The sequence below is a fragment of the Rattus norvegicus genome, chromosome 18 (assembly GCF_021556685.1).
Source record: "Rattus norvegicus strain SHRSP/BbbUtx chromosome 18, alternate assembly SHRSP_T2T, whole genome shotgun sequence".
In the NCBI taxonomy this organism is placed as follows: domain Eukaryota; kingdom Metazoa; phylum Chordata; class Mammalia; order Rodentia; family Muridae; genus Rattus; species Rattus norvegicus.
Genome location: NC_141551.1, coordinates 12,534,491 through 12,822,848, shown reverse-complemented (window position 1 = coordinate 12,822,848; position 288,358 = coordinate 12,534,491). Strand labels below are relative to the sequence as shown.

The following is a 288,358-nucleotide window of genomic DNA, read 5'->3' as shown; positions in this document are numbered from 1 at the left end:
ATGGTGAGGTGATACTTAGAGGAACCTAAAACAGCGTTCTTGGCCCATGACCACTCCTATTTGGTTTCAAAATAGAATACTTCTTAGTCTTTTTAGGGTTCAATCTACATTCTTGCATCTACAGTTTGATAGACTGGAATAAAGGCAAGGGCTGGGGTGTAGCTTAGCAGTAGAGCGAGGGTTTAATGTATCTGAGGCCCGTGGTTTCAATGCCCACACTAAAAAGCACGGAGAGAGGACAATGAAGACTGTTCTTCTTCCTCAGCTGGAGGTGTGGACTTTGGGTTGGTGGCTTGAGGGTTTTGTGTCCTGGAGACAGGGTCTTACATAACCCAGGTCAGCTCTGAACTCAGTAAATCATCAAATTCCTTTAATTCCTGACACTTACATCTCTGGCTGCCAAGTGATGGTATGGTAGGTGTAATCTACCACACCCAGCTTGGAGGTGACTCTCAGGCTACCCTACACACCCCTCATCTTTGCTTTTCCTCAATTATAAAAGGAGACTGAAACATTATGTTAGTTATAAACATTAAGTTCTTCTGCAATTTTACATTTTTCTTGGGAGCGGAGAGTAAAAACTAATGATGACTAAGATTTGAAGAACTTCTCCACTCAGCTGCCCACATGGACAGATAATTTTCATGAAAATGCGAAGATCCACAGGTTGGGTTTTGACTCATTCCCCAATATTTAATAAGTGTTATCCTGGAGTATATAGTCAATAAATATGAACTGAACAAATGGGTGAAAATGTATCTAATATTTTAAAGACTAGGCATGTTTAGAAAGACTGTACAATAATTCCATTTAATTGAAAATTAGAGGTCAGTGTGATGGTTAATGTTGACTGTTGACTTAACAGTATTTGGAATCACCTAGAAGATTTGCCTCCAGGCATATTCTGAGGGATTGTTTATGGTTTTGATTTCTTTGTTTTCTGGTTTGGTTTAGTTTGGTTTTTCGAGTCAGGATTTCTCTATGTAGCCCTGGCTGTGATGGAACTCACTCTGTAGACCAGGCTAGCCTGAAACTCAAAAGAGATGTGCCTATAGCTTGTCACCACCCCCTGAGATGTGGGATCAAAGGTGTTCCCTGCCACCACCTGGCAGAGAATTGCCTTGATAGGTCAGTTGATATGAAAGAAGTCCCCACCTTGGGTCCTGGACTTCATAAAAGGAGAAAGCTATTGAAGAACAGCATTTCTTATTTATTATCTTCCTCTTGCCTGTGGCTGCAATATGACCATCAGGTAGAAGCTCCTGATGTTTGACTTCCCTTCCATGAGGAACTTTTCCTCACAAACTCCATCCAAAACAAATCGTGTCCTTAACTCTGTCTGGTCAGGTACCTTGTCAGCTACAGGAAAATCACTAACACTGACTTGTTTGTCATAATTGGGACATTCAAAATGTGGTCAAACTAAGAAAACATGTCTGACTTCTCTCTGTTTGCTTTCTTTAGACTAGAGGCTGGATTGATAATCCCATGGTTAAGACCCTTTGTTTCTCTTACTGAGGACATGAGCTTAGTTCCTATCACTTATGGCAGCTAACAGCTACCTGTAACTCCAGCTTCAGGGGATCTAATGTAATCTCTGGCCTCTGAGGATTCTGAACACACATTCACACACACACACACACACACACACACAGTACACACACACACACATGCTCACATATACAGTAAATTCACACACACTCAAACACACACACTCAAACACACACACTCAAACACAGACACATGCATACACATTCACACACAGAGACACATATGCACACACATTCATATGCAGATACATATATATACACACACATACACTCACACACAGACACATACATATATTCACACACTCACACACAGAGACACACATACGCACACACATATATATACACACACACAAACACACATACACACATATACACATACACTCACACACAGACACATACACACACACATACAGACAAATAAATAGAATAATAGAATAAAATATGCACTGGAAATGACCTCTTGTTAGAACTTCTGTGACAACTCTTTTCAAAGAGGATGTGTACTTAAAGGGACACAAACCATGTATACTTCCCAGAACACCATGTAGGTGTAATAATTTTCAATTAAATGCTAACAAAATGGATTAATATACAAAGTGAACCCCACAACACCCAAAAGAAATCTCTCAACTATCAAATCATTATGTAGATGTTGGCACCAGTCTAAGCTGTGTGATTTCAACTGTAAGTCTATGGTTGAAATCCATTCTAACTCCTCATCCAACCCTCATGGCAAAGGAATTATTTCCTATCATGGAAAACTAATTACATAGCAAAGCTCAAATGCATAAAGTGCAGTTTCTCCCACTAAAATCAAAGTTCACATTTAATTGCACATAGTAAGTATTTTATGGTGCGTGGATGCTGTCAACACCCAAGACTTTTCTCTGAGCAAGGGTCAAGACAGGAAGGATACAACATAGAAAACAGCAAGAAGCAAGTTCTTGGGCTAAACCCTGTGAGTTTTTAAGAAGTCAATCTCACTATTCAGACATAATTGATATTCTTAAAAAAGAAAAAAAAAGAATGGGCCTTTTGAATAAAACTTGAAGCATAGATTTTTATCTCTTATGATTTGGGCTGAATATGGACAGGTTCAACATTCTTGTCAAATGAGGATGGAGAATTAGTTGGGGATTTAAATAAGACAAAATTATGTAGGATTACTGGTAAATGAGATAATAAATGTATGAATAATTAAAGAAAGAAGGGGGGCAGTAAAATGGATCAGTGCTGGTGCCTCCCATTGCAGGGGAAAGTTTGGGGAAAACATAGTAACATAGACCTCCTACGTTAGCCCATGGGGCACAGAGCAGCAGGCAAAGAGTGGAGGAACAGAGCTAGAGCCCCAAGTTAGGTCATTGCGGGTGGGTCAGTCACATTTGACAGAGTCTAGAGCGTGACTCGGTCAAATTCCAGGAGACATCTGACATAACAAAGGTGAAAAGGCAGATGGGGTAGAGGGGTGGGGCGAAGCATCTTAGTGGAATTTTGTGGAATACGGACTCGGAGATGAAGTAACATTAAGATCATGCGGGCAGGGGCTGCTGGATCTTCTCGAATTTGTCAACTCCACCGTTGCCCAAGAACAACTTAAGAAAAGATCTCTTTCGGTTCCCAGTTTCAGTGAGTCCAGACCATGGCTTTGGGGAACAGCTAGCTACATCCTGACTGATAGGAAGCAGAGAGAAGACGTGCAGAAGGAGCTGCTGTGCTAGGGCATTCGTGTACCCCAAAAAGACCACCACAGAGCCGATTACCATGCAGTCACCTTAGGGTCTCTTTATTCAAGCTCAAGCTTTGGTCACACCACTGTCCTTAATGCAGGAGAACAGGAGGGGACCCCTAGCCCAGTTTCAGACAAATGGAGGTATCTAGCCTGGTACACATCTGATTAGGAGACCATTATGGCCTTTAACATAATTGGCTGGTGCTGGGCGTCAAACTATAAATTAACTTCTGTTTTCCTCCTGATTGGTGGTTGTTACGGAGTAAAGTGTCAGGGGTAGGCTTGTGACCTGGAGGTGCAGAATTGTCGGGGAATAACCTGGAAACTGGTGCTAGGTATCGACCTGTTAGTTAACTTGAGTTGAACCTTAGGTCAGGTTCTCTAAGCTGGTGTCCGAACCCAAAAAATTTGATCTCTAAGAGTCGAAACAAGACACAGCATTCAACAACATGCCCCTGACCTACTTCTGCCCTCTAAGACCTCCCTCTCACCTTCACCACTTCCTCATAATGCAGCCATATTATAAGCCCATCAAGAGAAGAATCTACTCATTAGTCTGAACCCTTATGACCTAACTCCGGGAAAAACCTTCAGAGTCAAACCTAGAACTGAACTTCACTAATCGATTACGTGTCTCTTAATCCAATCAATGTGACGAAATCAAGCATTTGTCCTAGCCTTACTAAAATTACTGGTACTAGCATAAGTGACTCAGTGATGAGAAGAACCTATTGCCAGTCAAGCCTACGTATGCAGGTCGGAGGAAGATCGTATTGGAAAAATGGCTTCTGAATCTGTTTACTGCTTATGACTCTGCTGAACCAGGCCTGCTAACACAAACCACATGTGTTCCAAAGGACACTCTACCGTTCCTAATTATTTTAGGGTAATGTATTTAGTTGCACACTAAATTAATGCTAATTGAAGTTGGAAGAGGTTCAGAAGGCAATTAAATATTACTTGGAATAGAGCACTAGAGTAGGATATGTCGTTTTTCTCAGTACAGAAATTGTGTTGAATGATTGCACCAAGTTAAATTGACATCATCCCCACCCACTCCTGAATTCTAGCAAATAATTCAATCTTCTTAGCTCATCTTTAAATCAAATGAAAATGAGAGAAAAGATGATGCCAGCATTTCTCCTTACTTAGATTTTCCTTTTCGGCTACTTAGACTATAACTTTGAAGATCTTAAGGTAGAGTCCATAACCTCTGGTCACATATTGTGTTTCTGTTTTATATCTTTGTCCAGAAATAAGAGAGAATATTCAGAAGCTTGTTCTAACAAAGAATCGCAATGTAACTTCTGAAAGGAGCTTTTGTCGGCTGAAGAGACGAGTCATGGTTAAAACAAGATGGGTACTCTACCAAAAGATGTGGGCTCCTTTCCCAGCATCCACTTGGTGTGGCTCACAGCATCTATAACTCCAAATCTAGAGATCCAACTCCTCTTCTGGCCTCCACATGGTGTACAGATATACACAGGCAATATGCATATATATGTACATACATATATATGTGTGTGTATGTATGTATAACACACACACACACATGAATGATAAAAAGAACTCTGTATATTATGTCTAGCTTTTGGTCCCTTGGTCCCATTTCCCCAACAAAGAACAGTGTATACTGCTTGGCCACTTCTACAGTCCCATGTATGTTATATATGTTATATTTTATTCCTTATTTTTTGTAAGTTAAACTGGATGCCTATTTTATATATACCTACATTATTTGGCCCCAAGTAAATTATTATGTCCTGAAAAATGCCTTTACCCAGAAAACTAGCTTATCACAAAGCAAATATAAAATGACATACAAGATTATGTTTAACATACTATGCTATAGATGTGAATAAAATTAATTTTAATTAATTTACTGTAAATTAAAATAAGTTTGAGGCTTACAACACCACCCTGGTAATTACTTACATGATATTTCCCCTGGGTTTGGCTAGAATCAGAGGAATAATTAAGTGACTTCAGGTCTCTGGTGTGTAATGACAATTTGGAGACTCAGAGGAAGATTTGTTCCTTCTCATGAGGGAGATTTCCTACAGGGAAAAAAGTAAGAATTAAAACTCAGAGGAAAAAAATGCATCCAAAGGGAGGAGATTGTAATTCAACAGGAGGAGAACTGCAAAAGAATGCAGGTCCTCTGAGGCCCAAGGAAGCAGAGCACCATGGATATGTAAGAGTTCCGGCTCATTTTATAAAATGAAAGTAGCTCCTCCCACAGGTACATGACACTTACTATGCTTTAGACAAAATAGATATTTCTACTCTGAGTCTGTATTGGGAGGAGTTGAATAAGCAGTCTTAAAATGATGGTCTCAGTTTTTAAATAAAATTTGAAAATAATCCCATGGGAAGAAACCAAGTGTCCTGGAAGAGCAGAGCTGGGGTGACACGCCAGCAAGTATTCAAAGACGAGAAATATCCAAGCAGAGAGAGACAAGAGGGACCACTGCAGTTGGGATGGCTGATTTCAACTGACAACCTGGTTGGATTCATAAACACCTAGGTCACTAATGAGACAGGTCTTTGGATGTGCCCACAAGGGCCTCACTAGAAAGGACTAACTCAAACAGAAAGACACACTCTGAGTTTGAACAACACCATACCAAGGCCTGGAGGTCTGAACTGAACAAAAAAATAAAAAAAGAGAGGTGTCTGAGCACCAGCATTCATCTTTCTCCACTGCGGATCCACTAAGAAGCAAGCTTATCTTCTGAGAGCCCTGGGGCCACCCGGCTCCATGCCTTCCCTGACAGGACTGACTGTTCCCTCTCAAACTGTGAGCCAAAGTAAAACCATTCTCCCTCAAGTTGCCTTGCCAGGGAGTCAGTGCAAAAACAAAAGTTGATACACACTAACAAAGAAAAGAAATCTCTTTTACCAGCACCAGGAGATGGTTTCTAATCTAACTACATATGGTTCATAGTGGCTGAGAGTTAAAGAGGAAGTGCTTGCACATAAACAGAAGACGAATCCTTCTTTGGACACCATGCCATAGAATTAACATCGTTCTCGGGGGGAGGTAGGGTATTCATGTGTGTGTCCAGATGTGTGTGTCCAGGTTGTTGTTATTTTTTAATGATTTATTTATTTTTATTTATGTGCACTGGTGTTTTGCTCACATGTATCTGTATGTGAGGGTGTCAAATGACTTGGACCCTGATTACAGACAGTTGTGAGCTACCATGTGGGTGCTGGGAATTGAACTTAGGTCCTCCCAAAGACCACCCTGTGCTCTTAAACTCTTAGCCACCTCTCTTTTTTTTTTTTTTCTTTTTTCTTTTTTTCGGAGCTGGGGACCGAACCCAGGGCCTTGCTCTCGCTAGGCAAGCGCTCTACCGCTGAGCTAAATCCCCAACCCACTTAGCCACCTCTCTTGATCTTTGTCTTATTTTTAGACAGAGTTTGGAACTGGACAATCTGACTAGCCTGGTTGTTGAGCAAACTCCAAGCCATCGGTCTCTGGCTCTCTGGCACAGAAATCACAAACACATAAACAAACCCAGCTATTTTTGCCTTGGTTCTGGGGGATTTAATTTGAGTTAAGGTGGGCATTTTTTCAGTGGTTCTCTACTCATCCTTACCGTTATGGATTTTAAGAAAATGAGGGTTTCACTACGATTGCTTCAAAGATTTATAGCTTGATGTGGAGAATTTGTATAGCTGGGGAGACTGAGACAGGAAGCAGCTTTGAAGATGATGCATGACCTTTATAAATGTGTTAACTTGGACTGCTCACCACTGACTGACTGCCATTTTTTAAGGAATGGCTTAAGTTTTCAGTCCTGGGGACACTAGGCTCAGGATACAAAGGAAGGCAGTGGAGAGTTTGCAAACTAGGCTTGCAATAGCAACCAAGACACATATTCTGGATAATTAAAGGCAGGTTTAACAAAACAAATAAAAAAGCCCTGGGAAGAAGAACACAGGAACGTGAAAGGACACACAGTACCCAGGATCTAGAAACAGTGTGGCTGTCATCACCACAGGCCTGGAGGAGAGGAAGAGCCGTTGCTGGAAACTCAAGAACATTATGATGTGGGAGAAAAGACTTTCTGAAGAGTAGCCATGACCTTAGGCAATGGCCACACAAATCTAATACAACCTGCAAGGAGAAATGACCTTCCTTTGCCCCACTCTCCTCCCACCACTGAACGTGTCATGGGTTCCTCATTGGGCAGATCCAATAAGAGGGAGCTTTTGTATGGTTCCAGCAGAACTAACTCCTAAGCAAAGGAGTGTAGCAAAGGTGGAAAGTGGACACAGGCTCAAATAGAAGATATCTATGTTTGTATGTGTTCACTAACATGCATTTGGAGCATATATGTCCCTATGCTGCAGTTCCCTTGAGGTCTACTCAGCTACAAAATCCTAATGAGGTTCATGTAAGCCTAAAAGTGCCCCCAATGATGGCATTTTTCAAAGAAGGTAGCAAAGAGAAATGGAAGAAACAATTGATTGCACAGGAGAAGCCTAACTGCTCCCAGGTGTTTGGCCAGGGCTGAAAATTCTCAGCTTCCTCCCACCAACCACACCGTGCTCTCCTACTCTCTACCAGCACCTCAGTTGTAGGGGCTTTTGAAAGGGTCATTCCCAAGCAGCATCTCTCTAGCATCAGTCTTAGCGCTTAGGTCTTATTATTAAGTTGTCTCCTCTTTATATTGGTAAAGGTCAGTGGAAAATGACTGCTACGCAAACAGGAGCTTCTCCTAAAGTCTTCCGCATCCCACTCATGGTCCTCCTTGCTCCGTGGTATAGCAACAATCCAGTCTGCCCCCATATCAATAGGTCAATTGTGCAAGCAGTACAATAGCTGAGGAGTTTCTCTCCAATTCCAAAGCCCAGGCTGAGCAGCAATTAGAAGGAAAGGCTTTATCTTCCATGCCCCAGGAATCGAGTAGGTAGCAATGAAACATACCTCTCCCACACAGATTCAGTGGACAGATAGTAAGTACACTATAGTCTCTGGAAGAGTCTGTAAAGAAAGGCAGGCCCACTGCCCCCATTAGAATCCTCTATTGGAATAGCTCTTCAGATGTTCAGGTGTTTCTGTAAAGACCTCTTACTGGGGCCTCTGAACCCTTGTGTGCAGCTGGACTCTGTACTTTTGCATTCATAGCCCCTCTTGTCTTCTCTCTATTGGCCTAGGAACTAGAATAGCAGGAGCTCTTTACCCAGATGCACAGCCCGAGACTGACCCTGCCTTAATGGATATATCTGAAATAGCCTACCTCTGCATGGATGTCTCTCTGACTTTTACTATGTGCTTTTCCATAGAAAGAAGGTGTGACCCTGGCAGCAGCTCGTTTTTCCTGTTTATCCTCTTGTTTATACTGTCAAACTAAGGGAATATTCAAATGTTATGCTTACTTTGACTTGCTGTCTTAGGTAGGCATTGTAATGTGTGGCGGTATGCTCTCTTTCTCTCTGTCTCTTTGTCTCCCTCCCTCTCATTTCATCATAAATTCTTCCCTTGTCTGTCCAGTGACAGAAGCAAACAACGAAAATCATGAAATAACCTCGGCTTCCAGTTTATCCTTTGGACTCTGCCAAAAATAACAATTTTAAAACAATGCTACTTCTGAGGAAGACTGGGCAAAATTAGCTCTGCTGTCACACTCTCAGTTATTTAACCAGTCAGGTCTTTCCTAAAACTGACTAGATCCAATGAGAGCAAGCTACCAGGACCTGTGAAAGGACAAACTCTGGCCTTTGGTGTTAAATGTACTGTTAGGTGCATCAGTATCCATGAGAAAAGGCAAGCAGAAATGGTTCAGACTTAACTGGGATGGGCAAGATTCTGTGCAGTCTTGTCCTAGAGTTCTCCTGTCCTTCAATGTGACATAGTCCAAATAAACCTGGACTCTCTGAGCATCCCAGAGCACATGACACTGGTCCTTTGTTGCTGACTTCATCAATGCTAGATGGAAGGATCTCCAGGTGAGGGGCATACGTCCCATTAAAATCTAGAGGGTAGGGCCAGTGAGATGGCTCGGCAGACAAGGGTGTTTGCTGCCAAGTCTGATGACCCAAACTCAATCCCTGGGACTCACATAGAGGAAGAAGAGAATTGACTCCCCAAATTGTTTTCTTTTGGATTAGGAAGCAACGTGCTTCACTTGGAAAGACTGTTCCAAAGCCTTCATCATGTGACACAGAAGGCAGTGTGAAAAGAGACTATACAAGTACAAGCTGCTTCAAAATGAAAGGCTTACCTTCTTTGCCAAGCACAAGACAGACCCTATAGAACTGCAGGGTCTATTTTATGAACATTTAATAGATAAGCCATGAGGTACATTTGATAAGCTTCAATATGGAGTTGAAGTGGAGAATTCTACAGTTCTGGACTAAAGACTTTTTGCATCAACTTCAAATCTACAGGGTGGAAATAAGCTATACAAAGTAGGGTGCCTACAACCGCATTTAACCCCAAATATTGCATGCAAAAAGTCACCTTCTTTCATGGGTAACCTCATGGAAGTTCTCTATGCCCATCTGATGAAGAAAGGAAAATCCAGGTTCGGTTAATAGATGAGATTACTGAATAGTTTGGTATGAAGCAAAATGGATTGTTATAGACCCATGGGGGAAGAAGATAAGATACAGCAGTATAAAAACATTACCATGGCAGACACAATTCTGATGAGAAAGTGTTGTGCCAGGAAACGTCCATGAATTCCAAAAGGCCACCAAGGAGCCAATTCCGATGCAATCAAATTAGGGGCTCTTTATTCAAGCTTAAACTTGGGCTCCCCAGCAACTCCGACACAGCAAGAAGGTGGAGCCTAATTTCAGGCCAACATTTATAGAGGCAAAAGGGAGTATCTAGTCTGGTACACATCTGATTGGGAGGGGGGAGGCATTATGGCATTTAACATAATTGGCTCATGCTGGGAGCCAAACCATAAACTTAACTTCTGTTTTCCTCCTGATTGGTGGAAAGGGGCAGAGTTGTAACCAGGAGGTGCAGACTTATTGGTAAGTAACCTGGAAACTGGTGCTAGGTATCAGCCTGTTACTTAACTTGAGTTTAACCTTAGGTCAGGTTCTCTAAGATGGATTCTAGACCCAAGAGATTTGGTCTTTCCAAAGAAACATTCAAAATAAGAACATATATGGACTCAGTGGTAGTGCCAAATAGTTTGGGTTAGTTGTCCAGAATGCAGAGAGAGCGGGATTGAAGAACTAGAGACAGAAAGTCTGAGCAAGTGTGGCAGGAGCTCAGAAGACTAGATGGTTGATGGAGACACGGACAATAAAGACTGTTTACAAGCTTTTAGATGAGAGTCAGGACTTGAAAGAGGAATAAACTTGAGACCATTTGTGTTATTCTCCAGTGCCTGTCTATATTTTGTCCTGGTTCTGAGTTTAAATATGAAACTCGAATTAATTTGGCAAAAGAAACTTCAAGACAGCATAGCATTTAGACTATGACACGACTATTGAAGGCTGCTTTTAGCTGGGTTTACAAGTCAGAAATAGGAACAAACGCAGAGGAGGTAGGCCTGAAAATGTGTAGTTTGTTCAGAAGATGCAATAACTGAAAGTTTTGGATAGTGACGGTGTGATTATTAAAAAGATGATAACCATTAAGACGAAGCCAAGTACTTTACACTGTAACAACAGGAAGGCTGTGTTGACAGCACTTCAGGAATTGGCCAGTCCTGGGGCATCACAGGTTCCAGAGTATAAAGCTGCAAAGTCATTAGAAAGACTCCATTGACAGTAGAGTACAGCTCTGGTGCCCTGCCTACATGGAGCTGCCTAGGAAAGTCAAGGCACTCAGCAGTGACTGCTTAACAGTCAAGCTGGTGGAGAACGTTGGCATTGTTCATGTGGTTCTGATTTTGTAGGCATGGAGGATCCAAAAGTTAGGGGGTTGTGGAAGCTTTCTTCTGTATCTTGAACAACCATCACCACCACCAAGCCCCAAGGAGGAGGAGAGAGGAGGAGGAGGAAAGAGGAGGTAGAGGGAGAAAGAAAGGAAGGAAGGAAGGAAGGAAGGAAGGAAGGAAGGAAGGAAGGAGGTGGGAGAAAGGAGAAAGAGAAGGAGGAAGGAGGACAATATATAGATTATTTTTTGTGTCATTGTGTTTAAAATACCTGGCAGAAGTAACTTAAGGGAGAAAAGATATATTTTGATCATGGTTCAGAGGATCCAGTCCATCATACTAGGAAGGATGTGGCAGGGCAGAATAGGCATGGTATGACAGGCCAGGAAACAAAGGAAAATGCTGGATCTCATTTTTAAATAACAGGGAAAAAATTCCACACACAAAGTAAGGATAATAGAAGTCCAGGGAGATAACTCAATTGGTAAATTGCTTGTTACACAAGTCCGTTTAGCCAGCACCCATGTTAAAAACTGAGAGAGGTAATGTGTATTTATAATACCAGTGGAAAGGCTCAGTGGCCAGCAAGCATAGCCTAATTAGTGAGCGTCAGGTTTCAGTGAGAGACCCTGTCTCATAAAACAAGGCAGAAGTCTCCTGAGGATGGAATCTCAAACTGACTTCTGACCTCCACAGGAACATGCACATATACGCTAACATGTACACACACACTCACACTCACACATGCTCACAGAGAGAGACAGAGAAAGGCAGAGGGGGGGAGGGAGGGACGGAGAGAGAGAGAGAGAGAGAGAGAGAGAGAGAGAGAGAGAGAGAGAGCACATACACTCCCAGGCTCGCAAGAACAAAGAGCAATGTTTCACACTATATTATCTGAATTCAAATAAAGTTTTATTGAAAAGAAAACACCACCCTATACTTTGTACATAGTTTTTGGACTCTTCTTTTTTATAACCACAGACGCAAATGGTTGCAACAGAAACCATATGGCCCATAATGCCTAAACTATTTACTAGCTGGTCCTTGAGGGATAAAATTTTCTGACCCCTTATCCATACTACTCCATTTTATAATGGAATGCACTATGCACATCTAATTTTATGGTTCAGTGGATCAGAAAACACAAGTTTGGCAATTTGGATACCCCATGGTCAAGAATTCAATCTACCCCAAGACCAGTCAGGGTCTCCCTTTCTAATGACTAGTGCTTGGCAGAGTATGACACAGCCTTATTCCAACCCCCCAGGCTCTGTATTCTGCTGTTCCTGCTGCAGTTTGCTAAGTGTTCTGTATAATATTTCTATCTGCCATTGACAGTTTAGGGGGGTGTTTAGCGACAAGGTCTAAGCTAGCAACTATTTTCTGCTTCAGATCTCACTAAATACTGTCACTTCATGAAGTTACCTTTTCAATAAGCTGTTATGGCTTACTTAAGGCATATGTTCCCTCAACAGCTCAAAGAAGGCACTGTGAGCAAGACAAGGGGCAGCAGCTTCTCTCCCCCTTCAGGAGAGATGTCCTAGTCTATAGACTCATAGTTCTGCTTCTTCCTCATTCACTGGAATATAGGTTGCACATGTCCACACTCTCCTCCAAGTTGGCTTCTTTGAGAACTCACTTTGTGATTCTCTGGAGATTGAATATAGATAGTTGCCCCTGATAGGTAAATGCATACTATTTTTTTTTATATTTCACTTTGAAAACTTTAAAAATATTTGAAGCTTAATACTAAGTATTTGCCTCAGTACAGATGCCACATCTGAAGCTGAACGTAGCCTTGGCGTCACTCTGTGTATTAGACAGGAATCGACAAAGAATATAAATGTGTATGACATTATCTGAAATGTAATCCATCCATTTTCCCATCCATCCATCTCCACATCTATCTGTCCATCCATCCATCCATCCAATAATAAATGTGACTTCCAAATACATAGGATAAATTAAATCCCAAACCTTGGGAAATGAATTCATGTCTCTTGGTCTAACCCTTCTATATGTTGAGCGTCCTCCAGGCTACTTCTTGTTAGCAAGCTTGTGATCCATTCAGCATTTCCTCCTTGAAGATGCATTTCCCCTCTGTACATACATGTTCTCTTGGGATCTGGCTTAGAAGGAATGAGGGACTGAGAAAGTATGGAGAAGAACTGACATTTATTTGTGGATTTTGGAAGGCAGTTAGAGGTCAATTTCTTGGGCTCTTTATGGTTATGGTTTGAACACATATTTTTCCTTTTGGGGGGGAGTTCTATTTCTTACTCACTAATGCTCTTATAGACAATGACTCCAAGCTTGGTTCTGAACCATATCTCATAGGTTATGATAAGCTAAGAGGTTATTTTAGCCATATCCTGGTGGATCTCTCTCTGTATATATACTTCATTGAGTTTCCAGAACCTCCAAGCTCTGTATTTCCTTGTGGAGGCTTTACAGGGCCAGGAGAAACCAAGTGACTCACTACTGTTGCCATAGTAACTGCATACCTTAGCCAGTTCTTTCCTACAACCCTGTAACTTTCACTGCTTTCTATCCTAGGGTACCACCTGTGAAAATTTAAATGTCAAAATGGGACCACGTGAGATGGCTTACTCATATCCTGTATTTCTCTGAAAATGCATTTATCCCTACATCCTTTAAGTACAGAAGCAGAGATCTAAGAATCTTATTTCAGTGCTAGCTTTTCTTGTGACAATTAGGGAGCCAATCACAGAATCCAAGTCCAAGCCAGAAAACATTGGCACAAAAAATTTCAGAATCTAAGAGAATCCTATAGAAAAGCTATTTCTATGTGCCTATGTGATAGGTAAAAACTGTAAGGATAATCACCACAGAACCTAAGCCTGAGGAGAAAGGAGGGTGTATGGCCTAACACCTACAAAGAGTCATGTAGAGATGTGGTGTCCAGGAGTAACATCGGCACCCCCAGAAGATGACGTAATGAGGAATAAAAAGAAATAAATCCTCTCTTCCTGAGGGTATTTATTGGTCAACTCCAGTACAGCCCATATGAAAAGAGCTCATTGGAATAAAAACGCCATCCTCCAGTGACCATATTTAGCCTCCCAGGGTAAACAGCAGGACAAAGAAAGATGAAGAGCACATTCGGAGGGACAAATAGAAACCGTGTACATCACACAGACCAAACACAAGTCTGTAGATGGAATGACAGGATCTCTAAGCCTGTCCTCATGGGCCCTAAAGATCGCCTATCAGAGAAGTGTGTTGCTCAGTTGCTCTAAGGCAAACATATGTAGAAAAGCTTTGTTGACAAAGATGAATCAGTTTCTTACTGTCTTGATTGTTAACATGAAAGGACAGTAATGAAAGCCTGTGGGGTCAGCGCTGGGTCAAACAATCATTCAATACATTTAAAATAAACAAAAAGAAGAGGTAAAAGAAAAATAGCCATGATGAAAATAATAATTCAAAATAAAGGAGACAGTGGGGTGGGGCCCGGGTCAGTGTATTGGGAAGACTTCATCTCAGAAGTTCCTTCTTGCCATAGATGGGAACTAACACAGAGACTCACAACAGAGAGTGAGAGACTTGGCTGTGCTTGGTTCTAAATGGCTTGTCTCTCATACCCCAGAGGACCAGAGGACTACACAGAAAAGGCAGAGGGAAGATTGTAAGCTCCACAAGTAATGGATGACACCCAAGACGCCGTGTACTCCAGGCACAAGGCTGACACACATACAAACTCACAGACACTGTGGCAGCTTGCACAGGACCTGTACAAACTCAAGCCAGACACAATGCCCAGCACTGAGAAGAGGAAGTGAGTACCTGGTCCTACTCCTAATGCAATTGATAACTGCTGAAAAACAAAAAAACTAGTTTTCTACATTTGAGGGTCACTGGATACAGCAGCCACACTCCAGAGCAGACCCATGGCCAGGAGTAGTTGGCCAAAACAAGAAAGAATCCATGTATTTCTGAGACTTTAGTTGTTCTTGTGATACTTTGGAGGGTTTTATCTTTTTGTTTTGTTTTCCTGGGGGTTGTTATTGTTGTTGTTTTGTTTATTTTTTTTCTTTATTTTGTTTTTTGAGAAAAAGAAAGAGTGTGAAGTTAGGTGGGTAGGGAGGAGGGAATGATCCGAGAGAATTTGGGGAGGGGAAAGAATATCATTAAGATATATTTCATACAAGTTTTTTGAAATAATAAAAAAGCATGACTTTAGGGGTGGCAAGACAGTTCAGTGGGCAAATATGCTTGCTTCGCAGCCCTGGTGGCCTTGAATTTTACCTCCTAACCTACATAAAGGAGGACAGAGAAGACAAACTCCATGAAGTTGTTCTCTGACCTCCCCACATGCTCTGTTGTGTACACATGTGTCAGACATGTACATATACAATGAGTTTTTAAACATTTTCTTAAATGTAGAGGATTTAGAGACAAACAAGGAGCTTTGAGAAAACATCTATAAACTATCAATATTCTCAAGAGGAATGAAAGTCATAACTAATTAATGATGAATAGCTATTAAAACACAAAACCAATGCCATTCAAAATAGCCTAGGTGTAATTCTGTAAGATAATAGCAAAGGAATGCTCAGAGAACAGGACAGAGAAAAATATAGGGCAAAAAGAAACGATGAGGGAAAAGGTTAAAGACTCTAGAGTACAATATGTTGCCTTCCTTAGGAAAAAAATATTAGAGAAAACTTAAAGAAAGGGAAGATTTTATTTGAACTGCAAATCTCAACTCCCTAGAGTTTTGGAACCTCATTTTCAGGATAATGATTACAGAGGTTGGGGGAATCAGAACCAAAGAACATTTTCACAAAAATCCCAAAATGTTAAGTATGTTGAACAGCACAGTATCAAAGCTTATGAGACCGTGATGGAATTGAACTGCTCAGCTGCAACGCTGAAAGCTGGAGGACACTGGAACCCTGTCCTCCAAAGCAGATATTTTCAGACATAAAAGAATCCAATTCACTTCATGTCCATCCTTTCTGGAAAGTGAGTAAGCAGAAGATACATATTTAAACTGGAGGAGAGACTAAAGCAAACAATAAACCCAGTTCAGGGGACAAGATGCATCACTGGGAAATAGAGCTTGGACCCTTTGGAACCTCATTTTCAGGATAAAGATTATGGGGCAGTCCCAGTGCAACAGCTGTCCTTCAGACACACCGTGAGTGGCCAGTGGGATCAAGCCTGGAGCCCGAGGCTCTCAGTGAGAAAGAGATGCCGGAGACAGAAATGGGACCAACGGATAATCTGCTCATCTTGAATTTAAAAACAGTATGCAGAGAGCTGTCTTATAAATATGGTGGACAAGGGCTTTGCAGCTGCCTCTGTCCTCCGGTGCCTCTTCCTGCAACCATGATCTGCAACACCACATCCTTTGCCATTGCAGTGGTGGTGAACCCTTGGGCTGCATCTCCTTGGAACTCTTTGCAGACAAAGATCCAAGGACAGCAGGAAAGTTTTACGCTCTGAGCATTGGAGAGAAAAGATGTGGATATAGATGGATTCCTCCTTCCGCAGAATTATCCCAGGATTCATGTGACAGAGTGGTGGCATCACTCTCCACGATGGCACTGGTGGCAGGTCTATCCACAGGGAGAAGTTCGAGGAAGCATACAGGCCCTGCCATCTTGACAGTGGCAAATGCAGGAACAAACACAAATGGTTCCGAGTCTTTCATTGGCTTTGCTGAGACCGAGTTTCTGGGTGGCAAACATGTGGACTGTGGGAAGGTAAAAGAGGGCATGAGCACCGTGGAAGACCTGGCGTGTTTTCAGCCCAGGATTGGCAAAACCAACAGGAAGGTCACCATTGCCAGCTTCAGTCAGCTCTAATTCTTCTGGTGTGCCAGCATCCGACCCACCAGACCATTCCTTCTATAGCTCAGGAGAGCACTCCAACCCCATCTGCTCACAATCTGTAATCTCTGCTCTCACTGAAGTTCTTTGGGTTCCATATGTTCCTCATTCCTCTTCAAGTCTACCTGGATTGTAGAGTTGAGCTTATGATTATGAATATGAAATATATATATATATACATATATCAAAAGCTATAATAATACAAATGAATTGTCAGCACTTGTGGAAAAAGAAACAAAAGGTTGTTCATGGAAGGAAATATCATTATGATACCACATGTGGCTCCACTATGAACTGTATTTGCATGGTGAAATAGTGACAATTAGTAGATTTAAGAATATATAGAGTATAGGGTTATAGTGGGTTGGCCTGATGCTGCTTGTATTCTAATGCCAATATTGGGCCCCCAGTACCTGGTAGTCCCATAGCTGAGAGAATCTGCATGTAGAACCAAGTAACTTGATGTGACCCTGTCCCCAGGTTATTTCTGACTGGTAAATAAAGATGCCAACAGCTAATAACTGGGCAGAAGAGACATAGGTGGAGTTTAGGATTCCTGGGATTGGGGGTTGGAAAAGAACCATGAGGAGAAGAAGGTGGAGGAGAAAGAAGAAGCCGCCATGGGTTAGGTGAGCCATAAAAAACATGGCCCTGAGGGCTGGCCAGTTGGAGTTAAGAGCAAGCCAGATGAAACCCAGTAAATAGTAATAAGTCAGGGTTATCAATAGGAAAGATTTGTAGAGGGCCGCAATAACATTCGCCACCACAAGATGGCGCTGGCTTCCACTGCGCCCCACGTGGAAAGCTGGGATAGCTTTTGCCATTACAAGATGGCGCTGGCCTCCGCCGCGCCAGCCGACTTCCTTTCAGGAAGTCAACTGTGTGCGCATGTGCAAGAGTGCCTTCGTGCCAGGTCTTTGCCCACCCCGGGGCATGCCAGTGAGATCATGGGTAAGCGATCAATCAGGCGTGGACGCGCCGCGCTAGGGTGTATATAAGCAGCGCCATTCTGGGGCTCAGCTCTCTCCTCTTCAAGATGTAATAAACGCTTTGCTGCAGAAGGATCCTGGTGTCCGCGAGTGTTCTTGCTGGCGAGACCATAGTGCGGGATATTTGGTGCCGAAACCCGGAACAAATGCCTCACCATCGCCAGCGCCGAGGAGAGCCTCCGTTCACGGAGAGGGTCCAGAACTGCAGGTCGAAAAGTAAGCTCTGAGAGGCATGTTTGTTCTTGATCTCTCTCATCTCTCTCCCCCATTAAAAGATGTGGTGGAAGCTTTTGTTATTGTTTTGGCAGCGCTCATTCTTTCTCTTTTGGTTTTTGATTTTGCGGCTGCCGCTAGGCACAGTCAGAAATTGTGCCTAGAAGATGAGAAATGCCGCCCAACAGTAATAGCAGGACAGGGAGCGCTAGGGGAGTTACAGGACAGCATGTCAGAAACAGAGCGGAATGAAAGATTAAAGAGCTCAAAGAGAAAAGGTGCACCTAAGAAAAAAGGCCCTTCCAAGGACCTTGGATCCGAGGAAGCGAGAGATAAGGGAAAGGATGCCCTGGGAGAGAAACAGGAAGGAGATAAAAGGAACACAGTATTTCAGGAGAAAAATTTTGTCTTTGTGCTTGTAAAAGGTGTGATTAGGCTCTGGAAACTTCACAGAGTCATACTGATCAGATTTGATAGAGGTAGACCGCCTGAAAAATTTACTCAGGAGAATCAAACAAAAGATATCTCAATTCTAAACTTTTGTCTTCTGAGTTGTAGTGTTTCACTTCCATACCATTTGTGAATGTCAGTCATGCTGCTCAGATATCCCGTAATATGTCTTAGTATCTTACAGGAATTTGGTTTCAACACGTTGATGGACTAGTCCAGGAATTGAGACAATCCATCATCCATATCAACTCCACTCGAGTGGATGGTCACCGTGGAAGTAGTGGGAAAGGGGAAAGTCAGCTCTCTGCTGACTCCTATTGGAATCTGGGTCCCTTTGGTGGGACACCATCTAGTTTTTCCTCTATGTCTATTGTCTGTCCTTGGTGCACCAAGCTGTCCATGTCTGTCAGTTTATGTCTGTGGGTTTTGTTTCTTGTTGCTTAAATGTTTTATGTTTCATGTTCAAAGGAAAAAATGGTAAAAACTTTATCTGTCAATCGTTCACATCTTGATTTGGTTTTAACTCGTTTCAAAAAGGAACAAATGAATAAAAAACAGTTTCAATCAGGCCTTTAGAGCCCTGTACCTACAGCCAGGAGTCTAGGTTAGCTGGAGAAGCTGCCCAGAGGCTAAGCGTCTGCACGAGCTGATCTTAAAGGCGCCAGCAGCTTTTCAGCTTCTTTGGTACAAGAGCTGATAGCTGTTTCTCTTAGAGAAATCCCTGACTTATTATTAGACTCAACAGGTGACAAGGTGCTTCTCTTAAAATCATAGCTAAAAAGGTAAAAATGGTGCTTGGCCTAAATATTAAAGATATGTGTAGCCACTTCAATTTTGTTTCTCATTGGTTTTAAATGTATAAATATGGTCTACTTGCCTTGGTCATGGACTATTGGCTTTTAAGTTATTGGATATGGTTAAAAAGGTATAATATTGGTAACAGAAAGTTGACATAAAGCTGGTAATTTGGATAAAGTCATTCTAGACAACATGTGATATGAGCCAACCTAGGGAAACAGGTCTAAATTGAGATAATATTTTTATGGAACTCTTATCCTAGAAACCAGGCTTCTAAAAGAATTTAGGACAATGTCTCTTTGTTGAGGTATTGGAGACCATTGTGCGTTGATATGTAGGAATTGGCAGTCAAACTTTGTAGCATGAAGGATAGACTCGGTGTCTTGGAGACTAGATTTTGGAGACTAGATTGTTTGTTGGAGGTTGAGTTTTGCTTTCCAAAGTTGTGGTTTGCCCTGAAGTTATCTGTATTTTAATGCTAATTCCACTGCCCCAAGGACAGCTGCCTAGTCACTACTCAGAACTCAGGTGACCTTGTGGTTGTGCTCTGGTGTTACAAGGAGAACTTAAGGATTTGATTAAGGATTGCCAGTGTTACACTGACTAACTCAAACTTATTTATAATTGAGGAAAAATCAAACAGGTAGAGATTGTTACAGGATTTACAAAGGATTGATGAGGTTTTAGAACTTGTGAGAGCATTACAGCCAGTTTCCTTACTCCAACTGCCATTTCAAGACAGATTTAGAGGATTGATTTTATGCAATTTGTTTATGTCATAGCAATTGTGAGTTTTCATTTCATGAGCTTGCTTATAATTTTAGAGAGCCCATGAAGTGATATCATTAAAAATTTTACAAAAGAATGGCTAATAGCCTTATATTATATAATTTTGTTGCTTCTTCAATGTAAGAAGTTAGAACTTTGAATCTTTCAGTGTATATGGAAATTTTTACTACAAATCTTTGCTCTCAAAATGAGCTTTAATATTTGGGGAGTAGCTGTTACACTACTCCAGAAAAGAATATTTGAAACTAATTTTAAGCTTCTAAGGATATGTTAATTGCCAAAATACCTCACCTTACCAGAGGACTTAAGCCTTTGTTATCCTCATTGGAGATAAAGCTTCAGTTGTGTTAATACAGAATTGTAGGCTAGCGTCATGGAAGTATTTTAAAAAGAAACCTGGTGAAACATACCTTATTCCAAACAGCAATCAAATTGGTTATTACAAAATACTGATATTTGGCCTATTACATATACAAATTTTTCAGGCAAAATTGATAATTTTACTCTTTGCATGCTTTTGTACTTCCTGTATATTTGTGCATGCAACCCATAGGAAATGCGCTTACTGTATCTATAGGTGGTTCATCTAATGAAAAGGCTACATGTATGATTGGGTCACTTGTTTATTCTCTTGAGTTTCCCCTGCTTCAACACAGACTATTAAATTACGTGCTGTAGCCACTGTTTTTAAAATGTTAAAAAATCAAGCTTTCAATTCATATACTGATAGCCAATGTGTGGCTTGTGGTTTCACAATTGATTAAAAAGTTTTCCTTTTTTTTTAGATACTACTAACCCTTAAATTTTACAATTAGTTAATGCCTTATTGGAGACAAGTTTTCTACATGAAATCAGTGAGTGATGATTTCAGTGTGAATGTCTGACAACTCACTGTCCTTTCAGTGCTCTGGCTCAGACAACTAAACAAAACCATAGACCCAGCTCTTTGAAAATGGTAATGGAGTTGATAACACACCCTCACGAAAAGAGGAAGCCTCCATTTGCTTACTTTCAATGCCCAGCCTCACCCTGCCAACTCAGGGATTTCTAAATAAGGCTAAATCTGGACCTTGTTTACAGGATTCGGCATTTCTAATTAATGCTTAAAACTTGTGAGGTGCTGGAGAGATGGCTTAGTGGTTAAGAACACTAAGTACTGTTCTTTTATAGGACATTTAAGAACTCAAACTGGATTGCCTGGACCCCTTAACAAGGGAGGAAATGATACTAGACAGTTTATATCTTAATAAATAAAAAGGGGGAGTTATATCCCTGTATGCTATGTATGCTATACAATTATTTAATAATACTCCTTTTATTTCCAATTTTAAAATTTGGATGCCAAGGTTTATGGCACCCTACAACTAGGCATACTTCTGCCTAGGTGAAATAGAAAGATCCATATATTGACATGATCCTGTCCAGATATTTTTATGGGGAAGAGGGAATGTTTGTGTTTTTCCTACAGGATGCTACAGGAGTGTGCCAGCTGCCTGAGTGTCTGGTGAGACATGCTGATCCTGGGAGCATGAAGATTCAGCTCTCGTGGTTCGGGTCCCTGGAGTCATTCCTCTTCCCTGAGAGGAAGATGGAAGATCCGCCCTCATCTTTTGTCATCACAGAAATTCTGGCATTGCTACAGTCAGCGTTACCACTGCCTGTTCCCGTCCCACTGTGGCCTATGCTCAGACCCTCTGTGCACTGCTGCTTGCTGGAGAAGACTGGACTCCAGCTGTTACCCCTGCCCCCCTCATTCCCCTGGCGACTCTTGCTGCCTTAACTGGTGTTGTCATCTTGCAGTCTGTAGCTTCACAGGAATGCCATCTGCGTGAAGCTGCTGTGGACTGGGGAACTCTGCCCTGGTTGTGCAGATCTCAGACATGGTTCCATTGCAAAGACCTTGTTACTTTCGCTGCTATTGTAGCAGCCATTACTGCTGCAGCCATTGTGTCTGCAGTGTCTAGAGTTACCCTCCCCCAATCTATTGTTAGGCAAGCACAGTGGGTGAACTTTCTGGAGTAGTTGCTAACAATTGGGAATTCTAAATTTTATTATGGGAGCGGCTTGACTACGGCCCTTGGTGGTAGCAGCCTAGGAGAACAAGATGAGGTGCCCACTACTTATCGGGAGTGGCTCTGTTTGGTGCAGCCCTATGCTGTGGATTAGTGTTCATGCTATGGTTGGTTTGCAAACTCAGATCTCAACAGAAATGTGACAAGGTCATTGTCACTCAAGCACTTGTGGCCATTGAACAAGGGGCCTCCCCTAAATTTGGTTATCTATCCTCAAAAATTAGTCGGTATCTGAGTTCTCTGCTCTTGCACCCCATGGATCTGTGGATCCATTTCACTGGGATGAAAGAGACTCAATGATTTTTTGATCAGCCCTTCCACATCGCTGAGGTTTCCTCATTGCACACAATAGGGTGATCATGATTTCCCCACTAACTCATTTTCTGGCTGGCCTCTTTTTAGAGTTCACCCTAGGTCATTAACAGTTACTGTCACACAGCACTGTGGTATCCAGAGACGGGCAACTTTCCTCATGCACAGTACACGGGGCCTGGTGGCGATAGGGTTACCCTTCGACAGATAAGGCTGTGACATAGAGGAACGACCTAAGACAGGGGCCACAGCAGATGGACGTAACTGCAGAGACCTAGACCAGCCTAGACAATAATTTATTGTTACTAATTAATAAAATAATAAGGGGGAGATGTAGAGGGCCACAATAACATTTGCCACCACAAGATGGCGCTGGCTTCCACTGCGCCCCACGTGGAAAGCTGGGATAGCTTTCGCCATTACAAGATGGCGCTGGCCTCCGCCGCGCCAGCCGACTTCCTTTCAGGAAGCCAACTGTGTGCGCATGTGCAAGAGTGCCTTTGTGCCAGGTCTTTGCCCACCCCGGGGCATGCCAGTGAGATCATGGGTAAGCGACCAATCAGGCGTGGACGCGCCGCGCTAGGGTGTATATAAGCAGCGCCATTCTGGGGCTCAGCTCTCTCCTCTTCAAGATGCAATAAACGCTTTGCTGCAGAAGGATCCTGGTGTCCGCGCGTGTTCTTGCTGGCGGGACGATAGTGCGGGACAAAGATTCTAATAGCACAGAGGGCAGATACCTGCCCAGTTCTAGTGCTGATTAAGGCTGATTGCAAATATAAAGGGTGTGTGTATCTGGGAACTAAATGGTTCAAAAGTGGGATAGAAACCCTGGAACGGAATTAAAATTTTTCTATAACATAGGGTGGGAGTAAGATAAACATACCCCCCACTAACGTCCTAGAGAGTTACTGGTAATATTGAAAATGACACGAGAAACAACCATACAGCCAGCCACCATGTGACCTGCCCACTGTGAGAGCCACAATATTGTGCAAGAATGTGATGGAGAGTTAGGAGAGAAAGAGAAACAGATGTTCTGAGCACAGTGAAGGGAGGCGGAACTGAAGACACGAGGGTGGAGGGGAACAGCCTGTTATGAGTAACCTGCTCTGCCAGCCAAGGCCATGGTGAAGCCATGGCCATGCGGCAGCAGGGGTCTGTATCAATGTCCAGGCCCGTGTTATCCCCAAGGCCATGTGGGGATCCCTAGTCTGGGCTGTGACCATGTTGCTGTCCATGGACTGTGCAGAGCTGGCCCTGCCCCTCACTGTCTGTGCACTTGGAACAGCAGACCCTACACTGCCACACCTGGGTAGCACAGTGGAGCTGGTCTTGGTGGCAGAGGCATGAATTGGTGAGCCATCCCCAAGGGTGTGAAGCTGGCTCTGCCACCTGTCTGCCATGAGGTGATGTGGACCAGGGAGATCTCTCTCTCTCTCTCTCTCTCTCTCTCTGTTTCTCTCTCTCTGTTTCTCTATGTGTCTCTATCTCTCTGTCTCTCTGTGTCTCTGTCTCTGTCTCTCTCTCTCTCTCTCTCTCTCTCTCACACACACACACACACACACACACACACACACACACACACACCTTGTCCCTTGCTGCCTGTGGCATTGGGCGAGCTATCAACGACTTTGCTGGAGAGGGAGAGGGTGTAGGACAGCTGGCAGGCTGACCAACTCAGCTACCACGTAGGCTCAGAGCCAGGCCTTTGAGTTGGTCCACCCAATATCTACCCCATCTATGAATCGCTGGGGCTCAGGAAGGGGCTGGGCTTGCAGATCCAAAGTTTCGGGATCTCCATGACACAGGACAATAACAGGATATCTGAGCAGAGTCCCAGTGAGCATCCAGTATTGATACTGCAGCAGAAGCCGAAGACCTCAAAACATACCAATGACTCGTTGCGATGAATGTTTGCAAGGAAAGGTATGTGGACAAAAGGGCACACTGTGAAGACACACTGTGACAAGGAAAGGTATGTGGACAAAAGGGTACACTGTGGGACACACTATGACAAGGAAAGGTATGTGGACAAAAGAGTACACTGTGAGACACACTATGACAAGGAAAGATATATGGACAAAAGGGTACACTGTGGGACACACTGTGACAAGGAAAGGTATGTGGACAAAAGGGTACACTGTGAGACACACTGTGACAAGGAAAGGTATGTGGACAAAAGGGTACACTGTGGGACACACTGTGACAAGGAAAGGTATGTGGACAAAAGGATATACTGTGGGACACACTGTGACAAGGAAAGGTGTGTGGACAAAAGGGTACACTGTGGGACACACTGTGACAAGGAAAGGTATGTGGACAAAAGGGTACACTGAGACACACTGTGACAAGGAAAGGTATGTGGACAAAAGGGTACACTGTGAGACACACTGTGACAAGGAAAGGTATGTGGACAAAAGGGTACACTGTGAGACACACTGTAGCAAGGAAAGGTATGTGGACAAAAGGGTACACTGTGAGACACACTGTGACAAGGAAAGGTATGTGGACAAAAGGATATACTGTGGGACACACTGTGACAAGGAAAGGTGTGTGGACAAAAGGGTACACTGTGGGACACACTGTGACAAGGAAAGGTATGTGGACAAAAGGGTACACTGAGACACACTGTGACAAGGAAAGGTATGTGGACAAAAGGGTACACTGTGAGACACACTGTGACAAGGAAAGGTATGTGGACAAAAGGGTACACTGTGAGACACACTGTAGCAAGGAAAGGTATGTGGACAAAAGGGTACACTGTGAGACACACTGTGACAAGGAAAGGTATGTGGACAAAAGGATATACTGTGGGACACACTGTGACAAGGAAAGGTGTGTGGACAAAAGGGTACACTGTGGGACACACTGTGACAAGGAAAGGTATGTGGACAAAAGGGTACACTGAGACACACTGTGACAAGGAAAGGTATGTGGACAAAAGGGTACACTGTGAGACACACTGTGACAAGGAAAGGTATGTGGACAAAAGGGTACACTGTGAGACACACTGTAGCAAGGAAAGGTATGTGGACAAAAGGGTACACTGTGGGACACACTGTGACAAGGAAAGGTATGTGGACAAAAGGGTACACTGAGACACACTGTGACAAGGAAAGGTATGTGGACAAAAGGGTACACTGTGAGACACACTGTGACAAGGAAAGGTATGTGGACAAAAGGGTACACTGTGAGACACACTGTAGCAAGGAAAGGTATGTGGACAAAAGGGTACACTGTGAGACACACTGTGACAAGGAAAGGTATGTGGACAAAAGGATATACTGTGGGACACACTGTGACAAGGAAAGGTGTGTGGACAAAAGGGTACACTGTGGGACACACTGTGACAAGGAAAGGTATGTGGACAAAAGGGTACACTGAGACACACTGTGACAAAGAAAGGTATGTGGACAAAAGGGTACACTGTGAGACACACTGTGACAAGGAAAGGTATGTGGACAAAAGGGTACACTGTGAGACACACTGTAGCAAGGAAAGGTATGTGGACAAAAGGGTACACTGTGGGACACACTGTGACAAGGAAAGGTATGTGGACAAAAGGGTACACTGTGAGACACACTGTGACAAGGAAAGGTATGTGGACAAAAGGGTACACTGAGACACACTGTGACAAGGAAAGGTATGTGGACAAAAGGGTACACTGTGAGACACACTGTGACAAGGAAAGGTATATGGACAAAAGGGTACACTGAGACACACTGTTACACTACAGCTTCTATGGGCAGATGTTTGTTTGATGGATGTTGTTTGTTTGGTTTTGTTTTGTTTAATTTTTATTTTCTTTGGGGGATTGCAAGGGCAGAGGACAGATACAAAGGAGCAGGGAGGTGAGTGGGATTGGGGTGTATGATATGAAATCTACAAAGAATCAAAAAGTTTTAAAAAGAAGAAAGAAAGAACTGTCCAAGTCTATTGTTTATCTTTCCCTGAGATTGCCTTCGGTCAGTTCAAACCAGCTCTAAACGTGATCGATTACTTTCTGTTTGGGGAGTAGTGGGTGGAACTTTAGACAGATTCACGTAGACCATGCTAGCCTCAAATGGGTAACCCCTCTGCCTCTGCTTCCTGAGCATTGGGATAATAGGTCACGTGTTACCATGGCGGACACCAGGCTAACTTCTTACACTGTTTTAGTGCTGAACCAGCATGGGGCAGTACAATGGGATATCAAAAGAAAGACCATAGTGTCATGTGAACAGTTAACTGGTTCTCTCAGAGGGATGTAAGAGCCTTGGTTTGTAGCATTTGCCCATTTCCACTGTGTAAATTAATGACTATTTCAAACCACTAACCCTGTGCCACTGAACACAAAGAGGCAGAGCTGGACTCGGAGGACCCTCCTGAGATGCCATGACTCAGTTCCAGGGCTCTGCCTGCGTGGAGTGCTGTTCATGCTTTCTCACCAGACTCTCCTCTGTTGTCTAGATCCAGGAGTAGCTGCTAAAGGGTCTCCTTCTACTCTCTCCATCTTTCTTTCCAAATCCTCCCTGACAATAAAAATCTATGAGGAAACAATTATCCTGCTTTAGCAGTTGATACTTTGTCGCCAAATCTTTAATTGCCTTAAAATATGTTGAAATAGATGCTCATCGGAGGAGCTCCTATGCAAGGGGTAGCTTTCTCTCATAGTCCAAGGGAAATTGGAGCAAGGCATGAAACAAGCTGAGAGAGAAAGCTGAACAGCATCAGAAATATTGAGTGATAATGAGATAGTCATTACTCTGTGTGTGTGTGTGTGTGTTTATGTGTATATGTATATGTGTGAGAATGTTTGTGTGTGATTGTGTGTATGTGTATCTGTGAGTGTGCCTAAAATTAATAGTAACCACTTAATATCAAAAGGGTACACTGTGAGACACACTGTGACACTATAGCTTCCATGAGCAAAGTTTGGTGGAGAGGGTCAACTCATGAGCCAGTATTTTAATTTTACCAATTTTCTTGCAATTTCAGTTCACAATTTTGATTGAATCAGAATCAAAGCAGTGTCTAAAAATAGCTATTAGAGGCTTTTTTAATCTTTAGATTTCTCTTTTCTACTCATTTTTTCCTTGAAATTTTTGTTAAAAAAAAAATTGGTCCCACTGTCTAGATTGACTTCGTCAACATGGCATCCTTAAACATCCACTTTCTTCTGCATTCCTATAATTTGGTTGATGGGTGAAGAGCCTTGGTCAGACTTGGATTCGATGGTTTTCTGTCACCCCCTGTACAGATGATGCAAGGTGTCAGTAGCACATACTGACTCATGTATCTGTGTCTGTGTGATTATAACCTTCATCCATGCATTCAGTAGGCCTCAGAGAACAGCGACAATAAGTCCATCTTCCCTGACTTGTTAAAATATAGAGCTATAACTAAAGGATATCTCTGTATCAGCAATTAGTTATCCTAAAGCACATTTTTGTTGTTTTTAAATAGGCAGGATTCTCGAATTTCTCTCTTTACTTACCAATTTAAATATCAAATCTGCTCTTCAGAACCTTCCACTGGTGAATAAAAAGGTCGTTCGTGGAGCCTATTCAATTAATTTCAATCTGAGATCGATCGGCTCCTAAGTCCTTTGATGCATCCTTATTCGTCTTTGGTAGCTTCTTTGCTTTCTGATGAGAATGTTCTGGGCTAATTTTGCAGGAATTCTTTCCCTGGATCAGCCATTTCTCCGGGAGGTGTGACTCCTTCTCAGGGTCGATACTATTGAGAGGTAACACCTGAGTCCCAAGATCTCATCAGTGCTGTACTCAGTTTCTCTGTGGTTGCCTAGGATGGGATTAGGAAAAAATGCATTGGAAAAGTGTTATTGATAATTTCTCATCAGAAGCAAAACCATGGGGTTTTCATTCAACCCCTTTCATCTTAATTCTGTATATTCCCTTCCCCTACACCTTAAATTCAAACAGTTCAACTATCATATTTATTGGATTTATCCTATGATACACACGCATAAACAAGATAGAATGAGGACACCAGCATTTCACAGGGCTACATGAGGAATTCCTTGAGGACTGCCAGAAATAATTTTTGAGAAGCTAGATATTCCATGAAAGAGAGGGAAAAAGAGAAAAATTGGAAATGACAGACTGGGCGTGGCACAATTTGTATCGAAAATGTGGTAAGCTTTAGGTTACAGATCATTATAGATGCTGTGATTCAAGAGGCTATGTACTGTGTCTATGGAAAACAGGATTTTTAGTACTCGGGAGTATTAATTTATTAATAATCAGTAGTTTAATTTTAAATGAATACTTATTTTAATTTTTCTTCTGGTAGATATCATCAAGAATTCAGACACCACACATTTAACTTCAAAAATATTAAGGATGGTTTGGCATTTTTTTTCCATTGATAGCATTTTCACTGATTCTCTGGGAGTTTCACATCATGCACCCTGATCGCAATCACTTCCCAGTCCTGCCATGTCCACCCCACCTGTGGCCTCCCCCACAAAAAGAAGTTAAAAAATAAAAATAAGAAGAAAAGAAAGAAGCTGGGCAGTGGTGGCACATGGCTTTAATCTCAGCACTAGGGAGGTAGAGGCAGATGGATCTCTATGAGTTCAGGCCAACCTGGTCTGCACAGCAAGTTTCAGAACAGCCAGAGATAAATAGAGAAACCCTGTCTCAAAGAAACAAATTTAAAATAAATACATAGACAGACAGAAAAGAAGAAAGGAAGGAAAAGGGGAAGGAAGGAAGGAAGGAAGGAAGGAAGGAGGGAGGGAAGGAAGGGAGAAAACAAGTCCACTTTGTGTTATCTACTCATTGGGATATGCTCAAACTCTCAGTGACCTGCCTCTTAAATAGAACTGAGTCCTTCTCCTCCCACATCTTTCTTAAGCCTTTTAAGTTTATAATTCTCTGCTCTAAATTTAAGCTGGAGGCACTTGCTCTAGTGTTCGGGTAAGAGATGGAGGTCAGCTGACCCTAGTCGAACAGAGGCATCAAGGGCACCTATGTCACAGCATGGACTATCCTCAGGACAAAAGTCCAGAATACTGCTCAAGAATACAGCCCCACAATTAATGAACTTACCAGAGAAACAAAACAGAAGAACAACAACAACAAAAAAAATAGAAAAAAAAAAAAAACAAGGCTTAGATTTCAAAAGGGTATTCTCTTCTACACTTAACAGCAAGGAAGATAATTTAGATAATTAACTCTTATTCTTACCCCAGAATTCAGAGGCTCTTTTTCTTCTCTCACAGACTTACATCTCATAATGAATAGCTTGTCTTTTTCCTTCCTATCATTTAAACAACGAGTTTGTTTCTTTTCTTTTTTTTTTGTCACCCCTTTCCTTACAGATCCTAAGGTCCAGATGCAATCTGTGAAGTAAAAAGTTCATGGCCAAGTGACTTGAAGGTTACCCTGGAAACACTTTGTCTTCTTGAAAGGCTGGTACCCTTGCCCATCTCTCCACTCACTAACTTTGGTCTGCGTCTGTATTAAGGGTTGCTACATTACTGTCTGCCGACTTCCAGGGATACTGCTAAGTACCAAGAAAGCAAGCACTTAGCTGCTTTTAGTCATGACCAATGGTTTGCTAATAAGAGCCTAAAAGGATCTGAAGGAGCAGGGGAAGGATGCAGAAAACCTCTAATAGGTCACCATGGGACTTCTGCACCTGTTTATAGAAAGAGAGCAGCAGCAGATTTTTATTACAGTTTAGTTTAGACTCATGAGTGGCAGGTTATGCTCATGATAGATGGTGTGGTGATTATGGATGGGGTAGGCAGTGTGTATTTAAGGTAGTGTGTGAAGAATTCATATCGCAACCTACTCTAATGCATCTATAAACAGCTACACACGAGGAGAAGAGACGACACTGGGGTTGTCTGTAGTTTCTGTCTGGAGCATTAACATCCAGGGAGGAAATTCTTCCACCTATTTGTCTCTGCGTTGATATGAGAGTGGCCTGGAGACCAATGGGTGGTATTAGATAGAGTTATTTAACACAGAGACAAAAACATCATTTGGTTCTTGTGTGTGGAAACATTGCTTTCCCTGGGTTAAAATAGTGTCTCAGTTAGGATTTTAGTGCTGTGAAGAGATACCATGACCATGGCAGCTCTTACAAAGGGAAGCATTTAATTGGGGTTGGCTTACTGTTTCAGAGGTCTAGTCCATTACTGTCATGGTGGGAACTGTGGCAATGTGCAGGCAGACATGGTGCTGGAGATGGAACTGAGAGTTCTATATCTTGATCCACGGACAGAAAGTAGAGGCTGTGAGCCCCACTGGGCATAACTTGAATGTAAGAGAACTCAAAACTCTCCCCACAGTGACACGGTTCCTCTAACAGGGTCACACCTACTCCAACAAGGCCACACCGACTAACAGTGCCGCTCCCTATGTTCAAACTCATGGGTCTACGAGGGCCACTTCTATCCAAACCACCGCAAATAACAATCATGGCTTTCACTCCCAGGATGAGCACTTTTCTATTTAACCTGCACAGAAGATACTTCATCTGTGTGTTATATCAGAAGGAACCACAAGAAGGCAAGCAGCCAACCCAAGGTGCTGGGTGGGCTTGTGAACAGCTAGAGAACATGTTTAAGAACAGGTATGTGGGGCTGTAAAGCCCCTCAGGTGGAAGAACATTCTCTAGCTGCAGTATCATCATCTACATTAATGTTCGCTATAGACCTTGAATTTGCACTGTGAATTGATAAGCACCTAAAAGGTGGATCTATACCTAACTATCAAATCGTGTTGTAAAGTTAGACACACCTGGAATCCTAGCACTTGGATATAGAGGCAGAAGGGCCATAGATCTGAGGCCAACCTTGTCTACAGAGTGAAATCATGTCCCCCTACTGTTTGCCTCCTACCCCAGAAATAAAGAAGAGAGAAAGAAAAAAAAAAGAAGGAAGGGAGGGTGGGCCATGCATGGTCCATTGATCACTTAATATAAACAGACATAATATTTCTTTTTTCTAGGTATGTGGATCCTGGGAATAATACTGCTTACCTCTACTGACCATGTGTAAGCATCTCAAACATTTTGAAGGAAACACATTCTACTGATGGCAATCGGGTAAATCCTATTTCCGGTATGTTATGTTTCCAGAAGTTGGCAAAATATTCAGAACATGTGTAGCCTCTCTTGCCAGCTTGTTTTGGTCCCAGCAACCAGCTGGAGTAGTGTGGTCAGGTGAGAAGAACACACTGGTTGGTTTGACCTTCCTGACTTCCTCAAAGTTTGGCCCAGGAAGATTGGTTTAACTTCACTGCCACTGGTGTTATCGTATAGTAGACAGGACAAATAATCCATCCTTCAAAGGGTTACTATGAGAACACCAAGAAAAAGTTACTTAAATTTCCTCACAAAACTCCTAAAACATGATAGATGTTCCAAGAGAATTAACTAACTTTCCAAACATCCGGGTTGAGAAAGGTGTGTTGATAAGCAACCTTTTTGAACTGACTTCAGAATAGCTCCCAGATGTATTTAGTGAACAAAATGAGTTTGAGAAAGATGAATGATATTTATGGTTTGGGGGAGGGGGAAAGATGCAACTTCAGCCATTGATTGGATCATGGACACTTCTGTATTGTTTGAGTTTTACAACATATGTATGTACGTGGATATTATTTTTATAAGACAATAGAAATGAACAACAAAAAAATAAAAACTTGCTGAACCTTTGTGAGTTCCGAATAGATTTTGAAACTGTTAGGGAATGCTTTCTCACAGCCCTCTCTTCTCACAGATCAAAGCTGCTCTCAGACTGCATCAGAGTGCTTTCTGTGCGGTGAACACTGATACAGAAAACTACAAGTGGCCACAGCGCTGAGAGGAAGTGACATCAGCACGATCAGTGTACATGGTTCGTCTATTATCTCTGCTCTCTTCCCACAAGGCTCAGGGAACATCGTGGAAGAGGTGGAAGGAAGACTGCAAGAGCACAGGAGGGAACAGTGTCTTCTGGGCATGCCAAGAGCACTGCACTGCTGAGCTAACAGCCAAGGGGTTGCCTTCAATAGACAACAGGTCAAGCCAGTCAACATTCCAGCATAAAGTGGGGAGGGACTTATGAGCCCCAACACCTAATTGAGGAACTATGCACAGGTGAATATTTCTGGAGAAGGGAAAGTCGGTTTTCTTTAGGGGTGTGACCTCTGGTAGGTTGATCACACTCCAGAGGAAGGCCCTATGCCCGGGAGTATAGAGAAAATATGACAGGGACTTAACAGCTTACTAAAAAGAATAAAGAGGACACAGAGTTGGAGAGGGCTGGAAAGACTGAGATGGGCCTGAGAGGAGTTAGGGGGAGAAGAAGTTGGAGCGAGTATGAATAATAAGATACTGCACGGAATTCTCAAGGATTAATAAAAATATGAATGAAAAAGTCTACCATTAGCAAGAAGACAGACAAGCAAACAGGCACATGCAACATGATGTAAAAAGACATATGTATATGTGTGTATGGATGTACACAGCCAACGTTGGTACACACACATGTATGTATATATGAAATAATTATGAATAAAAGAGGCTATAAAATTAAGAATAAGGAGTATTGGAAGAATTAAAGGAAGATTATCTGTGAGGAGCTGAAGGGAGCTGAACAATTTGATAGGTGTAACCAGTCTATGTACTCTGTGGGTTCTTTAAGCTTCCACTCTTCTCCACCCCTTTCCTTCCACTCTTTCAACCCCATAACACTAGATAAGAGAGAAAAAAGGAGAGAGGGGAAAGGAGTGATGCTATCGTTAGATTACTTCCCGCTGATGAGGAGCACTGGGTTCCATGGAACAAGTTTGCTCTTCGCTATCAGGATAACTAATTTCTTCTCTTTCTTGTTTCTTCTTTGTGCACAACCACTTAACAAACCACGACCAGCAGCCACCCACAGCCACCAACCAACAAATCACTCCTTTTCTCGGAGCCCTCGCATTTATATACCCTCTGATGAGTTCCCAGAATTCAAACCTCACACAATTGCAGAATCTATCTTCAGCTGGCAGAGTCACTTCCTTGCTAGATCCTGAGGCAAGTCATGGTCAGCTGCTATGGACAGTCTGAAGCAGCCCCATATCCCACACCTGAGATTCAAACGAAGACATATTCCCATAATATTTCTGTTTTTCTAAGAAACCAAAACCCCGAAATTGTCACTACAGATAGGATTAAGAGTCACCATGGAAATAAACTCTCGGAAATGTCTGTGAGGGACATCTAGATTGTGCTAGCTGAGGTAGGAAGAATCGCCCTAATTATAGACAGCACCATTCCAGGGGCTGGGTCCTGTACTGAATGGAAAGGGGAGAGAGAGCTAAGCACACAGGCTCGTCACTCCTGCTTCCTCACTGTGTATGACCTGTGACCAGCTGCCTCCTTGAGCTCCTGCCCTGCTGACAGGCCTTCCCCTCCCTACTCTGTATCCCTTTGAACTGTAGCCGAAGCGAACCCTTCTTCCCTTAATCGGCTTCTTGCCAGGTTTTTCACCACAGCAATGAGAAAGATAATTAATGTGGCATCCATCCATTATTTATTCAAACATTTCAGAGCCTACTGTGCCAGGTACTTTTGTTCCAACCCCTCTAGGGAGACATGTTACATGCCTCAGTGTGGTGATTGGCCAGGGTAGATAATTCTTTTTCTCTGTAAACTCATTTTCACTTGTCATTGTCAAGTTGTTAATATTGTAATTGGGATTATTTATAAAAATACTCATTAAGACCCCCATCAAATCTGAGGTGAAGCGAGAGAAACCCCTGTCTCTTCGTGTCACCCTTCAGAGATGTCCGCATTATAAAGAAAAGCATCACTTTGTAAATGCACCTTTACGTCCATGAAATTTAAGACTTTGGGTCAGGCCACTGTGAACCTGCAGTGTATAAGCATAAGCAAGACACACCCACTGTCAAAGGCTTTACAACACAGCGGTCGTATCTGTCTACATAGATCATGGGAAAATGCCTTCCCAAGAGTTTTCATCCATGAAAACCTAGGGGGAATAATAATGGAAAGCAAAGTGGAATTTATTAAATTGTTCTTTTATTGTACCTGCACAATCATTTCGGCTCCGATTTCCACAGGCACACAAGAAAACCAAATTAAGTCTTGGATTTATTGTCTGCTTTGGGCATCTTGACATCTACTGCGTAAACTTAAGTCTGTTTCCTTGCAACCATTGTCAGAGGCAACTTGTGCTTCTCACTGACAAATTATATAACGAGGAGACAAAGGAGATTACGGCACTAGACAAATCAGGCGGCATCGGTAGGCCTAGCACTCGCCAACCATAAGATCGCTCTCCTGTTTCTCAGATCAGATTGCATTTTTTTTCAACTCTAGCAATCTATTATTTTAAGAGACAGTGTTACAGCATAATGGCATAGAACCATAAAAAGAAAGATAATGGAACAGATGCATTAGGCAAACATTAGCAAAGGGATATATATATATATATATATATACATATACATATATATACATATATATATATATATATATATATATATGGCAAATAAGAGACAGGTGACATGAGAGGAAAAGGAGCAAGCCGCCAAGGAGATGTGACAATCACAAGCTTCCGTGAGCCTAAGGACAAGACATATCAACAGAAATAACAAGGCAGTTGCAAGATCAAATGGAGAGGGCCAAGTCACAGCAAGCAATTTCAACATATCCACACGAGAACAGACATTTAAAGAAACCATGGAAACTTGAGTAGGAAGAGAATGTTTCTGTTGTAAATGCAATGGTAGTGGATATGCATTACTCCCTAAGCCGAATAAATAAAAACCACCTACCTGGCACTACATTTTCAAGTACCCGTGACCCATTCACATAACTTGATTACAAACAGGTGGCGAATGAGCTCAATGACACTCATTTCCCAACCACAACACATATACACACAAAAATAAAAATTAATAATTTAAATAAACTAATAATCCAAATTAAAATGCAGATATTTAGAAGGCTTTAGTACACAGCTGATAAGTCATCAGTTAAAGACGTTCTCAGGACAGAATAGAGATAGCACTTTAGAACAAACAATATCTGGTCTACATCAAAGTAGTCTTGTGTTATCAGAACAGACACAAAGGCGCCACGCTGATATCAGAACCTGGAGGTCCATTCAGTAAGAGGAAGAATCAGATATGGTAGAACACATTTGTAATCCTGGTCCTCCTACCCCACAAGGAAGGAAGAGTGAGGTAAATTTGGGACCACTCTGTCCTACAGTAAGACAGATAAGAAAGGAAGAAGAGGGGGGAGGGAAGAGTAGGAATATGGAATATTTGGGGGCTGGAGAGATGGCGCAGTGTTAAGGCTGCTCTCCCACGGGACCCAGCTTTGATTCCAAGAACCACATGTCAGCTCGCAGCCTCCTGTGCGCCAATCACAAGGGACCGAAGGCCTTTTGCATCTGCTTATGGCTTCCATAGGCAGCAGGAATGAACGTGGCACACACAGATGCATGCAGGCAAAATACTGCACATCTAAAATACTTTTTTTTTTCTTCTTTTTCTTTTTTCTTTTTTCTTTTTTTCGGAGCTGGGGACCGAACCCAGGGCCTTGTGCTTGCTAGGCAAGCGCTCTACCACTGAGCTAAATCCCCAACCCCCAAAATACTTTTTAAAAAGGACATGGAAACGTTGCTAAATTAAAGTCACATGCATATTCGTGTAAAGCAATATTTACCATGGATACTGATAATTGAAAGAAAATTGGCTGAAAGTCTTAAAAACCAATAGTGTACTGGTCAGTGATGGCACACACCCTCAACCCCAGCACTCTGAAGGCAGAGGCAGGAAGATCTCTATGAGTTAGAAGCCAGCGTGAGAGCTAGTTCCAGGGTGGCCAGAGTTACACAGGGAAACCCTGCCAAAGAGTAGAACAAAATGGACACCAACAAACCAGATAATCCAATTTTTAAATGGGGTTAGAGATCTCAACAGAGACTTCTCAACGGAGGAATGTCAAATGGACAAGAAGCACTTGAGGAAATGCTCAACATCCTTAGCCACCAGGGAAATGCAAACCAAAACGACTCTGAGATTCCATCTCATACCTGTCAGAATGGCTAAGATCAAAGACGCAAGTGTCAGCTCGTGCTGAGGTGGATGAGGAGTGAGGGGAACACTCCTCCACTGCTGGTGAGAGTGCAAACTTGTACAGCCACTTTGAAAATCAATTTTCTCAGAAAGCCAGGAACCAGTCTACCTAAGACCATCTCATACCATTCCAAAAGACGTTTCGTCCTACCACGAAGACACGTGCTAACTATGTTCTGATCAGCTTTATTCATAATAGCCGGAAACTGGAAACAACCTAGATTTCCTTCAACTGAGAAATGAATAAAGATGTGGTACATTTTACACAATGGAGTAATACTCATGTGTTTAAAACAATGACATCATGAAATTTGCAGGCAAATGGAACTAGAAAAAAAAATCATTCTGAGTAAGGAAACCCAGCCCAGAAAGACAAACATGGACTCTCTCACATATAAGTGGATATTAGCTGTAAAGAAAGGATAACCAGGCTACAATATACAAACTCAGAAAGGCAAAGTAACAAGGAGGGCTCAAGGACAATGGGAGGGATGCATGAATCTCGCTGGGAAGGGAAAATAAAATAGATATTTCAGGTGGAGTGGGGCAGGGGTAGAGACAGGTACAGGGGGGTCAGGTTGTGGGGATGATGGACGGAGAGAGTACTGCGTGGGACAACTGGAACTAGGGTCAATTCAGGGCAAGGTGGAAAGCTAGTGCAATGGAAGCTCCTGGGAATATATTAGGGTGACCCTAGCCAAGACTCTTATTAATACGGGATGTGGAGCTGAACCGGCAATTCCTATAACCAGGCAAGACTTCCAATGGAGGGACTGGGACACCAAACCCAGCCACAAAACCTTTCACCTACAATTTGTCTTACCAACATGATGTACTGATGGTGTAAAGGCAACATAGAAATTATGGCAGTGGCCGACCCATTACTTGTCCAGTGTGACACCCATGCCATGAGGGGAGTCCATCCCTGAGGACTGGTGGCTCAGAGACACAGGATACAACCAAACAATCCCAGAAAAAAAAAAAGTAAAGAAATGATTCCTAATGATACTTTGCTAAACCCATAGCCATAAACACCCCTGTCAGAGTGACTCCATCCAATAGCTGATGGAAAGAGATGCAGAAATAGACAGACAGATTATACAGAACCCGGTGAATCCTGTGGAAGAAGGGGAGAAAGGACTGTGATAGCCAATAGGGTCAAGGACGCCATAAGAAAACCTAAAGAATCAATTAACTTGGGCTCATAAGAGTTTACTGAGACTTAATGGACAACCAGGAAGCCTGAGTGGGTATAACCTAGGCCCTCTAAATATATGTCATGGCTGTGTTTTTGTGAGACCCCTTAATGGCACAGGGACTGTTTCTGACACTTTTGCATGATTTGGGGACCCTTGTCCTCCTACCAGTCTGCCTCATCCAGCCTTAATATGAGGAGAAGTGCCCAGTCTTACTGCAATTTGATATCTCTGGGAGGTTTACCCTCTTCTGAAGGGAAACAGAGGAAGAGTGCATGGGAAGGGAGGAGTGGGGAGGGCCTGGGAGGAGAAGAGGAAAGGAAAACTGTGATTAGGATAGATAAAGAATAAATTAATTCATAAAAAGTATACCAGGGGATGGGGAGATGATTGGAATTGGGGTGCATGATGTGACGGACATTCACAGTAAGAAAGCCCTGGTTCTTCAACGTCCCTCTTGTCTATGGCAGGCACAGCTCAATCTGGTCCAATAAGCTTTCCCCACAGCTCCTTCTTTGTCCCCTCTGTTCCTTCCTGGCCTTCCTCTTCCCCTCTTGAAGTTTTCCCTCTCAGCTTCTACTCTGTCTTTAAGTTGCTGGTTCACTTTAGTGGGAAAGGTCAGAGAACACTAGAGTACCCGTCCTTGTTACTCCCCGGCGGTCTCAGATGACTTCACCTGCACAGATCACTACAGTTTCCTTTCGCAGTGCTTCACTTATACCCTGATCGTATACGTTTAGAAGACACTGCCCCAAACGCTGGGCTAGTTGTACTTTTCTCTGTATTTCTTTAATCCAGAAAAGGGCAGGGCAACTTCTGACTGGAAGTCTTCCCTAAAAATCGAAGGCATTAAATCTCGCCTGCACATCAGTGACATCCAAGAGTGCTGATTTCAGGTAAGAGTAGATTCGGTGCATCAATGTGTACGCCGGCATCCGAAAGATTTACCAACAAAGAGGGTGTTATTAACTATTTTCCCGGATATTATTTTTACTAATATACAAAAGTTCCATGCTCTATTAAATCCCCACCATCTTTCCTCCAGATGTGGTATTTGGTTTTTGACATTACACAAACCCAGAGGCAACACTTAATTTAACAAAATTCTGAAGGTTCCGAAAGGATTCCACATTTGTATTTTCAGTAAAGCATAATGAAGTGTTCTTGTCATCTACCTCCCATTCCTCAGTTAACCTCACTGACATGTTCAAGAGCAGAGGGACAGGGCACACTTGGTACAGTGCTGTCCAACCTCCTTAATAATAGGTTTTATGTAATCGTGCTAAGTGCAAATAACGCCAGATAATTTTATATTAAAATTAAACTTAAAAAGCAGCCTATCAACCCGAAAGAAATTTGAAGTTAGTAATTCTTCTCACTTTAGAAATATAAAATATTGTAGTGCTGAATAAATTTGATAGTGATTTATTATATCAAGAGTTGAACACATCCATGAGTACATTTCAGAGTCTGACTTCTTTCTTTTTATTCTTAGAATAATTTGGGTGCGGATTCTTTAACATTAACTGACTTGGTAGGGATGCCTAGAGTTTACCTCTTTCTCCTTAGCTGAGTTTTACTGTGCTAAGAAATCACTCTTAAAAATGAAAACAAGAAGTAACTGAACATTCTGTCCTGTGTAGATAGCCAAGTAAGGACCATATTGCCGTGGAAGAGACCCCGGGAAGATGCATGCCACCAGTATTTCAGTTGCCTAGGGGTAGCGTAACTTATTCTTCAGAGGAGAATTGGTAATGATGTCTTTCCGTGGTCTATGCAGTGATTTATCACGTCATGGTAAAACTTCTCAACTTCAAGAAGCAATCTTAAAACTGCATGCTATTGTAAATACATTTCTGGGCTTACCTTATTTGTGTGTAAGACTTCTTTTCTTCTACAGTTAGAGTGGTTTGCTTAGGATATTTTCATCAGTATTAAATCGCTAGATAAGCATTTGAAGTGTCACTGAAAACAGGTACAGACAAAAAAGTTAGACCTGTTTACATTTTGGGCAACGTGGTTTGAGAACTCCCATTTCATCATACCCTTAACATCCAGCCTACTCTTAGAGTTAAAAGAGGAAGAAGGGGGGGGGAAGGAGGAGGAGGAGGAGGAGGAGAAGGAGGAGGAGGATGAGGAGGAGGAGGAAGAAGAGGAGGAAGAGGAGGAGGAGAAAAGGAGAAGAAGCTTTCCTTAGCTGTGATCTACCAAGTCACTAGTAGTATCTTCCTCCACATGCTTTCAAGGGTAGCTTCACCCTTCACAATTCAGATCTGTGGGAACATCCACAAGATCAAATTACTTAAATTTTGTGGACAAATTATGGTGCTCTAGGCTCTGTTTTAAACTATAAAAAAATCAGAACAGATTAATACATATTTTTGTTCTTAGGACTATTAATGATCGAAGTATTTTTCCATGCAGCACAAAACAAAATTCAAAACAGATGTCTCTTTCAAATAATTCTCTATAAAGGTGGTCTAAACAATATCTGGTGTTGGTATCCCTTCATATAATTACTTCAGTGGCTGTTAACAATTTCCCTATGACAACCACTCACCTGAGAGACTCAAGGGGCACATAAAAACAGAGAAGGCAGGATGGCAAAATGGCTTAGAGCATAAAGGTGCCAAGTCTGACAATCCAAGCTCAGTCCCTGAGGTCTGCATGGTGGAAGGAAAGAATCAACTCCCATAAGTTGTTCTCTGACTTCCACTTGCAAGCTATGCTATGTCTGTGCCCATATACATACATGCATGCATACATACATATGTATATATATATACACATACATACATACATACATACATACAGAGAGGGGAGAAGAAAGCGTATAGAGACACACAGAGACAATAAATGTTTCAAAAAGCAGAGAAGACATTGAGTGTGCCTAGTGGTAGACAGCCTCCCTGGATCCCAGCAGTTCTACTCATACTGTAAGCAGAAGCATTGGCAGCCCTGAACCATCCTTGCTAGGGTGGGGACAGAGGCAGAAGCATGAAATTGGTGGCAGGAGAAACTGATGGCATTACAAAGCTTTGCCACTCACACTGCCAAGAGAAGCTCACTGTTGTCTCTGATCCAGGTGTGTTTTGCCTTTTGACAACCTACATAAAAGTGGGGCAGGCCGAGTTGCGAGATAACCTGTGGATAAAATTTCAGGTCTTTATAGTGTGTGACAGTGTCACTGAGAAATGTATTACCCAAACTAGTAGTAACAAGGGCCTAATTATTTCTGACCAAGAAATAGCTTCATATACATAAGCAGTGTGAGGTGAACTCTGCAGAATTTTCAAGGTATAGGAATGTGTATGGTGTCGCCAGTTGATTCTTATTTCTCTGAGGATTCTTTTGTGTCTGGGAGAGAGTTTGGAGTGTGAGCTAATTGAGGAGGGGAATATTCTCCCTAGCTCTGGGCTACACTGTCCTGTGAACTGGAATCCTGGGTGCAGTTAAGGAGGGAAGTAAACCAAATGCCAGCATTCATTCTCCCCTTCCTCTCTGTAGATGCAGTCTGACTGGCTGCCCCATGCTCCTGCCTCTGTGCCCTATGGAGCCAAAATAAACTTTTCCTCCCTTAATCTGGTTGTGTCATAGCAGAGAGAAAAAAGTAACTAATGCCGACAGATAAGAGACAGCCATCTCTTCCCAAAGCACTAGGCAGGTGTTAAAGACCGTTAACAAATTATTAAAGTCATTATCAGCCAATGATAAGTTCTTATCGGAAGCACTCCTTCTGATATTTCCTATACATAAGCAAAGATATTGGGTGATGGGTGATTTGACTTCGTGATTGGCAGCTACTGGACTCTCCCCTACTGTTCTTGCTACCTTGAGCAAAAGGGCTATCAGTCAAACAGACAGATGACCCACCCTTATACCGACACTGACCATTTTCAACACTTCTTAGACAGCTCGGCGAAGCTCCATGGTTATTAGAACCACTTACTCCAGGGAGCTTATACTCACCTAGTCAGGACTAGTTCAAGCAGTTTAGGGCTAACGTTCTTGGCAACCATTTCCATCCAACCAAGAGGGGGCGCCTTTCCCCTGACGGCACTGCAGAGGTACTACTGTGACTGGTGCAAAGGGGACAGTGGCATGATTGGTTCGAACAGGAACCTTCATTCGCATGAAAGCTTGTTTGAGGCAAAAACCCTTTCTTTGTTGTTTCCCTTGCTGAGCCTAATAGGCTCCTGTGTTGTCTCTCCTGGTGCGCAATGTCGGGTTCAGAGAAAGCTCTCCAGTGGTCTTTTCTGACCTGCTTTTAGCAGAGCAGGCTGAGCTGGTGGCACCAAGAAAGTGGCACCAGAAGCAAAGACAGCTGAACAAGCAGCTGGCAGGCCGAGCTGCAGAAGCAGCAAAATCACTAGCTTGGCAGCTGAATAAACAGGGGAGCCGCGCGGAGAGCACCAGACCTGCGGAAGTAGGCGGCACACAGGAACAGTGCCACCGTGAGAGTGGCAGCGGTGGGAGGCTAGGAGCCACAGTTGCAAGCCTTGATAACTGAGGGGTTGGAGCTAGGGCACTGTCTAAGACAGTGACACAGAGCAGCAGTGGTAGTAACAGTTGAAGTGAAGGCCACAGCATTAACAAGGATAGCACCAGAAGCAGCTGCAATGGCCATCAAGATCAGGGGTCCTAGATACCCCAGCTAGAACTGTATTGTCAGCCACTACCAAGAACCGAGCAATCCCAGAGCCTATGTCTGCAAGTGGGAATGACACCGACCGCCAACGACTGAGGAACCCTGACTCTCCGAGTCATCTGTGGAGCTAAGAACTCCCAGGATCCCAGTTCTGTGAGAGCTGTAGGAGAGACCGTTTACTGCTGCTCCCACCTGTTTGTAGTGGAGGCAGCTGTCGCTGCTGACTTGTCCGCCATTTTTTCAGACTCAACCTCGTCAAATCTACCTTAGACGCTTTCTCCAAGACCCAGCCCTGACCTTGGTAATCCCGCCATGGTACCGGTAACTCCAGTAGCCCTCACTTTCACTGTAGATCATCTAATATAGGTCTTCTGTGATAAAGGTGGTGTCCCTTCATAGGATAGGCAAACCCCTTTGTGATCTGAATCCTAGTTCTCTTACTCATCTCCATACTCCCTTTCTTCAAACTCAAGATACATCAAGACCAAACACACTGCTGTAATCCTCTCATTCAATGGGCCGCTCTATCCTTAACCATATCACTGGCTGCTTCCTAGCCTTCTTCCCCCGCCTTATCACGGTCTGGAGCCTCGTACAGTAGTAGAATTCTCTAGCAGGCTATGTTCTCCAAAGAGGTTGGATTACTTTCCTACTTCTCAGCAAGCAGGAACCTTTGTGGTTCCCAAATACCATCCTTACCCCTACCTACCCTTGCCCCACTGGGTTGTAATTATAGTGTTTCTGGCTCTCCTGGCTTGGAGGGTGTCTCACATATATGAATATTATAAATACCTAGTGATAAGTGGGTAGATTGGTGGATGGATAAAGAGTAGGTAATGAGCTCTGGATATTAATGTGCCAATTTAAACAAAGTATACTTAAAGTCAATCAAAGGATAAAGGGGCACATTATCATCTGTTTCCTTCCTGGAAGGGTATTAGTTGCTGTAATAAATACATTAACAATAGAACAAATCTGACTGCTGTTTCAACAGTTCTGAGTACTTTCATCGTCTCTTATTAAACTCTGACAAATTATAAACGTAACCGATAAAATGAAACACAGTAAACATTTTCTACCTAGTGTATTTACTCTTAACTGAAAGGTATAAGTCATTTGTGACATTAGAAAACAAGGTAAGTCAGGTTTTCTGTTAATATTTCATAAATTTGTATTGTTTTTTTTTCTTTTTTTCTTTTTTTCTTTTTTTTTTTTTTTTTTTTTTTTTTTTTTTTTTTGGAGCTGGGGACCGAACCCAGGGCCTTGGCTTGCTAGGCAAGCGCTCTACCACTGAGCTAAATCCCCAACCCCTTGTATTGTTTTTTAAAGTTCATTCTCTTTAAAAAATGACTTGAGTTCTTGGTAAAGGGCCAATAGTCCCCAGAGTAAGTGTTACTCTAAATTATTCAGTGATACAGAAAGAAAATATTTGGAAAGGGTAGGTGGAATTTTACATTTTTACTACCACTGAAGTAGTGAAAAGAGATAAACTTTAAGCATCTGAGGTAGTGTTTGCGAAATGTATTAAAACAGAGTTTGTGAAAGGCATGCAGAGATGGTGCTTACGTATATGTTAGAGCCTTCAACAGGACCCAGGGAGAGTTTGCATAATCACATGAATGGAACAGCTTCCAGTGCATTAGCAGAGCAGTTAGAGCAAAGTGAAACTCAATGGTCTCTGCCCCATGACTCCCCGGTGCCCATTTAAATGCCAGGGGACTGTGAGCACCGATCAACTTAAGCTAGATACCTCCTCACAGGTACTTTATCTTCCCTTAAGATTTAATGGTAAGGGTGTAAGGAAATTAAAGGACACGCTTCTTACCAATGAAGTCAAGAAAGGGAAAATTTCAAGTTCAGGGCCATGTTTGTGGAGAAAATACAAACACAGGCCTGGACAGAGGTGTGAAAAATATAACAGAATCCTCATAGCTCTGTGTAAACATTCCCTAGTCGTTCTTGACACGTGATGGTTCTTACTATTCCCCAATGTGTTACATTTTCATCTTATTTTTCTACGTATAGTGTTCTTTTAAAGTGTAGGGCTGGAGATAAGGGTTAGCTGTTAAAGGCGAGGCTCACACAGAACAATGTAAACTGTAGGAGAACTTGGCCAGACTTGTGGTTCCTGTTAATTACTCTATTTTTTAAAGGCATGGTGTCTGTTTTATTATACGGGTTATTTATTCTCCCCCCACTCTCCCCCCCTTAGTTCTCATTTTTGGGTTCTGTTTGGGTGGATCTAAGAGGTGTGGTCTTACTGTAGTGTGTAACTAGAGGCAGGATTTGAGATTTTAAAGATTTCTAATAAGCTCTCTGCTTTGAACCTTTGGATCAAGACATGAGCTCTCAGCTGCTACTCCAGTATGTCTCCCCCTACTGCTGTCAGCACTGAATAGACTCTGACCCTCCCTTCTGCAAGTTGCCTTGATTATGGCACATTTATCAGCAGCTGAAAAGTAACTAATGCAGCATCCCAGGGATTGAGGTCAAGGGCCTTTCTCCTCTGAGCCACATCTGCAGTCCTCAGTAAGTATTCATGCCCTTTAAATAGCCACTGAGTTTTAAGTACTGGTGCCTAGATGTTCACGGTGGTAAGAAAGTTCTGGGACTCAAACGTGGGGCATGAGCATGCCAAGTATGCACTCATTGTGTCCCTGAGCACTGAGTATGCACTCACTGTGTCCCTGAACACTGAGTATGCACTCACTGTGTCCCTGAACACTGAGTATGCACTCACTGTGTCCCTGAACACTGAGTATGCACTCACTGTGTCCCTGAGCACTGAGTATGCACTCACTGTGTCCCTGAGCACTGAGTGTGCACTCACTGTTTCCCTGAGCACTACGAGTATGCACTCACTGGGTCTCTGAGCACTGAGTGTGCACTCACTGTTTCCCTGAGCACTGAGTATGCACTCACTGGGTTCCTGAGCACTGAGTATGCACTCACTGGGTCCCTTGAGCACTGAGTATGTACTCACTGGGTCCCTTGAGCACTGTGTGTGCACTCATTGTTTCCCTGAGCACTGAGTATGCACTCACTGGGTCCCTGAGCACTGAGTATGTACTCACTGGGTCCCTGAGCACTGTGTGTGCACTCATTGTTTCCCTGAGCACTGAGTATGCACTCACTGGGTCCCTGAGCACTGTGTGTGCACTCATTGTTTCCCTGAGCACTGAGTATGCACTCGCTGTGTCCCTGAGCAACTGAGTATGCACTCGCTGTGTCCCTGAGCACTGAGTATGCACTCACTGTGTCCCTGAGCACTGAGTGTGCACTCACTGTTTCCCTGAGCACTGAGTATGCACTCACTGGGTCCCTGAGCACTGAGTATGCACTCACTGTGTCCCTGAGCACTGAGTATGCACTCACTGGGTCCCTGAGCACTGAGTATGCACTCACTGGGTCCCTGAGCACTGAGTATGCACTTATTGTATGACTGAGCACTGAGTATGCACTCACTGTATGACTGAGCACTGAGTATGCACTCACTGTATGACTGAGCACTGAGTCTGCCCTTACTGTTATGCACTAAAATGAGCTCACTGTATCACTGAGCTATATTACAGTCCCTATTTGTGCAAATATTTTGATAAATGCCTTTTCTCATTTAGTAAAAATGAAAAAATAATGTAAACTAAGTCTCAAAGCACTATAAGTAAAGCTTTATAAATTAATAGTATAAAAAACCTTTAAAAACATTTTTACATTCTAATAATTCACCACTTAGGAATGTGTAGTAAGGAGGTGAAAGTCTTGACTATACCCAAAGATTTGCCTACAGGAAAGTTATGAAGTGATTATTAATAATTAAAAGATAATAAATCATTAAAATGTCAGTCAGAGAGAGTTTAATAAATTATATATGATAAAATACTACATAGACATTTTAATGGCACATTTTGAGATATAAAATAACAGAAAATGTTCGCTATAATTAAGCAGAGATACACATACATACACACATACATACACACGCCACAAAAGTAACATATATGCCATGTCAAATAAATAGTAAGATAAATAAATATGTAAATAGTTAAGTTAGGGTGATAGAATTATAGCACATATTTTTCTTTATTGAATTCTCTTTTGTTTAAATATTTTATGATATTGATATATAAAAAACCACATTGGCTCACTGCACACAAAAATTAAATGAAATTAAAAATACTCTGACGGGAAAAGTTTTCATTTGCCTCCTAGGTAGGAATAGGCATACAATTTTAAGACATAGTTTTGGGAATGAGTAATACACTAGAAAAGTTAAGTGTGATCTTCTGTCATCTGAAGTAAAGTAATGTGACACCCTGTGGTGTCACCCCCAGCAGTGAGAGGGGAGGAGGAGGACATGTCCGGTCTCACCAGTGTGTGCCTAGATCTGGCAGAGGAGTTGAGCACCACTTGGTCTCCTCTCACTGCTCGCTGCCAGTAGAAATGTGCAACTTAAGGATGCTGGTGGGACTGCCTTTCTGGGATGCTGTTTTAACCGAGAGCTAAAAACCTCTTACCTTTCTAGGGAGAGACTTGACTAGAAGCATCTGTAACTGCTGTGACACAGAAACTCTCCCGCGGCCTCAGGTCAGCAGAGCCACAGACTCACACTGCACCTAAGACACTAGTAGTTTAATAAGAGAATCTTTTCATTTTGGTACTAATAAAGCACAATGAAATGTCTTGTATCTTTAGGTTGTGACATTAAATGGATAAATTCATTGAGGGAAAATCTAAATTATGACATCAGTTACATACTCTTCTAAGTGTAAAGCAAACTTAGATAATGTATGTCATTAGAGATACAGAAGTTAAATTTTGGCCATTTCTTTTTAAAAATCAGTTTATTTGGATTGGAGAGTTTGCCTTGACAGGCACAAGACCCCCAGTTTGTTTCCCAGCTCTGCAAAAGTAAAAATAGCAACAAATCCTTAAAAAAAAAAAACAATTCATTAACATGCAAAATGTTGCTAATTACTCAATAATTTAGCAATTATTGAAGTTTTAGGACTATACGGACAACTTCTGCCCACTTCACTATGCCACTGGGAAGTCTTTTGGAATTCCCAAAACCACAGAGTCTCCAACTGAGGTCCTATGCTTGCTTGCAGTGGAAACACCACCACGTCATCTGCAACGACCAGCTTCTTTACAAACTAGAGCTTACAACATAAGGCATTATACATATGCATGATCATAGTACACACACATGACTATGATTTTGATAAACTCAACAATTTAATTCTTGTCGTTCTCCATTTTATTTCTGATTTCTTGAAGCTTCTATAACTTTCAACATAATGGTATCTGCTTTGATGAACTGTAAATAGTAAAAAAGCACTCAAGGAAATTTTTACCTAAAATCATGCTTTAGAAGGTAGAGAAATAGGTCAGTGGGTTAAGGCCCTTGCCGTTAAGCCTAAAAATTGAATCCTATCCTTAGGACTTACATGGTGGAAGGAGAGAACGACATGGGCAACTTTTCCTTTGGTGTCCACATGTATACAAAGCTGTTTGTGATGTTTCTCTTCATGGTCCTCCAATGGCACTGTAACGTTTGTGTTTGTCAACGATCTACTTAGGAAAGTCATACGCTGTGCCAAAAGTGAAGAAAAGGAGATTTGTACTTTTGTAAAGTACATTTCTAGTGTCCATTCAGCAGATATATATTCCTGTGTACACCTACAGATATCATCTATCTGGTATATGCTAGGTGTTAGGAAGGCTAACAAAAGACACCCTTTGGAACAGACAGTCTTAGGTGTTTTCTGGGAAAGGATCATTTGACCCCTTAAAGGGGTCATGACCCACAGAGTGAGAACTGCTGCTTTAAAGAGACAAAGTCATAGAAAAGAAAACCTCAAAAATTTAACAATAAACAGTGCCAATAATTATCACAGTTCAAGTCCAGAAACACAATCTCTACTTTGTGATAAGTGTAGATCTCAGGGGCAGTGGGCTCCAGTTTTCAGATAAATGGCAAGGAACGTTGGCCATATGTGTTATATCTTAAAGATCTTGATATGATGTAGACCCGATGTATTGTTTATGAGGGAGATATGGTGAGCTCTGGAATAATGTGCTGATCCAGACTATTGATTGGTCAATTCAGCTATCATTTATCCCTCTCCCTGCACTATGCATGGTAACAGAGTTGGAGAAACAGAGAGGAATCTAATACATCAGTGCCCACAGCTATTTGGTTTCTTGTAGGGAAGGACAACATGAGAATGAAATGAGTACCAATTAGCACAATAGATGTGGGTTTTCCTGGCTATTATGACATCATAGAAAGCCGTTCTCTTTTGAGAAGGAGATTTTTTTTTTCAGAATACAAAAAGCTAGAACTGGAAGAGGTGTTCCCCAGGAAGAGAAAAGGAGAAAGGCTGTCTAGGCTGAGAGGATAACTCCAAAGGCATGCAACAGCCAGACGATGGCGGCATCATACGCCCTCAGAAGGCAACTAATAGAAATCAGTCTCGGGAGGCAGACCACACCAGGGAATGTGTGCTTGCACGAAGGGCCCCACACTTCATTCCGTGGACAAGGGGGGCAGAGACACTGTATAAGAATTTAGCCAGGGAGTGACTTCTAGGTTACCTCTGTCAATAGCATAGAATGTAACTGGAAGGAAAAAGAGCCCAAGGTTCCAGAGCAGCACGGAGGTCGTGAACTTTGCAATTACACTTGACCGCTAGCTTATTGTGTGCTCCAGGACACTGTGAGGAACAACATGTAAGGTTGTCGTCTCTCAAAGCTGATAGTGCAGAAACTGAAGAAGCAAACAGTGGGTGCACAGTGAGGAGACTGGGGCGAGTCCATCATGGAAACTCAGATTTCTCAGGAGGGGAAGCCACCGCTTTCCGAGATTCTGTACAGGATCAACACCTCCGACTGAACTCAGGGGCTCTGTACATACAATGTTCGAGTATTTAAACTTGTGTGTTACGTGTGTGGAGGTCAGTTCTCCCCTCCTACCGTGCGGACCCCAGAGACTGAACTCAGGTTATCAAGCTTAGCAGCAAATGCCTTTATCCGTAGGGTCCTCTCACTGGCAAGTTGATATTTATAATTATCCAAGAATATGCTATGAGCCTGGGGAGATGGCTCGGCTCGGCAGTTAAGAGTACTCGCTGTGCTTCCAGAGGACCTGGGTTTGGTTCCCAGCACCCATACGCTGTCGCTGTCGCTGTCGCTGTCGCTGTCGCTGTCCTCTCTCCTCAGCTCTAGCTCTCTCTCCCCCGCTCTCGCTCTCTCCCCCGCTCTCGCTCTCTCCCCCGCTCTCGTTCTCTCCCCCCTCCTGATTAAATAAACAAATATAACATGTTTATAAAGACTCTGCTGTATACTTCCCGGGTGTGCTAATCAGACTTCCTTTATTATAACGAGTGCTTCAAAGGCATCTGCTCTCAGTTGGCTCACGGTTTTAGTTTCTGTTGGGGTCCACGATGAGTCTGACTCTGCTTTGGGGCCTCTGAGGTGGAGCTGATTGTTCCCTTCATCACATCTAGGAACCAAAAGAGAAGAAGGGGAAGAAGCCAGGGTTCCACAGTTTATCCTCCTCAGGAGGACCCCATCCCAAATAGCCTAAAGACCTCTCATCACTCTAAACCTTTTACAGGCTGCACCATCCCTGAATAGCTCCCCCAAATCCCTTCATACTGTAAGGTCCGTGATTCACTGAAGAATGATACCCTGGACTCAGATAATATGAAAACGCAAAGTGTTGTATTCTGCAGAAGTCCAGCCTGCTGTGGTCCCCCATGACCAAGATAGAGAGACCCTGACGTGAGCTCACAGGCCCAATTTAAAGCACGTTAGGGGAGTTCCAGGGTATATGGGCTTTGTCTTACTCTATCTCTAGTCAAGTGCAGTAGTGTAGGAAGCGCAAGGCCCTGGGTTCGGTCCCCAGCTCCGAAAAAAAGAACCAAAAAAAAAAAAAAAGTGCAGTAGTGTGTGTGTGTGTGTGTGTGTGTGTGTGTGTGTGTGTGGTCATAGACAGGACTTCAATCTGCACTGAGTGTGGACTATCAATCGAGAAAACCCACTACCTTTGGACCAGCCTGTCTCATCCCTCTCATCACATGGGTTTCAGGGTTTCTTCATTTAAGATCCAAACAGTAGCACCCCCTGTTCCTGTGACTTTACACACCCTGTGTCGGTTTAATAATCCTCAAAATATATTTGGGACATTGGCAGTTCAGTTGATATTTTCTTACTCTTACTTAAGGTTTCTTAAGGACTTCTTCTGGGTGAAAAACTTACCAGGAACTGGCTTGTTAAAACTTCTTCCCTTAAATACTTAGGATGGAAACGAAATCTTTTCTGCCAGGTCAGCAATCAGAGCAAAGTTAATGTAAGACCCTTATTGATTTAAAAACAAATCCGATTATATTAATCTTTTTTACTTTTTGTCTTGTCTTAAGGTCAGGAGTCCTTTTGGGGAGAGAGCTTTTAAGGAAAATAATAGAAACAGAAAGCAATGTTTTGTATTTGTTTTTTTTAAGTAAGCTCATCACATAAGGATTTAGGATCTAATTAATGGACAAATGGAGGACACCTGACCTTACCCAACCTGAGTTATTTTCTGTCCTCTTTCTTTTTTTGAGTCTAGGTTTTATTTTCAGATATGATTAAGATATTTAGAAAAAAATGGCTGGTAATTAGTATGTGGTATGGTTCTGAAACCTGTGAGTGAATCTCAGAAATTTACATATCTCTGATGTAATTTTTTTTTCTTCACGACTGAAAAAATTAACATGATGTCACTGAATGAAAGAGTTGAGCAGAAGAATTTAGTAGATAATATAAACAATATTCTGAAGTGAGAGTCCCGGGAAGGAAGTGAGGAAGTCTCTTGTTTTTCCTCAAAAGCTCACGCACTAGCTTGCTTATGGGAAGATATATCTTAAGCTAACCTTTTACGAGGCAATGGGATCTTTTCAGGGCCCGTGGGCACCGAGCACCGAATACTGAAAATGTATTGATGGAACATGTTCCCTTCATCAACTGCTCATGTCAATAGTTTAACTTCATGTGAAAAAAAATCAACACACAAGACGGATGCGTGTCTGAAAAATAGGAACCTCGCACACTCCCTTCTGTTATCTGAGATCTGCTAGCAACAACCAAACCCTATTTCAAAACTGTGGACATCAGTATTATAGAAAATAACCTGTCGGTTGAATGCTAGCACTGCCTCCCAAAAAAATGGGCCATTTTGTGACATCCTCAAAAGTTCTGGTAGCATGTTTAGGAAAGGGGAATTATCCCTGGTTCTTAGAACAAAACCTCCCTGCCCTTTCCCACTGTGCGTAGGAGAAGGGTGGTCTCCTGGACGGTGACACTCCACATCTTTCTGTGTCTCGGGCCCTTTTGCACCCTGCCTCGCAGTCACACTTGGGCTGGTCACAGAAACTTCCAGTTGGTCTGTGGGGTCGTGGGGTTGGGTGGGAAGCACCTCAGAAGGCTGGCTCCACAGCGGCCTCCAGCATGCTCTCCCTGTCCAGGTCACTAAAAGGTGGACAACCGGCAGCTGCCAGAGGCAACATCAGAGTTCATCACTGCCAACCTCGAAGAGGGCTGCACCTCCGGCTCTAGCAAGGACGCGCCGAGAAAGGCTGCAGGGCGCCAGAGCGGTCGGACGGGGGAGCGAGAGCCAAAGCTTGCGGAGCGCAGCAGAGCGGGTACCGCAGTCCCGGGAGCCGCCTCGAAGGGAGACAGAGCGCCTAGCCAGTAAATGTGCGAAGGCGGAGCCTGCAGGGGGCGGGGCTTCGAGAGGCGGGGCCTGAAGAATATTAACGAAGGGGCGTGGCTATGGTGGGAAGGAGGAGCTATGAGAAGGTGTGGTCATGTAGGGGCGGGATATGTGGAAAGCCGAGCCTACTGGGAGGGAGGCGGAGCTAGTGAAGGTGGAGCCCGAGTTCCAGGGAAGCAGAGCCCGAGCTTCAGAGGGGTGGAGCTAGTGTCGTGGGGCGGGGACCGAGTTAAAGAGGCCAGGCCTCCTTGAGGAGGTGGAGCCTATGCTCCAGGAAGGCGGAGCCTCCTAAGGGGAGGCGGGCGCGGGGGCGGTGCCGGGGCGGGCTGCGCAGGCGTCCCTTGCACCTTGTTGATTAGTCAGTGCCGGGAGCGCTGCTATGGCGTTCTTCGGACCCGCGGCTCCTCCTCACACTGTGCTCGAGGCGGAGGCTAGGAGAGGGCCGAGGAGGAGGAGGCGAGCGGCTGGCCGCCGCAATTGCAGAGCCGGGGCCAAGGGAGACGGAGGCGGAGCGGGAGCCGCCGCAGCTAGCCGGGCCGCCTGTAGTGCTCTCCTGGCTTGAGGGCGCGGGGCGCCAGCCATGCCTCGGTGTGGCTGCTGAAGCCGGGCGCCAGCGTCCCCGCCGCTGTGCCTCGCTGTCCGGCTGCCCGCGGCGGGAGTACGGAGTCCCCAGCCAGCCAGCGGTGGCGCGGGCGCCGGAGCGCGGGGCCGGAGGAGGCGGGGAAGATGGACCCGTCGCCCTCGTTGGGCTGCAGCCTCAAGGATGTGAAGTGGAGCCCAGTGGCTATGCCGCTCGACCTGCTGGTCAGCACCTACCGGCTGCCCCAGATCGCGCGGCTGGACAGCGGTGAGTGCCTGCGGGGCGCACGGTTGCCAGGAAGGGTGGGACCGGTGGTGGGGGTGGGGGGTGTTGGAGGGTCTGTCCTCGCCCCTAGCCGTCTAGTTGGCCCAAGAGGCTGCCGCAGCTCTGGCGCGTTGCTCTCCACTCTCCCCAGCAGCAGCCGTCGCCGCCGGGAGAGGTGCAAATCAGAACCCTTGCAGTGCAGTTAATAAGGACACCTTCCTTACATCGTGGAAACCTACAGATAGTAATCTTGGACGCAAGAATTACTCAATCTGGGAATCTTGAAGTTATCTTAGGCAACTTTCTGACGAAAATAATTGGACTTTGGGTGGTATCTTGCTTGGGGTGCTCTCTCCTACCCGCCCTCTCTGTGTTTACCCAGAAGCTGCAGATTTCAGAGAAAAAGCTCCCAGGTGACCCAATGAAAAGAATCTCGTTTCTTGGCGACCTCTTTTTACAGCTCATCTATTCTGTTTAACCCAACAACGAGTGATTTGGGGCTGTGTGCAGAAAATATCTTTAGCAGAAGTGATGGTATGTTTAAGGTTAATTATTAGCTTAGTGCTCTCCCAGCTTAGAAAGAAAAATTAAGCCACTAAAACATATTGATTTGCAATCTGAGCTTTGAACCAAGAAATGCCAGTATTTCCTGAAACTGACCTCGAGAAAACAACCAAGAATCCCCCACCACCACCACCACACACGCACAGATTATTCTGCACTGTGACATCTGCAAGCAAATATGTAGTGGCAGTCAAGTGGACACCTTTGAATTGAGAGTTGTGACATTGATTAAATTGCGTCTGGCTTTTTGCACTATAACCTCATCAGGTTTATCTTCATGGGACTGCAGATGATAGGAAGAAGTCTGGTCTGCTGTACAGGGTAGTGGGGCACCAGGTCGGTAGCAGGCAGGCACATAGACAGAGAGCTGTGGCCACACACAAGCCGGATCAAAATAGGTCTGAGTAGAAGGATGTTATTTTTTCCAGTGACAGGCACTTGCTTCATTCCTTGTTTTCTAGAGTAAGAGTGTTTCACCTGAGATGTATAAGTGCCCCCAAGAAATTCCTATTTTATTTCTTGCCTGTGGAGTAAAATTAGACATCAGAAACACCGACAAGAGAATTAACATGTAAGAAAGTTTGTAGAAGCTGGAAAACACTGGCGTTCTTGCTGCCCTTGTCTGCTGGAAGCGGTGGTTGTGGTGGGCACTGGGAATAAACTCGTCTTTGAACTAGGAATGAAGTGTGCAATGGTAATACTGTTGAATCCAGGGGAGGACAGATGGCACATTGAAGCATTTCTGCTTGGCAAAGTGTGTCATGCTTTAGTATGTATATGCAGACGTGTGCGTGCGCACCCGTGTGTGTGTGTGTGTGTGTGTGTGTGTGTGTGTGTGTTGCATGTGGGTGTGTGTGCGTGTGCGTGTGTGTGTGTTCACAGTTTTACTTCCTCCTCCACTGTGAAGAATTGTGTGTTTTGGCAGGTTGTGACTCTTTACCTTTCCATTCCCAGACCTTCCCTCATTCTGCAAACTCTGCCAAAACTTCTTAACCAGGCAAGAGAGCATTGCTGCATTCCGTGTGAAAATCACCTGGGCTTCCGCCAAGTGCAAAGAGGCCGTGTATCGCCTCAGACATCACTTCTAAAGTTCCATTCTCCACTTTCCTATCCCTGTCTTTCAGTCAAAGGATCCACATCAGCACTGAGCTCACCCCACGCTCCTTTTCAAATGAGGATGTGAGCTACAAGTCCTTAACACTGTCCTTTCAAGGCCTGGGATGAATTTGGTCACCATGTGTGACTCTAGTTCTTTGTTGTAAATTCCTCTTGTGATTACCACTTGAGAATCACTTCAGCACACTAAATTCATACTTGTAGCCAGGACTATCTTATACCTGATTTCTTCATTAACCAGCCCCACCTCCTTTTTATTAGCATTAATTTTAACATCTGCATGATATTCCTTGGGAATAGCTATAACACATTATCTATCTGATCCTCTATTGATGAACACTAAGCTGCTGCTGCTGCTGCTGCTGCTGCTGCTGCTCCTCCTCCTCCTCTTCCTCTTCCTCCTCCTCCTTACTATTTGTAAGTTCCGAGATTATGAGCATTCCTGTACACAGGTTTGTTTGGGAGTGAGAATGCATTCCTGGCTTGCTCAATGTACAGGCGTCCCTTCAAAACTTGTGATACAGTTGCCTTTCCTCTAGAGACCAAAGGTTATACTCCTGAAAACATAGGCATTGTGAGAATACAACCGGGCCCACATCCTTACTATAGTAGGACTCTTTGTTTACTTCCTAAGTTTTTGCTAATCTAATGGGGACAGGGCACGTGTTATTTTAACAGTTCAATTTGGGTAGACTTTAAAAGAGCCAAGTCATAGATTCCTCCCGCAAACATGACTCACTACAGCGTTGAAGACACGTTAAGGACATTGCTGCCTTATTTTCAAATGCCACAGGAAAACTCTCAGGATCTATAAAGTCTAATCTTGTGTGTGTGTGTGTGTGTGTGTGTGTGTGTGTGTGTGTGTGTTTTAGCCAGATTTAATGCTACGAGAACATTTTACACACATGTATGCATGCACACACACTCACAGACATGAAAAGTAGTCATTCTCCAAATCGTTTGTCTTAAAGGAAACCAGAAAGAAATAGAGAACAAGCCCCAAACGGACATTATGGTAAGAGGGAGGTAGAGAGGGGCTGCCTTTACAGGGTCCAAGAACACTGGAAAGTTGGATTCATGGGTCTTGCTCACCGGCTGCCTGTTGCATGCAGGTGTGTTTCCACATGTTGCACACGTTGTCTTCGCTCCTAGCAGCCCTGCTTTAAGGATTTGGGGGGGGGGGGAGGGTGTAGACTCAGAGGTTGAACAAAAGACTCGAAATGAGCAGTGGGATTTCCAGCAGTCTTTGTGCCCCTCAGTGCAGACTGCGCTGCCTCCTCCTGAGAGAAGGGAGTGGGACGGGCCAGGTCTGACTCCTGCTCTAAATAGCCTCACTGTCTCTGAAAGCATAAGGACCAGAAAGTCAATATTTTTAAAACGGTGTAGACATGGAATTAAGTGCTGGCGTCATCCATCATATTTAGATGGCTTTCTGCTTCTCCAAGGAGGGGCTGGGAAGGGAAGAAGGGAGGTTACAGAGGGAAAAAGTTGGAGAGAAGGAAACAAGTGGCATGTGGGGCTCGCGTTTGTTGTATCTGTTCAAATAACTTCTTTGTACAGTTAGTATTTAAAAAGTGTAGCTTGACAGTACATGAAGAATTTTCCAATTCTTTGCATGAGCCAGGCCAATTAGATGCATTTAATTTGATATGTCCTATGATGAAAATTTTAAATTACATTTATTTATTCATATGTATATGCGAATCTCTCTCTCTCTGGGGGGGGGTGGTGTGTGTGTGTGTGTGTGTGTGTGTGTGTGTGTGTGTGTGTGTGCGCGCGCAGGCATACATACCACATTGTACATGTGGATGTTGGAGGACACCCTAGGGGAGTCAGTTCTCTCCAGCTACCATGTGGGCCTGGGGTATGGGCTTCAGGTCATCTGGCTTTGCAGCAAGTGCCTTTACCCAATGGGCCATCTTACCTGCTCTCCAGTGAAGAAATTTACCTTTGAGAGGTAAATACAAAATTGGTGAGACTTCCTAGGTTTTACCTCCCGAGTCTTTCTGGAGACTCTGAAGGAAAAGACTGCAGTTGTTCTCCCTGGGGAGTTGATAGGATGTGTGTGATCAGCAGAGGCCAGCCCCAGTTATTGACTCGTTGACTGTCAGGTATTTTAAATAGTCGTAGTCTTGTAAACTGTTTATAGGATCAGATTCCATGAATTCATTCAGAACCAGGAAGAGGACAGAGCTGCTCCACTCCAGCAAAACTGGGTCTATGGAGAGCTATCATCTACTTCTTCTTGCAAAAGTCTTAAGCTTGGAATTTTCTTCCCTCCCCCCTTCTTCCTTCCTCTCTTTCTCTCTCTCTCTCTCTCTCTCTCTCTCTCTCTCTCTCTCTCTTTTCCCTTTAAGAACTCGAGTACCCTAAGTAGGTTCTAAACTTGTTCTTTAAAACTTTTCCTTCGTTTTAAATGAAAAAAATATGCAACATATTATAAATATCGATATTTTAAGATACATCATCATATCATTTCATAAGCTCTAGTAGAATCTGTATTTGATTCCCAGTGTTCCATATTACTTTTATCACATTTGTGTGTGTGTATGTGTGTGTATGTGTGTATGTATGTGCGTGCATGTGTGTGCATGTGTATGCGTGTGTATGTGTGTGTACACGTGTGTGTATGTGTGTGTATATGTGTGTATGTTTGTGCGTGTGTATGTGTGTGTATGTATGTGTGTGTATATGTGTGTATATGTGTGTATGTTTGTGTGTGTATGTGTGTGAATGTATGTGTGTATGTGTGTGTGTGCGTGCGCGTGTATGTGTGTATGTGTGTCTGTGTGTGCGAGCACGTGTGTGTATGTGTGTGTGCGTGTGTGTTGTGTGCATGCTTGCACCACAGTGTGAGTGTGGAGGTCAGAGGACAGCTTGTAGAATTTGGTTCTCTCCTTCCACCTCTTGGGTTTAGGAGCTCAAGCTCAGGCCCTCAGACTTGGCAGCAGGCACCTTTACCCACAGAGTCTTTCCCAGCCTTCGATCTTTATTTTAAAGTAGCATGAATAAGTCCTTGAGCTGTTAAAACTTTGTACCTTTTCCTCATGTTCTTAAATCCGTGCTTCTGCCTCCTCGCACCCAGAATAATGTCCTGACTCAGTCTCCCTTAGTGTTCAAAATGGCTTTATTGATCACTCTGTCGCACGTTCTGAAACAAACAAAGCAAATTGGAATACAGCATTTTGTACTTTTTTTTATACCATCAGACTTTTAGATTTTGAAAAATTCCAGATGTTAACAAAGGCGGCCGTATTATTTGTGACAGGTATGCACGGTACTAGAGGTCAGAGTTCGGCGCTAGCAGTACTGGGTCTGACTTTTCACCTTCCTCTGTGAGTTCTGGGGCTTGGAGGCTTGGCAGGCTTCTGTGGCAAGTCCCTTTATCCACCAAAGCTTTTACCAAACAAAGAACTCAGGGCTGGGAGTGCGGTTCAGTGATGGAGCACTTAGCATGTCAGAGGCCCTGGGCTCATTCCTGAGCCTTCCCCAGAGCACACAGAATTTCCTAAGCTACAAAAAGTGTCACTCAGATGCTGGAGACTTTCACCCCTCAACTTGTGTCAACACTTTCCATGTTTCCTTTGTGTCCCCGCCCAGTGTATTTTAGAAAGATCTGGGAGAAAACAATACTGTATGAGTTACTTGACTTAAGTGGGTGATGCTTTCAATAATTATCTTTGGAAGTAGGAAATGTGGAAATGCATTATTCTGTAGCTTTGAAGGTGGACCCTTACAAAGTATTGCCTTTGCCTTTGAACACAAACCCAGGTTTGAAGAATACCAATATAGGATAATAAAAAAATAGTTCAAGGCTTTGTCTTCCAAAAGGAAAAGGAAGTCCTAGGCTGTCCTCAGTGATGGAGAGAAGAAGAAGGCGATCAAGTTGGAGACAGGTAACGAAGACAGCTTGAGTCTCCTACCTCTTTGTATTAGTCACTCTCCACCTCTATGGCCTGGTATCCAACAAAGAAGAGGCTTAAGGCAGGAGAGGTTTATTTGGGCTCGCAGTCTGAGGTGTGCTAGTCACCATGGGAGGAAATGAGAGCTTTTGACAGCTGCTCGCTCTCATCCCTACGGATCAGGACTCAGGAGGAGAAGATCGGTGACACCCAGATGACTTTCTCCTGGTTCCCTTTGTTTTCAGGCTGGATCCCAGCCCCTAGTGCAGTGCCACCCACATTCAGAGTAAGTCTTTGGCCTGTAGTTGGTTCTCTCTGGAAATGAACTCACATATAGAACCCAAGTGCCTCTCAGTAATGCCTGCTTATAAATGTCAGAGAGCCTTCTAAGTCCATGTTTTGTCTCTGAAATTCATATAAGTTCTGAAAGTGTGCTCTGTGATTGACATGGGTGGGGGGGTTGTTAGCACGCACATGCATGCCTTGCGAAATCAACAGCATAGAGAACATATGTATATATGCTTATTTTATGGCTTCACTTCTCCCTGGAAGTTCATTTCCAATACAGAGGGTGCATATACAAACCCAGGGACAGAACAATGGTGTGTAATGGTGTTGAAGTCAGAATCAGTAACTACTGTTTTGTAACTGTACGATCTCAGTTAGATCTCTTCATTTCTTTCATTTGTAGGTTTTTCATGAAGGAAAAATAGACATAACCGCCTCCAATGTGTGCTATAAATGATCCTATAATACTAATTCGTTAGGCTCAGACTGTGCAATTCCCTGTGAGAATTGTAGTACTGAGAAAAGCTCTGTTCCTCGTGGAGGAAACGGTCTGTGTACCTGCTTATTTTGGGCATTAGTGCAACATACTGCAATAGCATATAAGCGTTTCCTGTGTATTGCCTCACGGTTTGTATGTGTATGTAAGGTTGGCATAGGGATGCTTACATGTGTCCAGATGGAGGCGTCTGCATGTATCGCTCATGAAGGAACTGGAGTGACGTGTTATGGCATCGAGAATCAGGAGATGCTCCGGGTGGCTTGGCCTGTTTTTTCTGTGATTTACAGGTGTCATAGACATCTGCAGGTTATGGAACGGAGTGAAGTCTTTATCAGTAAGAAAGTGTTGTGAGTGAACCATGATTGGGCTGAGAGGCCGGACCAAAGGTCAGGGAGGGATTCTTAACTGAACCAGGGCCACATGTGGGTCTGCCCAAGTGGTACCAAAGCAAAGGGCTAGACATTCGAACATCTGCAGGTGTCTTTTCACAGTTTGGGCTATGGGTGGCCTTTTTTAGTGGCTGTGGTTAGTTCTGAATGCCAGGTAAATGATAAGAAAGCCCATTTCATGTGCTCTCATACAGGGTATACTTTTCACTTTCTCCCAGTTCTGATATATCCTGCGTGCTGGCCATGTCTGAAAATGGCGAACTCGGGATGGGGGAGGATGTTGTCTTAGGCAGTGGACAGGGATAAACCCTTAGATCCGTGAGTTGAGAGTGGGCACAGCCACTTTAGTGTCATTGTTTTTTAAGTACCCTGGCTGTTTTGAAAGTTTTACATGAAATCCATTTCCACACCGGCATTGAGAATCTGGGGAAGTGCTTGAATGTTGCTAGCCTCTGTCTCAGTTGAAGAGGGCGTATTTTGGGTCTCTTTCTCTCGTTGACGGCCTTACTAAAATAGCCAGTTCTTGTAGGCCAGCTTGTAAAGTCATTTATTTTTGTTGGCTCTCCCTGAGGGATCTGTCTTTTCACTTCCTAAACCATAGCTTGTGGAAGACTCATAACCCCCCTCTGGTCTTAGCAGGACCCTCAGTCTTTAGTACACCAACTCTTGTGTACAAAATGAAAGGTAACTTCCACTCACAGTTTACATATTTCGTCATTCGTAAAGAATAGCAAAAGGTTTTACATTTCTGGAGATTAACTCTTTCCTGGCATATTCTCACATGAAAAGCCTCCCCCACTTCCCTACCCACCTCTACTCTGAAATCCACAAGAACCTTTTCTCCAACTGCAGGTTAAAGAAACCCAGAGTTATTACTATGTCTCAGCTCGTAGCACAGAGCCCGTCCTGCAGGAAGCTCTGAGTAAGCACTTAATAAGTGAATGGGCAAATTTCAGTGTTAAGAACTGTGTGGCCTAAGACAGGCCTGCAATAGCCGTTAGTTGTAGTATTTTAAATAAATTCTCTCAAGAAATTGCAATTTATTTTCAGGGTAAATAAAAAGTTGCTGGATGAATAAACCACGTGCTATGCTAAAATGAGGGTGACTGTACATGTTGCACTGTCCATGCCTTTGAATTTTAACTTTGATGTCATTACGCCGCTCACACGGTCCCCATGTGGGTGCGTCAGAGTGCCGGAATCTTTGAGACTAGTCATCACTTGGAGAAAGGAAGGTCCAATGAGGCAGTCATCTGTTCAGCCACCCAGGGTCTCACCATGGACACTAGCAATTTTATTTCTAAGCAAAGCAAACCACTTGGTTGAAATGTGCTACAAGACTGTAATTGCTAATTTGGTACAGTTGTCTCTTCCTAGAATAGCCACAAGACTGACTGTAGTGTCTTAATCCCAGACAATGAGTTTCCTTTTATGCCCTTGAAGGAGTATTCTGTGGAAGGAAAAGTACTCCGAAGCCCTTCGCAGCACCGTGATGCATTGCCTCTCAAGTACAGGCAAGGCATCTCAATCGATTCCCAGACTGAAGTGGTTAAACGCCGCTTGGGCTTTGGTGGCTTAATGCTTGTTTAATAAATACCATATTGTTGAATTTACAATGCAATATGAATTCCCAGCACTGTGGAGACACTTGTTATTCTGGGTAATACTGACCATGCACTGCAAGTTACTGAGTTCAAGCCTAGTAACAGCACAGAGGAGAATGCAGTTGTTTGAGTAGTGTCTCTGTGTAGATCCCTGGGAAGAGTTCAGATATACTGTCTGCTGCCTTATTTTCTTAACTCACTGGAGAAAAACTTCCTCAGCCAGACACTTTCTTTCCCCTTTATTAAGACGATAGCTTCTTTAATACCAGACTTCATGATGTTAGAAATGAAACTCAGGGGACTAGATTTACATACTCAGAATAGCAGGCCAGAGTCACCCCCTTTCTGTAGCACCACTGTTTCTAATCATGTGTACCACCATGTAGACAGTTACAAGCACTGGTTCTTGGAGACTGCCATCCATTCATAAAAAGGTTAAAGAACTCCCTGAGAAAACCTTGCATAACACGTGAACGCCCACCTCTGCTAGTTCAGCTTCTTCCACAAGTGATGCTCACTTCGGAGCACCGTTCTGTTATAGTCACAGTGGACCGCAAGAATGGTCAGAGCCACGGAACAAAGGTCTCCATCCCCTTTCATTTCTGTCCTTGCTATGGTCGTGGGTCTTTCATCACAAACTGTTCTGGGCGTTCACGTTTAGGATATCTCAGCATTCATTTCTACCTTGGGGCCAACGTCCCACAAAATCAGTTAAGCTCCAGGCCCAAGTTAAACAGCAACTTAGTTAGCTGGGAGAGAGGCACATGCGTGTATGTGAGATAGAAGTGTTCTAGAAGGTTCAGATTACCTACTTAAAAATAACAAGTCACAGGAAGCTTTATTAAGAGGCTCCCTTATTTTTTTTTTTCCCTGTTTATTTTGGTCTCGTGTTTTGGCCGGTTAAAATGGAGCCAGAGTAGACAGGTTCGGCAAAAATTTCAGAAGCTCATTTATCCTGGTTACTGTACATCAGCCAAGGTTAATTTCAGTCATATCGAACTACGCGCGCACACACAGAGTGACTTACGCAGCATGGACAAGCCTTTCTCTATATCGTCAGGGCTGACATGCTAGACCAGAGTTTAAGACTTACACTGTTGCGCCTTTTTGCTCTGTCTCCTTCAAGCTGTTGTTCCTGTCAAGGTGACCTCATGGTTCCGAATGGCTGCTGGAGCCCTAGCTGTTGCATCCCATGTAGCAAGAAGGGCAAAGGGTATTTCCTCCTAGCTCCTCACCTCCTTTCACTGACATCTTGTTGGTCAGGGCTTTGGCACTTTGATGTGGGAGAACACAAAGGCAGAGAGTCTGACCTATGGCAGGAGATGGACGCCCATTAGAGACGTCTGTTACTCAGAAAGGTTTTAAAACAGCCCGGCTCCCTGACGTCTCCCCTGCATTTAACAAGCCTGTCTGTTGTTTGTTTGTTTGTTTGTTTGGGGGTGGGGATAATTAGAGCTTATTCATGTTAGGTAAGTAATCTCCCATCAGCTACATCCTCAGCAAAGAAACCTGTTATTAGAGCTGAAAGAGCTGTATGAAAAGCACAGGGAGAGCTGTGTCTTTAAGGAACGGTGGTCACACAGCCACCACTGCTTGGCCTGGCACAGTTTTCCCATTTTCCCTGTCTTGATACACTTGTGGAATAACTGTATAACTCTTGAGAGAAGCGTTTCCCTACTCTGGTCCTTTTGGAAAGAAAGGTGTGATAGCTGTATTCAAAGTAGTATTTTCTATTTTCATCATCATAGGAAATTTGGAAAATATAGAAGAAGGCAGAGTGAATATTGGCTTTAAACTCAGAGGACATATTAACTGTTACGTGACAGTTGGTATTAGGCAGGTACGGAGTGTAAGGAGCAGGTAAGAATGTGAAAGCAGGACCAAACTGCCTCTCCGTCAGCTACACACTCTGCTGCACTCTACTTTGTTACTGCTGGAAGGCAAAACTGCTAAGATTAATGGGCTTCTGTCTTAGGAGTGATCATTCGTTTTTCGACCATTTTCCTACTGAGAGACACTCCCTTTGAGTATGCTGTCTTTGAGAACACTTTTGTACTTAAATTGGTAGTTTCTTATCACATCATTGTTTGAGGCTCCCTCCCAAAAAAGTTCATGAGTGTTGGTAAGTTGCATCAGGAAACACTGAGACTGTGACAAGTATGACTGTCACTTCACACGCCACCGACTGTCATAGTCATTTCTTAGTCTTTGCTAATTTAGATAATTAAAAAAAAAGCATGCCTTTTTTCATTTGTATTAATGTTTCTTTGGTTACTGTTAAGTTAGCCTCAATAATATATTTTTGTGTGAACTTCCTGAGATTTTTGTTAATAAAACTTTTGTAAAGATCTTGTAATCAAAATAACAAAAAAATCATAACTTTATACTGGTTTCTATGGGATGTTTATGGGATAATCTCAAATTTCATAGGGGCTAATCACTTTCTAAATTTTCTTTCTGTTTTTCTTCTATTATTAAGTAGCTGTTAGCTCTGATTTTGCAGTTGAATAGTCATGATGAGTTTAGAAATACTGCATGTATTGTTTTGTGCATGTGGTCCATAATAACACACCCAGACTGATGTTTGGGCCAGTTATGTGAGCCAGACTGTCGTTGCTTCAAAGTGTTACAGCCAGGAGTCTAAACACTGGTACTCAAGGCTGAATGATAGAAATTCACGGAGCACTGCAAGTCATGGGGACAAGCTAATATGAGAGCTTGAATGTCATTTGTCTTCTGGTGAACATCTGTGCAAAATGTCTTCCCATGCAGTCTGTGGAGAAGGCAGTTGGAAGAGTCTGTCTCAGTTCTCTCTGTATAGGCCAGTGACTGACAGGAAATGATATTGTCTCAGTCTGCCAACTTAGCACTGAAGGCCTTTATTAGCAGCTTTATCTATCAGCGTGTGGAGGTGACAGTTGCTGAAAGAATATCTTTTATTGCCAGAGGAAGAGCCTCCCAATTACTACACGGTGGATGCTGTAGCTCTTTCCAGTCTTGCCGTGTTTCATCTTTTGCTCTCCCTTCCATCCCCATGCTCTGTTTTTCTTTGTTTTAACTGGAAGATAGTAATCTGAGTATCTTATGTAGAGTTGAATGTGGAGCCTAGAGAGTGGGGAGGAAGATAGTGTGCATAAGTGCCGGTGTCATGTAGAATCTACTGTCCTAATTCATCCTTTACACCAAGCCCTCCCACCCTTGAAACCTTGTCTGTCCATAGCCCTTAGTCATGGTTCTGTTGCTGTAAAAAGACAGCATGATCAAGGCAACTCTTATAAAAAAGAAAGCATTTAATTGGGGGCTTGCTTACAGTTTCAGAGGTTTAGTTCATCATGATCATGGCAGGGAGCATGGCAGCAAGCAGGCGTGGTGTTGGGGAAGTTGCTGAGAACTGCATCCCGATCTATAAGCAGAGAGAGACTCTAGGCTTGGTTTAGGCTTTTGAAACCTCAAAGGCCCAGTGCCCAGTGACACACTGCCTCCAACAAGGCTATACCTCCCAATCCTTCTAATCTGTTCAAATGGTATCACTCTTTGGTGACCAAGCATTCAAGTTTATCTATTGGGCATTCTTATTCAGACCACCATGCTGTGGTCTACTTGAACATCCAGTGTGTGCTCTTCATACTTGCTTTCTATTCACCCTGTATCCCCATTAACCCAGTGTGTTGTTTATATACCAAGGCATGTGCATGTGTAGGGCAGAGGGTCCTAGGCATTGGAGTCAAATCCTCAAGCTGGACAGCATCTCTGGCCACTACATCATCTCACTGCTCCTCTAGATAGGGTTTGTATTCTCTGGGGGATATTTTTATTTACATCTATCTGCTCTGCTAACTTTGCATTATTCCATTTAACATGTTTTAGATAGACAATCTCTTGTTTTGTTTTTAATCCTGATTAAGGATATCTACCTGGAAACATGGATTGTGCATGTAGTCCTTTAGATTGTTTAGGAAGATTTGAACATTTCAAAATTTGTCTTCAGTCCATCTGGAATTAATTTTTGCATATGATGTAAGATTTCTATTTTCTTACAGGCTGCTGTTATGTGAGCCCAGTTATTTAAAAAAAATCTGTTTACTACTGATATGAACTATCTTTGTTGAATTTATTTTGCTTTTTAACAATAGGGAAACACACTTGAGCCACACCTGTCTTTTAGAGATTTCCCTGGGCTGTGTTCCAAGAACATTAAAGGTTAATGAAATCTGAAAACAATCTCTTTATTCACTAAAGAAAAGTCATAGAAGATCTGTCTCTCTAGTATCGATGTGTTCTTCTCATGCAGTAGCCATGGGAGACCCAATAGTTTTTTGTGCAAGGAAAAATTAAATTCCTTTTGAAGCAGGGTTGCCCTGGTGAGGTTTGGAAGCGATAGGAACTTGTAAAATGCCATCTGGAAGCAGAACCCAGATGTGCTTTGGCAGTAGGCTTTCTCCAGGGAAGAGTTTGTCTTAAATTCTCTACTAAGCTACTGTGAGTGTGTTTGCACACTCTGTGTGTGTGTGTGTGTGTGTGTGTGTGTGTGTGTGTGTGTGTGTGTGTGTAAGAGAAGGGGTGAGGGAGGAATTGTAATTTAGGAGGGGGTTGCAACTTGTACTTGCTTTTAGATTCTATAGTTAAGCATGTGCTTCTGTTATTTTTGGTACAAACAAGGGGCCCACGCTAGCACACTGTTCTTAATGGTATATTTCTGCCTCCCTTGGACTCCACAGTGACCTACCCTTGTTGATTTCTAAAGGCTTAAATTTCTCTTACATTTTGTTTCTCTACCCCAAAATCGTTGTTAACATTGCCTCATACCTCAGTTTCAAACTTCACAGCATCTGAATAAATGATGCAAGGGAACTCAGAGTCGTGACTGAAACTTTGTCTATTGCCTATGTCTTGTGTAAAGTTCCAGCAGACTCTCGACCCTGAGTTCCCTGAGGAACTTTCGGAAGGTAGAATAGAACGTACTTACATTTTATTTCCTTCTAGATTTGTACTTCTAAGCTGCGAGCAGAAATTCAGACTTCCCCTCCCATCATAGGTTACACAGGGACTAGTGTTGATGTCCCAAATGATAGATTAGAAGTCCAAGTGAATGACTCTCCCCAGGTTTGTTGGGATTACATGATACGTGCACACGTGCACTCCCTTCATTCTTCACTCTACAGTGTTCTAGCAGGTCTGGGCAAGACAATTATCTTAATTCCAGAATCTCTCCCTTCCCGCTATAGCTCAAAGGATTTAGAGACTTTTAAATGGTTTTCATATATATATATATATATATATATATATATATATATATATATGTGTGTGTGTGTGTGTGTGTGTGTGTGTGTGTGTGTGTGTGTGTATGTATATATGTATGTGTGTGTATGTAGTATGTATATATGTATATATGTGTATGGTATGTATATATGTTGCATGCAATATTAAAAAACAATCCATGCTATCGCCGGCTACACTCTAGTAACACAGTTCCCTCTCTCCCATTGGCTGATGCAAGCCCCAGTCTTCCCTGTTCACCTGCCTCCGAACCCGCTGTACCTTCCCAACAATCCGTCCTCTGCAGCTGTCACAAATCCCCATAACCCAGTGAATCAAAACTCTAGAGGCTTGTAACTTATCAGTCAGATTTATATCACTAAATTCTCAACCCACAAACACCCATACGGTGAACTCAGAGCCAATTGATATTGATGCAAGCTGTCTGCCTACAATGGACGAATTGTCCTGTATTATTCTATCCCTTCTATGCTATTCTTAGCTACCTTAACGCCAAGTGGATCTGGTTCATCCTCCATCTCCTCTGTCCTTCTGTCCCTCTCTGTCCTGTCTCTGAAATTCTCAGCCCGCCTTCTTTTTTCACTGCCTAATAACAGACCCTGATCTTATATTACACCTGCCTTCACCTGCATATTGACAGGATATATATATATATATATATATATATATATATATATATATATATATATATATATATTCTTACAAGGATGCTTACTAATGGTTTTACAAACCTATCAGGTTGATACTTTCATCTCATGATTGTCAAATATATATATGTATATATACATATATATATATGTGTGTGTGTGTGTGTTATATGAAGTTGTATTCATACAAGTATATATTCTAGAGTTTTCTAAGGTTCTGACTTTTCACACTTAATTCTTAAAGGCACCTCCCATCTAAGATTATATCTGTTTGTATTAGCTGTATGGGAAGAAATTGTACTGATGAAAACAACATAATGTTGAAATTTTGTTGCTGGATCATTGAGATTTAGTTACACTATTTCATCAAAAGCTATTTGAACTTTCCACGTGTTGTGGGAACATATCCCAAAGTGGACGTAACATATTCATCAATTCTGAAGTTCATGTTTTTAATCAGAATATGTTTTATAATTAGTGGTGTGACGTAATTAAAACAATGGTGTCTCCTCTGTCTTGGTTGTTGTAAAATAATGATCATCTTACATCTGGGATGTTAATGTCCCAGATGGCATGAATTATGGTCATCCTATGGGATGTCTTTCTGATGAGTCCTTCAGTATTCAGAGGAAACATGGGAAACAAAGGCATGAGTGCCCCAGTAGAGGATAGCTATAACCTAAGTTGACGTTGTCCCTGAATCATCCATCTCTAATGGGGAATGCTATGATGTAGATCTGGGATGTTTCCCAGAGGCCCTCTTAAAGACCTAGGCCTCAGCTTGGTGCTGTCAGGAGGCCATGGAAACTGTAAAAGGTAGGGCCTGATGAAAATACTTCAAGTTACTGTGCTGGGCCATTGTAGGATCCTTTCCTGCTGTTTTGCTTCTGGATACAGACTGAATGATTTTATTTGCTGTATGCTTGTGCCATGATGGAGCCTTGCATGGGCCCCAGAACAACAGGGGCAACCAATGAAGTAGACTGTCCAAGACAGTAGACAAATATAGCCTTTTGTTATAAGTTAATTATTTCAAGTAAGTGTTTTTATAGTAACAGAAAGCTAAGAAGAGGGAAACTGTTAGGTAAGGTAGGTGTGTGTGTGTGTGTGTGTGTGTGTGTGTGTGTGTGTGTGTGTGTGTACATCTGTTTGTGAGGATCAGAGAACAGCTCTTGGGAGATGATTCTCTCCTGCTACCTTGTAGGACTTGGGATGACACTCAAGTGCTCAGGCCTGCACTCAAGTGCTCCTCCCAGCCCCTCAGAGCCCTCTCACCAGCCCAAGGATTCCTTTTGTGGTATAACATACACACAAACATACACACAGTGTAGTTGAGTGGGCACAACCCATCCCAAATAAAGATATGTCTAAGTCTAAATCCCTTCTTATGTTCCCTCACTTAGATAAAGTCTTTGCAGATGCAATTGACAATCATGAGATGAAGGCATCCACCTGATAGGTTTGTAAAAGCCTTAGTAAGCATCCTTGTAAGAGAAAGAAGGAGAACTGAGTGAGATTTGGAATGCAGTGGGCAGTGTGACCATGGAGGCAGAAACTGGAGAGTTTCCAAGTAAGTCAGGTTTACTGGTGCCATTAGAAGGGAGATGAGGTGGGAAACAGAGGTAGAAAACTCATAGGAATGGTCCTGCTCAGTAATGAAGTTTGGATTTGGCCTCCAAAATGGGGAAGGAATGAATTTCTGTTGCTTTAGATTATCCAGTTCATAATAATTTATTATAGCACTCCCAGAAAACTGCTGTGCCTACCCGGACACTCAAGCACTCAGACACTCACACACAAGTTCTGTTGGCCCATAGTTAAGTAATGCAAGGTTTTTAAAAATAGAAGTTATAAATATAGACGCACATAGACTTTACCCTAACATCCATCAATAGGATGTGCGAGTGGGAGTATGGTAGGCGGTTTACACAGTGCTATTCATTTATAAGCTGTGGATCCTGCAATTGCTATCTGATACACACAGTACCAAGAGCTGGAAGCACAGAGATAAACAAAGGTGGAGTCGACCCAGAGGAGGTTCGCAGGGCCACCCGCTAGGTGCAGTCTTAAACAGTTAACTCTTACCCCTGAGACAGAGAGAGGGAAATGCTTCATCTCAGGGTCAGTTAATTTTGCCAAGGACTCTTGAGCAGCCATTCAGAAGGCATCATTTGACCAGTGAGCTAGTCATCAAAGCATGAATAGAATTTTGCTCTGTTTAGAACAGGCAGAGTTGTATTCCTGACAGAGCTTCAGAGCAACCGAAACACAGGCATCTGAGAGAGGAAATGAGGCCCTATAGACAAGTTGGAAACAGATTTCGAGGAGCTGTAGCATACTGAAATTTGGGGTTCACCTGTGGCAACACCAGTAGCCCATAATGTTGAGCTACGTCCAAGACACAAGTGACACTAGATGCATTGGTGAGTGTCAGTGTCAAAACTGAAAATAATGCATATTATAAGACTAGGCAGCCACACAGGTCAGAGAAAAGTCTCAGAATGTAGTCGGGAAACATGAAAGGGCTGCAAGGGTAGAGCTGTCTAGATTTGTTTTTTATGAGGATTGTTTTCTTGGAACATCATTTATAGCAATACAAGGCAGGGGGTGAGAAAGAATATTTGGAAGCCATAGGATTATATAGTGAAGAAAACATGTGGCCTGTAGCCCAGAGCAGGTGTGGAGAGCCATGCAGAAGGTGACCCAAGATTACTGACTTTGTGCCAGTTCTGTATCAGAAATGACCAAAAAATAGGCTGCAGGTGAATGTTAGCAAGACAACTCCAGAAGGTGTGTGTTTTCAAACAGAAAAGATTAGGCTGTGGATACAAGGAAAGATAAAGCCTATGGCCGTTTGCGCCACTCAGTCCCCAGCGCTCTGAATAGCTGAATAAAAATTAAAGGAAAAACTAGTGGTTTATGGATTTCTCACAAATTGGCTACTCCCTGCCCTCCTCCCCCCAATTCCTCCTCTCACTGTAGGCCCTAGGTTTGGAGTCCCCATAACCGTGCGTCCACACTGTTGAAGCAGGAGACTGAATAGGTCTCCTTGGTCCCTTAAAGCCTCTCTCCGGAAATGATGTAGCTCAGATCCCTGATACGTGTCATTGTTAGTTGCTGGTTCTCCTGCCACACTTCCAAGAGTCATATCACCATGTGTCAAGAATGATTCCAGATCAGTGATGGTGGAGCTTCAAGAAGACGGCATGATTGTCCGCAGCCAGGCACAGGTATTTTAGGGAAGTTACATTTAAATGTTGAAGCGTCTGCATCCCGAGAGTCCAAGACTAGACAAATGGTAATAGGGGATTGAATGGAGTCATTACAAGTCAAGTGAGCATAGTTATGAATAACGTGGACCAGGTGTGAATAGAGTAGCTCAAAGGTGGGAAAAGGCCAACCTTACTAAGCTGCAGCTACGACTGCTGAGACCCCGAAACCCTATATGTTCTGTAGCAGCTGGGTACAGCTTTAAAATTTTATCTAATGGCTGCCATCAGGTTGAATGAATCACTTAAACAGAATGTGGCTTTTGTAGACTCCAGAATTGCTGACTGGCATTTAGTGATTTAAAAGGTGCCTTTAGATTTTGCAGTACGATCCCAGCCAGTTCCTTTTACCCCAGCAGGAAAGACGATGCCTTGCAAGGGGTCGCTGCTGTAATGTGGGACAGGTCAGTTATATGTTGATTCATACTAAAATTGCTGAGTCCTCAGAAAACTAGAATGCCTTCTTTTTCCCCTGTCTCTGCCTCAGACAGCAAGATAGGCTTTTCCTTGCTGTAATGCTGTTCTTTTTATAGCTTCAGTTACTGGCAGAGGGAGGTAGTTAATAGCAGTTTTCCCCATTGGCTGAGGTTCAGACATTAGACTTACATTTCCTATCCTCCATTCTCTTAAAAGGTTCTTACACATTTGCTTACCTGACCTCCATAGGGGGTCTATACTAGAGTATTCGCTTCTAAAACGTTTTGTGTGCACACATGTAATTAATCACTCTCACCAAATTAACTCTCCTTCCTTCAAAATTGTGTATTTATCAGAAAAATGAAGAAATAAAGCTGGCCTTACTGCATGCCACCATTTTTTTTCCTGATAGAAATTCTCATGTATCATGTAGCTGAGGCTAGCTTCAAACTCACTGTAGCTGAGGCTAGCTTGAAACTTACTGTGTAGCTGAGGATGACCTTGAACTCCTGATCCGGGCTCCTGCCTGTTAGACAAGCACTCTACCAGCTGAGCCACATCCCAGCCTATTGTCACCTTTTTAATGGGTAGCGTGAAGTGCTGTGCCAGCAGTGACGGTAAAGTGAAACTTCCAGTTGGAACAAACAACATTTTGTTAACTTTCTACTTTTTAGTAGCACTGTACTGAGGCATGGAGAGAAGTTTAAATAGGAAGCTAGCTCTTACCTTCTGTGCATGCATATATACACATGCTTTTACCTTTTACCTTCTGTGCATGCTTATATACACACATTTTTACCTTTTACCTTCTGTGCATGCATATATACACACATTTTTTAAAAAGATGGAGTAGCTATACATTCATGGAAGAGAAGGACCTTCACTGAAGGACTCACATGAACACAAAACAGTAAAACCATGGTTAAATACCACACAATGAACTTCATAGCTATCACAATGACCTATCAAGAAGGCATACCAAAAGCAGAATATATATTCTAAAAAATTACTTGGCTTTCGTGCAGTTTTTAGAATGGGATCACCATTCCTTGCCAATAAAGAAAGAGTAAAAGTTCTGCTTTGTTACCCACATATTTCCATTATATATTTAAATTTAATCTCAATGTTAATATTTTCCTACAACTTAATTGAGATTCATGAATGGAATATACAAAAACAATTCGAGTTTTACCTGATGCCAGGTGTATCTCTTTACTCTAGCTTACAAGAGAGAAAATTCCAGCTATTCTAGTAGCGAGTAAGGCCAGGTTCCTACCACCGCCCTGCTGACAGGTAACCTCAATGCTTACTGATAGAGCTGTTGATAAATTCCCTCGGCCTTCCCAAGGCGCTTAATTTCTTTTCTCAGGATTGACCCCTAGTGGCCCTCAGAATCCCTGATTCTAATTCTGAGATGTTAATTGAGTGCTAATTAATGCATTTACATTAATTTTAAAGCTGCCATCAGCTTAAGAACACAAGCTTTTAGCTTCTTGACACCAGCATACTAAACTGTGAAACACAATGATCGTGTATTCTCTAAGTCAGCTAAGCCATTGGTGTTTACACCTGTGGAACAATTACAGTTCACATTTACTAAGGACTGATCATGGTACTGGCAAGTGTTCAGTTTACATACATGATCTCAGTGACTCCTTAGCGTAGACCTGACATAAGTGAAGTCAGTGGCTGGAAGCACTTTGCGAACCCAAATGCAGCTCCAGCCTGCCTCTCCCAGCTCTCGTGCTGGCCAGTAGTCCTCCCTATACTTGTCGCGCTATGCAAACTAAGACAGTTTGTGGTCAATTGTCTCTATGAGAAATTGGACCTCTCTAGGTGAACGTAGCCAAAATAGGTAACTGATGGAAAGTACCACAAGGAGCTCATAGGACAGGAACTGAAGTGAACATTGAGTCCCAGTGCTTGAAACATTTGTCTTCTCCCACCCTGTTCTCCCCAACAGGAAGGGCTAGACGGTAGCAGCATGTACCAATAATAATACTTTTTATTTTCCTTCTTGGCCTTTAAAACACACATTCCCAAATTGTCCTCAGTGGTCTGTGTATGTACATATATTTGTGATGTCTACACATAAACATATATATACGGCAATAGCCTTCGCTTACCACGGGATGAGTCTTGAAACTCCAGCCTTCTTCCCAGTGTGCCCCTCCATCTAGTTTCATAGCTCGTACCCATAGTTGGATCCCTTCTCTGACTGGAGGGCAATGTGCTTCATATCATAATGAAATAGCAACACAGGAATCAAGCAGAACAGGCTGGTACCGGCAGAGGTGACAAGAACCTGTCATGAACAGGCACATGACCATATTTCGCTTCTATTTCAATAGTCAGTAGATTCCTTCTGCCCCAAACACACCAGGACCTGATGATTTTTATGCTCTTACGTTAGTGGTGATTCTTGCCCAGCATTTTAAAGCTGTAAGAAAGCAGCAGGTGAGCATTAGAATGCTCCACATGATGTTCAAGTGGTCATGGATAGACGCGCACTCCTGTTTAAAGTCAAGGACTCGGACTAGCTAGAATGTTCTGATGCTGAGGAACGTGGACACCCCCCAAGATGGGGTAGATCTCCACACAGTAGATGCTACTAAAAGTGGAAAGACTTATCTCACTTTCTTATTTTCCACTAAAATAAGGGGATAACATTTGAAGTGTAAATAAAGAAAATATCCGATAAAAATAAAACTATAAAAAAATCTTTATTAGATAACATTCACTGAATAGTGACCTTTTTGTTGTATGTGTGTTGAGTGGCGTTAGCAGCGCCCTGTGACCTGAGCGCTAATGCAGGCCTCTCAGAATTGCAAGCAGTTGGAACAAGTGACACTAGTCTGACCTCACTTGTTTAAGACTCTCCTACCAAACAGTTTGCTACGGGTCTGAAGTTGGCACCTATGCTACCTAGGTTCACTCTGGTCTACATAGATGGCATTTCACTGGAAGATGGCATACTTATTCACATACTTTCTACAGTTGCTTTTGTACTACAGCAGATGTAACAGAAATTATATAGCCCCCAAACACACTATAATATAGTCCACCAAGCATAAAATCTTTGCCTAAAATCTACTAACTTGAATGATCAAGTTGACCTGCCCTCATTTTAAGCTGTTTGTTCTTAGCCGCTTACCTTTAGTGGTCACTATGGATGGTGGCTACATGTCTGCAGATGTTGCAAGGCTGACAGGATTGTATATGAGCCTTGTGTATGTTTACTTAATATATGATAGGTCTGGAACAAAAGACATCCTAAAATAAGCCCATTCAGGAATATGGTGTTACAATCACTTATTATCCATGTTGCTATTATCTATTTGTGGAGTGGTATAATTTTATAGGCCAGGCTTTCACATCCCCTCTTGTGGGATACCCAGACGAGACAGACTAAATTATTTAATGTAACAGCACACAGCAGAGAACCAGAGTCACCCCATTTGATGCAGCAAATCATGCAATTCCTTGGGTCACCTATGTTTTCATGAAAACTAGAAATAAATTGAGAGCATCCTTGTGATGTGTAAGGCAAATCAGAGGATTGAAGAAATGCAAGGCCCTGCTGTCACGGAATGCTGACATTGAGTGCTTTACCTTTACTATTTGAGTTACGTCTCTCTTTTTAAAATGCTGTAATAGATTAGAAGATTGAAGGAAACCTGATTCTCTAGCCATCTTGGAAGGTAATCATTCATCTTTTTTTTTTCTTTGCCATAAAACAAATAGGTTACACTTTATAGAGGTCGTCAGTTGACTGGTGTAAGAAAGAGTTCTATTGCTATGCTACCTCTCCTGCATGGGGGATGGGATTGCTCAGTGGTAGAACTCCACTGAGGAACATGCATATAAGACCATCAGGTTCAGTTCACAGCAGAGAGGGAGGAGGAGAGAAAGGGTTTTCCCAATTTAATAAAGCCGAGAAAACTTGCTTACATTCTGGGGCGAAGGAGCATATGCCATAGGGTTATGGATCACATATTTATTCAATGAATGGCTTTGATTAATAGACTTTTAAACATACAGAAGGAAAATTCAAAACTAGAGAATTTAGCTGAATGTGTGATGTGGTGTAGAAAATGGATCTCTCTTAAAGCTGTGTGGATTGAATTCCAACGTGAGCGAAATTCTTAGATCTGGCAACAGATGTTCTCATTTAGAGTCTTTGGTGACAAGGCTGGAAGACTAGTCTGTAGACTTGATATACACGATCAGAAGTCCATTCACTGCTTCCTACTGAGCGTAAATCAGGTGGTGGAGGCTGCATTGTGGTTGTCGAGGAACAGCATATACAGTTAAAAGCAGCTAAGTGTGTTCTCTGAGTTCAGTGCAGCCACGGCTACTGACAGCTGGGACAGTTGAGCCCTGACCCTTTAACCAGACACTGTGGCTCTCTTGGGACTATGCTTGGGAACACTAACCAGGGCTAGACTGGTGTGTGTGTGTGTGTGTGTGTGTGTGTGTGTGTGTGTGTGTGTGTGTGTACGTGCATGTACTATATACACAAACTGTTTCATTATTTTCAGTAGCGTGGGGATTTGATCCTTACTTTTGTACCTAGAATCCTCAGAGGAATTGCAGGAGGCTGGGTGATCGTGTTCATGACCATCAGCTTAGGAATCCTACAAGCCATGTGCTGGGTCCACAGTGACAGCAGAATGGGAAACAGGAGGATTGCTGCTTTGTGCATCAACTTTTTCTGTCTCTGTTGTTTGGGAGGTCGTTATTTTGAACCAATCAGAGGTGGATTACAACCCTCATTCTCTCTAGTCACCAGGTGAACCTGGAAAGTCAAACTTCTCTGAAGTTATGTCCTTTCCTAGGACATTTCAGCATCTCATTTTGTCCAGGATTATCCCAGTTTGTACCTCTGGTGCCAGGGAATGATTTTTAGAGTTCCCTTTCACTCTCAGGAGTGTCTTGGTGGGTGGCCCAGCAGGTAAAACACTGGAGAACTGGAACCTGGACCCCTAGCATCTATGCGAAAGCCAAGAAAGTGTGGGAGGCGCGTGTAATCCCAGCACTCAGGAGACAGACAGGGATTCCAAGATGACTCGCTCACTACCTACCCAGAATTGGTGAGCTCCAGGCTCACCAGGAGCCCCTGACTCAATATAGTAGAGGATGACCGAGAAAGACACCTGACATCAAAGTCAGGTGTACACAAATCCACACAGGCATACATACGCTTGTGCGTATAGACATGCATACCACATCACTCATGCAGATAATAGTGTCCAGGATTGGGAACACTTAGGCTTTCCATTTATAGAGGAGAGTCTCCATCCTCTTCTTGTCACAGAGATAAAATTAAATACTGTAAAAATACAACTGTGTTTATATTTCCTGGCATAACATGGCTCTGCTGCTGAAATAATGTGAGTGTAATTTTATTCTATATTACCTCACTCATCTTTGATACATGAATTAAAGTTAATACCATATGGCGTCGTCCAGGGCTATTATGTGTACTAATTAAATGTTTGTGATTTTCTAGGTATTGCAAGCTTTTTAGACTGTGGACATAATTTGTCACTGAGAGTAATATGATTCAGTTTTGAACCCTTCAAATCAAGGGAAGTTTTACATTCACAGTTTTGACTGTTTAATCTGGGAGTCTAGCCTTCCGACATTCAGCTTGACTTCATCATCTTTTATTAGATTTCTGGTCTTTTTCAAAGGCAAGGAATTACTAATTCATGGATTCTAGATATTACCCTATACCATAATGTTGACAAGACTTTCCAATCCATTTTCTTCTCTGGGGCTCTCCCTTTCCTGCTGATGCAGTGTGTGTGCTCGTTTGTATAGCTGATGGTGGCTACACATCTCCAATGTGCCATTGTGCTCGTAGATCATTGGTTTGATACTTAATGATACAAGAGAGACTCAGAGAGGCCTGGCAGCCTGTTGGCTTCTGAATTTGTGCGATCCTGAATGAAAGCTATGTGCCTTTGGTCCACTCCACAGTTCACCCATTAACTGCAGACTGTCCCATCTGCATCCAGTCACCTTTGAAATGAGCTGCCCTCCTTCCCACTGAGGAATCCCAGGGAAGTTCTGTGGTGGGCTATAGAGAGATGAGGAGTGGGCAGGAAGCAGTGAACTTGAGTTGCTGGAGGCAATCAGGTGGAATGCCTCCAGGGGACTATTTTTTCTCTCAACTACTTCTGCCCTTCCATAGGCCTCATTCTGCTATCTCAGACTAGCACAAGATATCAGACAGATCTGGGGACGGGATGGAGGTCAGGATGCCCATCTGCTGAGGAGGAACCGATTGTGTTGAGCCTTGAAAGACATATAGGAGTTAGCTGACAATGGCCTGCTGTTTTCTCCCATGCTATTAAATAAATACTTCTTTGCCATATGTAACCTTCTCTTAATCTTTGAAAGTCAAACCTGTCATCATTAGGGCACCAAGAACACCACATTCAATATGAAATTTTTGAAACAGCTGATCTAGGAAGAGGGAGATGAGTCTTCCTCTCCAGTACTGGGTTATATGTCTGGGTTGGTCGAAAGGTTGGAATGGGACCTGGTACTACTGGATGTGGGGACCTCCGGGGATGGTGTGGTTCAGTGCGCATCACTGCCCACCTCTGTTTTGATTTGATTTCCTTAATGATTGTCCTCACAGAATGACTACCCAATTCAGAATGCACTGTTAAACTTCTGTCAGTTCCCAAATATGCAGTGGGATTGTTGCTGGAGTTTTCTGTATGCTGTGACTGCAGAATCACCTCTAGACCCTGTGTGCCTGTGCTGCAGCCCAGTGGCTGACATGGAGAAGCCTAGGCCAGAGTTCCACTGGCTGAATCTAACACGTTGACCAGTGTTGATGGACATTGGGTTGTTTCTGGTTATGACTGTCTTGCACACTGCTGATACGAGTATTTGTATACAAGTTATTGTGCGAACATCTGTTTTCCTTTCTCTTGGATACACATTTAGGAATTGCTGAATCATATGGCAATTCTATGATGAGTCATTTGAAGAATGTTTCCCACGCCTGCGCCCTTTTCATTCCGGCCAATGATGTATGGCAATTCCAATTTTCAGGCTGTGCATGTTTGTCTCTCGGTTCCTGCAGCCGCCCCAGCAGGTGTGCTGTGTCTCGCTGTGGCTTTGATGCATGTTTCTCTAGAGCCAAGGGTATTGGGTACCTTTGTGCCCATTGCTGTTCCTGTGTCTTCTTTGGAGAATGCTTCCTTGAATTACTTGCTCTCAAATACTCTTATTTATGCAGAATTATCATGACTTCTGTGTGTGCTCTGAGTCAGCTAGGTGTTGTGCAGCCGTTTCTTCTCACCTCGCCCTGTGGGTTATCCTCCCACCCAGCCCTGTGGGCTATCGTCCCACTCTCTTGATGCTAGCTTTAGAAGAGCAAAGGTCATGGCGTTAAACACTGCCTAAGCTGGACGTGCCTAGTTTTTACCTGCACTTTGGGTGTCCAATGTGAGAAGCCTTTGGTACATCCTAGGTCCCTGAATTTCCTTGCCTTCTAGAGCTTACAGGTGTAGCTCTCACACATTAGTGTTTAAAAGTAAAAGTCTGCATTGTTCAGCCATCTTATCTGTATTTCTGGTGTTCTAGTCCCCTTAAAGGAAGTGGGAAGTTTTAAGGGAAGCTTTCACCCTTCTGTCTCGGGTTTGCTCCTTTGAGGGCAGAGGAGTCTCCTTAATGGCACAGCCATTCATTTCAACTTTTTAAGCTCAGTGCTATTGTGAGTTGAAGAATACATTTTCTCTTCTACAGTAGCAAATGCAGTATGCCTCTGAACCCTCCTGCTCTGTTAACCTGAACAGTTGGTCTCTGTTCTAGAACAATCTCCTCATTTTCTGAGAACATTTGTTTGGGATCTTTCATTGAAAGCATCTCCCTGCCCATCAGCTTCTTATCTAACAATGAACAAAGCCTTCGAGCAGAGGGCAGAAGCTGAGGACACGCAGGTGACTTGAAAACCCAGCACTGCCTTTTCTGTAAATGTTGGACATTAACATCCTTTCTGCAGTTGAGTTTCTGTAACTTGCAGGCTTACTCTCCTCCGATTCTGACAAGCAGACTTTTAAGGAAATCACCTGTTGGCTTCTTCTAAGTCCGCTGTGCTTAGCTCGGCGCTCGGGGCTCTGCTCTCTCTGTACCCAGCGCGCCTTACACTATGGGTGTCAGGATCTCTTAAAGTATCTCGCTCGTCCCTGTCCTGTCGGTGCGTTACAGTCTTTAGATATACCTAGCTTTTCAGGCGTTTGAAATTGATTTCGGTCCAAATAATGGTGTTGTATACTTTATAGCACTAAATACAGAAACTGAGAACTATTTGCTATGGATGTCATCGTGCTCCTATAAAGGGCAATAGACATTATAGAGACCATAAATTTAATATCATTTACTTAGCAGTGCAAAAAGAATAACATTTTCAATGTAATTTTTACTTTTACAAGATCAATCATAGTTTTTGCAAAGCAGCACTGGACTTTGGTCTTGGCAAAGCTGCTCTTGCACTTCAGAGAGACTTCTGAAAAACAGAAAAGGCAATTTGCGCCTCGATGTGCTAGAAGCAGCTTTCACAACAGGGGCTTGCATTCTGGGGCTGGTTGTGAATTGCCTCAAGTGTCTGTTGGTGACCTTCCCAGGGACTCCATCAGCTGCACCAGGGACAGGAAGTTTGCTGTATTTTGGAATGCAAGCAAAAATATCAGCACATTGTTTCTGCAGATGACTTTACCAGCACTTTTCTTTCTGTGAGGGATGGAGAGGGTGGGCTGTGGGGGGGAGATTGCTGAGTGGGTTGGCTTGTGTCCGAAGAAGGAGCCCTTTTATACTGGGCACTGAGGACCAAAGAAAAGCCGGGGAATAAAACCAGAGCAGGCCGCTTTTGTTTCTGGACACAAGGGAAGGCTTCTGTGTGTTAGAAAGATGTTGTGTCTGGGTGAGCAGACATTCAGCAGAGAGCTCAGCCAGGGAGGAAGCCTGAGCCGTGTGTGAGCTGGAGGACATGAGCAGCCTTACTGACTGCTGCGTTAATCTCTGTTGTCAGCCAGTAGGACGGGCTCATATTTACTGAGTACCAATCCACCAAGCAAGGTGCTTTCTAAAGTAGCTCTTGTGATTATCTTCCTTCTACAGAAGACAGTGCCGGAGATGGTCACTGGATTTAAGCTATCAATCTAGACACAACCTTCAGTGTGTAGATTCTTCAGTGAATTGCAGAAAAATCATTCTAAGTCACACTAGATACTGTTTTCCACATCTTTACATGCATATTCTCCAAGACATTGGCTCAGCATCTCTCAGAAGCCTACATTAGTTACTGTAACAAAATACCTGAGAGAGGTAACCTAATGGAGTAAGGGGGTCGCAGAATACAGCGGGTTAATTAGACTGTGACACCTTTAGTCCAGGGGAGATGGGCCACCTCTGGCAGGTAAGGTATGTTGAGTGGAATGGACCAATCTGTGATGCCAAGCAGTAAGTAGTGACAGAACCAGAGATGGAACCATGCTGTGGTCCTTATGGCTTATCACTAATGGCCGGCCGCTGCCAGCCAGGCCCTGTCCCCGTGCTCCATCCCACAAGTTTCCTAACAGTGCCTCCAGCCAAGGACCAAATGCTCAGAGACCTGGGGACAATTCACTTTGAAACTATTATAGGGTCTTTTTTTTTTTCTTCTTTGAAAGAAAATACATGAACTGTGTGGTCCTGGTGTCTCCTAAATTTTAGAGATACATGCTTGCTGATTTTCAGGCGAAGTTCTGAATTTTATTATATTTTACTTTTATTATTTTTTTTACTAAGTTTTATTAAGAAAGCACTAATGGTAAGAGAAAATAAAAGTTACCAAATGGACCCTAACAGTACGCCTCTCACCTAAAATTCTACTTTATACTCGTTAAATAGCCTCTTTGGGTTGCTCCAGACAATCTTGGACTCTTGGACCCGTGTAACTGAGAATCCACGTTGACATAAGGCATCTCCAAGATCACTTCATATTCAGGGTTGACGTTCAGCGTTGATTTCTGCTCAGCTGTAGATGCCATGTTCCCCCACACATCTGGTTCTCCCTGCCATCACGAGCAATGTTGATAAAGCGTTCCTTAGGAATGCTTGCTGTTGCCTGTGGACTTTCATCCCAGCTACTGACACCCTTTCCAGTGGGCATCAGATACAAGGACACATCACAACTGCCACCTGGCCAGCAATGATTGTCACACGCATCTGAATTCGAGAGATTCATTTCCGAATCAAAGCTTCATAATGTAACATTACAATAGAAATCCAAGGCCCAGGTTTCTTATCTCATTGGTTTCAATAGGGCTTGCCAGTGCGTTTCCTGAACATGTTGTGCCCATTATTGGTAATGGTAATAGAATACAGTGTGGATAGAATACAGAATTCGTGTTTCCAGGTTAAGTCTCTCTTGAGAATTTAAACTAGGAAATTTATCAATAGCTGTGGGATCAGAAGCCCCGATGCCACGATGGGGAGAAGTGCTGTGTAGAAGCTGTGGAAGCAGAAGTAAGGTGCTTAGCTTCTCAGTAAGGGGGTTTTAGTTTGGGGGACAGAGCCTTACCCTGTAGCCCAAGCTGTCCTAGAACTTACTATAAAGCCTAGGCTGCCCTCAAGTGTCTGATGATCTCTCCTTCTACATCCCCCAGTGCTGGGATTGCTGTCAGGAGCCACCACTGAACTTTAAAATTGGTCATCTTTCAAACATCTCTGCAGATGGATTGGTAAGGTGGCTGAGGATTTTAAGTGCCTGCTGCCCTGAACTTGATCCCCAGAAATCTACATGGTGGACCAAGAAAAAAATGGACTCCTGAAAGTTGTCCTCTGACCTCCACAAGTATGCATGCACATGTGTGCAGGAGGGGAGTGCCTGTGCCTACAAGAACATGTGCACCCCACGCATGCATGCACAAACACACACACATACATGCATGCGCGTGTGCACATGTTTTACAAATCTCTGCCCTTTTGTTATTCCCCAGCTAGCTGTAGGTGCATGAAGAAAAAACAAATTTCTCATGCTTGAGTTGATCAATTTAAATCTGAAATGTCAAGACAGAATCAGACATTCTTCTCAAACTGTAAACTTAAACTTTTGACTTTTGTTTTCATTAAAGACTGCAATCCAGGAGAACCTGGTGGTGTGGGCAGGACAATGTGCTCAAATACCTCTAAGGAGGAAGCAGGTTAAAGCCGTGTCTCGAGCTGCCCCCTCCACTCATTATTTGAGTAAGAACAGTGAGGTTTGGCTGCAGCCAGGGGCCTGGTTTTAAATGTTGTCCCCTTTTACACAGATTTAAGTTGTAGCTGTCATCTGAAGATTCTTATCCTTTTGTTTTTTCTTTTTAAAATTAGGGACTATGGGTTCTCCAGCTTGATTCAAGCTGGAAATACATTAACTGTAATTGTATTAAACACAAATCAATTCTTTATTTTTTTTCTTTTACTTCTTCCAAAGGTTTTGATATTTTCTACATGGTTTGCTAAGTATCGACTTAACCACCTTTTAAAGTATTGTCAGATATACTAATTGTTAATTGCTAATATATAGAAATGTGATTGACTTTTAAGAGTTATCTTGGGTGGGAAGGTGGGGGGCACCCTCGTAGAAGCAGGGAGAAGGAGGAAGGAATAGGAAGTTTCTGGAAGGGAAACTGGGAAAGGGGGTAACATTTGAAATTTAAATAAATAAAATATCCTTAAAAAAAGAATTATCTTGGTATTCTTTATCCATTATTTACTTATTCTGGGAAAGACTTTTTTATTTCATGGGATTCTCTATGTAGATATTTATATTCTCTGAATGTTCGTCTCCAATCTATAAGATTTTAATTTCCTTTTCTTGTCTTAATCATCGTGGTTAGAATTTGCAGTATTATGCAAGTATGCAGTATTGATGTTGGAGGGAACCATGCGGGTTTCGGGGATGGAGCTCAGGTTGTCTCCTTGGTGGCAACTTTGTCTTCTTGTAGACCCCAGTTACTTTGTCTCAGTTTCCAGTTGTCCAAGCTTCCTTGTCTTAGCAGAACTTCCTTTGTGTCTCTTCTAGAGAGGTTCTGCAGGTTGATAAACTTTCTCTTCATTTTCCTTCATCTTAGAATGCCTTGATTTCTACTTCATTTATCAAGGATGGTTTTGCTAGATACAGACTTCCAGGTGGGCAGGTCTATTTTCACAGCTTGATAAATACACTCTGTCTCTCTGCCTGCGATTTCTGAGAACATCATTTGAAGCATGACTCCCCTGTAGGTAGCACGTCACCTTAATCAAATTACCCTCAGGTCTTGTCCTGTGCAGTGTTTGGTTTGGGGATGTCCTTGCCCAGGTCTCACTAAGCCTGCCTTCTCTACGTGGAGTTTGAATCTATACATATGCTTATATCTCTCACTGGCTTGCAGACATTTTTAACCTTTCCTGATTTTTTTTCCATAACCTCACTATTTCTCCTGTCCTCAGCTGTGGTAACATGAATGAATGTCCTATCTTTGGTATTATCACACCTGGAGACTTGTGTGATCATTTTTTTTTCTTCTACTTTTTCTTTTCCATTTTTTCCATTGTTCATATTAGAAATTTCTTGTTGATCCATCTTTACGTTCATTTGCTTTTCCTTCTGTATCACATCTGTATAATCACTGCAGATATCGTGGTCCTGGTTAGTGGACTGTACCCTAATTCACTTCTCTCAGAAATTGTTAGGGTGAGCCCAGTGTATTCTCTGTTTGTAGATGAACCCGAGAGAGCATACACTTTATTGGAACAGCTCCCTGATCTCTTTCCCTGATATTCCAGACTCCCTACAACTCTCTTTCCAGTTTTCCAGCTAAGAAGTAAAAGATTTTACACTCTCCTCTCTAATATACAGTTTCCACAGTGTCTGCATCCACAGCTAAGAAAGAGGACCCGAGACCCTCCCCCCTGGGGCAGGCAGTGGAAATTTGCTTTATGGTGTAGGGACCAGAGTTCCCTCAGTCAGGAGAATTACCCTTTTGAAGAGTTTTGAGAACCTGGTCATCTCTTACCACCACTGCCATCACACCAGCTTCTGTACGGACTGACGGATGCGCTGCTATGTCCCCGCCTGAGGCTCCCGCTCTAGAGTGTCCTTGGAAGGCCTCCTTCTGCACGCCTTCCAGCTCTCAGAAGTAGATGCAGTGGTGCAAGAGGCAGCGGTGCTGTGTCTAACACTGACTCCTAATGACCGCAGCCAAGGCCTTGTGTTTCCTGAGCATCCGAAGCACGCTGAGACCCTTTGGCTGTCGGGATATTCGCACATCCCATCAACTTCAGCAAACGCAGAGTTGTGCACGTTGTATCCCTGTGAGAGCGACTGTAATAATCGGAACACAGCATTCTGTGTAAGTCTTTCTTGTTGGCACTGCACCGTCAAGTCAGAGACAAGTTTCAGAGTAGGTAATGTGTAAGTAGCCTTACACCCCTTCGATGTATTTCTGTAAGCCGTTCACTCATAAGACAAGATTTTAAGGATTGGATTTCACATCTTCAGGGCACCCCAAAATACCAGCATGCCAGTTCTGCCTTTGATCCCTTTCTTGTATCTGACAGAACGCAGAATTGTGCTTCAACGTTGACCATTTCTTCTGCTCACTGACTCTCGCTCGGACCCCACTTGAGCAGTAGCTGGTTTCTTCTCGCTCGGACCCCACTTGAGCAGTAGCTGGTTTCTGTTCTCACGGAAGTTCTGGGGTGTGAGCACATGAATAGCATTCTTGGTTGTGACTGGTAAATGTCTCATGAAATTTGATATGTTATGTTCTTGATAAGTTAAAAGGACAAGCCTTTAAAAAAAACTCACATGACAAGGATCGTGTTTCAGAACTCAAGTGAAAACAGCAGAAACCAGATTGCTGCCCTGTCACACTCCCTGGTTTCATGTCATTGGATTGTCTAAGACAAACCATGACACCCATTCTTCTTTGGTCCCATTAACGAAGCTTGATGTCCAGAGAGCTCTCGAGTGTTTGCCTCTGTTTGGTTATTGTCTTATCTTACAGGCACAGCATAGGCCAGGAGCAGTCAAAGTAAGAGAATGCCATTGCTCTATATTGGGAGGAGTGAGCTGGAAAGAAAGGCCATTCATTTAGAATAAAGTTCACCTCAGCCGGATCACTGCTTTTCACTAGAGAAGTCAAGTGCCCTTGATCAGCATAGATTAAAGTATTCTCAAAGCCCTAACCGGAAACACAGCCTTCGAACTGAAACCGGCTGGCTTTCCTCACTTCCTATCCGCACAGCACGAATGTACTTTTAGAAGCTGAAGTACCGTGCTGTGGGGTTCAAAAATGTCATGGTGGCCCCAGAATTCAGAATGGCCTATATATGTCCTGTGAAGTGGAGGTGAGTGCAATGGAGAAAGGACAGGCTTTGTTGGAAGTGGGTAGGCGTCCTTGTTGATGGCGTCCTGGAAGATGGGTGGGCATTGGTGACTAGAGTGCTGAAGTTGTTTAAGAACTATTTACATGGGTCTTCACGATACACATTATCCCAGGGGGTAGGCCTTGGTTCCAAAATGATGAAAGTTAGTTAGACTGTCACTGGGAGATAAGGAGTACATTTCCAGTAGCCAGTATGAAGTGACATGCTCTTTTACCAAGTCCATTTATGAAAGAAGTGTGACAACGAGGCAGGACAGAAGTGTCACCCCCTTATATAGATGGACAGAGTGAAAGTCAGCCCACGCTGCAGACTGCAGACAATAAATTGGCAAGATCCCCTTCCTCCCCACCCTGATCTACGCACAGGACGGTATCATAGCCATCTTCACCTTACACTTGTTTCTACTTCACTCATGCCTGCATTCGTATGCATGTTTTAGGAGAGCCGTATCCCATGGTGCTCTTGTCGAGGTCAGGACAACCGATGGAGGTTACTTCTCTAACCATTTGGGCCCTGGAAATAGAAACTTTACCCACCGAGTCATCATGCCAGCCTCTGATCTTGATTCAAAAGAATCATTTCTTGATAGGAGGAGGCCGTATGTAGAGAAGCATACGATGTATTGTGTTAAATGTTTTTTAACATCCAAACTTTTGCTAGGACCTTGCAAATTGTGCAGAACAGACTTGAGCATATCATCAGAAAAGGCAAAATACAGGACTGCCCAGGAACCCAAGGGCAAGAAGGTGACAAAGGCAGGTCCAGTCCCTGACACTGTAGCAGAGTACTGTCATTTCTAAAGTGTAGGCTTGAGGATGAACAATGATGTTATCACAAAAAACAAACAAACAGAAAAGAAAAAAACTCAATGTTTTAAATAAGTTTGCAACTTCAAGTTGGCCTGGATTCCTGCCCATCTTTGGCTTCATGCATCTAGTGGTTAGACACATCTGCAAGGTGTCGCAAGGCTGAAGATGCTCAGAATTTGTGTTTACAGTCATATTTCCATTCCCATGCCATCCCCCCTGCTCCCTTCTGCATGGGAGGCCAGGCACCCTGGGTTCCAGGTTGTAGACCAAGTCCCTCCTCTGGGGTGAGAAGAGACAGAGTAGCAACAGGATCAGACTTAGACCTCTCCAAAAGCCAGCTATCCCATGTTCAACTTCACCACCTAATTTTAGTTAAAGCCTTTACTGTCTAACATGCAGCCATGCACAATCCATCAAACTTGCAAGTTCAGTTTTTCACTCGGAAGCAGCCAAACTGTTTTAATGGTTTTGTCAAAGTGTTTCCTCAGTGTCTCAGAGATTGCTGCATTTCCAATAGTTTTGTATATTTTTTTAAAGTTACAGCCTCATTTCTTACTATACAATCTGCCATCTCTGTTAGAACTCTGCACCGCATGCTTCATATGTAGTCATGATCGTGCACACAATTAGCCTGAAATTGCACTAAACCTCTCCTTTCCTCATTCATTGTGTTTGGTTGGAACTTTTTAGACCTGAAAGACTTTAGCTTCCAATTTTAGGAAGTATAGCTTTAATATAGCCATAAATGACGTGGCGTTTTTGGAAAGGTCACATTTTTTATGGTTGGAAGGAAAATTGGAAATATTTATGAGTCATTTGAATTGTCTAAGTGAATTTAAGTCCAGATTTTCTATCCAAGTTTAGATGCTTAAGTTTAAATGCAGAGTGCCCTTATCTGAATATGTCTGATTTTAATGTGGGAGATGTGACAGAACGTACTAACACAAGCCCCCGTTCCCAGAGCACAGCCACATTATCATTCAGAATGGAGTCTGTGTGTCCATGTCAAGCCCAGTGAAGCAGGTACTCCAGCTTTCTCTCCAGCTCAGTCGTTCATTAACAGGGTGGCTTTAGACTAGTTATTTCTTCTCTTGGATCCTGAGGTTTCCTCACATATTAACTTGGAGAAAGAATTTATGTAGCTGTGGACCTTTGGCCTTGTTCGTGGAAAATAATTAATGCAGCACAGCACATGGCTGCCACTGCCATCATCCAATTGACATATCCGTGTGTCTTGCATATCGTAACGTCACCAGGGAAGAGCCCCTGCCTTCCTACTTTGCAGTGCAACTAGATATGACCTCCTCTTGGTCCCCAGAAGCTACGAGGCCACACTGGGGCAAGGAGAACAATAGGGAATTTAGGAGTCCACGATGAAATTGCCATAACTCAGCTGATTAGCAGGTTGAGTGGATGAAACCGAGTACTCTGAGCAGATTTAAAAGGGAATGAGAATGGAGGATGTATTTAGAGACATGGAGTAGAGAATGAAGACTGAAAGAATAAAACTATAGAGTAGGGTGAAGAGTTTGAGTCCAGAATTGCCATCCTGCCAGATATAACTCTGTGTAAAACACTTGCCTCTAACGTGTTTAGGTTCCTGAATCCAGTCCCCAGTAACACCAAAATACAGAACCAGAATTAATTATCTTGACTTCCATTTGCCTTAGATCCCGGGATTTGTATTTTAATGATAATTTTTAAAAATACAGTGTTTAAGTAATCTTGCTTTGTCCAGCCTTTTTTTGGCTAGGCTTTAGTTGAGCATTTTGCTTTTCCCTTGGACGTCAGAATCAAAAGGCTCAGAAGATACTAGTGGTTCAGAAAAGGCAATAGAAGTAATCAAAGAATATTGCTGACCAAAGTCCACAAGGAGCCATGAACCTTTAGTTCAAAGAGAAGTTAAGAAGACCACCCATGGAAAAGAACACTGAGACTGTGCTTGCTTTCTCACTGAGAACTCGGAGGAGCTTAGGTAGGTGAAGTTCCTCTTGTAGAGAGAGTCAGCTTACCTGGAGACTGCCTGACTGGCATCTGTGTTCTGAGGAGGGCTGTTTGCCTTCACAGACTGTCTGCTGACTTGCATTTGGCCACAAAACCAACAGTTATTTTATCTCCCATCTCTTTTTCTTTTTCTTTTCCTTTCTTGTTCCTATAATATAGGATCTTCCTAGCCAGCTCTGGACGGCTCTCCTGTAAGTATACTTACCATGTAGTAGGCAATCCTCAGGCTCACACGCGTCCTACTGTCTCGGTCTTGAATGCTGGCATTGCAGTCGTGTGCTACCACATCGGGGTTCCTTCACACACATCAATTTCTGCTTTTCTGTAATTCCCTACTTTCTGCTCCAAATCGAAAGGTAATGGAGAGCAGAAAATGAATTCCGATGGCCATCAAATGAGAAGTTCTTTGACCCAGTAGTTCAGCAGAGTATGGAGGCAGAGTTCCCCTCTCAGTATTTATAGATGTACTTAGAATCACTGTTTACCTGAAATAATGATAAATTGCATTTGAAAAAAGAAACACCTTCCTTAGGAAGTATGCACCGTTAATTGGTAAGCCTCCAAATGAATGTCATAAGTAACCCTATTTCCTACTGCCTGCCATATAGGGGAGAAAATATATTTCTTAAGCAAGAGCTGTGCAGTTAACAGAGTTTAAAAGCTAACTTTATTGGGGATGCGTTCAGCACACCGAGTGGAAGATACAATCGAGCAGTAACTGATTAACGTATGCCAACCCACTGGGGTAAAAATAGTGGCGCAGGGAGCCAAGCGATCATGGAGTTGACCCTTCACTCAATCACAAACACTAAATTGGGAATGGTACAGAATTTTAAGTGCCTTTTTTTTCTTGGGCCTTGCTGTTGTGATCTTTCTTTAGAACTGTTCTGATATACCCTTAGGAAGGCTGGCCTCTGTGGATGTTGTCTGTGCCAAATTACAGCACAGAACAAGGGCCTGTTCTGTTCAGTTACTGAGAATAGTGCCTAGTCAGTACTATTTGACAACATGCTGAATTAAGAGAATGTTAGAAGGATGTTTGACAAAGGAAAGTGGGCAAAACGTCTGATGTTTACAAGTTCTGTTTATATGTAAGTTGATAGAGTCAGAAAGCTGTGCTTAAAGCTCTCCTTTAAAGATTCTACTGAACACATTGTAGAGAGAAGATGATTTCATCTGGTTCCAAATATATGTGATCTCTCAGTAGAGTCAGTTCTATTTTAGAATCCAATCCTTTTCCTTTCTGGTTCGAAGTGTATCAGAGGCTGGTAAGTTGCTTTATGTTAACCAACCTTGCACAGTCCCGCTGGCACCCAGGGACACACCTCGGTTTGTTGTTTCCTTTCTCTCATCTTTGACTTGTATCCTAGTATCTCATCTGAGGCCTAAGAATAAGTAATTCTAGGCTCTTGACACACAGCCCGTGAGAAAATGAAATTGTGTTCTTGTATTTATGTGTCAGCGCACATCCTGGCCTTACAAAGATCAGTGGCATTTAATGCTGAAAGGGGAATAACTGTGAGCTACTTCTGTACTCTGCTTCCGTGTCACAAGGCAAGCCTTTATCTTGCCTTTACGCCATCCTAGCTCTTTAGCATATGAAAAGCCCCCTGTGGGTGCCGAAAACTGCTTCTATTTTTTTAATCAACAGTCTATGATCTATAGTCAGGTACCAAATAGGAAACAATAGGGGATGAAGTAGAAAAATGCTATAACTTGGGGGATAGGAGGAATTCCGTGAGTCAGACATCTTCCTTATGTCTCCTCTGGGTAAAAGATAAGATTTAGCTGATTGTTATACTCCTTGTCACTGGGAGGCTCAGACCCTTGCCAGCACACATTCAGCTTACGTGTGACACGTTGTGTCTCTAAGTATGTAAGTACCAGTCATGTCATATGACAGCGATAGCTTGTGATTGTATACACTGACAGTAGAGACTAAGGGAAATTAGAATTAATCCATATTCAAAACCCACAAACCCTCCTTTGCACTGATGTAATTTTCTTGAGCAGGATAAATGCTAAAATCAGAAAAAGAGATAGTCAGGGCAGCCCTTACCTCGTGGTTAATCTACTGTTGAAGGGCAAACGCGGGGTAAACTAGTGTCTGTCTTACGTTGCTCTTCATCCCCAGCCAACACCTGTGTGGCGCTTGTGATTCATTGAACACACTTGCCATCCTCTGTTCTTAATCCTCAGGGCAGATTATAAAAGAGTGCTCAAATGTTTCTGATTAGGAGACCCTGCCCCCCCTTCCTGGATCTCCTCTCCTGAGCAACCCAGAACACATATTCAAGGTCAAGCTAGGACTTCCACTGGCACCGAGACCGGCCATGTTTCCTTGTGCTCACATGGGCTTTGCCTGTAGCGGCTTTGAGGTGTTCAGTTGAGGTTGTACGTGAGGAGCTGTGGAGGTTCCTGTGTGAAACCTGAGCACCCTGTTACTTTTTAGCGTTGACTGTTCTCAGGGGCTTAAGGCTCGCACCTAAGGAGCAGGAAGCTGAGTTCTGGTCTTGCTGGAGTCACAAATCAGGAAAGTTTGGGTACATTTCCTCAATTATCCAACAGAAACACTTCAGCTCTAAAATTCTCTGAATGAACACTCAATCACTATTGATTTTCTCAAAATTGTTGCTTAAAGAAAAGTCACGACTATATGATCAGTCTAGATGTTTATTTTTCTTCTAACTTGTCCCAAGCCAGAATCTCATAACCATTCTGATGTGTAGCAACAAAACCCTTTATAATGATTCCTGGCAAACCTCCCAACAAATTCTATCCTGTGTTACAGTGGGTAACAGGAAGCTCCCATCCTGTATTCAAGGGATAGAAGATGATTGGATTGTAGAGAGAATTACTCAGGAGTTTAGTCCGCAGACGAACAGTGAACGTTGGTACAAAGTACTTCTGCTGCTGAGACTTATACTCTCAGCCTCGTGTGGAAGACAGGCCCACAGACAGGAGATACCACTACAGATGGGAGGACTCTGGAGAAGTGACGCTTGCCAAGAGAAGGAAATGGTCCCATCTGTAGGGTGGAAGGACTCGTACCTGCAAAGGTTTCTCCAAATCGCCAAATCTTTTCATACTTAATCCGTTCAAAAGTTTGAGGACCTGTTTTACTCACACACGCACACGCATGCACACATAGACACACACACACACACATACATACACATACACACAATGTATATGTGTGGGGTGTGTATAAAACAATATTTATAATATCTGTTGCTCCTATTTTATTCACTTTATGACAGATCATAACTATGTTTTCGTTTGACAATGAAGCCAGTTATAGCACCGTTTCTGCAAACGCAAGCCTTCCACAACCCAGGTGAGGCCATGCACTAGGGCAGTAAACAGCACAGTGCCCAGCTTCTCTTTTCTCATGTTCTATACTGTTGTCACAGAATAAAGCAAGGGAGAGAAGAAGGTCAGCTCCCCCTTAGCTGTGTGAGACCACATGCGAGAGCTTCTCATCTCCCGTCTCTAAGTCTTCGTCTGTGAGGAGAACCGTCCAGAGAAGAAGAGCGTGCTCAGGATGATTAAGCTTTTCCCTCCATCTTGCTACTACAGCTCAAGTCAGACTATGACTTGTGTCCAGCTTCTCTTCACAATGTCAAGCTCCCTTCAGTCACCCTTTAGTCAGCTTAATACTGACAGGTCTGGCAGAAGGAAGCAGCTTATGTCTAGCTTAGGAGTGCCCCTGGGAGCCGTAGAGGGAGATAAGAAAGAACAGAGCCCTGTGAAACTGACAGACGAGACTCTGGAATTTCTTGTTCAGGCCTGTAAACAGGGATTGATTTCTCAGGCAATAGGATTAGCTTGGGAAACACCATTCCTCCTGAGCTGTCAGGGCACAGGCTCTACCAGTCTCTGAGTGGCTCTATCCTGACTCTGGCTAGCTTCACACCTTACCATGGGCCGTAGGTGGGCCACAGATTGGTACCTTATAGAGTTAGGACCGTTTATCTGACTGAGACGATAAAGGCTTTCCAAGCAGGGCAATAATAACACGAACCAGTCTGCGTATAGGGGCAGTGAGGTGGTTAGAACAGTGGACAGACATTAAGAGTGGACACATGGATGAGGAACATGGGAGATGAGAGGGATTGAGAATAAAGATGAGTCAAACCAGCTCAAACGGGCTGAGCCTTATGTATACGAACCATTTCATGCTCATAGCCTCTACACAGTAGGCCCTTTTATTATGATCATCTGCATTCTATAGAGAAATAAACTAAAGCACAGAGTGGGATGCTTCTTACTAAAGTGAGAAAAGGTTTAACGTGTGTGTGTGTGTGTGTGTGTGTGTGTGTGTGTGTAGCAACATGAATGTTGGGAAGACTGTAGCCTCAGCCTCAGTGTGTGCAAATGGGATTAATTTAAGAAGCCCCAAGGTAGTGACTGTAAGGGAGATAGCTAGACAACACAAAGCATGTGTTGTATAAAACCATCTAAGTATTGTATAGCTGTCCCGTGTCTAGCTTGGATTGTACCCTTCACCAGTGAAGTAAAAATCCCAAAAGTTACACATGGATTCACATATGTGTGAATGCATCCACTTGTGTCTGTACCACCTACCTTGGATTCTTTTTTGCATGTTGTATGTGTGTGGTGAGATACACATATATGTGTGTGGAGGCCATAGGTTCACAGGAGTCTTCCTCAATCATTCTCTGATGTATTCACAGAGGCAAGGTCTCTATAGAACCCAGACCTCATCAGTGCAGCTAGTCTGAATAGCCAGCTTGCTCCAAGGATGCCCTGTCTGCCTCCTGAGTGCTTGAAATGCCACATAGCTTTTATGTGGGTTCTAAGGATTGGCACTAGACTGAGCCACCTCTCCAGCCCTACCTTGTTCTCTAGACAGACATCTCATTAGTACGGGGCTTGCCAAGTACACTGGTCTCACTGGCCAGTGTGCCCCAGGGGTCATCCTGCCTCTGCTTTCCCAATGCTGGAATTATAAGCATGTGCAACTTTTTACTGTTTAAAAACTGGATTCCTGGGATGGAACTCAGCCATGCATGCTAGCCTATTTCAAGCAGTACACTGAGCGATCCTCCAACTGTTGAAAATGTTCTTCCTGTTCTTTCCCAATGCAGAAGGTATATGGTTGGTGATAGATGAATACCACAGGGAGAAGTCTGAGTCCCTCCCTTGGGTTGGGAGGTTTAATTCTAGCCATGGTGGCAGTTAAGAGTCATAGTAGATTTCAAGGAATCTCGAAGTAGTTCCTTGAAGTAGGACAGACATTAGATAGAACCAGGAGCCGGAAGTGTGTGAGCACTGGTACTGTTCCTTTCCGCCAGTGTCAGCGCCTGGCATTTTCAGCATTTAGAACATTCTCTGAGCCTAGTACCCTCTCTCTCCTCTCCCCAGCCCCCAGCTACTCCTCTGTCTTCTTACTGGTTAGGGTTGAAAACTAGAGTCAAAAAGCAAAGTAAGGAAGTCTTACAACCTAAGCATAGTGTGTACAGTAATAATTCTCAAACTATTTAAAACGTTGACAGTTATGCACGACCAGCTTTTAAAAAGCCAAGTGAAATTGTTGAAAATCACTGCAGATTTTATTCTTAAACATAAACTAATTGGTTTTGGCTGCATTCATCTCTCAATTAAATCTGATGTCAAGATTATATTTGTCTCCAGAGTGAGGCACATCCTGTTGGCCTGGTTGTAATGTTAATGAAGCCGTCACCCTCATTCTCGGCCTTCCTCTCAACCTCAGGGAAAGGAGCAATGCTTTCATATGATCATGACTCAAGGCATTCATTGATTTTGATTGATTTGTATGCATAGTCACATTATATGCAAAGTAATTAGAAAATTGCCTTGTAAACATCAAGTTGTACCCACAATACTCACGTTAAGTTCTCTATCTGCCTTGTTTGAACCACCACCTTCCCTCGTGAATTAGCACTCAAGATAGGCAGGACTCTGAGGTGGTCCCTTGCTCTTTGCCCCTTGGTATTATCAACACCATGTTACTTACATGGATTGCGTGAATGTAGTTAGGATCATTGATTAATTTACTTTAAAGCAAGTAGGATCTCCCGGCCTTTTGTTTTGTTTTAAGTTAGGGAGTATCTTAGTTTGGGCTGGTATAATAAATGTCATAGGACTAGGTGGCTTATGTTAATGGGAACTTACGTCTCATCACTCTGGAGGCTGGGAATCTGAAGTCAGAGAGCCAATATGGCTGGGTTGGCTGGGTTGGGGCAGGAAGGCCTTCTCATTGCAGATTGCTGACCCCTCCTTGTATCCTCAGGTGGTACAAAAAGAAGAGAGCTTTCTGGGGCTCCTTTTATAAAGATGTTCATCTTATTTCGGAAACTTTATCTTAGTTGCATGACCGTCTCCTCAAATCCATCAATCTAGGAACTCTAGGAGAACACAGGGCCAGTGAACTGAGGGACAACTGGCCCAAGTCGGCCAGCCTACTCAAAGTGTGCTTTCAAGTCAGACTGTTCCTTATCAGGCCTTAGAGAGGAAGTCAGAGGTATTCATAGGGTGAGAGGACGTCAGTATGAGACACTTGCTGTGCTGCTGGGATGGGGAGAGGGCCACAGAGAAGGCCCTGAGACTAGAGACTAGCCTTTGACTGGGTAGCAGTCTCTGATTTGTAGTCAGAAAACAGGGGTGTTAGCCCTCCAGCTGCAGCCGAGACCCACATCTAGATGAGAATATAGCCAGCCAGCAGGGTCAGCCTGGTGGATCTGTCTGTGCTTAGCTCTGTCGGACCGTCCCTCTATCAGCTGGTCTTTCAGCTTTTCGTCACTTTGACAGAATTCCTAAGCAAACAATTTAGAGGTAGAACAGCTTGTTTGGTTTCAATCAGGTGACATTAGGGACATTTGGTGAAGGAGGCTGCCCATTGCGTGGTGTCTGGGAAGCAGAGAGAGAACACTGGAAGAAGCAGAGTGCAGAAAGCACTTCTGATTAGTTTCCACCTCCAGTTAGCCCATTGAGCTCCGAGCTCATCAATGGGTAAGTCTAGCATGAAGTTAGCATACACATGGTCCTGTCACCCTTGCCAGCACCACCAGCTGGGGACCAATCCTTCAAGTCACAGTGTAATTTTAGAGGCTCATGTACTAGCCAAACTATAACACTGTCTAGGTTTTGAACAACTAAAGCACTCCTGATCAAGACAGTAGGAACTCGGTGAGTTTCAGTGGAATAGCAGCACAGTTGTTCAGTCTAAAGCCACCTGTCCATATTTGCCCACGTCTAAGAACTCTTAAAATATTGTTTAATTTGGCATATTTAACTGTTGCCAGTAGCATCCTGTATCCACAGTTGATAGCCAACCGTCATTCAAACAGTCTCTTTAAAAGGCTATGTGCACCAATGGTGCTTAAATGCCCCACCATGTGTCTTGCTTCACCCCAAGCCAATTAGTTTGTATTTCAGACCAAAATCTTTAGGACTAAAGTATAAAAATTACTTTTTCCTTGGTACCTTTGACCACAGAAAATTGTATTGATAATTTATGAGCAATTAAACTAGTTAGGAGATATAATTAACCATAGTACCAATTGACATTGTTTAGCCATATAATGTAAATTTGTAAACTCTTTTGTTTGTTATTATTGTTGTATTGTTCATGAAGCCACAGGGACATGCATATCACAGCATGTAAAAGTCATAGCACAAGAAAGATGAGAGAACAGTGTTGTGGGTCGATTTTCCCCATGCTTTGCATGTGTCATGGGCATCAAACTGAGGCTGGCAGCCTGGCACAGCCTACACCTTTCACACCGTTACCCAGCAGGCCATCCCCCAGCTTCCTTCTGGGTATCCTGCTGCCAGGCTTTGGTTTTGGATATTTAGAAAGAAATGCCTTTGATCCTGTTTCATTTTCTGGTTATGCTTCGAGGAGTGGCATCTCAGTGGGGATACTGTGTACTTCCTGTCTACCTTTATTTCCTCGTGACCTTTATCTGACTATAAAATTTGATTTGATTTTTAAAGTGTTTGCCTGTTTCCATCATTTTAATAGACGGTGCCCTTTCCGTTTCTGTTTGTCCGTTGTGTATTTTTGGAAGCCACTGGTGTAGAGCGCTGTCAAGCTGTGGTCTGGGAGAGCAGCTCACCTGGAACATGGTACCTTCCACTATTACTTGGCATCCACATTGTAATGAAAACCTGTTCTGTGTACAGAGGCTATTAAAATTCATTCCATTTGTGCATTGATGCTGGAAACATTATTTTCAGCATTGACCTATGTTTCCTTAAATCTATGTGAGACTTTGTTTCTTTATATTTTGTTTGGTTTTGTTCTTAAGGCTGGGTTACAGTTTTTGGAAGTCACTAAAATGTGAGCAAGGCGTTAAAGCCATCAAATATGTAACTTAGACATGTTCGTAAGACCGTTCCTCTCCTGTAAATTCTATGCGGTGACTTTATTTTAAATTCAACTCATTCACATTTCAAGTTATTTCTCATGGAATTTAGTTCAAGAGACACTTCGGCTAAAGTTGAAACTAAATGACACTGAAAATCTCTCAAATTTGAACTTCAACTTGATTTATCCATTTGAAATAAAATTGTTAGGGAAGACAGCTGAGTCAGTAAAATGGCTGCCTAGAAAGCATGGAGATCTGAATCTGATCCCTGTACATGTGAAAACTGGGCACTGGAGTAGTAGTCTATAGCCCGGGGATGGGTGATGGGGCTCACTGGTCAGCTGTCTAGTTTAGCCAGTCAGTGAGCTCTAGGTTCAGTAAGTGAAGAGGAATCAAGGAAGACTCCCAGTGCCAACTTCTGTCCCCCTACATAACACTACACACAGTTGGACTTTCCACTGGGAACAAATCACACTTTTGTTAAAGTGAAAGGTAATGTAATCACTGCACCTTAGTGCAGTGGACAAGGAATCATAGCATGAACTAAGTCAGTCACAGGGGAGATGGCTGACTGAGGTAGAAGATAAAGCAGAGCCCCAGGAGAGCCTCCTGCCCACCTGCTGCTAGACTGAAGCTCTGATCTTCGCTCTCCTCCAGTCATGGTGGCCTCCTTAACACGGCTCAGAGAACATGAGGAATTGCTCACAGTCATGTTGTTAATAACAAAGCTACCAGTTAGTGCTGGAGAGATGGCTTGGCAGGGACAGCAGTCAAGGGTGAGGACCAGAGCTTGGATCCCCAGATCTCACTTTCATGCTGCTCAGGTGTGGGAAATCTCCAAAGCAAACCAGCTGTGTAGACTAGGAGACCAGCTGTGTAGACTAGGAGACCAGCTGTGTAGACTAGGAGTTTTGGTGAGCCATGGAGCCATCTGCTTTGCTGCCTTAATAAGGTGGACAGCAACGGAGGGGGACTCACTGTCAACATCAGCCTGGGACTTCCACATGCATGTGCACATATGCATGCATGCCTGCATCATGTGTGCCCACATATAAGCACAGGCCTGTGTGTACACACCACACTCACAGACATATACAAAGTAAATAACCACTGTGTAAGCTTCAGCTGTCTGTGAAAGACCCTGGTTATTTCTAGCATTCCTCACTACCTCCCATGTACCACATGGAGTCATCACTTCCTCATAAACTATTAGAACCTGAGAGTTGAAGGGAGAAACTCTAGGAATGTGCCTGGTGCTTTGCTCTTGATGCCCGGTGGAGTCTGGGGTGACACCTGCCTGGACTTGGGTCTCGGTGTCTGTGGACCATTTGTGGTGTGAGCATCTTCTCACAGTGTGGAGAGCAGTGGTTCTCAACCTTCCTAATGCAGCAGCCCTTTAATAGGATCCTCATGTTGTTGTGATACCCAACATAACATTGTTTTTATTGCTACTTCATAACTATAATTTTCCTACTGTTATGGGTCTTGATGTAAATATCTGATGCAGGATATCTGGTGTAACCCCTATGAAAGGGTGTCGGACCCCCCTAAAGGGACCCAGACCCACATGTTGAGAACCTCTGTCATAGATACCACTCAGATGGAAGAGTGGTCTTACTGATTGCGAGTATCCAGCACAAGGTGCCAATTGCGAGTATCCAGCACAAGGTGCCGATTGCGAGTATCCAGCACAAGGTGGCAGGGGCAACAACACGACTCTATCAGGCTTCCTGGGCAGCTCTGACCGCACCGTAGCTCAGTGGGTTTTCAGTGAATTCCTTTCCCCTGTAAATCTGAGTCTTTCCTGAAGGATTCCACACTGCCCTCCGGCCACCACACTGGCTTATAGAGAACTGTGAGAACCACAGCTACCCACCTGCTGTTTTCTAAAACTTCCCTTCTGTAGAATTCTTATCTCTAAAGTGTTAGCTACAGCTTGCCTTTTCGGAGTACAGAATCTGGGGCTTGACTTAATTAGGCGTAGTACTGTTTCAGGCAGAAGGACTTAGGTATCATAACTGGTAAATCTGCTGTTAGAAAAGGACTCCTCTGTCGCTGCTTATTTAAAGAGAGGTGATAGTATAGACCTACTCTTCTCTCCCCTTTGTCCCATGCATTCCTTACTGCTTACACTTCGCTGGTAGTCCCCTGAACACATACGTTACTAGTCATTGCTTTGACTAAAATAATCTCTTCTTTCCTTTCTTAGAATAAAGAATAAAATGTGAAAACACAGTGCCTTGACTTGCTTCAAATTCAAGATTATAATCTTTAGACCTTTGAATACAGTATTCATCTGAAAGCAGAACCCTGGGTCACATAGATTTCTTAGTGTTGGTATAGGCAGGACAGATCAGTAGAAGGCACTTGAACAAGTCTCAGGTTTCCTTGAGAGGATTAAGGATTGAGTAAGAGCTGACTGCTTGATTTCTCTGTAGAGTGTATGTGGATATTGATGACTTTATATGGAAGACTCTTTTCATTGGAATACATTTTGTGTTGTCCAGAGATTTTGTGGAGTGTAACAGAGCAGGAGCAAATTACATTGGGCCTACAGATCTGATTGACAGTGGTCTAGGTGGGAACCTGCAGATCTGATTGACAGTGGTCTAGGTGGGAACCCAAGGGCTCTTTGGCTTTGTGTGTATGCACTCAAAGGTCCGTCTGTGGAGATCTTAGCTTCTGTCTATCTTCACTTGCTAAACATGAGATACATTTGATTGGCAAAGGAACAAAAAAAGAAATCACTCTTGGTTAGGCAGCATGCCATGACAGCATATGCATACTTAATCGGAATGTCTTCCAAGAATAGAAGTATCCTGGGACCAAGGGAAAAAACCTTCCTGATTGGGTTAGCATATCATCATAGATTCTACTCCCGAGAATTAAATTCCTATTCTTTGAATTTTTTTCACAGTCTCAGGAAACAGGGATCTCCCAAGCTTTGCATGAAACTAGGATTTCTGTGCTGCGGGCTCATTGCCAAAGCGAGATGCCTGGGAGGAGCTGTGCAGAGTCACGCCTGTTCATTAAATGGACTGTGGGTATGGGGCGGCCTTACCCCTACTCTGTGATAGCATTACGCACCACTGTAAACTGTTACAATCCTGTCAGTACCCACTGTAGAAAAGATGTCATCTATGCATGTTTCATGATGGTTTTTGGCCCAGGTTTCTTCTGTTTGCCCCAGCCCTGGCCTCAGACCCTGGTCCTGAGTTCTCCTTGGAGCCTGAGATGGATACTACTGAGGGAGTGATCACATCCAAGGTCATATCAAATTCCACCTCTCAGGAAGAATAAAGAAAAAAAGAAGAGAATGGCCTCTCTTAGAGAGATGTGGTGGCCACATAGCTTTAGTGTTCTATTGGAGATTCTAGCCAGTGATACTGAGGAAAAAAAAGTGTCCAAATTGGAATGGGGAAGTAAAACTACTTCTGTTTACGGATAACCTGTGCTTATAAATGCAACATCCTAAAGAATATGTAATTTTTACCAATTATGCTAGAGCCAAGAAGTTCAGCAGCATTGCTGAATACTGAGAGCAGTGTGCAGAAGATAACTGTGAATCTTACGTTAGGAGTGGGCACTGTAAAACGGTGTTTCCTGCTGCTCTCAAAAAGAATGACTACAGTCTCACATGGTTAGCAAAAGTGTTAGAGGACTTGTGTACTGGAAAGTGTACATTATTAATGGATATTATTACATATGATCCAAATGAATAGAAAGGCATCACTTGTTCATAGATATAAATATTAACAGTTCTAAAATAGTAATCACCAAATCGATCTATAGATTAAACAGTTACCAAAATCACTGCTTTCTTTTCTGCCAAAACTGATAGTTCTAAAATTAGCCTGGATAAAAGGAACCCGGAAAAACCCAACCAATTTTGAAAACAAGTTGTCAGACTCAATTTCCCATTTTCAAAAGTTATAATAAAAGCACACTTAGACAGTATAATATTATAAAAATAGGAGGTAGTTGAATGGCGAGGAAAGACTGGAAATAACCCTTACACATATGCGCAGGTTTTGACAGTGAGCATGACAGTTCAGTGAGGAAAGGGTCACCGTTGCAGAAGCTGATGGTTACATTTTTTAATATCCGCATGCGCAGTATCTAATGACATACACAAAATTTAACACGAATTGTAGACCTAAATATAAAAAAATAAAGCTATGAAAAGAAAACACAGGCATGGTTCTCCTTGACTGTACGTTAAACAGTAGCAGTTCATGTTTGAAAGTACAAATAACAAAAGAAAAATCTATTTGACTTCATCTGAACTAAGAATTTTTGCACTTAAAGGACCCCATAAAAAAATGAAAGTCTTACACAATGAAACATATTTTAGTTCATGTATGGTAAGAAACTTGTTTCTCAAATGTATAAGAACTCAAGAACTGAATCACCCAATGGGATAGTCTCTCCTGGTTCTCTTCAAATTCTGGGTAGCACATTAGCATGCAGAGAAGATTTCCAAGCCTGTTCATCCAGGTACCCCACTCCCAACATTCCTGATCTTGTTGGCCAGAGTTGGAAACGGATAGAATTCTTACTAGATTACATCGTGCATTTGGCTTGGGGTCAAAACTGTCTCTCTGTGGGCTGCAGGGTCCTCTCATCATACACAAGGGACAGTTGCCTCTGTGACCATCAGATAGGTCAAAGGGTATGATTGTTGACTGTGCCAGTTATCTTTTTTTTTTTTTTTTTTTTTTTTTTTTTTTTTTTTTTTTTTTTTAACCAGAGACCATTGTTCACAAAATGATTATGCTAGAAACAGGCCACGGTGCTGAAGGTCACGACTGCTATCTGTGGGACAGAAATGCTCTCATGTCCTTGGAGGATCATGGGGCATATAGAACATTTTTATTAGATGATCCTAAAACCATTACTGTGTTTGTCCAGCATTAAGATGATGCTTGTTTCATTGTGGTTTTTTCCACACATGTTATCTGTCCCACAAGTTTTTAAAAAAGACCATCGACTTGACCCCTTTGATGCCTTCAGACCCTTGCCAAGCAGCTTCAGACATGGTCCCTGTGTTAGAGTGATGCTGTTCTCTCGTCTTCAGCTCGACATTCTCTTAACTCAGCAGTGAAGCTAACACAGCCTTTTCTCCTGTTCTCTGGAATTCAGTTTCTTCAGTTCCCACTGATTTCATACTATTACCTGGCTCTCATGATTTCATGTGACCTCATCCTTCCTGATGGCTTTATAGCTTTTCCCTCTCGATGGTTACTGGCCAATTCGTTATTTCTGTGAAAATTCTCCTCCCTTTCTGCTACTTCCTCTTTGCAGCCCTTCCTATCTTTCCCGCGCAGACAACATGTGAGCTGTTAGTCTGTGATTGCTCTTCAACTCCTCTCCTTCCACATGAATACCTTTTCATCATGTGCTTTATAAAGTCCTTTGGGACAGACGTATCACAAGGGCATTCTGCAATGTCTGTCCGTCTGGAAGATAGAGAAACTGCTAAGACACCCCCCCCATTAAAAATGTTCAATTAGATCATTTATTATATTCCTTAATTTATAGAACGAAATCAGCTGAACAAAGGAGTTGCCTCTAAATACCTTTTCAAAGGGCAAAGAAGTTTTTATTTATGCAGACTGCTTTTAAAATAGCCTCTGGTAACACACTATGGTTGCTGTGAGACTGCTGGTGTTGAAGGTTATGCTAATGGAAGCTTTGCTAACTATTGAAACAAGAAGGGGATCCTGGAGCTGACACTGGGGTAATGCCCCAGCAGAAGGCTCTTTCTCAGGCCTGTGTGTGGTCAGCCATGCAGTAGGTAATTTGTTCTACTCTCTATCGATTAGGGAGCCCAGACTACTGGCAGTTTCCTTCCTTTGGAAATCACTAGTTCTCATAGGACTTGTGGAGCTCTTCAGTGGGTATGACCAGGGCAGGAAGAAGGCAGTGTCCTTACTTACACACCATTGGCTAGAACTTGGGAAATGTGGCAGGGCCAACTGTTAAGGCAATAAGGCACCTTGCTCCTTTATACACAGGGAGAGAAAAGCAAACATATTTGGTGTTTAGCCCCTGATGTCCACAACAAATAAAAATTCCAACTTCAGTGATTGATTCTCACTGCAAAGCCATTAACAAGTCATTATTTCAGTTGGGCTTTAGTAATCTGTCAACAAGCATGTGAGTGTCTGTCTTAGTCAGAGTTCTGCTGAAGGTGCTGAGATGAAATTACGTCATCCAGGAATGAAAGCCAACTTAGAAAAAGGAGTCAGTATGCAAAGTCAGGCATTCTGGGAGTTGCAAGGAGTAGAAGCAGTTCCGTGGTGTGAAAGCTCCAAGTTCCTGACCAGCCATTAGCTCTGGTGTGAAATACAGCACCAGAAACACCGGGAACAAATGTGAATTTGTTAATAAGCTTCAATTTTATAGTTGCCATAGTGATGTGATTCCCACAGTGTGGGGAATTATTAAGATCAAATGTGTTTGGCCTCTTCGCTGCTGCTGTTCTGTAAACTCAGCCCATGTTTTATATGACAGGAACATCCCCCAAACAAATCCAACAAGGGTATGATTGCCTGAGTCTTCGGCTTTGTCTAAACATTAATACTGAGAAAACCTGTTAGTCAAGAGCAAACAGACTTAATACAAGGACACATTTAGTTGAGTCCACTTAGTACAGAATTATGGATTTTCTTTTTAAATTATGTGATATTTGCAGATACATCTCAGGACCTAGGTGTAAACACAGAGTGCATTTCCATCCTATGTACACTCAGGATACTCAACCAGAAAGAACTGTGCAGGATTTTTAGTTGACTCACATTTCAGCGACAGCTCTCATATGAGGTCATGTGTGGAACTTTCCTCTTGTGACATCATGGTAGCATTCAAAACATACTGGGTTTTAGAACATTTCAAATTTCAGATTTTTTTATTAAATTTTTATTAGAGATGACTTAAAGTCCTTTCCTGTTTAGAAATAAAAGGAGCATTTGACATACTTGTGTTCTACTGTGGGGAGTGCTATGTAATCTATTGAGGGTGATTCAGAACCATACAAGTAATTCATACACACCAGAAGATACATGCACAGTAACTCACATGTATTCCGCTGTACTGGTGGGCAAGCTAGAGTGGTTATAAGGTGCGTGTTCAGTTATGATCCAACATGGAGCAGGATATTCCAGACAAAGATTAACACATTGGAATATTTAAAAGTACAGTGAAACCAAGGGTCATGCATGTGGCCTGTGTTTTGCATTCTGTGGGGTCTGGTGAGATACACTGCCACAGCCTGTATTTATAGTCCTGAATGTCTTTTCTCCTTTCACCCTGAAATCATGCTTCTCAGGCCCGACAACTCATGCACCTGTCATTTTTGTGTTTGAAACAGCGGATGGCTATGTAGCCGAGGCTGCCTTTAAACTCACTCTGTAACCAAGACTGTCCTGCAACTTAGAATCCTTCTGCCTGAGGCTTGCAGGTGGCTGGAAGAAAATGACTCCATAGCCCGGCAAGACAAGTTAATAAATTCTTTATTTTATCTCCACATTTATGCACATACGTTCGAAAGTTGACCTCATAACTCTAAAATAAATGTATAATTCCAGCATAGGCTATAAACAAAGCTACAAAATTGTCGTGATTTAAATTAGTGGAATCGGGCTTGATGTTAGGATTAGGCTTGGCGTCGAGGGGCACTCGTGTAGATGCCATTAGGGCTGGCTTTTAAGAACAATAGGGTGAGGAGCTGGGCATATGGAAGTGAAACTATAAAGAGAAGAACAGAAGGTGATTTTAGGGACCAGTTACATAAGATTGAGCAAATATTTGAACAGAAAAGAGCCCTTTGGGAGTCAAATGTAGAGCAGGGACATAAGGTTACACATGCCCTGGGCTGTGTAGCCACAGGATGAGTAGAGACATCTGAAGACGTGTGAATAGAGTAATAGGATACTATACTTTTAATTGTGCTTACATGTAGTAATATCTAAATAAGTTAGAGAAGAGAAGAGCGTCAGCTCTTTCGTTTGGTTTGTTCACTGATGTTTGGCCAGGACTAGGATATAATTGACTCTCCCTCCGTCAGCATCAGGAATCCTGTATGGTGTATGCTGTATACCTGGCGCGCAGGGGGAGGGCATCCCTCCAGAGGGGTGTAGAAAATAGCCTCGCCTCCACCACGTGCTCCACATAGAAATTAGCAACTGATGGCATGAGCTGGGGAGCTGCCTGTAGCTAAGGGACCCTGGAGAAAGGTGCGGGGCTGTAAAGGAGGGTGAAAGGTGGGACAGGCAAAGGCCAGAGCCTGCCCTGCTTCTGTGGTAGCTGGTGAAGGGAGAACACTGAGAGGAGGCGACAGAAAGGGGATTTGGGAGGACAGTTTGTACAATCAGCCAAAGGGCAGAAGGGAGAGTTACTCACTTATACATATCCAGCTCATAAATACTGATTTTGGATTTTGAAATTGAGCATTATTTTAAAGCAGACATCCTTTGACATTACCTAGTGTTAATATATACATATATTCATATACATATATATGGATTATCTTAAAAGGAATGTATGGATTATTGTTAGGGGAACAAGGTCAAAGCACATGAAGTGTGTCCCAGAGCATGTTAACTTTCAGGATGATGTGCACATATTTTGCAATGTGACACCCACTTCCTTTAGGCTTCTTATTACGACAACACTGAGCTAACTTTTAGAACATTATACGTAGTTAAGCACCAGGATAATTATATCACAAAAGATGTTTGCTTTATGAATTCATTTAATTCCACTTCTTTATTAGTGACCTACCCTGGGATATTTTAAGTTATTGTGTTGTTTTATCTCCAGACAAGTTTCATGAAATGTATTTTGCCTAAAGCAGACACACAGATCAGTTGTGGAAAAATAAAATAAGACATGAGCTCAAAAATGGGCATCGCTTCCTTCCTACTTTATGGCTCCGAAAGCCATTGTGAGCCTCTTACTAGCGTTTGCTACACCAGCAAACTGCAGGGCTGAACATTAAGCTTCCAGTTTGATTAACTCGACTGCAGTTGGTTTTTGGGTGCCACTTTAGAGCCCACTGTGGAATAAAATTAAAACGTTCTTTATGACACGACAATTCACTTGCAGAAAATGGCATCTTTCCTTTATCCCTGAGTGGCCGTATGCTCTCCCCCTGGTTCCCATATGGGCCTCGGGGCTCCGCTTTCTCCAGATTCATGTTCCTGGCGTGGGAGTGTTCATTCCCGGGCTCCTGGAAGACTCCCATCTCCTCTTCTGCTCTGAGCCAAGCTCATCCATCACAGGAAAAGCCCAATGACTCTGTCTCCTCTTAACACTTTCATCATCTCTGCTGAAGTACCAGGCCCAGCCTAGATTGCTTCTCTCTTTTACACAGCATGGGTCTTGTGCTCCCTCCCATGAAATTACACATGAGCACACTGTGGGCTCCTGAAATGACAGAACCAGGTCTCCTTTCTATTTCTACCAACTCCTCCATTGCCTGCTCACAGAAATTAAAAAAAAAAAAAAAAAGCAATACAGATAAAGTGGGTACAGGCATCATGGTACATGTGCACCAACATACATACACACACCACATACCTACACACACCACATACCTACACACACCACATACATACACACACCACATACATACACACACCACATACATACACACACCACATACCTACACACACCACATACATACACACACCACATACATACACACACCACATACCTACACACACCACATACATACACACACCACATACATACACACACCACATACATACACACACCACATACCTACACACATCACATACATACACACACCACATACCTACACACACCACATACATACACACACCACATACATACACACACCACATACATACACACACCACATACCTACACACACCACATACATACACATACCACATACATACACACACCACATACCTACACACACCACATACCTACACACACCACATACCTACACACACCACATACATACACACACCACATACATACACACACCACATACATACACACACCACATAAATAAACAGACAAGCAAACAGCCTGCCCCCTCAGACATTCATGACACCTTTCTAATACTTGACCATCCCTTTAATAATTTTCATGTCTCATGTAACTCATGGATGATGAAATCCTTCACTGTTCTTGGTGGCATCAGCTGTCTGAGGATAGTGAGCGCTTGTTGTTGTTGTTGTTGTTGTTGCTGTTGTCGCCGTTTGCTAATGCATGAGACCCATGTGCTCAGACGACTGCTTGCTGTACTGGTTGAGTAAATGAATGAAACTGGAAGCCTGGGGTCAGCTTCCCCCTGTTTCCTGAGTTACTGCCAGTGGTTTTCCAGGTAAAGGCCAGTGTTGTGGCAGAAGATGAGGAAGAAATGCAAATGAGTCGCCACTAACTAGCTGTACAACTCTGAGCAGACTCCTCGACCGCACAGAAGAGTAGCATGGCCTAAAATCACAATGGCGGACTAACATTTAGGGGGAAGTGGACCTTAATGGCTGAAGTTCTCTGCCCACTCATAACAGATTAGACTTGGCCACGACACCCTTTGTTCTAGTCACTGTGTGTTCTCTGGGAAACAGGGGTTGTGTTACCCCTCTCGCCAATGAGAAGCAGAGGTCCTGCCCGAGCCCACACAGTGGAGGTGGCCCTGCGCGGCTGGACAGCTGGTCTGCGAACACACCTGCTGCATGCTCACCCTCCCATGGGCTGCTGCGGTGGGTACTGCTTAATATCTCCCTGGAATAGAGCGCCTAGACCTTTCCTTCCTGCTTTAATATGCCTGAGGAATGCAAAGGGCTGATAAGTACACGAGGAGATGTTGTTACTAAATAGCCTAGCCTTCCCAAAACATGAGGTGCAGAGGAGTCTGAGAACCCCAGCCCCCCACCCCACCCCCACACACCCAACACGAATCAGACCTTCCCATCCTGCTAATGAACACTACCTCCAGGCCATTCCTATCAGTAAAATATTTGTCTTTGTTTCCATCCTCCAAAATAAAATATTCTTTCATTAAAACTGTTTCAGAGATCATCATGATGGTTTAGAAGTCAGTTCCCTGGCTATGAGTGGAACAACCAAGCAGTCTCATTACTGCCTTCGTTAATGATTGGAAAAGTACGGAATCTTTTCATTTTAAAGAGGTCTGCAAACACCATTTCAAAACATACAGTTGCATCACTAATAACTCTTAATTATTGTACTAAACATAAAAAATGAAGAAAGCTGTCTTCCCCATGAAGGAATTAACCTCACCAGATATTTTCATTGAGCATTTAAAATGACTAACCCAGAGTTAATGGGCTGGATTTTGTCGGCATCTGAAAAACATCTTTTACATTTCAAGAAGTGGATTTCCCTTTTTGAAATAGTTTGTCATCGTTGCAGAAGGCTAAAAAGGTGCTTTGGAGAGTATTAAAACAAGAAATAATTTCATCTGGATGTTATAAAGCTTCATTACACTTAATTGATTGGGAGGGTTGGTGGCGAGCCAGAGAGAACTGGCGGATGGACGCGTGGAACTTAAAAGGAAATATATGCACTTAATGTCAGGCCCTCTTTCCACTCCCGGAAGTTTACTTCTGATAGTTTTATTGGAGTGGTTTCGAGCTAAGCTTTGGCCCCCTCTGGTGTACAGCTGAACCCACTTTTCTGCTCATTGACCCTGTGAGTTTACACACATCACTTCGCATCCTCACCCGGGAAGGAGCGATGCCTTCTCGGTGACGTTGTCAGACCACAGGAAATGACAAGAGCAGCATCTGAGCTGTGCCCGCTCTAGGCACTAAGTGGTTTTGTCATCAAGCCACAACCATGTAGGTAGGCTGATGCATGTGAGCGCCATGTTGTCAAGGCAATGGAAACCATCTGTCGGGGGCCCTATGTAGAGTTTTCAACTTGGTACGGAAACTCCTTTTTTTCTTTATTTCTCTTCTCCATTTTTTTCCAACTGAAGAAATTTATATTGTATTTTAAACTGTCAATTTGTTTGTAAGTAACGTGGGGAGGGGGAGCACCAGAGGTTAATGCTACCTTTTTCCCTTGTGTTTGTTCCTGCTGCTGCTGCTGCTGCTGCTGCTGCTGCTGCTGCTGCTGCTGCTGCTGCTGCTGTTGTTGTTGTTGTTGTTGTTGTTGTTGTTTTGAGAAATGGGGACAACTAAACCCTAAATCCTGTAGCCTAGACTACCATGGCCTCCAGCTCCAGTAGAACCAGGTATAACCAAGCACCACCACGTAACAGGAACAGCTGGGTGGCTGCACGGCCACAAAACCATGTCCTACAGGAGGGCTGAATTACAGACCACCTTCGAGACCAAGGATGCTGGTACAGACAGTGTCAGCCATTCCGGAGTGCCTGTTTTCTTGGGACCTGTGGGGCACGGGTGGACGGTGTTAAAGGAATTTAGAGCCAGTTCACATGAGCTTGCTGCTGCGGCATTTCTCACCCGCTCCTGGAGTCTGTGTTTTTGGCTCCAAGACACCTCACCTCCAACCCCCAAGGGCAGGTAGGATGGGGCAGCGAATAGTCCAGGGCACAGGCAGCACCACCGTTTTTTAGACAGATGTTTCACTGAAGCTGGAGCCTGCTGATTGGCTAGGCTGGCCAGTCAGCCAGCACAAGGGGTCCTCCCGCTTCCACCTCCCCAGTGCTGAGGATTGAACTCAGGTCCTTGTGCTTGCCTGCCTTTCCAGACTGAGCCATCTCTCTAGTCATACAAGTTGAAACTAAAGAAATTCGGTTGTAGGGTGTGGAGTCCGCAGGTCTGAATTCCAACTTTCTCACTGAATTGTGTTTTCTAGGAGAGTGCGTGGAAGGGCTGCGGGAGAATGACTACCTGCTGATCCACTCGTGCCGCCAGTGGACCACCATCACTGCCCACAGCCTGGAAGAAGGTCACTATGTCATTGGGCCAAAGATAGAGATCCCTGTACATTATGCAGGTGAGACCCCGCAGGACACGGGTGGGGTGGGGCCTGAAGAGCCGATGTTGTTCTATCCTTGCAGCAGGAACTCGAGAGATGCCCACTTGAAAGAATCAGACACTTCTGGGTCGTTATGTTTTAACCCATGGTGCCTCCATTTTGTCATAGATATTTGTAGTTACTGAAGCTGGGTGTTTCTAAGGTGACATTTTTACTCGGAGAATTCCTCCGTGGTCTTGAAACTGGAGCACTGTGTATGGCCAGTCCCTGAGCTCCACAGTCTGGTGCCTGAGTACAGCCTGAGTGTCGCTCTCATGAATGACTGGGACGTACAACTCCACAAGGTGCCATTTCACAAGTGCACAGCGTTCCCTGAGTTTAAAAGTATCCGTTTAGAGGTTAAGGTGCCTGGGCTTGCCCCTCCCCCCAGTTAGTCTTTTAGGACATAGCAGACCCTGACCTCATTGTTCAGATTAAGTTACTTTGAACTTCATTCGGATCCGGGATGCCATTGAACACAGTGTTGTGAATCCTGTGGTCAGAACAAAACTTGTGCTCTATTTGCTTCAATAAACTTTCAGTAGGGTTAGATTATAAATCGGTTTTTAAAACCAAATGCATCACCGTCTGCTATCTTCTGGTTTTACAGTTTGTTATATAAGGTTATTAACTTCTTATCTGTTATTCAACTTTTCTTAAAGTTATAGCAGGATATCTTATCCAGCCAACCATAAACTGTGTGACTTGGGCTGCTGTGTTAGCTTTGGCAGACACATCTCCATTGCTTAGCAGACTATTTGAAAACAGAATTTACCATGTTCTACAAATAGTAGGCAAGTGGTTTTCATGCAACCAGTATCTAGTGAGTAAAACATCCTTTGTGGCCTTTTTAATTCTTAGAATTCTTCAGCTGCTCACCAAACTTAAAAACAGGAGAAAAACCTTTCAGAAATATCATAGGAAAGAGAACTCTTGTGCCCCACAATTGGTTTTTCCTAATTCTGCTAGCTACTTAGTTGCTTGAGTGGGCTTTATGGTGGAACATGAGTAGAGGAGCCTGGGGAAGGTGCTGTGTTGATCAGACTAGAAGGCAGGCAACTGGGCAGCGCTCATAGGAGTGGGGAATTTACAAGCTGTCTGGGTCATCCAGATTCTCCTCAAAGAGGTTCCCACCCACAACAAGTCCGCTTTATTTTCAGCAGGCTCAAACTCTGGTTTCTCTCTTTATGAAAAACTAAGAAATAAATTGCTGCCGTGAATGTTTTTACCAGGCTGTGTTCTGTTGATGAACTCGAACTTTAGAAATTTCTATAAAACACGGTGAGCATTTCTGTCAAACCAGTCTTCCCAGAAGGTCGTTCTCTCAAACCTCAATGGAGACCCCTCCTGCCTAGACTTGGGCCTGCAGAGCTCTGCCTATTTCTCCAATCTTTATCTTCTCTAACGAGGGGACATTCTACTGTAGAATGTCAGTCACCTCCCCCTGCTCAACCTCTGGCCTGCCTCTGGCCTGCCGCTCCTCCAGTGTGGAGTCCTGGATTGGCTCTGGACGGCTGACTCCATGCCACATTCACTTGTCTTCATTCCCTTGCTGCTTTCCCTGCTCACAAATGCCTTCCTCACTCACCAGTTAAGTAAACATTCCTTAACAAATGAGATGAAAAATGTCTCTTGCTGGGCGGTGCCGGCACACGCCTTTAAACCCAGCAGTTAGGAGGCAGAGGCAGGTGGATCTCAAGGCCATGTGGAGTTCAAGGATCTCAGGTGGAGTTCAAGGCCATGTGGTCTACAGAGGGAAATCCAGGACAGCCAGAGCTACACAGAGAAACCCTGTCTTGGAGACAACCCTGCCTCGTGTATCTTTTCTAACAGTCTACAATTGAACTTCTTTGTGGAAATGGGTGTTCGGTCCAGGGATCAAAGTCTTGGCTACACAGTGGGATCAAATAGCTTGTTCTGGAGAGACTGGTCGCTGAGTCCTATCTGTACAAATTCTCCTTCAGTTGGTCTCAATGATGGCCTAGGTCTAAATGGTTGCATGAGACTGGCATCAGGATTTCCACGGCTAAAAATGCAATTAAAGTTGGAGAAGGGCATCCAGGGCCGAATGGTAAGATCCCCACCCCCAAACAACAGCAGACATTACTATTTTGAGCTTATACTTTTATATTAATGACTATCCATCTTCCACTGGGAAGAAAGGTGTGGCGTGTTCAGACACTTATTCTCTGTATGAGGAATGATGGATGATGCCTGCAAAGCCACTTGTTGCAAAGATATGGATAATGTTTAATGAAACAGACTGCCAAGGCTAAATTAAGGAGCGGGGACACTAAGGTCATACCACTTTACATTAACATATAGAAAACAAATTAAAGAAAGAGACACCTGATATGAGACCAAGTGCCTCCTGAAGTCATTTATGGTCAGACCAGCAGGAGGTGGGGGGTGGTTGGGGGGATTGGTGGGGGGAGTGTGGGTCTCAGGCTTCTGATGCTTTCCTCCAATTGCTTCAGCAAGAAGCTTATATTATATTGTAATTATAATATATTATATTCTACTAAGATTTATTAATTTAGATATGATCATGTCAGTGGTTTGTGTGGCATATTCGTAAACTGTTTTCTTAGATTTCAGGCAAAGTTTCACTGTTTCCCAGGCCTATATCAATTTTCTGGGCCCAGACCATCCCCCTGCCTACACAGATATATGTGTGCCCCACCATGCGTAGTTTGCAGCGGCATACTGTTTGTTTCCAAGAAGAGATTTATTACAAAGTTCAGCCCTCGGAAGAAAGAGCCTTAAAGTGTAGTGTGGGAAGAAAAGCCATCGCTCCCATTGTTCTTGCTTATTTGAGCTCTGGCTGTAATTAGCAGAGGATGCACTCCCCAGGCATGTGTTTCTATTGTATTATTAGCTTCAGGATGTCAGCTAAGTTGGAATTCATCGTTCATTCCCGGGGGAAGCCTAATAAGTAGTTCACAGTAGCAAAGCCTGCCAGCCTCGAGGTCCTCCCTGTTTGATTTCTGCCACTTACTCATCTGTTGCTTGGGCAAACCCTGGTTTCTTACTGTGTCAGTGAGATAGAGAGAGCACCTTTGTGCTGAGGAAGCCAGAGGCTGTGCAAGCGAGACACCCTTGAGACTGCTTAGAGCTTTTCCAGCACTCCACAAAGATTAACCAGTAGGATCATGGCAGCCATTCCAATGAAAGGTTTCTGAGTTCCAAGCTCCCATCTTGGACTAAACAAAAGGTGAACTGTTTTTCTGGTCATTGAAGCAGATGAGGGCAGAATAGGCCTCAAAGCTGTTCTGGCTGTTGTGCAGTTTGGTTTTGTTAGTCTGTGTGTGAGCGTGTCACTCTCTATTTTTGGGGTTTTTTTTTGTTTTTTGTTTTTTGTTTTTTTACCGTTTTTGCTTTTTTAAAATAATTTTGTTTTAAGAACTTCATACATGAGCCCTGCATCTACGTCACTACCACCCTTCCTCTCCCCATCACTACTCCTATGCACCCCACCTTCATGTTCCCACCTTTAGTTATCAATACATGTGTATATATACACATACACTATATGTATATATAATATATGTACGTGCACGTATATATAATGTCTGTGTACATGTGTGCGTATGCGTGTGCTGTCCCTCCTAAGTCCGTTTAGCGTTGTCAAGTGTATATGTGTATGGACCTGACCTCCATTGCGCAGTCTCTGTGGGAGCTTGCTCCTGGAAAAGGCAGATTCTCCCTCTCTCAGCAGCTTTTGGCCACCCGTAGCTCTTCCTGGGCTGAGACCATGTGGGATTTGCCCCGTCCACACTGGCATGTTAGCTGGTATTGTTGCTATTCTTCAGGCAATGGTATTTTGAGAGTTCTTGAATAGTTTCTTCTATACGTTGTCTCAAGGCCTCACCCTTACACCGTTCGCTCGGTTTGGCCCAGTTTGGTGTTTTCACTTGATTGTTTGTTTTATCGTTCTTCCTCTGCCCAAATGTGCATTCCGACACCTACACATCTACCCTGACTTTGAGTATTGGGGAGCAGACAGCACAGTGCCCTAATGAGTCACCACGCATTCCTAAAGCACAAGGACAGTCTCTGATACAACTGGCACAGAGTTCTGTGTTGTCACTGTCACCTATGTCCTTTATTACCTGTGTCCTATTCAGGATCACGTAGACCCCTTAGCGCATTTCATCATCAGGTCTCGCCAGCTTGCTTTTGTCTTCACCGTTCTTGGCTGTCTTTGCGTTGGGTGGTATGGGCATGTTTAAGAGTTATAGATTGTCACTTCCCAATCAGATTCCACTTGTGCACTTTGTACCAGGTTACTGTGTATGTGACTATGTGTCTGTAGGAAGTCAATGGCCTTGTGTCTGTTATTAATCAGACCAGTTCCGATCACTGGATTAAGTTGATTTCATCACTGTATCTATATTTATAGATAGATGGATAGATAGATTGATAGGTTCATAGATAGATAGATGGATAGGTAGGTAGATAGATAGATAGATAGATAGATAGATAGAAGATAGATAAGCAGACAGACAGACAGTACCATTGCTAGGAATTTTGAAGAGGAGACTTCTGGTCTCTCTGACAATGCTATTCCTCCTGTGAATCTTCTGGCCCCTCCATTTCACTCTGTACAGCCGTAGACCTTGTCCTTCTGGTGCAGTGAGAATTTAGGCTTTGCACCTAAGCTGAGGCTGTGTCAGTCTGAACCGCTGCTGTAAAGAAAACCTTTCCCTACTTCCCCATTGCTTTCCTTGCCTGTGGTGGCTAGCACGGATTTTCGGATTACTGTTCTTACTTACGCTAATGCTCAAATTGCTTGCTCTCTCTGGACAACATGCTCCCTGTGTTTTGGCCGAGTGTGCCCTGCTTTCTGTCTGATGCCGCAGTATACTGCTTCAGCAGGAGGAATGACAGCACTGCTCCTCAGTTCATGCTCTTCGTAAATGGAGTCCCATGGGTTTGGGCACCGTGTGACACACATAGCCAAGAAAGGGGTGAAACTATGCCTCTGCTTTTCTTCCTCTTCCTCTTCTTCCTCTTCCTCCTCCTTTCCTCCTCCCCCTCTTCTTCTTTTCTGATTCTGTTTTTAGACAGAGTCTAACCATATAGCCCATGGTAGCCTCTGAGTTGAGATCCTCCTGCCTCCACTTCTGCTTCCAACCTCAACATTGTTAAGAGGTTCCAATTCTGAGTCATTCCATATTCTGTCTGAGATTCTCATGAAATGTCTCATGTGAAAAGAAACAATTCCATACAGCATTGAAAGGAGCCAACCGTATCCAGAAGTCTGCACTCTGGCATCCATCTATCTGTAGGACACTCCTTGTGCTGACTTCTGAGGTAATTCAACATGTTTCAGACAAAGGCTTCTTCTGGAAACAGTTCTTTTGGTAACAGTCAGTTCTGAGAGACCGTGTACAATCAGCGCTGTGTGTTTTGCTAATGGTAGAGAAAGCTCTGAAAAGCAGCGGTTGTTCAGGAAGAAGGTGGCTACTTTCATATAAGTGCATTCAAAAGGCATCCCAGATAAACTTTATCTTAACCTTCTACCTTCCCATCACAACCCCATGGGCAAAGGTTTCCTAGGAAACCATGATTCTGCATTTTTAGAACATCCGGCTCAAAATTCAGCCCTGCCCGGACACACTGTGCGCCCACCCTGCGCCTCTTTCTGTAACTTACCCAACTGAACACATCCATCCTTAAAAGTCCTTAAACACCTTCCTACAACTTAATTCTAGCCAAGGCTCCCAGGGATAAGTGACTGTGTTTCACAGTTTATATGACAAGTTATTGAATGCATTTTCTCTTTGCAGCTCAGTCATTAATCTAACTGACTCAAATTATTACCTCAAAAATACATCTCCTTTGTGTGACCCACCCCAGTCAGCCTTAAATCTAATTTAGTATTCATAATTTGACATCTGTTTCCTTTAAATTGAATCCATGCTTAGGGTCACACACAGACCTGGCTCTGACATACCATCTGAAACTGTGTTTATTGTCTCGTGTTCTGTGAAACGGAGACATGTTCCCTGAGACCATGTTGTGGAGATTGCCGTAGCTCTAACTTTGTTTTGTTTTGTTATTTGAGGCAGGGTCTCTCTCCATAGCCATGGCTGTCCTGGAACTCACTATGAGGACCAGACTGATCTGATCTCACAGAGATCTCCCCACCTCTGTCTCCCAACTGGCCACACCTAGCCTACATGTCTAACTTTATAAATGGCTCAACACACAAAGCCTCTGAAGCAAGGGATTCTTCATGTTTACCTCTCAAGAGAAGCAAAAGGAAACTATCAACTTGGCCTGGTGGTCCATGTCTGGAACAAGGGAGGCTGAGTAAGAAGTTCATGAGTTCAAGGTCAACCTAGTCATATATAGCAACTTCAAAGTCAGTCTGAACTGCATACTGAGACCCTGTCTCTAAAGACCAACAACTACCAAACAGAACAGAAGCATGTCAAGACGTGGCTTTAAGAAAACAAGTCGGTGAGCCTGGCTCTGGTGAGCTGGACCTCTAATCCCCAGATGCTAAAGAGAAGGCAGAAGTAGGACCATTACAAATTCAAGGCCAGCCTGGACTACATAGTGAGACCCTGTCTCAGAGAACAAAGTAAATAGGTTATGGGGATAGCTCAGTGGGGAGCATTTGCTTAGCACGTGGGAGCCCATAGCCTCGATGCCAGTATAGACATGAAACAAGAGCAGAGGAGTGGAAGGAAAAGGAGAGGAAGACTGGCTTGGACGAGAGGTACCTGTGTGCCTGTTCCACTGCCTGGGCAGGTAGTGTGATTGTGCGATGCTCATGAGAATTCACACCCCTCCATGAACCACGTGCTGTCACTGTGGGTAACAGATTGCTCCTGGACGTAAGCGTCTGAGATAAACTCCAAGCACGTTGGCTTCTATTTTTAAATTACCACCCTGCTGCAAATCCGGTCAATCTCCAACAAGCCGGGATGATCGCAGAGCCTTCTCTCTGAGCCGCTTCCTGTGTAGAAAGAGAGGGAAGCATGCACACGTGCCTGCTGGACTTGCTATGGGGGCTGCACTGCCCTTCATCAACAAAGCACCTGGGCTGACGCACCAGTGCCTGTTTTCAAAGGCGTGACATGTACAGTGTCTCACTCACGACAAAATTATAATAGTACGCTATCTAATATAACCTTGAATCATAATTACTGAACAAAGGGAAATGTTGAAACAAGTAATTTCACTCTCCTGAGTTACAGGTTTAATTAGCGTGAATCATCCGCTCACAGAAGCAATCGCCAGTGTTGAACCGCGTTCTGTATACTTTCTGTCACGAGGGGAAAGCTATGATAAAAATGGAAAATCGCAAACTTTCCTTTGAAAAGAGAGCCGCCGTAACAGGCCAAGGAGCATCTCTCCCAGCCAGCCTCGCCATTAATAATTACTAGAATCAAACTAACGAGCAGCAGCCACGACTGGCGTGCCCGCCCGCAGTTGACAAGTGAACCGTAGGTAGTGTTTATCATTCTCTGGGCTGTTCCTCAGCCTGGTAGTGCCTCACAGATGTCCACAACAAACCTGCTAGGTCTGTTCTGTACTTGCATTTTGCAAAAATGCAAAATGTTAAGTCTCTGGTGATGTTGCCCGTCCAGTAACTATGATTTGAAGCTAGCATACATGGCTCCAGGCCTTCCCTCCCTATGGTCTCCTGGAAAGGTCTAGAAGGCACGTTCTGTGTGGACAGTGCCATCTATCTATTCTAGAAAAGAGAGACTGGTTAGAAGTAGCTAGTAGCTGGCTAGCCCTTCCTTAGGGTTCAGCTAGCGTTCTGACTCCAGAAGAGCAGTAAGTGATGACATCAGTGGTCACCTTCTCACTGTCATTGGCAGTCACAGCCCAGCTCTGTGTGACTACCCAAGGAGAGCTTCTAGGGCACCAAGGCCCAAGAATGGGCTATTACTAAGCTTGGACTCCTGCCCATTGCTGGGGGCCTGGAAAAAGATCTGCTGCCTGCCATCAGGGAGCACGTGAGCCTCAGCCTGGGATTCTTGAAGGCTCAAACTGGGAAATCCAATGGCAGTGGAGTTAGCAGGGAGGGGCCAATGAGCACAGCAGGCGAGGACTGATTGTTTTCATCAAGACTTTCGTGTCAAACGAAACAGGAGGGCAGAGGGATGAAAGGCTTTTACTATTTCATTTTCAGAGAATAATGCAGCCTGAAGACTGTCTAGGCTGAGTGAAGTAATTCAAGAGAGAGAAGGAAACTAAGGAATGCAATCACCAGCAGAAGGGCTCTGTCCTCACACCTCAGAGTCATGCTGACACTGACAAAAGAAACATTTGTTTGCTCTAGTTTTATGTGGCCGGATGGATGGAAGGGCTGTCTAGGCTGCCCAGTTTCATGGTTGGACTCAGGTGAATGTAACTGTCATAAAGGGCAGGGACTGGGGCAGGAGACACTACTCACACAGGTATATCTTTTAACTAGGTACCTCTGGTTGGCCTATCTTTTCCCCAAGAGGAGGGCAGGGCTCCTCCTAGAATGAAAGTCACACAAGGTAGAGGACTGTGGCCAGCTCCTATTCGGAGAAGCAAGGGCATAGGAAGCTTACTTATAGGTTACTTACAGGACTTTCTGTGCTGCATTAGAGATGGACAGGTTATTACCCTCCTTGGGTAATACCTGGCCTGAAGGGAAAACAGGTGTGTGTGTGTGGAGAGAGAGAGAGAGAGAAAGAGAGAGAGAGTTTTAATAAAAGCTGCTCCCACCTCTTCTCTCACAGCATACCAAAGCCCACTCTTAGTATGCCTCCTGACACTCTTGCCAGCCCATTGTACTTATATATGGTCAGATGGGATTAATACTTGACTCAAAGCAAGAATGAAACATTACATAAATATCTACTTTCCTGAAAGAATAAATTGAAGATTGCCACCAATCCTTGATACAGTTTCAGCATGGCTAATCTACTTCTCATTGCTTCAAATAATAACCTAGGGTACACTGGGGGTGAGCCCTGGCTTCAGTCCCTGCTCCTCAACCCCAGTAATAATGGCTAGCATGATGTTTTACTGATTTTGTTGGATGTGATGTTGCTGTCCTGATTGTAATAGGAATTGTTCTTAATTCTTAACAAAGTATTATTAAAAGATAAATGTGATTTTGATATAGATATATAAAATGCTTTTTAATGGAAGATATGGAAAGAGACTATGAACCAATATATTCGTAGTTATTTGACATCATGCAATGTGACTTTCCTTGATGGTTCTATAAATACTAAGGAGATACCTTTAATAAAACTATAATAAAAGCTATAAACTCTCTTAGTTGTGGCTTCCCCATTTCAGCTTGTTTAATCTTGTACACCCTGTCAGTTGTCTACTGTGTCTACAAACAGGAACCCTAGGATTGGAAGAAATTCACTTCTAACACGAAGCACAAGTGGCATGTAGGGTTCAGGACAGGGGTGGTATGTGGGGGGGGGTCAGGACAGGGGTGGTATGTGGGGTTCAGAACAGGGATGCTATGTGGGGCTCAGGATAGGAGTAGCATGTTGGGCTCAGATCTTCTTGGCTGCTGCGCTCAGTCTCTTCTGTCCAGGTACTCAGTGGAAAGTTGGTGCTGGAAGGGGCTGAGTCCAGGTCCAGTCCAGTGTAACCTATGACGTAATGTGATCAGTGTGGGTGGAAAGCTTGAAAAGCCGCCTGTGCCCTCGCTGTTAATGGAGTGTTTATAGCTCAGGTGGGAACATGTGCATCTCACTTCGTAATTTGATTTCCATGTTGGATTTGTACCTCTGCTCTTCTCAAAGGTTCCCTTTTAGCTTCTAGGGGTAAATTTGAGCTTTTTCTCTTTGGAGAAAACAGACCTTCCAACCAAGTCCGATGCTAATAACACTCCCCGAAGTCATTGGGTGCCGTTTCTTGGGATTAGAATCATTGAATGCCTTTGTGACTCACTACCCAGGGAAGTTGAGTGGTGGCTTTCTCTAAAGACTGACTGACCCTTCTGGTAGTTGTCAGTAGACACAGAACAACAGCAAACCGAGCGTAGCATGCTCACGCCTTCCGTGGGATGCAAGAGGAGGGATGATTCAGACACTGCCATATTAGTTTGCAGTGGGGCGTATATGACACAGTCCCCCCAGCTTGTCAGAACTCATTTACAGAACATCCTGGGCTCTGACCCTCGGAGTGACTCAGGCCAACGAGTGAGTGTAAAGCAAGCAAAACACAGAGATTTTATCTACAGACGTTAAAAGTCCTTGTCAGGAAATGAAGCACGGTAGGTCATAGACGCGAACGTTCCAGTCCTTCAGCTAAGGGTTTCCACCCCGGGTGGCAAGTGTCCTAGTAGTCCTGCATACCCCATTTCAGGGTCTCAGCCTCTCTCTGTAACTGGACACCAGGCTGGGCTTCGTTCACCCTGGCTTTCCTCCTTGGCCCAAAACTCCTGTCTTCTTAGTGACACTTCCTCAGTCCTGCCACACGCCACCTGATATGTCACCTGCCCTGGAAACCCTACTTTCTCATTGGGGGTTCTATGTAAAGGTCGGGTTACTTTTGCTCTGCTTATCCTAACTGCTGGTCAGACGTTTCTAGCATTGTCTCCCATGTGAATACAACCTTCAGCTCCTGCTGACCCTCAAGTCCCCCACAAAGCTGGCACTGCTCATACAGGTTTGACATGACTTACGGTCCTCTGTTTCTTGTGTAGAGGACTCACACATCCCAGCCACTGTTCAACTGCACTGTTCCCTCAAATGCTGTTGTCCTCCAGCCCCTTCTCCCTCCTTCCACGCACTGGGGAGGCCATCTTTTTTCCCCTCCTCTTCAGAATCTCCGCAGCAGTTTGTGCCCAGGGCTTCTCTGGCTCTAACTCTTCCACTGGGGGGGAGGGGGTGTTTATTTGATTTGTTTTTATTATTTTGAGACCGAGTCTCACTATGTAGCTCTTGCCGTCCTGGAACTTGCTATGTAGACCAGCCTGGCCTTGAACTCACAGAGATCCACCTACCTGTGCCTTCCAGAAGTTTAAATGTGTGCGGCACTATGCCCAGCTTATCCTCTCGTTTCTAAAGGCCCCTGGTGGCCACACCTGTGTATGTCGCATGACCTTGTAAGCATCTAGCACAGACCTGGGAGGTATACGGATTCAGTGAATTAGTTTAACCAAACGGAGCTATTTCAGCCTTCAGAAACAAGACTTCTTTCAGCCATGTTCCAATGATGCCCTGAAACAGGCAGCTCCCGCTGACACTGATAGGCAGGGGTGCTGTATTGGGACTGCAGGCCAACCTCTGTTAAACCGTTGTAGTAAGGAGAAATGCTTTGCTCTAGGGGTGGGTGACAAGGGCCTTCAACCATCACAAGCAGAAGATGCCCTCCAGACCAGGTTTGAACAAAGCTCTGGGCTGCGACAGCAGTGAGGATAATGTCTGTGGTTTGTAAGACAGAGGGGAAGGGGTGTTTGTAGGTAAGGTTAGGAAGCTAGTCAGAGTCCGTGCAGAAGTTTGGAGTCCAGGCAGATCAGTAGGAGGTGCGGTTTCTATACTAGGCAGAATTACCCTCTAAAGGAGACAATGAGGGGCAAGCCCCCACCCATCTTCAGATGAGTGAGACAGGTCAGGAACGGGCAAGGAACACCAGTTAGGAAGTTACTGAAATAAACCCGAAGAAAGATAGTAAAGCCCTAGGGCCGGGGGGTGGAGGGGAGGCAGGGGGGGATGCAGGTAAAAAGTGATATCCAGATATATAAGGAATAAGGATGAGGGAGAGAAATCTAAGAAATATTTGCCTGAGTTTTAAGGAGACCAGTCAGCCTCCCTGGCTTTCTCTTCTCTGCCTACCAAGCACACATGCTTATATTACTATATATGTCTTCAAAACTTATTAGTTTACGTCTTTGTCGTGTCTATGTCTATGTTGGTTTAAGTCTATGTCATTGTCTTTGTTGCTTAAAGCTTTTCAACTTAAAGTAAATGATGCTAGGCCAGCAAGAAGGCCCAGTGAATAAAGGCACTCACTACCAAGGCCGACAAGCTGAGCTGGGTCTCCGGAACCCACAAGTCGTCGTCTGAACTCCAACACGCGCCATGGTATGTGCACACATTCACATACATATGTGTGTGTCAATAAAAAAAAAGTAACAAATTTAAAGAACTTCTGGCAACAAGATGGAATCTTTCAATAATGTCATTAAACATGATTGAAATCATTTAACAGGATTATTCTGGTATTATCAAACATTAAGTCTTTTAGTCATACAGTGAGATTTTTGTTATAAAACACTGTGATCTCTGAGAAGCCAGAAGCCTTTTAGTCAAAGTTAACCTCGTCCTCCTCAGCATCACCCCTTTTTTTTTTTTTTTTTTTTGGTTCTTTTTTTCAGAGCTGGGGACCGAACCCAGGGCCTTGCGCTTCCTAGGCAAGCGCTCTACCACTGAGCTAAATCCCCAACTTGGAGCATCACCCCTTTTATATAGTCTGCCACATACCATGTTCCCCTCGCTCTTCCGATGCAGGCTGTCAAGCAGACATCAGACATCGTCTGGAAAATCAGTGTCAGGGTTATTTCTAAAACAACCAGTTGCTGCCGGACTAGGGTTGGGGGAGGGGGAAACTAGTTCAACAGATTGTAAGTCCATGTTACTCTCCATACACTCTGACTGAGACTGACAGCAGCCAAGCCTGTCATGGCAGAAAAATTCAGGGGGCTGTGGTGGAGCAATCGCTTCCGCTGTTAAGCTTTGTTTACCATCCTGCAAGCCGTCCTTAACTTTTACCCTGCTTCCTTTGTTTACCAAAGGGGGAGTGCCTATAAATGCCTAGCCAACCTGTTTCGGAGTGTGAGAGCCATCCGCCTGACACGAGTCTGTAAATGCCACATAGGGACTTAACACGTGTCCACAAGGAAAGCGCGGTTTGAAACCCCATCCTCCCTGCTCCCCATGCTCCTCCCGAGTGTGTACCTCCATTGTTTCTAGTGCTGCTTCTTCGTCTTTCCCAAGCCACCTCAACAAGTGCTCTGTTCTGCTCTTAAGTTCAGGCACCTGCATCAAGAGTCAAGTTAGGGAAGAGGGATGGCAGTGAGGCAGGATTGCTGCAGGCCTGTGATCTACCCAGATACTCCTCAGACACGTCCTGGACGCTGGGCAGTATTATAGGGAGTGGAGCGCAGGTGACTGTGGGGACAGTGGCCCCCATGGAGCACTCAGGAAGTACCTCACGTGGCGGCTTGACCATCGTGGAACACAGAAGCTGTGCTCTGCCAGGTATGGAGACTCAGCTTTTGGTCCTCCCAGGTATGGAAGAGAGTTGAGATTCAAACTCAAAACTAGCTTTGCAGTCTCTACACCCAATCCGAGTCCTGCCACAGCAGCAAGAATCAGTTCTCAGGAACCTCCCGGCTTGGTCTCTATCCCATAAGGATGAGCTCATCCTCACGCTGTTGCTTTTGTGCAACAGGTGAGGACAGCCTTTGATAGCAAATTGTGCAAGTGGAAGGAACAGACAATGCAGCCCTTTGTTCCTTGGCCCCGGGACTTTGGAAAGGCTGCCCCAGTCTCTTCCGAGCAGGCTGGGTTATATGAATCATGGAGAAGGCTTAGAGCATATTGACAGAGGCTTAATTCTTCCTTCTGCTTTTCCAGATCACCCTTACCTCTTGTCAACCAGTGTTCACAGGGAGTGTTCTCAATGAGAGCTCTTCCACTTGGAAAGGCTCGTAGGTGCTGGGGTGTCTGTTCTTCTCAGGTATCTGACATAAAGGCCAGCGAGGTGGCTCAGTAAGTACAGGAACCCTCCAAACCTGACAACTCAGGTTGTCAGGTTTGAGTTCAGTCTCAAGAACACATATGACATGAGGAGATCTCCAGATCGCACGAGTTGTTCTCTAACCTCCATACATGTGCCTTGGTGTATGCTACACATACAAGTATGTGCCCAGGCAGGCATGCATACTTGCGCAGGTACACACACACACACACACACACACACACACACACACACACACACACGTAGAGAAAGATAATAAATAAAAATCAACCAATCAATCAAAAATACCCCCATAGTATATTAAGTTTATAATTGTGTGTTTGGCTTAGTTCATTGTCGTCTTAGGCTGCATGCGCCCTGAAAACTGTCTGCACGCTTGGTGTCTGTCTAGTGCCACACTGGCCAGTACCACTACAAAACCATTAACTGGGTTCAGGAGCAGCTCTCCTAGTTGTGATGAGATTGGCCAGTCAAGAACTACTTGGCTGGCACCTTTAAAGTGACTCCCGCCACAGCGTCCAGGTGGCAGGAACCACTGGAGTCAGTTTAATGATTCCTGCCAGAGAGACTCTGGTGCAGTGCATACCCTCCCTGCAGCTTGAAACAGACCCATGGTGCTGATGCCTTGGGAAGCAGGGACAAGAGAAGGGTCCCACTTTCACCTTGTCCTTCTGTGGCCCTATAATGGCCTTCTTTCCAGCTACTGTAAGAATTCTATGAAAAGGGCAAGAGCAGGGGAAAAAAGCAGGGAGCTCCATGGTCTTCCAGCAGCTTTGCCACATGGTGTATGACTTCCCTGTGCCTCACTTTCATCATTTATAAAATAAGCATGACAACACGGAGCTCATCCACTTGTCACGAAGATTAGATGACACTTAGGATCTAGCTGACTATGCTGAGCATTGAACGAGTGACCTCAGCTGTCATTACTGCTTTTCCTAATGCTTTTTCACTCACAGTTGGTACAGAGGAGTTGTTTTTAGTGAAGAGAGCTCAGTGTGGCATTCCCATACAAACAAATCCCCAGCTCCATGGATCTTTCCACTAGCCCATGGCGTGTTAGCACCATCTGTGACCCCAGTACTAAGGAGGTAGAGCTCCATGGGTCTTTCCACTAGCCCATGGCGTGTTAGCACCATCTGTGACCCCAGTACTAAGGAGGTAGAGCTCCATGGGTCTTTCCACTAGCCCATGGCGTGTTAGCACTGCCTGTAACCCCAGTACTAAGGAGGTAGAGCTCCATGGGTCTTTCCACTAGCCCATGGCGTGTTAGCACCGCCTGTGACCCCAGTACTAAGGAGGTAGAGCTCCATGGGTCTCTTCACTAGCTCCCGTGATATACCGGAATCTCCATGTCTTGCTCTTTTAAATTGATGAAGGTGGGTTCAGGCATGTCTCTCCTGCTTGTAATGATCTTGTGAGTCAAGAATGACTTGAAGAAGCCAGTCTCTATGGCTGGTGGTCAATTCACAGTTCCTGCAGTAGTTAGCGCTGTTTCGGGTTGTGTTCAAGGTAGGTGTGGGGAGAATTACTCAACTCTAGTCTTTTCCGCTTCAGTTCACATTTCCAATTCTACAACTTCAAAACTACTTTTTGTTTCTTTCCTAAATCTTCATTATAATGAACCTTTGATTGTCAGGTAGTTGGAATAGCAAATGTTTCGGTAGTGGGAGCTTTGTAAATTACAAAGGACAATTCTTTTATAAAGCAGAACTTTCGTTAGGTCTACATTTCCACGGTTCTGCATACCCTTAAGACCTTTTGGAATAGGTATCTTTAGTGCTTAAAACAAATGACATCTGATCTCTGTCATCCGAAATGCCCCAACCCCTCCCCCAGGTGGAAGAATTTACTTGTAAATCACCCAGCACGTTATTGTGTCTGGCAAGGGAGGGCGCAAAGTGCCACCATATGTGTCTGCCACTTTCTCGTAAGTGCATAGGCATAGTTCATTTAACCTAGCATTCCTTCCTACACTACTTTCAGTGTACAGGGCACGTAGAAGGTTCCTTCATAGCTGAACACGTGAGCAGTCATTAAATCACCATGGACGTTACCTACCAAACCAAGCTGTTCTCAAAAGCATGCACTCCTTGGAGCAGCTTTTATTACCATCCATCCACTTTCCTCTTACCTTCATATCATTCCTTTCCCCCTCGCCGTCTTATTGAGCATGTGTCTCTAGAGTGCTGCTTAAATCAAATGCTGTGAGTAGTTGTTTGTGTTGGACCTGAATTGCTCCGCCTGAATCCAAGAAAGGATCTAGCATAATCTCAAACACTCGATTACTGTCAGTGTGGTTTAAGCTAGGACTCAAACATAATCCCAGTAACCTGTGTCAGCCAGGATAAGATCACTAGCAAAGGCCACTCACTGATGCAGGAACACAGACAATCTAGAAAACGAACGTGCAAATCAGAGGAAGTACTCTGGTTATTATCCTCTGCAAGAAATGGCATTGGGAAAAGGATGGGGCCCAGTGGGGAAAGCAGTCTGCCTTTTGGCCATCTGCACAGAGACGGCATTTATGACACCATGTCCTCACATTACCTCTACAGAGTGTCACTCTTCCCTGGGTATCCCCTGCATCATTGATGACCACACATGAAACATTCGATAAGAAGTATGCAGTTAGAATGTGAATTCTCAGTCTTCGTCAGATGCTCAAACACCTCACACCCAAGAACCCAGCAAGTCATAGCTCTGTTGTTTAGAAAGCTGCTAAAATCACACCCCAGGCTTCAAGGACCCTGTCAGTGCACGGGAAGAGCACCAAGCGCCAAGTAATCAGTTTCTTATATGGAATGCTATGCGCTGGTTTCCCATAGAGAAAAATTTCTAAGAGAGTCTTACCATGTAGCTCAGGCCTGCCTCATACTCAGAAATCTCTATTCTGCCTCCCCAATACTACGGTTTTAAGTGAACTACCATGTTTGGCTTGCCAGAAATATTTACCCGTAGTTTTATAAGGTCTACTGACTGGAAAGATAGTTCAGTTGGTGAAGTACTTGCCGTATTACAAGCATAAGGACCTATTGGATCCCCAGAACTCATGGAAAATGCCAGGCGTGTTGGCACCTCTGTGACCCCAGTACTAAGGAGGTAGAATTGAATAGATTCCTGGGGTTCACTGTCACTGTCACCAGCCTAGACAAATTGGCAAGCTCCAGGCCAGTGAAGAGATTTAAGAAATCACTGGCAAAGTGAGTGGCAGCAGGGGAGCTCACAGAATTTTGATCTGTGACCTCCATACACATACACACATATGTGCATGCATACACGTGAACATGCACTTCTACATATAGGACCACAGTCACCCAAGACTGATTTACCAAGATGAGTGAAAGAGACTCTCCATGATTGGCACCATTGGCAGGAATCTAGTATGCAGAGAAGCGGATGGTGCCGGTTCCCTCTGCCTCTGGAGGCAGAGAAATCTAGATGGTGTATAGCAGCAACTTTAGTAATTTTCTCATGGCAACAGTTGTGGGCAACTGGAGTGTATTGTATGAGAGCTGCTCCTCTTAGAACCTTCCAGATTCTTGTTTTCAAATGGCTTCGCTTCTAAAGATATCCTTGAAAACGTGAGTAAGTCACCATGCCACTGTCATTGGCCAGAATCTTGAGAAAACATGAAGAAATTAATATTTTTGAAAGTAATTTACTGAAAATAAACATTAGCTTCAAATAGGTTATTACCATTAAAAAAATCATGTGGAACAGGAGTGGAAATACTGTTCCACTCAGTCTGTCATCGTGACTAGAAGGAGTCATGACCACTGAGGGAGGGTTCTGTTGTTTCTTGGAAAAGCCCAGCCAAGCAGGAAATACTCTTACCCATAAACCCTATCGGCCTATCCCTCTGAAAACCACTGAGAAGTTTCGAATGGTGTGTTTTTCAGATCCTTGTCCATGGTATGCAAGGCTTCCATCAATTGCAGGCCATTGTTGGTCCTTGGTGGTTCTCAGTCCATGCAAACTGCTATATTGAAAAAAGAAAGAAAACCAAACATTGACTGGGTGACTTAGAAATGTCTCAGAGTTCAGGGCGCTGGCAAGTCCTAGATCAAGGAAAAAGCAGACTAACAGCAGGACAGGTTCAAACACCTGTGTACCTTCTTCCTGTGAAGTCTCTCATAGTGGGAAGGTGAAGCTCTCTCTGGGGTCTCTAAAAAGCACTAGTCCCATTTACAAGGGCTGCACCCTCATAAACTTAACCACCACCCAGAGCACCAATTCACATCACATAAGGATTGGATTTCAGCCTGTCAGTGTTGGGAGGCCACATGGGCACTCTGACCACAGTGGCAGACCCAGGCCCTTGCTACATGGAACCTGGTTCTGCCAGGATGCAGTACTCACATTACAGTCAGGAAGCAGCTGCCTCCCAGGCTGGGATGGTAGCTTTCTTAACATCTTCCTGGTACGCTTTTTACTAGTTGGCATTTGCTCTGTACTTAAAAAACAAAAGCAGGTTTATTTGAGGCAGTAGAGGAGTCACGGTAATCTGTAAATCTCTACAGAGTGAAGGCAGTGTGGGATAGGAACACTCTATCCCGCATGCTCCCTCTGGCATCTGCTCTGATAACTGCTATGGAACGGAGTGGTCAAATGAAGAGGAAGAGGGGAAGACACTATGGCCAAAGTGAAGCTGCCTAGTAAACACTGGTGTTCCTTTGCAGATAGCACTGGGGAAGTTCAGGCAGGGAGTTCAAGGCCAGCCTAGACTAGATGAGATGCTGAGTAAATAGATACATGCATGCATACATACATACATACATACATACATACATACATACATGTATACATAGGTGCCAAGCATGCAGTTTTCTACAGTAGCAATCCCAGGACCAGCTCTCTTTCTCAGAACTCTCCGAGAGTCACTTTTCTTTGCCATAGCTCTGACCTCTCGCCCCATTTCCTGGGAGAGTGAACCCAAGCCAAGTCTGGTGGCCATTCAGCTGACAGGCCAGTTTAACCAGTCTTCCCAGTCCCTTTAACATTGAAGCACCGGTCTGGAGAGCTATGTGTGTTGCTGCCCTTGTGGTGGTGGGTGTGGACGCTGCACAGGGCAGAACTCCCTGTCCCATGACTCACTGGGTGTCGCTCCTCTGGGTGTGTCAGCACCCTCTCTCTCAGGTGCCCTTGCCTTGCAGGTGTAGCGCCTGGAGCTCCCCCTACCTTCTGGAAGCATTCCCAGTGGGTAATTGCTTTCTCTCTTCTGAGGCTCGGTGGCCAAGGTGTGTCTCTTTCCTAGGCTGAATGTTGTCCCTTGTACCTCTCAGAAGTAAGAGATACTCCTGTTTGTCAAGGGGGGTGTGTGCTATGTTGAAGGGTCGGGTTTTGATGATAAGAAATAGTATTTCCTTTTTGTACATGATTATGATGCTGAGGGAGATTGAGATATAGAGATATAATTCCAGTCTCTTCCCTTCCCTCCAGGAGGTTTCTGTAAGGTCACTAGTCCATCCTAACCCATCCTAGCCCGCCCTGGCCAGTCCTGGCCAGTCCTGGCCCATCCTAGCCCTCAAGCATCACCACCTTTGTGGCTTCGAGTTAGCTGGAATTCATCTTGGGCTCCGTCCTTTGCCCTCCTGAGCTGAAGAATGTCCAATATCAGTTCAGTACAGCTCGCCCCACAGTGCCTGCCCATCTTCCCGCATCCTGTTGGGTGGCATCAACACCCAGGCCAGAAAACTGGGAGTCTTCCCACAGCTTCGACCTCCACATCCTGTGATGAAAGGTCCTGGATTCTATCTTCTCTGCATATCAAATGTGCTTTCAAAATGCTGCCCTCATTCCAACCCCTTTGCATCTTTCACTTACCACAGCCTTTGAACTGTCTCCAGCTTCCTTCCCCAAACCTTACCACCCACAGAGTAGCCAGAGATGCTCAGTATTGAGAACCTTCCTGCCTTATGTCCACCTTAAAGGCTCTCACAGCTCTCCGGGGCAAGAGACTGTCTGAGCAGTTGCCAGCACACCAAGCAGCGCCTTCCCCTTCTCGGTGTGCCTGTGTGTCTGCAGCACTCTGTGTGGACTGTGTCACCATCTCATCATCGAGGCCTCCCGTTGGTCATGTGACTTCCCCACCTGGATTTACTGAAGCCTCTTCCTGTTCAACCTTAGCACTCTCGGTCTCAGTACGATGGTCCCTTCCCTGGCAGCTCCTGCACTGTCTGCGAATGGGTGCATGAGAGCTGGTAGGAATTCCTCCTGTTCCTCCCATGTCAACCAGTGGACCCCGCTCTAATAAGACAGTGCGCTTTAAACTCAGCAGTCTCACTTAGGACATTTCTAACTCTACTCAAAACTCTAGGGGAACAATATTTCCCAGGCAAACCTGGTCATTGGGATTCTCATCTAGATTCTTGCTGTGGGACCCTGCACACTGAAGGAGCTCTCTCCCGGCTCTTGAGGCTATGATCCTAATATCTTCGCTGTTCCGGAAAGCGTTCTCTATCACTGGGAAAGTTGTCTTTGTTTCCTTTCCTATTGTAACAAAGTACCCTGGCAGAAGCAGCTTAAGTGTGAAGGGTTTATTCGGCCTCCCAGTTCAAGGGCATGGCCATCTTGTGGGAACAGTCAAAGGGCGGGAGGTTTGCCATTTGTTACTTTGTGCTCACATTTGGGAAGCAAAAACCAGCCAGAGCCAGTGCTCCACTCCCTTTGTACTTCTCAGTCGTCCAAGATCCCTGCCCAAGGACTGGTTCTGCCTAAGGTCAAGGATGGAATTTACCACATCAATTAGCTTAATCAAGATACTCTCTCCCAGACATCCTCAAAGGCTGACCTTAATCTATGCAGTTCCTCTCGGGTGTGCCTGGAGCCTCACAGAGCGCTAACTATCAGGCAATAAACCTGTGGTTGGGTTCTGCAGCCTTCTCTGGGGCTAGTAAAACAGGTTTACTGCTCAGGTCCGAGGCAGACTCATCATCCCCTTCTAAAATGACAGTGAGCACTTGCTGATTAACTCACAAAGCGGAGCTTCCTCTTAGACGTGTTAAAATAAATGTCGGGCTTTTTATTTTACACAGAGCTGTGTTTTGCAGGTTCTTGGTTCTTTGGGAGTGGGGGTGGGGTGGTTTCCAAGATAGGATTTCACCATGTATCCCTAGCTGTCCTAGAATTCACTCTGTAGTCCAGGCTGGTCTTGAACTCAGACATCCCCTGCCTCTGCCTCCAGAGTGCTGGAATTAGTAGCGTAGACCACCACCACCCGACCCAGATTCTTATCGGAATCCAGATCCCATTAAACTACCATGTTGTTTGTATGGAGAAAGTGAAAGGAACATGTGAAAGAGAGAGGACCCAGCAAGGACGCTTAGGTGACAAAGATGCTGAGTGCCAACCCGTGACACAAGACTTAATTTGATTCTTCGGCTTAATGTATCACCATGTTTGTTACCTGCGAGTTTATACTGAAGACTGGAACACCTACCTGTGTTAGCTGTTAAGGAGCATACATCCATAATGCAAGTTAATCGGTATGGGATGGGGGCTCTCACTGGGTAAGCCTGGCTGACCTGGGACTCACTGTGTACCCCATACTAGCCTGGAACTTGTGAAACCCTCCTGGCTCTGCCCCCAGTCACAGAAGTATTTTTAAACAAGCACGTATACCAGGCCTTGCTTTTACGCAGTATTTTAAAATGCTGTTTAGAAACAGTAGTTTCTCGGTTCTGTAAGTAAAGAGCTTCTGGGCTTTGCAGAAACTGAAGGACTCCTAGATGTATGTCAAGCATTAAACTGTCCCACCTTATTTTGACAGGGTTTGTGTTTGACATGAAGCAGGTGGACAATTAGATTCACGAGTGCTGCTAGATGGCTCTGGTTGTTGAGAGGGACTTCGTAGAGATTAAATGTTTGCCCTTGGTCATGTAGCCTGCCATCCATCCATCCTCATTTAAATAACTAAGGAAATTATCACTATTTCAAGCATTTTTTTTTTTATTTGCTGAGCAGTCCATGTAAAATTGCGGCTTTATTGGTTTATGGACCCTGCGTTTCACCTATTGACAACAAAGGCTCTGTCGGTGAGAACCTACATTCCACCGCTGGTTTTTCCAGAGTATTCATAGCACTTTCTCAACAGCTGCGAGATTGCCAACCCAGTTTCGGTATGTGGACCTCCCAGCTTGCCGGAAACCAAGCGTAATTTAAAATTACTCCTGTGTTGCATAACCATGTATAACTCTGGCACTAAATTATAGTTAATGATTTTCACCAGAGTTAATCTCTTATTATTAAGTGGTGGTCAGATTTTCCTGAAAAGTGGAGAAGGAAAATGATCTTGACCAAGTTTCACTGTTGTAGCCTACTGGTCTACCAGCTCCTTGGGTATTCAGTGGCTGGATCTCAGAACAGGGAAGTCTCTCTATAATGTATAAGTATACCCAATATAAGGTCCTTTTCTTCCTTGCCCTCTCTTGACGTTTCCCCCACTGTAGAATTAAATTAGTTGGTGCAGCACTTGCTGAGGGAGGACATAGCAAGCCCAGCAGCAGCCCTGGGACACAGAAAAATCACAAGCCTTCCTTAAAGGAACTGGCATTCCCTGACATTATACGCATAAGAAGCCTGTAGAGAGAAGGCACAGTGCTATGAAATACAGCCAGACCAAGTAGACCTGGGGGAACTATGAGGTGATGTTCCTGCTGACTCCTAGATAGAATTCTATAGCCAGGGAAGAAGGATGGCCTGGGTGGGAAAGGAAAGCAGTGTTGGAGGAGTAGGGGCTTTTTCAAGGGAATAAATTTGTATTTAAAACTCTACAGTTGGCAATTCCCCTTCCCTGAGGGAGAGTCAAGCACATTCAGACCTCAAAAGGTGTGCACCTTCCCCTCACGTGTTTGAAATGCAGTCTGGACAGTCATCTTGCCATGTGCCCACTGTTCAGAACCTAATACATCTGTCATGTATACCAAACTTGATTCAGAATTCCCTTTATTGGTGCTTCCTTCCAGCAGAGCTGGAGTGTTAACTTATCCCAGTCCCAGGTCTCCATTGCAAGCTCATGGTGGTGGTGATGATGGTAGTGATGGTGGTGATGGTAGTGATGATGATGGGATGTTTCTACTCGACTATCCTTCTGCTCCAATTGCTCAACAAACTAGAAAGATTACTTTTTTTTTTCTTTCCCTAACCTGCCCTCTCTCCCCCTCACACTCACTGTATGATATTGGTAAAATAAGAAAATAAAATCATGGTAATCAGTCCTACAAAACAATTGTTGGTACCAATTTTTGAACAGAGAGAGTAGAGAAACATAGCTGAATGCGTAATCCACAGTGGGATCTGAGCCCTCGTGTGATTTACCTAAATCCTGAAGCAGCTTCTAAGGATGTTTGTTCTGCATGGAAACAGAGCGAGTCCTCACGTCAGGTCAGAAGGAATCCCTCACTAAAACATTATAAATAAATAAATAGCCGTGATGGCGTCAGGAAACTGCCAAGGATGTTCAGTGAAGTTCAGTTAGTACTCTGACTTAACTATGCAGATGAGCAGTGGACTCGTTGTATAAAGTGACAAGGTGAGACCAAATGCAGCACCGCCTTTCTAAGAGGATAAAGGCACAGACTACAGCTGGCTAGGCAATTATTAATTTCCTTAAAATAATTAATGTGTTGAAAGCATACAGTATATCGCACTCATTTCCCCCTAGAGAGGAAATCATTTATATCACTGAAGAAACTGTGGTAGGCTTTAGTTTTTCAGGAATAATTCTGCTTTTGTTAAAACAGGAATCAATTTGGACTTGGCACTAATCTTCCAAAATAACCTACTGGCAAACCTACTTACTAGCTGCAATCACCATTTATCTAATTAAGCAAACTTGATAAATGAACACAAGCAGGAAAGTATAAGAATTAAATCATTATGTAAATGACAGTTGTCATAAGATTCCTTCAAAGAGACATCTTAGCTAGCCAATACAAACTCCACTGTTGTAGAAGTGAATTTCCAGTTTTACAATTAGGTATGCAAGTCTATAAATAGAGGATTATTACTATTTCTAAAGTATGTGCATGTCTAACAAGCACCCCATTTTCTCATTTATATCCATGCTTGTTTTAATAATTAAAATATTGTGAAATTTACTTTCTGGAAACCAAAACTGGAAGGGCAGTTGGAAGTGTAAATATACAGTTACGTTATCACCAAGGCCTTGCACAATATCAGGGATCATGTCTCAGTAAACAAGCTCAGTCATTATTTGGTTAGATCTATATGCATTTGTCTCTTTCGTTCATTTCTTCATTGAGGTTTTCATGGCTCCTGGTAATCTCTCCTTTTCTCATCTATAATCTGCCCTTGATGGTGTATAGAAAATGAGAAGATCACATTTTAGCTGCTATATGTAACAATTAAAGGAAAATATAACTTAAAATGTATTTAATTTATAAATTTGGTAGATTATTAACATGCTAAATTTTTATTAAAAGTTCTTTACCAAGACATATAAAGGACTTGATTTAGGCCAAGCATGGTAGTCCATGCCTATAATCCCAAAACTCAGGATCTGAAGCCGGTCTGGGCTATATAAAATGTTTAAGACTACCTTGGGGCTACAGAGTAAGACTCTATTTCAATCAAAAAACAACAATGAGAGAAGATAATTTGTCCCATTTAGGTACCTTTGTTAGTTTCATTATTGTGGTGACCAAATAGCACAAACAGCTTATGGAAGGAAGTATTTTAGGTTTGCTTAATTGAATAAACCATAATTGTGGCTCGTAAGTAACTTGCCAGTAAGTGTCAGGGTTTCAGGGATGTCTGTCTAATACGAAGGGGAAGGCGTGAACAAAACAGAGGACAGGGAGGAAACAGAGCAAGATCTAACACCCAGGAACATACCGTCAGTGATGGGTCACTTCCTCCATGGAGGTCCATCTCCTGCCTTTCATCCCTTCCCAGTAGTAAATTCGTATCATGAATCTGTCCATTGGATCAAAACCCTCGTGATTGAATTGTCTCTAAAAACCATTACAGACACACCAGAGTTATACTTTAATAATTCCCTAGACACATATCAATCCAATCAAGTTGACAGTCAAGACTGGCCATTGTTAGCATTCATAGTACCTACAAGGAGGTGCTGTGTGGGCTGCCATGAAGAAACATCATCAAATCTTGCCCCTCTGTGAACCATAGTAATGAGCAGAGTAGCAAGACCATGGGTGCAGTGCTGGCACAGATGTCAGGAGTCACCACCTGCTTTCCGATTGTACAGGCCCTCTCCACAGGACGAAACATGCCTGGTACTGTAAATCTGACCAAATATTCATGTTTGGGTAGTTCACAGGCCTACTATTACTGTTCTACTAACACCGAAACGCCTAACAGGTCAATGTGCAAACAGTGTCAAAGGAGTGCTCAGCCACACATGGGATCTCTCTAGCATATTTTCTCACCCCAAGGCTCAGGACCATCTTGGAACAGGGAGTGAAAAGGTTGTAAGACCTAGAGATCAGGGAAGACTGGAGTGAAGCAGTGTCTCTTGGATATGACAGGACCACTGTACTTGTGAACTTGTAGCAGCTATGATTGCCTACCCAAGACCTGCACAAGATCAAGCCAGTCAGTATCCTAGCATTAGCCTTCACCCCTAACAGAGGAGCCATTGATGATTGATGGCTTCTGGTGAAGGGAGAGACAGTTTTCATTAAGGGCACAAGTATATGGGCAGCACAGATCTGACTTGGTGAGTTATTTAAGAAAGAAAAGAAAGGCACAAAGTGGGGAGGGCATGGGGAGGTGAGGCTTGGTTCTGGGAGGGTTGTGGGGAGGAGTGGTGGTAAGAGATGGACTGTCTTAGTCATCATAGGAGCATGAGTTGGGATGGAAAAGAACACCCTGGAGAGATAAGCCAATGAGGCACTCACTGTCCTGCAGGCACCAGAACAACTGGTGGGGGAGACCTAAAGACCAGGTTGCGTGGTCCAGTATTGGCCTTTCTCTGTGTCTGACCAGTATTTTCTGTGCTGCTCTTCACGCAAATCCACCATCATATTTTGTAGTAGCTTTGAAGGTGGCAAAGGGTTTTGTGTGTCTGTGCGATTGTTTGAAAATTATCTGTTTTAAACACTACACATACAGGACCACATCTAGAATGGAGTTCTACACAGGTATAAAAATATATTGATGTTTGAATGATTTGCTTGGATCTATTCCATCTAATCTCTTCCTGTTAGTTTACCCTCTTGGTGTTGATTTTATGTGAAGTAAACAGTGCACTCTATAAACTTGCCTAGGAGAGAGAATCGCTACAGTCTTCCCTAAAATAATTGGCTAGGGTATTGGGAAATTATAAAATACTGATGTAAAACTCTGTCTCGTAGTAGTATATTTTAATTCCACTTCATGTTAGCTTGCTAGTACTAAAAATAGTAACTCTGTGGAAGTCAAATGATTGGCTTCAGAATGTTTATTGACCAGCCAAAACTACTCTGGGCAGAGGGCATCTTTTATTGGAGGGTTAGGGGGAAGAGACAGCCCCTGCCTTAAAAGGACTGTAGACGGTCATTTGGGCCCACTCATGAAACAGCAGGCTGTTAGCTTCTACATCAGAGCCAACCAACCGTCAAGTCCCGTTGTGTGCCCAGACCTCTTCAATGTGAACACCAACAGTGTGAGACTCTGAGCAAGGTCTTCCTTTAGTGCAGCCGTGAAGAGCAAGCCACACACACTTGGGAAACGCAGCCTGAGAAGCAACAACCCCGAACCGTCCAGAGAATAGGAAATACTTATTAAACAAAATCAGGACTTTTTTTTTTTTTTGAAACAGTTGGAATATAGAACCACTTTTAAAAACTAAAAACATTACAGAGATCTTTAAAAAAAAAAAAGAAGAAGAAGAAGAAAGAAAGAAATAGTCAATTCATTGATTCATTAAACTTTCCCAGCAAGTAAGATTTTCAAAGGGATGTGTAGAAAATAGGGGTGGGGATCAAATCTGTACTTGCATCTCAGTTATATGTGTTCCAGAAAGAAAAGGAGATGGGGAGGGAGAGACATGGGAGGACAGGGAGACTACAGTGTGCTGGGCCACCTTGAGAGGCTTGAGTGTTTTAGAGTAGCAGGAGTTAGGAATTATCACCTGTGAAAGCAAGGCAGTTGTTCACCCACAGGGACAGCATCACACAGGGAAGGACCCAGGACCCATTTGGCTCCTTGGGAATTGTCTAGTATAAACACCCAGTACTACTCACAGTCCCCACACTGTTACTTGTTCTTAATCATCGCTGTGACCTGATAGGAACAACAGAGGAGAGGAAAGATTTGGCCCGGCTCTTCCTTTCAGCAGCTTCTGTCCATGTTCATGGTTTGGTGGTCCCCTGCTGAGGACAGCATGTCTGTGGGACGTGTAATAGAACTTCCTTGCCCTATGAAGGCCAGGGAGCAGGGACAGGGTATAAGGGACCTCAGGGATCACATACATCCTTCAGTGGCACTCTTCCTGAGAACTAATTCATCCAGTTAGGGCCAGCAGTTTCCACAACTGCTCAGCCTTGGGACCAGCTTGGGACCAGGTAGCCAGCACATTTGACTACTTGGGAACATTCATTTCAGCCATTAGTCTGCCTCTCGCCCCAAGTCTGATGGCCATTGTGTGTGTCCAAATTCAGTTTACACAAGGTCTCAGGACATGGGCATAATAATATAGGCAAATTCTTTGTCACGATGTAGCATAAATGGCCTCTGTGGAGTCCTTATCCTACTTGAAATCTCACGAGCCCGCCCTTTACTGTCTGAGTCCCTGTAGTGCCTGGTCTTCAGTGCTCCCACCAAAATCAGCCGTGAAGCAAGCTCTGTTTGTGGTATTCCAGACTTTCTCTAGCCCACTTCTCCAAATGCTTCCAAATTCCTCCCACCAATCATTTCCAACAGCTTGTGAGACAAGTAGTAACACTTGGTAACAGTTTTCTGTTAGACCTTACATAACCTCGGCCAGAGTATATGGGAAGAAATGTAGAAATGTTCATTTCCCCAAGGTGTCATAGGTATCAGCTTTCTTTTTCTTTAAATGGGGATAATGTGCTGAAGTAGAAGCACTCTGTGCAATCAGGATGCCCAGAACAAGGACGGGATCCAAGGACCAGGTATAACCCTCAGTAATACTCCCTCCAGACTCCGCTTCCCCTGTTGGTCCCACTTCTGGTCTCCACAACCTCCTGACATAACACCACCGGGTGGAGACCAGACATTAGCATATGAGCCAGGAGGACAGCTCATACCTATCCCAACTACAGTACATAATCGCAGAATCAGGGAGGATTGTGGGAGGAGGAAGGAGGGTACTTGTGAGTACAGGTAGCATAGTAAACCATCTGTAGGACAGAAAATCAACAATTTTGTCTTTATCTTAAGACAGGATCTTACTATGTAGCACTGGCTGGTCTGGCACTCTAAGTAGACCAGATTGATCTCAGAAAGATCTGCTTGCAGAAGTTCTGTGATTAAAGGCTTGCATCATCAGTCTTAAGTGTGTGTGTGTGTGTGTGTGTGTGTGTGTGTGTGTGTGTGTGTGTGTGTGTGTGTGATTTCAGAAACATGAAGAAAAAAATTACAGGTGAAACCACTCAAAAAACTATTTGTCTCTTGGAAGCAGGAATCAGGTTGGGAGGTGTGGTGTGGCTGCTGTTTTTCTTTTTAAATTGTAAGCCTTAAGCCCCTACTGCTGAGGCAGGGTCCTAGGGTGGCACTGTGTCGCATTGGTGGTACCTTTAAGGGGTAGTGCCTAGGGCGAGGCTTTTGGGTCACTGGGAAACGCCCTTTATAAAGACTGTGGAACTCAGTTCCTTCCCTGACCAATGGTCTCCAGGTTTTACTATGTCACTCTCCCAACCTCATACACTGCCTTGTCAAGGCCCACAGAAGCAAGAACCAGCTAGTTATGGACTGGAACCTTCAAATGTGAAAGCCAAAAATAGACCTTTTCTCCTTATAAGTTCATTAGTAAGGTATTTGTTACAGCAACAGAAACTGACTAACACAAATACCCTCTAATTGTTAGAGCTGTGAGAGCGTTTGACTAAACAGTAAAGCCGAAGGCAAGGTTTGTTTTGCTTTAATGAAGCACCACACACAGTTTTGTCACCACCTATAAGTGTCACAGCAGGGAGGAGATAAAGTCTAGTTTGCAGACTTTTTAGCTCTATGCTGTTGCTGTTACCAAACTCTCAGTAGTTTACAGACAAGGGCAGGCACGGGCCTCTGGCCCTGCTGCAAACAGATACAAGGTTTGGAATCTGGCCTGAATCTGCCACTCCTTCCTCTGACACTGACCTCACGGCCTGTTGTTTCTAGTGGATAAGACCACAGTGACTGGAGTAGGCTGACATTCTTGTTGAGGTAATTTAGTGGTACAGTGTGGAACACCCAGGACAGCCACTGCAATAGTGTCTGTCGGTTAATGCTGTCTTCTTTTAAAGGAGAAATCTGGCATGGAGAGGGGTTGTTTTCAACTGTCAACTACATCCTTATTGAAATTATGTTCCTGGAGTGGGGGAGGGGAGCATACATGGAAAGCTCAACTTGCAGCACCCTTCAGGGGAAGAGAAAGCTTCAATTGTCTCTAGGTTAGAAAACCAGGCTGTCACACACCTGCCTCCAAACAAGGATCTGGGACTGAATCTGCCCCTCTGAGAACCCAGCCTCCTCTGACTTCCTGTGGTGGAACAGTGCCTGCTGCAGGCAGGTTAGAGTCCCTGACCGTACACCATAGGGTGTCCTGGACAAGCATGCTACTCCGAAGGGCCTCCCTCCACCGTCTCTTTGTGCGTGGTCAGAATGAACCCTGGCCTTTCCTATGCAAGCCTCAGCGCTCCACAGCCAGACTGCCAGAGCTCTACACAGAGAGTCGGGATAACATTCTATCTCTGTGGTCAGGGCTCAGTTGAGTGGGTCCTGGAGACCTCGGAGGAGTCAGACAACAGCAGCTAGCAAGGATGGCCTGAAGAGAGGAGGCAGGATTCCTGATGACTCAGTTAATTCATTTTAAAGGTATCCATCAAAGAGATCCTTAAAAAATGTTAAAGCATTAATGGTATCCCAGAGACCATTGCTGCCCACAGAACATTGTGTCTAAATGATGCTACTCACTTGGATGCGTTTGTTCCACTGTTTCTCTTGTTATTTTATTTATAGCTCTGACTTACTCACGGAAATTGCTCAAGGTTGCAGCATACTGAAGATAGCTCTGTTTTGTAGGCTTAGATGAGGACTTTTTTTTTCCCTTGGAGTTTTGGGGTAAGCCATTTTATAGAGGATGAAAATTACAACATAGTGCCATAGAACACTAGGTCGAACTGATGGGGCCTTTCTGTCTGTAATGGCCGTTGATAGCCATTTGGGTCACATACCCTTCACATTCCCCGAACAAGACACAGAGATCCAGGGTAGAACAAGATAATGTAGGTCTCTGTCGACACAAAGCTCACAGTACGGGCCGAAAGGAAAGAGATGCGGTTACACTGAGATAAAGGCTGTAAGTGCAGAGTTCAAGATGTCGCAAGGGTTTAGAAGTTGGACTAAATAGATGTTGTGTTCAGGTCAGATCTGTTCATGGGACTCACTTGTAAGCTTATATAAGAAAGAGAGTTTCAAACAAGGGAATTAAGATTGGCTGTCACTAAAAACTATGGAAGTGTGCCCCAAAAGCACAGAGCCATCATCAGAATAGAAAGATTGCAGTGGGGTCACTCTGGACTGTGCTGCCAGGATCAAAAACACCTTTGGAAATGTTGCCTTAGAACTGCCCTCTTACTGCTTTACAGAAGGGCTCTGTGTGTGCTGGAATGGTTGTAGGTCATGCAACTAGAAGAGGAGGGTGACAGAACACAGTGTAGGCAACTGGCTGGAAGAACACAAAGATGAGGAAGAACCAAGGGAAGAGAATCAACAAATAAATTATATCTGACAATGCAAAAATGAAGCCTAATGCTTTGTAGGCTATTTTTAAAAAATAGTTCAGACTTTTTAAAGTACAGACTGATTTCTCCATGAGCATAGATACAAAAATATCATATGTACACAACGTCATTGATAGAGCAGAGAGCTTAGATTTAGACAGCAAAAGTAGAAATATTTGGTCTTCAATTCATTATAAAAATGGTTCTCTTAGGAAGTGCATGTCACAACTTTGTAGATTTAAATCCTGCTTCTGCTTATTTATCATTGTGTGAGATGAGCAAAAGCCTTCCAGTTGGCTTGCTAGTGCCATGTTAGAACAACGACAGGTGAGACCCTCATTCAGTTCCTAATAGTTACAGGTTCTCAGTGGTAGGAGGCGGAGATCTTGCCATAATTATGTATTGGAGGACTTTAAACAGGCATTAGTGGGTAGAGGAGAAGAATAATTTGCTGATCAATAAGAAAAAATAGAAAACTTTGTTCCAAGAATCAGAAGTATGTGTTTATTAATTATTTTGTGATTTTAAAAAAAAATCCTCAAAATCTATAGCAGGAAAGCTTGGATTATTCACCTCTTTTATTCTGGGTATTTTTACTTTGGGGAGTTCTAAGACTGAACAATCATGAGACTTCAGAATGCAACCTGAAGCATAAGTGCGAATGGTCATCAGACACGTCAAAAACCCCCACGTACAATTATAAAAATAGGGGGAAATTGCTAACCTGACCTGTTTCATGGTGATTTGTTTCTTTCTTAAAACAAACCAAAAAGCCAGATGTTCAGCTGCCTGAGATGAAAGCTGTTTCCTTTGAAATCCTGAATGAAACAGCAAGTGCCTCTCCAGAATGGCAAGGTCCCTGCAGAAGGTAACCGTGACCCGATTCTGGCATTTAAATGTGTTTGCAGGAGTGTTGCTCATGGCAACAAAGAGCACGTGCAGACATTAATACCCCCCAAGTAAGGCCTGTGAGATGAGCGGGCGTGGAATTTTCCTGTTCTACTGTACCAGTGTTCTCTAGTTTCAGTGATTACATTGACCCCAATGGTAGTGCTCACCCTGATAGAACTATAACCCTCAAGGTCACATGTTTGCTTCAAAACCCTCCATTTCTGTCATAGGCTATTTCTACCCAGCATTCTTCTGTGTCCTTCTGTGGGCTGCAGTCCAGTTTTCAACTGTCAAGACAATGGAGACCAGTCCTTCCCTCTCCCGGATTTACAAGATCAAATCAGTAATTTTATTTATTATTCCAAAAGGCGAAAGGGACGTAAAGGGCTGAGAATGTGGCTCTGTAGGTCTTGAGTTCAGTTCCTTCTCGAGCACAGGAAGGGGGAGAGAAGGACAGAAATGTCTGCTGTGCCTGGTGGGTTTCGTTCGGCTAGACTGTTAGTAATGAAATGTGAACTGGACTAAGCTGGTGCTTTCGCTGCTTGCTTTTCTATTCTTGACTCCTTGAAGTAAGGTGTCTGAGTGGTTCCATTTCATCAGCGGGAATCCACGACCCAAATAAATAAACAAATAATAAATAAATGGAAATCCACACAAAACAGCTGTCTTACAAGGTATTGGCACAATGTTACTATCCAGAGTTGTGTTTCTGGGTGGCACTATGTTGTTGGGATTTTTAAAGGAATTGCAGACTTGAACAATTGTCCATCGAACTAAATACATTATGCTAAATAGAATACTGTAATTAGACTCGAGGTCTTCATTGTTAATAATGATCACAGGCTTCTGTTAAACTTCTGTGTCAATATCTCAAACCCATTCTTTTTTATCATTGTAAGACAATTTCTCACGTGTAATTTTCTACAACCGAGTCCGTGACACAGTGGTGTCTTAGTGATCACCGCACAGGTGCCACGGTGACCTCTGTCCTCCCTCCTTGCTGTGCTTTCCAGTGTCATTTGCTTTTCTGATTTCTCACAAAACATTCAATCACTGACGAAAGCCAAGTCAGCAAATAGGGGAACGTTGGTTCGTGTGTTTAATCTATGGTGTCTGCAGAGCCCTAGAAACTGGAAAGGGCCCATAATGGGGAGGGGGCAGGACAGAGCCTAGAAAACATGTGGACTGCATGAAGCTGTAGAGGGAAGAATACTGAGGTGAAAGGAAGACCCAGAGGGGGAAGAGGCACCGGTTACTGCTCCGCCTGTGACTTGCCCAGGCTCTCTGTGCACGTGCTCCCTCTCACTCCCTTCCTCTTTCTCCCTCCCCCTCTCTTCTTCACTCCTCTCTCATGATGTCATACCTCCCATTCTATATGGCCATGATGCCCAGTCTTTCAGGGCTGAGGAGATGGCTCGGCAGGTAAGAGCATGTCCTGCTCTTCCCAACTTTGGTTCCCAGTAGCTCATAACTGCCAGTGCCTTCTTCTGGCCTTCATAGACACCCATACATAGAGCATATACTCACAAAGACATACACACATACATAGAAATAAAAGTAAATTAAAAAAACAAACCTCTAATTCTGTCTTTCTTGTAATGTCGAGTAGTCACTGCCATTTGTATGTGATTTCAACATAGGCAATAGGAAGCAAATGTGGACAAAGTACAAAGTCTGGTACTAAATTCCCGTTTTCACTTTGGCCACAGCCTTGTTCTGCTAACAGATGTGTCTGTTTATATCACCAAAATGGTTTATACATTTATCAGTGTTCTTTTGGCTTGGCCAGTATTCATAAATTTAGCCTACTAACATTAGCCAAGTGGACATCTTTTATTAGTAATCCTTTGTTCTAGTTAATCAACTTACTCATAAGGTTTTCAGCTCCTTCCAATGGGTAGTTTTGTTTTCTTGGCTTTGAGAACTCTCCTCCTTTCCCTTCTCCATTCACTACATCACTTTCTGTCCCCATTGAAGTGTTCTCTAGCCTCCTATCAATTCTGGATTGTGACATCACGTTTCCTAGCTGGTGATTACATACATAGGGTTTTTCCCAGGAAGTACTGTAGAAGCCACTTGGCACAGGGGCTATGATTTAGTTCATTAAAGTCTTTTTCCCTTTCTGACGCATCTTGTGTCTTCACTCTTGATCTAAGGGCAAATGTTTTTTACTATTTTCAATATACTTTTCGTGTTGCAACTCAGAAGTCAAAGCCTGTCATCAGAAAAAGCCTTAATCAAATCAAGAAATTTTGTGTGAGTGACTCGAGGACTTGCACTTGGGCTTAGATCAGAGAAATTGGCCATGAGGCTAGAATAATAGAATAGTTGATAATTGCTTACTGCGCAAGCATGGGGACCTGAGTTCAAATCCCCAGCACCCATGTTGAAAGCATGGTGCAGTAGTGCACAACTGAAACCTCTCCACTGGGTGTGCAAAGTCAGGAGGATGCCTGGAGCTCAGTGACCCAATCACAGAGCTCCAGGTTCAGCAAGAGACTCTAAAAGTAAGGTGGAAAGTGAGAGCAAACACGTGACATCCGAGTCCGCCTCCATGTACACACATGTACTGCACATACACACACTAAACAGAATAGCTATCACATCAGTAAATAGGAACCACAAGGCTAGACACCTCTTTTACATGGAGTTGTCACTAAAGGGTACGCTTGTGAAGCACTGTCACAAACAGAAAATGCACAGCCTGCCGTGAGCCCTCAGAAGATATTTGGTGAAAATGAATGTTCCTGGCCAAATTATCATCTGATCAGAGTTTTTTTTTTTTTGGCACATTTCTTTCTATAAGAACATTTAAAGATACTAAAGTAACAAGTAGAATAAATGTCAATAATAAAAAATTGTACATCCATGTTGTCGTTGTCTTGTTAAAATATCGACACCTGACCTTTGTGAGAACTAGTGGGGCACAGGCGAGGAAGATAGGTACAACCCACAAGATATGCTTGTATGGATGTCACTGTGAAACATATTAATGTGTACGGTTAGTAGGCATTAACTGTAATAAAAATTCTATTTTCCAGCCCTGTAGATTGGGATATTTATAGATGTATGTGTTGGTCCCTTTGTACTAAAGCCCTGGTTGTCTTGCGGTGTTTAAGTACCTCAGTGTTCTGTTTGTACTGGCTACCTGCATCTTAGCAACTGCAGAAGGGAGTTGCTGAGAACTGCTGTCTCCCATGGCCACAGTCAGAATGGCCCTTCCCCTTCAGACCCAGGAAGGGCCTGGAATGCTCTCTGGTGACATTTCTTCTATTGACATTCTCAATGGTATTTAGAACCAGATGGGTCCAGTCAGAGGTGATGTCTGGCTCCTGTTAGTCCTCCTCCTCCTCTTATCCCACACACCCATTCTATCCTACTTTTAGCTGTGCCTCACCTTTTTATCCTCAACACCTCCCGGGGGCCCCAGTCAGCTTTTCATCCCCTGACCTCCTGAAACTATGTCCCTCTCAGAGGTCACCCTCAGTCCCTTCTTTGATCTGCACCACCCATGAGCCTCCAGGAGACACTAACGGAGAAAAGATTCCCTGTGGACACATGAGGAGTCCATACCCCATTAGACTTAAGCATGGGTTCCCAGTGATCTCTCTCTGCTGGGACTCTGGCTACTCTGCACTGTGCTTCCAATCAGATTTTTTTTGTGCTGATCTTGCAACTTAATCCTCAATTGTAATTCTGTGCTCCTGGGAAAGTGTTAAAGTTTGGAGCAACTGGCTAAGTAGTGAACTATGAGAATACTGTAGTCTGCATGGGTGTCTGCCCACCTCTGATAAGGCTGCGCCTTGCAGCTGCTGACTGCTTTGTTTGTAGTTGGGGGGAGGGGTTGGGGGCGAGGACGTGAGAATTTGAAACTTTAAAAGCACTTTGTAATCATTTTAATTTACGTGTCTCTCCCATTTAAGTTTGGGCATAGTGAATTTTTGTAGAAAGCACTTATTTCACATATTTAATTCCTTACCTCTACATAAGAGCAGCTGTGTACGTTCATGGAGGAAAATAGATTCTTTCCACAGTTTCTTCATGGTGGGGAAACTAGTATTTTAATCCACCTTTTCAGAGAATCTGGTTAAGTCATGAACAGAAAATTTTGATTTTTCACTTTTTTTAATGTTTCTGTCCAAGTAGGGGATGAAGGGAGAGGGAGATGGAGAGATGAGACATGAATTGAGGTGCTAGGATGCCCGCGTTTTCATTGTCCAGAGTGATACTTTGAGTATGTGTAGCAGGACGTTAGGTGCTTAACCCTGTCCTCAAGGCACACTTCTCTTGGTTAAACTTGACTGGATTCTGCGTGCACTGGGCAGCTTGCTTGAGCTGCATGAGACCCCATCATGTGGGCCTTGAAGGTACCCTCAATGCTTTGGGGGGAAATGTATTATTTCTAGGTTACTCAAGAACCGAGAATTCCCCATTGTTCTGCTTACATCAGGAGTTTTACATCAGCCTCTTCCACTGGTAAATTTGACTCAGATTAATGAGTAATAAATCTAAAGATAATCTTTTAAAAGTATTGGAGAGCCAAGAAAGGGATATATAATTATGACTTAAAAGGACACATGACTAAGGCGCTGGAGCACATTTCGTATGGAATGGAGTCTTGCCTATTTTGATGCAACTGGATAAAAATTGCTTCCCAGTTCAACGTGCATCATTAATTACTTTACTCTTTTAAAACTTGATGTCAGGATCAGAACTGTAACCAGAACACTAAAATTGGTTTAAGGTACACGTTTCCTAGAGAAGTGACTGGGCCCTCCCCCAGCATTTGCCTTCCTTACTAGTACTAAGCATGGCTTCACCATTAAAGGACAGCATGACATCCTTATCACAAGGGAGAAACTTGTCTAGTAAGTGGAAATTTTGTTAAAGCACCATTCTTTACATTCCTGCTGGGCCATAAAGTTTAATGTGGAGCAGAGATGAGAACCCCAGGCATTTGAATTTCATGTGGATTCTGAGGCCAGAAGGCTGCCATTGGGTTTGTGTCTACAGTCTGGGCTTTGAAGTCTCTACAGCTCTCACCTTCTCATCACATGAAGTAGAAATGAACTTGTTTATCATCCAAGTAAGAACGCTTTAAAACAATTCTCAATCAATAGGAGTTTCACTTGGCCACTTTTTTTTTTAAGAGCTTATAAAAGAACCCAATCTGGGGGTGGTGGTGTTTTTGTTTTGTTTGTTAGATGATTTATTTTTTTCTTGTTTTATTTACATTTCAGCTGTTACACACACACCCCTTCCAGTCCCCCTCCCACAGTTCCTCATTCCACTCAACTTGGCTACTTTTTAAACTGCATCTAAATGCATTTTCCATATAGTCCAGGGAGAAAGGGTGTTTTCTTCAGTTGGAATTCTGTGAGGTAGCTTGGATGTACAATCAGAAATAGAGCGAGTTTAAGTAGAGATCCTTCTAGTTATTTCTATCTAATGTAAGTCTCTTTGGGACAGAATAACATGTTAAAAGACTCTTGCAGATATTTTTAAAGTAGGCTAATGTCAGCCAAACTTTTCAGTCAGTATAATAGTACTTCTGTTATGATTGTGTTCTTAAGTACAATTTTAAGGTCTTACTTTCCTGACTATAAAATAGTCTTGTTGCTTTCATAAGTGGAATCTCTCTCTCTCTCTCTCTCTCTCTCTCTCTCTCTCTCTCTCTCTCTCTCTCTCCTATGTATATGTGTATGTGTGTGTGTGTGTGTATGTAGAGGAAGAGGGGGAAGAGATTCCAAATGACCCACTCTGGGGTTGCAGGGAGAACAGTTTTAACTTTTTGAATGGTCATCTTTCTTCCTCCTCTCACACCCCCCCCCCACACACACACACACACTTGCACCATCTGCACATAAAACTGTCCCTTCCAAGCATCTGCTCTTGCCAAGGTGTAAATCAGAAAACCCAGGCTTCTTTCTCTCACTTCAAAAGCCAGCCCCTCCCCCCCCACCCCCCAGCCCCCCCCACCCCCCATTCTGCTTTGACCCCCTGGAGCCCTGCCAGCCAGCGTTGTCATGATGATGTCAGCTGACCAGGAATGTTCGCATTTCTCACGCTGTGCTCCACATTCTGTGACTTGAGCAAATGTCCTTTTTGAGCTCACTGAAGATCCAGGGTTGAATCAGAAAAGCACAGCTTGTTTGCAACCTTCCAAAATCAGGAACCCATTTTTAGAACAACTTGGTGATTTACAAACCCACCTGACACTTTCTGCATTTGTTGATCAAGAAAAGAGTCACCAGGAGTTAATCAGCTATGAAGTCAGTAAGGCTTTATTAGAGAACCGCAGTCGAGCTTTCTAAGTTCAGCAAGTATTTACGGTATGCGTCCACGTTGATAGTAGATTCTCGTTGGCTTCAGGCTTTTCATCACGAACAGCAATGCCATATACTTAACGGGGGAAGGTAATTCTGTCACAGGATATCGGCCTCGGTATAGAATCTCACACAGCTTTCAGCATTTCCTCATTGAAAACCACTAGGTACTTATTTCTAGTCAGTTAACACTTTTGACCAGTAAGCCAGAAATATTTTTTAAACCTGGAGTAACTGAAAACTGTCTCTAGCGATGGCTGTTTGGAGGGAGCTGTTGAACTCTGCTGTACCTTGCTCTTCTCAACAGATGCCTCAGACATGTGGTAAGACCCGTGAGGAATTCCGTCCACCCACCATCTGAAATGTGTGTAAACGCAATTTTACAGGCTTTTAGAGAACAAAGCCTTAAGATAAAAACCTGGCCTTTTTCACACCTGTTACATCTGAACTAATTATCCCATATAATTGGAAGCACTATGTGTAATTCTAGTTCTGACGTGACCCCGGTAGAACATAAAATCAGACTGAAATTTTACAGGTAAGTTTTAGGTCTCTGAGTGACCCTGGGTAGTATAAATGTTAACCTGAGCTAAATATTTTAGATTCTGTGAACTGGGTTAGTCCTCAAAATTTTTGTAAATGCCCAATAAATATTGTTTGCTTAAGCTTGTTAATACACTTGTCCTGATTAACCTTTATAATAAAATAGCAGTATATTTAAGTTTTATGTTCTCTCATTTGAATAAGAAAATTATATACTTATAAAGAAGGAAGAAAAGCAAGAATTTTATTTGACTGTTACTTTTTAAATTGGACCTTAGCTGGCGGAGACTCACTTTGGGTATTGCCTACTTTCCAGTTCTCTTAGGACAGGAGGATTATGAATAGCTTTCTTTTAATCATTAAGTTTTGATTCATTTAAAATAATGGAACTTCTTGAGGCAGAAACTAACCCATACACTAAGAGACATAATGTCAGTCAGACAGATCCCTTGTCTTCTGTCCTCTCTTCTCATTGAACAGTGTAATGACTTTTGACAAGATTCCAATTCATAAATTTAAACCATTGCGAATTTAATGTTTAATCCTCCTCTTACTGCTCATGGTAAATCTATCCTTTTTGGTAATTTTTAGAGTGTTCCTTTGTGGCTTTTTATAGAAATTTCAAAACAAGTTGAACTAGGCAAATTAAAGTCTAGTTGAAGACAGAGATTTTTAAAACCCTATTTTAAGAAATAATTGCAGATTCTAGAAACAGTTTCCAAATTAGCAGGGAGGACTCCATCAACATCCCATCTCTGACTGAGATCACCTACCCGCATTGTCTAGAATTCCACTGAAGTGGCCAAAGCTAGAGAGGTGCCGAGATCCAGGAAGCGTCTGGCATCTGGATCCTGCTGCCCTCCTTAACGTGTCTTAGGATCTCTGAGGTTAGCGGGCCACTTAGAGTGCACTCTAGCAGAGCAGCAGGAAACTTAAAATTAGTTACTTGGAGTGAAAGGACAACAGGCACGTTCATGTCTACCTACTGGTGTGCTATTGTACAGACAGCTGTTGTCTCTGTGAAGGCAGCGCACGTGAACCCTGTTGTTCTCTCCCCTCTCCCATTTATTGTGTGTAAAATACACAGATGTTTTCTTAATTGACATGGGTTTGGCACTTGTATCATTGATGTTGATATTGCGAACCTTACCACACTTTGCGAAGGAAGATTAAATTCCTGTTACAGAGCAGTGGCTTCATTGATCTGAGCTGTCCTCTCTCACCCATCTTCAACACACTTCTGTAGATCTCTGTCTTAAAAGACCAGCCCTACCAACCGCTCCCATACCACAGCTTTCCATTTCCAGTATGAGCTCCAGTGAGCTCTGTTCCCAAGCAGCCCACTAGAATCCGTGTTCATGAAGGATGTGACATTGATTCCCTTTGCTGCCAAACATTGCTTTGCCTGACCAGTGATTCTCTTTTTCTTTGTTTTGTCTTGTTACTAAGACATTGATCTTCTATTCCAAAAATTCTTTCTAAAGAATCACTTGCAGGATTTGGGGATTTAGCTCAGCGGTAGAGTGCTTGCCTAGCGAGCGCAAGGCCCTGGGTTCGGTCCCCAGCTCCGGAAAAAAAAAAGAGAATCACTTGCTCTCCTGCTGTCCTGTGTGTGCAGAACTCTCGTGTGACGTCACAGCGCGCACATGCTTCTGTAAACCGAGGGCTCAGCAGGTTTATGCTCCGTGCCTAGAGAGTCCGTTTTCAAGTAAAAATGCAGTATCAACAAAGCAAAGACTGAAGGTTGAGTTGAACTGGGCGGCTTGCCTCTCCTTTCTTTTCATCCTTGGAGACCCACACTCCCCTTTTGTAGAAAGTTCTTTGCAGGTCGATAGTTTTTAACACTAGACTTGCTTTTTGAGAAATTTTGTTAGGAGTTTTAAAACACATTCTTTAAAATTCCCCTAAATCTAAAATTCCACACCCCTTCATTTTTCAGTGTCTCATTTATCAGGAGTTATAATTTTACTTTTTTAACTTCCAAACCACTAATATATTTTAAGAAATCAGCAGAGCAATGAGCTATTCATTCCCTTCCTACCAGGACAGAAACCAAATCCTTGGGTTGGATTGGAGTTTTACATTTACATGTATCCTGAGACGAAAGAACCATTGGGAATGCTTTTCACGTTATAATTTACCTCTAATAATCTCCATCAGTTTTTAAGGAAAATTTACTTTCTAGTGATGAGGCATTTATTCAGTGTGTAAGGAAATTCCTATTTGAGTGGTCCGTTTGGGTTCATTTGTATTGGTAGAGCTAAACCAGTAAAGGCCAATAATTTCATGTGAAGTTTTACTGAAATGTTTGTGAAATCAGGGTTCGTTTCCAAATATGTCTTCAATTGAGCAGCATGGTGACAAAAATGACATTGCTGTTAGCTTTTGAGAAACCTGGCAGTGTCTGTGGGAACTTGCAGGCTTAAGCTGAAGTCGGAGTTAGCAAAACCAGGCAGAAGTGTAGACTGCATTCTGAAAGGAAGGCGACTCCAGTCGTAGACAACTGAGATGGTTTAGATGCGGCACTGATGACCCCTGCACTGGCCACAGGGCCCTGTCCTACCATTAGCTATCAAAACACAAACCTGGGTCAAGTTGTCCCCAGTGTCGTTTTTATCAACTTGGTGATGTAATTCTCAGCCAGCAATTCATCACCTGCTTTTCATCCTGAGAGTCAAATAAGCATTTGCGTGTTTGGACAATACTAGCCAGGAACAGGCATTTCCTATGTTGTTGCTAATAGGACCACATTAATCGCACCCCATCATGAGTGTGGCTAGAAGACTCCGGCTTCCACTGTGATCCTGTTTTTCAGTCTGTGTGCAGATGCAGTGGAGTACATTTTCCCTTTTCACTTCTTCTACGTCATCGATTTTATATCCTGTGACATTTTCATTGAATCATTATCTGGTTATGTTTTTTCAAGATGACAGTCTGGCTAAGATTTCAGCAATGGTGGCGTGTGACTGATGGAGAAGACGGGCCATGCTCAGGAGTGATACCGGTTCCTAATATTGACTTCCTAGTCATAGGCATCATCCCTTGTAGTCTTTGGCTAGGTTGTCCCCTGGATCATCCAGAATTCAGTGCCCTCTATGAGGATTTGCTCTGCTGAGACATTGCACTTGCAATGTATGGACTTGCAACTCCATATGTATGTATGTATATACATATATACACATATATATTACACATATATATAGTGAAATATATATGTATATATTTTATATATATAATCAGTATGGGCATATGTTTTATCATTTAGCAGTGTTCTGAGACGCTTTTTAAACCAGAAATCTTTAAGCTTAACATTTTACCCATATGATTTAACTCCACTGGATTATTCAAATAATTAGACACTCACTCTAGATACATAAGATTGCTATACACTCACCATGGTGAGCTGTTGACTTCGCACTATTGGACATAACCATTCATAACTCCTTGTGTAAAATCTATAAAACTCCATAAAACTCTGGATGATCAGGGCATTACCTAGATCTCCACAAGCTCTGGTGACACGCAGGCTCCCAGCAGGTCAGGAGATAATTTTTGCCAAGCCTAAGCGGAAGTGATATCATTGGTCAGCATTAGCCCTCGTTTTGAGAAGTTGCAAATGTGCTCAGTTTTTAGGGGTGAGGCCGGCAAGACCTGGTCTTAACAGGGATGTGAACACTTTGGTCTGAGTATCTGGAGCTAAAGTCATGTCAGATGGACAGCGAGCAGCCCTGGTGTCAAGGCCTGGGGCAGGACAGGGTGGCAAAGCAGCACAGCTCTGGGACTACAGCGCAGGTGATGTGAGTGCCTGCTCAGGTGGGCATGGCCATGTCCTCCGGGTGGATGTGAGCAGGGTGCTTGCAGGCAGCACCAATCAAGGGAACAACCTTGGTCGCCAGCGAGCTGGGGAGGGGACAGGAGAGGCTTGCAGTGGGAGGAACACAGGTTCAGTGGCAGGGACAGAAACTGGGGGTAGCAGGTGCTTGCCGATACCTTGACTGCTGCCCTTGCGCCAGGCCCGCCCAGCACGGGCAGGTTATTGACTCTTACATGCGCACGCTGGCTACTCAGATGGACCAAGACACTGCTCAGAATGATTCTACCATCCCCACACTGTACATGTACACTAGGCAAATGTTAATGTGCGTCACAAACTGATGTGGGACCTATGTTAAGTAAGAAGCACGGGATCTCTTCCTCACTGAACCGTCTGTGTTTCAAAGTACTCTGTGGCTTTTTCAGAAATCACTGTACAGACCGTCAGAAGTGGCGCCTCTCCTCCACCTGTCCTGCCTTTGGCTTGTATCACTTTCTGCTCTCTTAGGGTATTTTCTAGATAGTGTGCCATCACCACCCTGAGCCTCCTGCCTACCTCCCAGTGGCTAGGATTACAGGGTCGTGCACCACAGCACAATTGATAGAGTGCTGAGCATTGAACCCAGAACTTCGTGCATGCCAAGGAAGCACTGTACCAACGGAGCTACGTGCCCAGTCCTAGACAGTGCATCTTGCAAAGTTCTTCATAATTATGTACTACAAAGATAGAAAGTAGAAAAGTAAGCAGTAAGCTTCAGAGCTTGGGTCATGTGATCGGGAGGTATAGACAATGAGGAAGGAAGTTAGGTAGACTGACTCGGAGGTTAGGGAACTCACCGCTAAACCCTGGCACCATGCTCCTGCTGCTTCAAAGCTTGAATAATCACTATCCTGGCCGAGCTCGAGGTATTAGATCTACAGGGAGCAATATATGTCAAATAGTGTAGGGCAGAGGGGACATGTGACAGCAGTACAGCAGCAGGCACGGTTAGCTGCCTACGGCACGGGTTGGTGGCCGCAGTATGACTGACAGTACGTGTCCTCCTTTCCACAGTAATTGAAGCTTTTGTTCACGCAGCACTCGCTCCAAGTGTATATTATTCAATTATTTATTCTTCACTTCAATTAGTGTGTATTAAGAGATTGGGGATCCCAAAGAGACTGCCCCCAGGGAGTCTGCTGCAGAGACAAAGACAATCAGGCCACCAATTCTGCTAGAACAGGGTGTTTGAATCGCATCCTGAGTGCTGAGGAGCCCAGCAAGGATTCCAGCCAAGGCTACGCTTATAGAAGTAAATTACGTTTTAGAGTTGCTCAGAGCACCAGTGCTGTGGATGGGTAGAAAATAGAGCCAGATCATAATTAAGTGAAGTGATGAAGACTGTTTCAGACCAAAACTTAGACAATAGAAATAGAGCAATTGGAACAGCTTCAGGGAGCGTGCAGACTGCAGAGGCAACAGGATCCCGAGTTCGAGCCCAGGAAGTTGAAAGCCACTTTGACTACAAAGTAAGACAAAGATAGGGGCTCAAGGAGAGAGGGCGGGATGGGTTTAGAGTAAAATCTAGTCCTTTCTAGGTCTGTGTTTCCAGTGACTGCTGTGGATTAGTCTGGAAACTACAGACACCACCTACTAAATTCTCTAGGTCACCCTGCCTTCGCCTCATGACCTTTAAGACTGTTTCCAGTCATCCAGTCTGCCAGCTGTGGTATGCGTCTTCTAGCCTGTGTGGTTAGTTAACGAATGTGGTTTGCATTCAACCAAGGAAATTCAGAAGACTGTCTCTAAGAGCCAGCAAAGGTAGACATGCTGTCCAAGTTACAAGTGCCAGACTTGCTGAGTTCTCTGAGCAGTGATTGAACAAACCACCCACTAATTTTAGGCTGGGAGAGCTTAAGCACAGTTGAGTTTTCCATAGTACATAATGTCCTTTCTAGATATTCTATAGCCTTTGGAACAGTCTTCTGTCTCGCCAGCTCTTAGCCATCTTAAAGGCTCATATCCACACTCGTTATTATATTAAATGTGGTCAAGAGCTTAGTGTTGACTATTTTAACTTTCTGCACTGGATCATCTGGACCAGCTGCATTTGGTCTTTGACAGGAAACTTTTCGATGGCTTTTTGAGCCCCACTTCTGGTACTTTTTCAAACTTCATAGAACTATGAACAAGCTATCAAATGTATGCATATTTCATAGTGATTGATGTCCCTAGCACAATACCCTCATTCAGTGCATATTTTTCTTGAGTGTAGATGTGCCCATTCATACCTACTACTTTGTAGACCAGCCCTTACTCCTACATTTCTCCATTGGATTTCCATAGCATATCTTCTCAACATGAAGAAGAACTGAGGTATACTGTTTTATAAAATAAATGAAAACAAAACAACAACAACAAAAGCCCCAGCACATTCACCTAGAGACCTTGTCCTGGTGAGTTCTGAGGAGTTATAATTTTTAGTTACTAGCTCTGAGTCTTGGATTTAGCTAGCTACCTTGTATAGAGTTACTAACTATTAATCAATCATAGCCTATGAAATCAATAAAACAGACCTCACTTTACAGATGAAGAAGATATATTTCTGTTCTTGCCCTGGGTGCTGGAGCCCACTTGGCCAAAGCCTATGATTCTGGCAACTTTTATGGTTTGTATCAACTTGACAGCATGTAGAATTACCTGAATAGACAAGCCTCTGGCCAGACCTATGGGGGACTTTCTTGATTACCTTAATGGTTGTAGGAAGACTCATCTTAATTGTGGGCGGGCCATTTCCCATCTGTGGTCCTAGGAGATGACCTCTAGCACACCATTCATGGCACCATACTCCTTGACTGTGTCTGTGGTGTGACCAGCTCCTGCTGTGGTGATTCCCTGATCCATCAGGGTTCGTACTGCCGACTTTGAACCAAAGTAAACCCTTTCTCCTTTAAGTGGCCTTTGTCAGGGCACGTTACCACAGCAACAGGAAGAGTAACCAGGTCCATGGTCCACAAGCATGGTTGGTTCCTACTGCTCAACTCCCAGACTGTCCATGACCCATATTCCGCTGCCAGCCCGTTGCAACACTGTAATGGAAAACGGTGAATTCGATGTGGATTTGACTTTTTCGCACCTGTAACTACTACAAGTCTACTTTAATAATAAAGTAACTACTACAAGTCTACTTTAATAATAAAGTAACTACTACAAGTCTACTTTAATAATAAAGTAACATAAATGCCTGCCTTGTATTTCATAGCAATTGGAATGTTTCACTCAGAACAAAAACACAATTAAACTTAGGCTCAATACATAGTTACAGCACACCATTCTGCAGTCCTTTCATACATGCTATTCATTTCATTTTTAATACTAACATCCCAACAAGCCTTAATTATTTCTCATTTACAGATAAAAAAACAGTGTCTCAGGCTGGGGAGATGACTCAGTCACTAAGAATTGTGCTGCCCGGGGCTGGGGATTTGGCTCAGTGGTAGAGCGCTTACCTAGGAAGCGCAAGGCCCTGGGTTCGGTCCCCAGCTCCGAAAAAAAGAACCAAAAAAAAAAAGAATTGTGCTGCCCAAGCATTAGACCTGAGTTTAAGTGCCCAAAGCCCACATAAATAATCAGGCGTGGCCACACATACATCTGTAACACGGTAGGTGGGAAGAAATAGGAGGGGGTCAGTGGGGCCTGCTGTCAGCTCAGGGTTCAGTAAGAGACTCTGTCTCAAGGAGACAAGGCAGAGAGATAGAAGACATCCATCCTCTCCTGAGCTCAGCACCAGGTAACACATGCACACGTATGAAGCACAACACACACGCACACGTGTGCACATATTCAGAAAGAGCCAGGTACTTGGGGAGGAGCACTCAGCTAATGGAGAGAGCTGGACCTGCACGAAAAGCAGCTAGCCTCCTGTCCATGACTCTGGCAGTACCAGCCTGTCCACTGCCTACAGAACACCCTGCTGCTGATGGGAGAGCTCTGCCTGCCTCTCAAGCCAGCGTCAGCCCAACCCCGCGCTTGTCATTTGCATACTGTACTTGTGAATTTTGGATCACTTAGGCATCAACACAGAAAGCATTTCCTGAGTAGTAGCTGGAATTGTCTAGGGGAAGTCATGCGTCCAAAGAAGGTATTCTATTATGCAGTCATTAGCATCTCGTTTGGGAACCTCTGTTTTTCAGAATTAATTTCACAGAGAGCAGTGGAGTTACTTATTTATCAGGCATTTCTGAGAAATAAATACAAGAGATGGATACATGTAGTTCAAATCAAGACAGTTCATTACATCTGCTTCGGGTATTTAAGGAGCCCGGAAGTAATTGGACATAGTAATTGTGTTGTGCTATCTGAAGGTTTTCCCTGATGCTTGTTTTCGGTTGTGTCTTTCCTGAGCCTGTAATTGCGAAAACATTCTGCCATGGTGATTAGTTCCCAGTTTAAAATTGACTGTTTCATTAAAGGTAACTCCATAATGAGTCCAGTGAGGAGCCCAAGCTGTGTCCTTTAGCAATTGTACTTCTCTCTTCACTGGACCATGTACATACAGAGTGGTGAGAGTCCCAGCCTTCACCCTCAGTCCCGTCTGAATTGTAAGGAGAGAGGAGCTCCATTACACTGCCCTTAAGGCTCCTTCCAGATTTAGCATTCACTGATTCTTTGGGATCTTCACCAAATAGAGGTTCGAAAATTGATTCTGCTTTCACACTGAGAGAGAAGAATGCCCACAATTGAATGAAAGATCAGAAGCTGTGGAGAGGAAACAGTTGTGTTGGGTGAGTTCCTTTATTTGAAATCAGCCTTGGACTACTGGACAGGAAATTAAGTTCTTGCCTGGGTCATTAATCATTGTGCCAATCTGAAGACTGGCAAGGGAGGGAGGTGGCCGTATCTGAGGAGGAAGGAAGGAATGGGCAGAGGGAGCCCTCCTACAGCTCCCGGGACTGAGTGGGCATTCACAGGCAGTGGTAGGATGGTCCAGACACCCACTCTGGGACAGATGTCTGTGATATTTTTGTCCAGCCCTCCTGATAGTTCCCAAGCTTCTCCTACCCAAACCTGTTTCCCACGTTCATGGGATTTTCGGTGAACACTGGCAGAGAGGTGACAGGCCCATGAAGATCAATCACATCCCCTGTTCAACTCCAGAGGTGTCATAAGGAGGAAGACAAGAGGGCGAGGACATCACTCAGTTCTGTCCTTAGCAGCACTGGTAAGGAACCACACAGCAACAGAAACAAAGGGGTCAGTTGCACCATTTCTGAATAACTGTTCCTCTCAAGACTCCCCATCTTCTGTCACCTCTGACTTGTGTCTTGTCCTCTTCCTGAGTGGAACACTATAATTTTGGGAGAATCTCTTCTACCGTTACAAAGTTGGATTTTCCTCAGCCCCATTTCGTTGTGATAGAAAACTAACCTGGCTCTTGCTTCCCGGCCTCCCACACCTCCCCAATGTGGGGTTGTGTCAGAGCTCTTGTGCTTCTCTGTTTATTTTTTCCTGCGAGGCGAGAAGTCTTGGTAAATAAAAAACTTGACAGTAGATCTTATTTCCACAAGAATAATAACCTCGACATCCCCAGGTGTCATGTGTCTCAAAGCTGTTCCCAGTAGACTCTAAATTTACCTCTGAGCTTCCTCACCACCCATCAGACCCACCTGGGACATGTGTCCCTCCTAGGCTGTGACTGACTAAGCCTTCTATAAGCCCTGGCTTACAGACTTTTCTGATGAGGATGTGACTAATTTGGGTTAGGACTCAAATGCGTTTGGCATAGTTAGACTCTGTGTGGGTTTTTGGTTCTGTCTCCCTTTCTCCAGACACCTGCTTCTTTCTAACTGGATTTCACAGTGGTCTTACTCGCTCTGCCCAGCGTGGCTCTCAGCATCTCTGATGAGTCTGGCCCTGAATATCCTCCACACCCTTGATGGGTGGCCCTGGTGGTGGTGGTGGTGGCTTTCACACTTCAGTAGGGCCCCAGAAGCCTTTGCTGCTGCTCCCTCTGCAGATCCAGCCAGGGTGGAGAGCTGAGTGCCATAGCTGCCTCTGTCTTCTTATTTACACCAGAGATGAGATCCAAGCCAGTTTCCAAGGCCCGGGAGAAGGAACAGCAGTGTCAAAACACAAATGTCTTTGTCAGCCTAGGAAGTGTGAATCCCCTCCTCCTCTCTGATTGTCAGTCACTATAGCATGTGCTAGACCAACCACCATGTTAGTCTTTAATACTGTCCACCACCATGTTAGTCACTCATACTGTCCTCCACCATGTTAATCACTCATACTGTCCTCTCTGCGGTGGCATTATCCAGAGGATAGAAGAGCTCAGGAGGACCTGGGAAGCACCAAAGCACCGGGGATTCACAGCAAGACCTCCGTAAAGGCTGTGTGTTTACTATCCTGTTGAGAGGCTTTGGGAAGGAACTACATGGAGAACATGCCTCCTAGAAAGGGAAATCTGAAAGTTCCTTTAACTTGGTCCATTGTTTAGCTATTGGATTTGGTACCCTGCATCTATTTTCTTATTTTCTTATTTGTCACTGTCCTGGAGTTTTTTTTTATACAGATCTGGACTTATTTATTATCAGGAAATGAGTACATTTTTACAAAAGCCCTTTATACAGATCAAGGTTGTCATTAATCAATAAAAGTATTGTTGGTAAAAAACAGGGGGCAGAGGATAAGTCCCACCCCTGAAGGACTCAATGCTGTACCCCACTATTGGCTTACCCTATGTGATCCTCACAAAATCCTATCAGATGCTGTCTTAGGTAAACATCACTTGGGAAGAAAAGGTTTATTTAGCTTACATATCCTGCAAGGTGACCAAGGGAAGCCAAGGCTGCAACTCAAACCTGGCAGGAACCTGGAGGCAGGAATTGATGCAGAAGCCATGGGACAGTTCTCTATACTGGCATTGCTTCTCATAGCTTGCTCAGCCTGCTCTCTTATGGTACCCAGGGCCAGCAGCCCACTGATGTCCTCATCCACAATGGGCTGGACTCTCCCCTATCTATCACCAATTAAGAAAATGCCCTATGGACTTGCCTACAGCCCAATCTTATGGAGGCATTTGGTTCCCTCCTCTCAGATGACTCCAGGTTGTATCAAGTTGGCATAAAACTAGATGACAACAAACAGGAGGGCCCAGCTCTGTGCAGGACCTGGGGTCTGGGCGGGCACCATTCTTTCCTTCCTTTGAGACATCTAAAGACCGAACTGAATGGCTGGAATCTAGGTTGCCTGGTGGGCTGAGTCCCTTGGACAGTTTGTGCTTGGGATCGTGAGTCATGTCTGTTTTCCTTTCTTTTCAAAAACATGGTTCCATTTGGCATTCACCTTTGGCTCTGCCTAGAGGAGGAGTAAGAATTTTAAGGCTCGGTCAGCTTTGTCACTAGGCTTTCAAAGGATGAGAGAAGGTGCCGGGGGACCTTGCCGCACTCGGACCACCTTAGCTCCAAAGTCTTGCATGGTGGCACTCCTCAGCAAAGATTTGTGGCGCACAAGTTCACGGGTAGTGTTAGACAGCCAGCCAGCTATTGTTCCCATATACAACCTGGAGAGACGTTTTGCACAACTGGCCTTACAGGTCTGTCTGTGTCCACGGAACCTGTGACAGGTTTTCTAAAACCACAATAAGCAGATGCCCTCGTCAGAAGACGTTCCCAGCTTTCTCTAAGAGGGATAGCAAGCACAGAGTGGTGTCTGGGTGACATACATGTCAGACTGACAAGAGGGTGGGACAGCAGCCTGTAGCAGTTTGTAGATGTAGTCCAGGCACTCCCTCAGATGGCTCCCTGTCGTCAAGCCCTGTAAACAGACTGATTACTGTTTGTCTCCCACTCATGGAGTCCTGCTCATTCCCATCTCTCTCCTGTTCCTGTTCCTCCTCCTCTCCCTCCTCCTACTCCTCCTTTTTCATGTATCCAGTTTGTTATTTCACCATCTGAACTTTAAGTCATCTAAAGAAAAAAAATTTCCCTAAATTGACCTTCCTCCTTCTCCAGTTCTGCAAAGCCAGCCCACCACCAACCTTTGTTGAATTTCTTAGTCTCTTGTCTCCTCTGTCGATGCCATTGCAATGTGTCCTCCTCTAACCGTGGCAGAGGTTCTGGAGGATAGTGTGGGTGTGTAGTATCAGTATTACTTGATAAGAGTGCCAAGTGTCTCCTGCCACCCCACACCTGAATCAAGCTTTGGTGGTTAGATGGAGCCCTAGACATCCATTTTAACAAGATATCCAGGGATCTGGGTAAACTTAACATTTAACAACAACTCCAAGTTTCTATGGCTCCTTTTACCCGTTATCTTTTTTCCTTATTTTATATAGCTTGCTCCAAGGTAAGCTCATCTATCCGTGACTGTTTGGGCCACACTCATGACTCTGCATTGCTATACCTAATAGTTGACTATACATTTGGACCAATTGCTGAAAGCCATTTCCACCTTTATCTTCTCTGAGACTAGTGGTTTCATCTTGATCCTCTTAGGAACTCACAGTCTATAAAGAAAAATGTCAGGTTCTTCACAACCCCTGGCCCAGCTGAGAAGTCTCCCCGGAAGACAGGGCTTTCGGAGAAGAGAGAGAGAGAGAATTCTGTGCGCTGCAGCGTTTGCTTAGGCTGGAATCTGAAGACAGTCCTTTCAAAAGCTGGCCCTGGGCCTGTGTGGAGTGTGGGGAATGCTAGCAGTGAGCAGTAGAGCGATCCCAAAGAGCACTTTGATTGTCCCCAAAGCCAGCGCTCAGCCTCTGAGACACTGGGGTGCTCTTTCTTCCTCCCTGCCGATTTTGAAAACCAGCCTTGAGTTTTCTTTCCCCACAAATAAAAGGATGAAGGGGGAGGGGTATTTTCTTCCATTTTTATCAGGATCACATTCTTTCTTCCCCTCAACCACATGCAGCCTTTAAATGTGTTTATTAAGCCCTGTCAGCAAGTGCTTTTGTAAAGGTTTGGTGATTTCTGTGCACATATTTTAGGTGTGGTATACGTGTGTCCTGTATAGGATATGTGTATGTGAGTCCACACTTGGAGGCCAGAGGAGGACTTTGGGCATCTTCCCAGTCACCCTCTACCTTGTCCCATTGAGACAGGATCTCTCAGTAAGCCCAGAGTTGTTTTCTTTTTCCAGCTAGCCCACCTGCCAGGCAGCTCCACTAATCCTGACATCCATGTGCAAGCCCCCACCTCACCCCCAGTGATGAGGTAAGGGTCTGCCAGTCATACACACCCTTCTCCATGGACTCGAGGATCCAAACTCGGGTCCTTGTCACATACTCCAACCCACTAAGCAATCTCCCCAGCCCACCAATGTCTTTAATTTATGTAAATTAGATAGTGTTTTAAACCTCATCTTTCTTTTCTTTGTCACACAAGATCCAGCCTTGCTTCAGATCCGCTTTTTTTGTGGTATGTTTGTACCTCGCTGTGACCCAAGGATGAACATCATGCTTCAGTGACAGTCCTTTAGAAGCTGACCCCTGTGTTCCTACATAAATGTCTTTGGCATTTGCATACAGGAGTTAGAACTGCTGAGTGTTAGAAGTACGGACTTTTAACTTGACTGTATACTGCCAGGTCACTCTTTGGGGTAGCCACCCTCCTCTCCTCTCTCCATGGATCCGAGGGATTCTTCACCTGCTGGGCTGGGGACTCAGTTGGTAGAATGGTAGAACTCTTGCCCTTGCTGAGGTTTGATCCCTTGCATACTTAGGAAATAGAGGTGGAGGATCAGAAGTCCAGGTCCATCTTAAGGAAAAAGGAAGGAAGGAGGGAAAGAAGGAAGGAGGGAAGGAAGAAAGGAAAAAGGAGAAAAGGGAACAGAAGCAATCCTTACCTACATTAAGAAATTACAGCTCTGCAGCCCTACCAGGTAGGAAACAGTTGTTCCTCCTTCGTTCTTGTGGAACTGCTCAGCCTTGCTTCAAATGCCTGTCAGTGATTTGAGCAACACCCTTAAGTCACTGTGGTCCCTTGGACATCACTGTATTGGTAGCGGTACCTTCTAGACGACTTTCCCAGTATTCATCTCCTTTAAAAAAGTTATGTCTTTTCTGTCACCTGCCCATCAACTTTCCCCACAGTGTAAAATGTCTTAATTTTGATAAAATCATTGTTCCAACTTATAGTTTCTTTGGAAGTCCAATTTGATTCTTCTCCTTAGAATGAGCCACTTTTACCAATACCAAAAACTAGTCTTTTTTAGTTGGTTGTAAAAACATTTTAATCATATAATGTTAAGATTTTTCCTCCCTAACTGTAAATTCATTTATTCTGCAGAAATATTCATGAACACTGAAATGACCAGAAGTGTAGCAAAACAAAACTATGTCCCTGTAATTAGTAAGAACAGTACATGAAAACAATGTGCATGTATGTGTACGTGCCTGCTCACATGGACGTGCATCACACGCAGAGGCCAGAACGAGGGGCCTGGATCACCTGAACCTGAAGTTTGTAGGTGGTCGTCAGCTGTCCCGTGTGCACGCTGACAGTCATACCACACTGTCTGTAAGAGCAGCACTCGCTCTTAGCTACCGGGCTCTCTCCAGACGTCTTTTTAGTTTCTTAATCAACACTTGTTTTCTTGGTTATGAGCCGTCATTGCCACAGAGTAACACGTTCTATACACATTTTTACTTGCCCCCGTACGCTGCTGTATGAATAATGTGTACCAACCCCAATTACCTGTTGGCCATCTGTCTCATTTGATTGATACACGGTTAGGCATAATTTCCATTTACAATCAGATCACTGAGGCTGTCATCACCATCAAAATCACAAATTATTTAGCCTCATGACTGAGTCTTTGCGTTCCTACCCACAGAGGGACACTGGTACACATTGTGTCTTGTGGACTGATAATTGACATTTCCTGTGATCCAATGTAAACAGAACCATACTTTATATGTTAATTTGTACTTGAATTTTCATTATAGCTTTTTAAATATATGAATCCTGACAGTAGCCTTCTGAACTATCCCAGACACTTTAAATGTTTATTTTTCTTTTTAAAAACATTTTTTAAACTTAAAATGAAAAAAAAAATTGATCCCTTTTGATATGAGAAATTACAGTGACCAAGTATATTATTATTCATCTTTTAAATTTTTCCTGGTAATCTCTACTTATTAAAAGCCTGAGCTTACATTAGAAACAAGGGTATTACTTTTTGTTTTCAGGTGTAATGATGCTCACACACCTAGCACTCAGGAGACTGGGCCAGCCTGGGCTACACAGTCAAACAGGGAATGGAAGTTGGGGGAGGAGGGGAGGGGAAACAGAAAGAACAAGAGTATTTTTGCTTGTATTACATCTGTCAGACTGGGTCCTCTCTAAAAGCATTCCCTCCGCCCCAGCCTCATTGATCCCAGCAGACAGCCTGCCAGCAGCCCAGTTTACATAATTGCCCTCCTTGGACAGAATATGTTAAGGAGTCCTGCCCTCCACACGAACTGCAGCCTGTTTAACATGGGACAGGGTCAACCTGAGAATGCCCAGTAAGCTCTTTGCAGAACAAAAGTGGAGGCATTTGGAGGAAAGTGAAACACTGGAGCAAGAACGGGGCAGATCATGAGCAAAGACTAAAGCTGGGGGGAGGGAGGGGAAGGAGGGAGGTAGGGAAACTACTTGCTGCTGTAGTGGAGGGGGAGGAGAAGGAGGAGGAAAATGTGTATGCAGAAGCATTTGAGTTAACTAAGCACTTTCAAGAAAGTAAAATTGCAAGCCAGCAGAGCAGCCCAGAGCTGTTCAGATCTCTGGTTTGTTCTTTCTCTCTCTCTTTCTCTCTCTCTGTTCCTTTCTTTCTTTCTTTTTCAATAATGTATTTGTTCTTTCTTTCTTTTTCAATAATTTAATTATGCACTTTATATCCCTATAGAAGACCCCCCCTCCTCCTACCCCACCCTTACAAATCACTCCCCTTCTCTTCAGAGAAGAGCAAGCCCAACCTTTGGCAAAAGAAAAGCATTTAGCAAGAAGGAAGCAGCTTTCCATAATCTAGGCTCTTTTCATCTTACTGATGAAGGTTTTTTAAGGTTTTAAAGTTTCTTTCCACACTGTGACTGATTTTTTTTTTTTTTGCTTTCTACTTTTTTTTTTTATTAACTTGAGTATTTCTTATTTACATTTCGAATGTTATTCCCTTTCCCCGTTTCCAGGCCAACATCCCCCTAACCCCGTCCCCTCCCCTTCTATATCGGCTTCCCCTCCCCATCCTCTCCCCATTACCACCCTCCCCCCAACAATCACGTCCACTAGGTGTTCAGTCTTAGCAGGACCCAGGGCTTCCCCTTCAACTGGTGATCTTACTAGGGTATTCATTGCTACCTATGAGGTCAGAGTCCAGGGTCAGTCCATGTATAGTCTTTAGTGGCTTAGTCCCTGGAAGCTCTGGTTGCTTGGCATTGTTGTTCATAAGGGGTCACGAGCCCCTTCAAGCTCTTCCAGTTCTTTCTCTGATTCCTTCAACGGGGGTCCTGTTCTCAGTTCAGTGGTTTACTGCTGGCATTCGCCTCTGTATTTGCTGTATTCTGGCTGTGTCTCTCAGTAGAGTTCTACATCCGGCTCCTGTCAGCCTGCACTTCTTTGCTTCATCCATCTTGTCTAATTGGATAGCTGTATATGTATGGGCCACATGTGGGGCAGGCTCTGAATGGGTGTTCCTTCTGTGTCTGTTTTAATCTTTGCCTCTCTATTCCCTGCCAAGGGTAATCTTGTTCCCCTTTTAAAGAAGGAGTGAAGCATTCACATTTTGGTCATCCGTCTTGAGTTTCATGTGTTCTGTGCATCTAGGGTAATTCAAGCATTTGGGCTAATAGCCACTTATCAATGAGTGCATACCATGTGTGTTTTTCTGTGATTGGGTTACCTCACTCAGGATGATATTTTCCAGTTCCGACCATTTGACTTTCATAAAGTCATTGTTTTTGATAGCTGAGTAATATTCCATTGTGTAGATGTACCACATTTTCTGTATCCATTCCTCTGTTGAAGGGCATCTGGGTTCTTTCCAGCTTCTGGCTATTATAAATAAGGCTGCGATGAACATAGTGGAGCATGTGTCTTTTTTATATGTTGGGGCATCTTGTGCGAATATGCCCAAGAGAGGTATAGCTGGATCCTCAGGCAGTTCAATGGCTGTGACTGATTCTTAATCAGAGTAGGACCACAGTCACTGGGTGGCAAACATATTTTAAGCACGAGACCCTTGGATTTGAATTGCTCTTCCCCAGGTGAACAGGGAATCTCATTGGCAGCTGGTCAGCAAACAGATTACACTTGGAATGGTTTCCACCAATCCCTGTCACTTCCAGAACCAATAAGGTAGCAGAGAGCCACCCTAAATCCCTCCCAAGTTTCTTTCCCTCAACTCTCCTCTTTCCATCTAACCGCCAACCATGTCATTTCTTTGTGTCAGATTCACAGAACCTTTTGATGTCTTATAGTCTACCGGAACTTCTCCAGGAATAATGTGGAGAGCTAAGACCTTTCTTGTATCATAAGAAAGGTTACAAGAACAGCATAATTACTCCTGTTTCCATTGATAACACACGTGCCTTCGTCCCACACTTTGACCCTGCACTGAAGAACGCATTCATTTGCTGAGCTCTCGTGTCACTGTGCTGAGCTCTGTCTATAGGACAGTCTAACATCAGTATTTCTGACCTGTGTTATGGAATTAGGGAGCAAACATGTCTATAAAGTCATGGCTTAACTAGAATCCCGCTGTGGGAGAAGAGGCCCCGATTTGACTCCAGAAGTCCACAGACTCTGCTGTGCAGAGAGGGGTAGTCAGAGTAATAGCCAGAAGCCAACTCTGGCTGAGCCAAGAGACTAGAACATGCCTGACTGATGGTGACCTTCCTTATCTCTGCCTTAGCAAAGGAAGCACTTGAAGGACCTGCCTTGACGGGATTTTTTTATAGAACAATTGGGGGAGATTTCCCGAACTCCCCTACCCTGACGTGTACATACCCTCCCTGTTATCAGCATCCCACACCACGACGGAGTGTTTGTCCTGATTGATGAACCTGCTTGGCACACCATCATCCGAAGGCCACGGTTCGCTTTAGGTTTCTCTTGGTGGTGGATACCCTCTGTCCTTGGGCAAACCGTACTGACCAGTATCACCATCCTGTCGTGCAGAGTGCTTCACTGTCTGGCCCTGCATTCCCTTCCCCACCCGTGTCACCACAGATCGTCATACCCCGTGTATAGTATGGCCTTTTCAGAATGTCCTGTACCACGTACCTTTTCATATGGGCATCTCTCACACAGCAGCATGGATTGAATGTTCTTCCATGTCTGCTGAGAGCTAGAGCGTGTTACTACTCCTACCTAAGGAGTGTGGTGGAGATGTATCCTCTCTCTCCAGAAATGCAACACAGGGCCTGTACAATATGGTTTTACTTTGTTATTGCCATAACTGACTGGACTGAGCCCATGAAGAGTCTTCCGTGCCGTGTGTTTTTGAGACTCGTCATGGGTCTGTACATGGAGTTTTAATCATTCCAGTTTTGGCACAGAGTTTGAAAGCTGGATCCTCTGTAACCGGGGTATGCTTTCCCTAATGAGAACCATAGCATGGGCAGCTGCTTGTCTCACTGCCTCTCCTCTGTGGTCCCACCGGTGTGTGGGAGTTCACTGTTGGCCGGGGAAGAGAGAGCGAGCAAGAAGCCAAGAGTGGGCTCGAGTTTCAATTGGGATAAAAACTGTGGAATACTGAAGTCCCTGTGTTCCTTACCACCCTTGCTCTCCAGCCATGACGCTGGCTGTCTGCCTCCTTTTTAAACACTTTCCTAAGGCGTGGAGGGAAAGCATGTGTCATACAGACTCCGAGACTGTCAGTGTAAAGTGACAGTGTAGCTGTGTGGTACACACCTACGTCTGTCTGTCTGTGCTTGTGTGGTGTTCTGTCCCTTCGCCTGGGTAGAAATGTGTGTATTTGTATGTACTATGTTTTTCCGGTGTTGGTTTTTGTGGCCTGTTTTCATTCTCTGACTCTCTCTTTCTCCCAGTCTCTTCTCCTAATGTTCTGATGACCTTTGTTTCCCCTTCACGTTTCATACAGTGCAACTAAAATTAACGAAAAGTGCTTTATATTGGGTACTCTTGACTTTTATGTAGACAATAGGTCGTTTTGTTATATTTCTCTTCTTTTAAGAACCCAACTCAAGTGAAGCTCACTTTGACCTATCGGAACCTACTTTTTTAATATATGTTTTAGCTTCTCAGCAGAAGCAGCTGCTCCCTTCAGGCTGCACCAGCTACTGTGCCAGACATTATAAATGGGTGGCTGGGCTCTGCTTTCCCAGAAAGGGGTCATCCTAGTCACACCGTGGACCTTCCGCGCTTCAGCTGCCTATAGCGTCCTTACATGAAGCACGGCCTAATCCTTTACCCAACTTCAGGTCACTGTGGGGACTAACTGAGACAATCCGAGTAGACTTTCAAATTTTATCAAAGATAATTCATTGACTAAATGAATGGTAACGACCCCCCCCCATCAGCTTTCTTTATATTCTTACCAAGGAGGTGAGGCCCACCTCAGCCCACCGCTCTCATCCTCGGGAGCTGCACGTTGTGCATTGTTAGCCACAGCCGATTTGGGTCAGAACACAGCTACAATCCCGGATTTACTCCCAACTCGCCCAGACCAAAGCAAATTCTTTAATCTCTACAGGCTCCAGGTCCCTGCCAGTTCATTGTCTAATAACCCCGCCTGTCCCTGGGCTGTTGAAGAGGATGTCTGCCCCGGCTGGCTGTAAGGAAGTGTCCTGAGATTGTTCTGAGGCAGAAGCTGGGCCTTCTCCTCTCCCTTTTGTCTTCCCAAAGCTGATGGGATCTCCTAAGGAGCCGCTCTCTGGGTGTGATTCTCTAACTCTGTCTGTGTTAGCACCAGCACACGGTGACCTTCAGAGTAGAGTCAGAACCTGAAAGGCATTGAGAGACTAGGGAGCTGCTACCTTAGTTCTGTCGTCATAGGATATGGGTTTAGGTTGGAGTGCATGTGAGGTGTGAAATGTAATGACGGAAGGGGAAGGATGGAGGTGAGGTTAACACTGGACGCCTGAGTATCCTTACAGAATGATATAGGAAGCCGAACAGATTCGGTGAGCGCTGAGGACAGAAAGATTCCAGGAGATAACATGAGAGTTAGAGGGAACCGGAAGTCAGTACAGGAGGAAGGAAGAGCTGAGATTCCCCTTATGAAGGGGAACCACGTTCAACTATAAGATCATGTTAGCTCCAACCTTTTAATGGAATATTTTCCTTAGACATTTTCTAGTAATTCTGAAGAAACAAAAGACTAAATGACATACTATGAAAAATACAATTTTTCTTTAAAAAAAAAAAAAACTAGGGAAGTCCTTTTCAGAGTATAGGCTAGCCTGATTCTTTGAAACATCCATCCTGGAATTATGCTGTAATTATGCATCTTTAAATCCAAGTAGATCTAGGTTCATTCAAAGATGGAGAATCATGGAGGAAAGTGTTTGCCTAACTTGTTTTATATAAGGCCCAATGGAAGAAGCGTAAGAAGAAATGTGCACAAATTATTTACAACAATCTATTTTTGCCTCATGTCTTCTTGTGGGATGGTTGTTTTCTGACTAGGGATTTCTCTCTGCACCGTTTTTGTTCCTGTTCTTGGCAGTGATGTGGGCCTTTGTATTGAGACCCGTCCTCTTCTTTGACTGTAAGGATCTTTGTCTTCTTAATTCCAAACCGCAGTCTTAGGAACTAACTAGACCTAATACCGAAAATCCAAGTCAGAGTACAGAGTACATGGCTGTAACGTTTCAAGCTTGTGTGTGTGTGTGTATCTGTATATGTGTGTGTTTGTGTGTGTCTGTGTGTGTATGCATGCTTATATCCATGTTTGAGTGTGTCTATATGTACAGGTACAGGAACATGAATATGGAGGCCAAAGGTCAATACCGAGTGTCTCCCTCAATCCCTCTACCTTACTGTAAAGACAAGGTCTCACAGTACCTCTGGAGCTTTCTGGTTCACCTAGACTGGATGGTCAGTGAGACAGGGCGCTCCTGCCTGTCCTTCCACAGCATAGCCATTAGAGGCACACACTGATACACTGCTCATTTATATAGACTCTGGGGTATAGGCTAGCTCTTCATGCTTGAGCAGCAAGCATTTCATAGCCTGAGCTAACTCCCTAGACCATTTTTGTTTTTAAAATTATGTTTAAAATTAACACGAAGTTCTAAATTGGTAATAAGAAAATTAATTTTTAAATCTCTAAGACATGAAATAGTAATTACTTTGAAAATAATTGTGTTATCTTTTGTAATAAAAGTACAGTTAAAATCTCAGTGAGAGAGTTAATTGACGAGTTTTAAAGGTTTGCCAATAAACTGCTAGGCAAAACATGAGGTTGGTGGAAGTGTGAGTGGGCACAAATTTGCACTTTGACAGGGAGAAGAATTAAAATACACTTGCCCTTTGGCCCAGCAAGTTCTCTTTAGGCTTGTTCCCACCAGTGTACTTGGACTGAACACTCAGAACCTGCAGTACGAGATGACATCACTGTGGCTACAAAATTCTGGAATAAGCCTGATGCCCGTCAGGAGGAAGCTGTTGGTGATGGCATATGTTGGAGTCAGGTTCTGTGCAGCTCTTCTAAAGAATGAGGCAGCTCGTACACAGTGCAGAATTGTGTGGGTGCTGTCAGTGTTGGGGAGCAGTGGCATTGGGCACATGGCTGAGCTGTGTCAGGCACTCTGGGTGAAGGATGTGAGTAAATGCACTTTCATCATCATCGGTAGAAGCAGACACATGCATGGAAACAGGTAGTCGTGGCGGTGACAGTAACGGGCACATATCTCTCCTGGCAGTCCTGCTCCTCAGTCCAGCCTAGGAAGACTCTAACCTGCATCCCCATGCAGGTAAAACAGGAGTCCTCCACGAGGGGAGCTGAACTCTGAGTACAGATTCCTGCACAGCCGCATTTGTTTATTGGAAAGTGGCTTTGGCGTATTGCTTCAGTCATTCAATGGCTTATTTCTTCACCTGGGGAAATGGCCCGGTGGTTCAAAGGTTTGGATATTTGAACCATTTAAAAGACATTGCTAAAAAAAAAAAAAAAAAAAAAAAAAAAAAAAAAAAAAAAAAAAAAGACATTGCTGATCTAGTTGTATTTTTATTCCTGAATCCCAGGATCTGGGAGGCAGAGGCAGGAAGAGCAAGAGCCCAAGGTCATCTTCTATATAACAAATAGGTAACCAGTCTAGTATGTCTGAGATCTTGTCTCAAAATGAGTCAGTTAACCGACTAAAAAGCATTTCTGCACAGTGGTCTCAAGGCTATCCAACTTAACGCTGGCAATTTGTCTCTGAAAGACGTGAGAAAAGCAAAGCTGGCCCATTCTGTTTCAAAGGTACCTGCTGCTCTATGCCAGTGTGGCGGCCTTCACTGAAGGACACAGACCTGCCCCTTCCTAGTGCTGTACATGGTCAGGGTTTCTGTGCTTAGCCTTGAGTGGCCCGAGTCTTCTTGGACTGTGCTTGCCTCCCAGTGTATTCCTGGTGCTCCTCCACTCTTCTCTGTGCTGTCCTCCTGCGATGGTTTCTGCTCTTTAACACGCCCCACAGTGGGGCGGGGACATAGTAGGATGTTGGTCATGTGAGTTACGGTCCCATGATGGGTACGCCAAGCCTCTGGTCTTACCTTGTTTTTTGTTTTTTGTTTGTTTGTTTGTTTTTATATACATTGCATGTAGCTCTGTCCCTAAAGGATGACAAGCAGTTTTTAAAAAGTGCTGTAAAAATAAAATATTTATCCCTGGCCATGCTCACTGCCACAGTGATGGGACCCATGGAGTCTGGTCCTCACTGGTCATAGAATGAATTCTGACTAATAGCTGCCCTATAACTTCCAGCCAGTGGCAAGTTAGACTAGCACTGTGCTCCTTCTCGCTCCCTGCTTCAGCTTGCACTGTTGCTCCCTCCCTGTAAGGAACAAGTTTTGCTTCTCTTTTACATGTCTGGCACAGCCTTCCCCTGTAAGGGAAGGACAGTTGTTATAGGATAGCCCCATGGTGTATGAGGGTGCTAGAACTTGGATGTCGAGGGGAAGACTTGGGGCCTCTTGGTTATGCCTAATATAATATACATTGTGAAGTCCATCCACTCTGTCTGCCTGGGGGATGGGAAAAAATGACTTCTCTAAATGACACTTAACTCCTAGTCAACATGTTAATTAGGAAATAGAGTTTTAGAAACAACACATGGGAAAAAAGCTTGAGTCTTTGTTTCTAAACGCCATGTTAGAATCATTTAAACTCTTGTCAATGAGCGTGTCCTTGGTGTTGGATTAGTTTCTGGGAGTCACAGATGGACCAGGTCTCACAATGGAGACATTTTATGAGATCATCAAAGCTGTTGAAAGACAGTGCAGCTTCCTCTGTCTCTAAGAATGGGCTTGACAGTAACATCTCGGAACAGATGTTTCCACGGCCTCCACATGTTTTTATTTGGTGGCACAAAAGACTGTGTTATTCATGAAATGGTCTGTTAGAGAATTAGTTCCCCTGGGTGGGGGTCGTGGGAATATGTGTTGTAAAAATTGATTTTACTTTTGGCAGGAGACCGGCTCTTAACGTAGCCAGTCTGCAAGGTTGGGCTTCAACAGGATCCCATTCTCAGGCCACAGAGTCACAGAGGATGGAGCAGTGACATGGCTTAGCATCTTCCCCAGAGTGTGTCAGGTCAGCTAGGCAGAGGCCATCATACCATTCATAAAAAGGAGAGGCCGGACTCTGGCCTTGTAAAGCCCTGGCAGAAGCGAGGGTAAGCCTGTGGCTGCTTACTTCCATCATCACCCCAACAAGCCCACTTGGCAGCTCACGGACGTTGGTTTTAGATAGCCATTTCAAGGGAAAACTGCCATTCTGAGAGCCTGCGTAGGATGTGGTTTCGGGATCTCCCAGGAGACCTCAGTGGGACTGTTCAGTCATGTAGACTAAGAGAGCTGGTCATTTTCACATCTAATGTCTTGTTTTGTGACTGTCCTGGTCTGTACTTCCTACACTTGTGCAACAGGACAGACGTCAGCAGACTGTGTTCCCAAGGGCCACCTTTGACCTGCCACCTACTTTTGTAAGTATGGTCTGATGGGATCCCAGCTGCTCTCGTCCACTGCATCTCTTCTCTGTGGCTGCTTTGTCACCAAAAGCCACTAAGCTAGTGAAACCTAAAATATTTACAGAAAAGTGTGCCAACCCCTGCAATAGAAAGTTACATACATACTGTGACTCAGCCCATGAAGAAGACATTTGATCCATACACTCAGGCGACAGAGGCAAAATGATCACAGGGCCAACCGAGGCTACACATGAAGACTCTTCTCAAAAGATAACACCAAAGAAGAAAAGGAGGAATATGTAAGGTTTTAGTAATTCAGATTTTGAAGTCCTTTAGAAAATAGCGGAACTATAAATAGTTGTATACACAAATAAATATGCAAACCAAAGTATTACAGAATGATCTGAAAAGCATTCTAAGGTGAAAATAATCTTTTTCTGATGTGTAGTGTATTCTGATGTTAAGAGCTATGCTGTATTTAGCTGTTGCTGTATTTGTTTATCTCTCGTCTGTATTCAGTTCCCAGAGCCATACGGAAGGAGGAACAGGACTGAGAATAGCATTGTACTGTAGAGCGCTTGTCTAGCATACGGGAGGCCCTGGGTTTAATTCCTGGAAAAGCATACACAGCCCTTACCAAAGACACAATATTAGGTATCATGGCAAGTAGGCTGGGGGAAGGGGGGGAGGAAGGAAGGAAGGAAGGAAGGAACTGTTGTAAACCTCCTTAATTCATGATCCAAATAGTCTGCTGTGTCAAGATATAAAACATGCATTGGATATGAGGTTTAATGCAGTGGCTAGGGAGATGACTCAGTTGGTGAAGTGCTTGGAGGCCCTGAATTCAGTCCCTAGAACCCGCACAGGAACAGTGGATAAAATGGCGCATGCTTGTAAGCCGAGTGCTGAGAAGCTGAGGTGGAGGCTTGCTGGCCAGCAGCCAACCTCTTGGTGAACCCCAGGTCGCAGTAATAGATCCTGTCTCAAACAAGGTGGATGGTACCTGAACACACCAAGGAGACACACACACACACACACACACACACACACACACACCCCACTTATATACAAAATGAACATGAAATAACTTTGTGGGGTTTTTTTTTTCAGTCTACACTTAAATCTGCTGCTAAAACTGATTTCACCTTTTCTTTTTGCCTTTTATTAGTGTGGCTGCTAGAAAAATGTACATAACTCAGTCTGAGCAGCTGCTAGCCACTTAGTGCATGTTTGAGCTATGTACAGGTCCCACCTCACCTTACAAAAGACTTTCCAAAACACCGTTACAGATTCTAGTAAACTCTAATGGTAGACCCGAGCAGAGGACATTTGCAGGTTTTCCTCACACTGTTTCCTGATAGCTTGATTCACATTCGGCTTCCAAATCTGTGACTTCTTATAAAACATTACAAAATATATACCATTACAGGTAGTTGGGAATATTGGCATATATCTGAAGTCTCTGTCGGATGTTCTGTTGTCGCAGTCAGGTAAACGTAAACTTTAACTCCCATTGGCAAGTGCTCTGGCCTCACTCGTGTCCCCAACACAGAGAGGCTGTCCTGCCTCAGCTGGGAGGACATGCTCAGGTGTTTTCTAATCTCGTCCTTGGCTGCGCTGGCTCCTTTTGAGCGTGCATAGAGCACCCGGGTGATGCTTTTTAAGTAGGTCAGGGCCACTCTCCTCTGTGGCTTGTGAACCAGTTCTTTCCAGAGTGACTACTTCATCCCCATCAGAAACATGGGTGTCACTACATCTCCACTGTCTCTCTGCCTTCCCACCCAAGATCTTTGGTACCTTTTCTAAGCAAAAGGTCCAAGAACAGGCCTAGGTTCGTTCCTTTGCACATACACTATCTGCCTCACTTTCCTCCTGCCTCACTCCCATACTCACTGGTGACTTCACAGCCATGGCAGAATCTAAATCTAAGTCTCTTCCTACTTCACTCCAGGCCCTGTGCACTCTCTGGCTTCAGTTTTAATTCTCAGCTGGGCATGTCCAGTGGTGACTTAATGTCTCTCAGCAGTCACATCGCATCATAGTTCTCTATGACCACCGGAAAATCCTCTTTAACCTCCGGCACTTCCTCTTTCAACCCTGTTCTAACTGATAGCTTTTCTCTACCTTCGGCTGGAGAACTTGAGTCAGGAAGAGAGCCAAGTCCAGCTCACACAGCTGCCTCTGCTGCAGTGGAAGGTGGGCTGCCCATGGCTCGTCCGGAGCGGCTCCTCCTCAGATATCTCTGAGCATCACGCTACCCCGGTTCTATCTACTTAAAATACTAACTTCAAAAAGTTAGTTTTGCCACAGTACAGGACCTTAGCTTTAGAAAGTAATGGGTGTGTTGTTATAACTAAAACAGAAAATGTCCTGCTAAAACAAGCAACTGTTTCCTCCTTCCCTTGGAGGCCTAATGTCACGCAGGCCCTGATAGTAAGCTCTGAATCTGAGCAGAAAAAGACATAATGCAGTCTGTTTCCATTTTCACACTCAATTTCAAAACTTGTCTGGATCCTTGTTGAATAGAACCTTCAGGTGATCGTCCTTTTTGACACTCTGGTGAGCAGCAATCCACAACGGAGACAAGCTGGCACGGAGGAGGACGATGTCACCACGGTGACAGCTGTCCAGCCTAAGCACCTCACATCTCTTCTGCTTCCCGTGTGTTTTAGGACAATTCAAGCTGCTGGAACAAGACCGGGATATAAAGGAGCCGGTGCAGTATTTCACCAGCGTGGAGGAAGTGGCCAAAGCGTTTCCTGAGCGTGTCTACGTCATGGAGGAAATCACATTCAACGTGAAGGTAGCTCTGAAGGATCAGATATTGACCGAGACATCCCGGTGCACAAAACACTAAGTGTACACACGGTGCCCCCTAGGAACGTTCCACCCGTCCCCTTAGCGTGTGACACACTGTAGGTGGGAGAGCCGACCTGAGTCCTAGTAACACGTTACTGATTACCATGATCTTTATCAGAACTTGAAACTGTTAATTTCAGAAATAAGATTCCTGTGTTATTTGTTTTTCCTCATGGCTGATACAAATACTAACAAAAAACCATTTAAGGAAAGGGGTTGATTTCTCTCACAGTTCCAGGGGACAGTCCCATCGAGGGGAGCTCCCAGCAGTAGGAGCCCAAGGCAGCCAGCCTCATTACATCACATTCAGGAGGCTTCGAGAGCCATGACCCACTGCTCAGAGCACTTTCTTCTTTTTATTCAGTCTGGATCCCCGCCCACGGGTTAGCTTCAGTTAATGCAATCTATAAAGTCCCTCCCAGGCAAGGCCAGTGTCTTGTCCCCTACCTGATTCTTATCCTGTCATGTTTGGAATCAATATGTGTCCATATGTGAGCCTCCTCCCCTGGCCAGACCCGCTAGGGGAGCAGCAGGGTCATTGCTCATGGGATCCAGTTGGACTGTGCACACGGCTGCTCCATTTTGTTATCAACACCCACACTCACACCACACTTATGAAGTGTCCACGTTGAAAGGACTTCCTGTTTACCCTCTTTTACACAGGAAGTCCAATTAAGTCAGATTCTACGAACAGGCCAAAAGTCAGGAGTCAGCGTACCTGATTCTTAGAAATACATTCTCTCTGAACTGCACACTACACAGATTGTTGGCTCAAGACAGCAATGGTGTCTCTGTGGGTGAGTCCCTACACACCCTCAGGAAGTGCAGACCAGGTAACTCCCAGCCGGACAGCCCGTGAAGACAGCTAGGGCACGCCATTTGTCCCCACTTCTGAAAGGCATCCACTGTGGTCTGCTTCCTGCAGTTTCACTGTTAGAGTTAGTGAGACTCTGTAGTGTATAAAACCTTCTCCTGACTATGCTTTACTTCTATATGAAAGTTTGGATTGTTTTTAATTCCCCCAGTGTCCCAGTGTATAAGGGATCAAGAGAGCAAGCCTTCATTCCCACGTTCATGAGAGCATATTCTCTGTTTTTAAACTTACTAAGATTCATTAACTCACAGAATATTAAATCAGGGGAGGGGGTGTTGCTTGATTCGTTTCTGAAGTTTTGAGGAGTTGGAGAGAAAATTGGGGCTCTGAGCTCACCAGCTGACTGCTGCCACTCAACTGTCCCAGGAAGCTGAGCTGGGCTTCCTGAGTGTTTTAACAAGCCTTACCTTTCCCCTTGAAACTTCTATTTAAAATTAGCTAAATGAAAAAAGAAAGCCAAGCTAATACTTTTAGATTCCTTTCTAAAAGTATTTTATCTCCTAAGTGGTGACAAATCAGGCATAAAAATGTCTTATGGCTTTTAAGTTAACATTCTGGTTTTTTTTTTTTTTTTTAACATTCTGGTTTTGATCGCATGTTTGCATGTAAAATGTTTTGAGGCAGGGTCTTACTGTGTAGTCCCAGTTAGCCTGGAACTCGCTGTGTAGTTCAAGCAGCCTCAGACTCACAGAGGTCCACCTGCCTGGGATTCAAGGCATGCACCACCGTGCCCTGCTTCATGCACAGACTTCTCAAAGATGTCGTCTAGACGCCTTTCACTAGATACAGACTGGGGAGTTGGCTACATCAGAAATACGCTTGCTGTATAAGCAGGAGGACCTGAGCTGACCCCCAGCATCAGTACAAAAGCTAGGCAGGACCCATCCATGCCAGTCATGCTGGATGAGAGGCTGGCGGGAGGATCTCAGGCCTTGCTGGGCAGCCAACCCAGCCAATGGGTGACTTCCAGGTCCACTGAGAGATCCTAGCTCAAAAGTATAAGGTTGAGAATGGTAGAGGAAGGTAATCAGCATTGACCTCTCACATGCACACGCACAAACACACACACACACACACACACACACACACACACACTCACATGAGCTTACATAAACATACAAAGCAACAAAAGCCAATAATAATCTGTGTGTGACAGAGATGCTGCTTACAAGTCTGAGGCCGCAGGTTAGCGTATGAAACGTGAGCTTAGAGCACCCAGAGAGAAGTGGATTTGGCTCGAGCTCCATGCCGTGCAAGCGTCAATATTTGATGACAGAGTTACTTACAGACTGTAAGAGTCATCACATCCAGTTTGCATCAGTCATTAAAATATTCACTTTCCTTCAAAGAAACCTCGACAGAGAGAGCTTGGGAAATTTGTATGACATACCCAGAACTCTGTGCGCTCAGCGAATGCACTCTAAGTGAATGAACTGGGGACAGACAGAGTGCAAGAGTGTTCGCTGAACTTCGGTGCTGGGAATCACGGTCTTTAACTGAAAGTAAAAATGATATTGGTGTTATCAGCAACTTTGGAGGTTAAAAAAAAAAAAAGCCATGTTTGGGTCTTAAATCCCCTGGAGGAAGAAGAAAAGGAAACTAGCACTATCTAGGCTTAGACAAAGTGTTTTCCAAGACACAGATCTTGAGGTGGAAGGTTGTTTTTCTATAAATTTAAACCTACAGAGAAATTTCACCTACAGAGAAAAAACTTATTTTCCAATTCAAAATGGCACAGATCCTGGGAGATGGCTCAGTGGCTACAGCACTTGCCAGAGTTCAGATCCCTAGAACCTCCATAAATGCGGGTGGGTGTAGTAGTCCAGCTGTGATTCCACCTCAGAAGCAGAGAGACAGCTGATCCCTGGCAAGCCGATTAGCAAGACTAGCCATATCAGTGAGATCTGGGCTTGACTGAGAGCTCCTGGCTCAGTGAACAGGTAGAAGAATGGTCACAGACGATTCTTGACATCAAATTCAGGCTTCCACATGCACATATGTATGCTTGTATGTGCACATATGTATGTTTTCACATACACACACGTGAAGATAGAAAAAAGAATGCCATAAATTAGGCCAATAGGATACACATGTTGAAACTTTTGTAATTATGAATTCATGACTAACCGGCTTCATAGTTGTTAAAAGACTTACATATTTACATGTGTGGATAAAGATGCACGTTGAGTCCAAAACTGATATGAATTGTAACAATAACAATTTGAAGTAATACCAAATATATTAACATCATAGCAGCTCAGGGTTGGAGATAAAGCTCAGTAGTAGAGTTCTTCCGTACATGTGCTAGTTAGGCCCTAAGTTTACTCCTCAACCCTGCAAAAATACTACACCATAATAATAACAAATGTAGTTCCGTCTTTTTTTTTTCTTTTTTTCGGAGCCGGGGACCGAACCCAGGGCCTTGCGTTTCCTAGGCAAGCACTCTACCACTGAGCTAAATCCCCAGCCCCTTAGTTCTGTCTTTTGTCCAAGACAGTAGCACCAGTTAAATTAAGCACAGTGGAGAGCGTCACGGCTATCTAGGCTTGCTTTAAAATGAAGTCTATGTTTCATTTCATACTTTATGCAGGGTCTTATGATGCAGCCCAGGCTGGTTGTGAGCTCACAGCAGTCCTCAAGTGCCACATTATGGGAGCTCCCGAGCTCACCGAGATTTCTTCTAGCCTAAAATAAAGAAAGAAAACGTGTCTTTAAAGATGCCTTGATACATTAAGATTACTGACCTGATGGCCCCATCACTGGTGGACTGCACCAAGTGAATTCTTATGCAGTATTTAACTGGTTAACTAGTATGTCAAACTCCTACTGTCTGTTCAGGAGTGTTTTCAATGAGTACACAGGGGCCCATCTTCATGGAGACAGCCTAGCTGGCCACACAGATCTTGAGCTTGGAGAAAGATTGAAGTTGGGGCAAACATGTATGGCCTCACCTTTGGACAATATTTGAAAGCCTGAGTCCAGTTACATTAACCTGCAACAGCCAATCTCAGCCGTAGGTGATTTTGTTCCTGGGCAGACTGGCTGTGCTTATGTAACTTTATCACGATTATGGGACGGAGAAAATTCCTGGCACCTCGTGTTCAGTTCTAGGCAACAACATCAGGAGCACCCATAACTCCAGCTCCAGGAGATTGAACATCCTCTTCTGGCCTCTATGGGCACCGGCCTTCATGCACAGGCACACATACACCCAAAAAATAAAAATAAATCTTTATTCTTTTAAACAGCCACACAACTATGTTCAGACTCTCTGTCGCTCTTTAAATAAAGCCACCATGATCAGAAGACCTGTGAGGCTGTGGACTTAGATCTAAGTTCAACCTCACCCACAGACAGTAAGTGTAAGGACAGACACGTTACATTCCCCCCCACCTCCCACCCCCCCACACACAAGCTTCCAGTATCCTCCCCTGCACACTGGGAGTGAGACTGCCACCTTAGGTACATGTTGGGAGAGTTAAGTGGAGCCACCTGATTTCATATTGTTGCATGGAGACACCCTGTCTATGTACATGTTGGCTGTGCCTTCCCATTGTCTTCATTAAGCACTCCATATAGAGAAGCTAGATTTTGTCACTGAGTCAAAATTACCCCTTTATTCCAATATCTTTAGGAGACATTACGCTAATAGCTAGTGAATTATTTGAAATGTCTTCAGCCTTTCAAACTCAGCCCAGTGCTGATGAGAAATTTTCCCACACATGCATTCTTGCCATCAAAATAATGACTAACCAATTAGGTTTTTATTTCACATTCTGTACTTACTGCAGCATGAGGGGGTGCAGCTTTGATTTAGCATTGGATCTGAGCTTTCCTGTCTTCACTGCTACCCTAAAAGCTGGGAAGTTACTGCCTTCAGGGTGGGGGTGGGGGGACTGCTGCTCTAGACTGGGCACTGTCATACTGCTTTTAGCTCCAGTCAATCAGATCCAGCTTTCAACTCTTTCAACAGACATTCCCCAGGCAAAAATAACAAGTTTGCATTGTGTCTTGAGTTGGGAATGTATGCTCGGTTCTGTAAACTTTGCCAAGTACCCACAGCTAGAGAGGTCATAGACCTTAAAGGAGAAGTCTACACTACATCTCTCCAAAATCAGTAGTTTTTAACTATATTCTTTGTACTTATCCTTCTAGCCTCAGATAAGTATAGCTCTCACCCATCATTAAAGAAGCTTTATCCCCTTTGAGCAGACAGAGGCTACTGTAGATCTCTAACTGGTCAAAACGCAAAGACTACAGTAATGAAGGGATGTCCAGCACCAGCTGGCACATCTACAACACAACCCCTGTACCCAAGGCCTAGGGAACACCACGGAAGAGGAGGCAGAAAGACTGTAAAAGACAGAAGACAAGGGTGGTTGCTATGAGATAATTTTAAAAGGAGTGGGGGGGAGTCGTATTTTTTTTTTCTTATAGTTCATAAGGGATTCAAGATAAGAACTCAAGGCAGAAACTTAGAGGCAAGAGCTGATGCAGAAACCATGGAGGAGTGCTGCTTACTGGCTTGCTCCCCACGGCTTGCTCAAACCATCTCAGACCACCAGCCCAGGGTTGGTACTGTCCCCGGTAGGATTAAGATGGGCCTTCCCACATCAATCATCAGTCAAGAAAGTGCACCTCAGGCTTGCCTACAACCATATCTCATGAAGACATTTTCGCAATTCGGAATCCCTCCCTAACCTGTGTGAAGACAGACTAGCCAGAACAAGTCATTGCCAAGCAACAGAGGTTAAGGATCTCAGGATCTCAGGATCTCTGTATCTTCATAAGGTACAGATAATAGTGATTATAAAGTACACATGGACATAGGTTATGTAGCATGTGAGTGATAAATCATGGTGACCAGATCATGCTGTGTAGCATCCAACTCCTCACGGTTGTAGTCCTTCCCCCTGTCCAGCTGCAATGCTGTGTGTTTGACCGACAGCTCAGCATCCCCCACCCTCACTAAAATGGCCCACGCTGGGAAGTCCCCATTCCCTCACTAAAACAGAAAACGGGTCAACTGCACCAGGTACTAGGACAACGGAAAATACGCTTAGATTACACAGAAATGACCCATTCTGTCCATACTGTGTTCAATTTGATTTTTCCACATAGAAGTGGGAACCTGCTATGTTTCTCCTCATGTGCCTAGCTTATCTGACTTAGCGCAGTGTCCAGAATTGTCTGTGTTGTCATAGATAACATTCTTTCCTTTTCTCTTAATTCTGAATAAGCCACCCAGGGGTGCCTTTTCTAAATAGGTAAATAATCACATACGATTCATAGGAATGAACATAATTTCTTGATACTGACAAATGTACTCAAGAAGTCAATATTAGGATGCTATAAACAAGCCAACAGGAAGAGTTTGGGTTTTTGTAGCCATCAGTTTTAGATCTCGAGGGCCTTAGTCCTGCTTCCCTTAGCAAATAAAGCAAAGTAAACAAACAACAAACGAAGAAGCCAGTGCCTTAGCAGCCGTCAGACACCCACAGGTCAGTGGAGTCTAGAATGAATTGCAGGTCCCCAGCCCAGCCACCCTTTCTGCCGCATTCCATCTGTGTGCGTGAGGTAGGACAAGACTGTAATCTGAGCAGACGTCCCCTTGTCCCAATAGCCTGTGCAGCTGACCCACTTTCCTTTGTAAAATGTCTGTGGGCTAGCTATGGCAGGACACACCTGTAACCCCAGCCAGCTTAGGTAGAGGCAGTCGGTGCACCCACCTAAGGCAGGCGAGTTCAGGTCACCCGAGGCTGCCTAGCGAGTTTGAGGAAGAGCCTAGTTGTCACTTCATTTTGTTTTGGATGTATAGTTCAGTGCTAGCCACTGTTCCTAATTTAAAATGACACTCTAGGTTTCTGGCTTGATAATTCAGAATCCTAATCTCCTTGTGTTTTAAGTATCTAATGATGTCAGAGGATTCTTCCTAGGAGTCCTCAAAACAGAGTAGGGCTGATTGGCTGCAGCATTTTTCTCTAGAATCTTGGACCCCAGGTAGTGAAGACTACTAACATTCAGGGTAGCTGAGAGTTTTAACAGGGTATTTTCCCTTCAGTCTCTTGTATTAGCCTTTCCTACCATTTAAAGAGAGTACTTGAAGAAAGTGTAACTCTACCCTCATCTCCTGTTCTAAGATCTGTTGACACTCTCTTGAGATGTATGTGACTTTTGCCTTAGGGAGCCTCTTTCCTGGTAGCTCAGTGTCTTATGGTCCCATCTAAGTCCCGTGGCACCCTGTGTCGGTTAGAACCTTCAATACTCCCTCTCCTGGTTTTACCTCCCATGTCTGATCTGCTGGGCTGGGAATTGGAGCCACATTGGACAGAGCTCTGATTAGCACAGAAGACCACAGAGTGACGGACCTTCCTGGTAGTCACTTTTGTCAGGTAGAGAAAGGAATTCTTAAGATAGCTAGTAAATCTTAAACACAGCCAGTTTTTGTTTGCCAGTTTTAAAAATCACATGGTTACCTTAGAATGAGTCAGATGTTGTATACGGTCGAGACCTGTGGAGGATGGTGAACTAGGTACAGTGTGGGTGTGATTATCCTAGTGTTTGAAGACCACTCAGTGCTCTGTTTGGTTTGCTGAGGCTTTGTGAAGTCCTCTGAGAAACTACCAGGTTGCAAGTTGTCTGCCAGGCCATGTTGTCACCACTAAATCAGTGCCATTGTGCCTGCCATCCCCAGCCTATTTCATGTTTTAAACACACACACACACACACACACACACACACACACACACACACACACACACACTACTCAGACACACAGGATCAACACTTATCTCAACTCTTAAAAAGTAGTTTTTTCCACTTTCCCAGAACTCAGTTATATATCTGTAGTATGGGGTATCAGACATTGTGTATTTATCACATGTTAAATACACATATCTGTGAGATTGATCGATGCTCTTGAGAATGGAAGTTTCCTTTTCATTTTACAACAATAACTTGACTGAAGCAAAAACCTAGCTTCAAAGGACTCCATGTTGTCACTATAACAGGTCTTGTAGAAGCTGCAGGTTAAGCTGGCTGTCGTCTAGTGCTGCTATTGGGTGATCCTCTTAGACTGTTGGATTACTGGAGACGCATTGCTGCTGTCTAGGGAGATACATGTGTATCTGTGCCTGTGCACACACGGCCAACGCTTTACATCAGTAGCCAGAGTGACTTGGGTATTAATTCTGAGCGGCATTATGAGCAGTAAAAGCCTGATCGTTTCCTGGATTAGACCTATTAGACTTGTTTAGATAACACTCTTTGAATTACTTCCTCTCAGGAAACATTGAAGCTGGAAATGTTAACCAGGCTCACATACCAAAGCACTTAGACAGAGCACGTTGTTTCTTTTCCACTTAAAAAAAATTTTTTTTAAAAAACTTTTTTTAAAGGGAAGGAATTAGACAAATAAATCATGTGCCTGGAAACCTAAGACTGTCAGGCTCAGTGGCCAGAGGAAGAGCATTTCTCTGTGAGATTCCTCATCTGTCCCTGACAGCAACCACAGGATTGGTCGGTCTGTTGGAATCGTAAGTTATGCAGGGCTAATTGCCAGCGTTGACGATGATGTCAGATCTGGAGGCACAGAACTGCAGTCTGTGCCCCCATACATTGTGCATTTTATGTGGAAGGAGAACTGCTCACTGAGCATGCCGACACAGTGTGGGCTGAAGTGTTGCCGTGCCCAGAGAGTGACGTTCACTAAGGGAAGTTTACTCTGTTTAACTGCACATCCTGTTTGCTCCAGGTCTGGGAAGCTGGCTGGATCCTCTTTCAGTGCATTTCAGGGATGGCGTCTCACTTGACCCGTAACCTCTTCCCTCTAGAAAGTGTGTTTATAAAGGTAGGTTAGGAAAAGGTAGAAACAACAACTTAATTGCATAGGAAGGAACATATGCCTTACAAATTTGGGGTTTGGTCCCATGGTAGAGTGCTTGCCTAGCATGCACAAAGTACTGGGTTCAGACTTGGGGGAGGGGAGATTAGAGAGAAAGGTCTTTTTTTAATCTCTTCACGTTTGAGGAGCATTACTGATTCCCTGAATACTAACTGAAGATAGTTTGTTACACAAGTGAAAGAGAAACAGACATCAAGACTCAAAATCAAGAGCTAAATCAGGACACGTCAGCTCGTTTCCTTTGGGATGTGTCCGAGTTGATGCATAGGCTCTGTTCTGATATGCTTTTATTCCAAGTTAACACATTCAATGAAAACTTGAGCTCTGTTCAGTACAGGGAAGAGGATAATGCTTAGAGACAGTGCTTGAAAACAGCAGTGGATGAAGACCTCCCCGTGTGGAAACCCAGGGATACAAACAGAAAGTGTGATAGAGAATAAGTTAGGTGTTCTTGAAAAAGGAACGGCCATGCTGCCTTTGTTGATTGAGTCCCCCCCCCCCCCCATGCCAAAAGCTATGGGCTCTTCTTGTGCGTTCGTTCATCCAGCAGAGTACATACAGATGAGAGGGCACTAAAAACTAAATGCTTTGTCTAGAGTCACTCACTGTTTCAGGCAAGGTTCAGCTTATGGTTCATAGCACTGTACCGATCACATTCCAAGCACCAGGCCCTTCCATGACTGGCAAGAGTTTTGTAGAAAAGAACATGATACATATTGTAGAGTTGATGAATCATTTAGCCGCACATACTCCATGGTGCCTTTATCAAGAGATAGCAGCAAGGACTAGACATATACAACGGGTGTGACAGTGTTCTCGTAAAAATGAAACAATGGGCTGGATTTCCACAGTGAACTGTAGTTTGCTGACCTTTGATCTGCATACATGGTTGTAAGTTTAACTAAATGCTAGTTGAAATTAAAAGCCGTGTGTGTGTGTGTGTGTGTGTGTGTGTGTGTGTGTGTGTGTGTGTGTGTGTTAAAAGTCAAATGAATGGTGCTGTTCCTGAGATCAAAGTCAAGAAAATAGGATGATTGAAGCCCCGAAGCTACAGACCCTCTAGAAAAATAAAGTTGAGGCAGGAGAGATAGCTCAGCAGGTCATGTGTGCTGTGCTAGCATGAACTGAACTTAACCCCTAGCACCATGCGAAAATCCAGATGTGATGGCACATGTTGTGCTCCAAGCTCTGGCGAGACAGACACACAAGGTACCCTGGGGCTTGCCGGCTGGCCAGCCTGTAGTCTACTGGTGAGCCTCAGGTACCAGAGAGAGGCCCTATCTACTAAAAAAAAAGGGGGGGGGACCTCCTAAGGAACAGCACCTGAAGTTGGCCTCAGGTCTCCACGAGTGCACCCACACACATATGGGCACCTGTTGGCGTACACACACATATACCTGTACATGAGCACAGGCACATCAGACATTAGCCGAAATTTAGTGCTGGGCTCACAGGGACTTTTTTGTGTGCAGCTCCTTGAACAGTCAGAAATTATTCTGGTTATTCAAATGGACATTCCCACCCTGCCGCATCATAGAAGCTGGGAGTCCACCTAGGGCAGGTGAGTACAAAGGAAACAGATCCAAACCTTCAAACCTAACAGTCCTTCTGTGAGTCACCCAGTGTGGACCTTAAACCCCCACACGAAGCACCATTAAAATAAGCATGTTGACATCAGGTATTTACAAATGACTCCTCTGGAAAAATCCACTTCACCATGGAAACCCCAGAGCTGTTTGTTTTTTATGGTACTAATGTTGATTGACAGATTGCTTACTCCAGAGATTAAAATTACATAGAGACAACTTGTAGTGATGACAAGTTATTTACAGAGATGTCTCTGCCTAGCTTTCTGAATGCACACTGGCATTTCCTACTTGGGAAGCGACGTGAGCCTCATCCATCACTTCCACCAGACACTTTTTATTGGCAAAGAAAAAGTTCAGTTGCGATAAACATTAAGCCTGATATTCAGACCTGATAGAGACGGACTAATAAAACTGTAGACATTCTCCCCAGGGACTGAGTTATAAACCAGCGTTATCACAGGTGTGCCACGACGATGTAGAACTATCACAAGCTTGGGGTCACTCTAGAATCTGGAAATCTATTGCGGGAATCGTAAAGCCGTGCATTGAAATGAAAAATGTGACCATATTACTGGATGCTGAGTAGTGGTTGATTTAAAAACTAATTTCACTGTAGAAATTTTTAGAAAAACCAAAATTGGAAAGTTAATTGCTCATGTGGTAAAGAATATCTCAGGCCAGTGTATTTCTCAGTTTATACTGAAGTACAGACAGCAGTCATGTAAAAGCCCAGCAACATGAAAATACTCACTCCTCCAATCACCATGTCACTAGAAAGAACAGGTGACAACTGAAAAGTCGGAGATAATAATTTTAGTCCTTTGTGTAAAATATAATCTCAATCCTCCGAGAGAAGCAACTGGGGATCCTAAGGCTGGGGCTGGAGAGATGGCTTAGCTGTTGGGAGTACTGGCTGCTCTTCCAGAGGACCCAGTTAACCAGCATATGGGGGAGCTGACAGCCACCTGGAACTCCTGCAATACCCTCTCCTGGCCTTTGCAGACACAGCTATGCATGCGTGCGAGCATCTCCATATAGACACACATAAATAAAAACCAAAGTCATTTTTAAATGTAAGTTAATTCTTTAAGTCTGTTCTTTGTGAGGCACAGAGAGTGACAACAGTCTCTGCCAGTAACCATTAGCAACAGTGTCGTTTGCTCTTCATTTCACTTGGAAAGGGTCCTTCAGCCTTCTCGGCATTTCAGGTGAATTACTGAGGTTAGGAAGGTTCAGTGGAGGAACACTTGCCAGGAATGAAAGCCTGGGTTAGACACCCACACAACAGAGAGAGCAGGAAAGGAGGCTGTTTCTCAGTCTGGGTGTGTCTGATAGTTCGTGCTAGGTTCCAGTAACGTTACATCTCAGGATTGACACGAATCTCCTGGGTGTTCACTTTTTCCTCCTTACAGTTATAGTCATTCTAGAGCAATGTTCTCAACCTTCCTAACACTTTGACCCTTTAATGCAGTTCCTCGTGTTCTGGCAGCCCCCAACCATAAAATCATTTCCATGGCTCCTTTATAACTGTAATTTTGCTAGTTGGAGATAGAGGTTTGCCAACGGGTCGAGAACCATTGTTCTAGAGGAAGCTGTTTAAGGCCATATGTACGGCTGGTTTGTTTAGGTTTTTTTCTAAGTATTTTTGCTTACTCTGACAGTTTCATACCTGTCTGCAGTGTATTATTACCACATCCCCCTGCCCTGTTCTCTCTTATCTCCCTCCCACATCCTCTTGCTTTCGTTTCTTGTCATTTGGCTACTGGCCCACTGCTCTTAATTAGGGTTCCCTACATGAGCAGGGCCGTGGGGTTATTTACTGGCTTGTGCACAACTTACCAGTGGCTGCACCACTGGAGAAAACGCCTCCTCCTCCCAGCACCATTAACTGGCAGTAGCTTCTTCAATGACTTCCTTATTCAGACATCTCCAAGTTCAGCACCCATAAATGGCTGAGGTGGTGATGGCAAAGTCAGGGTTTTCCCATTCCCCCATTCTTCCACATCTGTTGGCTTTCCCCCCATCTCCTTGTTTTCATTTGTTTGTGAGTTCTGCCCTCAGTATAAACTTGTATTCAGTATTCTGTAGACTGTAACTGATTATAGTTATTGTGATTCTCAAACAGTTGCAGATTTTGTCAGTGGGAATTAAGTCGGGCCATCTCCTGTGCTCTCTTGACACATCCTCATCATCTTATAAGCGTTCTGTTTCCTGGCAAACAGGGTCCCATGCTCATCCTGCACCTCTCCTGCTCGACTGTAGACACAGTATATTTCAAAGAGCTCTGGTTCCTGTTGAGTGCTTGGTTTGTGATATAAGGAGTGTATGTGTGTCTGTCTGTCTGTGTGTCTGGTTTGTATGCATATATCTCTTGTGTGTGCATGTCTGTGTATGTCTGCCTCTGTTGTGTCTGTGTGTCTATGTATATGTCTATGTGTCTATGTGTGTATATCTGTGTGTATATCTGTGTATATGTGTACTGTGTGTACTGTATGTCTGTGTGTGTCTGTGTTTATGTGTGTATCTCTGTATGTACATGTCTGTGTATATTTGCCTCTATATGTCTATGTGTCTATGTGTGTATCTATATGTATATCTATGTCTGTGTATCTGTCTGTGTTTGTCTGTGTGTTCTTTTGTTAGTGTGTGTATAGATGTATGTCTTCTGATAGCTCCAATTCTAAACCAGTCCACAAGGTGTTCTTTACTCTTCCTGCTTCTCGCCATTTTACTTCTGCCTTTTCTTCCACAGTTAAACTCTGTATATAATGCATTTTATTAATTAAGTTATTTATAAGCGTGTGCAGACATGCTAGCCACAGTGCATGTGTGGAGTTCAGAAGATAACATGGAGGAGTCATTTCTCTCCTTCCACCTCATGGGTCTCAGGGCTCAAACTCAGCTCATCTGGCATAAAACAAGTGCCCACTGGGCTATCTCACTGACGCAAAGCTCTGAAACTCCTACTACTCCCCTGGTGTTAATTCTTTCCTGCCCTGCACGTGAAGTCAGCTCCCTTAGACTCTGTTCACATCTTTGCTAGAAGGACCAGAATCCTCTGAAGGAGACAGTGTTCATTGGCTTATTTGAATGTGTGGGGTCTAAAGGTCGAAGCTCAGTGAGGCCGGGTCAAAGGTCTCCTTTTCTGCTACTTCCCTCTGCCCTACCCTGCACACATCCTGAAAATTAACTCCTTTAGCTGTTTTCCTTTTTTTTTTTCCTTTGTTTCTGTTCTTAAAAACAGTAAATGAATGAGTAAGCAGAGGAAATAAACACCGTTTGTTTTAAGCACAAAGAGTATTCTATCTAAGCCTTTGCCGAATGCAGCCTCTAAGCCAATGCATTTAACCTTAGGAAACTCATGCTACCGATCAGCCGAGGGTTCTTTTGCTCTGTTTGGGTAGACATCTCAGAAAGACAGCTTGGATCTCCCTGATGTCAGCCACTTTGGAGTTTTGAGTAGCGACAGACCAGCAACCAGCAGCTCACGCTAGGCAGCCACTCCTGCTGCTCAACTTACGTCCACTACCTCGAGCGTCCTCAGCTACTGTGGCCAGCTGTTTTGTATGGCTCTTCTGCTCACTGTCCTTAGCTTCTTGCCATCTTGTCACTCCCCTCAGCATGCTTCAGGTCTTTGTAGTCTCTGCTTCCTATCTGTTCTCTGGGATGACAGGCCCATGAGTTGTCCGTTTATTCTGTCACAAGCTCGATAAAGGACCACAGTGGGCACTGAAACTCCCAAAAGCAATTCTCAAGATCTGGACTGAAACACAAGGCCAGTGGTGGGATGGGGGGGGGGGCAGTGTAGAAGAGGGAGGTCTCCTTAACCGACCCCAGGAGATTGAGAGGAGGGCTGTTTATATATCCAGTCACACATGTACACAGCCTTCTGTTTGCTAACCACAACATTTTTGCACTGTCATACCAGTCTTCTCAGGCATCCTCTGTGAGCAGTCACAGAGAGTAGAAGTAATATCTTCTAGGATCATAGGTGCGTGGAGTGACAATTGAAACGGCCTCCTGACTTTTCCCCTAGAAGGAAACAGTGGCTTCTGCAGTGGCCAGAGCAGCTGGGCCTGGGTTTTATTCTCCTCCATTGGCCGTGGCTGCACTGAACCTCCCCGAGTAGTCACGGTCCATTTTCTTCTTCCATTAATAATTTTATGCATATATACTTTGATAATGTCTCTGCATTACCCTTTCTGGTCTCCCTCCCGCTGTGTTCTGTGTGATGAGTCTCCCTTATAACTTTGTGGATTTGATCTACTACATTTAACTCATGTTGCCCTCATGAGCGCAGGCAATGTTATTTACCTGAGCAAAGGAAACATGCCAGTGGCCTCACCACTGAGGACTATCATCCCCTCTCCCTCTGCAATCTTTTCTGCTCCTCAGAGAAGGATGAGGCCATATGTGCCCCTCCCTCATCGCTGATGAGAGGGTGATGGGGCCCATCTTGAACAGGTCTTGTGTGGGTAGCCACTGTTGTTGAATGTTCATGGATATAAGGACCAGATCATGGTCTCCCCACCCTCTAGTTCTCACAGTCTCTCTACCCGGCTCTTGTACAGTGTTTGGAGCACTGGGTGGACTGATATTGATAACCCATTTAGGGCTGAACACTCAAAGGTTACTTGTTCTCCGAACTTCAACAACTGGACTACAGTGTTGGTAATTACACCAGCAGCTCCCAACTTGAGTGAAATTGAAATTCTGAACTGGGTAATCTTTCCTGGGGGCAGGACAACAGGTTGCCCTGTATAGTGTTCATACTTAGCATCAACCTGGACTGTACCCAGAGAGATAAAAAGCAGCTCCCGTCATTGTGACACCCCAAATGTCTCCAGAGATTGCCACACATCTCCCTGTAAAATCACCCTGGTTTAAAACCATTGGTCTCTGTCTTCTCAGCTAGGAGCCTAGCAGAATTAGTCATAAAAGATAATTCTGGAAACACTGTCTATATTGTTATTAAGAAAATAATTTAGAGAAGCTGCAAAAGTAAAGCCAAAGAATAAATCCAAAATTATATAGCATGAAAGCCATTCACTTTACATCGAAAAAGAGTAGCTAAGAAGAGACCCAGATATCTAAGTTCATGCCTGAGCGTCAGCTCACCAACAGCCAGAGCTTCTGGCCCAGAGCAGGACTAAGCAGATGCAGGATGCAGGCCTTCCCTTAGCTCAGTGTAGTCTGAGTAGCGTGGAAAGCAGAGGCCCTGTGTCAGGTGCACATAGCTGAGTGCTGCTCCTTCCTACGGAAATACTGAGCTGTCAGAGTGTCACTGCAGTTCTCCTTGCAATTGCTAAATGTGGGGAAACTCGTTTTTCTAACAAGTAAAGCCAGTCCTCGTGCAAAAAACACGTTAGCCCATTGTCATTGGGGAAGTATACACAGGAAACCGAAGAGATTATGGTTGAAAACTCGAGTAAGAATATGGATTTGAATATCTGAGATAACTGATACATACCCTTTCTTTTCTTTCTTATTTATATAAGATTTTTGACAGGTTATATGTAGTAGGGTTTGTATTATTTTTATTTATGTATTTCTTCCAATGAACATGAATACTTTGTGATAATTTTTAAGTAAAGAAACAAAGCATTTTGGGGACTTTGTGGAGAGCTTAGTGGTAAACCACTTGTCTAGCTTGCTCAGAGCCCAGGTTCAATATCTGGCAACATACACAAATATTTTTAATCCTTTGTCTCAGGTCCAAATTTTAGAAATTTATTTATTAAAAGAAAATTAAAGGCAAAGCTTTAGTAAGATTTTAAATAGCAAAAAGAATTTTTTCTTCACCATTTATGAAAATGTTATTTATAATTTCAAAAAGACAGTGTTAACATTACAGGATAATTATCCATCAAGTAGACCTCTTCATGTTTATAGGAGGTAGAACTGGTTTAATAACTCAGTGTAAAGCCAGGAGTGGTGGCACATGTCTCTAATCCTGGCATTTGGGAGATGCAGGCAGAAAATGGATTCAGCTACCTGGTGAGTTTGAGGCCAGCCCTAGCTATATGAGGCCATATCTTAAAAAGACCAAGATAAAAAAATAAACTGAGTTAAAGTCTAAATTAATATTGTCTTATATAAAAAGGCTTTTTTAGTTAATGGCTGCTGTAGGAAGGGGGTCATCGTCTGTTAGAGGTATGGCCACTGGTGATAGGTAAATCCTCCATGATCCCGTGAATAACCCCACACCCACTCACTTGCAAGCCCAATAAACTCCGTGAGTTATTTAAAAACTTAAAAAAGATAAGAAGGCAGAAGGAAACTACTGGGGAAGGAGGGTTCCCTAGAGAGTGAGAGGGGCTGAGAGGAAAATGGAGGTCATTCTGATATAAATGACTCAGAGACATATATGAAACTGTCAAAGAGTAAGCTGTTATTTTAAAACAAGAAATCTTTCAGTGGCGTTCACCCAAGTTCCTCTCTAATGTAAAATATATGTGCCAAATAGAAGAATGCAGCTGTTGTTAGCCACAAAATAAAAACGAGGCGTTCACATTTAGAGGTAGCGGGAAGCGCAGCTTTGGCCGGTGCGTTTCCCTCACTAACGTGGAATTCGGTTTATCGTGTCCTAGGTTGCGTCTGGTGAGTGCAATGAAGACACTGAAGTTTACAGCATCACCCTGTGTACTGGGGATGAGCTCACCCTAATGGGGCAGGCAGAGATCCTTTATGCAAAGACCTTCAAGGAGAAGTCACGTCTCAACACCATCTTCAAAAAGATCGGGAAGCTCAATTCCATCAGCAAGCTGGGGAAAGGCAAAATGCCGTGCCTCATTTGTATGAATCACCGGACCAATGAAAGCATCAGCCTTCCATTCCAGTGCAAGGGCAGATTTAGCACCCGAAGCCCCTTGGAACTTCAGATGCAAGAAGGGGAACATACCATCCGAAACATCGTGGAAAAGACTCGGCTCCCCGTGAATGTGACTGTGCCCAGTCCCCCACCCAGAAATCCCTATGACCTCCACTTCATTAGAGAAGGACACCGCTACAAGTTTGTGAACATCCAGACCAAGACGGTGGTGGTTTGTTGTGTGCTGCGGAACAACAAGATCCTCCCCATGCACTTCCCTTTGCACTTGACTGTCCCCAAGTTCAGCCTCCCGGAACACCTGGTGAAGGGAGACATGTGGCCAGAGACCCTAGTCCATCACTGGCTTGGCATCTGCCAAGAGCAGTTTGACATCGACGAGTATTCACGGGCTGTTCGCGATGTGAAAACGGACTGGAACGAAGACTGCAAAAGCCCCAAAAAGGGCCGTTGCTCTGGCCACAACCATTTACCCAATTCCCTCAGCTATGCCCGCGATGAGCTCACCCAGTCCTTCCACCGGCTCTCAGTCTGTGTGTATGGCAACAATCTCCACGGCAATAGTGAGGTGAATCTCCACGGCTGCAGGGACCTTGGGGGAGAGTGGGCCCCCTTTCCCCATGACATCCTTCCCTATCAAGACTCTGGGGACAGCGGGAGCGACTACCTTTTCCCGGAAGCTAGTGAAGAGTCTGCAGGCATCCCGGGGAAAACCGAAGTTCCCTATGAAGAGCTGTGGCTGGAGGAAGGCAAGCCCAGCCGCCAGCCTCTCACTCGGTCCCTCAGTGAGAAGAGCAGGTGCGACACCGTGAGAGGCTCCACACGCTCCACTTGTGCAACCTCTTCTCCTCCTGCCCCTGCGACCCTGGGAGCCACAATGAAGTCTTCAGAAATCGCCCTACCTCCACCTCCAGTGCCTCCCAAATCTGAAGCTGTAAGTCACTTCCGTGTGTGAATGGTGTGCCGGTCTTTCTGTGTCTGCCCAGGCATCGACTCATTTATTTTCTTACAAAACAAAAACCCTTCCCAGTTAAAGACCATCAGAGTGAATAAATGTATTTAATTTGGAATGAGGTATGGATGGGAGCCCAGTTATTTCAGTTGGGCAAGCGAGAGCTGTGCTATGTTGGGTGAGAAACTCGAGTCTAGCAGAGGATCTTTAAACTTGATTTACTGTTGCCTAGGGAAGAGACAGCAGACGATAGGTGGCCAGAAAAGGGACAGTCATGACAGAGGTCTGAGTGACAGTGTCTAAACTGTAGCCCTGTCAGTGATGGTGGCCAGCAGGAATGAGCTTCAGAAAATGGCCTGTAGGTAGGCCAGCAATACTCACTGGTGAAGCGGGAGTGAAACGAGAATAAGCAAGAGAAACGTGATGGTTGACCTGTAAAACAAGGTAGAGACTGTGTCTCTGAAGGAATTAATCCTCTGTGCTTAAGACCAGGAACAGGGAGGCTGGAGAGATGGCTCAGTGGTTAAGAGCACTGACTGCTCTTCCAGAGGTCCTGAGTTCAAATCCCAGCAACCACATGGTGGCTCACAACCATCTGAAATGGGATCTGATGCCCTCTTCTGGTGTGTCTGAAGACAGCTACAGTGTACTCATATAGCTAAGATAGACAGACAGACAGACAGCAGAACCAGGTGCTGTGTGCTTCTCTCTCAGCAAACTGTAGCTCAGAGCGTGAGATGGGTCAAGTTTTAGTGTGAAAAGATGAAAGACGGCACAGGGGCTGAGGTTGTACCTCCAGTGCATGCGTGTGGCCCAGGCTTTAATCCCCAGCGTCCCCAAACAGTAGAAGTCAGTACAGCAGGAGGAAGGATCGTTCTTGCATCCGCCATCTTTGTTTGGCGGCCATTCTGAACCTTTGCATCCCTTTCCATCTGGAAGGGCAAGAGCCACAGAGGCACCAAGAATGACTGACTCCGTGGGTTTGACAGTTCTTTCCAGCGGGGTTTTTGGAGTGTTTTGTTATTTATTTGTTTTACTTCATCTCTAGCAGAATTTGCTTTTTTACAGGAGAGAAGGCATAGAGGTTAAGAGGCTCTCTCTGCTCTTGCAGAGGATCCAAGTACAGTTCCCAGCACCAGTGTCAGACAGCTCACAAGTGCCTCCAGCCACAGGGAACCCAATACACTTTTTGGCCAGTACAGGCAGGCACACACACACATACACACACACACACACACACACACACACACACACACACCACAGAGAGAGAGAGAGAGAGAGAGAGAGAAGGAGGGAGAGAGAGAGAGAGAGAGAGAGAGAGAGAATTAAAAACAATCTTTTTAAATAAGACCAGAGAAAATAAATGGAAAGGTGGTCTTTCTTGCTCCACACACACGCACACACATTGTTTCCCCATTAGCTGGTCTTTGGACACCTCACTGAGACCCTATGACTATAGAAAATCCACTTTCAAACCTATGTAATTATGGGACAGCTGCTAGAAATACAAACATCAGGAAGACCAGGCCTGTGGAACTAGTACTATTCAGCCTTCTATAGAAGGTAACGTGAAAAGAGATCTCTGAGTTAAAGATGAGGAACAGTAAAAGAGACAGATAACGTGTGGCGATTTAGAGCACACAGAAACTTCTAGTAGAAGGAGAATGAAAGGCGTTTGAATAGAGATGATGGCATTTAAATGAGGTCAGAGATATGCGTGAATTGGAAGAACAGTGAGGGAGGGGGATCCCAGAGAAAGCAAGAGCAAGGATGTGGTTCCTGGGAAGACCTAAGCACACAGGTTTTGTGGAGTTGTTTGGAGAGGCTGGGTAGGGTGCTTTAAGGACAATCCAAAGGCTGGGACCAGGAAGTGGACAGGCTGAGAATCGACAGTGGATCATTCCAGACATCTGATTGGCTATCCACAGAGGATCCTTGATGCTACAAATGTTTCCCAAGATAGGACCCATCCACCCCACCACCCATTTGGCTTCCAAAAAGCTGCAGGACTAGACTGTGCTTTGCTTCCCCCACACTTTGCCTTCCAAAGCTTGAGGCACGTGTGCAGAGGGATACCCAATAAGAGACTCTAGACTTTGCAGAATTCTCAATGACTTGGGATCCTCAGACCTTAAATTCATGTCAGAGGTTCCCTAGGGGGTTTCAAAACATAAATAAGTAACAAGTACAGGGCACCCTCCTGACAAGCACCAGACACCTTTAGTGATGTCGGAACTCAGCAGTGTATTTGATGTGACATCATGATCGACCTTGACCTTTATCAGGAACACTACCTGAGTCTTTCCTGTTGAACTTTGACCTGCCTGGCCTGCAGTGGCTCTTGTGTTTGTGGAGTGACTGGTGTGCTTGTCAAAGTGATCACTTATGCAACCAACTCTCGACTTGGTTTTTACTATTGTTCCTGTTTTGTGACTGTGAAAGATGAACAGGAGTTCCCTCGTGAGTATGACTGGAGCCTTGCCTACTAAGGAAGGTTGAGAGGTGGGCTTCTTTGGGGGGGGCAGGGAGGTATTATTTTTGTATTTTGTGTTATGTTTCAATGTGTTGCCTCAAATCATGTAGATTTTGTGATCAACTGGTTTTCTCAAAATTTCTTCATACCTGATCTATGTGTTATTTATACAAATACTCATGAAGAGGAACCTTGGAGGCCATTGGCACATCCATGAGGTTCAATGAGATCCTGGGGTTTTTTGACAAAAATAGGAGTGTATAAGATTGCATTGTGACTCTGGTGAGCACTGCGGCTGTCTTTTCTTTTCTTGTAATGTGACTGATCTGGGGTCACTCAGAATTTGTAAACAGGGTAGGGTAAGCTAACAAGACAGTTTTCGTTTATGTACACCTTTTTAAGGTTTATTTATTTTATGTATGTTAATACACTGTCACTGTCTTCAGACACACCAGAAGAGGGCATCAGACCCCTTTACAGATGGTTGTGAGCCACCATGTGGTTGCTGGGAATTGAACTCAGGACCTCTGGAAGAGCAGTCAGTGCTCTTAACCTCTGAGCCATCTCTCCATACACAGTTTTTAAACTGCAATTTTTGTTTCATTGGTCTGTATTAAATCATTTGCATAAGACTTTGCAGCATTTTTATAATGACATAAACATTTTAACACAATGGTACTTGGAATAATTTCTAAAAGAAAATGACTATGCTGCCATCCCATCTTGACCTTGGTTCTAAAAGAAAAACATCAGACTTAAACTGAAACCAAAAGCTAATGTCATAAAGACCTAAGCCTCTAGTCCACACAGTGATTTCTCATGACACAAGAGACTCTTCTCAGAATGCCCAGTGCTTATAAAATACTGAAAACATAAAGGATGTGTTATAAACACCTGAAAATCATTTACATTTAAGGAAAAAGCTGGATATTTTAAACGAAGCCATTTTTATTGGTTCTGTGACCATGAAGTGAATTTTCCATTTTTAGTGTATGGAGGGCGGGGGGACCAGAGAATGTCATGACTGTTAGATGTGGCTTCAGCTTATGATTTTCAAACAGGAGCTTTAACAGGCCATAAATGCAAGCGCTCCCATAGAATTAATCACAGTCCTGCCTCGGGTAGTTAGAGTGCTGGGAGAGTGGCAGCCTTGTGTCTAGCAGTCCTCCCACCCAACACTAACATGGTGAAGAGAGAGACAGGAAGGGCCCACCTCTAATTATCAACATCTTCCAACTAAGCCCCACCTCCTAAAGGCTCAGTCACACCTCACAGCAGCTCCACCAGCTGGGGACCAAATGTTCAAACACATGTTCCTCCAGGAGATGTGTCTCGTTCATAACCAACACCAGCGGAACACTTATCTGGAAAGTTGACTGTCCCACCAAGAACTTCTAGGACAACAAAGCAGTCAAAGAAAGAGTGTGCCACAGAAGGGAGCAAGTTGACTTGTGAATATAGCTGTGAGGAGGTCTGTCCTCCATCCCAGACTTCCACACAGTGCTGCTAAGTTGTGACACTGTTGCTCTTGGGACTCTGATGGTCTTGGTTTCTTTGAGTGAGGGCAATTCTTAATGTGACAGTCCCTCCACAGTCAGTTATTCTTTGATCCATGTTTATAATGAACACTTTCTTCACTGTATAGTGTTGCAGCCCTCTAGTCTTCATTTTAACTCCTGGCTGCTAGCTAATATTTCTTTTTTTAATAATTTACTTTATTTTATGTGTGTTGGTGTTTTGCCTTCATTCGTGTCCGTGTGAAGGTATCAGATACCCTACAACTGGAGTTACAGACAGTTGTAAAAGCCGCCATGCACATGCTTGGAATTGAACCCTGGTGCTCCGGAGGGACAGCCAGAGCTCTTACCGCTGAGCTATTGCTCCAGCCCTCTAATATTTCTAAAACATTTACTCAGACATTTGACAAGTGACAATCCAAGAACTCCTCTGTCTTTCTGTCTCTGTCTCTGGGCCCTACCCTCTCCCTTCCCCCTCCCCACCTCAAATGGCTACCAGAAGTACAGGGCCCTTTGCAGGAAAATTAATAGAACTGGAAATTATCATATTAAGGGAGCATGTGTTTTCTGCCGTTTGAGGTTTCCAGGTTTTATATAAGCCGTAAGTGTGTGTGTGGGCAGTGGGGGGGAAGGGGGTAAAAGTGGAACTATTTAGGGGGTCCAAAAAGACTATCAAGAGTGGGGAAAGCAGAGTGAGAGAAAGAGCAGTGCTCAGTGTACAGCGTACATTTGTATGACAGTGACCTTATGCAGCACAATACTGGGTATGGTGAATACATAGTATGAATCTTTTTAGAAAAAAATAGTAAGATCCCAATACCAATAAAGTGCAAGGTATGCCTGGAGGTGTATGCTGTATGCAGAGAGGTTGCCCAGCACTTGCGAAGCCTCAGTTCATCCCCCAGCACAGACACAGCCAACAGCATCACCAGCTCTCAACCCTCTGAAGCCATCTGGGCAGCAGTGTCCTGTCTGGGACCGACATCTTCTGTCTGGACAGTCACCCTGGCTGGGTGTTGGCACTACATAGTCTGTAATGTGCTGGTGAAAGGAAAACCCAGGGTGAGCTCTAGATTGAAGCCACCGAGTTCACCCAGCTTTTCTCTGAGTTTGCTAGGCTTTCTGACAGACAGGACACTCCCCCAGCTTCTAAGAGTCAGGGTGTGAGGTCCGAGCTGTAAGATGACGACTGAAATCAATTACTCATCATGAAGGTGGGCAGCCCATCATTGGTAAGTCCCCAAAATGAAACACACCACCATGAAACTCAAAGGATGCATTGAAAGCTGGGCCCCACTGCAGCAGGTACGGTAAGAGACCACTTTCAGCTGTAGGTTAGCCTGCCATCAGCCAGGTGAACGTTCAGTGAGAGGATGGACTCTATCCAGGTCCTTGGAGTCATTCTCCTGCAGTGGAGCTCAGGAGAGCACTGATCTCCACAGCACAGGATAGCCAGGAGAGCGATCTCCACAGCACAGGATAGCCAGGAGAGCGATCTCCACAGCACAGGATAGCCAGGAGAGCGATCTCCACAGCACAGGATAGCCAGGAGAGCGCCGATCTCCACAGCACAGGATAGGTCACTTCAAGTGGTTATGCCAGGGAGCCCCACATGGACCTGCATCTTGACTCCGCTATGCAGCCTCACACTTGGGAGAAATAGCGAGCCTTCCCGAGTCAGCTCCTGTGGGGATGATAAGTTCTTCGCTGTGTTACTGCGTTATACAAAGGACTTGGCACATCCTCTTAGCACTTAGGGAACATTCAGAATAAAGAGTAGCAATAATTGAGTATAGGACGGATTCCCCCTCACAGCCAGACAGGAAGTGATGTTAACCTTTCAGACGCGTTGGGCACCCTTGCGGCTGCTGAGAGGCAGGGTGTGAGGACCGAGCTATAGGATGAGGAATGAAGTCGCTCATCATTAGAGGGTGGGATTAGCGAGGCTCCAGAGAGAAGCACGGCACAATGAGACTCAGAGGGGGAGTTGAAAGCTACGGCTGTATGCCTCGTCCCATCCTTCCTTGACGAATGGATGGAGAGAGGAAGTAAGTCCCTCCAAAGGGTCATGTGCATCTCCATAGCCGAACCCAGAGAAACAGACAACGGCTGGAGCTGCTCTCCTCACACGATGACACATTTGACTTTTAAAACAGAGCGGTATTTTAGCCTTTACCAGTACCTACTTGACATGGTATGCATCGTCATGACCTGGCAGTGGAGTCATCATAAACCAAACAGTAAGGACCTGCACTGTCTCCTGGTACTCTGAGGATCCCAGTAGCGAATGTCATTTTAAGGGGGAGTTAAGGGGTGTGAAGAACTTGCTGGTGCGTGTAAAAGGGCACTGGTGAACAAGGTTCAAGGAGCTGGCATTCCCAGTCCCGCCTGCATGGCGGTCTCAAAGCTCAGGTGTTCTCTCCCTTCACCAAGCCAGTAGTGTTACCAGCCCTGAGCACCGCCAACCCCACCCCCAACAGGATTAGGATTTATTCCTAACTACTCACGTTAAGAAAGCTTTATAAAAATGTTGGTTTGTAAACTAAAGGAAGTGATCGTGAGAAATGATTCGACCTCAATTTCTTTAATTCTATCTTTGTCCTTTTCCCCTTTCTCAAATATTGGGGCCAGTGAGTGCTAGGGCTCACAGCACTTCACATGTAAGCCTGACAGCCTGAGTTCAATTCCCAGAGCTCATGGCAGAAAGACAGAACTGACGCTCGCATGAAGTGTCCACTACTTTCACACGCACTTCCACACTCGCACACACATCACACACATCACACACAACTGATACTACATTTTTTTAATCTTTCAAGATTAGGTAAGCCATTAAATGACAGATTTTCTTAAAGACACCATATGCATTAATATTCAAGTTGAAATATTGAAAACCCTTAAAATGAATCTGGGGCCTGGGGATTTGAATAGCTTAGTGCTGAAATGCTTACTTAGTGTGCACGAGGCCCTGGTTTTCAGTATCGAGCCAGGAAAAAAGATACCGCATGGAAGAGATAATTCGCATCAAGCGAACTGCTCTACAATAGCCTCCGTTCAAGATTCCGCTAATTAGTGAGGTCTCCTAGAACATTTGGCATTTGATTCATTTTAATTACAACTTTTGAGGACTACTTTGTAAGCAAGCGCTACCTGGGCTTTCATCCATTAATTGAAATGACGACTATGATGAAGTATGCTGTTGTGGGAATTCTGAAGCTAATTGTTTTCCATCTCAGGTCGTTTTTACATGAAATTTTCTGAGCCATTTTTCTCTCTATGTCCATTGGAACTCTCAATGACTGGCATGCTAATTAAGGAAATTATGACACCCTAGTGGAGTAAGTCTTGTCTCAGACATGCACTAAGTGCCATTTGTGTAAAGTCACACTGACAAGAGGGTTATATGTTATGCAATGATATATATCATATATTGTACTCCTTTCTCAGAAAAAGCTTTATATGAGGCCCCAGTGGCACCCAGGTCTTAAACAACGGCTTCTTTTCAGAACCATTTGCCCTTCTTGCCTCTGGCGGAGTGACTGCAGCTCCCTCTCTTAGTTGCCCTTGCCTGGGGCTTGAATATTGGAGACCTTCTCCCAGTAGGGTCTGTCTTAGATCCTTAGTATCAATATACAATGAGACGAGGGAAATAAGAAGACACCACATTAAAGAATGGGGATTTAAGCTGTAAGTTGGCCTTCGGTAGTTAACCCAGTAGCAATTCATTCACACTTCGATATGATAAAACTTGCACTTCTGTCCAGCTGAGAATACCCGCTCTGGCTGTGTGACAGGGCTATGAACTCTTTGTATAAAAGACTCTTTATAAATAAGATTTCTTAAGGCTGTAATGATTGTGTTATCTGGGAGGGGGAGTGTGGGAAGAAATGTAAAATGCAGGGCAGAGAGCATGCAGGGAAGGCAAGGTTACAAAGTTCAAGGCAGCGTAGTAACAAAACTCCTTTCTTTAGATTGCCGTCGTTGTCCTGAACTTGGCTCTTGTAGAGAAGAGCACTCAGGATGAAGGTGAGCCCAAGCTTAGCTCAAGCTCCCCACCAGCGTTTATTTTCTGAATTGTTCTCAGAATGGAAACAAAAGTCTCAGGCCCAGAAGAATCCAAACTCTCATTTGTGGTCGCTCACAGTTCCAGGCAGAATAACCTCTCCCACAGGCCCACCATCACCACGACGACCAAGTGTGTGACGTACATTTAGACAGTAAAGCCTTGGGAGCTGTGGCCATCAGCAGCTGTCTCCACATCCACTCTCTTGTCCCAGGGCTGAGCAGCCACTACTATGGAATCGAGTTTTTCTCAGAAGGATATCTAAAGGATATTAAGCAAAGAATACGCCATGGTAACATGATTTCTTTTCTTAAGCTATCTCTTTGGTCAGTTAGCCAAGGTGTATCATTTCCATCTGAGAATAAGAGAAGGGAGTTACAGAGTATCAGGAAACAAAGGCTTCCTAAGAAATGTCATCTAGGGGTTGGGGATTTAGCTCAGTGGTAGAGCGCTTGCCTAGCAAGCACAAGGCCCTGGGTTCGGTCCCCAGCTCCGAAAAAAAGAAAAAGAAAAAAAAAAGAAATGTCATCTAACCAAAGTCTCATACCCCCTCATAGACACTTAGGGTGACTTTTCTTTTTTGCAATTTTTTTCTGTTTTTTCAAGACAGTTTCTCAATATTGCCCTGCTGTCCTGGAACTTGCTCTGTAGACCAGGCTGGCCTCAAACTCACAGAGATCTACCTGCCTCTGCCTCCCAAGAGCTGGAATTAAAGGTGTGTGCCACCATGAAGTTGCTTTCTGTATTCTTTTAATCTGAGGAACATGGAATAGGAGGAAGAAATTTTCATAATATATATAAAATACCACAACTACATGTAAGACTTGAATTTTTGTTGTGCAGACATCCATATTTTCCAGCCTGTTTTCCAATAAAGCAGGAACTCACTATATACAATTAAATCCTCACAAATTATTTTTTTAGATGTATTTATTTATTATATATAAGTACACTGTAGCTGTCTTCAGAGACACCAGAAGAGGGCATTAGATACCATTACAGATGGTCGTGAGCCACCGTGTAGTTGCTGGGAATTGAACTCAGAACTTCTGAAAGAGCAGTCGGTGCTCTTAACCATTGAACCATCTCTCCAGCCCACATGTAGGCATTTCTTAACATGTAGGCATTTCAAGAAGAAACATGCCCCCCCCCACCCCCAGTATTTGGTCCTTTATCTCGTTCTCAGGCACATATTCTAGGATTTATAAGAGCTGCAGCAGTGGCAGGTGTGAGGGGTGGGGGGTTAAATGCCTATTCCTGGGAGGTAGGAGAGCAAATTTAACCTTCCAGGCCATCTTCAGACATCAGGGGAATAGTTCTATCCCATGATGCATTTGACTTCAGCGCAGTGATTGAAGTTGTGTTTGACTTCCTGATGACCATGCCTACTTAAAACAAAGCCCTGCACTCTACTAGATACATTTAATCCTCATGCTAGCTCATGGAGGGTTAGGGAGCCTGCACTGTTTGCTGTACAATGTGGCCGGCAGAGGCTGGCAGAGGCCCGCAGAGGCTTCTGTCCTCATCAGTGAGAGTTCTGCATCCATGGATGCCTGGGCACAATTTAAGTTTCTTTCCATTCAAAAAGAAAGCCATCCCATTCCAAGCCCCTTTCTAACAAGCGTCCCCTTCTGCTCCCTTCCTGGCCATTACCGGAAGCGAGCGGTGTATCTTACAGCGTCCCCTTCTGCTCATTTCCTGGCTGTTACCAGAAGCGAGCGGTGTATCTTACGGACTCCTTCCTCTCCTCCTGTGGCTCCGGTTCACGGGAATCTGCCTTCTGTGCCTTTCAAGCCTCATCTGCTAGGCTTGCCAACGACCTGCTGACGTCCGTATGGTGTCCTTTCTTCCCCCTTCTATGGCTTTCTAACGTTTTTATCTGCTCACCGTGGCTCTGCTGCATCTTGACACTGTATCTTCCTCCGTTTCTCCCCTCTCTTGTCTCCCCTCACTGCATTGTTCCACAGTCCTGCTCTGTGGACAGTATGATGCAGTCACCTGTTCTTCTCTTCTGTCGTCCCTTGGGGGCCCAGCCTTCCTCACTTCTCACGTGGCATCTCAGTGCCACCAGAACTTCAGATTCCATCAACAAGTAAAGTCTAGTCCAAGCAGTAGTTTTAGTCTTGAATCCTACAGTTTCTCCCAGCCCTCTTCCTTGGAATTTCTGTCTCTGTCTCTAACACAAGGTATTAGCATCTGTCTCACCATCCGCCCTCCCGGAACACAGCATCACTGTGGTCGTTCGGTGTTAGATGTACCAGGGATCTAACATCATGCTGGCTAAGCCTCTATTACATTCTAAATCCTGCTTCCCCAAGACTTTCTACTAAAGTGTCCTATGAATTTATTCGCCTGCTATCTGGAATAAATTCATGGTGTTCCCACAGACCTCTGCACATACGTCTATTAGTACACTCACCAATTTTTATTTTAGTCCTATTTGTTTCCTTTTCTCACAACTAACTCTGAGAGTTATGCATTTTTGTATATTCAGCCCAACTTCTATCATACACACTTAATATGCATTTGAACTTCTGAATAGAGCAATGAGGTTAACAATATGTAGAAAAAGAGTCATTAGACTCTTAGAAACAGTAAGAATAGACAGTGGTGATGTCCTGCCTATTACCACCCAGGACAGACACCTATTACAGTTTTCTTCAAATCCTCACCATTAGGTGTTTTCTTTGGATCTGGAGTATGCCTTCTACACCACCTAGCTTTGGAAGAACAGTTCACCGTCTCTGCCTTTCCCTAAGTTAACTTTATACAGAACCTTCGAGCCATCTCTGCAAATACCAAGAACTAATGACACCACACTATTCATGAGAGATATTTGACAAGATTTAAGACACCAAGATTTCAAAGAAGGAAAGACCTCTGGATATAAAGGTGGCCATATTCTGGGTACAGATGGGACCCAGCTTTCATACCGTAGCCTAGATCTGTATTGTGTCCTCTGACTTTTTCTTATACAGTGGAGGCCGGTGCTAGGAGCCTCTCTGAACATCCACACATCGCCTACAGACAGGCAAAGGTCACCCATAGTCTGATGGATGGTCACATTCACCTTAAAGCTGAATGCTGACCCTCAGGTAGCACAAGGTTAGTGTTTGTTCCTGAAAACACAGACACCTTGTTTCCAGTTGAAGTTCAGCTTCCAATACTGATTATAAGGCAGACCGCACCCACCTACCAGGCACTGGACGGTGTTTTAGACGCTTGATTGGGAAAAGGAACTCTCGGGAGGGTGGGAATGCTGACAACTGGAGAATGTAGTCATTGTATTTCACCCCATTACCATACCAAAGTATGATGGTGAAGATGTGGTACCACAGAAGCTCACGCCCAGCCCACACGACCCGATATGAATTTCCACATTAAAAGATGCGTATGGCCTAATTTAAAGATAGAAATGCATTTCTGTTGCCTTCTTTTTTTTAACCTTAAAAATTAGCCTGTTAATCAGTTAAGTTTCACCTGAAGTTCTTTCTGGGTCTTCAATTCTATTCCACTGGTCTATCTGTCTGTCTCTGTACCAATACCATGCAGTTTTTATCACTACTGCTCTGTAACACAGCTTGAGGTCAGGGATGGTGATCCCCCCAGAAGTCCTTTTATTATTGAGGATACTTTTCGCTGTCCTGAGTTTTTTGTTATTCCAAATGAATTTGCAAATTGCTGTTTCTAACTCTGTGAAGAATTGACTTGGGATTTTGATGGGGATTGCACTGAATCTGTAGATTGCTTTCGGCAAGATGGCCATTTTTACTATACTAATCCTGCCAATCCATGAGCATGGGAGATCTTTCCATCTTCTGAGATCTTCAAATTCTTTCTTCAGAGACTTGAAGTTCTTGTCATACAGATCTTTCACTTGCTTGGTTAGAATCACACCAAGGTATTTTATATAATTTGTGACTAATGTGAAGGGTGTTGTTTCCCTAATTTCTTTCCCAGCCTGTTTATCCTTTGAGTAGAGGAAGGCTACTGATTTGTTTGATTTAATTTTATATCCAGTCATTTTGTTGAAGTTGTTTATAAGCTGTAGGAGTTCTCTGGTGGAATTTTGGGGGTCACTTAAGTTTATACTATCATATCATCTGCAAATAGTGATATTTTGACTTCTTCCTTTCCAATTTATATCCCTTTTGTTGTCTGATTGCTCTGGCTAGCACTTCAGGTACTATATTGAATGGGAAGGGAGACAGTTCAGCTGAAGTTCTATGTGACATATTCCCACCCAAGCAGACAGATGCTAAGCTCCGTACCCACTAGAGAGTTATAGCAGTGGCACTGGGCCATTCCATTTTGACTCCTGGTCTAATTGAACAGACAAGAAGGGTAAATAACTGTAATAGCATGTCGGCCTAGTCCAGAAGCAGGAATCTGTCCTGGTGGCAAGACAGAATGTGTTACCTTTAGGAGTAGGCAGTAAGAACGGCCGATTAAATGTCATGAGCTGGGAAAACTGAAACAGAGGAAAGCAGGGAAACATGAGATACTTCAAGCGATGGCGGATCTACCACTGTAACCGAGAGAGAGGAGGAAGAAGAGCAGGGGGAAAGGTGCAGGAAGAGGAAGCGGAGTCTGAGAAACAACCAGGAAACAGGCCGCTTGACCCATCCCGTCGGTCACCTTTTACTGCCAGATAAAATTCATTTACCGTCTTCCTTCATATAAATGTCTTGTGTTGAATCAAATCAAGAAGGGTAGGACCATAGCTGTGTAAAAGATGGTAAGAGACAAAGCAAAATAAGAGGCAAACCAACCCTCCCTGTTTATAACTTGCAAGGACCAGAATGTGTATATCCCCCACAGCGTGTAATCCTTCCCATCATATGCTGTGAAATAAGGCCATCAGAGAAGCCACATCTGCAACACAAGTGGAAAATGCCCAGCTACAGAGCGCGGGACTGTGGCTAGCCAGCCGCCTCACCCACTGAGGACTGCCCTTCCTGCCCGCCTGGGACAACAAACCCTTCATTCTGGGCCTCTGCAGAAAGATTCTTAGAATCCCAGCCCAGGATAAGCTGTAGCTTTTAATACTACCATTTTCCCAAAGGACATTTTAAAGGAGCTTGGTATTTCCAGGCTGAACTGAGTTAGACCCAGACTCCATTCAGGAGTCCAGTGGAAGGTCCCAACACTGTCCGTGTCTCAGAGTTCATTTTGAAGGTTAGCTGTAAACACTTCTTTAACCACAGTTTCCCTCACACTGGGCCCCAACATCTACAAATGCTTCTTCTCACTGTTGGCCTCCATCCAGCCCTAGGAAGCCCTTTTGGATTGCCCAGCTGTGAAGGTGCTGTCAGAACAGCCTCAAGTGCTTTTGGCCATAAGAACAGGAAGGGGGATACCCTCAGGCTCATTCAGCTATACAAGGCTGCTTTTTCTGAGTTCCAATATTAAGGTCAGCCAGTTAATTTTAATTGAAATATACATCATAACGGGCGTCTCAGCACATTGCCATTAACGTGTGAGGTAAGCTATTCCTAATGAACTATCACCTAATGACTGATTCTAAAATGGAGAACACTCCGAATTGAACCCATCACTAATCTTTTTTCTTCACATTCCACTTAATTCTGATATTGAGAAGAACTCATGTATTTTAAAAATTAAAATGTTAACCAGTTCCTCTTTAAAAGAAGAGGAAGAAGAAGAAGAAGGAGAAGGAGAAGGAGAAGGAGAAGGAGAAGGAGAAGGAGAAGGAGACGACGACGACGACCCCAATGGTATATCAGCTGAACAGTCCCCCGGTTTTCCAGAGTCCATCGTTCATGAGTTTTCTTTCTGTGGTTGCTCACTGATGCCACCTTAGAGGGAGGGGTGAGACAGGGTCTCACTGTGTGGCCCCAGTTGGCCTAGCAATCACTCTTACCAAACTTACAGAGATCCACCTACCTTTGCCTCCAAATGCTAGAATCAAAATGTATACCACCACACCTGGCTCACCTTTTCATTTTTAATTAACTCTTATTAAAATATAATTATGAGGCTGAAGAGAAATATCCAAGGTTAAGAGCACTGACTGCTCTTGTGGAAGACCCAAGTTCAGTTCCCAGCAGCCACGTGGTGGTTCATCACCATCCATAACTCCAGTTCTAGGGATTCAATGCCCTATTCGTATTTTCACGGGTGCCAACCATGTAAGTGTACACATACAGACACACACACAGAACACACACGTGCAAAATAAAATGAAGAAATCTAATAAAAAGTAAAAAACTTTAATTGTTTCCCTTCATTCCTTTGTTTTCCTCCAACCTTCCCATTACCCTCAAAATCATGGCCTCTTCTATAATTGTTATTGTTACAAATAAACACATAAACACATAAATACAACCTACTGATTGCATGGCTTCCCAGCTCACCGCCTGATATTGGATAATTAATTAGAGGACTCCTCCCTGGGGAAGGAGAACTCCCACCCTTCGCTGCCTATAGTTCTCTATATAAAGATAGAACCCCACTATATCCTGTGCCACTTTATGCTGACTATTGGTGCTGTCCTTGTTCAGGGCCTGTTTACATACCACACTGTTGTGAGCTAGGAGACAGTCTCACAGCAGATCTCTAGGTCCTCTGCTCTTACAGTCTTTCCACCTCCTCTTCCAAAGTGTTTCATGAGCCTTCAGTGTAGGGGTTGTGTATCCCTCGGGATGCACCCCCTCCGTGATCAATTAGTTATTCTCTGCATCGGGACCAGCCGTGGTTTTCTGTAGAGATCCTGTATCTGCTGCAAAGAGAGCTACTTTGATAAGTGTCGTGTCTCTGCAGCACACCCTGTTTCAAAGGCTCCAAAATGGAAAACTTACTGGATCTTACTGGATTGAAGAGGAAATCTCCTGCCCAAGTATTTAGCTTTAGCTTGAATGAAGAGCTCTCTTCTTCCCAACCCAGTACGGGGGCTGAGGGTTCTCAAATGAGAGCAGAGACCCCTGGGCTTACACTGAAATACAATGAATGATGTTCTTTAAGTCACTCCCAAAGGATGTGGTAGAATATATTTATGATTCCAGCATTTGGGAGGTGCAGGCAGAAAGATGGGTTCAAGGTCTTCCCCCATATCACACCAAGTTCAAGGCCAGCCTGGGCTATATAATAATTCTGTCTCAAAAAGTTAATTAAAAGAAATAGAATTGCTTCCATCTCATTTAAATCAAGGCACCTCTCATAATCATATGGCTTCCTTTTCTGGCTGATTTTCTTTGGCAAGTAAATCAGACCTGGGACTCCAGCTGGAGGCCCAGTCTGCAGTCAACGAAGGAAGTGTATGTGTCACGGAAGGCTGTTCATTCCACTTTCAGCATCCTTTCAGTCACCACAGCTGTCACTTGCTGTTCCCGTGTCCCTGAGACAAGTGGTTGAAGAACAGACTGAAAGAGATGCTGGGACCACAGCCTGAAAGCAGGCGAAGATGTCTCAGAACATGTTTAACAGTAGGCCATGGGTCAGGGTGGACTAACACAACCAGGCATCGGGTGCCCCCTGCTGCCCGACATGGAAAAGGGCACACCGGATTAGCATCAGTAAGAATGCTCTAGGGAAAGAAGGCTCCTTGGACTAGAGAGGCTGCAAGGACAGTCACTTGCTGAAGTCCCAGGCCATCCCAGGTCACCTAGATCATTCTCAATGTGAAGATGAGTGGAGGCCATCTGACTGGGGTAGGTTTTTATCAGCGAGTTCTACTCTGGCATTGCAGTGCTTTCTCGTTGCTCCTCCAGCTTCTGTGTGCTCCCTGGACCCATAGCATGACGTTCACCTTGGAGCTTGTTGGAAAGCAAACTCGCCCAGACAGTAACTCCTGCCTGTAATCCCAGCTACCCAGAAAGAAAGGAAAAGAAAATAGCGGGGAGCTTTCCTGGGACAGCATCTTACTGTTACCCTGGCTGGCCTCAAGTTTGTGGCATTTCTTCTGCTCTAAATGAATGCTGAGATTACAGACATGCACCATCGTGTCTGACTTCAAAAAACAACAACTTTTAGAAGAGATGGTCATTTACTCAGTTGCTAGAATATATGCCTAGCATATACAGTGTCCATTAAAACACACACCTCCCAGGGACTAACCCACCATCCAAAGAGTACACAGACCCATGGCTCCAGCTGCATATGTAGCAGAGGATGGCCTTGTTGGGCACCAATGGGAGGAGAAGCCCTGGGTCCCGCCAAGGCTGGACCTCCCAGTGCAGGGGAATGTCAGGGTGGGGAGGTGGGAAGGGTATGGGGGAACACCCTCAAAGAAGAAGGGGGAGGAGGGATGGGTATGGGGGAAAGGGGATAACATTTGAAATGTAAACAAATTTTTAAAAATCCAGTAAAACACACACATAGGAAATGTTAACTCTCAGCCCCCATCCTGGATCTCCTAAATTCAAATACGCATCTAAACAAGGTCACTGTGATTTTTATAATGCACCGGACATAGCTGTCAGTGGTGCTTTAACCCTGCAGAAGACCCACATTTTGGCCCAGAAGGCTGAATGAGGAAAGCCACCAGGCCTAATGACCTAAATCTAACCTCCAGGGCCCACATGGTGGAAGCAAAGAACGACTCCCATAAATTGTCCTCTGACCTCCACATGGGTGCTTTGGAACAGCTCGTGTATGCATATCTGATTGTGTGCTCGCACACAAGCAATGTAAAAAAAACTGCATTTCCAAAGGTTTGGGTCAGACTGTATTGCATATGGAAAGTGAACAGGACTGCAGCAGTCTTTGTCATTGTCATGGCTGACACCCCCACTGCCTCCCACGCCCCCTTCTGCTCCACACATCCTGGCATCTCTCAAGGCTGGGTTTCCTATTTCTTGCTGTATTTCCCCAGATGTTAGCATTAACCAAACTGCTTCCTTCCAGCCCAGTTTGGTCCCAGCAGTTTGTGGTAGACTTCTAGTTTTATTTGTGTGTGTCTGTGTGTGTGTCTGTGTGCATATGTGTGTATGTATGTCTATGTGTATGTATGTGAATGTCTATATATGTGTGGGTATGTGTGTCCTGCTTACCCACTACCTTGACTGCTTAAAGTACCCCTGACCCTGCATGTCGGAGCTATGCTTCCCAATCTTACACTTACCCCTACACCCCCATCCCTACTCCTGCCTTAGTCATGACGTCTGTTTTTAACCTGGAGTCTTCTTTTCCCACACCAGGTCAGGGAAGAATGCCGGCTCCTGAACGCCCCACCTGTGCCGCCCCGAAGTGCAAAGCCTTTGTCCACAAGTCCCTCCATCCCTCCTCGAACAGTCAAGCCAGTTCGGCCACAGACTCGGTCTCCAAGCCCCACCCTGTCTTACTATTCTTCAGGGCTGCATAACATGTGAGTCCCGACCCTGGCAGAACCCACAGCAGACAGTTCACAGGCCTTGGGAGTATCCCCTGCAGCCGGGTGGGGAGGGAATGCTGTTTGCCTTCTTAAAAGAATTGTATAGGAAGATCACAATTGGGCCCCTACTCGTTTTAACCTTGGGTGAAAGTGCTGGCATCTTGGTTTTTAAAAAAAAAGAAGAAAGAAAGAAAAAGATGGCACAAGGTGTGTGGGAAACTGGGGAGGGCTCTCCTCTTAGCTGCAGTGTGTGGGCAGCTGGCATGTCTTAGAAGCCAGCTCTGGTACTTCTGCCTTGACTCTGACATAACCAAACAGGGCTTCCTACCAGAACCACAAACTCAAACTCGGCACTCTGCTCTGACATGAACCTAGTGGGAAACCCGTTCTGGCTATGGCTACAAAGAAACAAAACAGACCAGCCCCCTTTCTCTCAGAGAACACTCAAGGTCTTCTGCAAAGCAAAGTGCCCATTTCTTCTGCTGTTGGCTGGAATATGCCCACTGCCCACCTGCCTTTCCACAGTCTCTGGTTTCACTGTCAATCTTACGATGTGAAACTGTGGCCCTCGGGATGAGGGCTCCCCTCACCTGTGTTCCTGATGTATAAAGTCTATGTGGGAAGTTTTTGTTTTGTTTGGATTTCATTTCGTTCTCTGGGCATTGAAATTCATATGCTATACGTATAACTACTGTTCAGAAACCGAGGCAAAGATGGGCACTGTGTTGGCAACATTTCCTCCTGTCGGACACCAGGGAGGACCCCGAGCTATGACAGTGTTGATGTGGCCACGTCCTTGTCTCTGGCATGTGTATGCCCTCACCCCTGCCCACTGCAGGCATCACTCTTAGGTTGGCCCAAAGCATGTGTGAAAATGTTTCTCAGTGTAAAGGTGCAGGAACTTGCTAACAACGTTTCTTACTAAACTAGTATGTACATATACTAATTTTTATCCCACTGCAACATTTTAAATTGGTGTGTACACATCCACGTGTACAAAGAACTCCACTGATTCTGTTTTTAAAAAGCAGGTAATTTATTGAATATAAGAAAAATATCTGTGTGTAAACACACACACACACACACACACACACACACACATATTCCTAACTACCTTTTGACTTTAGAAATAACATCTATGAATAATTCTAGGGAAAATCTTGGGCTTTGACCTTTTTCCCTAGACAGGGCCTCACTGTGTAGACCAGGCTGGCCTAGAACTTAGAGAGCCACCTGCTTCTACTTCCCAAGGGCTGGGGTCACGTGATCGTTTCACTGATCTCCTTTTCTGTTTGTTTACTTCGTAAGCAGCGTCACTCAAAGTGACACAAGTCCTCCCAACAGTGCTCCTGTTTCCTGCTATCCCTGCACCCGAGTGAAGAGTGACTCTGTGGACCCCAAGTCCCCGTTCGGAAGCCCTTCTGCTGAAGCTCTGTCCTCCCGGCTCTCGTGGCCCAACCATTCCTCAGGAGCGTCGGAGAACCAGACAAGGAGTGACTTCCTGCTCGATCCAAGCAGAAGCTACAGCTACCCCAGACAGAAGACGCCTGGCACGCCAAAGAGAACCTGCCCAGCCCCTTTGGATTTCGATGGTTGTGAGCTCCTGGGCAGCCCGCCCAGCACGACCTCTGTAGAGTTCAGCAGCAGCGGTGTCTCCGGTTGCCCCAAGTCAGCCAGCTACTCCCTGGAGAACTCCGAGAACACCTCCCTTGCAGCTGGCATGACCAAGCAGAGCGTCTCCTGCCCTGCCTTACCCCCAAGGGTCCCAAAGCCAGTGGAACAGAAAGCCACCCCCGAAACATCTCCTTTGCCTCTGAAAATTGATGGTGCTGAGGAGGACCCGGCGGCGGGGTCGCTGGACCTCGCCGAGGACCAGTACTTTGTCAGAAAGGGCGTGCAGGACATCTTCTCCGTCTCTTATCCTTTCTCGTCTCCCCTCCACCTCCAGCTGGCCCCCAGATCCTGTGGGGATGGTTCCCCATGGCAACCACCTGCTGACCTATCAGGACTCTCTATAGAGGAAGTGTCCAAGTCTTTGAGGTTCATTGGTTTGTCTGAAGATGTCATAGCCTTCTTTGTCACTGAAAAGATCGATGGGAATTTGCTTGTTCAATTAACAGAGGAGATCCTCTCGGAGGATTTCAAATTAAGCAAACTACAGGTAAAGAAAATACTGCAGTTTATTAATGGCTGGAGGCCCAAAATATAGCCAAATGGCCCCATCTGTTGTGAGACAAAGCTAAGAAACATGTGCTGGAAGGGGTGGGCCAGGACACAGATTCATGTTTTTGCACTTAAAAAAACAAAACAAAACAAAACCTTCTCTGTAAATAGAGATAAGAGAAAGTCTTACTATGCAGATTCCGTTTCTGAATGGTGAACAGGCTATTTTGTACATCAATAAAGATGCTATACGGAACACTTAGAGGTGTGCCTTGTACGTCACTCAACATTCAACAGCTGCTAAAAGAACTGAAGTCATATCCAGAGAACTCATTTGTACCCTAATCGGTCTTCGAGAAGGCATGGTATTTATTATGAAACAGCCAAAGCTGAAACACTTGTGAACAGTTCGCTTCCTGGGGAGCCGACGGTGGACAGTTCATTGTATTCTGCGGCCCGCTTTGCTTCCTGTCTGTTGTTTAACTCCTGTGCCTGACGACGTTAGTGGTGTGAAGTGACACTTTAATGTTCTGTGCTTGCTGGAGATCTTTTTATCAAAAGGCATTTTATCAAAATTCATGTTTTGCTAGAGGAGATCTGGTGTCCTTAGAAATGACACAAATCATGACCATTACGTTTGATCTGTAATCTCTGACAGTTTCATTGTGCAGAGGAAAAGGGGGAAAAGGTGTGTGTGTGTGTGTGTGTGTGTGTGTGTGTGTGTGTGTGTGTGTGTGTGTGTGTGCAGTACACACGGATATGTTCTGATGTAATTTTTTTAATCTGATATTTTAGATAACATCTTTTTACTTTATAATAGCCACTGAGGTTTTCAGACTTTTAACTGAGGGAAATGACAGCTACTTTGAAACCATCACCACCCTTTCCTCCCGTGTGCCCCAGTGAGAGGTCTGAAAAGCCTTTCTCCACAAATGTGAGGTCTGCCCACAACACACCTCCTGTGTCAGGAAACCCCGTGACTCAGACAGACCACCTCTCTATTACACACGCCGTATCTCTGCCCTGATTCCTAAGATATCAATAAGAGTTCTTGCTAATCCCATAGTCCACCTCCTTCTCCTCTTATAAAAGATAATTATCAGACTCTCACTCTGAGAACTCCAGAACGTGTCTAAGAATTTTGCTAAATGTGATTAAATATCCCAAAATATACCATCTCTTTCTTTCTCTTGACTGTTTGAAGGGATATAACTTCAAAGAGTTCCAATTTTTTCAAATAGTCCCTGAGTCTGTCCCCAGATTCTAACTCGCAGACTTCCTGGTAGTGAGATGCTCACCTGAACTGCTCAGGTAAGATTGTTTGACCACCAGGAGTCAGTGTATCCTGAATGGGTGACCGTATCTTATCATGTCTTCCTGTTCACCAAAAAAGAAATAGCTATTGACGGCAAGACCCACCAGTCAGGGTTTACAGCCATGTGAAGTACGTCATTATCTCTTGCCACTAGAGGTCCATCTTGTGATCTAGAGCTGAGATGAATTGATACTTAGTCTATTTTCTCATCTCTGATCTCATTAATAAGAAATAGCTTCTACCCCTTCCTAACATACAATCCAAATGTAAATACTGCCCTCTCCCACCCAGGACTCATGAGAGCGTTTCAAACCACAGCCCTCTAGGAGGAGAACTAACTCCTTAGAAAGTTAACCTGTCCTGAGAAGATTACCTTCCCTTGAGAATAAAGACAGACAGCTTGCAGTGGAGACCCTGCAGGTCCCCACAGGCAAACCCTTGCTTTAGCCATCCTTCAGGACTCAGCCTTTGGCCATGATTCTCAAACTCAAGCAAGCCACAGGTTTGGTTTGCATTTGCGGTAAAGGTTGCCCCATGTAACAACTGACTCCCTTGTCTTTTGCAAGAACCTCACACAAAACAAGATTGTCAGTCTACTTTTAGTTCGTTTGCTTGCGCCCTGGTATACTTATGCCAAGTCTGTTTTGATTGGATCCTGGAGCCTCCCTTAGAGCAAGGATTGGCCCTGAGGTCATACATTCATTGTACATTCAATGAGCACCCTCTGTGTGCCAGACCCAAGGCTGAGAAAAGGACGCCTGACTTCGTGGAACTCGTTCATGTTTCAAAGTCACAGTTGCTCACAGCGTATACGTGCAGGAGACTATGAACGTTTTCTGAAAGCTGGGAGCATGGAGAGTGATGTGTGTCCCATCTTTAAGGAGCCCCCGGATGGAAGCCATCGTAGGCGCCTCTAAGACATCCCATAACTACCCCAGACATTGGCGAACACCCCCTGATACTCGGAATACATTAAAGAGGAAATGCATCTGTCTCCCTGCTCCTGTTTTCTTTTACTGACTTAGAATTTTTTAATGATAATCAGTGCTGGCATTTCTAAAAGCCACAAATAAGTATAATTACCACTTCTGAGCTGAGCACCTGTCTGTGGAGGATCCTGACTAGACAAGGAATTCATAAGCCAGAGAGAATCAGACAGGCTGCACAGAGCAGAAAATCGAAACAGCCCTTGCCTTCCGCATCCTACGGGGAACCTCTTCCAACCATCCAGGTCAAGACAGTACGTACCTCCATTAGTGGCAGATGCCCTCCAGTCCAGTGAGGGACAGTGATACTTGTGGAGAAGTCCTATCTGAACAGGATCTTTGGGGGAATCCTTAAACTCATAACTAAACCCATCTTCCTGCCCCTCCCCTGTTGGAGGAGAACGTGTCAGCAATAAGCCAAGCAGCTAAAATGTAAAATATGAAGTCAATTCAGAGAGAAAACTCAAGTGTTCACCACCACTTCCTTCACAGAATCTTCCAGACGCCTGCAAGTTCTGCCTTTAAGTTGAACTGCTCAAGTTTATGAACTGTGAAATGTCCACATCTACTCTCTCCCAGCCCACATAGACCATTCAAATTTATGAAGTTGTACCAAACTGCCCATTCAGCTAAATTGCAGTGTTTATTCTTGTCCTGCAGAAGTGCCACAGCCTTATGGGGAATGTGACAGTTCACTCCAGCTGATCAGATGCATACACAAACAACCTCGTCCCCACTGCTAGGCCACCTGCACATCATCCATGCCTCCTTGTGACGTTCGGGGGTTTGGGAGTGGATGGACGGAGAACCCATCGTTTTCCTAGTGCGTTGTGTCCTAAATCAAGCCTGGGGCCTATCTTCTGTAAGTACATACCCTGAATAACAAACTGGGAAACACAAACTTCTCCAAGGAGCCCAGGAAATTGGAGTTGCAGTCCACCAGAAAAAGTCACATCTACTGCTGGACGCATGAGGCTTTGAAGAACATAAAACATGTCCATTGCGTGAATTCCCATTGCTTTTCTCGAAATCTGAAATCTGCTAAGGCAAGAGAATCAGAGGCCCAGAGGGCAAGTAGTGGAAACAGAATTTTCACCATACTGTAGGTTTGTAATGTAGGATTCTGTGGCCGTATCGTGTCAGTCATATTTCTGGGTTTTCAAGAAGTCTTGTTTTACAAGTGTGCTTCAAGCTAGGTGCAAGTGTCACCTGCAGTCGTCTCCCTCCGCCCACCCCCGAAGCTGTGCATCTTTGTAGTAGAGCTTGGCAGACGGTGAGCTCCTGTGGTTTACAACCTCCTGTAGGATAGGGCTTCCATAGTTCCCTCGCCATAAACCTGTCCCCGATTTCATACCAAGTTCAGCTAAGACAAGGAAGGAAGGAAGGAAGGAAGGAAGGAAGGAAGGAAGGAAGGAAGGAAGGAAGGAAGGAAGCCTGAGACCTTGGGGCATTTCCCTTCACTTAAATGGAAATCGTATTTTCTAAGAATTCAGAAGTCTCTGTACAGCTTCTGGGCTGGGAGAACAGTGGGTTGCCAGCCACACGTCAGCAATCGTGTTGCTCTCCAGAGCATTATTTAATGGGCCCAATGTGTACCTCAAGATAAATGCAGTATATTATGTCTAAAACAATTCATTGTCTGTTGATTTAAATGGTTCTGAAATGTCTATAAATAAAGAAATTTTCAAGGTTGCTCTTGCAGTCTTTCCTGAGTGAGTCGGATCTAGGGCTGACTTTTCAAAGACCACATTCTCCAGCCCTTCAGCCTAGGGAACTAGAAAGGGATTCCTAAGACTGCAAACTCCACTCAGAATTGAGATACAGGACAAAAGCTGTAGTTCACAGAAGCTAAAAGCCAGGCAACCCCATGACACTCAGAGAGGATCCCATACCTGTGAAGTCGAGGTAGGGAAGACACATGCAGACGTCGGTTTAATCTGGAAGGAAGTATACTGTTGCAGTCAGAGGGACTGATGCAAAGTCCTATCTTTGGCTTCCTTGTTATTCAAGTGGCACAGTATTTACCTAGCAGAAGTGCCCCAGTGTGCTGGAGAAGGCGGGGAAGTGTCACAAGGAGGGTAGGGAATGGCAGGTGGCATTTTTGTTCTCCATTTATGAAGTCGCTTCCTGGCATCTTATCTCCCCATCAGAAGCATGCCTGAGTCGTCCGTCCTACCATTTCCTAAGCCTACTATTTCCTAAGCCTTCAGCCCCTCTCTCCCATCCCACAGGGATGAGTATCTGATACCCTGGACTGCAGAGTCAGGCACTAGAAGAACCACGTCCATGACTAAAACGGACAGTTCTCAAGCTGGATATAGCTAAGAAATCGGAAACTAGAAATCAGTTGTCAGGATCCCAGATTCTTTGATTCCTATGTAACTGGCACTAGGAGAGGCATCATCTGCTGAAAATATTAAGTGGAAGATACACTGTAACTTTACCCAGACGGCTCCCCCTCAGGATGCCTGCTCACCTCAGTCCCTTCTTGCTTGGATAATTTGTCCATTTGCTTTGGGAGGAATTAGACATCATTCCCAGGCTTTGTAGGTTCTGCTCCTTTGTGACGAGAAAGCAGCCTGTGTGTCTCCACCCCTTGTGAGCTGACTGTTCTTTGGCCTCCAAAGTCTTCAAAGTCAGAAGACTCTGGAACAGATATGCCATGACGTTTCTGACGATGGCCGCTCACTGTGATGTGAAGGCATCAGCCACAGAACGGGGTGAAGTTAAGTCAGATGAGGTCCAGGGGATGAAGCTGGGTGGGAAAGCACAGGTCCAGCTTGAAGCCCTCGGTTCAGTCTCCTGCACCCAAAATCAAAGTCAAATGGGTGGCATCTGTGGCACTCCCATTGTCACATGCAGAGCAGACAGAAACACAAACTTGCTGGGTAAGCCCAGCCTAACTTCTGTCACCACTGACAAATGCAGCAAGAATTTCTTACAGTGAGTACATTATTTTTTCTTACAACCCACCAGTGACTTCCCTGCAGTGATGGACATAGAACTGAACTCAGAACGGCGTGTTCCGCAAAGGGCCACAAACATTTGCTTCAAGACATGCAGGCAACTGAAAGACAGTGCGTGTGCTGGGTGTTTAAGCTATGGGTGTTCTCAGGCCGCGAGTCAGATAGCACAGGTCTGTGTCCTACAAAACTCAGATATCCATTTAACAAAGAGGGGGTGGGGGGCTTTGGAACCCCACATTCTCAGCTTCATAGAAATAAAATTCACACTGCCAATCCCTCCAGAGCATGAAATAAAATGAAGAAGAGAATTAGAACGTGGATCTCCGCCTTGCACTCATTTCATTGTAACGTCTCCAGTTTCCCCAACTCTTAACCTCCATAAATGACTGAACAGCCTTGGGATGTATGGGCAGAATACCCTGCCCTGATCCCCCACCTTCTGTCCGGCGGCTGAAAAGTTGGTGAGGAGACAATCCTCAACTGATCCTCCCCAGTTGAAGCCAGACCTGACGATGCCCGGGGTGCACTGGGACAGTCTGCCCCGCCCTAGGCCCCCTACACCTGAAAGAGGGACAGAGGCGACAGGGAGTGGGAGAGGAAACTGCAGCTGAGCATGGTGGTACGAGACTGTAATTTTAGCACTTTAGAAGCTGAGGCAGGAGGATTTCTGGAGGTTCAAGAGCAGCCTGTACTGCACACCCTTTGTCCAGAAAAGAAGGAAGAAAGAGAGGAGAGGAAAGGAAGGGAAAGAAAAGGAAAAACTCCTGTTTATACAACAAACTGTACTGGAGAGGTGGCTGAGTGTGATAAAAGTGCTTGCCACTGTTCCAGACAACGAATTCAGTGCCTCGTACCAGTCAGGCACCTCACATCGCCTGTAACTCGGGCTAGCTCCAGAGTGCTCAAAACCTCTCCCACAGATACCTGCAAATAATACATGTAAGTCAAAAATCTTTTCTTGTTAAAGAGGCTCTGAGCACATCAGCTCCTTCGTTCAAAACAATGACTCATTGAAGATTCTAAATAAGATGGGTGTGTCTGGGTTGGGGATTTAGCTCAGTGGCAGAGCGCTTGCCTAGGAAGCGCAAGGCCCTGGGTTCGGTCCCCAGCTCCGAAAAAAAGAACCAAAAAAAAAAAAAAGATAGGTGTGTCTTAAACATGTAAACGGCTTCCAGATAACCTGAACACACTTCATTTGGCTGTGTCCAAGCTATCTACAAGAAACAGCTTATGAAGGGGAACCAGGCAGAGAGAAGCTGTAATACCAAATATTGCCACTAGGTGCCAGGCTCCTGACAGACAATAAAGATAAGCCAAGGACCAGAGCAGTTTTCAGTCCGCTTCTGTCAGTCATATTCTTTTTGCACGTCCGCCAACGGCACTGGGATCCTGAGGTTATGGGCGTTAGTAAACAGATGTGGCTCAAGAAAAACAAGAATTAGGAAGCCGGGCACTGTGTGGTTTTTCAAATCAGGGACCTGGAGCTCAGAGCTGTTTAGTTACAGGGCCTGCTACTTCTCACGCCAGGGATCTGACACCTTCTTCTGGCCTCACTGAGCTGCACTCACACGTATACACCTACACAACGCAGACAATTAAAAAAAAGTAGTAACACATTAGCAATATTTATAAATCTGGCAAGATTTATATGATTAGTGATTTTGATTATGATTATGATTATTATGCTTCTGCATAGTAAACTTTGTCGATTTGGGAACAAGGGTCATGGAGGGATCCAAATGCCACCGCTCACATGGAGAACGCCACCTCCCACACTGTGGGCTGCAGACTTCATATTTCTTCTTCATGACATCCCCACTGCCCTACTTTGCTGTCTGTTGCTGGGATAAACGCTGACCAAGACCAACGTGGGGAGAAAGGTGTGTATTTAGCTTACAGTGACATTCATCATGGACTCTGGCCAAGACAGAGACCGGAGCAGAGACATGGAGCAGCACTGCTGGCTGACTTGCTCCCCAAGGCTTGCTCGATTACCTCTTTTACAGCCAGTGGGCTGGACCTTCCTTCATCAATTAGCAATTAAGAGACTCGACTGCAGGCAAGTCAGAGTGGTGGGCAGTTCCTCCCCCAGGCTCCCTGTTCTCAGTGTCAGGTTGACAAAAGCTAGCCGGACAGGTACTGGGCACACTGGGTCCTTTCTGTCCTGTTTCTGTGGGACTACAGGACTCCAGCAGGCCCGAAGAGGTACCCTATTTTTCTTCTGAATTTGAAATTGTTCAGCCAGGCAGGTAATTTTACAGCTGAAGCAAATGCATTCTCTTTGTTTATCCTTTACGGCCGCTGTGTATGGTGTCGTCTGAGTGTGCACACGCATTCTCCATGAGTCGTGAGACTGATCAGCTTGAGGCAGGACCACTTAGGAACCCTCTATCCAAAATCTGAGCCCCAGAGGACTTTCAGCTTCACGCCTTGGGGTCTTGCTGTACTTGACCTCCATCCAGGGCAGCAGGTCCCATCTCTGCATGGATGGCTCTAGGCCCTGCCTTCTCCCACCCACTACTCACACTGTTGTAGTATTCAAGTTGTTAACCCAGTGCTTTGCAGGTTCCCCTGACCCCGCAGGGAGATAATCTGTGAAGCAGGCCATTGTTAGCATCCTCTAAGCTCCACCCCACAGTTACCTGGCAACAGCCAGGTATGCCTGACACTATAAAAGGGGCTGCTTGCCCCCTCCTCACTCTCTCTTATCCTCTTCCCCCTTTGTCCCTTCTCTCCCCATTCCCCTCCCCTCTCTCTCTCCATGTGTTCATGGCCAGCCTCTATTTCTCTCTCTCTCTCTCTCTCTCTCTCTCTCTCTCTCTCTCTCTCTCTCCCTAATACCCTCTTAACTCACCTCCCCATGCCCTGAATAAACTCTATTCTATACTATACCATTGTGTGGCTGGTCCCTCAGGGGGAAGGGATACCTCAGCATGGGCCCACTGAGGCACCCCCTTCCCCCACACCTCCATAGAACATATCCCCACTCTATCTTTCTATAAACACATCAGTCATTCCTTATCACGCTCCTTCTCCGGCCCAGAGACTTCATTTGAATTCCTCATTTCCCTCAGATGAGAATAGCACTTGAGTGCCCGTCCCCATGCTCCGGTCTGAATACTCCAGCTCCCTAGAGACACTGTTCAGAAGGCAGAGTCCCCTGCGTTCACATCCTGTGATGGAAAGCTGCGACGTCCTCTGTTCTGGATGCGGAAAGGCAATCTGTAGAAACACCACTGTGACGGCCACATGTGAAGAGAGAGCCATGACCCTCCCGTGACTCAGGCTAACCACGGAGAAGCCATAATCTGGAAGACAGAAACAACTAGTTTCTCTCTCACAGATGAAACAAGAGGTAAGAAAATGTCTTGTTGTCAGTGAGCTCTCGGGAATGTCCCCAGTAAAAGCTTGAGGGACAGGTACTGGGAGTGGCCCTGGCGGCCTCTTCAGCAGGCATGTGCGTTGTTTATTCACTGCCTCCGAAATGTCGCAATGTCTCCTGTACCCACCACATTTACAGCCGCCCTCTTCCACCTGCAGGCATCACTCCCTGCTGGGGGTGACTTATCTGGAAGTGAATTGCCTGGGTTTTTTATCTGTTTGTTTCTGTGACAAATACCTGAGGGGAAACTATTTAAAAGAGGAAAGGGCTGGCTTCATCTCCGTTTCTGAGCATCATTCTGCACTTGACTGACGCCATTGCTTTCTATCCTACGACAGTGGAAGGCAGTGTGAGTAGGGCCACTCCCCTCGGGACAGCCAAACAGCAAGGAGACAAGAAGAGGCAGGAGCAAGATGTTCTGCCTCTGAGTCACATATCCAGTGACCTCCCCGCAACTGAAGAGAACAGAGCAGAGCTTCAAAACCCAGCCAGCAGGAGAGCACTGAAAAAATGATCCAAGAGCTCGCAGACAGGAGCAACCTGGCTTGACTGTCCTCCGAGAGGCTCCACCCATCAGCTGACTGAAACAGACACAGACCCAAACACTAGATGGAGCTCAGGGACTCTAATGGAAGAGTTGTGGGAAGGATTGACCTGGCAAGGCATAGGAACTACTCATGAATGCACGGAGCCATATTGGATTTGGGCCTAGCCGCTTTTTGAACTGCTTGGCTCAAAGTGGCTAGGTGACTCTGGGCTGTTTGGCCACAGAGACTCACCCCTAAGATGACTGCCTTAAGTCTTAAGCCTCTCCCATGAATTTACGGCACAGGAAGATAACATTCAAGGGATGCCTCAGCTCGAGCAGATACCAGTTATCTCCTCAGTCTACACCCGGTGTCTCCACCACCTGACCTCATCGCCTGACCTCTTTGCCTCCAGCTATCACTGCCTATACCCTCCTCTCCCCCTCCTTCATGTTTCACAAAGGTCACTCCCCCTACCTGAAAGCCTTAAAAGCTGTAACGTTCATCCCAATAAACGAGACCTTGACAACAGATTCTTGCTTGGTCTTCTTCTCTTCACCCCCATTTTGGCCCATAGGTAGAAAGCCTCTTCGGGACCCTGAATAACTGGGTCCCCGCTGGTGGGGACACATGAAGACCAACAGAGTGATCCAACCTGGACCCTTGGGGGCTCCCAGAGAGAAGCATCAAAGAACATACACGGTCTGGACCTAGGCCTCCCCGCACGTATGTAGCAGATATGCAGCTCGATCTTCATGAGGGTCCTGAACAACTGGAGCAGGAGCTGTCCCTAAAGCTGTTGCTTGTCTGTGGACCCGTTCCCCTGGCTGGGCTGCCTTGTCTGTCAGTGGGAGAGGAAGTGCCTAGCCCTGAAGAGACTTGATGTGTCAGGGAGGGAAGGACTCCACCCTCTCAGAGAAGAGGAAGGAGGATGGGAGGAGAGACTGTGTGAGGGGGGGACCAGGAAGACCGGAATTTTGACTAGGAAATGAAGTTAATAAACCAATTAATGGAGGGGAAAAAGGGTCCAGTGGAGCCCTTCCGTGATGGTCACTGCGTAGCTCTCATGAGCATGGAGAATCACCATGAATGGAGAGTTGAAAATGAACTGAAAGTAGGCTAACCTGAATGCAGAGGGACCAATTAAAAGGAAGTTATTCGTGCAAGGAATGATAGGAGCTGGTCGGAGTGCGACTGGGGGGATTCAGAGGAGGGACCAACCCCAGCACTGTTGGGGAGCAATGCTTTAACTGAGCTCGCCCACTGTGGCAGCCGATGTTTGAAAACATGTGTCAGATCCTCCCCAGGCCTCGTGTGCCTGCGAGTCTCACAAGCTTTTGACCTCCCTCTTCTGATACAGACGCCAGTTCCATGGTTCCCAGGCATTAGGTGGAAAAAAGAATATGAGTTATGTGACAAGTGACAATGTGTTGGTCTCCCCCACCATCACAACCACCCCAAGTCATATGTCCAAAATGACCATCCAACGTCATGTTGTTAGCAGACACGCTTTGCAGAAGTGTTTACACCAGGAGGATGAAACCCCTGTGACTAGGATTCATAGAAGGACATCCTGGAGCTGGAGAGGCAGTTAAGAGATCATAGCACTCCTTCAGAGGACCAAAATTCAGCTCCTAGAACCCACATCAAGTTGCTTACAACACCACACACACACACACACACACACACACACACACACACACACACACACACCTCTAACTTCCTTTTTATACCATGAGCAGCATAAGACCCTCACCAAAAACCAAAAAGATTCTGCAGCCATGCCCTTGGATACCTTAGTCTCAGAATCGCAAACCAAAACGAACTTCTGTTCTTTATATGTTGCCCAGTCTCAGGTATTCCGTGGCAGCAGCAGCAGCAGCAGCAGCAGCAGCAGCAGCAGCAATAATAATGTTGACTATGATGAGTACAACAGAGGAAGACACGTACTTCCCACAAGACTAACTCAGAAACATCATGAGCAAGGTCTGATTCTTTACCTAGAGCTCTGAGGACATAGTGTGCAGTGTCTTATATTTCATTCTTCACTGACCTGTCACTCTTAGAATAAACTATATTTTTACTGCTGACCTTTATTGCTGATATTAAGTGACTTTTTTGGTTGGTTGGTTAGATGGTTGGTTGGTTGGTTGGTTGGTTGGTTGGTTGGTTGGTTAGTTGGTTGGTTGGTTGGTTAGTTGGTTGGTTGGTTAGTTAGTTGGTTGGTTAGTTGGTTGGTTGGTTGGTTAGTTGGTTGGTTGGTTGGTTGGTTGGTTTTGCTGTCAACTTGACACAAACTAGTCACCTGGGAAGAGGGAACCTCAACTGAAGAGTTGCCTCCATCAGACTGGCCTGTGGGAATGTCTGTGGGGAGAATATTCTTTCTTAATGACATATGAGAAGGACCTAACCCACTGTCAATGGCGACACAAGTAGTCCTGAGTTGTACAGGAAAGCAGGCTAAGTCGCTAAGCAGCTCTCTCTGTGGTCTGTGCTCCAGGGAGAGTGAGTCCTGATTAGATTTTTTTTCAAACTTGAAACATTCCAGGATCACCAGGGAAGAGAGAAATTCCATCGAGAACATCCCTCCACTACACTGACCTGTAAGCAAGCTCGTGGACTTTTTTGATTAACGGGTGATTTAGGAAGGATGAGACCACTGTACATCTCTGGGTTGTGTAAGAAGAAGGGCTGAGTATGCCATGGGGAGCAAGCCAGGAAGCAACACTCCTCCAGCAAGGTCCCCACTTCAGTTCCCTCCTCCCTGCTTGAGTTCCTGCCTTGGCTTCCCTCAGTGGACTGGGATCCAGACGTGTGAGCCAAATCAACCCTTTCCTCCCCCAGGCTACTTCTGGTCAGAATGTTTTATCAAGGCAATAGAAAAAAAAAAACTGGAACATCCCCATAACCCCCATGAAAGGAACACGAGGTATCACAGGCCTTCCTTGTTAATGATAAAACAAAAACCTGGAATAAATTGTACACTTCACAAAGAGCCTCTCAACCTGCAATAATGTATTCTCCTTTTCTCCAGTTTCGACACACTTACAGTCTTGGCAGCAGTGGGGAATAAAAAAGCCTTCAGGAAGCCAAAGCAAGACTTCATCTCCTTGAAAGGAGAAATGGAATTCCCAAGGCGGGCGGAGGGCACAGGAGGCTTACAGCAGGCCAGCAGGGGTGGAAAGAGGGTCCTTGTTACTGTCCTGAATGGGAAGGGAATGACTTATCAGCATTGACCTTTCCCCTGGCAAGAATGACCTGACCTTTGGATCCTTTTCTGAGGTCAGTGATGGATCTGATTGCTCTTCATGTCTCCATAAACTAACACCTCACTCTGTCCATGAACAATTTAACAGTTTGTGGTTGTTTAATGGTGGGCTGATAAGTGAATAAATGAATGTGTGGGTGTATTTTTAAAACATATTAATTTTATACTTTTAACTGTGTGTGTGGGGACAACACAGGAGAATGGGCAGAGGCATTGGACCTCCTGGAACTGGAGCTATAGGAAGGTTGTGAACCAACCAACTAGAGGCTGGGAATCAAACCTCAGGTCCTCTAGCAGAGCTGCACATTCCTTAATCGCTGAGCAGCCTCTCCAGCCCTGGTGGATTCAAATGAATCAAGTCCTTCCTTTCTTCTCCACCTTACAGCAAGCAGCCTTTTCCTCCTGGCCCCCACCACAGGATGCGTTGCCAGGCTGCCAACAGTCACACCCTCGCTTCAGCACCACAGGCCATCCCTTCCACAAACAGACACTCTAAGCCAGTGCCCCATCTTCCCACAGATAAGCCACGTTTCCATCTTCCTGGTGTCCCCAGACTGTCCCAGCCTGCGCGCCCCCAGGCAGTAGCCACAGACATATTGCCATTAAGTTAGTGAATTTAAACATATTTTAGATTCTGCTTTTGAAAGTAAATTCTTCTATAGTGGTTCTTGTTGTTGTTTGTTTGTTTTGTTTTGTTTTGGTAATGAAAATTAGTGTTTATTAAACACTGGTCTGTTGAAATACCTGTACCGACTTACTTTAAAATTTCCTTTTGTGGCCGACATTGAAGTCTACAGTTAGTTTTCAATCCAATAGAACAATGTCAGCTTTCAGAAGACACAAGACAGCCGCTTCTAGCTTTCTTCAGTTTTTATGTCTCTTTTCTCCTTCAAAATAATACAAAAAGGTTTTCAACTTAATGAATATATAATTCTCTCTAAATTACAATGTGATTTACTTTTTATGGCTTGAAAGGTTCGCCTCTATTAGGTATTCTTCTCTCCCCGTGTGAACAAGCAGAGGCATTCTGCTAGATCCGCCTCAAAGCAGAAGGAACTCGGTGCTCACGGGATGCATCTTCAATTCCCAAAGGCCACATCGGAGTTTCTCTTTCTAATTTCTCCTCTCTGAAAACTTATGAGAGAACTCAAGTCCAAAAACCAATCCATCGTAGAGCGTTCTGCCTGAGTCTGAGAGGTGACAAGCAAAGGTTAACAAAACACACAGAAAAAAAAAAAACTTTAACTCACTCCACTTTATGGAAGGCGATTTCCAAGTAGCTTATCTGTTATGAAGATAACGTCATCCACACATTTATTTGATAGTTAATTAGAAGCATCTCTTAAAAGACTTCCCCAGCCATAATCCTGGCTAATAATATCAACTGATGAGCAGAAACATCACACCTACGTGTCCAGCTGCTGATGTGGCAAAGATCATGAAATTCTGCAAAACTCAATCTAAAAGCGGGTTGTAAATCGCACAAATACCAGCTAATGGATAATGAGATCCTACTCTAATGCTGATAATGTGCAATGTAAGTGTTTCCTGTTTCTTAAATAGGATATCTTTGACCATTTAAGCAAGGCTTTAGCACCAGGCATCCACAGACATGAGTATATTAAAAAAGCCATTTTGTGTATGCCGCTTGGAGGTAATGAGAAAGTGCTTCTCAATGGGACACGCTTAAGAGGAGACATCAATGTCTTATTAATAGGTGAGAGCATGCTGAGTTAATAGTGCATTGATAACTTAGTTTTATTGTCCCCTCCTCATCACGCTTATGTGGTTCCATGATGTAATATCAGTAAGAAAATAAAAGGCCAACCTAGGACAATTACTGTGTCACCATTTTCTAGTATAAAGGCATGCTTGCTTTTCAACGGAGACGTCTTTTGGCTGTGAGGACATCATTTGACCTTTTGCACAAATATGTCCAATACATCAGCCAGGTACCCCCAAATTCCTCTACTTGGTTCCTTGCTCCCACAATTATCTGACATCGAATCTATTGATCTCCTGGAAAATTCTAACAGCCCGAATTATGGTCAGAATCTCACTGGGTCGTTGCCAGTCTTCCTACTTGCCCCTGAGCATAGTGTCTGAAGCCAAGCAGAGCTCCAGCAAAGCCTGTCATCTAAGAACTTGTAACCATCATCTCTACCTGCCATGAGCCCTCCATGATGGGCACCCTGGTAGGCTGGGGGAAGGATACAAAAACACATGTGGCTAACTCTGCTTAGTTGTAGAAGCAAATCAAATAAATTCACCGAACATGTAGGAATGAAATCCTTACTACACGCACCCACACTGCTAGAAGAAGAAGTGAGAGGCACCAGAACTGAAGTTGTCTGGGGGAGGGGCCACACTATGCATCTACAGCTGATTGATAGATTAAAGCCTGCGACTAGACACCGGATTATTACATGTTAAGAGCCAAATTTTTTCCAGCTTTCTATTGCCCCCTAAAAAGCCATCCCTTACCCTTTGTGTGTGACCTCCTGACTATTAGTTAAATCCTCTCAGACTATACAAACACACCCCAACGTCCACCAACCCAAGGCTAAGAATGTCACCTGATGCCATCTATGACCCCAAGCAGAGCCCACCCAGCCTTGCTATGACCCAGTGTCCTTGAAAAATGTTTTGGTTCATGGCTCCCCAAGTTCTGTTGTTACAAACACTTCCTGAATCTGTTATCAGGTTAAAGTATGGAATCTGGAGTCTGTATCTGTGTTCAGGGCCAAGGTCATTCTGGAATAAACTGTCTCCTCTTTGAGGTGTGGTTTTGGTATTGACCCCCAGCTTGACCTTGAGGGGTTCTCAGAAGAGGAAGGAGAGATAGACAGGTACGGAAGCCATTGTACCACAATGCTAATGGAAGGCAGAACAGAATGTTCCAGAAAGGAAGTAGTTCTTTTTGTAAAGGCTTTTTCTCTCTCTTTTTTTCCCTTTTTTTCCCTTTTTTCTTTTTTTTCTTTCTTTTTTTACATTAAAAACAAACTGTGTGAATGGAGTTGTGTGGTGGGTGTGAACATGGGTAAGGTACTGATGCTAGGGTTCCGCAGCAGGCATACAGAGGACAACCTGTGGAAGTCGGTTCATTTGTTCCATCAGCTGGGTCCCAAAGACCGAGCTAGGGTCACCAGGTTTGACAACAGACAGTCTTTTCCCACTGCCCATCTCACTCCTGGAATACTGTTTAGGTCAGCAACCTGAATAGTCATAACTGGGAATTCAGATGAGATGCTGTCTCTGCTTTAAATCTTTCTAAAAATTCTTTCCTTGCAACATGTTTTTTTCTTTTTGCCGTGCCTTCCATTGTGTATCCTTCAATTCAGTTCTGTCAACACAGACCACCCCGGGCACTTGAGGAATCTGGGCAGTGGTGGGAAAACGGGTGAAGGTATTGTGGATATTAGGAATAGAAACATGAATGTTGGGCTGGAGAAATGGCTCAGTGGTTAAGAGCACTGACTGCTCTTCCAGAGGTCCTGAGTTCAAATCCCAGCAACCACATGGTGGCTCACAACCATCTGTAATGAGATCTGATGCCCTCTTCTGGTGTGTCTGAAGACAGCTACAGTGTACTCATATGCATAAAATAAATAAATCTTTTAAAAAAAACTAAAACCTAGCATCTTTCTGTGTGCTCTTGGTTTGTTTTTGGCTTCTTGGCTTTGTGAGTCACAGTCTTGCTATGTGTCCCTGACTGACTGGATCTTTTGTGGTGATCTGAATGAGAATGGTCCCCGGATATTTGAATGCTGGGTCACAAGGAAGTGGCACTGTTTCAAAGAAGACAGAAGTATGGTCTTGGTGGAAGAAGCCTATCACTAGGAATGGGCTTTGAGGTTCCCGATGCCCAAGCCAGGCCCAGTGCCCCTTTCTCTTCCCAATTCCTGTGGATTTGGATGGAGAGCTCTCAGCTACATCTCCAGCACCAGGTCAGTCTGGGCGCCTCCATGCTCCCCGCCATGATGTTAATGAACAAGACCTCTGCAACTAAGCAAGACCAAATCCATCCATCCATCCATCCATCCATCCATCCATCCATCCTTCCTTCCTTCTTTCCTCCCTCCCTCCCTCCCTCCCTTCCTTCCTTTCTTTCTTTTTCCATTTATTTATTTATATTTGTTTGTTCATTTAAGACAGGGTTTCTCTGTGAAGCCCCGGCTACCCTAGAACTTGATCTCTAGACCAGGCTGGCCTCAAACTAAAAGATGTGCCTGCCTCCGCTTGCTGCCAAGTGTTGAGATTAAATGTGTGTGCCACCGCCGTCCAGCTAAATCCTTTCTTTTATAAGAGTTGCTCTGGTCACGGTGTCTCTTCACAGCATTAGAATGCTGACGACACTTCTTAACGCCCACTCTGGCCTCAGACTTTCAGCAATCCTCCTGCCTCATCTTTCCCAACTGCTGGTATTTCCAGCCTGCACCATCATGCTGGGCTTCCTACATTTTTGCTGGGGTACTGGGGATGGGAGGGGGCCGGTACAAACTAGACAAGTTCACTACCACGCCATATCCCCTGCCCTGGGATATGTAAGGGCAACATGTCCCTCTTCACTGAGAGCAGCCAAAGTGGGACTGAGATCAGAGAAACTGCACTTAGGTTCAAGAGCACTGGCCCCAGCGGCTGCCCATGGAACCTTATCTAACCCACTAGGTTGCCCCAGCTGGCCTGCTTCCTGCTTCCTTCTCTATGGGAAAAGCTAGATGGTCATCTGTTGCTCTGAGCCCCGTTGCTGGAGATAAATCCACAGAAAGTTGGAACTGAAAGAACTAGAGGGCTGCAGAGGCTCACACTGTGCTGCATGGAAGGCAGAGGAATGGCTGGCCATTTCACTGGAGAGCTAGACTTCTGTGCAGCTGACGAGAACAGAAGAGTGACCAGCCCCGACTCATAAGGCAGGGCAAGTGCAGCAGAGTGAGCCTCAGGAAGCAGGCAGTGAAAGTGGTAGAGATTCTGGTTGGAACAGAAGGAAGACATGGAAGTTTTAGGCAGAATTTCGTTTCTTTTTTTCTTTTTTTTTTTTTAAACAGCTTTTTTTTTTTTTTTTTTTTGGTTCTTTTTTTCGGAGCTGGGGACCGAACCCAGGGCCTTGCGCTTCCTAGGCAAGCGCTCTACCACTGAGCTAAATCCCCAACCAGAATTTCGTTTCTAAGGACACCAATAACTTGTATTTTTACAGACCCTTTTTAAAGAATATCAGTCCTTTCTTTTTTCTTACATTTATTCATTTGTGTGTGTGTGACTGTATGTGTGTCTGTGTGTGTGTCTGTATGTGTCTCTGTGTGTGTCTGTCTGTGTATGTCTCTGTGTGATGTGTGTGTGTCTGTGTGTGAATGTGTAATGTCTGTCTCTGTGTGTGTCTGTGTGTGTGTCTGTGTGTATGTCTGTGTATGTGTATCTATGTATGTGTATCTGTGTGTCTCTGTATGTGTCTGTGTGTCTGTGTGTGCAAGTGTGTCTGTCTGTGTGTGTGTGTCTGTGTGTATGTCTGTGTATGTGTGTCTATGTATGTGTATCTGTGTGTCTCTGTATGTGTCTGTGTGTCTGTGTGTGCAAGTGTGTCTGTCTGTGTGTGTGTCTGTGTATGTCTGTGTGTGTCTGTATGTGAATGTGTAATGTCTGTCTCTGTGTGTATGTGTCTGTGTGTGTGTGTGTGTCTGTGTGTGTGTGTGTGTGTGTGTGTGTGTGTTTAAGTGTGGGTATATGTGTCTATGCATGTGTGTAGAGATCAGAGGTCAACTTTCAGGAGTCTGTTCTCTCCTCTCATGTGGGTCCTGGGTAAGTGCTAGGGGCACGTGCTTTTACCCACTGAGCCATATCACTGGCCTTGAGTTCATGGCTCTCACGAAGGAGATTAGGCTTCTGGTAGAGATAGGAAACACCTCGGTGAAGGGCTGGGAGCTGACTCAGTTGGTAAAGTGCTTGCCATGCAGTCGCCAAGAGCATAAAGCATAAAGTTCAGTCCAACACATCGACACTGAGAACAGACCAAACCAGGCATGAAAGCCTGTGCGTCTAACCCACATGCTGAGGGGGCCGAGACAGGATTCCTGGGATTGCTGGCCAGTCAGCCTAGCCCAAGCTGGATCCCAGTGTGAAACTCTCTCAACCAACAACGTGACCTGCATAAGATCCCCTCCCAACAAGTCATCATGAATGGGGAAGCGCTGTCAACAGCTATGGCTGCTGGTGACGGGGGTTCACTTTCTTCAGTGGCGTAGCCATCGATAAATTGCCTATAAGCCAGTGAGCAACCTACCATCCACTCTCATACAAGCAACCCTAATTAGACTAAAACACATTTTAAAAGACGTGAAAGTAGCAGGAAGAGCGGCAAAGAAGAGGATCGGAAAAAGCAAGGACAATAGGAGAATACTGGGGGAGGGGCAAGGTAATTATGCATGTATGAAATCATAAAATTTTTTAAAATCTACAGTGCCTGTGGCCACATTCCATTCTATCTGCCTGAAACTCACAAGGAATTTAAAACAAATAAAAGATAAGAAAATACCTTTGTGGGAGAGGATGTGGCTCGATTGGTAATGTGCTTGCCTGGCGTGTGCCCTGTCCAGTCCCCAGCACCACATAAACCAGGCATGGTGGGCACACCTGCAATCTCAGCTTTTGGCAGGTAGAGGCAGAAGGATGGAGAGTTCAAAGTCATTGGGCTACAGCACACAACTTGGGCCTAAACCTTAAGCTGAGGAAATGGCTCAGTAGGTAAAGGACTTGTCAAACAAGCCTGAATTTGGATCCCCACAACCCAAGTAGAACAGCAGTGTGCACAGTAATCACGTAACACTTAGAGTGAGATGGGAGGCAGAGACAGTGGGGTCCCCAGGAGCTAGGGTAGGAAGCCACGGGAATACGTCCAGCTAGCCTGGTGTATATGGCTAAAAACAAAAGAGACTGTCTCACAAAAGGTGCAAGATGGGAACCAACCTGAGGATGTCCTCTGGTCTCTACACACACTCTGTAGTGCATGCATGCATATGTGTGAGGGGGTGACTTTTAAAGTTCCAGACCTTCAGGAGGGAATGGGGATCACAGTCCCTTCATCCCCTATAAGGCCAAAATCTACACACAAATCCTAAGCTAATGCCATTTTTAACCCAATGTATTATGAAAGACTCATCTTCACCACCTTAGACGTGCGTACTGAGAGAAAGAGACACCAAGAGAGCCTGAGCACACCACAAGTGTGTGGAGAAGTTCAGGCCAGCAGCCGAGGCCACTGGAGCAGGGTCAACAACACCCACCACCTCCTTCTCCAAGTGTCAGAACACTTCTGCTTGGTTCCCTCCTCATCCATCCCTGTGGGCAAAGAACAGACTTCCCTCCCAGGCGAGCCATCCTCTTTTAATTCTGTTCGGTTTCCTTGCTTTCTGAAATAGTTCTGCTATACAACAGAGAAGAGTTCACTGTAAACATATTTAGAATTTCCTATCTGGTGCTCGGGGCCCTCGGGTGGCTGTCAGCTGTCAAGCTCTGCTTTGAGTTATCCCAAGTCCACCTGATATCTCAATGTGAGAATCTATGTCGTATGGTTAGCCGATGATTGCTGTCCTTGGAGGTCACCTGGAGTCAAAGGCAATTGTAAGCTGCTGGACTTGGGTGTTGGGAACAGAACTCAAGTCCTCCGGAAGAGCAGCAAGAGTTCTTAGCTACTGGGCCATCTCTCGACCTCTTGTTGCTTCTTAACAAGTGAGCTAGGGATCCAACTTGGGTCTTTGCCCAACAAGCATTTATCGTGGGACTGAGCTAGCCCCTAAAAGATCATTTAAACACCATCCCAAGATCAGTTATTTAGGACACACAAAACAGTACGTCCATGGTGATTTTCCAAGGACATTGTCTCCATTCCCATTCTTTATATGTGGATCACAATGCCACATCCTTTCCCACAAGCACAGCACTCTCAACCGAAGCTGGGACAACCAAGTCTTCAGACAGGAGCTGGGAAGAACAAGGTCCCATTTGTGGCAGAGCTGTAGGAACCTTAGTCCAGTCCCAGCACAAGCCTGCCTCAGAAATGGAGCTGGTTTGACAGAGAGGGGTTAAATGGGGAGGGCTGAGAACAGGCCCCAAGGGGACTGATGCCTATTTCTGCCACCTGTCCCCACCCGTGGGTCCCAGCCCTTCCCGAAGTTCAGATCTGCAGTCAATAAAGTGTCCTCCTCCTTATGCAAACTTGTAAATCCTTCACCTGTGGTCCAAAGGCTTCTGCCTTTTACGAGCAAGAGTCCAGCTTTAACTGTGTTTGTGGTTCCTCATTCTCTTCCCGCTTATCTGGGTTCCATCAGAACACCAGCGATTAACCAGAGACGATGGCACTTTTCCTTAGAGTCAGCTCCAATTTCTCTCACATTTCTCATACCTCTGCCAGGCAGCAATGACTGAAGGAACAGATTGAGTCTAAAAGCCCCTGTAAAATCCCGGGGCCAGCTATCACTGCTGGGAGATAAAAGGGCACCAGTGGAAGGGGAAGCCCTTGGTCCTGCCAAGACTGAACCCCCAGTGTACGGGATTGTTGTGGGGAGGGAGGTAACGGGGGAGGGTGGGGAGGGGAATACCCAGGGGGAGGGGGAGGGGCTAGGGGGATGTTGGCCCAGAAAACAGGAAAGGCCTCCTTCCTGTAACACCTGGGGCAAGCCGCCTGGGCCGATGAATCCTACGAAGTCGTGTTCCTTTCTCCTGTGGGCTGCACGCGGGTCGGCATGGATCAAGATTATAAACGTCACCAGTCACAGGATTGGAAGAGCTTTAGTTCATGAAAGCATTCCTGTTGTCTGGGCCTCCGGGGTTTTTAGCGTGCCCTTCCTTCCCCATACCCTTCCCCGTACCTACCCACACTGTCACTACAAAATGATCCAAGGAGAGAACAACACAGAGGCAGAATCAACCAAAAGAAGCCACGTAGGGGGAGCTGAAGAAGAGAAAAGAGCCAGAGTGGAAGTCTGTGGGAGAGCATTTGTCTGTGGGAGAGCATTTGTCTGTGGGAGAGCATTTGTCTGGAAGGTTTCAATAAACAGGAAATGGGGGGGGGGGCACATCAGGGGACATCAAGGCAGGAGGCTTGCAGTGTTGGCACAAGTGTGTAAACCCACAATTCAGGAAGTTTAGCTGGGGAAAATCCCAAGTGCAAGGCTAGGAAGAGAGGAGAGGAGGGAGCTGAAAGCTGGCCCAGTGGCGCAGGCCTGTGATCCCAGCTCTTGAGAGGCTGAGGCAGCGGGATTTCTGTTAGTTAAAGGCCAGCCTGGGTAGGAGTCCAAACAGCAACAATTAGAAAACAGCCGGTCTAGGACGCTGAAGTGATCGCTCAGTGGTTAAGCACAGCAACTGCTCCTTCAGAGGACCCTGGTTCTATTCCCAGCGCCCACTTGGAACCGCATCACCATCCATATGTAACTCCATCTCCAGAGGATCCAGCACCCTCTTCCGACCTCCGTGAACGGATACATAGAGAAATGGCTGATTCCCTTGGAGGGTCGGAGCACAGACAGTTGCTCCTCTTTCTGATATTAAGCATCTGTTTCGTGTTTGCTCCAATCCTATCCTGGGAGCTTTCAGAGATGACAGTCAAGGAGGATATGCTAACGAGCTGTCGAGACTGCTTCCTCAGTAACGGCGTGATCAGCACCTCAGTAATGACGTGATCCATGGTTCCTGGTAAGGACCTTCCGTCCATCACTCGTAAGTTTTCCAGGACTGTCTAAAACGGAAAACCTCTGAAACAGCAAAAGTTACTGTCTTATAGTTCTGCTGATCATAATCTGAGATATTTCATTCATTCATTCATTCATTCATTCATTCACTTTACAACCCATTATCAGCCCTTCCTCTCCTCCCAGTACCCCTTCACTCTGAAATGGGTCTTATGGGGATAAAATTGAAATGTCTGAAGGGCTGGATTCCTTCCAGTCCTACCAGTGGTCTCTATAGTTCTGCTCCTTATGCTTTCCCTTAATCCAAATTCCAACTCTTGTTCTCAGCTCTTGCCCACATGTAAATAAACACTCCAGTGTGTTTTTGAAAAGAAAAACTTTTCAATTCTCTGGTATTTACCAAGCCACTATCATTCAGATAGAGGACCCTACCTGATTCACTTTCAGGGAGGGGCCATCTTGGACCTGAAGAGAAGGTCCCTCCTGGGAGACCTGGAGTTTTATAATTTGACATACAATTATCAGAAAATGGTCAGATATTAAATATTTTACAAAATCACTAGAATAACACCCCCCCCAAAAAACATATTATACTAGAAATACCAGAAAAAGAAGTTTTGAGGCAGCAACGAGCATGGTAAGAGAACTTGTAATACCAGTACCTGGGAGTCAGAGACAGGAAGATGGTGAGTTTGAGCCCAGCCTGGGTTATGTAGTAAGACCCATTTTTAAGCAAGCAGGTAGCTAGCTAGCTCTGCATGTTATTGGATCTGTACACACTTGAAATATAGATTCGGTAAAGTATATAAAAGCACAAATTCTTTAAAATAACCCATCTCCCAGATTAGGTGTCCTAAGTATAACTATTAGAAATATGTAACAAGTTTAGTCCTGTAAAAAATCTAAAAAAGAAATAACTTTGAGCAAAGTATTGCCCCTTTCTCACTCTGGCTCCTCTGCCCATGTGGGATCTGGAGTTCCTATGCCCTCAGAGTACTGTGTACACAAATGTACAAGTGGCAGGTAACAGGAAGGGCCTCAAGAAGTCCTATGGGAAGTGTCATCAGAGTGGGGACAAAGGCTTGATGATTTTATAGCATTACTGTTCGATTTAGATCTTAAGGAAGTCGAGGATTGTTACAAGGACTCTTTTCCCTGGGGATACAATGCAAACTTCTATCCCTTCTTTATGAGGCACCAATGACAAACCAAAGTACAAGTCTACCAAAGTCCTGCCTGGAAAACCAACGAGCTAAAACAGCTTACTCACAGAGCAGGAGCAGGGGTTATTTACAAACTGTGGGGGACCCTACACAGTCCACACCACTGCTAAGTCTCATCCCCAGAGCTGGAGTCCCCACTTCCCCTAACCTTCCCCACTCAGTGGACTCTAGCATTTCCTGGTGCCACAAGGCCATATAGAAATAGGGCAAGATTATACGCAAATGGCTGGCAGATGCAGGAGGGAACTTGTAAGTAAAGGTCAATGTCCCTGTCCACCCACTTCTCTGAGGGACTGTCTAGTGGGTGCTGCTAAGACAATGGCTACTGTGCTCCTAGAATGGCATTCTACAACAGCAGTTAAAAACAGAAACGAGGGCTGGAGAGATGGCTCAGTGGTTAAGAGCACCGTCTGCTCTTCCAGAGGTCCTGAGTTCAATTCCCAGCAACCACATGGTGGCTCACAACCATCTGTAAAGAGATCTGATGCCTTTGTCTGGTGTATCTGAAGACAGTTACAGTGGACTTATATATAATAAATGAATAAAGCTTTAAAAAAAAAAAACAGAAACGAAATCCAAGGTCCAAGGCCTAGTCCTTCAATTAGCAGTTCACATAAGCCCCTTAGCTAAGCACGTGGCTTTCAGAGCCGTCCTTGCCGCTTCACCACTCTTCCTGCATACAAATCACACCATCGCTTCCCATTACCGTCTGCTTCACAACTGACCATCACCAAGACCTTCATGTAAGTTCCACACGAGTTGTACTGAAACAACCCCTCAGGCAGGCTGCTCAGTCGGGTGGCCTGCCCTGTCTGGGACACTACACACACACATGATGGGTGAAAGTTAGGACATGGTACAGCCTGCCACAAAAGATTGAAGACCGTAGAATTCCTCCAACACAGCCTAGGCGAGCACAGTGCCTCCTCTTCCCAACAAAGCCATTAGCTCCCTAGAGAAGCTCCCCCAGGTCCCCACAATTGCTGCCTTATCCATCTCCTGTGTTCTTCTTCCCCCTCCCAGGATACTGTGCAATAAGTCTCATGGCTGTTTAAATGGGCAGTGGTTAGGTGGATCTTTAAAACAGGTTTTGCCCGTTTAGAATCTGAGAATTATAAGGACAACTTCCTGAAATCTGTAGCCCTCCTGGCAGCAAGCCCTGCCTGTTCCATGTCAGATATATCTCCATGTGAGTTCACGTTGCTGGTACACACACACACACACACACACACACACACACACACTCGCGTGCACACACACATACACACTTGCACATACTCACACACGCACACACACTCGCGCGCACACACACACACACATACACACATACACACACTCGCACACACACACGCACACACACACTCGAGTGCACACACACATACACACTTGCACATACTCACACACTTGCACACACACTCGTACACACACACACTTGCACACATTCACACACGCTCACACACACACACACACACACACACACACAGACATAGTGTTAACCTTTGACCCTGGCAACCCAACTTGACCTCGACACTAAAATTTACTTTCATGTTACAATTCAAGATTCAACACCTATTTCTCCTCAGTCCACACTCCACAATCTTATTTGTACACAGCTTTGAAAACAATTCATCTGGGTGGAACCCCATTCTTCGCAGGGCCCACGGGTGGTGATATTATTAGAACAGACACCAGAATTTTGAGATCATCTTGAGCCTTGGATGAAATAATTTCCAACCTCTTCCTAGTTCTTACAAAAGCAGGCTAACTCGGTTCCTGCAGGCACGGAGAGACTCAGAAGACCATGTGAAAGTGTGTGTAATTCCCATAAATGTCTTGCTGTCACAGAAGGATTTTTGCTTGGGAAATATGGTCTGGCTAAATCCTATGCAAAATGTGACCATTTCACTTTGAAATAGCTTGCTACTAGATGTATTCATGAATTGTCTATATGCAAAGTTTTAAATAATGTAAAATATCTGACATTTAAAATCCTTCAAGAATCTCAGCACTTCAAAGCTAGTCATCGATACCAGTTGAAAACTGACTTTGTACCCAAAGGCCAGTGTCACTTTTCCTGGTACATTGGCTACATGTTTGTTGTTTCTGTTGTTGTTGTTGTTGTTGTTGTTATTGCTATGGCCAAATGTCTGTTGAGAAGCAACATACTGTAAAAAGGACTTTTTTCTGGTGTGAACTTTGAAGGGATTTCCTCATGGCAGGAAAGGCATGGCAAGGGGGACATGAGGTGGCCGGCCACATTGCATCTGCAGTCAGGAACAGAAAGGGGACAGGAAGAGGGCCAAGGCTGTAGAACCATCACCCAATTCCTACCAGCAGTGATATCTCCTCAACTTTGCGTTCCTTCCAAACCAGTGTCACCAGCTGAGGACCAAGTGTTTAAGTACATGAGCCTATGGGACAGTGTGCCGGCTACTTTTATATCAGCTTGGCATAAGCTAGCGTCATTGGAGAGGAAGGAACCTCCATTGAGGAAATGCCTTCATAAGCCCAGGCTGTAGGCAAGCCAGTAGGGCCTTTTTTTAGTGATTGACATTGGAGGGCCCAGCCCATTGTAGGAGGGACTGCACCAGGCTGGTGTTTCATGGTTCTATCAGAGAGCAGGCTGAGTAAGCCATGAGAAGCAAGCCAGTAAGCAGCACCCGTGTAGTAGTGCAGCGTTGTAGCTTTTTCTTTTCACTGTGTATTGGGCTCCAAGATTACACTGCGTCTCTGTGAATACAGACAGTTCACATTTACCTACATGTATCTGTCTACCTTCTCTTGTTTATAAAAAGGAGAAGGGGGCACAGACGGTGAGCAAGGGTGGGATTGAGGTGTGGGGGTGGGTGGCCACCTGACAGCATGGCTTCTCCTTTGGCATGTTCCATTGTTACGTTCAACTGACATCCTTGCCATTTAAGGTGACACTGTCAAAATAAAACTCTTTCTTGAGCCCTGCCACTCACTGGGAGAATCAGCAGAACCTGTAGGGTTCTATTTGTTGTTGACATTCTTTTTGTAGCTTTATTTTTAATTTTTTTTCTTTTTGGTTTTCACTAGAAGGGAAAGGATGTTCATTTTAAATGTTGAAGTGTACAAGTTGCTTTGTTACAATAAAATCAATGTGTACACACACATACACACACACACACACTCTCACACATACACACACACACACACACACACACACACACACAAAGAAATGGATGACATCATAGTGAACGATGAAAGACTGAAGGTCTACCTAAGACAAGAGCAAGGCAACAGTGTCCACTTCCATCTCTGTATTCAGAACGGCAGAGGGGTTCTAGTCAACGGAGGGGTTCTAGTCAACGGAGGGGTTCTAGTCAGTCCAATCAGGGAGGAGAGGTAAGCTAAAGGCATGCAAACAAGAAACAGATACAGCAGCCTTATTGCAGATGGCATGCTTGTATAGCGAGGTCACTGCTTATGCTCAACATACCAAAGCCAGTGGTCTCTCTCTGCAACAATTGTTAGCATTCCTTCTAAGCTCCGCCCCACAGTTACCTGGCAACAGCCAGATAATTCCTGGCTTATTATACTAGATGCTGCTTCACCCTTTCTCACTCTCTTACCCTCTTACTCTCTTCTCTGTCCCTTCTCTCCCCATTCACCTCCCCACTCTCTCTCCACGTGTTCATGACCGGCCTCTACTCCCTCTACTCCTCTATGCGCTCTCGCTCGCTCTCTCTCTCTCTCTCTCTCTCTCTCTCTCTCTCTCTCTCCCTCTCCCTCTCCCTCTCTCTCTCTCCCTCTCTCTCTCTCCCTCTCTCTCTCTTCCTTTCTCTCTCTGTCTCTTCCTCTCTCTCTCTGTCTCTTCCTCTCTCTGTCTCTCCCTCTCTCCTCTCTCTTCCTTTCTCTCTCTCTGTCTCTTCCTCTCTCTCTCTCTCTCTCTCTCTCTCTCTCTCTCTCTCTACTCCCTTCCCAACCCCCCTTCCCATGCCCTAAATAAACTCTACTCTATACTATACCAGCCATCGTGTGGCCGGCACCCACCTCAGCAGGAAGGATGCCTCAGCATGGGCCAGCAGGGGCATCCCCTCCCCTCCACCACACACACACACACACACACACACACACACACACACACACACACACATCCCTGGCCTTCTTTTCTTTTTATAAAACGCAACACCAGCAGTGAACACATGGAAATTTAAAATCTCATAATTTATAATCACCCCACCAAAAAGAGGCACAGAAGTATATATCTAATAGGATATATTCAGAACCTCTGTGTCAGGGCATATGAGAATGAAAGAAGTAGGAAAAAACACCTCTAAGAATAGAAAGGTATGCTGTGATCATAGATTAGAAGACAAGAAAGACAAAGACATAGATTAGAAGACAACAATTATAATATTTCACACAATTATTGCCAAAGTCCAAGCAAGATTTTTTTTCAGTTACAGACTACATTACTCTGAAATGTATCTGGGAAGGAAAATGGACTAAAATAATCCAAACTTTTAAAAAATTAAAATGAGAAAAATTCACGTTAAATCCCATTGTATCAGCCACCATGAAAATGCTGTAGCCAAGACTGTACAATACTGACAAGCTATGCAGTCGTCAGTGCTGTGCAGTAATCAAGACTGTGAGTCTTGTATTGCACAGGACTAGACAGAAACATCTCGAAGCAGAACAAAGAATTCCGATGCAGACGAACACAGCCCTGTGCTAATCAGGCTGGCGTCCATCAGCCGGTGCTGGAAAACTGGTGCTATGAAAACTCTCTCCAGACCTGACTCCTTAAAACTAACAGACAGCAAATCATTGCTTAGACACAGAACATCAAAAAGCTGGGTGATTTTTTAAAATAGAAACTATTCACAGTTTAGAGACAGAGATCTTACCATCTCCAGTCCAAAGCATGACCTAGTCACAGGTCGGGTGGGCCGGGATGGGAGGAGCAATGAATGGGGCTTCATCTAAATTTTTTGTTTTTAAAAAACCTGTCTGGGGTTTTTGTTGTTGTTTTTGTTTGCTTGTTGAGACAAGTTCTCACTGCATAACCCCCATCTGGCTTAGAATTCACCACGTAAAAGTATCATCCTGCCTTTGCTCCCAGAGTGCTGGGATTTAAGCCATTCCCCACCACACTCAACATAAATCTATAAAGCAAATAAAAGGAAGGGCTGAGAAGTAGAGAAGGAGCGTGTCTGCAGACCACTGCCCCGCCGTGCGTGAGCCCTGGATCTGATCCCAGTGGGCTACGGGGAGGCCACCACCTCTCTAAAGCGATCCCTGACTGAAGTATGGTGTCTAGACAGTATGGAGACTTCCTACAATAGAACAACAACAACAACACAACTGGAGCAGATTTCACACGCAGGTGGCAAGAAAGAAAACACAACAGAAACTGCACACCAGCATGGCAGCGAACATCTCACACACACGCACCAGCCATGCTGACACTGAAGAACAGTGGTCCAGGTTTGTTGGGACTAGAAGGGAGGGGAGGGTGAAGAGGTGGCTCACAGAGGGAGTCGGAGCTTTAAAACCGTTTTGCATGCACACACTCACCATGCCTTTCCCAAAGCCCAGGGGTTATGAAACGCCAGGTATGAACGCAGGGAAAGGAATGGGCTCCCAGTGACCGTGAGCTTGTAATGTGGCTTTGGTTGTCACATGAGACCTCTCTGATTCGAGCGATTGGTAGTAGGGACGGCCATGTATATCTGGGCAACAGATGAGAGCTCTCTCCACTGCCCATTTAATTAGGCTACAAATCTAAAACTACTGTGTAAAGTGAAGTCCGTGAGCAAGGCGTGGTGAGGTGTGCCTAAAGTCCCAGCACGTGGGAGGTGAAGGCAGGAGAACTGCAAGTTTGAGACCATCTCAGACTGCACAGCGATACTGTCGATGATGATGATGATGATGATGATGGTGGTGGTGGTGGTGGTGGTTGTGATGGTGGTGATGATGATGGTGGTGATGGTGATGATGATGGTGGTGGCGATGGTGATGATGATGATTATGATGGTGATGATTATGATGATGGTGGTGATGAAGAAAATAAAAGTACATTAAAAATAATGACAACAACCAAACATGGGTAAGGACTCAGAGAAACTCATCCATTTTTGTACTGCTGATGGGAATGTAAACTGTGCCAAACTTACTGATACTTTTTAGATCAGCAGTGATATTCTCTGCTGTTCTGGTGTTGTAAAATGAAATATTTCAAGATTTTTAAGCACTGCCTAAGTTTTCTAAATTTCTAAATGAGTGATGTAACAGGCCACCAAGTAAGTCATACACAGACATTTAAAATATATATGGAGCCAGGCAGAGTGGCATACACCATAATCCTAATACTTGGGATTAAAAAGGATGGCAGATCTTGGTGAGTTCAAGGTCAGATTTGTCTACATACTGAGTTCCAGGACAGCCAGAGCTACATAATGAGACCCTGTCTCAGAAAACAAAAGGAAGAAGGAAGGAAGGAAGAAAGAAGACAGGCAGCAGGCAGACAAAGAGGAAAGGAGACGAGGGAGGGGAGGGGAAGGGAGGGAGGGAAGGGAGGGGAGAGGAGAGGAGTGAAAATTCGTGTGAAGTTTACAGACAGAACATAAACAGAAACACACACACACACACACACACACACACACACACACACACACTTTGTACTACATTTCTACAAGGTTAGTCCTTCAGGTCCTTCTACAAGACAGCATACCCCAATGCTTGTAGAAACACAGGAAAGAAATCATCTGTCTTCTATTAAACTAGACCTCAGAGATTTGCAAAAAGAAATGTAAACTGGCATCCGTATTTTGACAAATGTTGACAAATTGTTCACTAAAAAACATTATCTTAACTTATAATGGGCTCATTTTTTCCATAGTGCTGAGGCTTGAACTAGGGGCCTCGAATATATATTGGGCAAGCACAACCCAGAAGAACTTATTCTTTTTGTTTGCTTTGTATTTTGAGATGGGCTTTCTCTATGTAGATCAGACTGACCTCGAACTGACAGAGATCTGCCTGCCTCTGCCTCTCAACTCCTGATATTAAAGGTGTGCACCACCACACCTGGCCCCAGAACAACAACTCCCTCCTCTCCCCCCTCCCCCTCCTCCTCCCTCTCCCCCTCCCTCTCCCCTCCCCTCTCCTCTCCCTACCCCTCCTCCTCTTCCTCCTCCTCCTCCTTCCCCTCCTCCTCCTTCTTTTTCTTTTTCCTTTTCTTCTTCCTTCCCCTTCTCCTTCAATTTGTGTGTGTGTGTTTGTGTGTGTGTGTTTTGTTTGTGCATTTATTCCATATGTGTAGGTACCCATGAAATCCAGAAAAGGCCCCGGATCTCCTAAAGTTGAAGTTACAGGATGTATGCCTCCAAATGTGGGTGCTGAGAACCCCACTCAAGTCCTCCGGCAGAACAGCAAGTGGTCAACCACTGAGCCATCGCTCCCACCTCTGTCTTTCTTAATAATTAACACAATCACAGTTTAAAACTGTCTCATTATGAGTCCCTCTAAATGCCAATACTGACCAGTGGAACACTTATAAACAAAAGTTCTTTGGGGTCCTTGCTAATGTCTAAAAATGTCAAAGCTCCCAGGATTCCACTGCCCCACATGCTGAGTTCAAACTTCTCCTCACAGAGAAGTTTCTCCTGCAGCTTTACACTAAGGCAGGCTCAAGTGCCCCAGACCACAGGAGAAAATAAGAAAGTTTGGAAGACCACGTGAGGGTATCCCACCCCAGAAGGGCATCCCACCGTCCTTCCGTGCCTTGGGACAGGACAACACTGACCCAGCTGAGGTTCCAGTCCAGGCTTCCTCCCACGGTACAGGTCCTATGGTGATTCTGGGTATTTGCCCTGAGGTCTAGTATTCTGTTCCTAAATGGAAGGAACAATGCTTTGAAACTTGTCTCTGGGTTTCTCCCTCTCACTGACAGTTTTATGCACATAGACTAGAAAGGCCTGAGCTATGGAGAGAAGCAGGGGAGGGAGAGAAATCACCAATTTGACTTTTACCAAAATAATGGTTTATTAGGCACTCAGCTATTTACAGAGATGGTCTGGTTTGAAATGCTGTGAATGTCGTCGCACAGCCTGGGCGAAATATTCTTCTACGACGACAGAAGGTTTCTTTTTGTTTCACCTGCTGGCACGAGTTAATATTCAAAACGCATGTTGCTGAAAGGAGAAAGGACAATTGATGACATAATTCCTAATATAAAAGGTTAGGTCACAATGGAACAGTCTACTTTTCAAGTGAAGTCCCCAGCACAGGCCCTGGCACCCCCACAGCTGCACCTGCTCTGTCCTAGGGAAGATGTCCCAGCCCTTGTGACTTGAGTTTCTCAGATGCAAAACACGATGAGGGCTCAGAAGGGTGAACATCCCCGTTCAAGATCTACACTGGATCTGCAAGATGCATTCTTTTTTTTTTATCATGTTACTTTCATTTTTATTCTTTTTTTTTATTAACTTGAGTATTTCTTATATACATTTCGAGTGTTATTCCCTTGCAAGATGCATTCTTGCTGAACCCAAAGACGGAGGAAAATGTAGTGGACTTCTCACACCTGATAATATACTGAGTGATTCAGAGTGTCATCGAGACAGCATGGTGGTGTGTTTATCCACTCAATATCATGGCCGTGTCCCCTGTGACATGGTGGCATGTGTGTCCGCTCAGCATCCCTGCCGTGCCCCTGGTATGATGGTACTGCTCCCCTCTGTTGACTTAGGCTCGTCTCTGTTTTTCTCATGTTTCTTTCAGTACTTCTGAGATGTACTCAGTTAGAGCCCTTACCAGCTCTCCCACACTGCCGTCACGTGCACACACATTGCTGGCTCTCCCACCTCACCACCCTCTGCCCTTCCTGCTCTTGTGTGTGGTGCATCCCTCCCGACTGCGGGGATCTGGCCCAGGGACCCAGGTTCACACAGGCAGTGCAGCGGGGTCCCACACGGCTACTCTATCACTGTTATTTTCTCAAAAAAGAAGCTGAGGAAAAGGTCTTCAAAAGCAATTTGCATACATTTCATTTACTTTTTGTTGTTGTTTTTGTTTTTTGAGACAGGATCTCCATACAGTCCAGGCACTGCTGTGTGATGGCCTTGTGCTGCCTATGTAACTGCCATGTAGTGCCTTCCAAGTGCTGGGATTAAAGGCGTGCAACACCACGCTCAGCTTATGTGCTTTTAACATATGTGATGTGAGGCTGGAGAGATGGCTCGGCAGGTAAGAGCACCGGTTGCTCTTCCAGAGGACCCAGGTTCAATACCCAGCACTCATGAGGCAGCTCACAACTGTAACCCCAGTTTCAGGATTTCTGACATTCACACAGATGCACATTCAGACAAAACACCTACGTACATGAAATAAAAATAAAATGTATACATATATGTATATGTATATATACACACATATACATACATTATACATATATACACATTACACACATATATACATTATACATATATACATATTACACACACATATATATACATTATACATATATACATATTACACACATATATACATTATACATATATACATATTACACACATATATACATTATACATATATACATATTACACACGCATATATACATTATACATATATACATATTACACACATATTTACATTATACATATATACATATTACACATATTTACATTATACATATATACATGTCACACACACATACATTACACATATATACATATTACACACACATATATACATTATACATATATACATATCACACACATATATACATTATACATATATACATATCACACGCACATACACATTATACATATATACATATTACACACACATACACACACATCACAGTATATATATATATATATGTATATATATATATACACACATATATACTGTGATGGAATCTATTGTAGGCGATACCATTAGAAATCTTCCTGAAGCCGAAGAACTAGACTAATGCTAAAGGAGAATAGAACTGTTTGCTTTCAGCATCCCTGTCCATCCTCCAGCTGATTTTGCAAAATAAAAGTCTTAAATAAAGCATGGACTCATGGTGTCTTGAACTTAAACGCATAGAACATGGTAGCAGCTCTTCTTAAGAAACCTCACTCTTGCCTTAGCTCATTGGAATGCTTCTTTTTTGAGCTCTTTCCCATGCCTCCCACCAGCCGTCTTCCAGGTACTCTGGTTCTCCCTGGAATGTTCTCGTGTGACGCCCTCTGTTTGAGCTTCTGTGTAAGACCGCACATTGGTCTGTGCTCTCTAACTCTGGGGTCGCTAGTGAATCCAGACATATATTTAACCCTGCCACTCTACATGAAAACTTTCATTCAAGAAATGCCCTCCTCAAAGGCTGCTGTCTAGGCAGCTTTGTGGAACTCCTTAGGGTCTACCCTCATGCACTGGCAGGTCACATAGTGACCACAAAGGCCTGGTCCCGTTCCGTCGAGTTAAAATGTGGGTGGCGGTCTGTCCTGGCCCCCATGCTCTTTGGAGGACCTGCACTGAAGCCCAGACTCACCTGTTTCCAGTCCAGCTGCCCTCCCGCTATCACAGGTGCTCCCCAGGAAACTGCCTGGGCCCAAATATGCACCTCAGGACCCACTGTCTAGGACCCACGTTTGGATCTGGTGATGTCAAGCACCTGTAGTCATTTAGAATTTCATCTAAGGCAAAACCTTAAAACTTCCACATGAAAAAAAAAATGACCTTGGTGATTGTTACTCCAAAAGAAGCCAGAACTCACTGGAACCTTTTTTAAGGAAGATACTTCCCCAAACATACTTCTACCCACCTCCTGAGCCCAGCCATCCCAGAACCCTCAGAACAAAGATATTTATAAGCCATGGCCACTTTGCGAGGGAGACGGAGACTGGGAGGAAATTTCAGCTGTGTGGTTTACCGTGAGGGTCACTCCAGAGAATCATGAACAACCAGATACAAATCCCAGAGTGTAATGACTGCCCCTGTAAGAAGCTTCTACAGATGCTGTGTTAAGACTCACTGATTTACAGTGGCGATACTGGCCACACTAAGAGACTCGACCCAATCTACTTAGCTTAGGTCAAAAATTAGTTAGAAATGATGATGTATGTAAAAAAGGCCCAGCCCCTCTTCATGTGGTTCCATAACCAACGGAACACTCGACTTACGTTTTCTAGATTCATGGCTGCTGTCTTTGCACTAGCCTTCTTACGATATTTCCTCCGGGTGCAGTAGACGCTGATAAGGGTGATGATCAGCATCACGGCAAACACGGTGACCGTGGAAGACACAGCAATGACAATCGTGTCCTTGGTGGACCCTCTCTTCTCACACCTTTTGCCCATGTACCACCAGTCTTCTCCTGCAGGACACCTGCAGGAAGAGATGTGATGCCACTTACGGTGTCATTTACGGGTGACACCTAACTGTGAACATCATCATTAGGGGCCCCGGTCACCTCTAAGATATTAGAACACTGATAGCAGCTGACATGCAGAACTATTTGGCCCACAAGTAGCTGAAGATAAGAGACTAGCATCAGGTAAGGCAGGGAAGAGGTGAGGAGGGCGTATTACAATTCATCTGATACTGGAAAGAAGCTGGGGAGAGTAGGGAGAAAACCAGCTGAGGGGATCAGGTTCACCACCGTGAGCTCCAACCTCGGCTAAGGACTCAGCACTTCTGTTGAGATTTGACTAGAAAATGGAGGACGGCAGAATCAAGGGACGAGACTGCTGTGAGGACTTAATGAGATAAGCAATGTAATAAGATATATAACTCGGGCAATTAGACTGTAGTGCACTATTTCTTCATAAGTCATTGTTAAGGTGGATAGCCAAAGTCCCAAATGGAGTTCAAACGAGTAACTGCTGGATAGTTTTATGTCAGCTTGACATAAGCTGGAGTCATTGGAGTGGAGGGAGCCTCAATTAAGAAAATGCCTCCGTAAGATTGAGCTGCAGGCAAGCTTGTAGGGCATTTTCTTTATTCGTTATTGCTGGGGGAGGGCCCAGCCCATTGTGGGTAGTGCCATCCTTGGGCTGGTGGTCCTGTGTTCTATAAAAAAGCAGGCTGAGCCAGCCTCAAAGAGCAAGCCAGTAAGCAGCACCCTTCCATGGCCTCTGCATGAGCTCCTGACTCCGGGTTCCTGCCCTGTTTGAGTTCCTATCCTGATATCCTTCAGTGATGGGCTATAATGTGGAAATGTGAGCCAAATAGACTCTTTTCTCCACAAGTGGCTTTTGGTCATGCTGTTTCATTGCAGCAGTAGAAGCCTGACTTGAACACTCCATCAATATCATGCATGTGAATTATCAGCATCTAATTCCCAGAAGGATAGGGGGACCTCCCACGTGAGCCCTCACTTGCACTCAGCTCTGCCTTCTTGGAGAGTGCAGATGCCGCCGTTCTGACATTCGACCTCAGAGCAGGCATTATGGACAGTCGAGGTGGTGGGGACTGGCCCTGGGACAGCCGCTGTAGAATTGAGGTGAGATATATCTGCAGAGGGAAGGAGAGAACACGGCGGAGATCAGCTTCTGCATTGTCGTTGGACACAGATAATACTCAAGAGTTAAGACCTGTGAAAAAGGTATGTGTCTCCATCCATGACCCGGCCACACTTATGGGCAGTCAGATAAGGATCAGGCAAAGGCAGAGAGACAGCTGTTAGCTGAGGGCTTGACTTCGCTCTCCAGAATCCGTGGTTTGTTTTTTTTTTGTTTTTTTTTTTAAGTCATCTGAGGTGGTATATGTTTACAGTCTGCAAAGGTAAAGACAGGCAGATAACAGGCTGAGAGGCCAGCCAGCCTAGCATTGTCTCAAAGGGGCCTGGAGAGATGGCTCTGCAATAAAGAGCACTGGCTGCTCTTCCAGAGGTCCCAGGTTCAATTCCCAGCACCCACATGGCAGTTCTAGGGGATCTGACACCTTCACATGGACATACATGCAGTCAAAAACAAATATACATTTAAAACATAAAAATAAATTATCAAAAAATGAAGTACTGGTGTCTAAAGCAGACATAGTTGTCTAATGGCTTATACACACACACACATATACACATACACACATACACACACACACGTACACATACATACACACACATATCTGTGTGTGTGTGTGTGTGTGTGTGTGTGTGTGTGTGTATGTGTATATGTGTGTGTGTGCATGTGCACCAAGAGGAGGGAGTTGGGAGTTGGAGTGACAAGCACCATGCCTATCTGGCAGTTGGAGCTCTGAGGGACCCAGGGTCATGTGCTTCCTGCATTAAGGAAGTAAGATACCAGAGGTTTTCAGCCTAAAGATTTGCACTATTCTTCCATAATGTAGCAAATAAATGTTTGACTATGGAACTTGTGATGTTTCAAATTTCTAGTCAATCATATAAAAAAAAAATCCTACTCCTGCCTGTTTCTTACCACAACCTACAACATAGCTAAAAACAAAAGCCAAAAGAAAACAGCAAACAAGCAGACGCCACAACGAGAAACAAACTCACATAAAATTGTGATTCCATACCTTCAACCGTCAGTAAGATGTAAACGTCATCTCCTTTTAAGAACTCTCTGCTCTTCAGCCTCTCTTGGGTTATGAAGACACTGGTTCCATAGCCTCTGCCTCTGCTAAACTGAGTTCCATTAGGGAAAAAAGCCTCCACTCCCACCTTGGAAGGCCTGTCCCAAAGATAGCTTCCATTATCTGAAAAAGCAATTATTTACATTAATGGGCTGGGTTGAGCATCATCACACCTTTCTGTAGGAATGACCAATAGGCAGCAAGGCACAGTGAGGATGGCGCTGAAGAGAACTCTTGGATCCTATTGACCTAGGGTGTGCTCCCATGAATGACGCTCACTCTCTCTGCCCCACAGGAACGAGGCTGCTTGCCAGTGGGGACCTACAAGTGGAGGACATCACACATGTGCACATTGCCTGCCACAAACACCCTCTGCCTGGCGGGACCAAGCCTCAACAGCCTTCTGAGTTGCAGCTGGGCCTTTTTAACTGAGCCAAAGTGGTGAGTTGCTGAGAGTTTTAATATGAGCAGAGAAGAATTTATCTCAGAAACTGAACTAAGTGGCATTTCAGTATCATCCAGAGGAACATGTTGGAAAAGAAAGAAAAACTTCTGTTTTTCTGGTTTTTTCTGTCTATCAGATTCAGTTGCTATCTTTCCTATGTCACTTTGATTCATCCCTGTCACTTATAAAATATGTTTGGTGCCATTCAATTCACATAATTCTATTTTCCCCACTATTCAGTTTCCAGGAACAAAAGATTATTGTAATTCCAAGTGTGATCTTATTTCTCTGGGTCATGTTTTTTTTGTTTGTTTGTTTGGTTTTTTTTGTTTTTTTTTGTTTTTTTTTTTTTTTGAGACTTGGAATGCTGTCACCATCACTAAACCCTGTCGGAAGCATTGACGAGCCATTCCTATCCACTTGTATGCTGCTGCCGCCACTGCCCCCAGAATCTCCATTCTGACTATAAGCTCTCAGCTTGAGAGCTGAGCTGTTTTCCACCATACCACCATGTTAGCATGCGTGAAAGACTCAATAGCAGAGGAACTCTGCCACCCAGCAGGCGTCCAGATCAACCTCTCCTAATTCTCTTGATAGGTCCCTGCCTTGGTTTAACAGCCTAGAACAGTGGAGCTTCAAGAAGTTTTTTTTTCCGGGATAGGAGAGATATCTCAGGGGTTAAGAACACTGACTTCTCTTCCAGAGGTCCTGAGTTCAATTCTCAGCAACCACATGGTGACTCACAACCATCTGTAATGGAATCTGATGCCCTCTTCTGCTGTGTATGAAATCAACTTCAGTGTACGTGGTGTGTGTGTGTGTGTGTGTGTGTGTGTGTGTGTGTGTGTGTGTGTGTGTATCTTTTAAAAAAACATGTTTGAAATTACTTTTTTAAAAAGGGTTTTTTCTTTGAGACCACAATGCTAATGAGAAGCAAATCTGAGGTTTGTAAACATCTTGGGATGTTCTAAAGTCAGGACTCCTAAACCAATAATTAGAAATCAGGGATGGTTATTTCCCAAGGTCCCAGGCCATTTCTAACAGTCTTCTACCTGGGGACTGTGTCTTCCACTAGTGAATTCTTTCCTTGGAACTGAAAACCTTCACTTTGAGGCTGGATATTCTCCAAGTAACCAACAGTGAAATCTCTCACTCCCAAATCACCCATCCCTTATTGAACAATGATCTGTCCCTGCCCATAAAGAACGTAAGCCACAAACCATCGGTCATCTTTGGGTCTGTGGTTATACTCCGCTGGTTGGACATACGCTGCCGGATGTCAGGATTCTGATCCAAGAGTGTCATTGTGGCTTGCTGCCAAGGACACGGCCACTGTAATTGATCATCATTGGCCCCGGAGATCAGGTGGAAATAAAGCCCTACATTGGTCGGGGATGTTAGATCCAGGTTAATCTGAAAAGCGTAACCTTTAGAGGAATAAAATGGAGGACTGTATACAGTGGTCTGGCCTCCAAGAAGCTGAGTGAAATTCTGTATGTGCCAGATGTGGTGGGGACACCTTGTTTCCGAGAGATTGATGTCATCGATAGACAGACCACCCGATGATGCGCCAGGGCCTCCGACGCCTTCAAACACCACTCGGAATTTTTCAGTCACTTGCAGTGTTACATAGTAAAGCTGCCAGCTCCCAGTGGGTATGTCTGCAGAAAGAGTGCTTGTTTCAAGAGCAATGAAGGACTAAGAACTCTGTGCTGACCTGCTTGGTGTTAAAGCTCTAATCTTCAAAAGCAAATGATTCTCTTTTTCTCTCTTCATTAATTTATTTATTCAATTTACATCCCCTCCCTGTCCTCTGTCCCTTTCTCTTCTGAGAGGAAGGAGCCCCCTCCCATCTCCTCCCATGGTTGCATCCAAAGGAGAAAAAGAGTCAACTACCACCACCATTGGTCTCTTTGCTTCCTGGTTGCAGAATCAGTGAGAGCAGCTGCCTCACATCCTCCCTACCACGATGGACTGTGCCCTCAAACTGTGGTCCACAACAAGCCCTTCCTTCATCATAACAAAGAGAAGTAACTAATACAGTCCCACACCCCTTCCTTCCCCGTCTGCTTTAATACGTAGGCTGTTGGCCCACCTCTCTGACATGGTTGATGTAAAATGTGGATCGTCCTCCCCACAAACATAGATCTCTATGACATTTTTTTCACGTCACAGCAGAGGCCTTCATGGGATTCATTTTTTTAAGCTAGAAGTTAGATAGAGTCCATTTCCCATTTGAATGTGACTTTGGTAAAACTGGGCCATGGTGAGATAAAATGGGAGGTGCGAAGAATATTTCTTTAGGGACTGACCAGGCCCTCCCTGAGGCCAATCCTTCCTTCATCCACTCCATACTTTGGTTTCTTTTAGCCATCAACCCTCTCCCTATTGCTCAGAGTCCACAATGTGTTCTCGTTACTTGTGGAGAACTTGAGTCCACAGTTCCAGAGATTGACTATGTTTCCTAAGTATTGCATAAAGGACCCTCATTTTAGCTTCCTTATCAAGTTCTATTTGATAGAACAAGACAGATCAAGTTCTATTTGAAAGTCATGAGTCACCAGTCCCTGCTCTGCTACAAGCTACCATATCAAGTTCCCGGAACACCTCACCCCGAATCTAAGCAATAGAAATGTAGGTACTGTACCTCTTATTTCTCTCTGAAGGGTCAAAACACCATCCTGGTGGCCTGCAGTGTACTCCCGGGTGTAGACGTTCAGTTGGCCATTTCCACTTCCACTGTTATACAGATAAAACTCCACGCACTGAAACCCTCTCTTGGGGTACAGCACTCTGCTCTCCAGCATCGCTGTGACCCCCCCATTCCCAGTGCTAGTGTTGAAGTGCATAAAGAAGCCAGAGTCTGCTCAGAGCATACAAACAGAGTAGACAAAGTAAGATGTTAGGATCGCTCTCTCTGAGCATATGTTTTCCTTCAGTGTTAGCTTAATTCCCGCCATACACACTTTTGTGGCCCCCCAGAGTTCATGCAGTTGAAATAACTTTCAAATTGATATGTTGACAGCATTTGGAAGCTGGACCTTTGGAGGACTCGAGGAGACCATGAAGTCATGAGTAGGGTCCTCACCTAAAGATTTGTGGCTTTATGAGTAGAAGGGACTTAAGCGAGCAGAATGTTTCCTGCGACCAGGTGATGACTCTTGCCCTAGGATATAGCAGAATGCCCCTCAACAGATAACAAGGAGACTCTAGGCACCCTAATCTTAAACTTCTGTTTGGTATCAGACCCCAGGACAAAAAGCTGAGGTGCATATTTTACATAACAAAAAAGACCTGGGGGTTGGGGATTTAGCTCAGTGGTAGAGCGCTTGCCTAGGAAGCGCAAGGCCCTGGGTTTGGTCCCCAGCTCCGAAAAAGAAAAAAGAACCAAAAAAAAAAAAAAAAAAAAAAAAAAAAAAAAAAAAAAGACCTGACCTCCAAGTCCTCCCAGCATCCCTCAGTTCCTACCTGGCAAGCCAGGCCTCCAACCCTGAACTTTCAGCTCAGGGGCTGGCTGCCCCCCCCCCCAGAGCTCTTCCCACCCCCCAGAGCTCTTCTTTATATAATCCAGACATTTTGGTCTCCTCTGTGTCTCTCTGCCTCTCTCTCTCTCTCTCTCTCTCTCTCTCTCTCTCTCTCTCTCTCTCTCTCTCTTTCTCTCTCTGTGCGTCTATCTCTCTCTGTCTCTCTGTGTCTGTCTCTCTTCCCCCACACAATTTCTTTCTCTTCCCCCCCCCCATTCGTGGTAATAAACGTGCCTTTATATGTTTTAATCTGGCTTGAATTGGCTTGTTTCACCAACAAAAAATAACTTATCAACCTCCAAGTGTCAGTGTTCAGACCAATGAGTAAGTGATATTTAAAGAAATTAAGTATCCAATCTCGGGTAATCAGTTATAGCAACCAAAAAAACCAAACCAAGCCTGGCATCATACTGGGCAGTAAAATACTGTCCTACAGCCAGCGAGTTCATGAATGAGACATAGTGAGGCATCCTTTCTCTTACTACAGAAATGAGCTTCTGAGGAAAGAAGAAAGTAAAAGCACCTAGGTCGGAGCTTCCTGTCTTCATTGTAGGTATTTTGGTACCTCGAACTCACAATTACATCCAGCTACAGGTCTAGAACTGAGTAACTCACAGCCCACCGATGTTCACTAGACTCTCCTACAGTCTGAGAAATGACAGAAAGGCAACTCGGTCCCTCCAATCACAGTCCTTCCAAGAGGTTCCTTCCTGTCCTGTTCTGTGCACATGCTGCTGGAGTCCTCACAGAACCAAGCCTTTGATTTGTAGAAAGAAAATCATTCTGAGTGAACAAAAGCAGAGGAACGGCGGTCACTCCTTTACAGTGCGTAAGGCCCATTGCTTGGAAAAACTGGATGTGTTCTCATTAGTAACTCTGATAGGGACGGTGCAGGGGTTAAGAACATCTAATGCTCTTACAAAGAACTAGAATTCCATCCCAGAACCCATGTTAGACAGCTCACAACTGCTTATAACGCCAGAGGATCTAATACCTCTGTCTGATGAGAGCATCCACACTCACATGTGCCTACCACCCACCCCACACTATTATTCAGAATTTAAAACATTAAAAATAGATTATTTTAAAACCGATAATAATTTTGATAGAAATGAGAGATGAAGCACCAGTCTTTTGGACTGAACAGGAAGGCTGGAGCCACTGATCACAAAGCCTGTTACCTTTGCACTGGCCCATGTTGGAGTGGTCATTCTCCGGACCACTGAGAACCTGTGAAAGCCGCTGCCAGTCAGCACTATCTTGTGAACTTTGGATCATGCCACAGATATTCTCCAGCTCAAAATCGCAGGAGTCCATAAAACTCAAGGAAGAAGCTACAAAAGCAAGAAAGAGATGTGAGCATTCACATAGGACAAGCTACGTGATAAACGTGATCACAGAACTACGGGGAATGTCTGGCTGACTGTAGGACCCGCCAACCTGTAGACACGTGTCTGTCTGGAGAGTCTTGTGTGTGTGTGAATACCCAGTCCACATCCATTTGTGGAAACCTGAGGTAATATTCCTCTGTTGGTCAAAAGTTTATGCCACAGCAAACGTTATTTTGTTTCATTTACTGGACAACTGGCTTAAAAGAGGTTTGAACTGTTTCTATTTGAATAGTAGAACCTCAAAACTCTGCATGGGGTACATTGTTTCAAGGATTCAGGCTGTTTTACAAGGGTAAACTTTGGAAGAAGTAAAGTATTGAAAATGTCTGGTAGATTGGGACCCAGGTGCTGTTCTTTTAATCTAGCTTTCATAGTCTCAGAAAACACAAATGGATACAGAACATCTTTTTGTTCCAGCAAGGCAGAAGAAATAAGAGTAATTTCAAGGTACCCATCACATACTGCAGCTGTACAGCTGGTTCAGCTTCAGAAGGTCATAGTCACTGAAGTCCATTCGTTGGCCAATCACATCCTCAAAGTCTGAGATTTTCGTAATGATGGTAGACTCTGTCCCATTCTGGAAAGCGGTTTTGCTGTAGTGCATTACCGAGGTGTAGTCGTATGGGACATTCAGGGAATCAGACACACTGTCGTTGTAGATGTTGAAATTGTGTTCCTTGCCTGAATATATTTTCAAAACTTTCATTATTATATGCTCATAAAACTAAGGTGCGATTACTAAACGCTGTTGACTGAGAAATACAAAATGCAATAGAGAGAACTTTGTACACGTTATCTACTGAGTGCCAAGGGTTCCAGATACTCTTGTCTTTGAACCTGACATCATGCACAGTCATGGTAGTAACAGTCAAACTAACAAACACACTGGCACTTCCAGGACAGTCAAAGGTCTAAGGCTCTAGGGACTGTTAATGGAAGAATTGGTTCTACAAAGCAGTGTGGAAACATTCAGCCATCATCCAGCTCCGATGGAGGCTTAAAGCGCTCACAGCAGACTTCTCCGGTGAGAAGCAGGGCTTTGGGGAGTATGCTAAGATAGGACTCTACACTGATAACATGGGTAAGAGTCCTTAGAAAAGCTGGATGTAAACTGATTGCTGGAGGCACATGCCTTTAATCCCAGCACTCCAGAGGCAAAGGCAGTGAGTTTGAGACCAGCCTGGTCTACAAAGTAAGTTCTAGGATAGCCAGGGCTACACAGAGAAACCCCGTCTTGAAAAACAAAAAAAAAAAAAAAAAAAAGAAAAAAGAAAGAAAAAGAGAGAAAGAAGAGATAGGCTACCATACTACTTGTGTATTCATTTAAATCACAGTGGCTATAGCCGTGATTGGAGTTGCTTGTAATATGACTGCTAACCATGTATGTTCCCCATGAAACTGTTTGTATGAGAATGCCTGTGCATAGCTTCTGGGACCCTGCCCCCCCCCCCCCCCGTTGGCTCAGATTGGTAAATAGAGATGCCGGCAGCCAATGGCTGGGAAAAACAGACAGAGGTGGGACCTTCAGGATTTCCCAGGCTTGGGTCCAGGAAGGAGGAGATCCGCTGTGACGGGAGATGTGGAAGAGAGGAGAGAAGCCGTGCCTGAGAATAATGCAGGATAAAGAGGCAAAGCAGCCGTGTAAGGGAGCGGAGAGAGTGTGGCCCAAGAGGGCTGCCCAACTGGGGCCAGCCAAGGTAGAAGATAAAGAATTTAGTAAGTTATAACTCGGGATTATTGGCGGGGGGTAAATTAACCCCACGGAGATTAGGAAGTGGCCCAGCGATTGAGCTGTTTAAGGCATATCAAAATATAAAGGCTGTGTGTGTGCCTTTCATTCAGGAACGGAAACCACTGGGGAAGATAGCAAAACTGCCCGCCACCAGGATTTATTATTAATTATTTAATTCAACACATGATAGGGTATTATATATTTTTAGATTGTAAATAACTTAGTGTCTTATCAACAAAATAACTTCTCACAAAAAATGCTGGGTAAGTGACAGGCATGCTGATTGATTTATTTTAAATAAAGCAATAAGAGTACCAATCATTTTATTAATATGCACATAACAAACTATTACCTTGTTACCCATAAATATATAAAATTACAACTGTAAATTTAAAATGTGATTTTTTTGAGCTACCATGAGCTCCAAAGACAAACCTTTTAAAACACTGAGTTGAGTATATTGAGAGAAGATACCAGGCTACTTAGCTCCCTGTTGTTGGGAACTGATTGCAACTTGGTATCAGATGAATTTGTAGACATGATAAAGTGTATCTAGTCTCCAAAGTAACAGAGACCACTGCTCCTGATGCTCACCTGCTCAGAAACTTGACCTGTAATTAAGGGAAACATACCGGACAAGATCCTGTCCCAAACTATAGTGATGTAATCATCTCGGTCAGCACGCGACTGCTCGTGCCAGAATCCCAGGGCGTGGAGGAACTCATGTTGAACTGTTGCTATTCTGTCACAGTTTGTCCCGATGGACAACTCTTGCTTCCCAGCGTGAATGTTTCCCACTGAAGACCAGCACCTGACACGGACCAGGAACAGGATGTTTGCCTCACTGTGGAGTTCACTTCTTTACCTCATATGTCCTTCCCTTTTCAGTGGGGGACACACTGGACAACAACATTGACTAGCACTCCTGTTAAGGAATTTCAATCCGGCAACATGGCTGCTCTGGCAATCTGGCTAGAACGCAAACATACACCCTAAAGGTAAAATCGGTTTGTAGAAGGAAGCAGCCATGTTTGAAAGTGACATCTAATTAAAGGGAAGGTTTAACAGAATGAGTCAGAGACAGGAAAGAGCAGCACAGGAAAGAGAGGCTACTTAAGAGCACTGCAGAGAGAGAGAGTCAGTCAGTCAGTCGGGAGTCAGTGCCGGGAGTACATGCAGTGGAGTTTGTCATGAGTTCATGCTGTTCAGCGCAGATCAGCAGAGGCAGCTGAAGCCAGAGAAGGAGCCAGATGAGAACAGATGGCCAGAGTTAGTTTGAGGCCAAGCAGAGCAATTCCGTGAGAAGCTGAAAGAAGCCAGACCCTATTAGTCAGCTTGGAGAGGAGTTTAAGCCAGAACATCTGAGTCGAACCAGCCAGTTCAGAAAGAACTAGAAAGGGTGAATGTATTCAGCGGTAATCTCCGAGACTGCAATTACATTAAGAGAATTAAAGTTAATTTTACTTTTACAGCACTCAGCGTACAAATATTGTGAAACAAATAATTTTTAGAGAATTTATCTCAGGACCATGCATTGTACAAGGACAAGTTATCCATGTTCATCCTTGAAATTGCAACCTTTTTTTTTTAAGATGGGCATGGGTATATCCTTCATCACAAATTGTTTTGTGTAATTTTATTGTTTATCTCTGTGTATGTGTATCTGGAGACACACAGGGGTGTGGATGCCTTCAGAAATCAGAAGTGGAATCCCCTGGAACTGGAATTGCAGGTGGTTGTGAGACACTCAGTGTGGATGCTGGGAATAGAGCCTGGTTGCCCTACAAGAACAATAGTTGAGTCATCCTCTGAGTTTTACAGGGAGAACAATTACTCAGTCATTGTGTTTCAGGACAATGACACTGCTTCCTTTCAAGTAATAAGAGGTGCTCAGTTAAACTGAATTCACACACATTCTACAATACATTTTACTTGAAGAGAGAATAAAGAGTACTAAGTTGTAAATGAGATGAAATTCAAAAGGCTGTAGGATAAAAGACATCAGTTCATGCTTACTAGATATTGACACCGGCAGTCTGGTTGTGTGCATGAAAACATTTTCTATTTTCTTATTTATCTTAGTGCACGTGTATCTGTGTATACACGTTTGTGCAGGTGTGCACGCATGTGGCGGCCAGACCAAATGTCTTCCTCTGTTACCTTCCACCTTACCTTTTGAAAGAGAGTCTTTCAGGTCAGCAATTCACAGGCTGGCTAGCCAGTGAAGTCCAGGAACCTGTCTCTATCGCCTCAGAACAAAAAGCTGTCTCACACAGTTTTGTTCTCTTTTGTTCAGAGCTGGGGATCTGAACGCAGGCAGCCTTCATGTTTATGTAGCAAGAATTTTCTTAACTAAGCCATCTCCCCTCCCCAAGTTGGCTGCCTCTTCTCCCTCCCTCCCACCCTCCCTCCGTCCCTTCCTTCTTTTCTTTCTCCCCCTTCCTTCTCGTGCTTCTCAGTCTCCATGGTTCTCCCCTACTCTTTCCTTTTTAGAGTACTGTTAACCTGCTCCAGGGGCCTACACATACTGGACAGGCCATCTACTTCTGTGACACATTATTTTATGGCCAGAGAAAACAGGTTTAAAGGTCAGACTCTGAATAAAGAACAAAGGCATTTGTCACCCCGCCCAAAAGTCAAGCAAGACCTTGGACCGTTGCTCGGAGGAACATCGTCTTCTCAGAACCTTCACAGGCCAACCTTCCAACTTACCCACTGCCCTTGAACACTGATATATAGTTCTCTTCTCCAGACCAGGGCTTGAAGTCAATGCACGTTTTAAGGCGATAGCGCTCGAACGCATTGAGGATTACTCCTTTAGCATTCATTTCTGACGGAAGACAAAAGTGCGCTGTGAGATCTCTGTTTTCTTTTCCTTTTTAAAAAATATTTATTTATTTTTTGACTTTTCAAGACAGCCTCATATGTCCTTAAAATAAGACAGGATGCCATGGCCACCACATGAGCGGGATATAAATGGGACCTGCTAGTAAAGCTTCAAGAGAATTCCTGTCCTGTGTTGAACTGTTCTGAAAACCAAACAGAACGTGTGTAAAAGTATCACAAACTGTAGAGGCTCCACCATTCACCTTAGGTCTTTACTACCACAGGTTCTGGCTAACTTTGGGTCATTTGTGAGTAACCCCTGGCATCGCAAGGATAAAGAATGTTCCAGAACATCCCAGGGTCTCTGCAAACAGTGGTGCAGTTCCTGAGACCCACGTGGTGAAGGGCCTCTGACTCCCACACACAGTTCAGCACATGTTCATACACACAGCAGGGGAATAATGTGATTTAGAAGACAACATGAGAAGTGCAGTTCTGTGTGAAAGAAAGAGAAAATCTACATCACCTCAGTTAGGGTGATGTAAGAGTCTCTTTATTTGAATGGACAGAGCTATGCTGAGTTCTTAAGCTATCATGTTTTCTAACAATTGTTCCCCAAGGCTGGGCTGCATCCTGACCATACCTTCTTCTTAGTCACCCACTAAGAGCCACGTCTATGAAGTACTGTGATGTGCGTGGTGTGCAAGGACTACATGCATGCCAGAGGAGCGCTCTCCAACGTGAGTTACATGCCCAGCCCAGGAAATGCTTGGTTCTTAAGAAGACATTATTTTTTATATTTCCCCCAAAGGTATCTTTCAGATTGATGTTTTTCAGAGGCAAGCATTGCTTCCTCTGTCCACAGAGAAAACAAACTCACTACAGGTGAGCTGGGCTGTTTGTGTTCTCTGTGTGTCTCTCTGTTGTCTCTTGTCTGTCTCTCTGTCTCTGCCTGTGTCTCTCTGCCTGTGTCTCTCTGTCTCTGCCTGTGTCTCTCTGCCTCTGCCTGTGTCTCTCTGTCTCTGCCTGTGTCTCTCTGTCTCTGCCTGTGTCTCTCTGCCTGTGTCTCTCTGTCTCTGCCTGTGTCTCTCTGTCTCTGCCTGTGTCTCTCTGTCTCTGCCTGTGTCTCTCTGCCTGTGTCTCTCTGTCTCTGCCTGTGTCTCTCTGTCTCTGCCTGTATCTCTCTGTCTCTGCCTGTATCTCTCTGTTTCTGCCTGTGTCTCTCTGTCTCTGCCTGTGTCTCTCTGTCTCTGCCTGTGGCTCTCTGTCTCTGCCTGTATCTCTCTGTCTCTGCCTGTGTCTCTCTGTCTCTGCCTGTCTCTCTGTCTCTGCCTGTCTCTCTGTCTCTGCCTGTGTCTCTCTGCCTGTGTCTCTCTGTCTCTGCCTGTGTCTCTCTCCCTCTGCCTGTGTCTCTCTGTCTCTGCCTGTCTCTCTGTCTCTGCCTGTGTCTCTCTCCCTCTGCCTGTGTCTCTCTGTCTCTGCCTGTCTCTCTGTCTCTGCCTGTGTCTCTCTCCCTCTCCCTCTCTCCCTCTCCCTCTCCCTCTCCCTCTCTCTCTCCTATATAGGCTGGTCCAGCCGTAGGCTCAGGCTCAACCTGCCTTTCCTTCTGGAGGACTTCCAGAGTTACAGGTGTGCTCTTCTACTCCTTTGTACTTTTTCTGTACAAAAAGTTTTTAGTTATTGTTAGATTCTTTTTACTTCTCCCACCTTTTTCCTCTGTGTGTGTGCATGTGTGTGGGTGCACATGTGCATGCATGTACCTGTGTGTACATGCACATGTGTATGTGTGGTGTGTGCGTGTGTGGTTTGTGAGTGCACATGTGTGTGATATCAGAACTCATCCTCCATGGTTCTTCTCCTTAGTCATTAAGGAAGGTCTCGCAAGCGACCTCGGGGCTTTCCCATATGGCTACTCTCCACAGCCAGCTTGCTCTGCATCTCCTTGTCTCAGGAGGAGGGAATGACAGTTGACTTCCCGACACACAGCACTTACGTGGGTTCTGAAGATCTTTCCATGCTTGCCATCTCCCTCTTCTGACTCTTTAATAATTTAATACTAAATTAAGAATTATTTAGGGCTGGAGAGATGGCTCAGAGGTTAGGAGCACTGACTGCTCTCCCAGGGGTCCTGAGTTCAATTCCCAGCAAGCACATGGTGGCTCACAACCATCTGTAATGGGATCCGATGCCCTCTTCTGGTGTGTCTGAAGACAGCTACAGTGTACTTATATATAAATAAATAAATCTTTTTTAAAAAAAGGATTATTTATTTCCAGAAAAAGAGATAGTGAGCTCTTATTAACATCTGGATTTGCCAAAATAAAATCCTGGGAAGCAGCCATTTTCTGTGAGTGGTTGTTCTGTGGTTTTTATTCATATTAACATCCTGTCCTGGGGCAGGCTGGCTCTTGTGCTGCTCCCCCAGAGGACTGGAGTTTAGTTCCCAGGACCTACATCGATGACTGCTAACAGCTCCGGGGATTCAGTGTCTCTTCTGGCCTCGGCAGGCACTGCACATGTGTTATTCACTCGCTGGGCATGCACACATACACATAACGGAAAGCAGTAAAAGTGAAGCTCTTTTACAATCCTTTCCAGTCTGGGAGTGATCAGTGGTACTCCATCTGCCTAGAATGTCCCGGGCCTAGATTCTACCATCAGCTCTGCAAGAAATATATAAATGCTTGAACATGGGGAGATGGTGCTTAAAAAAAATAAGCAACAGTAATGGAGGGACGGCCTAGTGGTTGAGAGTATTTATGCCTTCCTCTTCTGGAGAACCAAACTTGGGTTCCCTGTCAGGCGGCAGACACCGACTGTAACTCTAGCTCCAGGGGATGCATCCTCACAGAGGCTGACTCATGTACACACACACACACACACACACACATACACACACACACACACGCACACGCATATGCACATACATACACTCTCACACACATATACATAAATATATACTTACATACACTCACAAATACACACACATACATACACACTCACATATATGCACACTCACACACAGAGGGAGAGAGAAAGAGACACCACACACACACACACACACACACACATGCACATACATACACACTCTCACACACATATACATAAATATATACTTACACTCACACATACACACAGATACATACACACTCATATATATGCACACTCACACACAAAGGGAGAGAGAAAGAGACACCACACACACACATGCACATACATACACACTCACACACATATACATAAATATATACTTACACACACACACGCACATACATACACTCTCACACACATATACATACATATATACTTACATACACTCACACATACACACACATACATACACACTCACATATATGCACACTCACACACAGAGGGAGATAGAGGAGAGAGAGACAACACACACACACACACAGTGGAGGGGAGAGGGAGGGAGAAAGGACAGGGAGGGAAATAGAATATGAATTAAAGTACCAATAAAATCTAGGACAAACCTTATTAAAAGCAAGAATGCTTCCCTAATATTTATGCCCTTAGTATTCAACACAAAGTAAGTTCTCCATCAGAGTTGACCAAATTGATTTTATATTGGTCAAAACCAGCATGCATTCAGTCAGAGATGTTTACGATCTTTTGATTTTGCTTATTTTTTTAAAGTAAATGTAATACGACCACATCGAGGAACAACAGCAGCAATGAAAAGCCTTAACACCACACAAGGCCATTCTGGTAAACATCGGTCCTGCCATCTCAGGAACACTCAGGGAGAAATGGAAACTCCGAAGTGTGTACTAACCCAAGCTGTCTTCTAGAACATATGGAATGGTATGTGGCCATCTGTAGTTGTCTCCAATGATGGAATTCCTCCCACTTGCCTGTCAAAAATAAGTGTGAAAAGAGTCAGTTACGTGAACTAGACAAAACTAATCAATGATCAGCCCGGAAATAAATGAAGTTTACAGTTCTTCCTGTGAATCAAACATGCAAATGGGGCATGTGTCTAAATTTCTACCATAATTTAATAAAAACTTACAGATGGGAATAACTAATTACTGTAGTTAACAGAGCTAAAGGAGAAATGGGACTCAAAACAAGATTGTTGGAAAGTGCGCTCTAAGGCATGGTTGATGTTTAGATATCAAAAACACATCAGAATGGGCTGTCAACACCTCCACAGTTAAGACTGCTCGCAGCTCTTGAACAGGATCTAAATCCAGTTCCCACCCCCCACATCAGCAGCTCACAAATGCAGTACACACACAACATGCATGTGGTACACATAAACACACTCAGGCTCACACACACACACACACACAACATGCATATGGTACACATAAACTCATGCAAGATCGCACACTTACACTCATGTAGGCACATGCACACACATACATACATACATACATGTGTTATATATAAACTTATTCAGGCTCGCACACACACAGCATGCATGTGGTACTTATAAACTCATGCAGACTCACATGCATATAAACAGACAGACAGACAGAAGAGGAGTGATAACTAAATCAAACCTTAAAAATCTGATTCTCAGGGGGAAAAAAAATCAGACATAAGAAGGATGAAAAGTTACAAGTTTTTCTGGAAGAGAAGCCTGGAGAAATCACTCGACTGTTAAGAGCGCGTGCTGCCTTTGCAGAGGACCCAGTGTGGTCTCCAGCACCACATGGTGCCTCAGAACCACCAGTCACTCCAGTTCCAAGGGATCCAATGACCTCTTATGGCTCCAGTGGCCTCAGATGCACACACGGTGCACAGAGACACATGACAGCAAAACACCCACACATGGAAGATTAGAGCTAGATAAATATTTCTAAAGCCACCCTAATTTTATAATAGAACACTAATAATGTATTTTTAATGCCTCTGCCCTGGCAACACAGTAAATGTCATTGCAGAGAGCAGAACCGCCTGGGCGGTAACTGCAGCAGGGTTCCCACACTTGCTCAGCAGGGCCTTTATCAGAGACACCGCCTCAGCCCATCGTCACCTGGTTAAAGAGTGACTTTACTACAGGAAACGGGCTTCAGGGTGGAAAATACTATGGAGAAGGCAATGCAATGCTTGAGACAGAGGGCAAATGGGAAGGCTACTGCAAACAAACAAGGAAGCAATGGCAGGGCTTGACTACCTGGGAGAAGTGAATGAGTCAGACTCTTGGAGAGAAGCTGGCAGGGGACACTAATGGACTGGGAGAGGGTGGGGCTGGGCCAAGGGCAAAGGGGACTCCTAAGGTTGTTACGGATTTCCTTGAGATGAAATCTGTGAAGCAATGACAGGCAGCTGGAGAGAAAGGCTCCGGGGGAAGGTTCTAGTGGGATGGTCAGTGCGCACCTACATTTGCTGTATCTTGTAGACATTCACACTCAGTGTGCAAACGGACACCGGGACTGAGGGGCAAGGCACGACTAGAGTTACCCACTTACAGACCTAGTTAAGAGGTGGCATGTGAAGCCATAGCCCAGGTGGATGGGGAAGCAGACAGAAAGGGACCAGGACCAGGAGGAAGCCTTCAGATGGCAGCTTCCTCCCTATTTCCCTTCCCTCTCTCCTTCCCTACTTCTTATCCTCTCTCCCCCTTCCTCTTCTGCTCCCCTCCCCTCCCCTCCCCTCCCCTCCCCTTCTTTTTGTTGGAATCAAATCCAAACAAGAGCCTCAGTATCACACTGTGTCCCCGGCTTCTCTTTGACATTGTAACTTGAGTTTAGGTCTTACTGTGTAGCCCGGGCTGGCTGTGAACTTGTGCTTCTCCTGCCTTGAGCGCCTGAGCAGTGGGATTACAGGTCTGAGCTCTATCTCTTCAAGGAGGATTTGAGAGGTGTGCTTACGGTGTGCAGAGGCCATGGAGGGGGGATCGCAGAGTGTGCTGGGGGAAATAGTAGAAGTTTGGAGAGCAGAAAGCTCTACTGGATGATGTTCATGTCTAAGGGTGTATATATTTTATGAGTGATCTTGTTAATTTGTCTGTTTTTTGACTCTGCATAAGCTTCTACAACATAACAATTGTAAATGCATTTTTAAGCATCACTGATTCCGTCACCTATAAAAGAAGAGTAAGTTCTTAAAGTTTTAAAAATCTGGAAAGCAAGGAAATACACCTTGCTTTTCTTTTTAAAAAGTGCTTAGGACACTGGACGCTTGTGTGTCTCTTGTTTGGTTGGTCGGGTTGTTCTGGTTTTTTGAGACAGAGTCTCACTGTGTAGTCCTGGATGACCTGGAACTCACTGTGTAGACCAAGCTAGCCTCAAACTCAGAGATCCATCTGCCTCCCAAGTGCTGGACTTAAAGATGTGTGACAGGACACCATGTCAATAAGACACTGAACTTTCAAGTCCTCTTAACTTACATCTACATCTGCACATGCGTCTTTCTGTGTGTCATCATGGCTACATCAGAATCAACACTCGAGAGATGGTTTGGGAGAACCCTTTCTTGACATCATTATTTATAGCTGATTTCAGGGGGAAAGAATAATAATAATAATAATAATAATACATGATAATTATATATTATATAACATTTATACACAAATATATTAATATTATGTTACATATAAGAATTATATATTATATAATATATTTTATAGAATATATTCAGTATATAATTTATTCAATATATCAAATATATTGTATAATAAATTATTGTCATTATTATTAATAGAAGCCTAAGTCATTGGATATATTTACAAACTCAGTTTTATTTTACTTCAACTAGACGAAATCAGTGAAGCTCTGTTTTTAAACAAAAATTCTCCTTATTGCAGCAATAATAAAAAAATCATTCAAAGCACCACACACATGGTAAGAGATAGTGGGTTTCACCACACGGACGCCGAAGTACTAGAGGATGAAGACGTACTATGTATGAGTCCTTCCAGGGCAGCGTGCACTCGGAATTCGTGCCACTGAGCTGCTGCACCTTCTGAAAGAGCGCCTCAGCCAGGAACCCATCGCCATCATCCTCAGTACTCACAGTCAGTGCTCACGTCCATCCTGAGAGCATCGCAGCAACTCACCTCCAGTTTGATGTCTCCCTCGAAAAGGTCCAGTCCTAAATCTAAGAGAAGAATTGAGATGCGCCGTGTTATTACATTGGTTTCCTGTGCCGCATAAGAGATGATGTTTTGAAAACTCTTAAGGAAGAGAGGCTCGCATGGCCCCACCCCTAAGGATCTGTATGCAGTTGAATGGTTTTGGGGTGGGAGAGACATCGTCTCCAGAGGTGTAGTCCTGCTATGCAGAGCATGCTCTTGTGAGTGACCCCTCCCCCAGCCTTCGTAAGTAACCCTGATGACTCTCACAAGAGGAAAAGCAAAACAGAGCATGAAAGCAGAGATTGGAGGAGGTGAGGGAGGATGGAGCTTGGTGGGAGTCTGAGGAAACTGGAGGGGACAGAGAGGGTAATGGGGCAATATGATCAAACATGTTATACACACGTATGATAACGCTGTAATGAACGGCATCATCATATGTAAGTAAAACATGGGGGGGGGCCTGAAAGATAGCTCAACCAGAAAAAGTCACCTGCCACCAGGCCTTGACAACCTGAGTTTGATTCCTGGGAACCCATATGGTGGGGAAAGAGAGCCCACGCCCACAAGTTACACAGACGCGCGCACACACACACACACACACACACACTCACTCACTCACTCACTCACTCACTCATTATAATAAAAAAGAACAAAGAGCCACAAACCTTCATTGATATCGAATATGTCTTGATCGATTCCCCCATCTATGTCTTTGACTGAAATAACAAAGAACACATTGGACATTATGTCCATGAAAAGGAAAAGGATCGCATTAATCACACAATCAGAAGGAAATACGTTTTTGCCTCAGATGCTCATTTAGCGTGCATTAATTAATTGATGGGGACTCTAATCGATTGACCCTCCTGTGAGCCAGACTGGGGACTGGACAGGGGACTTTTGCGCGTGCGCTCTGTCCCTTCCACCCCCTTGAGTGTCACATGACTCTAGGTTTATGTGTGTCAGTAAACACAGCTTGGAAGGAAGGTGGGACTAACTAGAAAATGCAGAACTGTTCCGCCCACAAAGCCACTGCAGTGACCTTTCTTTATTTCTGTTTTTCTGATGTGCCGATGGGTCCTGAACGCCAGTGTTGGTGCTGGAGCGATGGCGTAGCGGTTACGAGCACTGGCTGTTCTTCCGAGGACCCGAGCTCAGTTTGAAGCACCCATATGACAGCTCAATTGTCCCGGGGACCCAACACCCTCATACAGAAATAACAAAGCAAATAAATAATTTTTTAGGAAGCCAGTGTTTGATCAAAGTTCATCACACTGTTGCTGGGGTTCTGCATCCGCCGTCCATGCCTCCCCCTGGGCGGAAGTACCCCTTTACGGCACGGGTCAGCACGTAACCTTCTCGCACTGTCTAGAGCAAAACTCAAAATAGACTTACCAAACTTTTCTGGAGCTGGCTGGGAAACAAACACCGAAAAAGGGTATTATTACAAGGCTCATGGTATAAATAACATTTTTGGCTCCAACTTTGGATCCCTTTTGTAATCATATTCAAAGATTGTTTGTTTGTTTGTTTGTTTGGTTTGTGTCTGTATGTGGTGGACAGAGGGAAACTTGCAGTAGTCAGTTCTGTCTTGTCTTGTGTGAGTCCTAGGATTGAACTCAGACCATGAAGCTCAATGGCTCGTGCTGGGTCACCTGCTGAGTCATCCCAGTGGCCCCAATCTTGTATTCAATTTTTTAATACCGGGTCTCTCTGTAGGTCAAGTTGGAACTCATTTTGGCATCTAGGCTAACCTTGAACTTGCTACAATCCTCCTCCTTCAGCTTCCCAAGAGCTGGGGTGATAAGCATGAGCCACAGTGGCTCTAAGTTACACTCAGACAGTTCTTTTTATTAATAAGACATCACACTTTCTTCCGTATATCCCAGACAAATGAGCTGGAGTTTATATAATACTTTGACCAGACAGATTATTCTACTGTCATAGAGAGACTGAATCTTCCTGTTAAAAAGATAGAGACAGAAAAATCAACTTCCAAGTTTGAAATGAAGGCAGTCCACACAACTCAGCCGTCATGAAAACACTCACTTTACACAATCTCCTATAAGACTGGTGAGCAACGCTCGGAAAAGCTACAACCTTATTCCCAATTAACGGCAGGAACTTTGCCTAACACCTCGCTATAGTCATGTTTACCGTCCTCCCTCAACCAGGACTCTACATCCGAAAACAATACCAAATGTCTAAGCAAAATACCAAGGAGTAGATTCTGTGAGTTTTTAAAAATACATTCACCTTTTTGTTGTTTTGGTTTTTGTTTGTTCTTGAGACAAGCTTTCTGTGTATCTCTAGCTGCTCTGTAGACCAGGTCATCCTGGAACTCAGAGATCTGCCTGCCTCTGACTCCCAAGTGCTGGGACTAAGGGTATACGCCACTAGCAGCTGGCTAAAATACACACATTTTTTAAAAAATAGATCATAAACAAATTACTGAGTTGCATACCCAATGAGGGGGAAAAATGAAATCAACATCAGAAATTTATTTTGAGGACAGGGATATACACAGGAGCATATATGTGTACAGCTGCTTCAGAAATCCACAAGTGTCATTCTTTAGAATCCACCTACTTTATTTTTGACAGTCTCTCACTGGGCCCCCAGGGCTCACCAGTTAGGCAAGGGTAGTTGAGCAGTCATTCCTCAAGGAGCCCTGTGTCCCTGTGTCTCTGCCTCCCCGGCACGGCATTACAAGCATACGCAGTCATACCTGGCTTTTCATACGTGTTCTGGAAATCAAACTGGAGTCCTAATGCCCGAGACGGCAAGCACTTTACTAAAGGCAATCTCCCCCCAGGTTCTCTGAGAACCTTAATCAATGTAACCTAGGGAGAAGTCAGCAGAACCAGTAGACAATCGTGTGATTCATGCCTGGGTTCTCTGGGTTCTTTAAGGCAATTTACTTCATGAATCTTAAATGATCTGTGTGATGAGGTCACCACCTGATTTGGATGAGTATCATGAGTTATATGACACCACACCAAAACATGCCGTAAAAATGTAACGCTCTTTCACACGGGTGTAAAGCACAATTGCATTAAAAGAAAAAGAGCTAACAGCGGAGATAAAGAAACCTGAATTGTTTGACAAGATGTGGGAATGAACTAACTGGTCAGATGGCTACCATTGCTTTGACGGCAGGCATCCTAGTTTTCTCATCTGGTAACCACACAGCACACATTCACAGATGACCCCATCACCCGCAGAAACAGATTTACAAGTAGCTACTCTGAACCCCAGTTAAACACGAAGCGGCCACTTCCCATCTGACATTCTCTACTCATCTGCATGCCACCAGCTCAATAGAATGTATTTCAAGTTCCAACTAACGAGTTCCTCCGCCATTAGATAGTTCACATAAGACCATGAGTTAGCTTCTAAGTGCTGCTGGAAGATGGTTTTAGACTGGCAAAGATGCAGAAGAGACACTCCATAATGTTAAACTTTGTGAACATTGCCTCTGATGTTTGTCAGTCTTCACCTGTGACAAGTTACTCTAGAAGCAAACAGTATGTCACTCAGCAATAAAAATGGCTTTTAAAACTTGCATTTGCTGTCTTATCAAAAGAAAACTGTCACACAACAGTGAAGCAGAAAGGAAAATATAAATTTCTGTCACAATCTCTAGATCTCTCTGGCAGAGTGACCTTTTATAATCAATATTCCGTCAGCCCCTACCTACCAGGAAACGATGCTCATTTAAGACCAACATTTTGAATAATGTAATAGAAAACAAAAGCAAACAATTATCTCTCAATGATTTATGTTGGCAGACCCCCAATTTTTCTGTTAATTTTCTTACCAAGCCAGAAACCAGGAGAAATGTGGCAAAAACCAGAAACCAGGGCCAATGCCGGGCATCCATACTGTGGCTTTCAAAGTTGCAAGCTGTGGCAGTTATGGCAGAGCTGACTTTTAAAAGGTAAACATCATAACTTCCGGCCTTTGATCTTAATGTTAATGATCCATCTCTCAACTCATCTTGCTGCTGTAGTAACTTCCAATCAAGGAGGTAAAGTCCAGGGTTGCTAACATACCTCTCCCTCCTCCCCCTTTACTGTGCCAGCATTATGGCTAAGACTTGTCACTGAGACATATTCTCTGATGTATACATATTTCTTCCCAACATTATTAACATCACTTCAGCAACAAGAAACATACATGTACACATGTACGCATGTACACACGTACACACACACACACACACACACACACACACACACATAGTGTGGATCAACCTCTTATTGTCTTCCAGAATCAAATCACCTGTCTCCTGGCTAGAGCCATAAGGAGCTACAATACAGAATCAAGATGGCGTTAGGAAGAGAATAACTCCTATAAAGTCAAAAGCAATACACACATGTCAGAGAATGAACCCGCCCTGAAGGGTCACATACATGGAAATAGGGATGTTTCCAGTGGGAGACTACCTAGGAGGTAACTGGAAGAATAATTTTCCAACGAGGTCTGAGGATAGATAACATCAGGGATCATTTGTGGCCCCACCAACACCTCTGGACTAAACTTGAACATGGAATCATTTATTTGGTGTTGGAAATATACTTCAGCAGCAGAGCCCTTGCCTTACATTTACAAGGCCCTGCTGGGGATTTAGCTCAGTGGTAGAGCGCTTACCTAGGAAGCGCAAGGCCCTGGGTTCGGTCCCCAGCTCCAGAAAAAAAAAAAAAGAAAGAAAGAAAAAGAAAAAACAAGGCCCTGAGTTTGATCCCCAATATAACACATACACAAAAACAGCTTACCCGTCATTGACAACGGTGAAATTTCTACCTCTTCCATGAAAATGATAATGACTCTTAAAGAAAGCTGAAGGGAGGAGGCTAGAAAGAAGGCGTGGCCACCGAGAGTGCTGGCCCCTCTTTAAAGGACCCAGGTGCCAACCATAGCACCCATACAGCAGACCACAGATCTGTGATTCCGGATCCAGGGAATCTGATGGCCTCTTCTGGCCTCTGCAGGCACCAGGTACACATGTGATATATGGCCATGTATACAGGCAAGCAGTCAAATACAAACAATCGAACCTCCTTCTACAGGTAAAGGAAGGTAATGTTCGACCCTTTAATGAGTAAGACCGAATTGTGAGCATCCAGCTCTCCAGGTTGCAGCGTGAGCCTGAAACACCGAACTGCACTCAGGACAGACAGCCACCATTGGCAGTAGGACAAGGGAAGCACAGAGAGTAGGTAGCAGCAGTTCCCGGGACAGGAGAGTCCATTTTCCACTCTAATTACAGTGTCTGACCAAAGTCTGAGTAGGAGTCTCATAGAAAGTTACCGAGGCATGGCCGAATCCAACTGCAAAAGCTGCATTCTGCCTGGGCTGGATGGATGACCTCTGTGTGCTCTTCTGTCCTGGGGCTTCAATGAAATTCTCCTACTGGAGCACCACTCGAGCGGAGGGGGCCAGCTTACCTCCAAATGCCACCATGTACATCCTGTCCCTGGGGAGCCTTCAGGAGCTTCCTCCTGGCATTTAAAGCTGTGTTTCCTTCAGCTCTCTGGTCCAGCTATGCTGTTCACTTCTCCCCAGGCAACATCATCAACTGGAAACCTGGTGTCAGGATCACAGTGATTTAGAGATCACTGTTTCTCTCAGAAATGTGGTTCACAACACACCCACAGAGTAGAATGGTATTCTAGACTTGAGTTTTGCAAACTGTGAGGGCAAAAAGGATTCTGCAAAAGCTAGTACAGAGGTGCAACAAGAGGGTCCAAAATAGCTCACGATATGATTCTTGACCTGATGCTCCCTCCAAAAAATACAAATTGTAGAGCGGGGTCTGCAGCTCAGACGGTAGAGTAAACGCTTAGCGTGTGTGAAGCCCTGGGTTCCATACCTGGAGCTACGGTGTAAGTCTGTAATCCCTGAACTCGGGTAGAAGTATCAGAAGTTCAAGATCATTTCCACCACACAGAGAGCTGAAGGTCAGCCTGGGCTCTATCATCCTGTCTCAATTAAAACCAAAACCAGCTAGTTATGACCTAAATCTCTTCATATCAGCTCTTCATGAAATCTTATCAGCACTCCTAAACATATTGTGAGACACTCCCTCCATCCCTCTCTGTATATACATTCGTGTGTGCTTAAATACATATATGTGTGTATATGTATTTACACACACACACACACACACACACACACATATGCACCTAAACTACATAATGTAGAGAAGTAAAAGTCACAGTTATGGGTGATTACAGATATCTCTACAATGAGAACACAGTGCACAACCAACTAGACAGTAAAAACACTCACAAGGGCCAGAGAGACGGCTCAGAGGTTAAGAGCACTGACTGGCCTCTTCCAGAGGTCCTGAGTTCAATTCCCAGGAACCATATGGTGACTCACAATCATCTATAATCTCACAACCATCTATAATGAGATCTGATGTCCTCTTCTGGTATATATGCAGGCAGAACGCTGTATATATAAGAAAGAGAGAAAGAAAGAAAGAAAGAAAGGAAGGGAGGAAGGATGGACGGAAGGAAGGAAGGAAAGAAAGGAAGGAAGGAAGGACAGACATCTTAAGAAAAGCACTCATAAGACCCAGGCCCAGGGTGACTATGCTGCTTGATGCTGGTCTGACTGTCACATTGTTCACAGAGATGTCTCCAAGTCCCTCCCTTAGATTGTAAGAAATGGTTCTTACAACATTTCTTAGAATTGTGACTTGTTACTAACTAGTCAGAGGGCTTCAAAGAGGGAAAAACACCAGGATGTGTAACTATCCACTGGAAAACTGTCTTAGTGAGGGTTTCATTGCTGTGAAGAGACACCATGGCTTATGAAAACATTGTTTTAGTTGGAGATGGCTTACAATTTCTGAGGTTCAGTCCATTATCATCATATTGGGAAGACTGGTGTCACGCAAGTAGACATGGTGCTGGAGAAGGAGCTCAGAGTTCTACATCTTGAACCGAAGGCAGCCATGAGGGGACCGTATTCTGCAGGAAGCCAGAAAGGGACTGAAATCCCACACTGGGCGGAGCTTGAGTATAGGAGACCTCAAAGCCCACCCCCACAGTGACACACTTCCTCCAACAAGGCCACACCTACTGGAACAAGGCCACCCCTCCTAATAATGTCACTACCTATGGGACATGCATTCAAACACATGAATCTGTGAAAACCAAACCTATTCAAACCACCACAGAGATGAATTTACTTTGAGAAGTTGGCACCACGTGATTGCAGAGGCTTAACTCATCTGAAATTTACAGACAGTGGTCTCAGCAGGCCGGACAGCCAGGTTGGAACTGGAGTCACAAGGTGACTATAGAGAAATCCTTCTTCCTTTAAGGACCTCTGTCTTTGATGCTCAGAAAACATCCAAGGGCCAGGAAGGAGTAGCTCATCAAGAAGTCAGCAGACTGGGCTGGAGGGATGGCTCAGTGGTTAGGAGCACCAACTGCTCTTCTAGAGGTCCTGAGTTCAATTCCCAGCAACCACATGGTGGCTCACAACCATCTGTAATGGGGTCTGATGCCCTCTTCTGGTGCGTCTGAAGACAGCTACTGTGTACTCACATACAATAAACAAACAAATAAAATATTAAAAAAAAAAAGAAGAAGTCAGCAGACTGAAAACTAAAAGGGGAAAAGCCTATCCCTACACAGACTAGCCAGGTCTGATACCTGTGCTGATGTCTCATAGTCAGTCCACAGGGGATAGTGCCACACAAACGATTATGCCTCCATCAGACCAACAGCTTCCTCCAACCACCACAACAGGATACCCAGGGGACTCTAGCTCAGCGGTGTCTTGTTACTGTGAAGTGGGATTGGTAACACTGGGAGAAAAAAGAGTAACAATGAAACTTGCTTCTGAATTGGTTGTCTGTCTACTTCAGAGGACCACTGGAGTGATTTGGAGACTGGAAAGCTTATTCCGTGGTCAAAAGCATCCATTGCTCTTGCAGATGACCAGAATTCATTCCCCAGCTTAACACTGCCTGGGACTTCAGCTCCAGAGGATCTGATGCCACATTCTGAACTCCGTGGGCACTGGCACTCATGTGAGCAAATACCACAGAGAAACTACAAGTATATGCATATGTTAAGTAACAGAATAAATGGTTTCTTTTTAGATACAAGTTGACTCCCTCAGAGCCAAGTCCAGCTGAGTGCCCTTGCAGTTCAAGCTTGCAAACATCTGGAAGAAGCGTCACTCTTGCTTTTACGTGTATGAGTATTTTCCTACATATATGTCTTTGCACCACATGCAGCCCTCGAAGAGGCAAGAAGAGGGTGCCAGGTCCCCTGGGACGGAGGTTGCAGATGGTTGTGAGCCCCCCCCCCCCGGTGCTGGGATTGAACCCATGTCCTCTGGAAGAGCAACTGAGCCATCTCTGCAGCCCCATTCCTAATTTTTGGTGAACTGTTTGCTTGTTTGTTTGTTTGTTTGTTTGTTTGTTTGTTTATGTATATGAGAAGGGTAGGATGTGAGTGCCTCCATTCATAGGACCCCAGGAGGGCATCAGGTGTCCCCCTCATCACGTTTAGTCTGTGCCTTTGAGGCAGGTGTGGTATGGTATTCTCCAGAGAAGACTGTTCAAACATGGGTTTAAACCAATAGAAGTCTGTATTAGCCTCCTGGGCTAATGATGGGTGGAGGGTCTGATTAGTTCCTATCCCTATGTAGTACAAGAGTCAGGTCTCTAAGCTTAACTAGCAATCCTGGCTGATTTTTGGCTGGAAATGATTAACTGTATCCTCAGGGTACCTTCCTGTGGCATAAAGTCTGATTCTCCAGGGCTTTTTTGTTTTTCAAAGGCCAGAATGTTTGTTTTTCTTTTTCTTTTTTAATGTGTGTAAGTGCCTTCATGCATACCAGAAGAGGGCATTGGCTACAGTTGATTGTGTGGTTGTTGGAAACTGAACTCCGGACGAACTTCTAGAAAAATAGCTAAGTGCTCTTAACCACTGAGTCCCTGCAGCCCACCAGAATCTTTTAAAGGCATTTTCAGAAAGCCTTAGTTTTACAACCCCAATGTTGCAATGGAAACTCCCTTGTTTCTGACAACTCGGGAGGCCCAGATACAGGGCATGAATAGAATTTTAAACTTTGTAATTTTATCTCAAAAGATAAATTTCTGTCTTTTTTTTTTCTACATAAACCAGACACTTAAAATGGGCATCAGCCGAAGATCAGGATGGAGAGTAGGTTACTGGTCTGTAGTCACAGTAGCAGCTAATACCTTACCTGTATCTGTCTCAGTTTCCAGTCCAGGCCTGAGGGCAGTGGAGGTGAGACCATGTATCCATACTCATGGTGCAAAACACAAGGGTCGGGAAGATGTAGAAGGGCAGAGAGTGGAAGGGTCGGACCAATGAAACCTTAATTCCAATGGATTTGTAGTCTAGAAATGGTCCATTGGGCAGCAGCATCTGTGGATTCACCTGAGTGTGGTGGATCCATGGTGCAAGGTCAGCTACCTTCATAGTCATAGGAAGAGAGAGAATCACTGAGCAGGGTCTTTTCCGGGCTAATTTCAGCATCCCTTTGGCTATTCACTTGACCCAGACAGTATCACTGGACCTGAACAAGGGGAAACTTGTGGTGGACTCAGAGGTTGGCTGGGTCTCTCAGATAGTCCAATGAGTAGCCCGTATAGAGAACTGGAGGGTCTGTAGCAACTTGAGAAATGAAAAGTTAGAGATTTTTGCCAACATCAGGCCTCTGATATAAATAAGCAGAAGGGCAGGTGTGATGGTTTGTATATGCTCGGCCCAGGGAGTGGCACTATTAGAAGGTGTGGCCTTGTTGGAGTGGGTGTGTCACTGTGGGCGTGGGCTTTAAGACCTTAGTCCTAGCTGCCTGGAAGTCAGTTTTCCACTAGCAGCCTTCAGATGAAGATGTAGAACTCTCAGCTCCTCCTGCACCATGCCTGCCTGGATGCTGCCATGTTCCCCACCTTGAATCTCGATTCAAGGACTAAACCTCTGAATCTGTAAGCCAGTCCCAATTAAAGGTAATGCTTATAAGAGTTGCCTTGGTCCTGGTGTCTGCTCACAGCAGTAAAACCCTAATGAAGACAGCAGGTCTTTGAAACAATCGTGTAGAGGTAAATCCCTCCCCGTGTGAGGTGTAGCAGGCTAAAGCCGAGCAAAGGAAGGAGACCTATCCAGCCTTTGGTAGACTCTAATGAGTTTTGTTAAAGGTTTGTTTGTTTGTTTGTTTGTTTGTTTAACGTCTTCTTTTCTTAACCTGACCAGAAGAACTCTGAGGTCTATATGCACAACAACGTTTTTTAACCTAAGTCTAAAGCTTTAGCTATTAACTGAAAGGTTTTGGCCATGAAAGCCAGGCCACTATCCAGCCTCATTGCTAAGGTGGGAAGTCAAATTGAGGGACTTCCTGTTCCTGGAAGAACTTTTTAGTTATTATTTGAGAAGTTTTAGTCCAAATGGAGAATGCTTTTACCCACCCTGAAAAGGTGTCTGACAAGTACTTGTATCCTCCCCCAACAGGCTGGCTCTTGGGAAAGCCAGTTTTCCCAGAATTCACTGGGGTGTTGGTCTCTCATCTGGACCCCCCTCCTAGGCGGGGGCTCTATGTTTTAAATTTGCTTGAGCTGAAAATGGGCATCTGACTGAGACGTCCCATGCTAGTCTATCCAATCTAGGCATAATGCACCTTGGTCCAAGCAACTCAGAAAGTTTTGTAGACCCCAGATGGGGGCCTGGTGAAGGTTGGTGCTTTAGTTAGGGTCTCATGACTGTGAAAAGACACCATGACCAAGGCAACTCTTATAAGGACAACATTTAATTTGGGTTCAGGAGCCCTGCAGTGCCTAGGCAGGCATGGTGCAGGAGGAGCTGAGAGTTCTACATCTTGTTCCAAAGGCAAACAGAAGACTGACTCCCAGACAGCTAGGACAAGGATATTAAAGCCCATGTACACAGTGACTCACCTACTCCAACAAGGTCACATCTTTTAATAGGTCCCCTCTGGTGCCCAAATGGTTTCCATTACAGTAACTACTGCAGCTCCCATGTGCCTGGCTTTCTCTTTCATCCCGTGGCCATCACATGTAAGCACCCAGGTAGCCAAACTGATGGCAGTGGGTTTCTCAAACAGGACTCAAGGGTAAGCCAGGAGTAGGGCCTGGAACCAGGTCACGTTCGTTAGACAGTGTTCTGGTGTTCCTCTGAGAAACGCCTCAACCATACCATGGGGTGCTGTGAGTATAAGATCTTGACCCAGAACTTGTTCTCTTTTATTGAGCCATCAGTAACCACCACATCTCTGAGGTGGACCATCCTATGGCTACAGGGTCAAAAGAATGGTTTGGGCAGGTATTCTAAACCACTGGGCATGTCCATGTCACCAATGTTTGGACTACAACTTCTTTTGTCTTTTGTTTCAGGAACAAATAGATGAAAGGGGTTTTGAGACATCTAGAAGTTCTAGGGCTGGAACAGAAGACAGAGATTTTTTTTAAAGTCTCAATGCCTCTTTTTTAAGTCTCAGTCCAGTTTACAGGCTCATTGTTCTCCACTTTATGCCTTGCTGGTTCCACGAGGATATTAAAGCCCATGAACACATGACACACCTACTCAAACAGGGACCAACAGTCCTGCCAGTTGTTTATGAGACAATGATTCTGGTGTCCAGAGACCTCAGTATCCAGCTGACTTAGAAACTCAAAAGAAAAAAAAAGGCAACAGTAAAAGATTCCTGAGCATTCGAGGACAAAATTACTGGGAAATCATGTGTGTAATGACAGATTATCTGTACTGCGTGTGTCTTTAGTGCAAGCTTTGCTCAGAACACAGTATAAGCACTTCCCACTGCTCAGATTACCCCAGTGCACGCCGTGGTGCACCTTGGCTCAGACTAGAAACCAGTGCTCATTACTTTTTAACTGTATGTAGAGGTCAAAGGGCAACTCACAGGAGTTGGGTCTTTTTCTACTGCATGGGATCTAGGGCTCAAACTCAGGTTGTCAGGCTAACCAGCAGAATCCTTTGCCCACTGACCTATCCTGACTTTATGATGAACTTCAGTGTCTTCATAAGATTTTGCTCATGTAGAAACGAGAAGGTTTGATTATCGAAAATATTTTCCTACTGTTATACTTCAAAGTATAAGTATCAAACTTTTATGTCTTTGGATTAGATTGTGTTATTCAAACAAACACATCCATCTCACTAACATGAAAATTTGTTTTAATCTCCAATTAATAGCAACATTTTTATGTATATCAAACAGTGTTCCAAAAATACTTTCTGAGGTACCCAGGGCCTTGTGCATGCTGGGCAAGCCACCTACTACTGACGGCAGGCTCGCTCTCTCTCTCTCTCTCTCTCTCTCTCTCTCTCTCTCTGTCTTTTCACTTTTTGTTTTAGAATTGTTTGTTTATTTGTTTATTGTATGTGAGTACACAGTTGCTGTCTTCAGACACAACAGAAGAGGGCATCAGATCCCAGTACAGATGGTTGTGAGCCACCATGTGGTTGCTGGGATTTGAACTCGGGACCTCTGGAAAAGCACTCAGTGTTCTTAACCACTGAGCCATCTCTCTAGCCCTTGGGTATATTTTCTAATGATGAGTTGAATGTATCAGCAGATGTAAGAATTCACCAACATTTTACTAAACCAGAGAATGAGTTTGTAAAACACTGTTGTAATTATTTTTGTTTTTAGACATGTACTTTGTCATTAAAATGTTACTTATATTAACATAGAATGGTGTTTTTATAATTGCTTTTTTCCCCCTGTAACATGGTCTCACATGGCCTGGGTTGATCTCCTGTCTCTATCTCTCTACTGCCAGGATTACAGGTGTGATACTTATTTTCTTGTGCTAATTTCTTGTTTTGTTCTAAGTGCTTACATTAGATCATTTATATATAAACAAGATCATAGAATATGTTCTGTTTTTGGATTTTTTTTCCTTTTCAGTAATTTCTATTGTTAAGGTGACCTGGGTGATTCTCTCTAGGAAACATCATGTGTGCTTCTTCCAAACTCCGCGTGCCTGTTCATGTTGGTGGGGTGTCTGCCACAGCAACTGATCTCTCCCATGGAAACTTTAGCTCTTGGTTCATCCCCCCGAGTGACACAACACAGTTGTGTGCGACCCTGTTTTCTCCCTATTGTGTCACTGTCATAATGGCACTTACACATAGTTGGGAACCTTTGTCTCTCCAGCACATCTGGGTCAGGGCTTCTTAAACTGTTTATCTGGGAAGCTATTTGTGCCTGAGAAAATCTTACGTGATCCTGGCTAGATGAGTGTATGAGATAAACATACAAATTAAACATTCACTGATATTAAGTGATGAATTATTTTTATTTCATTTTTTAATTTAATTTATTTAAGGTGTGATGTTCTGATCCAAAGGCCAGAAGAGGGCTTCAATCCCCTTATAGGTGGTAGTGAGCCACCATGTGGTTGCTGGGACTTAAACTCAGGACCTCTGGAAGAGCAGTCAGTGCTCTTAACCACTGAGCCAGCTCACCAGCCCCATGATGAATTATTTTAAGCTGGTTCTAGTGACTAGGTTTGTAATTCCAGGTACCTAGGAGGCTGAGGTAGGAGGACCACAGATTCTGGGCCAGTCTGTACTACAGAGTGAACTGAAACCAGCTTGGGAAACTTAGTGAGATCCTCAGTTCAAAACAAAACGTGAGGGGGCTGGAGGTTAAGAGCACCGACTACTCCTCCAGAGGTCCTGAGTTCAATTCCCAGCAACCACATGGTGGCTCACAACCATCTGTAATGAAATCTGATGCCTTCTTCTGGTGTATTTGAAGACAGCTATACTATACTCATATATAATAAATAAATAAATCTTAAAAAAAAAAGGAAAAAAAGATACCCAAAAGATGCTCCACCATACCACAAAGACACGTGTTCTACTATGTTCATAGCAGCCTTATTTGTAATAGCCAGAAGCTGAAAAGAACCCAGATGCCCTTCAACCAAAGAATGGATACAGAAAATGTGGTTCATTTACACAATGGAATACTATTCGGCCATTAAAAAACAAGAACATCGTGAATTTTTCAGGCAAATGGAAGGAACTAGAAAATATCATCCTGAGTGAGGTAACTCAGACCCAAAAGGAGTTACATAGTATGTACTCACTAAAAGGTAGATATTAGACAAAAAGTTCAGAATACCATGATACAACTCACGGCTTAACAGAAAGAAGTCCCAAATGTAGACACCTGAAACCCACTTAGAAGGGAACAAAATAATCATGGGAGGCAGAGTGAGGGAGGAAACTGGGCAGGAGGCGGGAGGGGAAAAGGAATGGCAGGATCAAGTTTAAGGAGAGACAGGAGGGGTACCCAGAGGGCCAGAAGAATGAACCAAAATACTCAGCAGTGGGGGTAGGGGGCTGGGGGGCAGGGGGACCATCAGGCTGTGGGAGTGGAGAAACAGCCTAAAATGCCTAGAAAGTCCTGGAGACCTGGGATATGAGAGGCTACCAGGACTCCGTGGGGATGACGTCAGCTGAAATGCCCAACAGTGGGGAGAGGGAACCAGAAGAGACCGCTTCCTGCAGATAGACATGGCCCCCAGTTGAGGCAGGGGGACACCTATTTATCTTCAAAATGTTTAGCCCAAAACTGTTCCTGTCTAAAGGGAATGCAGGAACAAAAATGGAGCAGATACTGAAAGAAAGGCCACCCAGTGGCCTGCCCAACTTGAATTCATCCCATAGGCATACCCCAAATCCTGATGGTATTACTGAGGCCATAGAAGTCAGGAGCCTGGCATGGCTGTCCTCTGAGAGGCTCTACCAGCAACTGGCTGAGACAAATGCAGATACTCACGATATGGAAGAGTTAAATGAGGAAGGACTAAATGAGCTGAAGGGGATTGCAACCCATAGGAAAACAGCAGTGTCAGCTCACCCAGACCCCTCAGAGCTTCCAGAGACGAAGCTAAAAACCGAGGAGCACACATGGGCTGGTTTGTGGGCCCGGGGACATGAGTAGCATAGGACTGCCTTGTATGGCCTCAGTGGGAGAGGGTGCACTTAATCCCGCGGAAACTTGTTGCCCCAGGAAAGAGGGATGCTGGTGGGGGTGAGTTGGGAGTGAGTGGGCAGGTGGGGGAGCACCCTCTCAGAGGCAGGGGTTGGGGCTTAATAGGGTTAAGAACTTGGAGAGGCGGGAATGGGGAAGGGGGCAACTTTTGAAATGTAAATAAATAATTTAAAAAAGAAAGCCATAGCTAAAAAGCATGACGAAAATATGACCTCAAAGAAAATGATATTTGAAAAAGAAGTATTTTATAATATTTTATGTGGCTGCAGGTTTGCGGTTGGAGGTATTGGTCTGTTGCTTTTAAAATTTTTTAGACGAGTATTCCCTATAGTGTATAGGGAACTTACCCTGCAGACTGCGTTGGCCTGGAACTTCTAACCCTTCTGCTTCAGCCTCCCAAACTCTGTTTGTGGGCATTGAACCACCAATGTTCTAACGAAGCACTCAGCTTCATGTAGTCTTTTGGCCGCTAGTTTGTGGGGTTGTGGAGGGAAAGGTGCTCGTGTGGGATAGGTGCTTGGGGGCCCAAGGAGGCCAGAAGAGAGCATCAGATGTCCCAGAGTTGAAGTTACAGGTGGTTGCCAGCCACCATGGAGGTGCTAGGAATAGAACCGCAGTCCTCTGTAAGAACAGCCAGTGCCCTTAAGTCACGGAACTGTCTCTGCAGCCCAGCTACCTTGGCTTGGAACTCTGATTCCACTCTGCCGGCTGGTCAGCTGGTCAGTAAATAGCAGGACTTTGCTTGCCTCTCCTGTTCAGGACTACGGTTGCAAGAGTATGCTAGCATGCCCAGCATTTTTGTTTGTTTGCAAGACTATTTGAACAAGGGTCTTGTGGTTCCACGGTCAGCCTTGCCTCTGGGGTATGTGACTGCTACTCCAGCAGAAGAAACCGGAGGGCCCTAGATTATATTCCATTCTCTCCCCTCTGCCATTGGGTTGTGGGAGTGGCCTAAGATGGGTGCCCCAGCCTGGGTGAGAAACCGCACAGACTGAGGCCAAAGAGGCATGGTTTCCCAAACTTCCGGATGTCCGGTCGCCGCTGGGAATTGCGTGGAATCAGGGTGAGCCTGGAGTTGGGGGAAGGGGAACTCTGGCTTAGCTCAGTGTTTCATTTCGACCTTCACTCCACGGCCTCTTTATTAAATGTGTGACTTCATGCGTGTGTGGTGGACAAAAAAAGTGGTCCACTGGTGGTTTAGTATGAACAGAAAATTAAATAAACTGTACAGTAAAGTTAAAAGCTTCTGGGCAGAATGTGAAGCCGTAATCCAGAGCTACAGAGGAAGGGTCCAATAGTGCTTCAAGCCCAGACACCTCAGATGATGATGGCAGGAGTTGGCTCCCCGACAGCCTCCCTCCTCACAACCCGACAATCCTACAGTCTCTTAGTATGCAGATGAAGCATCCTCCAACACCCGTGTTCTGGCAAATGGTCCACAACCATACAAACCTTGCCTCAGAGACCGTTGTCACCTCCCCAGGGGCAGAAGTGATTCCCATAAGATGCTCCATGACCTTTACACACATAATGTAACACATCATGCAAACACATGGACACACAGAAAATAAATAAATGTCTTCCGGTTTCCACCTGTGCCCAGAGCTGACCCTGTGACACAGGTCTCTGAACTCAGATCCCATGGGGAGAGAGCTGGACTCTCAGAAGTGTGGACCACTGAGAGCACAGGGGAGACCACCACTTCCGCTCACATTGTGGCCCAAGAGGAACCTGCCTGGAGCTCTCTGCACACAAGAATCGAGGAGCGATCTGGGACAGGATCCTTCTGGTTTCTGCCTGCACCGGGAGCTGACTCTGTGACACAGCTCTCTGTACCCAGATCCTGCTAGGAAAAAACCAGTTTCCCAGTCTCCAGAGGCTTATCGGAGGGTCAAGCCACTGACAGAGACAGCAAGACCAGCTAACACCAGAAATAAGCAGATGGCCAGAGACAAGGGCAAGAAACTAAGCAACAAAAACCAAGGTCACTTGGCATCATCAGAACCCAGTTCCCCTACCACAGGAAACCCTGAATACCCCCAACATACCAGAAAAGCAATATTTTGGGTTAAAATCACAACTCATGATGATGTTAGAGGACTTTAAGAAAGACATAAATAACTCCCTTAAAGAAATACAGGACAACACAATAAACAGGTAGAAGCCCTTAGAGAGGAAACACAAAAATCCCTTAAAGAATTATAGGAAAACACAACCAAACAGGTAAAGGAATTGAACAAAACCATCCAGGATCTAAAATGGAAATAGAAACAACAAAGAAATCACAAAAGGAGACAACTGTGGAGATAGAAAACCTAGGAAAGAGATCAGGAGCCATAGACGCAAGCATCACCAACAGAATACAAGAGAGAATCTCAGGGGCAGAAGATAGCATAGAAAACATTGACACGACCATCAGAGAAAATGTAAAATGCAAAAAGCTCCTAACCCAAAACATCCAGGAAATCCAGGACACAATGAAAAGATCAAACCTAAGAATAATAGGTAAAGAAGAGAGTGAAGATTCCCAACTTAAAGGGCCAGCAAATATCTTCAACAAAATCATAGAAGAAAACTTCCCTAACCTAAAGAAAGAGATGCCCATAAACATACAAGAAGCCTATAGAACTCCAAATAGATTAGACCAGAAAAGAAATTCCTCCCATCAGATAATAGTTAAAACACCAAACACACAAAACAAAGAAAGATTGAAATAATCCCATGCATCCTACCTAACAGATCACCATGGACTAAGACTGGTCTTCAATAACAACAAAAATGACAGAAAGCCCACATACACATGGAGGTTGAACAATGCTCTACTCAATGATAGCTTTGTCAGGGAAGAAATAAAGAAAGAAATGAAAGACTATTTAGAATTTAATGAAAATGAAGGTACAACATACCCAAACTTATGGGACACAATGAAAGCAGTTCTAAGAGGAAAACATAGCTCTGAGTGCCTCCGAAAAGAAACAGGAGAGAGCATACATCAGTGACTTGACAGCACACCTAAAAGCTCTAGAACAAAAAGAAGCAAATATACCCTAGAGGAGTAGAGGGCAGGAAATAATCAAACTCAGGGCTGAAATCAACCAAATAGAAACAAAAAGAACAATGCAAAGAATCAACAAAACCAACAAAAGTATCTTGAGAAAATCAACAAGATAGATAAACCCTTAGCCAGACTAACCAGAGGGCACAGAGAGTGTATTCAAATTAACAAAATCAGAAATGAAAAGGGAGACATAACAGAAACTGAGGAAATTTTTTTAAAAAAATCATCAGATCCTACTACAAAAGCCTATACTCAACAAAACTGGAAAATCTGGGGGAAATGGACAATTTTCTAGACAAATAACAGGTACCAAAATTAAATCAGGATCAGATAAACCATCTAAACAGTCCCAAAACTCCTAAAGAAATAGAAGCAGTCATTAAAAAATCTCCAACCAAAGAAAGCCCAGGACCAGATGGGTTGGCGCAGGAGTCTATCAGATCTTCATAGAGAACCCCTACAGCTGATGAACAACTTCAGCAAAGTGGCTGGCTATAAAGTCAACTCAAACAAATCAGTAGCCTTCCTCTACTCGAAGGATAAACAGGATGAGAAAGAAATTAGGGAAATGACACCCTTCACAATAGTCACAAATAATATAAAATACTTCAGTGTGACTCTAACCAAGCAAGTGAAAGATCTGTGTGACAAGAACTTCAAGTACTGGAAGTTTCTTGAAGAAATTGAAGATCTCAGAAGATGGAAAGATCTCCCATGCTCATGGATTGTCAGGATTAATATTGTAAAAATGGTCATCTTGCCAAAAGCAATCTACAGATTCAATGCAATCCCCATCAAAATTCCAACTCAATTCTTCATAGAGTTAGAAAGATCAATTTGCAAATTCATTTGGAATAAAGAAAAACCCAGGATATTGAAAACTATCCTCAACAATAAAAGAACTTCTGGGGGGATCACCATTCCTGACCTCAAGCAGTATTATAGAGCAATAGTGATAAAAACTGTATGGTATTGGTACAGAGACAGGCGAGTAGATCAATGGAATAGAATTGAAGACCCGGAAATGAACCCACACACCTATGGTCACTTGATCTTGACAAAGGAACTAAAACCATCCAATGGAAAAAAGATAGCATTTTCAGCAAATGGTGTCAGTTCAACTGGTTGTCAGCATGTAGAAGAATGCAAATTGACTCATTCTTATTGTCCTGTACAAAGCTCAAGTTCAAGTGGATCAAGGACCTCTATATAAAACCAGATACACTCATACTAATAGAAGAGAAAGTGGGCAAGAGCCTCGAACACATGGGCACTGGGGAAAATTTCCTGAACAAAACACCAATGGCTTATGCTCTAAGATCAAGAATCAACAAATGAAACTTCATAAAATTGCAAAGCTTCTGTAAGGCAAAGGACACTGTCATTAGGACAAAGCATCAACCAACAGATTGAGAAAAGATCTTTACCAGTCCTACATCCAATATATACAAAGAACTCAAGAAGTTAGACCCCAGAGAATCAAAAGCCCTATTTAAAAATGGATACAGAGCTAAACAAAGAATTTTTAGCCGAGGAATATTGAATGGCAGAGAAGCACCTAAAGAAATGTTCGACATCCTTAGTCATCAGGGAAATGCAAATCAAAACAACCCTGAGATTCCACCTCACACCAGTCAGAATGGCTAAGATCAAAAACTCAGGTGACAACAGATACTGACAAGAATGTAGAGAAAGAGGAACATTCCTCCATTGTTGGTGGGATTGCAAGCTGGTACAACCACTCTGGAAATCAGTCTGGAGGTTCCTCAGAAATTTGGACATAGTACTACCTGAGGACCCAGCTATACCATTCCTGGGCATATACCCAAAAGATGATCGAACATACAACAAAGACATATGCTCCACTATGTTCATAGCAGCCTTATTTATAATAGCCAGAAGCTGGAAAGAACCCGGATATCCCTCAACAGAGGAATGGATACAGAAAATGTGGTACATCTACACAATGGAGTACTACTCAGCTGTTAAAAACAATGACTTCATGAAATTCATGGGCAAATGGATGGAACTAGAAAATATCATCCTGAGTGAGGTAACCCAATTCCAGAAAAACACACATGGTATGCACTCACTGATAAGTGGATATTAGGCCAAAAGCTCAAATTACCCAAGATGCAATCCACAGACCACATGAAGCTCAAGAAGAAGGATGACCAAAGTGCAAATGCTTCAGTCCTTCTTAGAAGGGGGAACAAAAATATTCGTAGGAGGAGATATGGAGACAAAATTTGGAACAGAGACTGAAGAAAAGGCCATCCAGAGACTGCCCCACCTGGGATCCAATCCACATACATACAGCCACCAAACCCAAACAATATTGCTGATGCCAAGAAGTGCATACTGATAGAAGCCTGATATAACTGTCTCCTGAGAGTCTCTGTCAGAGCATGACAAATACAGAGGCAGATGCTCGCAACCAACCATTGAACTGAGAACATAGAGAAAGGACTGAAGGAGCTGATGGGGTTTGCAACCCCATAAGAACAACAAAACCGGGGCTGGGGATTTAGCTCAGTGGTAGAGCGCTTACCTAGGAAGCGCAAGGCCCTGGGTTCGGTCCCCAGCTCCGAAAAAAAGAACCAAAAAAAAAAAAAAAAAGAACAACAAAACCAACCAACCAGAGCTCCCAGGGACTAAACCACCATCCAAAGAGTACACATGGACACACCCATGGCTCCAGATGTATAGGTAGCAGAGGACAGCCTTGTTGGGAATCAATGGGAGGAGAAGCCCTTGGTCCTGTCAAGGCTCAATGCCACAGTGTAGGGGAATGTCAGGGTGGGGAGGTGGGAAGGGGTGGGTGGATGGGTGGGGGAACACCTTCATAGAAGAATGGGGAGTGGGGAGGGGATAGGAGATTTATGGATGGGAAACTATGTAAATAAATTTAAAAGTCAAAAAAAATTAAAAGTCTAATAAAATAAAGAAAATAAAGAAATATAATTTAAAAAGTAGGTTTATTGATCTTCATTTTATATGTATGAGTGCTTGCCCTACATGTATGTATGCATGTAAACATATATGTATGTAAGCATGTATGTATGCATGCCTGTATGTATGTAGTATGTGAGCTGTTTTCATGCAGTGCCCACAGAGGACAGAAAAAGGTGTCAGACTGCTGAAATGGAATTCCTCATGGTTTCCTCACCATGTTGGTGCTAGGAGCTGAACCTGAGTCCTCTGGAAGAGCAGCCAGTGATCTTAAGCATCGAGACCTATTTTCGGCCTTCCCAATTTGCTCTTTACTTAAGAATTTTGTAGACCAAGAAGTTCATGGCCCAAGAATCTTAGGGAGAAAGCTGCTTCCTCCCACCGTACTTCCTTTCCTGTATGGCTCTGCCCTGAGTTTTCACAGGGACACAGGCGACATTTGTTTAACAGTTCCAGGGAGCAGCCATGGCATCAAGTTAGAGGACTTAAGCAAGCTGATCGATCCATTAGATTCCATAGAAGCAGAGCACAGAGCCAAAGAGCCAGAGCAATGGTGTCCTCAAAAACACGTAAGATAAACACAGGCACAAAAAATGACTAACTTTAAACTAAAAACGAAGCTATGGTTGTGAAACCAGTAAATGTCTAATTAAATGTTCTACCAAATAGCATATCCTGGACTCATCACCAAATTTAATACTCATAAATATTTTTGCATTCAAAAAAACCACAGATCAAATTTTTATTCTCACTTTTCAGACAATTGCAAGTAAACATGCTTATGAAGGAAGGCAGAACAAATTTTTTAAACAATGCATCCAGAGAGTCTCAAAAGCAGAATTATGAAAACACATCAAATATTTTATGAGGGGGGGAAAACTACA

The 288,358-nt window shown here is 44.3% G+C and overlaps 2 protein-coding genes and 2 long non-coding RNA genes across 6 annotated transcripts; 1 reads left to right on the top strand and 3 right to left on the bottom strand.

Annotated features, from left to right (window-relative positions):
• Positions 1-52,667: 52,667 nt before the first annotated feature.
• Positions 52,668-216,551, top strand: Garem1 (GRB2 associated regulator of MAPK1 subtype 1). The gene is given in 6 exon segments (NM_001427249.1): positions 52,668-53,157; positions 109,540-109,680; positions 174,678-174,808; positions 191,821-192,993; positions 210,223-210,389; positions 211,707-216,551. Coding segments are annotated over 6 exon segments (2,631 nt in total). The 5' UTR covers positions 52,668-53,036; the 3' UTR covers positions 212,605-216,551.
• Positions 127,078-129,455, bottom strand: LOC120098265 (uncharacterized). Its single transcript, XR_015642805.1, has 3 exons — positions 129,259-129,455; positions 127,795-127,888; positions 127,078-127,414 (listed from the first exon to the last, which is right to left on the bottom strand). It is a non-coding gene; the product is annotated as an uncharacterized LOC120098265 (long non-coding RNA).
• Positions 216,552-219,448: 2,897 nt separating the features above from the next.
• LOC147999680 (uncharacterized) lies at positions 219,449-223,744 on the bottom strand. The gene is made up of 2 exons (XR_015642806.1): positions 223,530-223,744; positions 219,449-221,133 (listed from the first exon to the last, which is right to left on the bottom strand). It is a non-coding gene; the product is annotated as an uncharacterized LOC147999680 (long non-coding RNA).
• Positions 223,745-243,896: 20,152 nt separating this feature from the next.
• On the bottom strand, positions 243,897-270,327 carry Mep1b (meprin A subunit beta). 3 transcript variants are annotated; one of them, NM_001433413.1, is given in 15 exon segments: positions 243,897-244,070; positions 247,047-247,251; positions 248,244-248,379; positions 249,400-249,579; positions 251,122-251,562; positions 252,549-252,764; positions 254,607-254,759; positions 255,279-255,497; positions 257,181-257,359; positions 259,261-259,378; positions 263,168-263,246; positions 266,402-266,442; positions 267,085-267,168; positions 267,815-267,833; positions 270,240-270,327. In NM_001433413.1, coding segments are annotated over 15 exon segments (2,148 nt in total). In that variant the 5' UTR covers positions 270,303-270,327; the 3' UTR covers positions 243,897-244,055.
• Positions 270,328-288,358: the final 18,031 nt, after the last annotated feature.

Coding starts and splice junctions, on each gene's coding strand:
- Mep1b (XM_087592203.1), bottom strand. Junction 251,563..252,548: donor CCTTCAGAGAGAAATAAGAG/GTACAGTACCTA, acceptor CTCTTTCTGCAG/ACATACCCACTGGGAGCTGG. Junction 248,380..249,399: donor CATCTTACTGACGGTTGAAG/GTATGGAATCAC, acceptor TTCCCTCTGCAG/ATATATCTCACCTCAATTCT.